Raw genomic sequence first — 288,358 nt, forward strand, 5'->3', positions numbered from 1 at the left:
GGACGAGCTCTAGGGTGATGGAACCTGGGCTGACCGCTGCCCTACGCCTGACAAACGCAACTAGAGATAGCCAGGGAGCGTGCCTACGTTGGTTCTAGACGCCACGCACCAGCCTAAGAGCTAACTAGTACTGCAGAGAAAATAAAGACCTCACTTGCCTCCAGAGGAATTAACCCCAAAAGGTATAGTTGCCCCCCACATGTATTGACGGTGAAATGAGAGGAAGGCACACACATAGAGATGATATATATAGGTTAAGCAAATTGAGGCCCGCTGTAAACTAGAAAGCAGAACGATACAAAAGGGGTCTGAGCGGTCAGCAAAAAACCCTAATCAAAAAACCATCTTGAGATTACAAGAACCCATGTGCCAACTCATGGCACATGGGGAGAACCTCAGTCCACTAGAGCTACCAGCTAGCATAGAGACATAATAAGGAAGCTGGACAAAAAACCAAACAACTGAAAATCAGCACTTAGCTTATCCTGAAAGATCTGGGAGCAGGTAGGCAGGAACAAAACAGAGCACATCTGAATACATTGATAGCCGGCAAGGGAATGACAGAAAGGCCAGGTAAAATAGGAAACACCCAGCCTCTGATGGACAGGTGGAAACCAAAGGCCGCAACCCACCAAAGTCACCCAGTACCAGCAGTAACCACCAGAGGGAGCCCACAAACAGAATCCACAACACAGGTGTATACTATATACAGGAGTAGATGACCTACAGGTATATACTATATACAGGAAGAGATGACATATTGGTATATAGTATATACAGGAGGAGATGAGATGACATACAGATATATACATATACAGGAGCAGATGACTTACAGGTATATACTATATACAGGAGGAGATAAACATATAGGTATACTATATACAGGAGGAGATGACATACAGGTGTATACTATATACCGGAGGAGATGAGCTACAGGTATATACTATATACAGGAGGACACAAAAAAGTGCCCTAGACCATAAACACGGAGAACCGTGGAAATCAAGAAAACCTACACAAAAGAATTCCTCCAATAAATTCATATAAAATGTATATTTTATTAAACCATGTCTAAAAAATATTTAAGATGGGATAACATCATACAGAAAAGAATGTAAAAGCAAGCAAACATTGGGCAGAGGGATGAATCAGGTCCAACAATAGTAATAAATACAAAGAGAGCAACATTAGGGTCCCTCCTTGAATAAATAAATGAAAGCACAGTGCTTAAAGTAAATCAAGTGCAAAAGTGCATGTGACTAAGGACCAAACATATCCTGCAGGACTGGGTGAAGTTATTTGAATAATAAAATGCAATGCATAGTAAGCAAGGTTATTTAGGAGCTTTATAAAACAAGAAACATTTCTCTGCACATCATAGCCAAACATAGGAACATATATGTGTGTATATATATATATATATATATATATATATATATATATATATATATATATATATATATAAGAATATATGATATATATATATATATATATATATATATATATATAAGTGTTGGCTGAAAAGTACATATAATTACCCAAAGTCCAGACTGCCACATCGTACCCCCTGACCCGCATGTCGAGAATCTCTTCATCAGAAGGGGTACATGAGGACACAGCTAAGAAGACCATCTATTTATACCAACCTCATAATTCAAGCACAGAGGTGTATTGAGCTCTTCCTGCACCCAGGGCAAAGGATCAGTTTGGCGCCCCCCCCCCCCCCCTCAGATTTCTGCCCCTATAATGTCCTCAAACTTCTGCCCCCATAATATCCTCAGATTTCTGCCCCCATAATGTCCTGATTTCTGCCCCCATAATGTGCTCAGATTTCTTCTGCCCCCATAATGTCCTGATTTCTGCCCCCATCCCCTCCCTTCCCGTGTGCAGTTGCATGTGGTGGAGAAATCTGAGGAACACAGTAGTATACAGCACTGCCCACATAGTAGTATACAGCACAGCCCGCTTAGTAGTATATAGCACAGCCCGCATAGTAGTATACAGCACCGCCCACACAGTAGTATACAGCACCGCCCACACAGTAGTATACAGCACAGCCCACGTAGCAGTATACAGCACAGCCCACGTAGCAGTATACAGTACAGCCCACATAGTAGTTTACAGCACAGCCCACATAGTAGTATATAGCACAGCCCACACAGTAGTATACAGCACTACCCACATAGTAGTATACAGCACTGCCCACATAGTAGTATATAGCACTGCCCGCTTAGTAGCATATAGCACAGCCCACATAGTAGTATACAGCACCGCCCACACAGTAGTATACAGCACCGCCCACACAGTAGTATACAGCACAGCCCACATAGCAGTATACAGCACAGCCCATGTAGCAGTATATAGCACAGCCCACATAGCAGTATACAGCACAGCCAACGTAGCAGTATACCGCACAGGCCACGTAGCAGTATACAGTACAGCCCACATAGTAGTTTATAGCACAGCCCACATAGTAGTATATAGCACAGCCCACACAGTAGTATACAGCACTACCCACATAGTAGTATACAGCACTGCCCACATAGTAGTATATAGCACTGCCCGCTTAGTAGTATATAGCACAGCCCACATAGTAGTATACAGCACCGCCCACACAGTAGTATACAGCACCGCCCACACAGTAGTATACAGCACCGCCCACACAGTAGTATACAGCACAGCCCACGTAGCAGTATACAGCACAGCCCATGTAGCAGTATATAGCACAGCCCACGTAGCAGTATACAGCACAGCCAACGTAGCAGTATACAGTACAGCCCACATAGTTTATAGCACAGCCCACATAGTAGTATATAGCACAGCCCACACAGTAGTATACAGCACTGCCCACATAGTAGTATATAGCACAGCCCACACAGTAGTATACAGCACTGCCCACATAGTAGTATACAGCACAGCCCACATAGTAGTATACAGCACTGCCCATACAGTAGTCTACAGCACAGCCCACATAGTAGTATACAGCACTGCCCACATAGTAGTTTACAGCACAGCTCACACAGTGGTATATAGCACAGCCCACACAGTAGTATACAGCACAGCCCACATAGTAGTATACAGCACTGCCCACATAGTAGTATACAGCACAGCTCACACAGTGGTATATAGCACAGCCCACATAGCAGTATACAGCACAGCCCACATAGTAATGTATAGCACAGCCCACACAGTAGTATACAGCACTGCCCACAAAGTAGTATACAGCACAGCCCACATAGTAGTATACAGCACTGCCCACACAGTAGTATACAGCACAGCCCACATAGTGGTAAATAGCACAGCCCACACAGTAGTATACAGCACAGCCCACACAGTAGTATACAGCACTACCCACATAGTAGTATATAGCACAGCCCACATAGTATAGAGATGACATACAGGTACATACTATGTACATGAGGAGATGACATACAGGTATATACTATATAATGGAGCAGATGAGACACAGGTACATACTATATACAGGAGGAGATGACATACAGGTACATACTATATACAGGAGGAGATGACATACAGGTATATCTATATATATAATTGTCTAAGGGTTTTTCCGTCTGTCTGTCTGTCCTGGAAATCCCGCGTCTCTGATTGGTCGAGGCCGCCAGGCCTCGACCAATCAGCGACGGGCACAGTATCGACGTATATGTCATAATGGTTGCCATGGCGACAATGATGTCATAAAGGTTGCCTCGACCAATCAGCGACGGGCACAGTCTGCCGCAAATTTGCCTCGACCAATCAGCGACGGGCACAGTATCGACGTAGAAGTCATAATGGTTGCCATGGCGACGATGATGTCATAAAGGTTGCCTCGACCAATCAGCGACGGGCACAGTCTGCTGCGAATTCTGGAATCATCATTGTCCATATGCTACGGGGACATGCATATTCTAGAATACCCGATGCGTTAGAATCGGGCCACAGTCTAGTACTATATAAAAGAGATGACACATAGGTATATACAGGAGATGACATACAGGTATATATTATATACAGGGGAGATGACATACAGGTATATACTATATACAGGAGCACATGACACACAGGTATATACTATATACAGGAGGAGATGACATACAGGTACATACTATATACAGGAGGAGTGTTGTGAATTTGGATTCTGGGCTCCCCCGGTGGCCGCTTGTGGAATTGGACTTGTCATCCTCTTTCCTGTTTCACCTGGTTCCATCAGTAGTGGGTGTCGCTATTTAAGCTCATTTCTCTGGTGGTTTCTTGCCGGTCAACAATGTTATCTGATGCCTCTCAGTGCTTGTTCCTGCTTCTAGACTACTACTAGATAAGTTGGACTTTTGTCCATGTTTTGTTTTGCCTATTTGTTCCAGTTCACAGCTGAAGTTTTGTTACTGTGTCTGGAAAGCTCTCGTTGATCAGGGATTGCTACTCTGGCGTTATGAGTTAATGCCAGAGTTTAAGGTAATCTCTGGATGGTGTTTTGTTAGTGTTTTTCTGCTGACCATGAAAGTATACTATCTGTCTTCTGCTATCTAGTAAGCGGACCTCAAATTTGCTAAGACTATTTTCCTGCTGCGTTTGTTGTTTCATCTGAACTCACCGTCATTATATGTGGGGGGCTACTGTCTTCTTTGGAATATTTCTCTAGAGGTGAGCCAGGTCTTATATTTCCCTCTGCTAGCTATTTAGGTCTTAGGCCAGAGCTGGGCATCTAGCGATAAATAGGAAATGCTACCTGGCTATTTCTAGTTGCGCGGCAGGCTTAGTTCATGGTCAGTATAGTTCCATCTTCCGAGAGCTTGTCCCTCTATAGGCTTGCTATGATCTCTGCCTGCAGAGATCATGACAGTTTGACCGGCCAATAAAGTGTTAAAGACCCAGGTTGAGAAAGGAGAGTTATAAGAAGTCTGCTGGAATTTTTTTTTTTTTTTTTTTTTTTTCTCCAGTCTGCCTTGCTGCAGTCTTTTTTCTCTCTCTCCTCCTAATCTCTGTATGGCTCTGTGTGCACCTGACAATAATGGATCTCCAGAGTGTAACTGCGGGTTTGAATAATCTCATCACGAAAGTACAAAATTTACAAGATTTTGTGGTACATGCTCCGGTATCTGAGCCGAGAATTCCTTTGCCGGAGTTCTTCACAGGGAATAGAGCTAGCTTCCAGAATTTCCGAAATAATTGTAAGCTTTATTTGTCCCTGAAGTCTCGTTCAGCTGGAGACCCTGCTCAGCAGGTTAGGATTGTGATTTCCTTGCTCAGGGGTGACCCTCAAGATTGGGCCTTCTCATTGCCAGCAGGGGATCCTGCGTTACGCGATGTGGATGCGTTTTTTCTGGCCTTGGGCTTGCTTTATGAGGAACCTCATTTGGAACTTCAGGCAGAAAAAACTTTGATGGCACTATCTCAGGGGCAAGACGAAGCTGAAGTTTTCTGCCAAAAATTCCGTAAATGGTCTGTGCTTACTCAGTGGAATGAGTGCGCCTTGGCGGCAACTTTCAGAGAAGGTCTCTCTGATGCCGTTAAGGATGTTATGGTGGGGTTCCCTGTGCCTGCAGGTCTGAATGAGTCCATGACAATGGCTATTCAGATTGATAGGCGTCTGCGGGAGCGCAAACCGGTGCACCATCTGGCGGTGTCTATGGAAAAGACGCCAGAAAGTATGCAGTGTGATAGAATTCTGTCCAGGAGCGAGCGACAGAATTTTAGACGGAAGAATGGATTGTGTTTCTATTGTGGGGATTCTACTCATGTTATATCAGCATGCTCTAGGCGTACAAAGAAGCTTGATAAGTCTGTTTCCATTGGCACCATTCAGTCTAAGTTTATTTTGTCTGTAACCCTGATTTGCTCTTTGTCATCCATTGCCACGGACGCCTATGTTGACTCTGGCGCCGCTCTGAGTCTTATGGATTGGTCCTTTGCCAATCGTTGTGGTTTTGATTTAGAGCCTTTGGAGACTCTTATTCCTCTGAAGGGGATTGACTCCACCCCATTGGCTAATAATAAACCACAATACTGGACACAAGTAACCATGCGTATCAATCCGGATCACCAGGAGATTATTCGTTTCCTGGTGCTGTATAATTTACATGACGATTTGGTACTGGGATTGCCATGGTTGCAGTCTCACAACCCAGTCTTGGACTGGAGAGCAATGTCTGTGTTGAGCTGGGGATGTAAGGGTATTCATGGGGACTTACCTTTGGTTTCTATTTCGTCGTCCATTCCCTCTGAAGTCCCTGAGTTCCTCTCTGATTATCAAGACGTCTTTGACGAACCCAAGCTTGGGTCGTTACCTCCGCACCGTGAGTGCGATTGTGCCATAGATTTGATACCGGGTTGTAAATATCCAAAGGGTCGTTTGTTTAATTTGTCTGTGCCGGAACATGCTGCTATGCGGGAATATATAAAGGAGTCTTTGGAAAAGGGACATATTCGTCCATCTTCTTCTCCCTTGGGAGCTGGGTTTTTCTTTGTCTCAAAAAAAGACGGCTCTTTGAGACCATGTATTGATTATCGGCTTCTGAATAAGATCACTGTTAAGTATCAATACCCATTGCCATTGCTTACTGATTTGTTTGCTCGTATAGAGGGTGCTAAGTGGTTCTCTAAAATTGATCTTCGTGGGGCGTATAATTTGGTGCGGATCAGGCAGGGGGATGAGTGGAAGACCGCATTTAATACGCCCGAGGGCCACTTTGAGTATTTGGTCATGCCTTTTGGTCTTTCTAATGCCCCTTCAGTTTTCCAGTCTTTTATGCATGATATTTTCCGCGATTTTCTGGATAAATTTATGATAATATATCTGGATGATATTCTGATTTTTTCTGATGACTGGGACTCTCATGTCCAGCAGGTCAGGAGAGTTTTTCAGGTTCTGCGGTCTAATTCTTTATGTGTGAAGGGGTCTAAGTGCGTTTTTGGGGTCCAGAAAATTTCCTTTTTGGGGTATATTTTTTCTCCCTCTTCCATTGAGATGGATCCCGTCAAGGTGCAAGCTATTTGTGACTGGACTCAGCCCTCCTCTCTTAAGGGTCTTCAGAGATTTTTGGGCTTTGCCAACTTTTACCGCCGATTTATTGCTGGTTTTTCGGATGTCGTTAAACCACTGACTGATTTGACCAGACAAGGCGCTGATGTTGCTAATTGGTCCCCTCATGCTGTAGAGGCCTTTCAGGAGCTTAAGCGCCGTTTTGCCTCTGCCCCTGTGTTGCGTCAGCCTGATGTGAATCTGCCTTTTCAGGTTGAGGTTGACGCTTCGGAGATCGGAGCTGGGGCAGTGTTGTCGCAGAAAGGTTCCGACTGCTCCGTCATTAGGCCTTGTGCCTTCTTTTCTCGCAAATTTTCGCCCGCAGAGCGGAATTATGATGTTGGGAATCGGGAGCTTTTGGCCATGAAGTGGGCGTTTGAGGAGTGGCGCCATTGGCTCGAGGGGGCTAGGCATCAGGTGGTGGTATTGACTGACCACAAAAATTTGATTTATCTTGAGACTGCCAGACGCCTGAATCCTAGACAGGCGCGCTGGTCTTTATTTTTTTCTCGCTTTAATTTTGTGGTGTCATACCTACCGGGTTCTAAGAATGTTAAGGCAGATGCCCTTTCTAGGAGTTTTGACCCGGACTCTCCTGGTAATTCTGAACCCACAGGTATCCTTAGGGAGGGAGTAATTTTGTCGGCCGTTTCTCCTGATCTGCGGCGGTCCTTGCAAGAGTTTCAGGCGGATAGACCGGATCGTTGTCCGCCTGATAGACTGTTTGTTCCGGATGATTGGACCAGCAGAGTCATCTCTGAGGTACATTCTTCTGCATTGGCAGGTCATCCCGGAATTTTTGGTACCAGGGATTTGGTGGCAAGATCCTTCTGGTGGCCTTCCCTGTCACGAGATGTGCGAGTCTTTGTGCAGTCATGTGACGTTTGTGCTCGGGCCAAGTCTTGTAGTTCTCGGGCTAGCGGACTGCTGTTGCCCTTGCCTATTCCTAAGAGGCCTTGGACACACATCTCGATGGATTTTATTTCAGATCTGCCTGTTTCCCAGAAGATGTCTGTCATCTGGGTGGTCTGTGACCGTTTCTCTAAAATGGTCCATTTGGTTCCTCTGCCCAAGTTGCCTTCTTCTTCTGAGTTGGTTCCTCTGTTTTTTCAGAATGTTGTCCGATTGCACGGTATTCCTGAGAATATTGTTTCTGACAGAGGTACCCAATTTGTGTCTAGATTTTGGCGGGCATTCTGTGCTAGGATGGGCATAGATTTGTCTTTTTCATCTGCTTTTCACCCTCAGACTAATGGCCAGACCGAGCGGACTAATCAGACCCTTGAGACATATCTGAGGTGTTTTGTCTCTGCTGACCAGGATGATTGGGTTGCTTTTTTGCCATTGGCAGAGTTCGCCCTCAATAATCGGGCCAGCTCTTCCACCTTGGTGTCCCCGTTTTTCTGTAATTCGGGGTTTCACCCTCGATTTTCCTCCGGTCAGGTGGAGTCCTCGGATTGTCCTGGAGTGGATGCGGTGGTGGAGAGATTGCATCACATCTGGGGGCAGGTTATGGACAATTTGAAGTTGTCCCAGGAGAAGACTCAGCGTTTTGCCAACCGTCATCGTCGTGTTGGTTCTCGGCTTTGTGTTGGAGATTTAGTGTGGTTGTCTTCTCGTTTTGTCCCTATGAGGGTCTCTTCTCCTAAGTTTAAACCTCGGTTCATCGGCCCTTATAGAATATTGGAGATTCTTAATCCTGTTTCTTTCCGTTTGGACCTCCCTGCGTCCTTTTCCATTCATAACGTTTTTCATCGGTCGTTATTGCGCAGGTATGAGGTACCTGTTGTACCTTCAGTTGAGCCTCCTGCTCCGGTGTTGGTTGAGGGTGAGTTGGAGTACGTTGTGGAGAAAATTTTGGACTCTCGTGTTTCCAGACGGAAACTCCAGTATCTGGTCAACTGGAAGGGTTACGGCCAGGAGGATAATTCTTGGGTCAATGCATCTGATGTTCATGCTTCTGATCTTGTTCGTGCCTTCCATAGGGCTCATCCTGGTCGCCCTGGTGGATCTGGTGAGGGTTCGGTGCCCCCTCCTTGAGGGGGGGGTACTGTTGTGAATTTGGATTCTGGGCTCCCCCGGTGGCCGCTTGTGGAATTGGACTTGTCATCCTCTTTCCTGTTTCACCTGGTTCCATCAGTAGTGGGTGTCGCTATTTAAGCTCATTTCTCTGGTGGTTTCTTGCCGGTCAACAATGTTATCTGATGCCTCTCAGTGCTTGTTCCTGCTTCTAGACTACTACTAGATAAGTTGGACTTTTGTCCATGTTTTGTTTTGCCTATTTGTTCCAGTTCACAGCTGAAGTTTTGTTACTGTGTCTGGAAAGCTCTCGTTGATCAGGGATTGCTACTCTGGCGTTATGAGTTAATGCCAGAGTTTAAGGTAATCTCTGGATGGTGTTTTGTTAGTGTTTTTCTGCTGACCATGAAAGTATACTATCTGTCTTCTGCTATCTAGTAAGCGGACCTCAAATTTGCTAAGACTATTTTCCTGCTGCGTTTGTTGTTTCATCTGAACTCACCGTCATTATATGTGGGGGGCTACTGTCTTCTTTGGAATATTTCTCTAGAGGTGAGCCAGGTCTTATATTTCCCTCTGCTAGCTATTTAGGTCTTAGGCCAGAGCTGGGCATCTAGCGATAAATAGGAAATGCTACCTGGCTATTTCTAGTTGCGCGGCAGGCTTAGTTCATGGTCAGTATAGTTCCATCTTCCGAGAGCTTGTCCCTCTATAGGCTTGCTATGATCTCTGCCTGCAGAGATCATGACAGAGGAGATGACATACAGGTACATACTATATACAGGGGAGATGACATACAGGTATATGCTATATACAGGAGGAGATGACACAGGTACATACTATATACAGGAGGAGATAACATACAGGTGCATACTATATACAGGAGATGACAGGTATATACTATATACAGGGGAGATGACATACAGGTATATATTATATACAGGGGAGATGACATACAGGTATATACTTTATACAGGAGCACATGACACACAGGTATCTATATATATAATTGTCTAAGGGTTTTTCCGTCTGTCTGTCTTTCTGTCTGTCTGTCCTGGAAATCCCGTGTCTCTGATTGGTCGAGGCCGCCAGGCCTCGACCAATCAGCGACGGGCACAGCATGGCGACGATGATGTCATAATGGAAATCTCGCGTCTCTGATTGGTCGAGGCCACCAGGCCTTGACCAATCAGCGACGGGCACAGTATCGACGTAGATGTCATAATGGTTGCCAAGGCGACGATGATGTCATAAAGGTATACTACGGGGACATGCATATTCTAGAATACCCGATGTGTTAGAATCGGGCCACAATCTAGTATACTATATACAGGAGGAGATGACATACAGGTACATATCTCCCCTGTATATAGTATATACCTGTGTGTCATGTGCTCCTGTATAAAGTATATACCTGTATGTCATCTCCCCTGTATATAATATATACCTGTATGTCATCTCCCCTGTATATAATATATACCTGTATGTCATCTCCCCTGTATATAGTATATACCTGTGTCATCTCCTGTATATAGTATGCACCTGTATGTTATCTCCTCCTGTATATAGTATGTACCTGTGTCATCTCCTCCTGTATATAGCATATACCTGTATGTCATCTCCCCTGTATATAGTGACATACAGGTATATGCTATATACAGGAGGAGATGACATACAGATATATGCTATATACAGGAGGAGATAACATACAGGTATATGCTATATACAGAAGATGACATACAGGTATATACTATATACAGGAGGAGATGGCATACAGGTATATACTATATACAGGCGATGACATACAGGTATATACTATATACAGGAGGAGATGGCATACAGGTATATACTATATACAGGCGATGACATACAGGTATATACTATATACAGGAGGAGATGACATACAGGTACATACTATATATAGGAGGAGATGACATACAGGTATATACTATATACAGGGGAGATGACATACAGGTATATACTGAGGGGAAAATGACAGGTGTCAGGTCAAAATGACAGGTGTTAGGAGGTGAAATGAGAGATGTGAGGGGGAAAATGAGAGAAGTGAGGTGCCATAACTAACAACAGTTAGTTACTATGCCCTGGCAATGCCGGGCTCTTCAGCTAGTATATATATGAAACATCGAATAAACAACATAGTGTTATGACTAGTGTATGTGGCAAAGAAGTGCTGTAGACTTTTTATACTTGTAACTAGTAAGGAAACACTAATGTATATAGACAGATTCAACTTTCTTCAAGAAAACAATGGCTCATATAGTCACGTCATGAAGGTCCAGATGTGGCTCGAAAACGTTCAACTTGCCTTTATGGATGCACATCAATAAACCTTTTTGCATATGATAATTATTCATCTAGAGTGCCAAGTTTTTTCGGATTTGGATTTCCATATAGTCACGTCAACATAAAAATATCTAATCAATGACCGATGACCGCTCTAGATACAGAGACAAAATTAATAAAGTTCTTTGGGTTTTTAAGGCCAAAGCTGTCTGAGTGCCATTTATTGAAATGCTTTGTACTTACAGTAGACTTCGGTATGACAGAATGAGCAACACATAGTTATAGAAAACATATTGTTGTATTGATGCACAATAAATTACCTTTATTTCTGTAACTATCTCGGATTACTTTTTTCTTATAGCATGGCACAAGAGAATTGAAGCTTTATTCTCGCCAACTCTACACTACTGAAGACTTCCAGTAGAGGTCAGCCTTATCTTATATGCACTGCTCAACATTGAAATTGCAACACAAAGAAGGAAAATTCATGGAGTTATGGGAATCACAGAATCAATAGACCAGTTAGTGATATGCAAATGATAAAAAAGTGGAAACAATATGCTGAAAATATCTCGATTTGTTCAGCATTGAGTATGAGTGCCACATACAGAAATTCATCCACTTACATTCCTTGACTGCTATCAGTGATGTTATTAATAGCTGTCTGAGGAATTTTCTACCATGTTGAATGGTTGCACATGCACATTCGCACACAAATCATTAAGATCCATTGCTTTCCTATTGAGAACATCTGAGAAGTCATTGGTCAGCAATTGCAAAGGGAGGTGCCAGCAGTGGATATTGATGATTTGCCCAAGTGCATTAAGCGTGTCAGAACTTTCTTCAGACAACCATTAACTGCTTAACGACCGCCATTACGCCTTTTAACTACGGCAGTTAAGGGAACTTATTCCTCATCGCCACTTTTTAACGGCACTAAGAAATAAGGGTATTGTTAGGTGTCGAATTCCCGCTGCTGCACAGGGGGAATCTCGAACCACCTCCGCTGCGGTCTCCCATTCTCTTCCAGCCGCAGTGGAATCTGCTTAGCGGAGACGTCGGTCCCAGCGTCTGGATCAGGCAGATGCTCTATGCTTGGTTGCTGCTGCTCTTCCAGGCTCAGCTATTGTAGCCAGTACTGGTCAGCGGCGAGCAGACTCCTCTGGGACTTAGTCCTGCTTATCCCCTTCTGAGCATGCCCAAAGGAAGACTTCTCATTGGAGATCGGGGGTCACATGCTCAGGCCCTGTAGCAACTCCCATTGGTCCTCTAGGAAGGTCCTGAAGTTGCTGCAATTATAAAAGGTTTGCATGGCCATGCGCTAGTATCATCTGTGTATGTGCTTGTTGCCAGTTTATACACTACCAATCTCTCTACATGTGGTGTGTGTTCGTCTAGCTTTGGGAATACTCTCAAGCAGGCAGTTAGCGTCAGTGGGGGCAATTAGCTGCTTGGCTTAGCATCTGGTTCCTTCCTGTGTGCGGTTAGCATGGAAGAGTTCCAGAGCAAGCACAACCCTAGTTAGGGTATTATTCCCACGTGGAATCTTACAACTCTGTAACAACAGGGTTCGTTCATATTCTGACCGAGTGACAGAACTCGTGTCTATACCGCCATATAGTGCCGCCATCTATTAGCAGCAGGTCTCACTCCTGCACAGTAGACCCTGGGCTGCGAACGCACCTATACTACTCTACTAATTACTTGGTGCATCCCGCCAGCCCTAAGAGGTATAGCTATAGATTTTCCATTTATTTCTTCCTCCTCTGATATAATCTAGCATACCAGAGAAGAGAGAAATGGGGTCCTCCGAGGCCCCCAGGTACCTCCGGTGTCCGCGGACCCTCTGGCTCTGTCCCCTCATCCTCAACGTCTTCTTCCAGGAAGAAAATGGTTGGCCATGCACAGTGCGCCCGCTGAGATCTGCCGGCCGGCACCCGGCAACAATAGGAGATTTTTCCTATTGGTTCATTTTGATCACTGTGATAGACCCCATCACAGTGATTAAAATAGAAAAAATAGTAAATCTACCCCCCCTTTATCACCCCCTTAGTTATGGAAAAAATAATAAAATAAAAAAAAATGTATTTTTTTCCATTTTTACATTAGAGTTGGGGCTAGGGTTAAGGTTAAGGTTGGGGTTATAGCTAGGGTTAGGATTGGGCTAGGGTTAGTGTTGGGGGTTAGGGTTATGTTGGAGTTATGGTTGGGGTTACTGTTGTGATGTTGGGGTTACAGTTGTGTTGGGGTTACAGTTGGAGTTAGGGTTGTGTTGGAGCTAGGGTTGTGTTGGGATTAGGGTTGTGTTGGGGTTACTATTGTGTTGGGGTTACAGTTGGGGTTTGGGAATAGGGTGGTTTTGGAGTTGGTAGTTAGGGTTGTGGTTAGGGTTGGGAATAGGGTTGAGATTAGGTTCAGGGGTAGGGCTGTGTTAGGGTTGGAGTTAGAATTGGGGGGTTTCCACTGTTTAGGTACATTAGGGGTCTCCAAGCGCGACATGACACCCGCCATTGATTCCAGCCAGTTTTGCGTTCAAACAGTCAGATGGTGCTCCCTCCCTTCTGAGCCCTGCCATGCGCCCAAAACAGTGGCTTTCCCCCATCGGTGTACTCAGGAGAAATTGCACAACAAATTTTGTGGTCCATTTTCTCCTAATACTGTTGTGAAAATAAAAAAGTTTGGTTCTAAGTAATTTTTTTGTGAAAAAAGTAAAATTTTACTTTTCTCCTTCCACAATGCTTTAGTTCTCGTGGAGCACCTGAAGGGTTAATAAAATTCATGAATATGATTTTGAGCACCTTGAGGGGTACAGTTTTTAGAATGGTGCCACTTTGGGGTATTTTCTGTCATATTAACCCCCAAAACTCACTTCAAATGTGAGGTAGTCCCTAAAAAAAGGTTTTGTAAATTTTGTTGGAAAAATGAGAAATCGAAAGTCAACTTTTAACCCTTATAAAAAAAATATTTGATATGACTCTATGATTTAAGGGCACACAAATTAAAAGATTGATCATTGCTAAATTTCTGTTTTTTTCCTAAAGAAACTCAAGTCATATTGAAGAAATTTTACCACTAACATGAAGTACAATATGTCACGAAAAAACCAATCTCAGAATCACCAGGATCCATTGAAGCATTCCAGAGCTATAACGTCATAAAGTGACAGTGGTCAAAATTGTAAAAATTGGCTTGGTCATTAAGTACAAAATTGGCTCTGTCACTGAGGGGTTAATTATCTAACTTGATACCATGCTAAGGCACTGATGGATGTGTGTTTCTATGCAATAAATGAAATTGTAATGAATTGGGGAGGGCGGGAGACCTGGCATATGATTGTAATAAATTGGGGGCGGGAGGGAGGAAATGGCATTGTAATTAATTGGGAAGAGGAAGAGAGGGAATCTAGTTGTAATGAATTAGTGGTGAGTGAGATGACATATAATTGTAATGTTTTTGGGGAAAGGTGGGACATAGTGCATGGAATTTTAATGAATTGTGGTCTGGGAGAGAGGACATGAAATTGCAATGAATTGGGTGTAATTGTTATGAATTGTGAGAGGAGTGGGAGAGAGATTTTGGAATTGCAATGAATTTGGAAGAGCTGTGAAAGAAGAGAACATTTATTTGTAGTATATTGGGATGAGAAGAGAATGCAAGGCAATATGGCTAATTAATTTTAAGTATATGGGGGGCACAGTGATGGCATCTTAACTATTTTGACTGGCAGACTGCCCAATTGCTAATAATACATTAATGGTGTGTTGCATATTTGTATTCGGGGGTGCAGTCTGGAATAATCTGTCTTTTTCAAGGCCAAAGTGACATTGCTGCCCCAGCCAAAGTGTAACAATGAGGCCTGCACCTTAGCTGGATTTTTGTAAGTGGCACTAGATCCCATTTTAGTTTTAGACCCCTGATCTAATCCCATTATCTGCAATTCTTTATATAGTTTGTTTTATCTTTTTTGACTTATTATTACTGTGAACAATTTTTTAGCTTACACTTAATACGCAATCTTTTGCATTGATTGTAATTATTTTTTAGGTGAGATGCCATTGTGCAGCTTGAAGTTGATGGGTATCAATGTAAAATAGCATTGGTTTTCTCATATGAGCAGAAGTGACTTTTGGGTCCCCCTAACTAACCCCTGCACCAACTATAGTTGCACACCTGATGAGATTGTTTCCTCTATTGGATAAGTAAAGGCTTATCTAGGTGGGGCAGACGAGGTATGTGCCCCGGGCACAGCTGGCAGCTGGATGCTGTCAGGCTCTTGATGACAGTCCGAGATGTCTGCATTTTACCGCCCTCCAGACTGGGAATCGGCTGTTCTCGGAGCTCAGAAGTGTGTACAATTGGCATCAGGCCAGAGCAATGTCAGAGTAGTAATCAGGTCATGGGATCATGCTGCTGATGTCACTCGCCAGTACTGCAGATGTGAGAAAAACATTGGTGGTAAGTACTCCAGTGGAGCTGAAGACACTGAAGGTTTAGTGTAATGTGGATGGGGAACGTTTAGGGTAATGAGGGGTGGGGAAAATTCAGTGTAATGGGGGTGGGAAAGATTTGAAAACACAGTTTGGGGAGCAAGGAAGGGATAGGTATAGTAACAATATGGAGAAATTTGAAGACACAGTATGAGCAAGTGGGGAGATGGAGGGCATGTATGAGGAAACAGTTTAGGGATGGGTGGAGACACAGTATGGTAAGTGGGGTTTGGTGCAGATACAGAATAGTGATTGGGGGCATTGGTATTGACACAGAATGGGGAGCATGGGTGTGGACACAGTATTGGGAGCAAAGTGGGAATGTATGCGGACACAGTATGGGGAGATAGGGGTTGGGTGCAGACACAATATGGTGAGTGGGGGGGATTGGTGTGGATGGAGAATAGAGAGGATGGGTATGACACAGTACAGGGAGCAGAGGGGGGATGTATGCGGACATGTTATGGGGAGCGAGGGACGGGATGGGTGCAGATGTAGGATGCTAGCAGGTGTGTAGGATGCAGTGATACACAGGAGACAGCAAGGGTTAACAGGTTCTTTATATATATAATAGTGTTGGAATAAGCAGAGGGGGAAAGGATATGAATTTGCAGATAGGGAAAGACAAATACAGCAGGTAACAAGCGGTTAACTTATCAGTCTCTGTGCACTGGAGGAAGGTGGCTGGAAGATCCCTCAGTGGCGCCGTAGGTGGCGCAAGATGTCTCCGATCTGGTCCTGCAGAAAGGCGATGCACTGTCTCCTTGCTGTGATGAATCCTCTGGGTCCTTCGGCACGTGGTCTCCTGGTTTGGGCAAGCGGTGGAGTAGAGATGAAAGTCCATAGCACAGCGGATGAAGCAGTAAGTTCAGTAGACAAGGTCGCAGTAGAAGCACACAGTCCAGTGGGCACGGCCACAGGTGCGGTCCGGTTCTCAATGGGCACCGCAGAGATATGACTAAGCGGTGCTCCCGCGTTGGTGAGCGGAGCAAAGGTATGTCCTCTGTTCTGGTCACTACATGGTACAGATGTCTCTCTGGGCTGTGGGTAGCACGTCTTAGCAGTTTTGCTAGCCGGGTGTGAAGGCACAGCTAGCTGGCGTGGGTCAGTCAAAAGGGAGTTAAACGTCTCTCTACTCACAAGCTCGTTCCCCGCCAAGTCTCTCGTCTTCCCACATACACTGCTATTTAAGTCGGACCCGTCCCCATCAGTCAGGTGTCCTGAACTGCTCCGGTCAGAAATCTCTTCCCCCCAGAATAATGGTGACAGCCCAGATAGTTTCAGCCCAGACACGCAAGAGGAACTATTTGCCTAGCTCTCCTCCCTACACAGACACAGTATGGTGAGTGGAAGGATGTGTGCAGACACAGTATGGTGAGTGAGGGATGGATACAGACACAGTATGAGCAGTGAGGGGAGAATGTAATGTGAAGTGAGGGTGATGAGATGGGTGCAAACACAGTATGGGGCGTTGGGGGAAATGTGTGGGGAGGCAGTATGGAGAGCAAGGGGTAAATATATGAGGAGACAGTATGGTTTGCAGGGAAATGTGAGAGGAGACTGTATGAGGAGAGGGGAAAATGTTAGAGGAGACTATTGATGGGAATAGTGTGAGTGGGATAGAGACTGAGTAGTGTTCGGGGTAGAATTAGGTTACAGTAAGTCAAAGAGGGGCACAGTATAGAGACGGGACACAGTGTGAGAGGACAGTGTGAAGATGAGGCCAAGTATGGAAAGGAGAGGGCAGTGTGGAGGGCATGTACTATAAGAGAGACTGTGTGCATGGAATATAGTGAGGGGCAAAACTGAATTCTTGCTCCAGGTGCTGGAAAAACTAGATACACCTCTGGGGTAAGTAAATCCTGGGAGTTTTGCATGAACGTTATATATAAATATATGTATGATGAACCAATAATTTTTTGTGAAATACATATTTTCTTCACAAGCTACAGTATTTCACAACTTAGTCATGAAATAGATGATGAAAAACATCACATTTAGTAAAGTCATTTCAAAAGCACTAAAACTGTTGAAAGCCTGCAGTGTTTTGTAGTCTTCTCAGCTCTGTTGAATTTTATTGTTTTCATAAATGGCAAATTGTAAAGGACTTATAATGACATAATAAAAGAAAGAACCCAAGGGTATTGTAATGAATGCACATAAGTGTGGTAAACAATGCCTGCATCTACAGGCTGGAAGCACAGCATAATAACGCTTCAACAAAGTAAAAAAAATCCCATAGAAAATACAACATAGATGGCAGAGAAATTGTAATTTTTGTGTATATTACAAAAAACTCAGCGCTTGGAAAATATCTACATAAAACTGTTCTCTGGCAAACATTGGATGCTTTGGTACAATAGAAATAAAATGCAGGTATATATTGTATACCATATAGCAGGGATGGGCAATTAAGTTTCCCAATGGGCCACATGAGAGACTGTAACTATTGCGGAGGGCTGAACAAACCGGCTGAACTAAATTCTGCTCGTTATTATTGTTTTCTATTCATTTTTATCACTCAATACTGTGCAGAATTAAGACTGTTAATTAGCTGCTATTGCTTATACATGTTATGATAACATTTATTGTAATGCATATTCTTACTTGTAACAGATAAATATGTATAATTTATAATTACCGTATATCATTTACTGCCTTTTATATACTGTAGTTTATGAAAACAGTAAATCATACTGCTCCTTTTAGCCAGCCATTGCAACTGAATCAACATCTCCTTTCACAATGTGATGCTCCCACAGACCCCACACACATTATGATGTCTGCATACAGCTCTTCAAACAGTATTATGTTCCCTCATACTGTATGTCACCACAGAACTCCATACGCAGTATGGTGATGTCCTCACACAGTATGACATCCAAACACAGCCCCCTACACAGTGTAACATCCCCACACAGTCTCCATACACAGTATAATGTTCTTACACAGTCCCCTTACACAGCATAGTGCCCCCTCACAGCCCCCTTGCACAGTATTCTATCCCCACACAGCCCCCATGCATAATGATGTCCCCATACAACCCCCTTGCAGAGTATAATGTCCCCACACAGCCCCCATATATAGCTCTGGCAAAAATTAAGAGACCACTGCAAAATTTTCAGTTTGTCTGAGAGTGGCCACATGGTGCAGAGCAACACTATATCCAGCTCTTTGGCTGTCCCTGCCCGCTGGTGGTACTGCAATAGCCAAAGTGCCGTGCTATACCCAGATCTGCTGTGTACTATGTGTAAAGTCATGGTAACACTACATATATTTAGTGCAGGACCAAAATCACAGATCCCTTGTGAATGTTTAAAGTGTTAATGACAATCAAAAACTATTCAATTTTCAATCACCACCAGACAATAAAACAAGTTAGGCAGATCAGTAAAATGTTGAAATCTTTTAAAGTCTGTGTTCAGTGATACAAAATTTGACATGTGTCAAATACAGCATGCTATGTAACTCGATTGCAGTCATTTAACTATGTAACTCCCTACCCTCCCTTAAAAATTATGTCCTCATGTTGTCTTCTGTCAAATAAATGACCTTCATCTCGTAACAGTTAGTTCCAGGGTACTCCGGTCACATGGAGCGCACAGGACACAGATGAAAGGATTAAAAGTTTCTTTGTTTATTGAAATCCACAATGCGTTTCGATGGAACAAGTGGCAGTATACAGAGAGGGCCGGAGTAAGTATATATAGGAGCACCAGCCAATGAGATTTAGGGAGCAATTATTCAGAACACATGATTAGATGGGATCACATGATTAATTAAAGAGCCACTGTCACCCCCCTCCAGCCGTTATAAACTAAAAGAGCCACCTTGTGCAGCAGTAATGCTGCATTCTAACAAGGTGGCTCTTTTAGTTTTAGGTTCAAGTATACCCCAAATAAAGCGTTTTTATACTTAGCCACAATTCCTGTCTCTAGCCAGGTAGGTGGGTCCTCACTCCCCAGCTTGGCCAGCTCCTCTGCCGTCACTCACATCTTCCTGCGTTTTCGGCGCCGCCCCCTCAGCGCTGTTATCGTTTCAAAACCGGCGCCTGCGCTGTGTACTGGTGTCCTGCGCAGACGCAGTAAGCTCTGGCCGTCTGATGTCCCAGCCAGGCTTGCACACTGCGCCTGCGCGGGCATTGCGGCCACCCACCTTTGGAATCCCCGCCCCGCACTGTGTTATGCATTATGCACAGTGCGGGGCGGGGATTCCAAAGGTTCAACCTGTACAGAATATTCCGTGTAATGGCTGATACGAGAGAACAAAAGACATCCACAGAACACCAGGATGGATCTGCTGCACAGCAAATAGCTGTAGGACCTGCGATGACGTCACTGCCATGTGATTGCCCTAATCACATGGCAGTGACGTCGTCGCAGGTCCTACAGCTATTTGCTGTGCAGCAGATCCATCCTGGTGTTCTGTGGATGTCTTTTGTTCTCTCGTATCAGCCATTACACGGAATATTCTGTATAGGTGAAACATAAATATATACTGATAAGAAGACGTTTTCCGGGGATTCCAAAGGTGGCTGGCCGGTGGCCGCAATGCCCGCGCAGTGTGCAAGCCTGGCTGGGACATCAGACGGCCAGAGCTTACTGCGTCTGCGCAGGACACCAGTACACAGCGCAGGCGCCAGTTTTGAAACGATAACAGCGCTGAGGGGGTGGCGCCGAAAACGCAGGAAGATGTGAGTGACGGCAGAGGAGCTGACCAAGCTGGGGAGTGAGGACCCACCTACCTGGCTAGAGACAGGAATTGTGGCTAAGTATAAAAACGCTTTATTTGGGGTATACCTGAACCTAAAACTAAAAGAGCCACCTTGTTAGGGTATGTGTCCACAGTCAGGATTGCATCAGGATTTGGTCAGGATTTTTCATCAGTATTTGTAAGCCAAAACCAGGAGTGGGTGATAAATGCAAAAGTGGTGCATATGTTTCTGTTATACTTTTCCTCTAATTGTTCCACTCCTGATTTTGGCTTACAAATACTGATGAAAAATCCTGATGCAATCCTGAACGTGGACACATACCCTAAGATACAAGTCGGAAACAAAGTTAAAAAACATATATATCAAAAAAGGTAAAAAAGACAGAATATAGCAAAATAATTATAAAAAATCAAATAGAATAAAAACAATAAAATGCATAAAAATAATAAGAGAACGGGGCAAAAGTGCAGCCATTATGGGACTTTTTCAGTGATGAGATTTAACCCCTCAAGTGCCAGTGTGCCTAGTTTAAAAATCCAATAACTTTCTCTTCTTACTAAATTGGTAAAACGATCAGGCATATCATTTGGTATCTGATCTATGATAGTAATCTTTAGTGAACTTAGGTCCCTATTATGCACCACGAGAAAGTGTTTTGACAGACTATGCATTAACCCCTTCATGACCCAGCCTATTTTGACCTTAATGACCTGGCCATTTTTTGCAATTCTGACCAGTGTCCCTTTATGAGGTAATAACTCAGGAACGCTTCAACGGATCCTAGCGATTCTGAGATTGTTTTTTCGTGACATATTGGGCTTCATGTTAGTGGTAAATTTAGGTCGATAATTTCTGAGTTTATTTGTGAAAAAAAACGGAAATTTGGCGAAAATTTTGAAAATTTTGCAATTTTCACATTTTGAATTTTTATTCTGTTAAACCAGAGAGTTTTGTGACACAAAATAGTTAATAAATAACATTTCCCACATGTCTACTTTACATCAGCACAATTTTAGAAACAAATTTTTTTTTTGCTAGGAAGTTACAAGGGTTAAAATTTGACCAGTGATTTTTCATTTTTACAACAAAATTTACAAAACCATTTTTTTAGGGACCACCTCACATTTGAAGTCAGTTTGAGGGTTCTATATGGCTGAAAATACCCAAAAGTGACACCATTCTAAAAACTGCACCCCTCAAGGTGCTCAAAACCACATTCAAGAAGTTTATTAACCCTTCAGGTGTTTTACAGCAGCAGAAGCAACATGGAAGGAAAAAATGAACATTTAACTTTTTAGTCACAAAAATGATCTTTTCGCAACAATTTTTTTATTTTCCCAAGGGTAAAAGGAGAAACTGGACCACTGACGTTGTTGTCCAATTTGTCCTGAGTACGCTGATACCTCATATGTGGGGGTAAACCACTGTTTGGGCGCACGGCAGGGCTCGGAAGGGAAGGAGCGCCATTTGACTTTTTGAATGAAAAATTGGCTCCAATCTTTAGCGGACACCATGTCGCGTTTGGAGAGCCCCCGTGTGCCTAAACATTGGAGCTCCCCCACAAGTGACCCCATTTTGGAAACTAGACCCCCCAAGGAACTTATCTAGAAGCATAGTGAGCACTTTAAACCCCCAGGTGCTTCACAAATTAATCCGTAAAAATGAAAAACTTTTTTTTCGCAAAACAATTATTTTAGCCTCAATTTTTTCATTTTCACATGGGCAACAGGATAAAATGGATCCTAAAATTTGTTGGACAATTTCTCCTGAGTACACCGATACCTCACATGTGGGGGTAAACCACTGTTTGGGCACATGGTAAGGCTCGGAAGGGAAGGAGCGCCATTTGACTTTTTGAATGAAAAATTATCTCCATCGCTAGCGGACACCATGTCAGGTTTGGAGAGCCCCTGTGTGCCTAAACATTGGAGCTCCCCCACAAGTGACCCCATTTTGGAAACTAGACCCCCCAAGGAACTTATCTAGAAGCATAGTGAGCACTTTAAACCCTCAGGTGCTTCACAAATTGATCCGTAAAATGAAAAAGTACTTTTTTTTCACACAAAATTTCTTTTAGCCTCAATTTTTTCATTTTCACATGGGCAACAGGATAAAATGGATCCTAAAATTTGTTGGGCAATTTCTCCTGAGTACGCCGATACCTCATATGTGGGGGTAAACCACTGTTTGGGTGCATGGCAAGGCTCGGAAGGGAAGGCGCGCCATTTGACTTTTTGAATGGAAAATTAGCTCCAATCGTTAGCGGACACCATGTCGCGTTTGGAGAGCCCCTGTGTGCCTAAACATTGGAGCTCCCCTACAAGTGACCCCATTTTGGAAACTAGACCCCCCAAGGAACTTATCTAGATGCATAGTGAGCACTTAAAACCCCCAGGTGCTTCACAGAAGTTTATAACGCAGAGCCATGAAAATAAAAAAATATTTTTCTTTCCTCAAAAATGATTTTTAGCCCGGAATTTTTTATTTTCCCAAGGGTAATAGGAGAAATTGGACCCCAAATGTTGTTGTCCAGTTTGTCCTGAGTACGATGATGCCCCATATGTGGGGGTAAACCACTGTTTGGGCGCACGGCAGGGCTCGGAAGGGAAGGCACGCCATTTGGCTTTTTGAATGGAAAATTAGCTTCAATCATTAGCGGACACCATGTCGCGTTTGGAGAGCCCCTGTGTGCCTAAACATTGGAGCTCCCGCACAAGTGACCCCATTTTGGAAACTAGACCTCCCAAGGAACTAATCTAGATGTGTGGTGAGCACTTTGAACCCCCAAGTGCTTCACAGAAGTTTATAACGCAGAGCCATGAAAATAAAAAATAATTTTTCTTTTCTCAAAAATGATTTTTTAGCCCACAATTTTTTATTTTCCCAAGGGTAAAAGGAGAAATTGGACACCAAAAGTTGTTGTCCAGTTTCTCCTGAGTACGCTGATACCCCATATGTGGGGGTAAACCACTGTTTTGGCACACGTCGGTGTTCGGAAGGGAAGTAGTGACGTTTTGAAATGCAGACTTTGATGGAATGCTCTGCGGGCTGTTATGATCCTGGTGGCAGGGACCACAAAACTGACCTGCTAAGTAAACCAAATAAAGACAAGCTCTGGGAATGTGGAAACTATACTGACCGCAACGCTGATCTATCGACACACACTATAGGCAGCCGTGGAGCGTACCTAAAAACCTAGACTCCTCTTCACAGCCTGAGAAACTAGGCCTAGAGAGAAAGCAAAGCCTCACTTGCCTCAGAGAAATACCCCAAAGTTTTAGACAGCCCCCCACAAATAATAACGGTGAGTTAAGGGGAAAACACAGACGTAGGAATGAAAACCGGATTTAGCAAATGAGGCCCACTAACTCTAAATAGACTGAAGATAGCAAGGATTCTGTGCGGTCAGTATAAAATACTATCAAAATTATCCACGCAGAGAATGCAAAAAACCCCCACACCGACTCACGATGTGAGGGGCGCAACTCCGCACCCCAGAGCTTCCAGCGAGTGAAGAAATCACATATAAGCAAGCTGGACTGAACTCATCATATACTGAGAAACATTTTCAAGGAAATAATGAGCAAACATGAACTAGAAAAACTTAGCTTCTCCAAAGGAGACAGGTCACAAGGGAAGTCCAAGAGAGATCTGAACCAGTACTGAATACAATGACAGCAGTCAACAAGTAAAGGTCCAGGTGGAGTTAAATAGGAGCCAGACTAGCAGAAAACGAGGCAGCTGAGCCCAGCTAGAGACCAGCCGTATAGCTCAAAGCCACCAGAGGGAGCCCAAGAACAGAACTGACACAGTACCAGTCATGACCACAGGAGGGAGCCCGAGAACGGAATTCACAACAGTACCCCCCCCCTTGAGGAGGGGTCACCGAACCCTCACCAGAGCCCCCAGGCCGATCAGGATGAGCCAAATGAAAGGCACGAACCAAATCGGCCGCATGGACATCAGAGGCAACAACCCAGGAATTATCCTCCTGACCATAGCCCTTCCATTTAACTAAGTACTGAAGCTTCCGTCTCGAAATACGAGAATCCAAGATCTTCTCCACCACATACTCCAATTCTCCCTCGACCAACACCGGAGCAGGAGGATCAACAGAAGGAACCACAGGCATAACATACCTCCGCAACAATGACCTATGGAACACATTATGAATGGCAAACGATCCTGGGAGGTCCAAACGAAAAGACACAGGGTTGAGGATTTCTAAAATCTTATAAGGACCGATGAAACGAGGCTTGAACTTGGGAGAGGAAACCTTCATAGGAACATAACGAGAAGACAACCACACCAAATCCCCCACACGAAGTCGGGGACCCACACAGCGACGGCGGTTAGCAAAGCGCTGAGCCTTCTCTTGAGACAACGTCAAATTGTCCACTACGTGGTTCCAAATCTGCTGCAACCTATCCACCACAGAATCTACCCCAGGACAGTCAGAGGGCTCAACCTGACCTGAGGAAAAACGAGGATGAAAACCAGAATTACAAAAAAAAGGCGAAACCAAAGTAGCAGAGCTAGCCCGATTATTGAGGGCGAACTCAGCCAATGGCAAAAAAGTCACCCAATCAACCTGATCAGTAGAAACAAAACATCTCAGATAAGTTTCCAAGGTCTGATTAGTTCGTTCGGTTTGGCCATTCGTCTGAGGATGGAAGGCCGACGAAAAAGACAAATCAATGCCCATCTTAGCACAAAAGGACCGCCAAAATCTGGACACAAACTGGGATCCTCTGTCAGACACAATGTTCTCTGGAATACCATGCAAACGAACCACATTCTGAAAAAACAGCGGAACCAAATCGGAGGAGGAAGGCAGCTTAGGCAAGGGCACCAAATGGACCATTTTAGAAAAACGATCACAAACCACCCAGATGACAGACATCCTCTGAGAGACTGGAAGATCCGAAATAAAATCCATGGAAATATGCGTCCAGGGCCTCTTAGGGACAGGCAAAGGCAAAAGCAATCCACTGGCACGAGAACAGCAAGGCTTGGCCCGGGCACAAATCCCACAGGACTGCACAAAGGAACGCACATCCCGCGACAAGGAAGGCCACCAAAAGGACCTAGCCACCAAATCCCTGGTACCAAAAATTCCAGGATGACCCGCCAACACTGAAGAATGAACCTCAGAAATAACTCTACTGGTCCATCTATCCGGAACAAACAGTCTCTCCGGTGGACAACGGTCATGGTCTATTGGTCTGAAATTCCTGCAGCACCCTCCGCAAATCTGGGGAGATGGCAGACAAAATCACCCCCTCTCTGAGGATACCAGCCGGTTCAGAAACTCCTGGAGAGTCAGGCACAAAACTCCTGGAAAGGGCATCAGCCTTCACATTCTTTGAGCCCGGAAGATATGAAACTACGAAATCGAAACGGGAGAAAAACAGCGACCATCGAGCCTGTCTAGGATTTAACCGTTTGGCAGACTCGAGGTAAGTCAAATTCTTGTGATCCGTCAAGACCACCACACGATGTTTAGCTCCCTCCAGCCAATGTCGCCACTCCTCGAATGCCCACTTCATTGCCAACAACTCCCGATTACCAACATCATAATTCCGCTCGGCAGGCGAAAACTTTCTAGAAAAGAAAGCACACGGCCTCATCACAGAGCCATCAGAGCTTTTCTGCGACAAGACAGCCCCTGCTCCAATCTCAGAAGCATCAACCTCGACCTGGAAGGGAAGAGAGACATCCGGCTGACGCAAGACAGGAGCTGAAGAAAACCGACGTCTCAGCTCCTGAAAGGCCTCCACGGCTGCAGAAGACCAATTCATCACATCAGAACCCTTTTTGGTCAAATCCGTCAAAGGCTTAACCACACTAGAAAAATTAGTGATAAAGCGACGGTAAAAATTAGCAAAGCCCAAGAACTTCTGAAGACTCTTCATCGATGTAGGTTGAGTCCAATCATAAATAGCCTGGACCTTGACTGGATCCATCTCGATAGTAGAGAAAAAATAAAGCCCAAAAAGGAAACCTTCTGGACTCCGAAGAGACATTTAGAGCCCTTCACAAACAAGGCATTGGCACGCAGGACCTGAAAAACCAACCTGACCTGCTTCACATGAGACTCCCAATCATCAGAAAAGACCAAAATATCATCCAGGTACACAATCATAAATCTATCCAGATACTCTCGGAAGATGTCGTGCATGAAGGACTGGAACACAGACGGGGCGTTAGAAAGCCCAAAAGGCATCACCAAGTACTCGAAATGACCTTCAGGCGTATTAAATGCTGTTTTCCATTCATTGCCCTGCTTTATACGCACAAGATTATAAGCTCCACGAAGATCAATCTTGGTGAACCAACTAGCCCCCCTAATCCGAACAAACAGATCGGACAGCAGTGGCAAAGGATACTGAAATTTGACCGTGATGTTATTTAGAAGGCGATAATCTATACAGGGTCTTAGAGAACCATCCTTCTTGGCCACAAAAAAGAACCCCGCACCCAACGGTGATGAGGACGGGCGAATATGCCCCTTCTCCAACGACTCCTTTATATAACTCCGCATAGCGGCATGTTCTGGTACAGATAAATTAAAAAGTCGTCCCTTAGGGAACTTACTACCCAGAATTAAATTTATAGCACAATCACAATCCCTATGAGGAGGTAGGGCACTGGATTTGGGCTCATCAAATACATCCTGGTAGTCTGACAAAAATTCAGGGACTTCAGAAGGAGTTGAAGCAATTGACACCAAAGGAGCATCGCCATGAATTCCCTTGCAACCCCAACTTGACACAGACATAGCTTTCCAATCCAGGACTGGATTATGAGCCTGCAGCCATGGCAGACCCAACACGACAACGTCATGCAAATTATGTAACACAAGGAAGCGAATCTCCTCCTGATGTGCAGGAGTCATACACATAGTCACTTGAGTCCAGTACTGAGGCTTATTCTTGGCCAATGGCGTAGCATCAATTCCCTTCAGTGGAATAGGAAATTGCAAAGGCTCCAAGATAAAACCACAGCGCCTGGCAAATGACAAATCCATCAAATTCAGGGCAGCGCCTGAATCCACAAAAGCCATAACTGAGTAGGATGACAGGGAGCAAATCAAAGTAACAGACAAAATGAATTTAGGCTGTACAGTATCAATGGTGACAGATTTAGCGAACCTATTTGTGCGCTTAGAACAATCTGAGATAACATGAGCAGAATCACCACAGTAAAAGCACAACCCATTCTGACGTCTGTGATTTTGCCTTTCAATTCTGGTCAGAATCCTGTCACATTGCATAGACTCAGGCTTCTGCTCAGAAAATACCGCCAGATGGTGCACAGGTGTGCGCTCCCGCAAACGCCGATCAATCTGAATGGCCAAAGACATTGACTCATTCAGACCCGCAGGCGTGGGGAACCCCACCATAACATCCTTAATGGCTTCAGACAGACCCTTTCTGAAAATCGCTGCCAGGGCACACTCATTCCACTGAGTGAGCACAAACCATTTCCTAAACTTCTGACAGTAAATCTCTGCTTCATCCAGACCCTGAGAGAGAGCCAGCAAAATCTTTTCTGCCTCGTCTACTAGATTAGGTTCCTCATAAAGCAATCCAAGCGCCAGAAAAAACGCATGCACATTTAGCAATGCAGGATCTCCTGGCGTCAGGGAGAATGCCCAATCTTGAGGGTCACCACGCAACAAAGAAATAATAATTTTAACTTGCTGAACAGGGTCACCAGAGGAACGAGGTCTCAGAGAAAGGAATAATTTGCAATTATTTTTGAAGTTCAAAAACCTAGATCTATCTCCAGAGAAACACTCAGGAATTGGTATCTTAGGCTCTGACATAGGACTGTGAATTACATAGTCCTGAATGCTTTGCACCCTTGCAGTGAGATGATCCACACTAGAGGACAGACTCTGAATGTCCATATCTGCAGCTGAATTCTGAACCACCCAGAGATTAAGCGGAGGAGAGAAGCTAGACAAACTGCAAAGGAAAAAAAAAATGAACTCAGGACTTCTCTTATCCCTCTTCTGCGATGCATTAACACTTTACGGGCCTGCTGTACTGTTATGATCCTGGTGGCAAGGACCACAAAACTGACCTGCTAAGTAAACCAAATAAAGACAAGCTCTGGGAATGTGGAAACTATACTGACCGCAACGCTGATCTATTGACACACACTATAGACAGCCGTGGAGCGTACCTGAAAACCTAGATGCCTCTTCACAGCCTGAGAAACTAACTAGCTACCCCTAGAGAGAAAGCAAAGCCTCACTTGCCTCAGAGAAATACCCCAAAGTTTTAGACAGCCCCCCACAAATAATAACGGTGAGTTAAGGGGAAAACACAGACGTAGGAATGAAAACCGGATTTAGCAAATGAGGCCCACTAACTCTAAATAGACTGAAGATAGCAAGGATTCTGTGCGGTCAGTATAAAATACTATCAAAATTATCCACGCAGAGAATGCAAAAAACCCCCACACCAACTCACGATGTGAGGGGCGCAACTCCGCACCCCAGAGCTTCCAGCGAGCGAAGAAATCACATATAAGCAAGCTGGACTGAACTCATCATATACTGAGAAACATTTTCAAGGAAATAATGAGCAAACATGAACTAGAAAAACTTAGCTTCTCCAAAGGAGACAGGTCACAAGGGAAGTCCAAGAGAGATCTGAACCAGTACTGAATACAACGACAGCAGGCAAGAAGTAAAGGTCCAGGTGGAGTTAAATAGGAGCCAGACTAGCAGAAAACGAGGCAGCTGAGCCCAGCTAGAGACCAGCCGTATAGCTCAAAGCCACCAGAGGGAGCCCAAGAACAGAACTCACACAGTACCAGTCATGACCACAGGAGGGAGCCCGAGAACGGAATTCACAACAGCGGGCGTCACGTTGCGTTTGCAGAGCCCCTGATGTGCCTAAACAGTAGGAACTCCACACAAGTGACCCCACTTTGGAAACCAGACCCCCCAAGGAACTTATCTAGATGTGTGGTGAGCACTTTCAACCCCCAAGTGCTTCACATAAGTTTATAACGCAGAGCCGTGAAAATAAAAAATAATTGTTCTTTCCTCAAAAATTATGTTTTAGCAAGTAATTTTTTATTTTCGCAAGGGTAACAGGAGAAATTGGACCCCAATAGTTGTTGCCCAGTTTGTCCTGAGTACGCTGGTACCCCATATGTGGGGGTAAACCACTGTTTGGGTGCACGTCGGGGCTTGGAAGGGAGGGAGCACCATTTGACTTTTTGAATGCAAGATTGGCTGGAATCAATGGTGGCGCCATGTTGCGTTTGGAGACCCCTGATGTGCCTAAACAGTGGAAACACCTCAATTCTAACTTCAACACTAACCCCAACACACCCCTAATCCCAACTGTAGCCATAACCCTAATCACAACCCTAACCCCAACACACCCCTAACCACAACCCTAACCCCAACACACCCGTAACCCTAATCCCAACCCTAATCCTAACCCTAATCCCAACCCTAACCACAACTGTAACCCCAACACACCCCTAACCCTATCCTTAACCCTAACCACAAGCCTAATCTTAACCCTATTTCCAACCCTAGCCCTAATTCCAACCCTAACTCTAATTCCAACCCTAACCCTTAGGCTATGTGCCCACTTTGTGGATTCGTGTGAGATTTTTCCGCACCATTTTTGAAATATCCGCAGGTAAAAGGCACTGCGTTTTACCTGCGGATTTACAGCGGATTTCCAGTGTTTTTTTGTGCGGATTTCACCTGCGGATTCCTATTGAGGAACAGGTGTAAAACGCTGCGGAATCCGCACAAAACTGACATGCGGAAAATACAACACAGCGTTTCCACACGGTATTTTCCGCACCATGGGCACAGCGGATTTGGTTTTCCATAGGTGTACATGGTACTGTAAACCTGCTGGAAAACTGCTACTAATTCGCAGCGGCCAATCCGTTGCGGATCCGTGGCCAATCCGCTGCGGATCCGCGGCCAATCCGCTGCGGATTCGCAGCCAAATCCGCACTGTGTGCACATGCCCTAACCCTAACCCTAGTTCTAACCCTAGTTCTAACCCTAACCCTAGTAGAAAAAGAAAAAAAAATATTTTATTTATTTTTATTATTGTCCCTACCTATGGGGGTGATAAAGGGGGGGGGGGTCATTTACTATTTTTTTATTTTGATCACTGTGATAGGCTATATCGCAGTGATCAAAATATATCTGAAATGAATCTGCCGGCCGGCAGATTCGGCGGGCGCACTGCGCACTTCACCAAGTGGTGAAGAAAAATTCCAAACTTTGCTAAAAAAAAAAGAAAATTGTGCCATTTTCCGATACCCGTAGCGTCTCCATTTTTCATGATCTGGAGTCGGTTGAGGGCTTATTTCTTGCATGCCGAGCTGCCATTTTTATTGATACAACTTTTGAGCAGATACGTTCTTTTGATCGCCCGTTATTGCATTCTAATGCAATGTCGCGGCGACCAAAAAAATTCCTTTAATTTCAAATTTTTTTCTCGCTACGCCGTTTAGCGATCAGGTTAATGCTTTTTTTTTATTGATAGATCGGGCGATTCTGAACACGGCGATACAAAATATGTGTAGGTTTGATTTTTTTTATTGCTTTATTTTGAATGGGGCGAAAGGGGGGTGATTTAAACTTTTATGTTTTTTTATTTTTTTCACATTTTTTTAACTTTTTTTTTTTAACTTTTGCCATGCTTCAATAGCCTGCATGGGAGGCTAGAAGCTGGCACAACTCGATCGGCTTTGCTTCATAGCAGCGATCATCAGATCGCTGCTATGTAGCTGAATTGCAGACTTGCTATGAGCGCCGACCACCATGGTTTCATCAGTCCACAGGACTTTCTTCCAAAAAGAAATTGGCTTCTCCACATGTGCTTTTGCATACCTCAGCCGACTCTGTTTGTGGCGTGCTTGCAGAAACGGCTTCTTTCGCATCACTCTCCCATACAGCTTCTCCTTGTGCAAAGTGCGTTGTATAGTTGACCGATGCACAGTGACACCATCTGCAGCAAGTTGATGCTGCAGCTCTCTGGAGGTGGTCTGAGGATTGTCCTTGACTGATCTCACCATTCTTCTTCTCTGCCTCTCTTCTGATTTATTCACATTGCGGGGCTGGGATTCACAGGCAGGGCGGCCGCACAGGCGCAGTCAGCTAGACTGCATATGAGGAAAGACAGGCAGCGCTCACTGCACCTGCCCAAGGCAGGAGAAAAGAGCGCAGGCGCCAGCTCATTTCAAAACAGCGCTAAGGAGGTGGCGCCCGGCACCAAGAAGACTTGAGTGACGGCTGTGCGGCGTCTGCATCTGGGTGGGAAAGGCCTGCCTCCTTGACTGAATAAAAGGTATTCAGGACAAATTACAAAACGGATTATTTCTGCAGTTACTGCACCCAGAACTAAAAGAGCCACCTTGTCAGAATGCAGCATTACTGCTGCACAAGGTGGCTCTTTTAATTTCAAACGCCTGGGGGGATGACAGGTTCCCTTTAAAGGTAGTTATAAAACTCCATTTAGTGAAATCAGAGGGTTTAACAGACCTATTATTCTTATTTTTAATCTGCTCAATGCATTCCTTTTGTTTGAAGACTCTGGCTCTCGTGAAGAACTGCACTAAACACAGTGATTTCTTCAAAGAAGCCGATATCCTGAAACATTGTTTTAATAGTAAAGGGTACCTTAAAAAATTGGTTTTGATGGATTCACAAGAGCCAGAGCCTTCACACAAATGGAGTTTTATAATAATTTGTATTATGGCAAGAAAAAAGCAGCTAAGTAAAGAAAAACGAGTGGCCATCATTACTTTAATAAATGAAGGTCAGTCAGTCCCAAAAATTGGGCAAACTTGAAGGTGTCCCCAAGTGCAATGGCAAAAACCATCAAGCGCTACAAAGAAACTGGCTCACATGAGGACCGCCCCAGGAAAGGAAGACCAAGAGTCACCTCTACTTCTGAGGATAAGTTTATCCGAGTCACCAGCCTCAGAAATCGCAGGTTAACAGCAGCTCTGATTAGAGACCAAGTCAATGCCAGCAGGCCTTCATGGTAAAATAGCTGCTAGGAAACCACTGCTAAGGACAGGCAACAAGCAGAAGAGACTTGTTTAGGCTAAAGAACACAAGGAATGGACATTAGACCAGTGGAAATCTGTGCTTTGGTCTGATGAGTCAAAATTTTAGATCTTTGGTTCCAACCACCGTGTCTTTGTGTGATGCAGAAAAGGTGAACGGATGGACTCTACATGCCTGGCTCCCACCGTTAAGCATGGAGGAGGAGGTGTGATGGTGTGGGGGTGCTTTGCTGGTGACACTGTTGGGGATTAATTCAAAATTGAAGGCATACTGAACCAGCATGGCTACCACAGCATCTTGCAGCAGCATGCTATTCCATCCGGTTTGCGTTTAGTTGGACCATCATTTATTTTTCAACAGGACAATGACCCCAAACACACCTCCAGGCTGTGTAAGGGCTATTTGACCAAGAAGGAGAGTGATGGGGTGCTACGCCAGATGACCTGGCCTCCACAGTCACCAGACCTGAACCCAATCGAGATGGTTTGGGGTGAGCTGGACCGCAGAGTGAAGGCAAAAGGGCCAACAAGTGCTAAGCATCTCTGGGAACTCCTTCAAGATTGTTGGAAGACCATTCCCAGTGACTACCGCTTGAAGCTCATCAAGAGAATGCCAAGAGTGTGCAAAGCAGTCATCAAAGCAAAAGGTGGTTACTTTGAAGAACCTAGAATATAAGACATAATTTCAGTTGTTTCACACTTTTTTGTTAAGTATATAATTCCACATGTGTTAATTCATAGTTTTGATTCCTTCAGTGTGAATGTACAATTTTCCTAGTCATGAAAATACAGAAAAATCTTTAAATGAGAAGGTGTGTCCAAACTTTTGGTCTGTACTGTATCTGTTTATTTATGAACTGCGTCACAGCATCTCATTGTTTGACAGATGCTGTGACGTGCATGCCAGCAGCCTCTGAATTGGTGGAAGTTTAGACTCAACTACTTTCCCCTTGCTTTATGGCCTTGACTTAAACCTCAAGATTCACACTTTAAAGATTCTCAGTGCTGCATAGCCTGCCCCCATCGGGACGTCACCACGCTCGCATCGGGCCTCCATCTAGTATATTATAAGATACAACTATAAGTTATGGTAATCAGACATCCCCTTTATGTTTTATGGGGAGTGATGTTACGTTTGGAGGCAATAAAGGAGATCTCTTTACCAGGTACCACAAACATACAACACATTTCATACTGCAGTCCACTAGGGGGAGCTAAGCTCCTATTTATTAGGGCACTCTTCACACTTAGGTAAAACTGGTGGCCTGGAGAGGAAGTTAGGCAGTTGCTGTCTGAGCTTTGCTCAGGTAGTTGGTCCCTGACAGGGGTGGGAGCCAGTCAGAGGCCTAGACAGAAGGTCACGGAGCTGCACCTGCTCCACGTGCGGCAGTTCCTAAGAAAGGACGCGAACAGAGAACTGTATTGTAGAGAGGGTGAAGAAGTCATAGCAAAGGAGTGGATAACCAGAAGGAGTTCTGCCCTGAACAGGCTGCCTCCTTTTGAGGCGCAGGTTCCCGGTAGCTGGAACACCGAGGGAGCAACAGTCCTTTATTTCTTGCTCCAGAGACCGTCAGGACAGCTAATTGCAAGTCCCATACCCAGGAGGCAAGGTGGCACCCACGAGAGGCCGGGGCATGATAGAGTCCCTGTAAAAAGCCTCAAGCCACTGGTCATACGGGTTTGTCCTATCTATCTGGGGGACAGAGAGAGAGATAACATCAACAACATCTGTGAGGGCCTTATGAGAGGCTTAGCAGTAAGGTACTACAACACCCAGGCGCTAGAGGAAGGCTACTGATTTCCACATGGATAAGGGGACTCTGGATTTGCCTCCAAACCGGCCAGACTCTGGCTGCCCTGTGGTCTGGTGCTCTGGACTGTGCACGCTGAAACCTTCAGTAAAAAGGCAAAGAGACTGCAACCTTGTGTCCTCGTTCTTCACTGCACCTCACACCATCCACCACCTACACTGGGAAGCCCTGGGGACACACTTCACCTGTGGGAAGGTATACCATCTAGCTGCCATAACATCACCCCAGCGGACCCCTTAAAGCAGCGTCGGTCACCCTGACCGAATACCACAGGTGGCGTCACGAACATTCCCTTTAAAGACCTTTCCCCTTTAACACGGACGTCCCAGGGCCACGGACTGGGTCAGCCACCGTGACATCCCCCCCGATAACCGAAGGACACGTTACCGAGTACACCGCTGCCCTGACGGGGCGATCCACAGCAAAAAAGGCAACTTAAAAATAGGAACGAAAGGTTGTGGGAAAAAAAGAGGGTGGGTGTGACAGATCATTGACTGCCAGAAGAGCCCAGCTTAGCACAGAGAGATCAGATGTGGCAAGATGCAGCATGATGAAAATATTTATAGAGTAGTAATGGCATTTTATTCTGCAATAAAGAAATAACTAATGAGAAGGTGGATAACGAGCACAAGGTTCAGATCTTTTGTGAGCCACATATAGACTTAGGCAGGGCCGGTTTTTGGCAAAGTGGGGCCTCAAAAGCTTACTGTACATATTGCACCACCATACAGAAACAGTTGTTGTATTTACCTGCGCTGAGTTCACACCATTAAATGAGCGTGATCGACAATATTGAAGTCATTCGGTGCTTGTTTACTGGCTTCGCCACGCCGGCTGAGGAAGAATGATGGGCACAGAACAATCACTAGTAGATCAATCTGTCCCCATACATTATCATGTTATCAGCAGCACATCTGTAGGTTACAGCGGGAGATGTGCTGCTGGGAAAAGTGATTTTTGTTCTGGCATAAACAATCCACTTGCCTGATGAATAGGAAGCATTTTACTTATTTGTTGGGCTAGTGCTGATGTTTAGACTCTCGTCTGCGCTGCCGGGATTTATAATTATGGATGCTAAACACACTGTATGCAACACAAGCATTGTATGTCACACACAAGTATACACAAATTGCATGTTATACACACACATGTATATACCCATCGCACGCACACATAGAACACATACATACAAATTCAGGTATATATAGATGCATGCAATCACAGAGCACATACAAGTACATACTGTACAGAGACATGCATGGACTGAGCACATACATACAGATACATACACTATCGGAGCACATACATAGCATAATGGACCACAGAGAGTCCTTCGAACAGTATAATTGGCCCCCACATAGCCGTCCAAACAGTATAATAGATCCCACACAGCCCTCATCACAGCATGATGGACCTCGCACAAACCTTCACAATGTATACTTGCTTGCATACAGTATAATAGTCACCACATAGCCCTCCATAAAGTATAAAGGCTCCCACATAGCCCGCACCCTCTCTGAAGAAGCAACTACGTGATACGCGTTTTTTGGTGGCTAAATCCTGGTAAATATTACATGTCAACTAATGTTTGCTGTTTTCTGTTCTACACAATAATGCTCAATGCCTCTTCTTGGATCACTCCCTGCTGGATAATTTTTATTTATGCACTTTGCAATTTACAAGATGGAGTAATTGATGTTGGATATAGTACTCTTGTGATAAGACATATATCTTGCTGCTCGGTGTGTATTTAAATATTTGGAGACCAATGAATATGTATTTACTATCGAGTATGTTTTTGTTGCACCTATATGTTTGATATATATATATATTCAATGTGTTTATAATCTATGGGTAACAGCCTTACTATATGTATCCTATTTGAAACAAGAGTGTGTATATATATTTTTTGCAATTTATTGGTCTTTTCTATTCTTCCACCAGGTGGCGACATTGCGCAGTTACATACCCACTCTATTCTTGAAACAGACAGTTATATTTTCTTCCATTTGAAAGCAGTATAATTGCCCCACATATACTCATATGTATTCTAATGTTTACATGGACTATTTTTCTACATTTTTCACATATTTGTGCTTACCAGTGACTTTAACAGTTTCTGCAGTAGATCCCCTTTTTTATTCTGTTTTTTTAAAACTGTTTGTCTATTTACATATATGTTTAACCCCTTAACAACCAGAGGTATTTTCATTTTTGTATTTTTGTTTTTTGCTCCTCTTCTTCCCAGAGCCATAGCTTTTTTATTTTTTGGTCAAAATGGCCAAGCGAGGGCTTATTTATTGTGGGATAAGTTGTACTTTTGAACGACACCATGGTTTTAACATATCGTGTACTGGAAAACGGGAAAAAAATTCCAAGTGCGGTAAAAGTGCAAAAAAGGTGCAATTCCACAGTTGTTGTTTTTTTTTACTATGTTCACTAAATGCTAAAACTGACCTGCCATTATGATTCTGCAGGTCATTACGAGTTCACAGACACTAAATAAGTCTAGGTCCATATAGAATAGGCTTCATATAGAATAATGCACCCAATAGCCCTTCATATAGTATAATGCACTCCATAGTCCACCAAATAGTATAATGAACACCTCGTTGTCTTCCATTTAGTATTAAGCACCTCCCCATAGTCCTCCATATAATATAATGCACTCCCCATAGTCCTCCGTATAGTATAATGCACCCACCATAGTTTTCCATATAGTATAATACACAGCATAGACCTCCATATAGTTTAATGCATCATCCATAGTCCTCTACATAGTATAATGTGCCCCATAGTCCTACACATAGTATAATACACCCCCCATAGTTTTGCATGTAATATAATGCACCCTATAGTCCTCCATATAGTACAATGCACCCAATAGTCCTCAATATATTGTAATTCATTCCATAGTCCTCCATACATTATTATGGTCAGCACAATATAGTCACTGATGTTTAAAAAATAAATAAATACTAGCCCTTCCCCAAAACCCCTGCCTATCCACCACTGGGGGGAATGCTCTATCCAGAAACTCACGAACAATGGTGGCATAGTGCGGAGGAGTGCCGTCCTGTTGAAAGATGACACCTTCTGGAAATTGTGGCACTGCATACAATTCCAACATGTCAAGATTCGGGATCATAGACCGCTCCACGAAAAAAATGGGCCTATCATCTTTTCGTGCGTCAGGCCACACCACACGTTCACTTTAGGGGTTTTACGTTCGTACTCAACGTAGGCATGAGGATGTTCAGCAGCCCATATTCGGACATTATGGCGATGAACATGTCCACAGATATGAAAGGTCGCCTCATCGCTAAACACAATCTTCTGCAAAAATCTTGCATAATTGTCGATCTCATGAAGCATATCTGTAGCACAAACGTGCATCGTTTGGGTCTATCCGCCGGTTTGACAGTGTGCAACAGCCGCAATTTGTACCCTGTAAAACAGACGTTTCTTTAACACCTTATGAACTGTAGTCTTGCTTAGGTGTAATTGTTGAGCACACGCATGTACAGATTTTTTAGGGTTCCTTAGGTAGCTATCCCTTATAGCCTCTACAGACTCGTCACTGACTGATGGTCTACCAGAACAGGGTTTCTCCACTAAAGTGCCGGTTTCCTTCAACTGCTTATCCCACCGAGTAATGTTATTCCTATGTGGTGGCGCTTCGTTATAAAAGCGCCGATATTCACATAGAATTTGGTCATGGATTCGAATTTGGTAAGCCACAGAACACACTGAACTTTCCTCTGTACCATCCGCATCTCAACTGGCATGGAAAACCACACTGCTGGCATAAGCTTGTGGTTGCACGATGTCACAGACCTGGCAGTGTATTAATCAGAGTTCAGTTTATCAGGGGTTAATCTGACTGGGGGCTCAGAAAGAGCTTAAATGAGTTTGTGATGTTTGATTAGTTCTTACCTCTCCTCATGAACAGGTCTGACATGATTGGGCCAGAGAAGGGGCCCCAAAATGTAAACTATAAATAGATCCTATGACTGATCAAAAGTGCACCATGACTTTACGGACACACTATAGTTTGGTGTCGTCAGCAAAGACTGACACTTTACTCTCAAGCCCATCCACAAGGTCATTAATAAAGAGGTTAAAAAGAATAAGTCCTAGCACAGATCTCTGAGGTACCCCACTGCTGACTATATCCCATTCAGAGAACGTACTTTTTATGACAACTCTTTGTTTCCTGTCATTTAGCCATTCAGTACCCATCTGCATGTAGTTCCCGCAGTCCATTCTTCTGTAGCTTCACTATAAGGCTGTTATGTGGTACAGAATTAAATGCCTTTGCAAAGTCCAGATAAATCACATCAGCTGCATTACCAACATCCTGATTTGCACTTACCTCCTCATAAAAACCCATCATGTTGGTTAGACATGACTTATTTTTCATGGCTCCATTCTGGTTGTCATATACAGTATTATTTTCTGTAATATATCTCTGCAGATCATCTCTTATGATGCACTAAAAAACTTTGTACACTACTGATGTCAGACTTACCAGATGGTAGTTGCCTAGATCTATCCTCTTACCTTTCTTAAATATCGGTACCATATCAGCCTTCATCCAATCCCATGGCACCACCCATCTTAATAGAGACTCTATGAATATGAGATACAGTGGTCTGTCAGTATATTGACCTCAATTCCTTCAGTATCCATAGATGAATGGCATCTGGGCCGGGGGATTTGTCAATGTTTAATTTGCTCAGACGCAGACTTACTTCTTCTTGTGTTAAACTAGTTATATCAGGTGGTGAACTTTGATTTTTGCCTTGTTGAATGTTCCCTGGAACAGTCAGTTCAATGGTGAACACGGATGAAAAGTGCCTGTTTACTATCTGAGCCTTTTCTTTGTCCTCTACAATTATTTTGTTATTATCTTTTAACCCCTTAAGCCCCGAGGGTGGTTTGCACGTTAATGACCGGCGTAATTTTTACAATTCTGACCACTGTCCATTTATGAGGTTATAACTCTGGAATGCTTCAACGGATCCCGGTGATTCTGACATTGTTTTCTTGAGACATATTGTACTTCATGATAGTGGTAAAATTTGTTTGATATTACCTGTGTTTATTTGTGAAAAAAAACGGAAATTTGGCGAAAATGTTGAAAATGTTGCAATTTTCCAACTTTGAATTTTTATGCCCTTAAATCACAGAGATATGTCACACAAAATACTTAATAAGTAACATTTTCCACATTTCTACTTTACATCAGCACAATTTTGGAAACAATTTTTTTTTTTTATTAGGGAGTTATAAGGGTTAAAAGTTGCCCAGCAATTTCTCATTTATACAACACCATTTTTTTTTTAGGGATCACGTCACATTTGAAGTCATTTTGATGGGTCTATATGATAGAAAATAACCAAGTGTGACAGCATTCTAAAAACTGCACCCATCAAGGTGCTCAAAACCACATTCAAGAAGTTTATTAACCCTTCAGGTATTTCACAGGAATATTTGGAATGTTTAAAAAAAAAATGAACATTTTATTTTTTTTCACAAAAAATTTACTTCAGCTCCAATTTGTTTTATTTTACCAAGGGTAACAGGAGAAAATGGACCCCAAAAGTTGTTGTACAATTGATTGTATGAGTGCCTTTTTGACTGCGTAACCACAGACTGCTATCTGCTCGGCAGTTGCTGTGTACTCCTGTGACCTAAACAGGACACAGTGCTTTCTTTATAGGCAACTCTGTGAAGTAACAGAGTTCTCTTCTACTGCCATATAGTGCCGCCATTTGCCAGCAGCAGGTTCTCTCCTGCACGGTGGACCCTGGGATGCAAACGCACCAAATATCTCACTATTTACTCGGTGCGTTCCGCCAGCCCTTAACAGGAGAAATTGGACCCCAAAAGTTGTTGCGCAATTTGTCCTGAGTACGCTGATACCCCGTATGTGGGAGGGAACCACTGCTTGGGCGCATGGCAGAGTTCGGAATGGAAGGAGCACAATTTGGAATGCAGACTTAGATGGAATGGTCTGCAGGCGTCACATTGCGTTTGCAGAGCCCCTAATGTACCTAAACAGTAGTAACCCCCCACAACTGACCCTATACTGGAAAGTAGACCACCAAGGAACTTATCTAGATGTGTTGTGAAAACTTTGAACCCCCAAGTGTTTCACTACAGTTAATAACGCAGAGCCGTGAAAATAAAAAATCATTTTTTTTCCACAAAAATTATCTTTAACACCCAGTTTTGTATTTTCCCAAGGGTAACAGGAGAAATTGGTCCCCAAAAGTTGTTGTCCAATTTGTCCTGAGTACGCTGATACCCCATATGTGGGGGGAACCGCCGTTTGGGCGCATGGCAGAGCTCGGAAGGGAAGGAGCGCCATTTGGAATGCAGACTTAGATGGATTGGTCTGCAGGCGTCACGTTGCATTTGTAGAGCTCTGATGTACCTAAACAGTAGAAACTCCCTACAAGTGACCCCATATTGGAAACTAAACCCCCCAAGGAACTTATCTAGATGTGTTGTGAGAACTTTGAAAACCCAAGTGTTTCACTACAGTTGTTAACGCAGAGCCGTGAAAATAAAAAATCTCCTTTTTTTTCACAAAAATTATCTTTAACACACAGTTTTGTATTTTCCCAAGGGTAACAGGAGAAATTGGACCCCAGACGTTGTTGTCCAATTTGTCCTGAGTATGCTGATACCTCATATGTTGGGGTAAACCCCTGTTTGGGCGCACGAGAGAGCTCGGAAGGGAAGGAGCACTGTTTTACTTTTACAACGCAGAATTGGCTGGAATTGAGATCGGACGCCATATCGCGTTTGGAGAGCCCTGATGTGCCTAAACAGTGGAAACCCCCAATTCTAACTGAAACCCTAACCCAAACACACCCCTAATCCCAACCACACCCCTAACCCCAACCCTAACCACACCCCTAACTCCAACACACCCCTAACCCTAATCCCAACCTTAACCCTAACCACACCCCTAACCCTGACACACCCCTAACCCTAATCCCACCCGTAAATGTAATCCTAACCCTAGCCCCAACCCTAATCCTAGCCCTAACCCTAGCCCTAACTCTAACCCTAGCCCTAAACCTAATGGGAAAATGGAAATAAATATATTTTTTAATTTATTATTTTTCCCTAACTAAGAGGGTGATGAAGGGGGTTTGATTTACTTTTATAGCGGGTTTTTTAGCGGATTTTTATGATTGGCAGCTGTCACAGACTAAAAGACGCTTCTTATTGCAAAACAATATTTTTGTGCATTACCACAATTTGAGAGCTATAATTTTTCCATATTTTGGTTCACAGAGTCATGTGAGGTCTTGTTTTTTGCGCAACAAGTTGACGTTTTTATTGGTAACATTTATGCGCATGTGACATTTTTTGATCGCTTTTTATTCCGATTTTTGTGAGGCAGTATGACCAAAAACTAGGTATTCATGAATTTCTTTTGGGGGGGGGGGGGGGTTTATACCGTTCCACGTTTGGTAAAATGGATGAAGCAGTTTTATTCTTCGGATCAGTACGATTACAGCGATACCTCATTTATATCATTTCTTTATGTTTTGGCGCTTTTATACGATAAAATTATTTTATATAAAAATAATTATTTTTGCATCACTTTATTCTGAGGACTATAACTTTTTTATTTTTTCGCTGATGATGCTATATGGCAGCTTGTTTTTTGCGGGACAAGATGATGTTTTCAGCGGAACCATGGTTATTTATATCTGTCTTTTTGATCGTGTGCTATTCCACTTTTTGTTTGGCAGTATGATAATAAAGGGTTGTTTTTTACCTCTTTTTTTAAATTTTTTTTACGGTGTTCACTGAAGAGGTTAACTAGTGGGACAGTTTTATTGGTCAGGTCGTTACGGACACGGCGATACTAAATATGTGTACTTTTATTGTTTTGTTTTTTATTTAGATAAATGAATGTATTTCTGGGAACAATATTGTTTTTTTTTTCTTTATTTAGGAATTTTTTATTTTTATTTTATTTTTACTTTATAACATTGCCTCAGGGGTCATCATGTTATAGGGTCAGATCGCTGATCTGACACTTCGCAGAGCACTGTGTCAGATCAGCGATCTGACATGCAGGGCTGCAGGTTTACCAGCGCTTGCTCTGAGCAGGCGCTGGTAAGCCACCTCTCTGAAGGACCCAGATGCAGCCCCGCGGCCATTTTGGATCTGGGGCCTGCAGGGAGGAGACGCTCGGTACAAGGTGAGCACATCACCTTGTACCGAGGGTCTCAGGGAAGCACGCAGGGAGCCCCGTCCCTGCGCGATGCTTCCCTATGCCCCCGTAACGCTGCGATCATCTTTGATCGCAGTATGCCGGGGGTTAATGTGCCAGGGGCGGTCCATGTGTCGTGTGTGTGCATCTTGTGTTATGTGTATTTTGTGTGTATGTTTTGTGTGTGCATGTTGTGTTGTGTGTGGCATGTTTTATGGGTTGTGTTATGTATGTGTTGTGTATGTGCATTGTGTGAGTGTTATGTGTGTGTTGTGTATGTGCATGTTTTGTGTGTTGTGTATGTACATGTTTTGTTGTGTACGTGCATTGTGTGTGTTATGTGTGTGTTGTGTATGTGCATGTTTTGTGTGTTGTGTATGTACATGATTTGTTGTGTACGTGCATTGTGTGTGTTATGTGTGGTGTATGTGCATGTTTTGTGTGTTGTGTATGTACATGTTTTGTTGTGTATGTGCATTGTGTGTGTTATGTGTGTGTTGTGTATGTGCATGTTTTGTGTGTTGTGTATGTACATGTTTTGTTGTGTACGTGCATTGTGTGTGTTATGTGTGTGTGTATGTGCATGTTTTGTGTGTTGTGTATGTACATGTTTTGTTGTGTACGTGCATTGTGTGTGTTATGTGTGTGTTGTGTATGTGCATGTTTTGTGTGTTGTGTATGTACATGTTTTGTTGTGTACGTGCATTGTGTGTGTTATGTGTGTGTTGTGTATGTGCATGTTTTGTGTGTTGTGTATGTACATGTTTTGTTGTGTACGTGCATTGTGTGTGTTATGTGTGTTGTGTATGTGCATGTTTTGTGTGTTGTGTATGTACATGTTTTGTTGTGTACGTGCATTGTGTGTGTTATGTGTGTTGTGTATGTGCATGTTTTGTGTGTTGTGTATGTACATGTTTTGTTGTGTACGTGCATTGTGTGTGTTATGTGTGTGTTGTGTATGTGCATGTTTTGTGTGTTGTGTATGTACATGTTTTGTTGTGTACGTGCATTGTGTGTGTTATGTGTGTGTTGTGTATGTGCATGTTTTGTGTGTTGTGTATGTACATGTTTTGTTGTGTACGTGCATTGTGTGTGTTATGTGTGTGTTGTGTATGTGCATGTTTTGTGTGTTGTGTATGTACATGTTTTGTTGTGTACGTGCATTGTGTGTGTTATGTGTGTGTTGTGTATGTGCATGTTTTGTGTGTTGTGTATGTACATGTTTTGTTGTGTACGTGCATTGTGTGTGTTATGTGTGTGTTGTGTATGTGCATGTTTTGTGTGTTGTGTATGTACATGTTTTGTTGTGTACGTACATTGTGTGTGTGTTGGGTCCTTCATTTTGAACCCAAAAGTATTTCATATTATCCGTGTAAATATTTAATGGAAAATTATAGCTTACGTTAGCCAGAGATAGAAAAGTAATCAAAATTGCAAGTCCTCAGTAATCGGTACCTTTTAATGGCATCTTTTCGGTTAGCCATTAGCAGGAATCGACCACCAAGGACTGTCAATTTTGACTATTTTAATATTTCATAGACTCATTTGTAAAACTAAAAATATACGCAGCGTTCAAAAGGATTTCCTGAATTCAGCAGCCCTATATGTCATTCATTTCCTTCTGCTACAACTCTCACGGGTGTCTGTTCTTCTGAGGGTGTATACACACATGGATCAGCTAAAAATAGAAAGGGCAGCCTAACAACCAGCTGGTGATTGGATGGAAGTGCAGAGCGCTCAGCCAATCCTGACTAGGCAAACAAAGCCAATATAATGTGTGAGAAATTCTATCCTGCCTCAATACAGCCCAAGGCTGTGGTAATAACAGAGGCCGAGATTGTAGCAGAGCTGTGTGTGTCATGGATAAGTAGTGTAAAGAACAAAAGCTGCTTGTAAAAGGAAGGGGCTTTTCTGTGCAGACAGGGGGTTCATTTGTTTCGGAGCAGTTTGTAGAGGAGGAGCAGCAGCTGTTTCTCCCTCATTCACAAGTTTAATAAGCTCCTGTTGTGCCATGTAGCCTTCCCACGTAATGGCCGAACGAACGTAGGTAACATATTCACTGTGACAAGAAAAAGTGAAAACTGTGCAAACTAACCCATAAAGGGATTGATGAAAAACAAGCTATCATCTATCGACAAGATAGGTACTAACTTGCTGATTGATGAGGTTCAGACCGCTGTGACGTGCAGCAACTGTCAGAATGCGTTTTTTTCCCCCCGTTAGGCTGGTTTTACATTTGCGTTTTTTGCTGCTGCGTTTTAGCGCAAAAAACGCATGCTTTTCTATATTTAACATTAAAAACGCATGCTTTTTTTGTATGCTTTTTGCCGCGTTTGACGACGCATGCGTCGTTTCTATGCTTGCGTTTTGTTGCAGAAATGCAACATGTAGTAATTTCTAGAGGCGTTTTTTTGCTGCAAAAAACCGTATTGCTGTCTATGTAAACGCATGCGTTTTTAAGCACATGCGTTTGGTTGCGTTTTAAACGCATGCGTTTTCATAGAAAATAAACAAGAATACACACTGATAAGCCACCCCCCAACATCAAGGTGATAAAGGGATCCAAACCCTACCCCTAACCCTAGGGATACTAACCCTACCCATTACCCTACCCCTAACCCTAGGGATCCTAACCCTACCCCTAACCCTAGGGATCCTAACCCTACCCCTAACCCTAGGGATCCTAACCCTACCCCTAACCCTAGGGATCCTAACCCTACCCATTACCCTAACCCTAGGGATCCTAACCCTACCCCTAACCCTAGGGATCCTAACCCTACCCATAACCCTACCCCTAACCCTAGGGATCCTAACCCTAGCTATTTCTATTTATAGTGGGTTTTCTTGTTGATTTTGATGATTGGCAGCTGTCACACACTTCTCAGCATGCGTTTCAAAAACGCAAACGCAGGAAAAAACGCATGTAAATGCGGCAAAATGCCGCTTTTTTTACCCCATGCGAAAATGCATGCGTCTAAAAAACGCAGCGTTTGCACGCGTTTACATGCGTTTTTTTCACCACCTGTGTTTGCGCTTCATTTTTAAACGCAAATGTGAAACTAGCCTTAGGCCATGTTCACACTAGCAGTATTTGGTCAGTATTTTACCTCAGAATTTGTAAGCCAAAACCAGGAGTGGAACAATAAGAGGAAAAGTATAATAGAAACACATCACCTGTATACATCACTTACTCCTGGTTTTGAACTGAGGTAAAATACTGACCAAATACTGAACATGTGCACGCGGCCTTAGATATGAGTGGCAGTGTACATGCTCGAAAACCGCTCCATTCCTTATGGGTCTGCTGAGAAGTGCACTTAGATTTTTCTGGCAGCACCATAGAGTGGTGTGGTGTTCAGGCGCCCGACCTGCCACAGCAATTTGTGAAGGGAAAAAAAAAATCCCTGCTTTGATGTTCGATGGGGGTCACAGTGGTGGGAACCCCACTGATCAGCAATTTATCACCTATCCTATAGGTACTTGTTTTCACCGGAGAACTCAGTGTGCGAGATTAGTATAGGGCCCAGGTTGTTCAGTTCACAGAGCATAGAGAAGACTGGATACAATGGCACCAAAGTCGCTGCTGTCAAAAATGATAAGACTTATTGGTTCTCAATGTCACAAAATTGGTGCTAGAGAAATTATTAATCGGCACAAAAGTATTTTTAAAAGGAATGTAGAGATGTAGCCTTTCTCAAATTAGCACACAAGAAAAACATTATTGTACAGAAAATAAACACTTAAAGGGGTACTTTTTTATTGATGGCCTAATCTTAGGACCCCCCCCCCCCCCCCCCAGGAAGAAGCTACAAGCGAAACGCGCGTCGGGGTTTCTTTCTCCTTGCTATCTCCACTCTGCAGGTAATTACAGCATGGTGTTACCGTTTGCTCAGCATTTGGCACTTGCAATATGGCACTAGTCACTTTTACAGTTCTTCTAGGATATCTTGCATTAGACCTTAACATTTAGATACATTTACCAGCTATGCACTTGCACTTTAGTGCTTACACTGGTATTTGTGCAGTTTAGATTACCTCTATATTCCAGAGCCTGCTGTGATCTATCTGTGACATACTGGCATCTATGATTATATTGTGGTTTCTGCATATTATTGTTTGTGGATTGCTTGGAGCTCACTCTGCCTTGTTTAAACTCCCTTATTTATACCGATGACCCTTGGTTTTAATTAATTGTGAATAAACTTTATTTAGTTTTACTTTTGGTCTTGTACTTCCCCTCCTTTGGGGCAGTTTGTTTTCCATAGGCTTACATCGCACTGCGGATTTACAGTGGATTTCCTGCGGTTTTTGTGCGGATTCCACCTGCATTTTACCATCTGCAGATTCCTATTGAGGAACAGGTGTAAAACGCTGCACAAAGAATTGACATGCTGCGGAAAATACAATGTAGCTTTTCCACGCGGTATTTTCCGCAGCATGTGCACAGCGGATTTGGTTTTCCATAGGTTTACATGGTACTGTAAACCGTATGGAAAACAGCTGCGAATCCGCAGCGGCCAATCCGCTGTGAATCCGCAGCCAAATCCGCACCGTGTGCACATAGCCTTAGAAAGACTACATCTTTATAACCTAGATTTTTTTTTAGATTTTTTTAACAATTAATACCGGATACTGCTAAATACTATTTATTCAGCCTGTTTTCAATTTTTGATGTTTAAGGTAGAATTTTTAGGCATGCTCTATGATCATGGTCCCCTTGTAATAATGCCCCACGCTGGTTACCGTCTAGTACTAATGCCTGATCCTGGTTCCCTTTTTGTAGCAATGCTCCATCATGTTCCCCATCTTGTAGTAATATCTCCATATTATGGTAATGTCCCCATCCAAGAGTAATATCCCCATTCAGGAGTAATGTTTCATTCCAGGCCCCCATTCAAGGGTAATGTCCCCATCCAGTTACCCATTCAGGAGTAATGTCCTCATCCAATAACCATGTCCCCATCCAGTTGCTCATCGTGAAGTAATGTCCCAATTCAGGACCTATGTCCCTATCCTGGATTAATGTCCCCATCCAGGAGTAACATCTCCATCCAGTACCCCATGCAGAAGTAATGTCTCCATCCAGGACCCATGTCCCCAACCAGGAGTAATGTTCACATCCAGGACCCATGTCCCCATCCAGGACCCATGTCCTCATCCAGGAGAAATGTCCGCATTTAGTTACCCCATCTGGGAGTAATGTTCTCATCTTGTTCCTCCTCCAGGAGTAATGTCTCCATCCAGGACCCATGTCCCCAACCAGGAGTAATGTTCACATCCAGGACCCATGTCCCCATCCAGTAGTAATGTCCCCATCCAGGACTCATGTCCTCATCCAGGAGTAATGTCCGCATTTAGTTACCCCATTCAGGAGTAATGTCCTTATCCTGTTCCTCCACCAGAGTAATGTCTCCATCCAGAAGTAATGTATAAATCCTGGACCAATCCAGGAGTGTTATCACCATCCAGGACTCATGTCCCCATCCAGAAGTAATGTCCCCATCCAGTTCACCATCCAGGAGTAATGTCCTCATCCTGGAGTAATGTCCCCTATTGTGCCGCTCTTCACATACACAGAAAAGAAAGAAGCAGCACTGAGGTCCTGTGTTCAAATCTCTCCTAGGACAACTGCATGGAGTTTGTATGTTCTCCCCGTGTTTGTGTGGGTTTCCTCCAGGATCTCCGGTTTCCTTCCAAATTCCAAAGACATACTAATAGGGAGTCTAGATTGTGGGACAGCGAGTATAATGTCTGTAAAGCACTGCCGAATATGATAGCACTACATAAGCAAAGCATAATAAATAAATAAAAAGAAAAAAATTCTTCTCACCTGTCCTTCATTCCATTGGCATCTTTTCTGCACATGCGGCCCACCGGCACTGCAGACCCCTTGACAATCGCGGCCCGATCCAGTAGGTCCCTGATGGCAGTGCTGTATTTCAATTGAATGTGCGTCCTTGGACAAGCTCTCTGCACAGCAATACTAATGCCAGCCAAATCAGAGGCCAGCAGTTGACATCGGCGTGCCAGCGTGGCGGCTTATGACGTCATTCCAATATGCTGACACACCAATGTCAGCTGCTGGTCTCTGATTGGGCGGCTGCTGGCATTGGTATTGCACATTCAATTGAAATAAAGTGCTGCCGTCGACAGTCTCCTGGACAGGGCTACGATCATCAAGGAGTCTGCAGTGCCTGCGGGCCACATGAAGCAGCCTAAGGGGCCACGCTTTTGAGACCCCTGATTTAGAGAATTCATTGCATTATGCTTTGTGCGGGCTTCAGAAAGTGATGCATGATGCAAAGGCTCTCTCTAACAATCATTATGCCATAGAATGCACATTCAGGCCATGCAGTAGATTACAGTGGTTTTTCGCCATAAATTACATTTGCCATCAATCCGCAGGCTAAGTGATAAATGTCTGATTGTTGGGATGACCAGCACTGATCACTGGAATAGGCTTCTGAGTTCTTTGTTCCTTTTCAGTACAAAACCACAGTGAGAGGGCCTGATGGTCACACATGCCCACTGCTCCTGCATTCAAAGTCTATGGGACTGATGGAAATAGCCAGGGAATTATACTGTATAGATTTTATGTCTGTATATGTTTGCATGATTATTCATTCTTTGGAGCTTTATTAGGGATTGTCTTACAACACTAAATGGAGTTTTTTAAGAGCCAGGCAAACATCTTAGTCTTGTGTATATGTAATAAATATTACCTCTGTTCATTCATCGAAATTTCACAAGAAAATATAGTAACTATCAGTGACTACAAGTGACCTAAATCTAATAGCCCCAACTTCTAAAAGTACTAAATATGATTTTCTTCAGAGATACAATAGCATGCAACACGTTCATTGGAAAAAAATTCCACAAGGTGGCGCTCACTTGCTTTTCTGCTGCACAATGTAGCCACAACACATAGTGGTTTCTGAGCATGCATGTAGTCAACTGCTCTAACAGGTCCACACAGTGATTTAACCCCTAGATAGGAAGAGATTATCCTTGTGTGGCTTATTCTTTATGTATGAGAGACTCTGCTTTCTCAAACCCTCTTTTGAACAGAAAATTCCAGCACAATCACAATTACTATTAGAAAGTATATATTTTGTAAATATTCTGATTGAAGTTTAACCTCGTTTCCTACTTTATGGCAACCTTTATTTAAGTCCCAACTCTCATATCAACAAAAGCTCGTCCAGAGACTAGACCCATACTGTTTCAGAGCCTTACAAATATCTTTTCAGACCACCTTCTAGCAAAATTTCAAAAAAAGCAATGCTCTCCCGTAGTCATCAGGTTAGTGATGGAGTGCTAATTACACACAGAAGTAAAACCCCTGCTGTAATAAAGCCACTCTGTCTTGTTTTACGTCCTGCTCGTTGTGTAGGATGTGGTTTATTATGGGTTATGTATCCCTCTTGAGTAGTCTACTGAGTTGTGTGTGACCATCAGGTACTGCACCTCCTTGAGTGTTGGCTCTCCTCCTTTGGGAAAAGATTCGAACTAGACGTTTCTCTCAATTTTACTTGGATAACAACCCAGGTGGTCGCTGAGAGTAAAATAGGCTCTACCCAAGCTTTAGCAAGGGGTCACCACTAATTCCCACCTCTCGATGTAACTTGTTTTTCAAGTAAATGAGGTGTGCGGACGGCACCGGGCTGTATGTTAGCAACTTATTTTTGCCACCAAAGTTCAATTGTCACATGTACTCAAAAGCGCAGGCATCAGCGGGGGTGCTCAACATGGAAAAACAACACAAGTCCGTGGAAATTGAAAAAGAAATGTGGCACTCACCCCAAGGCACTGCTGAATTAGAAACCTTTATTCATCTTAAAATCAGACAAGCGTCATACGGAGAGGCGGCTGGGAGCGGGAGACGGTGCAAGGAGGAAAAAGAGAGGACGACGGCCGTTTCGCGCCGATGCGCTTCCACGGGTCCACCGGTGGACCCGTGGAAGCGCATCGGCGCGAAACGGCCGTCGTCCTCTCTTTTTCCTCCTTGCACCGTCTCCCGCTCCCAGCCGCCTCTCCGTATGACGCTTGTCTGATTTTAAGATGAATAAAGGTTTCTAATTCAGCAGTGCCTTGGGGTGAGTGCCACATTTCTTTTTCAATTTCCACGTAACTTGTTTTTGGTTGACAGAGATTGACTTCTGGTCTTCAATAAAAATTATCATGGTGGAAAGTCTATTGTATCATTTTATCAGTTTCCTGTTTATAGCCCCTTTAAGTAGCATTACACTAATTAGAAACGATTCTAAACCAATTCTTCGAATGTTTTGAAGTAATATGGGAATGCTAATAGTGTGAATGGTAATGCCAGGGTTAAAGAGGTAGGTTCTGACAATATACAGGGTACTGAGGTGTAACCAATATATTTGCTTGAAAGGAGGGAGGAGTACAATTGTCTGTGTCTTTTTGTAAAACAATTCCTAGAATGTAGACTACATAGCATAGAACTGCAAAATAGATTTACACTGGAGGAATGCCAGCTCGTTCCAGAAAGGATTGCGCAGTCTGCTATAAAAACCTTTCCTGCAGAACAGAACTCATAAAAAAATGGAAATCTAAGAAAAGTGTAAAGATTAGGGTCTGTTCATAAAGAAAAACATTCACGTGAAGCTACGCGATTACATAAATATCAGGTACTATATGTAATGTTATTATAAAAGCATGTGATACGTGCTGAGGGATTTTCCAACTTTATGTATATAACATCACAACACTCTATTGCAAAGTTCTTTCACTTTCTAACATAATTTGTTTTAACTCTACACTATTTCTAAGATCAAAGTCTGCTATTAGCCGGTAAAGCCATTGTGTAGCTATATATTAGTATACAGTTGTTTATATAGTCCTGAACATACAGTAGTTGTATGCAGTCTATGCAATAATATGTGACATAAAGAGCCTTGACTTGATATAACAGGCTAAATTCAGACCATTTCTCAAGCTAAATGTGCCAGAATTCTGGTATGCAAATTGCCTCTTCTGAGAAAAAGAGGACTTAAACTCTATAGCGCCACCTGATGGAAGTAGCAATCCTACAAGTCACAATCAACCCTTTAACAAGTCGTGCAATATGACTTAGGATAAAAGCCAAATCAGTATCTCAATTCGCAGACACGGTGTTTCGGGCTGTTGGCCCTCGTCAGTGCGAAGCATGAGAACTAATTTGGCTAGCTGAGAGGCTCTGGCTGGGGTCTAAGGGGTAACGTTTCTCCTTATGGAGAGTGACATACCATCTCTGGCTTGTCAAGGTAAGGAGGCTTATTCGCCGTACAATGCTCCTCTGGGAAATATAATATGCAAATTGCCTCTTCTGAGAAAAAGAGGACTTAAACTCTATAGCGCCACCTGTTGGAAGTAGCAATCCTACAAGTCACAATCAACCCTTTAACGAGTCGTGCAATATGACTTAGGATAAAAGCCAAATCAGTATCTCAATTCGCAGACACGGTGTTTCGGGCTGTTGGCCCTCATCAGTGCGAAGCATGAGAACTGATTTGGCTGGTGTAATTTGTGCAAAAAACCCTGTCTTTCATGACCTGCACTATATGTATTATGTGTTTTAGACACATTCTGTGGCTTGTTTGATGAGCAGCAGTGGCCTAGCTGAAAAGAGGTATGGCTCAAGAACATGTCTGCATGGCTTAATGTTGACACAGTGCCCATGTTTGATAGGAGACGCTTAAGAAACCTCCATTAGTTTTTCTTCATGCGAGAAAAACTTATGAAACTCTGAACCAACTCTGATGGTAAAAGCTGACACAATGAACCAAATGCTGATGATAAAAACTGACACTGACCAAACTCTGATAATAAAAACTGACAGTTTGACCAAACGCTGATGATAAAAACTGACACTTTGACCAAATGCTGATGATAAAAACTGACACTCCAATCAAACTCTGATGGTAAAAACTGACAATTTGACCAAACGCTGTTGATAAAAATTAACACTCTGATCAAACTCTAATGGTAAAAACTGACACTCTGACCAAACTCTGATGTTAACAACTGACACTGCAACCAAACTCTGATGGTAACTACTGACAATCTGACCAAACTTTGATGGTAAAAACTGACACACTGGCTAAACGCTGATGGTAAAAACTGACACTCTGATCAAACTCTGATGGTAACAACTGACACTCTGACCAAACTTTGATGGCAAAAACTGACACTCTGACAAAACACTGATGGTAACGTAACAAGTGACACTCTGAGTAAACTCTGATGGTAAAAACTGACACACTGACCAAACGCTAATGGTAAAAACTGACACAATGACCAAACACTGATGGTAAAAACTGACACTCTGATCAAACTCTGGTAACAATTGACACTCTGACCAAGCTTTGATGGCAAAAACTGACACTCTGATCAAACTCTGATGGTAAAAACTGACACTCTGACCAAACTCTAATGGTAACAACTGACACTGACCAAACTCTGATGGTAACAACTTACACTCTGACCAATCGCTGATGGTAAAAACTGACACTCTAATCAAACTCAGATGGTAACAATTGACACTCTGACCAAGCTTTGATGGCAAAAACTGACACTCTGATCAAACTCTGATGGTAACAACTGACACTCTCTGACCAAACTTTGATGGCAAAAACTGACACTCTGATCAAACTCTTATGGTAAGAACTAACACTCTGACCAAACTCTGATGGTAAAACGTGACACTCTGCCCAAACGCTGATGATAAAAACTGAGACTCTGACCAAACACATAACAAAAACTGAGACTCTGATCAAGCTCTGATGGTAACAACTGATACTCTGACTAAACTCTGATGGTAAAAACTGACACTCTGACCAAACGCTGATGACAAAAGCTGACACTCTGACCAAACGCTAATGATAAAAACTGACACTCTGATCAAACTCTCATGGTAGCAACTAACACTCTGACCTACCTTTGATGGCAAAAACTGACACTCTGACCAAACTCTGATGGTAAAAACTGACGCTCTGACCAAACTCTGATGGTAAAAACTGACACTCCAACCAAAAGCTGATGGTAAAAACTGACACTGACCAAACTCTGATGATACTCTGATCAAAAATACTGATGACACTGTGGACAAAATCACTGATGAAATTCAGACCGTTTTTGCATATGAGAAAAATCACTGACATCTGAATGAGGCCTAAGACTGATGTTCTATCAGGCTAGAATCACACACTGTGTACTAGGCTCGCGTGTGCATATTTAAACAGGAAATTATTTGGGTCAGTATGCCATAAATAAGAACCCTATAAACACACCTTATTCGCACTGGTCGTGTCTGCCAGTATCATCATCCTAATAGATGTCCGGATGTACTATTTTTAACGTGTGAAGTTTTCCTTTTTGGGGGGATTTCTTCTAATAAACGCTATTGTTTTTATTGCTCATTCGAGACCGAGTGCAAGATTTTTCTCTTCTTTTTTTCGGAATCACACACTGCAGTTATTGATGGAGTGTTTGAGCAAAACACAGAAATGGATACGTAAAAGAGAAGTATCAGTCTTACTTGCAGACATCAGTTTGTTGCGTACAAGTGTTGTCTTTGTTTTTCAATTATATAGGGTGGTTCACTTGCTGATTTTTTTTCTCACACAAAAGCACTGAGACTTGTCCGATATTGATACTGTCACGCTGGGTGAAGGACATGTGAGTGCACAACAACAGGAAGAGGGAAGGGGGAGCCCAAACACTAGGGAAGAGGGGAGTGGAGACCTCTAGGCAGATCTAAAATCACCCTGTCTGCCCTAAACATCCCTATATAGGTTCTGCACCTATCATTGAGCAGGAACCTAATCCCTGCCTGACCCTAGAGATAGGCCCCACATAGTAAGGGGACGGGGTGCACTAGTCAGTCCCCACTAAAACTAAAGTATGAGAGGGAAGACAGATGGGGGAAAACACTTAGCTTGAGAAGACAACCGAGATGTCATGCCAGCAATCCTCCAAGGGTCCTCAGAGAAAAGTGCTAACCGACTGCTAGAACTTAAAAGAAGACTGAGGCAAGTATGAGCTAACACCAGCACCATGCTGCAGCAATTGAATGCATTTAAACCTTCAACACAGGTGTGTGATTAGCAGCAGAAGGTGGAGGAAACTTGGGTACTAGTGGGAGAATGATATCACTCCATAACAGAGATGCAAAAATCTAGAAGGTGCTTGAGCTAAAGGCAAAGACCTACAGCTGGATCCAGGATGACTGTCTGTCACACCTGACACGCCCATGACAGATACACACCCATGCAAGTCAATGGATCAGTGAAAACTTTGGGCAGCAATCAGATGCCATCCATGTGCTGTCTTTTTTCCATAGACTGTTCAATAAGAGAAGCTTAAGAAACCTCCATTTTTTTTCATCCTAACACAGATGACCATCTGATCAAAAATACTGATTAAACTCGGAATGTTTGTACTTTTGCGTATGAGAAAAATCACTGACCTGAATAAGCCCTGACTCTTAACATTTCCCTTCTTTCTGTCAGTATTATTAGTTCCTTATCAGTATTATAAGAAATAGGAAAAAGTGGAACCAGCAAAGCAAAAAAACCAAACAAGGGCTATTTGGGCTATTGTGTTGTTTTTCTTAAACCACACTATAAAGAAGCACAAAGTAGAAAGAAGAAATGTTGTATTATTACTGAATAGTCCCCTTCTCGCTTATGCTTGGGTTCATTACTACTTTTAATTAGAAAATGCTAATATTCTTCTAATATTCTTCTCCAAGAATGTACTGTTTTAGCAATTATTAATAACAGCTAAAAACTGAAAATGAGCATACTCACATGCTGTTTTTTGCTAACTAATTATTCACAAAAACAGACATGTGGATTTATGGTCTGATTCGCAAATCTAAATGAAGTGAACGAGTCCATAAAGGGGTGACTTTTTACTTACACAGGGAAAATTGACCTCCTGTTTCTACATAGAGCTATGGAGGATTCAACTAGTCAGGTTTTAATGACGTGATATCATAGACCTATTGGACAAAGAAGAATTAGATTAGTAGAAACGCAAAATGAGTAACTGTAAGTACACAGTGCTGTGTAATATGATGACTTCAATATTTCAAAAAGATAAAAACTTTGATGGGAGCGTTTCTTTAAACTTACAGTGAAGAAATGCAATTCCATCATTGTTTTGGGTGTTTTTCTTTGACAATATCTGTTTGCTTACATTATATAATGCAATACCAAATTATTGCAGTATATAGAACAAATCACTGTCTCCTCTGAATATAGCACTTTAACCAGAATAAGTACATGAATACATCACCAGAACCACCACCAGTACCAGCATCAACATCAGCAATAAGCTTAGTACAGCGATCAATTGAAATGTTAGTCCAACCCCCACAATATACATATGTATCACTTGAACCTACATGTTCATGTGCTATCACATGATCCTACTAAAAGACTGTGGACCATACAGAAAAAGCAGTACAGATTAGAAACAGGCAGGTTTACAAATAAACAATTACACTCAGGTACCTTACAGGTGACATATTCTCTTACTGGAGTTATTCTCATCCTTTTTCATCTTGATCTGACCCAGAAACATCTCGTCACTGCAAGCTACTCTCTTCTCCAACACATTCCAATATGGTAGCCTTAAAAATAACAGTGCCAGAATTATGTTCTTGAATAAAAATATCTGCCTATGATGTGCCTCTGAAAAAACATTGCCCCTCATTGTGCTTCCTGCAAACTCACACTTATGGCATACAGTTTCCACACTGCCCTCTCCTACAAAATATTGCCTCCATAATGCCTCTCTATGAACTATAACACACCATCACTCCTTATGATCTATAACTGCCACACTGTTCGCCCTTACGAAATATAACCTCCACACCATCCACCCTTGTGAACTATAGCCTACACACTGTCTGCCCTTGTGAACTACAGTATTGCCTCCACACAGCCCACCCTTGTGAACTATAGCCTCCATACCATCCACCCTTGTGAACAATAACCTATACACATCTGAGCTTATGAACTATGATAATGCAACACCTGCTAGGGCCATGGATACTCGGAACCGGGTCGCATGGTTCTTAAAGGGGTGGTCACGGCAGAGGTGACCCGGTCCATGGCCCTGGGCATGCAATTAAAGGGATGAAGAATAGAAAATGAATAATGGTGGAAATGGGAATAGAGTTTGTATAGGGAAAGGGGGATTGTTTGTTACGCCACCTGTGGTGTTCAGCTATAAATGGCCAATGCTGCTTAAGGAGCATTGGCTGGGGCCGATGGTGATGCAGCTGGGATGGTTCTGCTCCCCACAGGTGGAGCGGGGCCCCAGGGCTACCCGTGCAGTTCTGTAAGGGACTTGCGGACGTTGGGGTGCAGGACTTGAGGGTCCAGGACTGAGGATGCGGGAATAACTAGAGAACACAAGGGTTGCAGTTTATTTACCGTTAATTCCAGGTTGAAGGTGCAGTCCGGGGCACAAGTCACAGCTGGTGATGGAGATCTGGGCAGTCTGGAAGCAATTCAGAGTCTCCCTAGCCAGGTGGGGATGGAGGCCTTCCTACTGCACTGTTCTCTGGGTGCTTGGTGCTTTTAATTCTCCTCAAGTCCCTCTCTCAGTCTGTCCATTAAGTGAAACACAATCCACATGGCAGGCAGCTTGAGCCTGTTCCAGGTTTCACTCCCTCATGGTGACTCCGGGCTCTCCTATGCTGCTGTGCCTTCAGGTGTCAGCTGGGGCCAGGAGACCTGCAATCTCCTGTCCTCCAGAACTGATTGTGGGGTCTGAAGTTCCCACACAAGCATGGACTCCGGTGTCCAGTCTTCGGCGCTCAGTCCTGGGGTGAGCTCAGTCACAGCTCCTATCCCTCAGATTCTCCTCACTTCTTGCCTCTTCCTCCTACCCTGTCTGCTCTCTCGCTGAACTGACTAACCCTGCCTCCAGGCCAGAATTTATACGGAAGTTCCCTTAAAACAGGTGTTAGGGCTCCCCCTTCTGGTCTGGAGTCAGGAAAGGTGTTGTATGCTGATTGTATTACCTGCTAAGGGGATCCTTTCTGCTTCCAGGCATGACATCACCTCCCTTGAGTGTGCCACAATAACATCAGGCCAAATGAACTATAACCACCACACCTCTACTTTATGCAGTCCTCTCTATGCTCTGTCCCCCCTATAGAATAATAAACTTTATTTTTATATAGTGCTAACATATTCCGCAGCTCTTTACGGTTTGCATGCATTATCATCGCTGTCCCCAATGGGGCTCACAATCTAGAATCCCTATCAGTATGTCTTTGGAATGTGGGAGGAAACCGGAGTACCCGGAGGAAACCCACGCAAACACAGAGAGAACATACAAACTCCTTGCAGATGTTGTCCTTGGTGGGATTTGAACCCAGCACTCCAGCGCTGAAAGGCTGCAGTGCTATCCACTGAGCCACTGTGCCGCCCATATGGTCCCTATCTCCACACAGTCTCTCATTCTGCACCCTTAAGTACCGGTATGCCCCCCTTCTACCTCAACCTCTGCCTCCTCTTCTAGGTTGTCTAGCAGTGACCTCCAACGGTCCAAAGACATGAAGTAGCCTGCGGTCTGCCAGATTAAATGATGGAGCAGAGATTATGGCTTTCTGCTACATTGCAGTTATTAAGAATAGTACTGCAGGTTGATGTGGCACACTGTTGGACTGGCCCTTTTGGTGGTATTTGCCAGAAGGCTAGTCAGGCCCTGCACCTGAGGGGTGGCAAATTTCCATCCACTGTCCTCTGAATGTCACTTCAGACTACTGCCTAAGGTGAAATGCTCATCTTGCATCATTGCAGAAGTGTGAATGTTGGTGCATATTGGCCACATTCACTTCAGGTAAAAGAAAAAAGAAGAATTTATGTATACTATTAATTCACTTTACATTCTTAGGCTTTATTCACACATGAGGCACCGCTAGCGTAAGAAATTTTCCCACGACGCTCGTGCTGACATCAAATAGGCTGTGAACTCCCAGGACCTGTCTGACAGCACTGTGAGCAGGACAACTTTCTCACACTCGCGGTGTCATCACACAGGTAATAGGGGTTCACAGGGAGACACTGAGCACATGCTGCTCAGTGTCTCTGCTGGATGACAGGCTGTATGAGGTGCAGAGTGTACATTAATGAGAAAAAAATGAACTTTTTTGAATTTACCAAATGGCTGCAATGAAACAAAAAGTGAAAAATGTAAAGTGGTCTGAATACTTTCCGTGCCCACTGTATATGTGTGTGTCACTGACATCTATATAGCTGTATATTCTATGTGTATATATCTATTCTATCTATTCTATTCTAAGCTGTCAGTGTGATTTTACTGTACTCGGCAGATGAATTGAAGGCTTTTCAAAGGACATCGGTGGTAAAAATCGGACAGCACTCTCATGGTCTGAGTGCTGTGTCATTTTTTTCTCGCACCCATAGGCTTGCGTTGGCGAGTCTCGGCCTAGTTTCGGTGCCAATTGCAGCCTGCTGCAACTTTAGGCAGGGGGCACACTTGCGAGTGTGATACGAGAAACTCGCATCAATACCCGGCACTCAGACCGGAGCGTGCGGCTGCATGTATTTCTATAGTGACGGCGGCAGTGACGGGTATTGATGCAAGAGACTTGTGCGAGTTTCTCATATCACACTCGCAAGTATGACACCGGTGTTACACGCACGTCCAATATGCCTGAGGAGAAAAACAAAAGCTGATCTGAGCTGCCCCATAGATTAACACTGGTCAGCCGTATTCTACGGTAGCGTGACTCTGGCCTTAATACCCTTCCCAACTATCCAACTTCATAGTTCCCACATAGGCTGTCAATCCAGGTGCTTAAAATGTCCAATGGCTGATGTTACTTTGCTGCAATGACACTGACACTTAGTAGTTCCTCATTGCATCAATTGTTATAATAGTTTTCGAACCTGAGTGCATAACATATGAAACTGATGCCAGGGGACAAATTCTGTTGCAACACAGTCTCAAATGGACCTTGGCCCCAATTTTGAGGGTAGGCAGTTCTCTCCTAATATACTGTAACTGAACGCTTGTGATTCAGTGTCTGGGACTCTCCGATGTCTCTTAATGGTTAATCCTTTTGAACATGGGTCGGGGAATTCAGAATTAAACCTCAGTGATCTCATGTGTCCAAAGTACTATGGCAGCTGCTCAATTTGCAATTCAGAATTCTCTGCCAGCAGAAGCATTGATTGTTATAAAGACAATGGAGAGGGCTTGCGATAAACAAGAGTGTTATACCGAGGAGCCCTGCTAGTCTTCAGGGAAGAAAAAATATAGATGATTTGTCCTTGTATTAGAGGTACAGCAATTTAGTGTAAGATGGGAATTCTCTGATTCCTACCAGCTCTAATTGGCCCATGTATAAATAATTGTTCTTAGTACCAAACAAGCTATCATGTAATGTGTAACCAGAATTCGGTCATTTACTGATACGGAGAATACGTCATGCTCTTGGGAGCTGCAAGGATTATCAAACCTGATAGCTTTGTCTTGGTTTTAAAGATGGCTCTCACACATTAATGACTCTCTATAGCAACACTCTATAGCAAATGAGCCTGCACAAGATCAATCTCTTGAAAGCTAACTCCATTATATTATCATACTGTTAAAAGTGACGGCGCTCTGTTGCTTCTGACCTTGAGTAAAAATAGTCTATACTGAATTATCACTAATGACATAATGCATATTGAATTCCCAGTATACTCAGGCTGAATGCTAAAGCTAATAGGTAGTTTATTAGTCTATAATATCTCAAACTGATTTAGTGCAGGGTTTCATGAACATGCACACAGTGTAAGAGATGACCTCATGCAGCTATAAATTGTAGAGTTGGAGCTAGTCATGTTTACTACTTTTCTCAACATGAGACAGATTTTGTACCATAAGCAATTAATGCATTGATATGTAGTATTAGATGGTGGCCCGATTCTAATGCATCGGGTATTCTAGAATATGTATGTATGTATATAGCAGCCACATAGTATATAGCACAGGCCACGTAGTATATAGGAGCCATGTAGTATATAGCAGACACGCAGTATATAACACAGCCACGTAGTATATAATACAGCCCACGTAATGTATAGCACAGCCCACGCAGTATATAACACAGCCCACACAGTATATAACACAGCCCATGCAGTATATAACACAGGCCACGCAGTATACTGTATAACACAGGCCACGCAGTATATAATACAGGCCACGCAGTATATAACACAGCCCGTGCAGTATATAACACAGCCCGCGCAGCATATAACACTGCCCACGTAGGATATGACACTACCCACGTAGACACAGCCCACGTAATATATAGCACACCCCACGCAGTATATAACACAGCCCACATAGTATATAACACAGCCCACGCAGTATATAACACAGCCCACGCAGTATATAACACTGACCACATAGTATATAGCAGCCACGCAGTATATAACACAGCCCACGTAGTATATAGCAGTGTGGGCACCATATCCCTGTTAAAAAAAATAATTAAAATAAAAAATAGTTAAGTACTCACCCGCCGGCGTCCAGCAAAGCTGTCCCGACTCGCGAGCGGCTGCCGCCAGCTTCCGTCCCCAGCAATGCATTGCAAAATTACCCAGATGACTTAGCGGTCTCGCGAGACTGCTAAGTCTTCTGGGTAATTTCGCAATGCATCTCTGGGAATGGAAGCTGGTGGGAGCTACGCGCGCATCGGCGGACGGCGGAAGGTGAGAATAGCAGGTTTTTTGTTTTTTTTTTATTTTTACCATTAGATCTTTTTACTATTGATGCTGCATAGGCAGCATCAATAGTAAAAAGTTGGTCACAGAGGGTTAATAGCAGTGTTAACGGAGTGCGTTACCCGTTAATGCTGCCATTAACCCTGTGTCACCGCTGACTGGAGGGGAGTATGGAGTGGGCGCCGGGCACTGACTGGACAGAAGTAGGGAGGGACTATTTCTCGGCCGGACTGTGCCCGTCGCTGATTGGTCAGTTCCAACATTCAGGTAGGGCAATGGTTTACACAGACAATCTGTTAAAAAGGAGAAGTCTGCGGCTGTAAAATCACAGCTGCTGTCCTCTATATCTAATGTGATCCGTCTTAACTGTATGGTAAGTGCTGGAGACTTACAAGCTATTAGAAATTAAAAATGTAGTATAGTTTTCCTGATAGCTCATGTTACCCCATATGAAGAGCATTGCAGTAGCTTAGGTATCCATGGTTACGACCACTAACAATTACTAACTGTTACTATGTGAATGCTGGTAACCGTGGACATCCAAGCAACTGCAATGCTCTGCACATGGGGTAGGCAACATATTGGATCAGTAGAACTATATGGAGCGCCCCCAGACGCAGGGCCGCGGGGTACTCGGTACCGGGCTTCTCTGTCTCAGTTCTGGGGTTGTCACGGTGGCTAGACCCAGTTCGTGACCCTGCTAAGGGGCGTCCAATGAAAGTTGTAAGTGGTGGTGCGTGGTGCAGGTCACGATGAATAATGAGGACACAGGGTTGCAGTCTCTTTACCTCTTTACTGAAGGCTTCAAGGTCCTCAATCCAGAGTACGGTTAACAGGGCTGTCTGAGACCGGCCGGTCCAATGGCACCTCCAGAGTTCCCTTTGCAGGTGGAAATCTGTGCCTACCTTCTAGCGCCTGTGTGTTGTAGTACTTCCCTGCTGAGCACCATGGGATAGTCCTCACAACTGTTGTGTCTGTTTCTGATGTTCTTTCTCACAACTTATGTCTATTCTGATGTTCTTCTCCGTCCCCCAGATGATATGGATAGGACGCACCCGTATGATGGGTAGGCCTGGAGTTCTTCCGGGACCCTAGTGACGCCCCTCTCCCACAGTTGCCCCCTATGTCTGCTTAGGTGATTTAGGTGAGACAGCCAACCTATAATTAACTGTCCTGCCGTTGGTTTGAAGTAATGCTTGGAGCTTAATACTTCCTCGGCGTTCCGGCCACCGGCTACGCGCCTCAGTAGGATGTTGCCTTGGTCTTACAGCACGACTCCTACTGGTGTTATCTCCTTTTTTGCTTTGATCTCGTTTCTCACTCTCCACAATAAACCTTGCTTCTTGTCCTTTCTTGAGATACCGCCGCGATGTAGTGCAGGCGCGGTTCCTTAACGTTCTTTCCTGTTTGCTAGGCCTCTGTCAGGATCCCATCCCTGACAGGGACCCCCCTGAATCTTCCCCTGCAACACCCTCTGCCACAGGATGTTGCCTGGTTCCAACCCAGTCAGCTTCTGTTCTAACTTTCTATCCAACCCCCAGTTTTACCAGATTGTGAGGAGTGGCCTAATACATAGCGCCCTTAGCTCCCCCTGGAGGCCAGACTGTGAAGTGTATTGGTGTCTGTGATACCTGGTCAGGTGAACCCCTTCAGTGCCATCAGACGTACCATCACTCCCCTTAGCGGTGGAGCATCAGTACTGCAACGACCAGGACTCTGGGGCGCTGCACTCCCCCCCGGTTAAATCCAGTACTCACGGACTGGGAAGAAAACAACAATACATATCAGCAAAAGACATACAAATTTTGAAATGCAATAAACAAGTAATAAGTGGAAATAACAGTGCTTCCCTTTATGGGAGGTGAGGACTCTTGAACGTTACTAACATGGTTAAATATTTTAAATAACACACTATAAATAACTTCTATTACCCAACCGGGTATTCTACTGAGTGCAAATGCTGAACAATAATTTAACTTTGCCTCTAAGGACGTGTAAGCTGAATCCACTAAAGGCCTATGATAAAACTCCTAAAATATAAATTAACTTTTCTTCATTTTTCTCTTCTAAGTGCAATATTTTCTTTTTATTCTCTGATTTGTCTTATGCAGGACCGCCTGTCTATCTGCCCAGGCCTACTGCCTCTTTCTTAGTACGGGATCACTGAGCCATCTCTTTATGGCTCCTAGGAGGACTCACCCACTAACCCCTACGGGTTCACTTTCCTGTCCTCATTCTCTAGCACATTATTAAACATTTTCTATAATTAACTAACTGGCTACATATAACTTTTCTATGTAAAACATTATTTCTATTTACTCTTCTTTAACCCCTTCATGACCCAGCCTATTTTGGCCTTAATGACCTTGCCGTTTTTTGCAATTCTGACCAGTGTCCCTTTATGAGGTAATAACTCAGGAACGCTTCAACGGATCTTAGCGATTCTGAGATTGTTTTTTCGTGACATATTGGGCTTCATGTTAGTGGTAAATTTAGGTCGATAATTTTTGAGTTTATTTGTGAAAAAAACGGAAATGTGGCAAAAAATATGAAAATTTCGCAATTTTCACATTTTGAATTTTTATTCTGTTAAACCAGAGAGTTATGTGACACAAAATAGTTAATAAATAACGTTTCCCACATGTCTACTTTACATCAGCACAATTTTGGAAACAATTTTTTTTTTTGCTAGGAAGTTATAAGGGTTAAAATTTGACCAGTGATTTCTCATTTTTACAACAAAATTTACAAAACCATTTTTTTTAGGGACCACCTCACATTTGAAGTCATTTTGAGGGTTCTATATGGCTGAAAATACCCAAAAGTGACACCATTCTAAAAACTGCACCCCTCAAGGTGCTCAAAACCACATTCAAGAAGTTTATTAACCCTTCAGGTGTTTCACAGCAGCAGAAGCAACATGGAAGTAAAAAATGAACATTTAACTTTTTAGTCACAAAAATGATCTTTTAGCAACAATTTTTTTATTTTCCCAAGGGTAAAAGGAGAAACTGGACCAGGGACGTTGTTGTCCAATTTGTCCTGAGTACGCTGATACCTCATATGTGGGGGTAAACCACTGTTTGGGTGCACGGCAGGGCTCGGAAGGGAAGGAGCGCCATTTGACTTTTTTAATGAAAAATTGGCTCCAATCTTTAGCGGACACCATGTCGCGTTTGGAGAGCCCCCGTGTGCCTAAACATTGGAGCTCCCCCACAAGTGACCACATTTTGGAAACTAGACCCCCCAAGGAACTTATCTAGAAGCATAGTGAGCACTTTAAACCCCCAGGTGCTTCACAAATTGATCCGTAAAAATGAAAAAGTACTTTTTTTTCACCAAAAAATTATTTTAGCCTCAATTTTTTCATTTTCACATGGGCAACAGGATAAAATGGATCCTAAATTTTGTTGGGCAATTTCTCCTGAGTACACCAATACCTCACATGTGGGGGTAAACCACTGTTTGGGCACATGGTAAGGCTCGGAAGGGAAGGAGCGCCATTTGACTTTTTGAATGGAAAATTATCTCCATCGTTAGCGGACACCATGTCGCGTTTGGAAAGCTCCTGTGTGCCTAAACATTGGAGCTCCTCCACAAGTGACCCAATTTTGGAAACTAGACCCCCCAAGGAACTCATCCAGAGGCATAGTGAGCACTTTAAACCCCCAGGTGCTTCACAAATTGATCCGCAAAAATGAAAAAGTACTTTTTTTTCACACAAAATTTCTTTTAGCCTCAATTCTTTCATTTTCACATGGGCAACAGGATAAAATGGATCCTAAAATTTGTTGGGCAATTTCTCCTGAGTATGCCGATACCTCATATGTGGGGGTAAACCACTGTTTGGGTGCACGGCAAGGCTCGGAAGGGGAGGCGTGCCATTTGAGTTTTTGAATGGAAAATTAGCTCCAATCGTTAGCGGACACCATGTCGCGTTTGGAGAGCCCCTGTGTGCCTAAACATTGGAGCTCCCCTACAAGTGACCCCATTTTGGAAACTAGACCCCCCAAGAAACTTGTCTAGATGCATAGTGAGCACTTATAACCCCCAGGTGCTTCACAGAAGTTTATAACGCAGAGCCGTGAAAATAAAAAAATTATTTTTCTTTCCTCAAAAATGATTTTTAGCCCAGAATTTTTTATTTTCCCAAGGGTAATAGGAGAAATTGGACCCCAAATGTTTTTGTCCAGTTTGTTCTGAGTACGATGATACCCCATATGTGGGGGTAAACCACTGTTTGGGCGCACGGCAGGGCTCGGAAGGGAAGGCACGCCATTTGGCTTTTTGAATGGAAAATTAGCTCCAATCATTAGCGGACACCATGTCGCGTTTGGAGAGCCCCTGTGTGCCTAAACATTGGAGCTCCCGCACAAGTGACCCCATTTTGGAAACTAGACCTCCCAAGGAACTAATCTAGATGTGTGGTGAGCACTTTGAACCCCCAAGTGCTTCACAGAAGTTTATAATGCAGAGCCATGAAAATAAAAAATAATTTTTCTTTTCTCAAAAATGATTTTTTAGCCCACAATTTTTTATTTTCCCAAGGGTAACAGGAGAAATTGGACCCCAAAAGTTGTTGTCCAGTTTCTCCTGAGTACGCTGATACCCCATATGTGGGGGTAAACCACTGTTTTGGCACACGTCAGGGTTCGGAAGGGAAGTAGTGACGTTTTGAAATGCAGACTTTGATGGAATGCTCTGCGGGCGTCAGGTTGCGTTTGCAGAGCCCCTGATGTGCCTAAACAGTAGGAACTCCCCACAATTGACTCCATTTTGGAAACTAGACCCCCAAGGGAACTTATCTAGATGTGTAGTGAGCACTTTGAACCCCCAAGTGCTTCACAGAAGTTTATAACGCAGAGCCGTGAAAATAAAAAATGTGTTTCCTTTCCTCAAAAATATTTTTTTAGCCCAGAATTTTTTTATTTTTGCAAGAGTAACAGGAGAAATTGGACCCCAAAAGTTGTTGTCCAGTTTCTCCTGAGTACGCTGATACCCCATATGTGGGGGTAAACCACTGTTTTGGCACACGTCGGGGTTCGGAAGGGAAGTAGTGACGTTTTGAAATGCAGACTTTGATGGAATGCTCTGCGGGCGTCAGGTTGCGTTTGCAGAGCCCCTGATATGCCTAAACAGTAGAAACCCCCCACAAGTGACCCCATTTTGGAAACTAGACCCCCCAAGGAACTTATCTAGATGTGTGGTGAGCACGTTCAACCCCCAAGTGCTTCACAGAAGTTTACAACGCAGAGCCGTGAAAATAAAAAATCATTTTTCTTTCCTCAAAAAAGATGTTTTAGCAAGCAATTTTTTATTTTCACAAGGGTAACAGGAGAATTTGGACCCCAATATTTGTTGCCCAGTTTGTTGTGAGTACGCTGATACCCCATATGTGGGGGTAAACCACTGTTTGGGCACACGTCAGGGCTCGGAAGGGAAGTAGTGACATTTGAAATGCAGACTTTGATGGAATGGTCTGCGGGCGTCACATTGCATTTGCAGAGCCCCTGATGTACCTAAACAGTAGAAACACCCCACAAGTGACCCCATTTTGGAAACTAGACCCCCGAAGGAACTTATCTAGATGTGTGGTGAGCACTTTCAACCCCCAAGTGCTTCACAGAAGTTTATAACGCAGAGCCGTGAAAATAAAAAATAATTGTTCTTTCCTCAAAAATTATGTTTTAGCAAGTAATTTTTTATTTTTGCAAGGGTAACAGGAGAAATTAGACCCCAACAGTTGTTGCCCAGTTTGTCCTGAGTACGCTGGTACCCCAAATGTGGGGGTAAACCACTGTTTGGGCGCACGTCGGGGCTTGGAAGGGCGGGAGCACCATTTGACTTTTTGAACGCAAGATTGGCTGGAATCAATGGTGGCGCCATGTTGCGTTTGGAGACCCCTGATGTGCCTAAACAGTGGAAACCCCTCAATTCTAACTTCAACACTAACCCCAACACACCCCTAATCCTAATCCCAACTGTAGCCATAACCCTAATCACAACCTTAACCCCAACACACCCCTAACCACAACCCTAACCGCAACACACCCGTAACCCTAATTCCAACCCTAATCCTAACCCTAATCCCAACCGTAACCCTAATCCCAACCCTAACCAGAACTGTAACCCCAACACACCCCTAACCCTATCCGTAACCCTAACCACAAGCCTAATCTTAACCCTATTTCAAACCCTAGCCCTAATTCCAACCCTAACTCTAATTCCAACCCTAACCCTAAGGCTATGTGCCCACGTTGCGGATTCGTGTGAGATTTTTCCGCATGATTTTTGAAAAATCTGCAGGTAAAAGGCACTGCGTTTTACCTGCGGATTTACAGCAGATTTCCAGTGTTTTTTTGTGCAGATTTCACCTGCGGATTCCTATTGAGGAACAGGTGTAAAACGCTGCGGAATCCGCACAAAGAATTGACATGCTGCGGAAAATACAACGCAGCGTTTCTGCACGGAATTTTCCGCACCATGGGCACAGCGGATTTGGTTTTCCTTAGGTGTACATGGTACTGTAAACCTGATGGAAAACTGCTTCGAATTCGCAGCGGCCAATCCGCTGCGGATCCGCGGCCAATCCGCTGCCAATCCGCTGCGGATCCGCGGCCAATCCGCTGCGGATCCGCGGCCAATCCGCTGCGGATCCGCTGCCAATCCGCTGCGGATCCGCTGCCGATCCGCTGCGGATCCGCGGCGGATCCGCGGCCGATCCGCGGCGGATCCGCGGCCGATCCGCTGCGGATGCGCTGCGGATTTGCTGCGGATCCGCTGCGGATCCGCTGCGGATTTGCTGCCGATCCGCTGCGGATCCGCTGCCGATCCGCTGCGGATCCGCGGCCGATCCGCTGCGGATCCGCTGCCGATTTGCTGCCGATCCGCTGCGGATCCGCTGCCGATCCGCTGCCGATCCGCTGCGGATCCGCGGCCAATCCGCTGCGGATCCGCGGCCGATCCGCTCTGTGTGCACATGCCATAACCCTACCCCTAACCCTAACCCTACCCGTAACCCTAACCCTACCCCTAACCCTACCCCTAGTTCTAACCCTAGTTCTAACCCTAACCCTAGTGGAAAAAGAAAAAAAAAATATTTTCTTTATTTTATTATTGTCCCTACCTATGGGGGTGATAAAGGGGGGGGGTTTATTTATTATTTTTTTATTTTGATCGCTGTGATAGAACCTACCACAGCGATCAAAATGTACCTCTAATGAATCTGCCGGCCGGCGGGCGCACTGAGCATGCGCCCGCCATTTTGGAAGATGGCGGCGCCCATGATGGAGGCGGACGGGGACCGGGAGCCTCGGTAAGTATAAGGGGGGGGAGATCGGGGCACGGGGGGGGCGTCGGAGCACGGGGGGGTGACATAGGAGCAGGGGGGGAGCGGGCAGGAGGACGGGGGAGCGGACAGCAGGACGGGGGAGCCGGCAGGCGGACGGAGGGGACCGGACCCTATAACGGAGCACTGGGGGGGTGATCGGTGGGGTGGGGGGGGGTCACATTAGTGTTTCCAGCCATGGCCGATGATATTGCAGCATCGGCCATGGCTGGATTGTAATATTTCACCTGTTTTTTAGGTGAAATATTACAAATCGCTCTGATTGGCAGTTTCACTTTCAACAGCCAATCAGAGCGATCGTAGCCACGGGGGGGTGAAGCCACCCCCCCTGGGCTGAAGTACCACTCCCCCTCTCCCTGCAGATCGGGTAAAATAGGAGTTAACCCCTTCACCCGATCTGCAGGGACGCGATCATTCCATGACGCCACATAGGCGTCATGGGTCGGATTGGCACGGGTTTTCATGACGCCTATGTGGCGTCATGGGTCGGGAAGGGGTTAAGGCAACGTTATACATATTGAATGCAACTAGTAAACATTCCCTTTAAGAGGGAGCCAAGTCTCTTTAAGGTAATGCAACTACTCATGTTGCAAGTCCGTGTAAGGCAGGAACTCAGATGCTGTTTCCAGGAACAGTTTCTTCGCAAAGAGTTCTCTTTCTTGTAAAACCAGTAGAGGGCACCCTTAAGAGGGTGCGAACTATTTACAGAGCAGTTTGTGAACCATTCACCGTCCATGATTCGGTAGTCTTTAAAATAGTGGTAAACAAAACAAAAAGGCAAAATAGGGATCCCGGGTCAACTAAGGGATCCCTTTAAGAGATAACCCTGGTCGGGTTATAGCAGCAGAAAAACACAAAATGACGAACAGTTAACTATTTACATACACAGAGGTTTAAGGCTTAATCCTTACTGATCAGGGGGTGGCCTCCTCCTAGGCCTTACCTGGCAAGTGGCCCTCTGTGGTTTGGGAAAGCCCAATCTCCGACCAGGCAACAGTGGCGCCCCCTTCTGAGCTACCTGTCTCGGCCGAGAATGGGCGCGAGCCACAGGCACACGGTGGGTCGGGACATTCTTGTGGTCCGCAGCGGTGGATCCTGCTACCTGTTCCGCAGTGGGTTCGACCTCCGGAGTCCCAGCAGCAACCTGGAGAGTGGCGCACCGCTGAACGCCCCGGGCCATCCAGCCGGCCTCCCTCCGCCACCGGGTATAGGTCACAGCGTCTCCGGGTTCCAAATCGCGGTCCTCATCGTACTTCCCACCGCAAGGCTCCACTTCCCTCCGGTCAACGCGGACCTGCAGCGGTTCTCCAATCTCTTGGATAACTCCCCTTCCCAGGAGTTGAAGAAAACCACCACACCCCAGTGCGACGGTGGGACTTCTGTAGCACCTGTCAGGTCGACCTGGGCCGCGGGTTGGGGCCTATTCCTCCATGCTGTCATCAAGCGCCGCAGGTGCTCCGCCGCCGGCAGGATTCTCATGCCCTGCATCTGCAGCTCACGCTCTGCTGAGGTCGGGATAGATAGGACGGGGGACACCGGAGACAGGCAGATCTCCGCAGGCTGACCCAACCGGGAGATCACACGGTCGTCGGCCTCCCAGCGGCGTGCTAACCGCCGGGCCTCAGCTACAGCCACCCACTCCTCAGACGGCGGCCAGTTGAGTCCTCCCAGCGGTGATTCCGTGAGGGCCAGTCCCTGCAGCGATGGCGAATCTGGGACTGTTACGGGTGATGCAGGATCGTGCTGGGTCGGTTCGTCCCCATGCGGTGCTTCCGACGTCGCCATCTTTGCCTCCTCCTCGGTGTCTCTTTCCAGCGCTCTCTTTCGGGGGCGGTCCCGTCTCCATTGTCCCCACCCTCCATAGAGGATGAGAAGGCGGACCTCAGCCGCTGACGGACACGTCCTCAGGACGCAGAAACACTTAGACTGGGTGGCCATTGTCTTTCGCGCTCTTCAACTTGTCTACGCCCACTTCCACGCCCTTCTTCTCCTGCGCTCCCCTTAGCACTGCAATGGCGGTGGTTTTGGCGGGAACTTCTGGCGCAAGCAGCAATACACAGTCCTTGCAATGAGTCACAGTCCAAGCACAATAAATCGCAGTTCCAAGGCACACATGACCTGATTCTTCAGGATTAAGTAGATCCTGTTCATGATGCCAAGTTTGGAGCGCCCCCAGACGCAGGGCCGCGGGGTACTCGGTACCGGGCCTCTCTGTCTCAGTTCTGGGGTTGTCACGGTGGCTAGACCCGGTCCTGTTATGATCCGGTGACCTTGGAGCCGCATGAAACTTTCTCTGGAGTCGGTGGAACCTGTACTGACCGCAAATCCTGAACTAACACCGCAACTAGAAGTAGCCGTGGGGTGTGCCTAACAAACCCTAGACACCTCGACACAGCCGGAGGACTAAATACCCCTATAGATGGAAATAGGAATGCTACCTTGCCTCAGAGCAGACCCCCAAAAAATAGGCAGCCCCCCACGAATAATGACTGTGAGTAGGAGAAGAATAGACACACGCAGGTAGAAAACAGGATTTAGCAAAAGAGGCCACTCTAGCTAAATAGGAAAGGATAGGACAGATTACTAGGCGGTCAGTATTAAAACCCTTCCAAAAATATCCACAGCAGATAATACAAAAAGTTCCACAATCTAACTAAAGACATGGAATGTATATCTGCCACTCCAGAGAATCCAACAAGACTGAGAAAATACTGACACAATCTAAGCTGGACAAGAAAACGCAAGAATAGCACTGAATTGTGAAGCACACAGCATGTGTGCCACAGAAAAGGAAACCAGACACTTATCTTTGCTGCTTTGGCAGAAAGGCAGGAGGAACCGGGCAGAGGTCCACCACCTCCCAACAACAATTGACAACTGGCAAGGACTAATGAATCCTGCACACCTAAATACCCCAGTCAGAACTGCAATCAGCAGACACACCTGACCAGGACTGCAACCCAGGGACAACTGCATTACCACCTACTACCACCGGAGGGAACCCAAAAGCAGAATTCACAACAGTACCCTCCCCTTGAGGAGGGGTCACCGAACCCTCACCAGTGCCCCCAGGCCGATCAGGATGAGCCAGATGAAAGGCACGGACCAAATCAGCAGCATGGACATCAGAAGCAAAAACCCAAGAATTATCCTCCTGGCCATAACCCTTCCATTTGACATGGTACTGAAGCCTCCGCCTCGAAAAACGAGAATCCAAAATCTTCTCAACCACATAATTCAACTCCCCATCAACCAAAACAGGGGCCGGAGGATCAACAGAGGGAACAACGGGCACCACATATTTCCGCAATAAAGATCTATGGAAGACATTATGGATAGCAAAAGAGGCCGGAAGCGCCAATCGAAAAGACACCGGATTAATAATCCCAGAAATCCTATAAGGACCAATAAACCGAGGCTTAAACTTAGGGGAAGAGACCTTCATAGGAACATGACGGGAAGACAACCAAACCAAATCCCCAACCCGAAGCCGGGAACCAACACACCGACGACGGTTAGCAAAACGTTGAGCCTCCTCCTGAGACAACACCAAATTGTCCACCACATGAGCCCAAATCTGCTGCAACCTGTCAACCACAGAATCCACACCAGGACAGTCAGAAGGCTCAACCTGGCCAGAAGAAAAACGAGGATGAAAACCAAACTTACAAAAAAAAGGCGAAACCAAAGTAGCCGAACTAGCCCGATTATTAAGGGCAAACTCAGCCAATGGCAAAAAGGCCACCCAATCATCCTGATCGGCAGACACAAAGCATCTCAAATAAGTCTCCAAAGTCTGATTAGTTTGCTTGGTCTGGCCATTTGTCTGAGGATGAAATGCAGAAGAAAAAGACAAATCAATGCCCAGCCTAGCACAAAAGGCCCGCCAAAACCTAGAAACAAACTAGGAACCTCTGTCGGACACAATATTATCCAGAATACCATGCAAACGAACCACATGCTGAAAAAACAACGGAACCAACTTTGAAGAGGAAAGCAATTTAGGCAAAGGCACCAAATGAACCATCTTAGAAAACCGGTCACAAACAACCCAGATAACCGACATCCTCTGGGAAACCGGAAGATCAGAAATAAAATCCATAGAAATATGCGTCCAGGGCCTCTCAGGGACCGGCAATGGCAAAAGTAACCCACTAGCACGGGAACAACAAGGCTTGACCCGCGCACAAGTCCCACAGGACTGCACAAAAGAACGCACATCACGTGACAACGAAGGCCACCAAAAGGACCTACCAACCAAATCTCTGGTACCAAAAATACCAGGATGACCAGCCAACACAGAACAGTGAACCTCAGAAATCACTCTACTAGTCCATCTGTCAGGAACAAACAATTTCCCCACAGGACAGCGGTCAGGTCTATCAGCCTGAAATTCCTGAAGAACCCGCCGTAAATCAGGGGAAATGGCAGAAAGGACCACCCCTTCTTTCAGAATGCCGACCGGTTCAAGGACCCCAGGAGAATCAGGCAAAAAAGTCCTAGAAAGGGCATCAGCCTTAATATTCTTAGAACCTGGAAGATACGAAACCACAAAATCAAAACGGGAAAAAAACAAGGACCATCGAGCCTGTCTAGGACTCAGCCGTTTGGCAGACTCGAGGTAAATCAAATTTTTATGATCGGTCAGGACCACAATACGGTGCTTAGCTCCCTCAAGCCAATGTCGCCACTCCTCAAACGCCCACTTCATAGCCAACAACTCCCGATTGCCGACATCATAATTGCGTTCAGCAGGCGAAAACTTGCGGGAAAAGAAGGCACACGGTTTCATGAAAGAACCAACAGAATCCCTCTGAGACAAAACGGCCCCTGCCCCAATCTCAGAAGCATCAACCTCAACTTGAAACGGAAGAGAAACATCTGATTGGCGCAACACCGGAGCAGAAGTAAATCGGCGTTTAAGCTCCTGAAAGGCAGAGACAGCCGCAGAGGACCAATTCGCCACATCAGCGCCTTTTTTCGTCAAATCAGTCAAGGGTTTAACCACGCTGGAGAAGTTAGCAATGAAACGGCGATAAAAATTTGATTTGCAAAACCCCAAAATTTCTGAAGGCTCTTCACGGATGTGGGTTGAATCCAATCATGAATGGCCTGAACCTTAACCGGATCCATCTCCATAGATGAGGGAGAAAAAATAAAGCCCAAAAAAGAAACCTTCTGCACCCCAAAGAGACACTTAGACCCCTTCACAAACAAAGCATTGTCACGAAGGATCTGAAATACCATCCTGACCTGTTCCACATGAGACTCCCAATCATCGCAAAAAATCTAAATATTGTCCAAATATACAATCAAGAATTTATCAATATAAGTCCGGAAGATATCATGCATCAAGGATTGAAAAACAGATGGAGCGTTAGTGAGCCCGATTGGCATCACAAGGTATTCAAAATGGCCTTCGGGCGTATTAAAGGCAGTTTTCCATTCATCACCCTGCTTAATACGAACAAGATTATATGCCCCCCGAAGGTCAATCTTCGTAAACCAACTAGCCCCCTTAATCCTAGCAAACAAATTGGAAAGCAAAGGTAAAGGGTATTGAAACTTGACCGTGATCTTATTCAAGAGGCGATAATCAATACAAGGTCTCAAGGAGCCATCCTTCTTAGCAACAAAAAAAAAACCTGCTCCCAACGGTGAAGAAGATGGCCGAATATGCCCTTTCTCCAAAGACTCCTTAACATAACTCCGCATGGCGGTATGTTCAGGCACAGACAGGTTGAAAAGTCGGCCCTTAGGAAACTTACTGACTGGAATCAAGTCAATCGCACAATCACAGTCCCTGTGCGGTGGAAGAGAACTGGACTTGGGCTCATCGAATACATCCTGAAAATCAGACAAAAACTCTGGAATTTCAGAAGAGGAAGAAGAGGAGATTGACATCAAAGGAACATCATTATGAACCCCCTGACAACCCCATCTAGTCACAGACATAGATTTCCAATCCAACACAGGATTATGTACCTGCAACCACGGGAAACCCAGCACGATAACATCATGCAAATTATGCAACACCAGAAATCGACAATCTTCCTGATGGGCTGGCGCCATGTGCATGGTCACCTGTGTCCAAAACTGGGGCTTATTTTTAGCCAAAGGTGTAGCATCAATCCCCCTTAAAGGAATAGGGTTCTGCAAAGGCTGCTAGGGAAAACCACAATGCCTAGCAAACTCAAAATCCATTAAGTTCAAGGCGGCGCCTGAATCCACAAATGCCACGACAGAAAATGATGACAATGAGCAGATCAAGGACACCGATAACAGAAATTTAGGTTGTACAGTACTGATAGTAAATGAACTAGCGATCCTTTTTGTCCGCTTAGGGCAGACTGAAATTACATGAGAAGCGTCGCCACAATAATAACACAACCTATTCTGACGTCTGAATCCTTGTCGTTCCGTTCTAGACAAAATCCTATCACCCTGCATTGGCTCAGGACTTTGCTCTAAGGACGACGCCACAGCGCGCACAGTTTGACGCTTCCACAAACGCCGATCAATCTGAATGGCCAGAGACATAGAATCACTCAGACCGGAAGGCGTGGGAAACCCCACCATAACATCTTTAACGGATTCAGAAAGACCCTTTCTGAAAATTGCCGCCAAAGCATCATCATTCCATTTAGTCAACACAGACCATTTTCTAAATTTCTGACAATACAATTCTGCCGCCTCTTGACCCTGAGACAGGGCCAACAAGGTTTTCTCCGCTTGATCCACAGAATTCGGTTCATCATATAATAATCCTAAAGCCTGAAAAAAGGAATCTACATTAAGCAAGGCCGGATTCCCAGATTCCAGGGAAAATGCCCAATCCTGAGGATCGCCATGCAGCAGGGAGATGACAATTTTAACCTGCTGAATGGAATCACCGGAGGATCGTGGTCTCAGAGCAAAAAACAGTTTACAATTGTTTTTAAAACCCCAAAATTTGGACCTATCACCAAAAAACAAATCAGGAGTAGGAATCTTCGGCTCTAAAGCAGGAGTCTGAACAATATAATCAGAAATACCCTGTACCCTAGCAGCAAGCTGGTCTACACGAGAAGCTAATTCCTGAACATCCATGCTGGCTCAAGACTCCTCAGCCACCCATAGATAAAGAGGGAAGAAAAGACAAAACAGACTGCAGAGAAAAAAATGGCTCAACACCTTTCTTCCCTTCTTCTGAGATGCATTTAACTCATTATTGGCCAGTTGTACTGTTATGATCCGGTGACCTTGGAGCCGCATGAAACTTTCTCTGGAGTCGGTGGAACCTGTACTGACCGCAAATCCTGAACTAACACCGCAACTAGAAGTAGCCGTGGGGTGTGCCTAACAAACCCTAGACACCTCGACACAGCCGGAGGACTAAATACCCCTATAGATGGAAATAGGAATGCTACCTTGCCTCAGAGCAGACCCCCAAAGGATAGGCAGCCCCCCACGAATAATGACTGTGAGTAGGAGAAGAATAGACACACGCAGGTAGAAAACAGGATTTAGCAAAAGAGGCCACTCTAGCTAAATAGGAAAGGATAGGACAGATTACTAGGCGGTCAGTATTAAAACCCTTCCAAAAATATCCACAGCAGATAATACAAAAAGTTCCACAATCTAACTAAAGACATGGAATGTATATCTGCCACTCCAGAGAATCCAACAAGACTGAGAAAATACTGACACAATCTAAGCTGGACAAGAAAACGCAAGAATAGCACTGAATTGTGAAGCACACAGCATGTGTGCCACAGAAAAGGAAACCAGACACTTATCTTTGCTGCTTTGGCAGAAAGGCAGGAGGAACCAGGCAGAGGTCCAACACCTCCCAACAACAATTGACAACTGGCAAGGACTAATGAATCCTGCACACCTAAATACCCCAGTCAGAACTGCAATCAGCAGACACACCTGACCAGGACTGCAACCCAGGGACAACTGCATTACCACCTACTACCACCGGAGGGAACTCAAAACCAGAATTCACAATATGGTCCGTGGCCCTGCTAAGTGGCTTCCAATGAAAGTTGTAAGTGGTGGTGCGTGGTGCAGGTCGCGATGAATAATGAGGACACAGGGTTGCAGTCTCTTTACCTCTTTACTGAAGGCTTCAAGGTCCTCAATCCAGAGTAGGGTTAACAGGGCTGTCTGAGACCAGTCGGTCCAATGGCACCTCCAGAGTTCCCTTTGCATTTGGAAATCTGTGCCTACCTTCTAGCGCCTGTGTGTTGTAGTACTTCCCTGCTGAGCACCATGGGATAGTCCTCACAACTGTTGTGTCTGTTTCTGATGTTCTTTCTCACAACTTATGTCTATTCTGATGTTCTTCTCCGTCCCCCAGATGATATGGATAGGACGCACCCGTATGACGGGTAGGCCTGGAGTTCTTCCGGGACCCTAGTGACGCCCCTCTCCCACAGTTGCCCGCTATGTCTGCTTAGGTGATTTAGGTGAGACGGCCAACCTATAATTAACTGTCCTGCCGTTGGTTTGAAGTAATGCTTGGAGCTTAATACTTCCTCGGCGTTCCGGCCACCGGCTACGCGCCTCAGTAGGATGTTGCCTCGGTCTTACAGCACAACTCCTATTGGTGTTATCTCCTTTTTTGCTTTGATCTCGTTTCTCACTCTCCACAATAAACCTCGCTTCTTGTCCTTTCTTGAGATACCGCCGCGATGTAGTGCAGGCGCGGTTCCTTAACATTCTTTCCTGTTCGCTAGGCCTCTGTCAGGATCCCACCCCTGACAGGGACCCCCCTGAATCTTCCCCTGCAACACCCTCTGCCACAGGATGTTGCCTGGTTCCAACCCAGTCAGCTTCTGTCTAACTTTCTCTCTAACCCCCAGTTTTACCAGATTGTGAGGAGTGGCCTAATACATAGCGCCCTTAGCTCCCCCTGGAGGCCAGACTGTGAAGTGTATTGGTGTCTGTGATACCTGGTCAGGTGAACCCCTTCAGTGCCATCAGACGTACCATCACTCCCCTTAGCGTCGGAGCATCAGTACTGCAACGACCAGTACTCTGGGGCGCTGCATATACAGCATGTCTAATTGGAGGTACTTGCTAATATTATTATTATTACACCTACTGTATATTGGGATAGGATCTTAGAAATGAGAATACCCCTTTAAGGGGGGGTGGTTTGCAGGGGACAGGAGCAGATGTGTTCTTGCAGAGCTCCTGGGAATCCCCTATATGAAGCTACTATTGACATATGTAAAGAGGAATTTATGGACTTAAAATCTTGGAAAATCATCTGGATCATGCCAGCAACTATTAGGCCGGGGTCAGACTACAGCGTAATATGGCCGAGTCTCGCATGTTAATACCCGGCTCTGTCGCCGGCACTTGGGAACGGAGTGTGCAGCTCCATGTATTGCTGTGCGGCCGCACGCTCCGCTCCCGAGTGCCAGCGACAGAACGGGTATTAACATGCAAGACTCGGCCATATTTCTGGCATTTGTGATCCTGGCCTTAAAATGAAGAATAAAGTGGATTTCACAAAGAAAACAGGCTCTGCAGTTACTCTGCTGATAGGCCACCAGGCACTATGGCCACCACACAGGCAGACCTGAGAGGAAAACGCCACGGAGACGCTGTCACCCCCGGAGCAGAGAGAGCTGGAGCTCTGAAGCATTGGTTCTCACAGGAAAAGCTGCCCAGACCTGCATGAATGGAGCCCCTTCTGCTCCGGTGTCAGGGAGGATCTCAGGAGTTCCCCCTGAGAGCCGGGACTCAGGACGGAGGAAAGGCAGCGGCCGCGCTGAGTCATTGTTGGGTGCTGTGAAGGAGAGGTGCTGGGTGACGTCAGCAAAGACACCGGCGGTGAGCAAGGACCAGAGGAACGGGATCCAGTGTGATGCGGAGATATCCCCGTCGACTGCTGGTGAAGACAGAAGAGGCCAGGGGTAAATAAAGAACAATCTCCTTATGCTGACAAGAGACTCAAAACTTCTTCCATCTCCGTACAACAATTTATCTTTTTTCAAGGACTTGTCTAGAGATACCCTACAAAAACTGAAATCATTCTCTCAAACCACACGGGAACTCCTATACACTGGGATATCTTATCAATGGACTATGACTTCCAATCTACAAGTGAAATTTGAGTCAAATTGGTTCACTCTCTCATCTCCGGAGGAAGGAATTGACTTTCTGAAAAGAACAGGAATCACATCTTCTACGGCCTCTCCTGGACTCTCCTCTCTGTTTTCATCAAACATGTATCCCACTTGAATGGATATTTATTCCACTTGCTATAATACTAAAAGAACCGTTATTTTTCCCTCCAACTGGTTTTAGGATCACCTTAAGGTGTTTCCAGACGCGACAGGCTCTCATGTTTACTCGATATACAGTTAGGTCCATATATATTTGGACAGAGACGACATTTTTCTAATTTTGGTTATAGACATTACCACAATGAATTTTAAGCAAAACAATTCAGATGCAGTTGAAGTTCAGACTTTCAGCTTTCATTTGAGGGTATCCACATTAAAATTGGATGAAGGGTTTAGGAGTTTCAGCTCTTTAACAAGTGCCACCCTGTTTTTAAAGGGACCAAAAGTAATTGGACAATTGACTCCAAGGCTATTTCATGGACAGGTGTGGGCAATCCCTTCGTTATGTCATTCTAAATTAAGCAGATAAAAGGCCTGGAGTTGATCTGAGGTGTGGTGCTTGCATTTGGAAGGTTTTGCTGTGAAGTAAACATGCGGTCAAAGGAACTCTCCATGCAGGTGAAACAAGCCATCCTTAAGCTGCGAAAACAGAAAAAAAAAACATCCGAGAAATTGCTACAATATTAGGAGTGGCAAAATCAACAGTTTGGTGCATCCTGAGAAAGAAAGAAAGCACTGGTGAACTCATCAATGCAAAAAGACCTGAGCGCCCACTTAAGACAACAGTGGGGGATGATCGCAGAATAATCTCCATGGTGAAGAGAAACCCCTTCACAACAGCCAACCAAGTGAACAACACTCTCCAGGAGGTCGGCGTATCAATATCCAAATCTACTATAAAGAGAAAACTGCATGAAAGTAAATACAGAAGGTTCACTGCACGGTGCCAGCTACTCATAAGCATCAAGAATAAAAAGGCTAGACTGGACTTTGCTAAAAAAAACAACTAAAAAAGCCAGCACAGTTCTGGAAGAACATTCTTTGGACAGATGAAACCAAGATCATCCTCTACCAGAATGATGGAAAGAGAAAAGTATGGCGAAGGCGTGGTACAGCTCATGATCCAAAGCATACCACATCATCTGTAAAACACGGCGGAGGCAGTATGATGGCTTGGGCATGCATGGCTGCCAGTGGCACTGGGTCACTAGTGTTTATTGATGATGTGACACAGGACAGAATCAGCCGAATGAATTCTGAGGTATTCAGACCCACACTGTGTGCTCAGATCCAGCCAAATGCAGCCAAACTGATTGGTCGTCATTTCATACTACAGATGGACAACGACTCAAAACATAAAGCCAAAGCAACTCAGGAGTTTATTAAGGCAAAGAAGTGGAATATTCTTGAACGGCCAAGTCAGTCACCTGATCTCAACCCAATTGAGCATGCATTTCACGTGTTAAAGACTAAACTTCAGACAGAAAGGCCCACAAACAAACAGCAACTGAAAACCACCGCAGTGAAGGCCTGGCAGAGCACCAAAAAGGAGGAAACACAGCACCTGGTGATGTCCATGAGTTCAAGACTTCAGGCAGTCATTGCCAACAAAGGGTTTTCAACCAAGTACTAGAAATGAACATTTTCTTTAAAATTATTTAATCTGTCCAATTACTTTTGGTCCCTTTAAAAACAGGGAGGCACATGTTAAGGAGTTGAAACTCCTAAACCCTTCATCCAATTTTAATGTGGATACCCCCAAATGAAAGCTGAAAGTCTGAACTTCAACTGCATCGGAATTGTTTTGTTTAAAATTCATTGTGGTAATGTCTATAACCAAAATTAGAAAAATGTTGTCTGTGTCCTAATATATATGGACCTAACTGTATGTACAGTATATAACTCATATATTTCATAATACTCTACTTTATGTAGATTTTGCATCTCATAATCTTTCTATGATTATTAATACCTGCTTTGATTTTAGGTGCTGCTTAAATATGTGTATTTCTGAAATGTATGTTTGCCTGTCTATCCCTTTTTTTTTCCTCCTTATTCCTTTTATCGTCTTTCCGCCTTCCCTTTTCCCCGATTCCCCATGTTTCTCTTTCCCTTCCCCTTCCCACCCTTTGAGAATTTTGAAAGTTCAATAAAAATTATTGGAACAGAATACCCGTTTAATCACTTCATCATCATAAATGTTGCCAAATTTAGTCCTTTACCCTAGAATAAAATTAATCCTGAAACCACATATTGCACATTACTTAAGAGATGTATAAGCTGTATATATGGTATTACATGGACGCTGAATTAAAATATTATTTAGACCCTGAATGTCAGTATATGTTTGCATCAAATAAGAAAAAATATTTGAAAGGTTAATTCCAGTAGTCAGCATGGCCATTTCACTGGTAAACACCTACTGTATATTACTGACGTGCATGGACTGATTTGCGGTCTTTCAGGGCCTCTCCGCAGTACAGTTTAGTACTGTGTGTCCTGTATTTCTCGGAATATGAGCTGCTTTTCTGGACACGGGTGATAACAATTATTATTTTGCTTTCTGGTACATTGTGTGTTCTATACAGAACCCTGACTCTGTTCTCAACACAGAAAGTGATTTACATCTTCCAGTTAGCTCTTTCTGACTTTTATATGTAAGGGCTTATCATAGCTGTATTACTTATCTGCTTAGTTGTCCTTATTCCTCTCTCCCCTTATTTTGAGATGACAATTTCTGGGTTTACGAGCCAAGTAGTTGTCCAAACAATTTCATAGTTATATCATATTTTATACTTTAAGGGAGTTTGTCAGCAGTTTTTTTAATTTAAATGGAGAGTAGCATAGTGTAGGGGCAGAGAGAAAAAAAAACAAGAAAAAAAATGGTAAATTGCCCAGGAGGTGAAGGGCTTAAAACAAACTAACCAGCACCACATGGTAAAATCAGTCTAATGCAAATAGGTGTAATCTGCAATAATATACAAAGAAACCAGTACAGAAGAACACAGTGAGCACTACCTTGTGTGAACGTCAAATATAGGAATGTTGAACTGGATTACTGCCTTATAGACTATACTTGTAAAAATGAGTTACCTAGCACTCAAACTGACCAATTTGCATGAGCTCATTTGTCACAATAAGAAGTACCTTGTAGTTGGAAAGCTATCAAATTTAACCTTACCTCTCCTGTGTCAAAGCTTATAACTTTTAAAGGGCATGTAGGCTCCAATTGAATACAGCCCTAGGCAGATAGGAGGAGTGCCAAATATAGAGGCAGTCACTACACCCAACTAGGAGCCTCGGTTCTACAAGTATAGTCTATATAGTATTAATGCAACTCAAAATTCATATATTAATTTTTAATATATACCTTAGCGCACCCAGTTTGTATTTTACATTACCCAGTTTATGAGTGGTCAGCATGTGCCCGCTGCAGCCAATTATTGACAACAGTAGTCATTTTCTCTACAACTGGCCTCACTGCTCTGCAATGGGAGCCATAATGCTAGTTGCACAGCTTGGACCTCTTATGTTATTGATTGGCTGCAGCAATCATATGGTGACTGCTTATAAACCAATACCGGGATGACCAACAGACTGTGACCTCTGAGTAGACAAAGAAACGATAGGTGAATAACGTTTCTTTTGTTGATGTCTAATATTTGCAGATATGTTTAAAAACGGTGGAAAAGTTGATCAACCCCTTTGTGTTGAAGGGGTCAATGTATTGATCCTCACTCAGTACTGAATACACGTTGCATGCTGAAATGATTCATCTTCCCATTTATTTCTTAAGGCTGGGGCAACACAGCGACATGTGTAGCTTGACACTCAAATGTAAGTGTCACATTGCTTCACCGCATCTAATGATTTTTTTATGGTGTCACATTGCGACCTGGAACCTCCTGGGACTGCAACCCAGAGTCACAAATGTTTCCAAATGTGTTGGATTTTCTGTCACTTGTCGCAAGTTGCCCGAATCATGCTTGCCATAAATGTCAAGGCAAGTCATGTGCGGCTGCAACTTGCTTGTGACTTATCTGCGATTTGGCCATTTTTTCTATAGTTAAATCACATCTGTAAAATAGTGGTGTAATAGCAAGTCACAGACAAGTTGCACAGATGGGTTTTGGTCACGTAATTTGTCTGAGAATTGCTGTGACACAACACATCACTTAAAAGTCCCTTGTAGAGATGGGCCACAGGGTACATTTTCAACATGTTGAATATTTTCTTAAGAATAGATTTGCTTGTCTGAGGGCTCCTTCCCTTGTCAGTGATTTTTCATTATTAAGGCTGCTTTCACACATCAGGTTTTTTGTTTCAGGCTAAATCCGACTCTCGGGAGAAAAACCAGAACCGGAAAAAATGAAAACCGGATCCGGCGTTCCCCCCCATTGAATTGTATTGGTGGCGGATTGCACCGGATGGCCCAGCATTCCTTCCAGTTAGATGCTGGATCCGGCATCGACTCGATTCCGGCGTCTGGAAAAAACGTCTACGGTAACATTTTTTGTCTGCAGCGAAAAAGCCTGAAGGGCCGGATCCGGCCTTTCTGGCTTTTCGCAACAATACATGTCTATGGACGCTGGATTGCGCCGGATCCGTAAAAAGGCGGATCCGGCGGCCTGATCTGGCTTTATACACTGAGCATGCTCAGAACCTATTGGGCTGCCCCCAGGACTATTTATTAAGCAATGCCAATGAGGCCCTCACTCATTTCTAGCCATACTGCCAGCCAGAGAGCCCACACCCTTCCAAGACTGAAGAGCCTGAGAGAGGAGCCTGCCACAACCATCAAGCCTGAGAGCGGAGCCTGCCACAGCTATCAAGCCTGAGAGTGGAGCCTGCCACAGCTACCACGCCTGAGAGCAGAGCCTGCCACAGCTATAACGCCTGAGAGCAGAGCCTGCCACAGCTATCAAGCCTGAGAGCGGAGCCTGACACAGCTATCAAGCCTGAGAGTGGAGCCTGCCACAGCTACCACGCCTGAGAGCGGAGCCTGCCACAGCTATAAAGCCTGAGAGCAGAGCCTGCCACAGCTATCAAGCCTGAGAGCGGAGCCTGCCACAGCTATAAAGCCTGAGAGCGGAGCCTGCCATAGCTACCACGCCTGAGAGCGGAGCCTGCCACAGCTATCAAGCCTGAGAGCGGAGCCTGCCACAGCTACCAAGCCTGAGAGCGGAGCCTGCCACAGCCACCAAGCCTGAGAGCGGAGCCTGCCACAGCCAGCCAAGCTGTACCAGAGCAGCCATGTCTTCTGAGAGCCCTCCCGTCGGCAGCGCACTGAGGTAAATATATATGTATTTAACATAATTTTGCTCTCTCTCGCTCTCTCCCTCTCTCTTTTGTGTGTGTGTGTATGTGTGTGTATATATTAATGTATTTTGTGATTTTTATTTGTAGGAAGCTGCTGAAGCTGCTGCCGCAGTCCATGAGGTGCTCACAGATGAAGAGGGAAGGGGTGGAGAAAGACCTGGAGCGGGATCACAATTGGTATGTTTCTTTCATGTATTGCGGAACTGTAGCGCCCCCACTGCCGCAGGGCCGAGGGGTGCCCGGTACCGGGCCTCTGAGTCTCTGCTCTGGGATTGTCACGGTGGCTAGACCCGGTCCGTGACCCTGCTGAGGGGCGCTGAATAATAAGTGTGGATGGTGGTGGTAGTGCGGTGAAGTGCTGGTCGCAGTAAATAACGAGGACACCAGGTTGCAGTCTCTTTACCTCTTTACTGAAGGCTTCAGGGTCCTCAGTCCGGAATATGGTTAACCGGGCTGCGCAAGTCCGGCCGGTCCGATGGCACCTCCAGAGTTCCCTTTGCAGGTGGAAATCTGTGCCTACCTTCTAGCGCTTGTGTGTTGTGGTCCTCCCCTGCTGTGCTTACGGGATAGTCCCCACAACAGTTGTGTCTGTTTCTGAAGTTCCCTCACAACTCGATTATGATGTTCTTCTTCGTCCCCCAGATGATATGGCTAGGACGCACCCGTATGACGAGTAGGCTCGGAGCTCTTCCTGGACCCTAGTGTCGCCCTTCTCCTGTTGTTGCCCCCTGTGTCTTCGTAGGTGATTTGTGTGAGACAGCCCGCCTATAGCTGACTGTCCTGCCGTAGGTTTGAAGTATTGCTTGGAGCTTAGTACTTCCTCGGCGTTCCGGCCACCGGCTACGCGCCTCAGTAGGATGTTGCCTCGTCTTACAGCATGACTCCTACTGGTATTTCTCCTTGTTGCGTTGATCTCGTTTCTCACTCAGCACAATAAACCTCGCTTCTTGTCCTTTCTTAGGGTACCGCCGCGATCAGGTGCAGGCGCGGTCCCGTAACGTTCTCTCTGTTCGCTAGGCCTCTGTCAGGATCCCACCCCTGACAGGGACCCCCCTGAATCTTCCCCTGCAACACCCTCTGCCACAGGATGTTGCCTGGTTCCAACCCAGTCAGCTTTCTGTTTAACTTCCTATCTAACCCCCAGTTTTACCAGACTGTGAGGAGTGGCCTAATACATAGCACCCTTAGCTCCCCCTGGAGGCCAGACTGTGAAGTGTATTGGTGTCTGTGATACCTGGTCAGGTGAACTCCTTCAGTGCCATCAGACGTACCATAGCCCCCCTTAGCGGCAGAGCATCAGTACTGCAACGACCAGGACTCTGGGGCACTGCACTCCCCCCCCCCCCGGTTAAATCCAGTACTCCTGGACTGGGAAGAAAACAACAATACATTGTAGCAAAAAGACATACAATTTTGGAAATGCAATAACAATAAGTACATTTGAACAGAGCTTCCCTTTATGGGAGGTGAGGACACTTGAACGTTACAAACCTGGTTAAATACTTTAAATAACATACTATAAATAACTTTTCTTACCCAACCGGGTATTCTACTTAGTGCAATTTCTGAACAATAATTTAACATTGCCTTTAAGGATGTACACGCTGAATCCACTAAAGACCTTCTTATAAAACATTATAAGGCTAATCAACTTTTTCTTCATTTTCCACCTTTACATCTGCAGGACCGCCTGTCTATCTGCCCCAGGCCTACTGCCTCTCGTTCTGTTGCAGGACCGCCCCTTTCTGCCCGGGCCTACTGCCTTTCTGCTACTATACACAGAATAGAACTTATCTTCCATCTCTCAGTTCAGGATCGCCGAGCCATCTCTGTATGGCTCCTAGGAGGACTCACCGATTAACCCCGTCTGGGTTCACTTCCTGTCCTCATTCTTCTAGCAACATCATTAAACATTTCTCACAATTAACTAGCTCACTACATATAACCTTTTTATATGTAAGCATTATTAATACTTTCTTTTAAAGCATCATCATTCTTTAAGTGCTATCGATGAACGTTCCCTTTAAGAAGGAACCAAGTTTCTATGAGGTAGTTCAACTTCTCAAGCTGCAAGTCCGTACGCAGCAAGGACTCCGGTACTGCTTCCAGGAACAGTTTCTTCGCAAAGAGTCCTTTCTTTTATAAAACCAGTAGAGGGCACCTTTAAGAAGGTGCAAACTATTTACAAGGAGTTTGTAATCATGCAGTGTTCATGATCCAGCAGTTCTTTCAACAATGATAAAACAGGAAACAAAAACAAAAAGCAGAAGAAGGGATCCCGGGTAAACAAAGGGATCCCTTTAAGAGTTAACCTGATCGGGTCATAGCAGCAAGAGGACAAACAGTTAACTATTTACATGTTCGGAAGATTAGAACATTTACTTGAACCACTCAGGAGGCAGCACCGGCGGAGGCAACCCCTTTGGGTATTGCCCGCCGCCTGGTACTGCGTAAGGGGGAGTGCTGTCCCATCTGGGAGTCTGCGTACCCACCGTCTTCCGTTCTGGAGCAGCTGGTGCACTGACCACCTGAGAAGACGCCCCCTTGGCCACGACAGTGGTTGAGGTGACAATGTTGCTGGTCGTGGTTTTGATGATGGTGTACGTCGGAGTGACCTCGGTGGTCTTGGTGATGATCATGGGCTGACCACAAGGGGGCACCTCTGCTACCGGGGTCAGCTTCACTGGCACCTTAGTCGGGGTGTCACGAGGTTTTGCTTCTTATGGACATTCAGGGCGAACCACCCCTTTTCCCCAAAGTGCCTGGTGTAAGTAACTTCGTCCCCCGGGTAGAGATCCCGGTCTGGGTGGCCCTCTCTGAGATGAGACTCCACATCCCGCCGGTTGACAAAGACTTCGGCGTACAGGCCCGGCTCTTTTATAAAGCCCCAGCCTCTGCGGAGCTTGAAGGCGACAACGGTGCCCTGCCTGAGCGGGGCCTGGTGAGTGATGGGGTCCTTGCGGGCCCGGTCCTTGACCGCCAAGTCCTTTTGGTGGTAGGCCTCTAGCCCGGCCTGGTATGCCCTTTCCTTCTCCCACTGCTGTTCCAGCTGGACCTGGTATTCCTCCCAGCTCAGGGCCTGCACCATCTCCCCTTCCCGTGTCTTCACCCCGGGGAACCCCATGAGGTTGGGTCCTGGGTTCACCAAGCGGCACACTGTACGCTCCGCATGGACCTCACTCAGCGGGGTAATTGGTGGAATCGGGGCTTTCAAGAAGTGTTCCATACCCGTTGTCTCCTCCCACGGTAACAAGCGCTGGAGTCTATGGGTCCCAGGGAGAGGGGGTGCCGCGACGGGGCCTATCAACAGACCCTCAGCCAGCGGGACAGGGTTGGCGGACTCACCAGTCGGTGCGTGCCCCTCCTCCTCGGTCGGCTCCGCTGGCGGTATGGTCAATGGGAGCGTCGGCTGGGGTTCCGGCAGCAACGCAGGGTCCGACGTTAGAAGGTCCTCCGCTGGCGCCTCCGTCCGCAGCTGGAGGAGTTGTTCGATCAGGCCCTCCATATCCATTTGCAGGAGGCCGCCCCCAATCGCGGAAAGCTGGCCGCTGGGCTCATCTGGGTGGCTGGGGGAGTCTTCGGCTTCAACCCCGCATTCCTGGTCTGAGCGACTTATCATGGCGTCCTCCGCATGGGTCGCCTCCTGGTCTTTTTCCCGCTCTCTCCTTCGTGGGCGGTTTCGTTTTCTCTGTCTCTGCCCACCATTGAGAATCAGGAGGCGGATCTTGGCTGCTGACGGACACGTCCTCACGGTGCAGAAATATTAAGACTGGGCAGCCATTGTCTTTCGCGCTCTTCAGCTGGCCCACGCCTACTCCACGCCCCTCTTCTTCTCCTGCGCTCTCCTATGGCGCTGCAATGGCGACGGGTTTTGGCGGGAACTTTTGGCGGCAAGTGGCAATACACAGTCCTTGCAATAAGTCACAGTCCAAGCACAACAAATCACAGTTCCAAGGCACACATGACCTGATTCTTCAGGCTTAAGTAGATCCTGTTCGTGACGCCAAGTTGTAGCGCCCCCACTGCCGCAGGGCCGAGGGGTACCCGGTACCGGGCCTCTGAGTCTCTGCTCTGGGATTGTCACGGTGGCTAGACCCGGTCCGTGACCCTGCTGAGGGGCGCTCAATAATAGGTGTGGATGGTGGTGGTAGTGCGGTGCAGTGCTGGTCGCAGTAAATAACGAGGACACCAGGTTGCAGTCTCTTTTTTCCGGCCACCGGCTACGCGCCTCAGTAGGATGTTGCCTCGTCTTACAGCACGACTCCTACTGGTATTTCTCCTTGTTGCGTTGATCTCGTTTCTCACTCAGCACAATAAACCTCACTTCTTGTCCTTTCTTAGGGTACCGCCGCGATCAGGTGCAGGCGCGGTCCCGTAACGTTCTCTCTGTTCGCTAGGCCTCTGTCAGGATCCCACCCCTGACAGAGACCCCCCTGAATCTTCCCCTGCAACACCCTCTGCCACAGGATGTTGCCTGGTTCCAACCCAGTCAGCTTTCTGTCTAACTTCCTATCTAATCCCCAGTTTTACCAGACTGTGAGGAGTAGCCTAATACATAGCACCCTTAGCTCCCCCTGGAGGCCAGACTGTGAAGTGTATTGGTGTCTGTGATACCTGGTCAGGTGAACTCCTTCAGTGCCATCAGACGTACCATAGCCCCCCTTAGCGGCGGAGCATCAGTACTGCAACGACCAGGACTCTGGGGCGCTGCAGAACCACAGCCTAACACTACACACAACACATAACACAAGATACTTACAGATAGAACACAACACATACAAACTGATACATTCAGACATCACACAACACATAAAAAAGTTATCATTATAGATATCACATGACACACAACACATTGAAAGGCTACATACAAGCAGCACATAATTATGTTTTTTTCTCTTCTAGAGTTTGGATTCTGGTGCTCAATCCAGAGGTCCTCCAAGTGGCTCCCAGGGTCGTCGGCGTGCGAGTCATGGCGGCCGTCAGCGTGTAAGCATATATATCTTTTTTTTTTAAGGTTTATTCTTTATGTTGTTTACAATTTAGTTTTAATTTGTTTTTTCCTTTCTTTTAACAGGCTTCACAGCGTGCTCCTGATTCGGATGGTGAGGAGGTTGGACTCGATATTGACCTCCTCATCGAGCTGATCCGAGACAGGGAGCCGCTGTGTAACGTGAGTGACCGCCGCCATGCTGATATCATGGTCACCCGGCGACTCTGGGAGCAAGTCTGCCAAGAGCTTATTGCGAAGTGGGAGGACCTTGATGTTCGAGCCCAGAATCATGAACGTAAGTATACCCCGTTCAGTGTTCTTGATGCATTCTAAGTTTTTTTTCTAACCAAGTTGTATTTCTCCTTTTTTTAACAGGTGAGAGGATTGTAAAACAGTGGCGGTCGATTAGGGATCGCTTCAAGAAGGAATTCAATAAAGAGATGCGGGCCCCTAGTGGATATGGAGGACGCAGGAGCACATACAAGTATGCCGAAGCCCTGTCGTTCCTCAGGTCAACGATGGTGACACGAGGGTAAATATTACCCACCACATATGATGATAACCAATGTTTTACATGCCTAACCCTCTTTTGCTCTTTCAGCCAGGGCCATGCAATTATAGTATATTAATTGTTTGTTTTTTCTCTTTTGTTCCACAACACCGTCGGCAGCACTCGGGAGCCTGCAGCACCGTTGAATTCTTCTGGGGCGATCCCTCAGGAGGCCGCCACCGAGGGACACTTTCATAGTGAGGACCCCTCTGCACCTCCCCACTCTGCACCTTCCCTCTCTGCACCTTCCCACACATCGGATCCCTCTGTCCCATCCACGAGCGCTGGAGCATCCTGGCTGGTTCCATTGCATGTATCTGCTGGTGAGGATATAGCGTTTCCTGTACCCCACCCCTCTGCTGCTGCCACCTCTAGTACACCTGTAGCATCGGGGCGACAGCGGCAGAGGGGTCAGGTACAGAGTTATGCACCCGAGTTCTTACACCTGAACGCATCCTTCCAGAACTGTCTGAAAGTTTTGTCCTAGCAAATGGCTGCAGGTTTTAATTTAATAAATAAAAGTATACTCGAGATGCATACACTTCTGTTAACGATGCGTTCAGAGGCAAGACAGTCACCGAACAACACTTTTTTCCAGTCGGTTCTTGAGCAAATGGAGACGCTATCTGCTTCTCAGCAGATGCAAGTAATGGAATCCTGCCAGTCTACTCTAGCGCTCATTGCCACAAGAGCAGAGACTCTTGCCACCCATGCTGCAACTGCCCCCCTTCCTCCACTGTCCATCACTACAGCCACTACCATCCTCCTGAGCCGTACCACCAACCTGTCCGTGCCCCATCCCACCAACCTCACCATCACCCACATTGTGCCCGTGCCCCGTCCCAACAGCCACAACACTTCCAGTGTTCCCGTGCCCCTTCCCACCAGCCACACTACCAGCCTCCCGCCCGTGCCCCTTCCCACCAGCCACATTACCAGCCTCCCGCCCGTGCCCCTTCCCACCAGTATGATGATCCCGACCCATACCACTTTGCATCTACTTCATCCGCGCCTCCTCTCCCTGCCCACTTCCAACAGCCTCTATCACCTCCTTCCCAACCCTCTTCTCCACCCATCACTGCTTCTGCCTTCCAATCCTCCCAAAACATCATCTACACCTCTCCATCCTACCAATTCCAAACCCCAATCCCACTTTCCTGTCCATCCGCTCAATTACCGTCTCCACTCCTTCACCACTACCTATTGATCCTTCCCCACCACCAACACATTCCTCTCTCCACACTCCCACTGTCGAAGTGTCCCTATCCGACAGCCCCTCCAGCACTATCTCCACCCTGACTTATTCAAATCTATAGAGTTTTGTGTTCAGCAAAATCAAGTTTATTTTTGTGTTGCAAAATAACATTATTTTTTGGTTGTACAAAAAAATTAGCAATAAAACTGTGTTGTTTACAGCAATTTTATATTTTCTTTATAAGGTATAAGGTATTTGGTTAAACAAGGTTTATTGGTCAGAGGTAACATACTGTGGGTAAAACCAAACAGGTACACTACTTGGGTAAAAGGTAAAACCAAACAGGTACACAACTTGGGTAAAAGGTAAAACCAAACAGGTACACAACTTGGGTAAAAGTTAAAATACTTGTTTTACCAGGAAAAAGACAAATAGTTCAAACTCGTTCATCCTGCCAGTCTATTCTTCCTTCGGGTGAAATAAAATATTCTGCAAATTGATCCCGAGTTCGGGAAACAGTCACATAACTTCTATATGTTTGGTTACTATAATCAGCCAAGGTGGTTTGTTCAGACTGGTCCTCAATGGAAATCTGTTCCTTGGATATCACATAATTGTGGAGGACAACACACACTTTCACTACCTCATCCACAGTGTCTGTCTTCAAGTTAATAGCTGTCAGTAGAACTCTCCATTTGGCGGTTAAGATCCCAAACGCACACTCCACCATTCTCCGTGCACGTGTGAGTCGGTAGTTGAAAATTCTTTCAGTATTGTTTAAACCACGGCTGGAGTAAGGTTTCAAAAGATGTTCTGAAAGCTGAAAAGCTTCATCCCCAACACAAACAAAAGGCATTGGTGGCTCAGAGGTTTGAGGCAGTGGTCTTGGGTGGGGGAATTGAAAGGTTTTTCCATACAAATGCCGCCCCATAGAAGACAGTTTGAAAACTTGCGAATCCTTGGAGCGGCCGTACGCCCCAATATCCACCGCTACAAATTTGTAAACTGCATCGACGATGGCCATCAGCACGATGGAAAAGTACTTTTTATAGTTGAAATACTCAGATCCAGAACCAGATGGTTTCACGATACGGATATGTTTCCCATCCACCGCGCCCAAGCAATTGGGAAACTGACACACTTCCTGGAATCTGTCTGCTACTTCCAACCAAGTCTGCATTGTGGGATGTGGAATAAAATCATCGTGTAGAGAGTACGACAGTGCACGGCAAGTGTGCCTCACTATTCCTGATATGGTTGAAATTCCTAGTCTGAACTGGAAATGTAGTGAAGACAGGGATTCTCCAGTTGCTAGGAATCTGTGAACAAAAGAAAGGCAGAAATTACTACAAATTAAAAACATCAATGAAAGTGAGCTACAAAAGTACAACAAAAAAGAATGCTTACCGAAGAGTGACCATCAGACGCTCAACCGGTGTAATGGAGAATCTGCAAAAAGTATTACTCCTTCTTATTAAATGTTCAACCCGCTCCACCAATACATCAAAGTTCTCAGCTTTCATCCGCACATAGCTGAAGAACTTCTCTGGGTCTCCTCGTAGCTCCATGTATAAAGTGGAAAAGACTCCCCGCGTCATCTCTGTGCCGTGATGGGGTGGATCCACAAACGGCGCCGGCGCAGACGCATGATGCACTGTCTCTCTCGCTCCTTCTCAAGAACAATTGTTTTCAATTGATTCGCCTCCACGATGAAATCCACATTGTTCTGCAGAATCTTCGCAATAATGCCGTCCATCCCGTCCATCTTGCTCTGTATCTTGCTCCTCTCAAACCTGTCACAGATGGGCTGTAGGAACACTGTGTATATAGTTTTCAGGGGGCCAATCACATGTCAGGGGGCATTTTTAAAAACCGGATCCATAAAAAAAACGGATGGAAAAACGGACGAAACGGATGCCAACTGGATGAGACGGATCCGGTTTTAAAACTAGATCCGTCTCATCCGGATTTCACAAAATAAGCCGGATCCGGTGCTGCGGCGCGACGCCGGAACCGGCATGCGGCGAAAAACCTGATGTGTGAAAGTAGCCTTAGTATTTTTGATCAGGGTGTCATCAGACTTTGGTCAGTGTCAGTTTTTACCATCAGAGTTTCATTCATTTTCTTGGTTGAAAAAAAAAAGCTGATGGAAGTTCCTCAATCTTCTCATAATAAACAGTTAATGAAAAACAGCACAGGGATGGCATGCAAGTGCTGTCTGATTTTTGTCACGGATCCATAAACTTACATTGGCGAGTTTGAGCCAACACTCAGATAAATATCGGACAAGTTCCATGATTTTATGTGGATCACAATGTCTAAGGAAAAAAATGCCCCATAGAATATCAAGGGTCGAGGGGACAGCTAAAAGAGCCCTTACAATTATTGCAATAGCTGGCTTCTTCCAAGATGCCACATTTATGGAAATGAAAAGTGAAATAATGACAACGGTAAGAGGTAAAATTTGTATTTCTAATTTTTAGGATCTGGCACGTCATTAGGGAATTTGGTACCTCCTTGCCTATTCATCAAATTAGACACAAAAGTTACAGAAGCCCAACTATGACATTATCAAAGACAGACATAGACTGAGGAGAAACAGCATGGGAAGCAAGTACTTGTATGGAGTTGGATAACGAAATGGCACAAAGTTTCAGCTCTATTTACCCAAAATGGTTGGCTATGGTTGAAACATCCTGATCCCACATATAGTAGTCACAGCAGGTCTGAAGCACACACTGTTGCTCTGGCATGTGAAATCACATTCAGACTAGGTGAGAATCTATAGACATGATGTAAAATTGACTATTTGGGTTCACTTTTTACACTTTATTTTACACTCTATTACTATAGTTATATTGCAAATTTTAGTTCTTTAATGTATGAATTATTTTTGGGATATATACGTGCATATATTTGCTCATACAAAGAGGTAAAAGAACTATCCGTTGAAGAAAGCACTTATTCTTCTTCTAAGCTAACATGAAATCGCAGTGACACTTGTATTCGTACCACCTGCTCACCATTGTTTTTCTGCCGGAATAGACAAAAAAGATGCTGTCTGCCAGTCTCATTTATATGTTTTTGAGCTAAATGATAAAAAAAAGCACACGCTCAGGACAAGACTACAAAGCATGAAAGCTATCAGAAATTTCAGTGGAGCACTCCACATAAAAGTTACTGGACATGAACTTAGAATCTAATTCAGTGGATAAGCAATCTAGCCCAGCTGTCAAATTCTCAAAATTAGGCATAAATGTTCTTAACTACAGTATATTAAAATCAACGGCTTATTCCCTTGCTTCATTGTATATAACAAAAGGGCAAAAAGAGGTCACCTGAGCAAAAAAATGAATGTCATAAAAGAACACTCTAACAAAGCTGATAAACTGTTTAACGGGAATCTGACACCAGGTCTTTGCCACCTAATCTGAGAGCAGTATAAAGATAGACTCTGATTCCAGTGATGTGTCACTGTGTGGGCTACTTTCTATAGTTTTGATAAAATCATAGTTTTATCAGCAGGAGATTATCATTAGATGACTAGTAAACCTGCTGCCTGGTAGTCCTCTGTATCAATGAGCTCTGTATAACCCTGCCCACCACTGATTGCCAGCTTTCTACTTATCTAATATATAAAGCTGAATGTGTGTGTGTGTATGTGTGTATGTCCGGGATTGGCATCTGCACCGTCGCAGCTACAGCCACAAAATTTTGCACAGTCACACATCTGGACCCCGAGAGCGTCATAGGCTATGTGGTGAGGCGAAATTTTAACCCCGCGCGTTCCAATTCACCAAACTATTTTGCCCCTATCTACATAATGGGGAAAAAGTGAAAGGAAAAGTGTTGGAGGCAAATTGACAGCTGCCAGATGTGAACAAGGGAGACTTAAAAGAATGAGAACGATGGTGCCAAAGAGTATATACCGTACAGTTGCTAAGGTGGGGACTCGACATGGGATACTCGCCACACACGGGGATATGAACACACACAAAATGCGCCACACACTACCACGTGCTTGAACACATATACCACCCTCAGCACACATTTCACCACACATACACCAACCTCTGTTGTGAATTCTGCTCTTGGGCTCCCTCCTGTGGTTGTTGGTGGTAGTGCAGTTGTCTTTGGGTTGTAATCCGGGCAGGTGTTTCTGCTGATTGCAGCTCTATTAGGTATTTAGGTGTGCAGGATCCATGAGTCTGTGCCAGTTGTCCATTGTACTTGGAGGGATTGCATCTCTCTCTGGCTCCTCATGCACTGCTGCCAATCCAGCTAAGATAAGTGTCTGTTTTTTTGTCTCTGTGCACACATGCAGTGTGCTTTGCAATGCAGTGCAATTTATTGTGTCTTTGTCCAGCTTAGACTTTGTTTGGATTTTTCAGTCATGCTGGATTCTCAGGAGATGCAGATATACTTTCTATGTCTTTAGTTAGATGTGGAATATTTGTATTATCTGCTGTGGATATTTTTAGGATTTTAATACTGACCGCTTAGAATTCTGTCCTAGCCTTTTCTATTTAGCTAGAAGTGCCTCTTTTGCTAAATCCTGTTTTTCTGCCTGCGTGTGTCTTTCCTCTTATACTCACAGTCAATATTTGTGGGGGGCTGCCTATCCTTTGGGGTTCTGCTCTGAGGCAAGATAGAATTCCCATTTCCATCTATAGGGGTATTTAGTCCTCCGGCTGTGTCGAGATGTCTAGGACGTGTTAGGTACATCCCACGGCTACTTCTAGTTGCGGTGTTAGTTTAGGGTTTGCGGCCAGTACAGGTACCACCTACTCCTGAGAAAGTCTCTCATGCGGCTCCAAGGTCACCAGATCATAACAAACCTCGCCACATAAAAGTTGAAACACAAAACTCACCACACGCAAAACTCGCCACACGTGCAAAACTAGCCACATGGGCAAAACTCACCTCATGGAAAACTCGCCACAAGCAAAACTTGCACACGCGGAAAAATTGCCACATGCACAAAAGTTGCAACACATGCAAAAGTTGCCTCACACAAAACTTGCACATACTCAAAAGGCACCACACATAAAACTCGCCACGCGCAAAACTCGCCATGCGCAAAACTTGCTGCACACAACTTGCTACACTAACCTGTCACATGCAACTCGACACACAAAAAGTTGCTACACGCATGTCGCCACACAAAACTCATCTCACAAAAGTCGCTACATGCATGTCGCCACACGCAACTCAACACACACAACTTGACACACGAAACTCGCCCTAAAACACACACAAGTCTGGTATTATCCTTCAAAAATACAAATCTGATTAATAAGCTGACAAACTACAAGAGCAACAAATGTACCATATAGGAATCCGGCAGCTGTCAGTCACATGACCAGTCTATTATGTGTATCTGTGAGCTAATATATACTGCCAGGGGGTGGGCTTACTGTTGGCTGGGGATTTATCAGGCTGCCAATTTAGCTTACAAATACTGAGGTAAAAATACTGACCAAATAACGTGTGAACGAGGTCTAATACAGGAGGAGATGACATACAGATATATACTATATACAGGAGGAGATGACACACAGGTATATACTATTTACAGGGGAGATGACACACAGGTATATACTATATGCAGGAGATGACACACAGATATATACTATATACAGGAGAGATGACACACAGGTATATACTATATAGAGGAGGAGATGACATACAGGTACATACTACATACAGCAGGAGATGACATACAGGTATATACTATATACAGAAGGAGATGACACACAGGTATATACTATATACAGGAGCAGATTACCTACAGGTATATAGTATATACATGAGGAGATGACATACAGGTATATGCTATGTATAGGAGGAGATGACATACAGGTATATACTATATACAGGGGAGATGACACACAGCAGGTATATACTATATACAGGGGAGATGACATACAGGTATATACTATATACAGGAGATGACATACAGGTGTATACTATATATAAGGGAGATGACAAACATGTATATACTGAGGTGAAAATGAGAGGTGTGAGGTGAAAATGAAAAGGTGTGAGTGCAAAATGAGAGGAGTGAGGGAAAATAGTGGAGTGATCGGAAAATGACAGATGTGAGGTCGAAATGACAAGTGTTAGGGGGGAATGAGAGGAGTGAGGGGGAAAATAAGAGTAGTGAGGGGGAAAATGAGAGGTGTGAAAGAGAAAATGAGAGATGTGAGGGGGAAAATGAAAGATGTGATGGGGAAAATGAGAGGCGTAATGGGAAAATAAGAGAAGTGAGGTGCTATAACTAACCACAGATATTTACTATGCCCAGGCAACGCCGGGTTCTTCAGCTAGCTTAGATTTACAATCTCCATGCTTTTCTCATGGTCAACTTTATGTGGCCTGTTCAAGAGTTGGAACAGCCAAAAATCTGTTTGTCTTTGCACCTGAAGGAAAAACTAAGAATGTCATTTATCAAAAGGCTCTCGAATAAGTAGTAGAAGATTACTTCACATTACTTGGCCAATTTAGTTAAATCTGTGTGGAATATCTCTGGTGTTGAAATATATATTGTAAAATGCTTCTATTAGCTTAGTTTTTGCCTTTTAATAATTACATTTCTATCTATTTGTTTTGTGGTTTTTTGTGTGCAGAATAAATTTTTGTTAACACATTCTATTTTGCTAACAGCAGTTATTACCCCGGGCGAAGCCGGGTAGTACAGCTAGTATTACATAAAGTACATGAAAAGCTGCAAATCAGTAATGTGGGTTGGGTTATACAGAGATCGGCGTTCAGAGAACTGATAGATCTGAAGCAGATAAAACAAGGATTTTATCAAAATTCAGTAAGAAGCCCAGTAAGTTGATACATATCTTTCATCGGGGTTTGTGTCCCTACATGATGCTGCTTCCAGATGAGCAGCTGGTGACAAATTCCCTTTAAAGCGAATCTGTCAGCAGTTTTGGCCACCACCTTTCAGGGCTTATCTACAGCATTCTATAATGCTGTAGATAAGCCCCGGTCTGACCATAAAGATAAGAAAAAGAAGTTTTATTATACTCACCCCGGGGGAGGTCCGGTCTGATGAGTGTCGCAGGTCCGGGTCAGGTGCCTCCCATCTTATGATCGCCGCCCTCCTGTTGCTTCATTGCTCCCCGGCACCGCACTCTTGCACAGGCATACTTATCTGTCCTGTTGAGGGCAGAGTAAAGTACTGCAGTGCACAAGTGCTGGGCCTCTCTGACCTTTTCTGCACCTGCGCATTGCAGTACCTCAACAGGGCAGAGAAGTACGCCTGTGCAGGAGCGCAATGTCGGGGAGCAATGAAGTAACAGGAGGGCGGCATCGCAAAAAAATGGGGGGCACCGTAACCGTACCTGCAACACCCATCGCACCTGACCACCCCCCTGGGTGAGTATAATAAAACTTATTTCTCTTATCTTGCAGGTCAGACCGGGGGCTTCTCTACAGCGATATACAGGGTGGGCCATTTATATGGATACACCTAAATAAAATGGGAATGGTTGGTGATATCAACTTCCTGTTTGTGGCACATTATTATATGGGAGGGGGAAAACTTTTCAAGATGGGTGGTGATCATGGCGGCCATTTTGAAGTTGGCCATTTTGGATACAACTTTATTTTTTTCAATGGAAAGAGGGTCATGTGACACATCTTATCGAGAATTTCACAAGAAAAACAATGGTGTGCTTGGTTTTAACGTAACTTTATTCTTTCATGAGTTATTTACAAGTTTATGACCACTTATAAAATGTGTTCAAAGTGCTGCCCATTTTGTTGGATTGTCAATGCAACCCTCTTCTCCCTGTGTATAGGGTTTGGTGAGGTGCAGAAGCCTGGTACATGAAAGAGGTCCAGGATGAAGGGATAGCAGTAGGGAGAAGGCCTCTGGGACAAATTGTGTACCAAGATATGCCCGGTGAACGTTCATCCCAATGGTCAACCAGAGAAAACTGCAGAGGTGTATGTCATCCTGGATGATAAGAGTAACTGATCACTTGCAAAGTAATAACTTTTTGATCTGTTTAACGTGAAGGGAAATGCTCCCCCTACACCCTGGGCACCTGTAGTGGTGCTACATAGATCTCTTGGAGAAGAGCAAATGGACTCATAGTATCTTCTCTACCATCCAACAGAGAGAAGATCCCAGTCCCAGAGGCTGCTTTTGATCACCCTCATCTAAAGACTATAGCCAACAAAATGCCAGCCCTTGGCAACAGCGCAAATATCCTGATTCTGCTTGGCATTTTCCAGCTACACAAGATATGTCAGCAAATCAATAGGAAATGCAATGCACAATTTGCTCAATGCCTTGATCTAAGCCGGGTTAATATAGGTAATATCTGCATAGATAAGATGAAGAGGCCTACAAGGATTTCCCCATTTAAGACTCATGTCTTGCTGAATGGTCGCAGCACTTACTTTCAGCCATGCCCACATCATTACTGGGTGAAAGAGAAGCTGAGTGACAGTAAGTGGCATCAAGAAACCTCTGACAACATGAAGGCGTTCCCATCCTGTGATGCCAAACTTGGGTCAACAGTGTTCAATTCTACAAGTGAAGATGACAAGCTGGCATCTGCAAGAGAGGAATTCATAAGGGTTATGGAAAAGGAATTCGCTCAGAATGATTCCTACTGCTGGGTAGCAACTTTACCCTTTCGTTCTCCAAGAACAAAGCTTTCCAAACAATCTGTATCAAGCACCTGCAACGTTTTAATCTTTAGATCGCACCCTAAAGAGAAAACCAGAGATGGAGAAACGTTTTATCACCTTCATGCAGAATATCTTTGACAGAAGTCATGTAGAGTCTGCACCACCACTGAAGAAAGGAGAAGAGTGCTGGTACCTTCCATCCTTGGGTGTCTATCACCATCGCAAACCTAACTAAATCAGAGTAGTGTTTGATTCCAGTGCTCAGTATAAAAGCATCTCTCTCAATAACCTGCTCCTCATTGGGCCTAACCTAAAAACCAGCCTTATAGCAGTAATGATTTGCTTCAGATAAGAACTTGTTGCAGTAATGGTCGACATAAAGCAAATCATTTATTGTTTTATCGAGAGAAAAGACAGTAGAAACTACCTCAGGTTCCTATGGCACAAGCACAATGCCATCAACAACAATGTCATAGAATCCCGGATGAAGGTACATGTCTTCGGTAACAGTCCCTCACATGCTGTGGCAATCTATGGACTGAGAAGGAGAACCAAGGTGAGATAGATTGTAGATCTTATGCTCATCTATTTGTGGAGAAGAACGTCTATGTAAATGATGGTTTATGTCTTTGCCCACAAGTGAAGAGGCAATTGATTTGCTTTCTAGAACACAGGTAATGCTGTCTGCAGAAAACCTCAGGCTTCATTAGATCATCTCCAACAGCCAGGAGGTAATGAGGGCATTCCCATTTTAGGACCATGCAATGAGCCTAAAGGACCTCAATCTGGGTTGTGATGTTTCTCCTATGCAACGCAGCCTTGATTTGCTTTGGGACATTAAACAGGACATGTTCACTTTCCAGGTGTCAGTCTGTGATAAACCCTTCACCAAATGATGAGTCTTATCTGTTGTGAACAGCATCTATGATCCTCTTGATTTATAGCACCCATCACCATTCAAAGCAAGTTGAGACAGTTGACCTCTGAAAACATGGATTGGGACACTCTACTACAATTTCAGAAACAGCAAAGTTGGGAGACATGGAAGAAGTCTTTGAACATCATAGAACATCTCCAAGTCCAACTGTGTTATTCCCTAAGGTCACTTTCAGCTGCCATCAAAAGAAAAGTCCATATTTTCCCTGACGCATCTACAGATGCCATAGTTACAGTAGCCTACATTGTGGATTTGTCCAGTGTAAGGCCAACCTAAACCCAAAACCCACACACTCTGTACCAAGGCTTGAACTTTGTGCTGCTGTACTGGCGGCAGAGGTTGACGAAGTTTCCCTTAAACAACGGCACAGGTACAGGAATCATTGCTGCATGTAGCCTTTGTGACAACACCTCGCTGTCGTCTCCAAGCTTTCTACATGAGGACCCTTGTTCTGTTGATGCTAGCAGCACATATGAGCTTGAGGAACCAGACGCCGATGGTGAGATCAGACCAGCTGTGTCTGCATGCCGCACATTTATGGCACCAAGCGTGAAGCTGAGGCCTCAACCCTCTTGATGCTTCTCGACCTGGTCATTGGTCATGCAGGCTGGTATTCACCTGACTTTTATTGCCAAGTGATTCATGAGAGAAGGCATCACATGAAGGATATTACTAATGGACACAGCTTACGGTGGGGAGCATACCACCATACACCTCAGCTGTGTTAGGAAATGGAACTTTCACCATTGGATTGTTGGGTTTGTGGAAGTGTTTGCACGTTGTGGCTTTCCAATCTGAAGATGGGTTTCTGTTGGACTTAGATTATTCTACTCTCGTGAACTTCAGACCACCAGCCATGAATTTGGACTTACAACTGTTATAGTTTATTAGTGTATGTTTGTGTGTTTTCTTTTTTTATCTTTCAAATTCCAAGAACGGCATTGGAGATCATACAAGGACTTCAAGTCAAAATGGGATCATTGTGAAATCTAAAGATTTCAGATTGGGAGGGTTATATCCCATGAATTGGGAATCACACAGACAGTATTGTATTGCCATTGTATTGTTATATTGTACTATTTTATTGCTATGCAATAATGTTTGCTCTCTTTAGAAGTTTGTCTTTCCTCTTTCCCTGTCTTTCTCTGATGTAGTTCTGATGTCACTAATCCCTCCCTTCTTCCTCATTCACAGTTTATCAGCCATCTTTGAAGCTCATGTGTTTGCAGCCCTGTTTCTGAAAAGTCTTTTTTACCTACTGCATGTGTGCATATCTATAAGAATTCAACTGGAAAATAATCCATCTTCTGGAAACTTAATATTTGCCTCCTACAGTCGAGTTCAAGATGTCCGAGGACATCATTCTGTGTGAGTAAATTATGATAGTGGCTACCTGAATTTGGTGTCTCAAGAGCCCTACACTTGCAGTTTAGTTATAAAGTCAGAATACATATCCCATATCCATCTCATACTCTGGACTCAAAGTAGTTGTACTGCTGTTGCAGTTAATACTGAACTCTCAACTATTGTGCCTTTTTATAGAAACCAATGTGAAAAGAGAAAGAGACTAGACAAATATCTGTCTTGGTCATGTCATGGACAAACAGGTGCCCAGCTTGTTAGAAGATCCAGACACGGATAATTATAGTCTCACGAACCTATAAACAACTGGAGAGAAAAATGAAGGTTCACATTAAATGACTGTAAGCTAAGTGTGGTAGATTGGCTCTCACAGCTGTACACGGAGATTGAAATGGTAACACTGTGTTATGAGGTTTCAACAACAGAGAGGAGCCAGAAGACCGCAGCGTCTGATTGCTCCTACTCCTGCACTGAGAAGAAGCACTTCTTCATTTTAATGGTGTTTATTTCTTTTGGCAGACCAGGGTTTAATCGGCCATGTTGGAAAAGCTGAGCTCTCAGCTGAGCTCGGTTAGCCACTCCCATCCCCTTTATAATCTAGGTCTTGATTCAGATCCATGTCAGAGCTAGCATTAGCTGCATGGCTTAGGAGGAGAGGTGTTCATAAGAGAAGGAGCTTTGGAGGAGTTATCTGTGACTGTTGCATGGCTTGTAATTTTGGTAATTCCCTTCCCTCCTTTACTTTGGTCTTCCCCATCCTTCACTCCTCAGTGCATTTCTCTGTTATATGTGAGTGAATATTTTGTATGCCTAGTGTTTTCAGTTAACCCTTGTTTGTGCACAGTAGCACCCCTCTTCTCTGGGTGGGGGAAGAGAACATATGGAGGGCTAACTCAGGAGATATGGCAAGGGCATCTTCACCTTCAGAAGTATCCTGGGTATGAGGGTGAGCTAGGGCACCCCCTAGTGTAAGGGACAGGGACGAACCTCCAGGTCCCTGGTCACCCGACAGCTGTGCCATGCCACACTGTCTCTTTAAGACCTTCACTGGTTTATTATATATGTGGCAAAAACCATGGTGAAGTAAAAATAAACAGGGCCCTTTGGACAAAAACAGGAAAACAAAATAAAGTGGTAACACAAAGCAAAGTCCTTGCAGCAGGTATCCGGTTGCTCAGGGTTAGCAAAACACACGGTTCTGGTTAGCACAAACACTTTTCTGGAGTTAGCCTCTCCAGACACACTGAACAATGAATGCCTCAGAAGGTATTTAAATCCCAAACCACACCCTGGGGAGGAGATAAGGTGGACAACTTCCCACCCGGTCTTATGGTTGTCCACAAAAACCCAGCCGACTAAAACCCTTTCAACACATAGTGTGCTGGAGCAAAACCTCAGTGATACATATCTCCCCTGTAGTACTTTGCCAGTGACTTTGTCACTCAAGATATTGAAAATAATCTAAAACAAGTGCCTTAAAGGATCGAGGTGCCACCTTCTCTCAATTTCAGTGCTTTGTTTGTTATCCTTTTGGTGACCTGGTCTGACCTTCACTTTGTTTTAAAGCCTAAATCCATAATAAATTATAAATAAAATGCAGTGAACATTGTTCTCAATGCTCAGAAACGTCCAGGTTTCTCAATGTATAACTCAATAATTATCACATTAGTGCGCAATATGACAACATGGCCAAAGTTATCTCAATGCCAACACACGATGCACACAGTTCATAGTTTCCATATAAAGGATATTTAATGTACGGTACTCACAATGTGACACTGTGATGGCCAGACCTATGTCTTTTCTGGCCATGAACAGCTTGTCAATGTCTTGGGTGAAGGCGAAAATTATTAGACACCGATTCACAACTGTACTGAAATATTTTTTTTTATTATTTTTTATTAAAGCTTTGATAAGTCTAAGGAAATTAGAGGTTTAACTTATCCATAAAGGGATATTAATGATAATTGATTAAAGTGGTGCTTTATTTTTCCAATTACTCTACATAGAAAAGATAACAATCCTAGCCAACTTGTGAAAACATGAACCCATATATTTGTCAATGCGCTACTCTGTAGGGTCACTTTTTTAATTAATTGTATTTCATTGTCTGACTTTTCTTTTATCACCAAAATTCTCTTAATTTAGAAATACCAACTGGAATGTTGAAAACCAACACAATGTCCAATAATTAGCTGCAGTGGATATGATTCCTTATAAATTGCCCATAGAATGTATAACTATGTGCTAGGCAGTGCTCTGTTCTTGGTATTTATGTGTTTGCTCTTCTTTTGGCAGCTTTTAAAAAATAAGAACACTTGTTCAAGAGCTGTGCTGCTGCCAAGGACTACCGAGGCTAATGTGAAAATAATTTGTAAGCTTATTCATATTGAGGAGGATTACCATAAGAGAAATTCATAAACACATGGTGCACATATGTAAGATATTGTAATTTATGATGCTGAGACGGTTAGAAGTTTTGAAAGACCATAGTAACTTGGTGAGGGGCACCAAGAGTTTTATAATCTTACTATCATTGCAGGTCATTGCAAAAGAAAAAACTAAATACTAAAAATAGTTATTTTGTTAGATATACCATTACAAAAATATTGTGTAAAACAAACACACATAAAGGTGTAAAAACTTGTAGATAGAAATAGAGGTCTGGAATTCAGCTCATACAAAAAACAGTACAAATCACAGAAAAATATTTTAAAGCACTACATTGATTACATATAAAGAATTGTAATTGACTAAACATATAAATTGACTAGGGTATAGAGCCAACAAAGTACTAAATAGCAAAGTGACAAGTGCATACACCAAAAAATATAAAGTATCCCAGTAATATAAACTATCCCAGCAGACCCTTTGAAGTTCATTTTGCTTGAACATCTTCTAAGAAAATGTACCGTATTTTTCAGACTATAAGACCCATCCCTAATTTTCAGAAGGAAAATGGGAAATAAAAATTAATGCATCAAATGGGGGCCTGTCTTGCAGTCCTGAATTCAGCTTACCTGGGGGGGATCGGCAGCGTTGGTGGAGCGTTGGTGGAGTGGGGGTGTTTGGTGGTCCGGCGATGATGTGACCCAGACTGGTGCTCAGGTTCATGGTGCTCAGCGGTGCGGGGGGCTACGGCGACATTTTGTGAAAGCCTGGAGCCCCCGCACATCCATTGCTGCGGTGTCCGGGAAATCTCATCCAAGGCTGGTGCTGCAGGCTCGTCGGTGCTCATGGTGCGCGGTGGTGCGGGGGGTACGGTGACATTTTGTGAAAGCCCGAAGCCCCCACACTTCTATTGCCTCGATGCTGTGGCCTCTGGGAAGATGGCCGCCAGAGTCGAGATCTCAATCTATGCATTCGCCGCCTCCGATGGCCATTTTTCCGGAGGCCACAGCATTGAGGCAATAGAAGTTCGGGGGCTCCGGGCTTCTGCAAAATGTTGCCGGAGCCCCCCGTACCACCATGCATCACCAAATCTGCCACACGAGCTGCACCAGGCTGGGATGGGAGCGAGATCATCCTCCTGCAGTGTCGGACCACCAGAAGAATCGCCCGACCTCTGCTGCCACCACGCTAACTGAAAGTACATTCCGACTATAAGACGCACCCCCATTTTCCCCCAAAATGTTTTGGGAAAAAAGTGCACCTTATAGTCCGAAAAATATGGTACTCTCTTATTTAACTCACAGAAACAATAGGAAAAATACCCATGAGGGAAAATATCAAAGCTTTTGCTCCATTGCAAATTTTGTTGCACATCAATTTTGCAAAAAAATTTGCAAGACTTTTGCATCCCACTCCCACATTTCAAATGTGGGTTCGAAAGTTGGCATGCTTAGCTAAGCCAAATGGTCTAGATCAGATTTAAGACTTTTTGAAAAATCGCAAAAAAGTGGCACTTTTCACTCCTGTTGGGGGGTGGCTTAAAACTAAGGCATAAGTAATACTTTATGGCAAATTATGGCAACACAGCAAACAAAACTGATTCAAATAGATGACTCTTATAAACCTCTCTCAATGTACTGAACATACACTTGTATAAGTTTTTTCATTGCTAAGATAAATAAACATTGTAACTTCATATCATGCAAAGACACCCTTAGGCCATGGCAGAGTCATGTTTCACTGTATAATTTCTTTGTTCAATGACAAATTACAGAGATAGTCTTCCCTAGAAACAGAATAATGAGGAACAGGAATTGCAGCAAAAAAGACCTACATGCCTCTGCGCAGCCTTGAGTTATGTGCACAAGAACATATTTTTTCACATGTATTTATTAGTATAATGTGTTGATAAGCATAGTGCAAAGCTTTTTAATTTGTTTTAGGGCTTTTATAGTATAATTGATTTAAGGGATTGCCCGGTCTTCCACTAAAATCTAAAGTCAGTCTATGTGACTGCACCCTTCTCAATTCTTACAGTGCGTGCACCGCATGCTCTCAGGATCCTTTGGTATTGTTGCCAAGAGTGGGTGGTCACTTGATCTTAAATATGTGGTTTGTATACTTCCGGGTCCAATCTGATTTAGCTTAATTCACTTGTTTTGTGTGCACACTGTAAGGATTCAGAATTCTGCGCTGCACTATTATCATAAGACTGGACATCCCCTTTATAAGTTTAGTGTATTGTAAAGGCCCCCATATACATAAGTTACCAAACTTGCCAATTTAGCTTTCCAACTCACACCTCATAGATGATGTCAGGGTAGATAAAGATCTGATAAATCCGATTTCGGACTGCCGATCCTTTTATTAATAAAGAGATAAGCCAACACTAGAGGAGTCTTGCAAGGAATCTCCTATAGAGAACATAGGATCAATCAGCATAGCGAGCAACCCATTGTGTATGGAGGAGACGGCAGAGTTAGGGTACTGTCACACAGTGGCACTTTGGTCGCTACAACGGCACGATCCGTGACGTTCCAGCGATATCCATACGATATCGCTGTGTCTGACACGCTACTGCGATCAGGGACCCCGCTGAGAATCGTACGTCGTAGCAGATCGTTTGAAACTTTATTTCGTCGTCAAGTGTCCCGCTGTGGCGGCATGATCGCAGTGTGTAACAAAGGTGTGCACGATATTCCCAATGTCCCGTATGACTTCTACATCGCAACTACGTCATGAAATTATCGCTCCAGCGCCGTGCATTGCAAAGTGTGACCGCAGTCTACGACGCTGGAGCGATAATCAAGCGACGCTGCAACGTCACGGATTGTGCCGTCGGAGCGATCAAAGTGCCACTGTGTGACAGTACCCTTAGCTACTAGCCAAGCGATCAGCTATCTTTTTTGTATGAGGCCCCGAAGAGCTACAATATGATACTCCTTAAAGTTTCATAAGGACTGGACATGTAGTGTTTTGACAAAGGCACATTATCTCAAGTGACCTTCAAGGAAATAAATGAAATCTCAACAGAGACAAAGCAGCTGTCATAATAAAACAATGAGAGCACCTTTAAACATGATAAACTTGTTTAATCAGTTCTTGCCATTCACTTGGCGTTTCTCACTGGGTATTGGACAATGTTCTAAACAGAGAGATTTTCCATTAGACACAAGGCACTTGCCTATGGGTGGCCCTGTGGGAAAGATAGTTAATGAGCTCATGCAGTGGTTGCTGGTGTAACAATTTCCATTAACACTTACGTACATGTGTTGTTATTATTTGAAGTAGGCATCACTTGTAAGTTTGTGAAGCATGGGCATTGTTTAGTGTATCACACTTACTGTAGCTCATTTTGTGCAGACAGGTTTCTGAGATGTAAACTCTGTACTGGTTATGAAGGGTGTTTTGGTGCCTATTATGCATAAATCATAACAGAAAATATTCACAGGGTTTTTACTGTCCTGCCTCAGGTCACAATGAAATGTTTGCAAGATACAACTACATAAAAGTCCCTAGAATATTTCTAGAGGATTCTACAAGTAAAACCAGAAACAGTTCCATGCACATGACAGCGCGGCAAACACTGGAGGTTCAGACTCCCATTCAAATGAATGGGGTCCGGGTTCGGGTTCCGGTACTGTTCTGGTACCCAAACCTGAACTTTGTGCAACTGTTTGGCCGAACCCACTGGACCTGAACATCCAGGTCCATCTGTAGTCGCAATACATGCATGGAAAGCCTGTTTGTTTGTTGTTGTTTGTTCATCTGTTGTACTTTGATATAACTTGTTATACTGTGTCGGGGGAGAGGTTGGGAGGTCGGGGTTTTATAATTTTTCTGTAAATGTTCTTAAATTTAAAAATTGTTAATAAAATAAGTTAATTAAAAAAGGGATCGTAGGTGATTCTTTCTTTGAGGTTAAACATGTTTTAAACAGGCAGTGAAATGTTTCAGCTGTGATCCTGTGCTGTAATGTCTGTATACTCTTTTGCTTCCTCCCTTGGCATGATCAGACCATGAACTGGAGCAGCTCTGCAGGGTCAGACACAGCCATTACACAGTGCACAGCAGGGACACATTAATCTTAAATAATAATCTTTATATAGCGCTAACATATTCCGCAGCGCTTTACAGTTTTGCACACATTATCAACGCTGTCCCCGAAGGGGCTCACAATCTAAATTCCCTATCAGTATGTCTTTGAAATGTGGGAGGAAACTGGAGTACCCGGAGAAAACCCACGCAAACACGGAGAGAACATACAAACTCTTTGCAGATGTTGTCCTGGGTGGGATTAGAACCCAGGACTCCAGCGCTGCAATGCTAACCACTGCACCACCGTGCTGCCCTAACATATTCAATTGTGGAAATTATTGTTATTCCAAGAACTCTTGTATAAGTTTATCGGCGAGCAGATCAACATTTTTTATTATTAGTTCTTTAGAGTAACCCATTTTTTCACAAATTTTTGTAAAGGCAGACTACATGGTTAGGGGGTGAATTTTTTACTCCTGGAGAATTGGTACTGAATGAATAACATGAACTCAATGATTTTAATATCGTGTTTGTCTAATACACAGATCTGGCAAAAAGTAAGAGACCACCACATCAAAACCCTGTCATGGGCAGCCCAATCTCCAGACCTGAACCCCATTGAAAACCTATTGAATGTAATCAAGAGGATGATGGATAGTCACAAGCCATCAAACAAAGAAGAACTGCTTACATTTTTGCACCAGGTGCAGTGTGAAAGACTGGTGGAAAGCATGCCAAGACGCATGAAAGCTGTGATTAAAATCATGGTTATTCCACAAAATATTGATTTCTGAACTCTTCCTGAGTTAAAACATTAGTATTGTTGTTTCTAAATGATTATGAACTTGTTTTCTTTGCATTATTTGATGTCTCCAAGCACTGGGTTTTTAAAAAAAATTTGACCATTTCTCCTTTTCAGAAAAAAAAAAACAAAATGTATTGCTTGGAAATTCGGAGACATGTTGTCAGAGGTTTGTAGAAGAAAAGAACAATTTACATTTTACTCAAAAATATACCTATGAAGAGAAAAATCAGACCAACTGAACATTTTGCAGTGGTCTCTTAATTTTTGCCAGAGCTGTATACATTTTCTTTAGTTCTGAATTTTTTGTATGATGTAATATTTCTTGAATGTATGGATGGGTGAAGATGTTACAAATTCTTAGACTTTTTCACACTTTTTCTCTTAGCGTAAGTTCACACAGGACGTTTTTGCTGCGTATTTTTGCTGCGTTTTTTAATGCTAATTTTCAGCTGCTTTTTACAGTACCAGCAAAGCCTATGAGATTTCAGAAATCTCATGCACACACATTGTTTTTTTGTGTGATCAGTATTTTGTGCTTTGCTGCGTTTTTTTGACATAGAGCATGTCACTTCTTTCAGCGTTTTTGCTGCGTTTTTTCACCCATTGACTTGAATGGGTGTTGAAAAAAACGAAGCAAAAAAATGCAGGTATCATTGCTGCTATAAATCCAAGGACATTAGCCTGGACAAAGAGAAAAAAAAAAGCACCAGAAAACGCACCAAAAGCGCACCAAAAACGCAGGTATCATTATTTGCTGCGTTTTTGCTGCTGAAAATCCAAGTACATTAGCCTGTACAAAGAGAAAAAAAATGCATCAAATACGTAACAAAAAACGCACCAAAAACGCACCTAAACCTGCATTTTTGATGCAGCTTCTTTCCTGCTAAGATGATCAGGTTTTGCTGCAGAAAAAAAAGCAGCAAAAACACCCTGTGTGAACTTACCCTTAGTGCCACTAACGTTGATCAATACTATGGGTGGAATTTATCAAGACTGGAATTTTGTGCAATAAGTTTCAATCCTGAGTCTGTTGGAGTAAGATGTGCGATATTCATTAAATGGAATCTGTCACCAGGTTTGTGCTCCCCCATTTAAATGCAGTTATAATATAAGGGCAGAGACCCTTATTCTAATGATGTATCATCTACTGGGCTGCTTGCTGTCATTTGGCTAAGATCCCTGTTTTATATGCTGCAGATCTATCAGTTCTCTGAGGCTATGTGCCCACGTTGCAGAAATGCTGCAGAAATGTCTGCAGCATTTCCGCAACTCCCTGCCGCTGGTAAAACGCATGCGGAATGCACATGCATTTTTCCGCAACACACAAGCATTTTGCAAGCGCTTTTAGCTTGCAGAATGCTTGCGTTTTCCAAGCGATTTGAAGCATCACTTGGAAAAGTGGTTGACAGGTTGGTCACACTTAGCATAGTGCTTGACAAGTGTGACCAATTTTTTACTATTGATGCTGCCTATGCAGGGATTCTTTGACCAAAGGACCTTTGTGACATCACGGTCGCGTGACCACAATGCCATCCCAGGTGATTCGCGCAGTGTGTCCCTGGGAACGGAAGCCACAGCGTGCAGCGCTGAGAGGCGGGAGGACTCTGGGGCTATCAGAAGGTAAGTATATCCCTATTTTTAATTTTAATTCTTTTTTTTTTACAGAAATATAGTTCCCAGGGCCTGGATGGGAGTCTCCTCTCCTCCACACCCGGGTACCATCCGCACATGAAGCGCTCACTTTACGCATGGTGGGCATAGCCACATGCGTAAAGTGAGCGTTTCAGTGCAATCCTATGGCTACGGAATCGCTGCGATTCCGCAAAAAGAATGAACATGCTGCGGATTTTACCACTATGCGATTCCGCAGCGGGAAAATCCTCAGCATGGACACAGCAACTGCAGAATCCCATAGGATTACATAAGAATGCGTTTTTTAAGTGTTTTTATGCGTTTCCGCTGCTGCAAAAAATGCTGCAGAAACGCATAAAAAACGCAACATGGGCACACAGCCTCAATGTTGCGCTTTGTATAACCTCGCCCACACCAGTGATTGGCAGCTTTCTGCTCATGTACATTGCACAAGCTACCAATCAATTATGGTAGTGGGGATATACAGAGATTGACTGCTTGACAGCAGGTATACTAGTCATTCAGTGATCATCTCCTGCTTATAATACAGTGAATTTATCAAAACTACACAAAGCATCTCAGTAAGGCCGGAGTCACACTAGACCGTAATACGGACGAGTGCAATGCGATAAAAAATCGCATAGCACTTGGCCCAATGTTAATCTATGGGGCAGCTCCTATTATCCGTTGTTTTCTCGGCTGTATTCAGGATCCGAGTGAAATCGCGGCATGCTGCGATTGTCAGCGTATCTCGGCTGAGAATCGCATAAACTCATATGAACTCGAGCTTGAGAAAATATTCAGAAAAAATCCCACGCTCGAGTTCATATGAGTTTATGCCAGCAGGGGGTGCAGCACCCCAAGTCTAGGTAGCTACGATCCCCTGCTTTCCTTTCATTCCCCAGTTTTTACAGGCAGGGGCGGCTGCATTAGCAGAGCTTCTGCTTGTAAAATTATTTAACCCCTTCTGATGGATTTACATTGTGGGGCTTGACTGTAATGCCGGAGAGGTATGGGATATTATTGTTTTTTTTATTTTAACTTTGTTTCAGGTGACAAGGGTCTTCATTTGGATTGAGCGTTTAATAAACTATTACAACACCATGTGTCTTTATTTCATTAAAATACTTTTTTCCTAATGTGTGTTTTTTTTAACCCTTTATTAATATTGGATTGACAATGGATAGGTGTCTTATTGACACCTCTCCATTATTAACCAGGCTTAATGTCACCTCACAATAGCAAGGTGACATTATCCCTTTATTACCCCATATCCCACCGCTACACGGGAGTGGGAAGAGAGAGGCTAAGTGCCAGAATAGGTGCATCTTACAGATGTGCCTTTTCTGGGATGGCTGGGGGCAGATGTTTTTAGCCAGGGGGGCCAATAACCATGGTCCCTCTCTAGGCTATTAATATCTGCCCTCAGTCACTGGCTTTCCCACTTTGGCGGAGAAAATTGCGCGGGAGCCCTCGCCAGTTTTTTCTGTGATTTAACCCTTTATTTTAACAGCTAGAGCCCCCAAATTTTGCACACAGACACTTCTAACATTAGTAGTGTGGAATATGTAAAAAAATAAGGGATATGAAATGGTTTACTGTATGTAAACCATGTCTCATATCCTGTTGGGTTTGGGAAGGAGATAGCAAAAGCCGGCAAATGAAGTACTGGCTTTTCTGCTATCTAGCGCTGTATGAAATATAAATATATATATATGTGTATATATATATATATATATATATATATATATAGACTATATATATGTTTTTACGAATATTTGAGGCCATGGATCCATTCTATGTCCATTTTGCAAGCCGGCGTGAAAATCTCGCAGTACGGATGCCATACAGATGACACACTGCTAATTTTTGGAGAAATAATCGCATCCTCGCATTGAATATGGATCACTGTTCAGGAAATTTTCTGCGTATCTCGGCCATCAAAAACGGGCCGTATTTTTATAAATTGTGTGTGACTCCGGCCTAAGTGACACATTGCTGGAATCAGGTTATCTATCTCTAAATTATGTTGATCTCAGATTAGGCAGCAAAAACCCAATGACAGATTCCCTTTTTGAGTTGTTCTCCGCCTAATGAATTTAGTGCATCTTTTGGCTCCCTGCGTGTCAGCATCAGAAATATGTTTTGAGTATATTTTTGCTTTTTTTGCTTTGTGGCATAAATTGTAGTGAATCTATCAGATAATGCTAGGCCATTCCCCTTTACACTACACTCTGTCCACTTAAAAAAAAAAAAATGTCAGAGTTGGTGTAAATGCTTTTCTTTTTTATAATGTCAGAAAATCTTTGAAAAATGCTTAATGAATCGACTCCTATGAGTTTTTGAGGGGGTAAGTGATTCTTGGCCAGCAGTTTCTTATACGTGTGTGTATATAAAAATGCATTAAATACAATTCTGCTTGTTTTGTGCTGGAATATGGGATTGTTTTGATACACAAAAAATAAGAATATTCAAAAAGTCTTGCATGGCATAAATGCATAAAAAATTATACTACTGTTTTTGCTGCCTAAAAAAAAGCTATGAAAAATGCATATTGCACTTGTGATCAATGTCTTTAACAGCAAAAGGCTTTATATATGCTACATGTGTGCGCACTTGAAAGAAGAATTAATTTGCAATCAGAAACGTAGGTATGGGATAATTTAATAACTGGAGCGTGGTATTATAAAATAGATTAATTTGATGATTTCCAGCATGTTATGTAATTCCTGCTCGGTAGAAAGAACTAAGAGAAGGTTATTTTAACATGCCTTTCAGCTTGTACACTAAACATCCTTTCTTTAATTTAACAACAAAATTCTAAAATTCCAATCATGTCTGATTCTTCTGACCCTTTTTGTTGCCTATAGTCCCTGTGGGATCGCTTGCATATCCTAGTAGTCGCTCAGGCTGTGATGTGAATTAAGGGTGTTAAGCTTTTAAATAGTCAGCATTTACATTTCAATTATAATCCTTTTATTTTGATACAGTATACGATACGTATTGATGTTTTCATAGTCTAATTTTTTTATTCCTTTTCATAGTTAAGAACATAAGTCGGTTGGCATAAAAAGGATTTGTGAAATAATGAAATGATGTATTTTATAAAAGCGTGAATCTGGCGCATTCCTGATAAGAGAATAAGTAATCTATTCTTTGTTTGTCTTTACAATATGAAATGATGGGCCACCTTGTCTAGAATGCCAGATAAATGAAATCTGAAACCTTATTTATATGATCTCGTATAGAAACTCATCCCCTCCACAGATCTAAGATTAGTGGAATTCTTGTGGCAGCAGACCCTACCTTTAGCAGGAATCTCACTATACTAATACTAACAATTTCATAATGAGGAAATTTTAATATCGCAGGATCTCATTAGCGTACATTGTACTGAATGAAATAGCATCATATAAAATAGACATTTCTTGAAATGTTATTTAGACTGGTGATGCATATTACAGTACATTAGTATATGTACATAAATATAGTTTTTGGACAGTCTTTTTAGTTTCCCAATACATACAAAAATATTTGGGCTTTATGTACAAAGCCATATTATTTATCTATGTCATACAAGTCCATAACACAGTGCCCACAAATTTCTATAAGCTGTGGTAGTTCAGTTCACTCAGCGGTACATGGAGGTAGAAAACAGGAAAACTGTCTTTTTAAATCTTCTCTTGGTTTATTAGACAGATGCCATAAGCCAATATGAAGGGAAAAATAAAACACAGTTCTTCAGGAAAAGCAAAATGCTGCAACACAGTCCATACATTTGTGGGGAGCTGCCTGGTCTGGAGCAACACAGGTTCATTCTTTCCTTCTCTGGGCTCAAACCACTGGAGATCCTCTCTCCAGCCCTACTGAACTAAGACTGCCTCTGTAGTTGAGCTATTTAAGGCCCAGACCACTCCCTAGGGTTGAGATAAGGTGGACAACTGCCCACCCACTCTATGGTTGTCCACAAAAACCCAGCCCATTATGTAAATTAGCTGTTAACCCCTCACAGCACTTAGTGTGCTGTTGGAAAATCTCTGGGTTTCACATCATTGACACCATTAAGCGCAGTGAAACATATCTTCCCTCCAGAACTTTACCAGTGACTTTGTCACAAGGCCCATATGGTAACTCACTGTGCCTTCAAGAATTGTTTTCTTTTTTATTTCCACAAATGCCACTCCATGCTATATTATGGAGACTGTGCCTCATAGAGGGAATATATCACAGCATATGCTAGCCTGTAATGTGGCTATATATAGGTGATAAATTGCTGAATATAGCTATAAAACACTTCTTGGTTAGAAATAAATAACGAACAATCCATATATGAAAATATATAGAATTTTATTATTATTAAATACAAATACATATATACAGAACTACCTAAAGAAAAGGCCAATTTTTACAATTCTGGAAAATGAGAAAAACAAGCACCAAACAAGTTAAAACATACCTTTTCAAGCTCACTCGGCGGATCAGCAGTGTATGGTTTGCAAAATCCTGGGTGCAACACCTGAAGAGATCAGCGTCTTACAAAGTCCAGGCCAAGGGGGGAAAAAATAGGTGGCACTCCGTGATGCAGTAAAACAATCCTTTATTTATTCAATGCAAGTAGTACATGGATGCAGGGGAGCAGGTGCAGTGGAGGACAATTCTTACAATTCTGACCACTGTCACTTTATGAGGTTATAACTCTGGAACGTTTTAATAGATCCATTTATTCTGAGATTGTTTTCTCGTAACATATTGTACTTCATGATAGTGGTAAAATTTCTTTGATATGACTCGTGTGTATTTGTGAAAAATCAGAAATTTGGTGAAAGTTTAGAAAATTTTGCAAATTTCAAACTTGTATGCCCTTAAATCAGAAAGTCTTGTCACACAAAACAGTTAGTAACTAACATTTCCCACATGTCTACTTTGCATCAGCACAATTTTTGAAACATAATTTTTTTGTTAGTAAGTTATAAGGGTTAAAAGTTGACCAGCGATTTCTCATTGTTCCAACAAAATTTGCAAAATCATTTTTTAGGGACCATCTCACATTTGAAGAAACTTTGAGGGGCTCATATGACAGAAAATACCCAAATGTGACACCATTCTTAAAAATACACCACTCAAGGTACTCAAAACCACATGTAAAAAGTTTATTAAACCTTCAGGTGCTTCAAAGGAGTTAATGGAATGTAGAAGTAAAAAACAAACATTTAACTTTCTTTCACAAAAGTTTTCCTTTAGACCTCTTTTTTTTTTTACTTTTGCAAGGCTAACAGGAGAAAATGGACCATGCAATATGTTGTGCAATTTCTCCTGAACATGCTGATACCCCATATGTGGGGCAACACCACTGTTTTGGCACACGGTAGGACTTGGAAGGGAAGGAGCGCCTTTTCACTTCTTGAGTGTAAAATTTGCTGGCATAATTAGCGGATGCCATGTCATGTTTGGAGAGCCCCTAAAGAGACTAAACAGTGGAAACCCCCCACAAGTTACCTCATTTTGGAAAACATACCTGTTGTGAATTCTGCTTTTGGGTTCCCTCCGGTGGTATTAGGTGGTAATGCAGTTGTCCCTGGGTTGCAGTCCTGGTCAGGTGTGTCTGCTGATTGCAGTTCTGACTGGGGTATTTAGGTGTGCAGGATTCATTAGTCCTTGCCAGTTGTCAATTGTTGTTGGGAGGTGTTGGACCTCTGCCTGGTTCCTCCTGCCTTTCTGCCAAATCAGCAAAGATAAGTGTCTGTTTTTTTTTTCTGTGGCTCACATGCTGTGTGCTTCACAATTCAGTGCTATTCTTTGTGTTTTCTTGTCCAACTTAGATTGTGTCAGTATTTTCTCAGTCTTGTTGGATTCTCTGGAGTGGCAGATATACATTCCATGTCTTTAGTTAGATTGTGGAACTTTTTGTATTATCTGCTGTGGATATTTTTGGAAGGGTTTTAATACTGACCGCCTAGTAATCTGTCCTATCCTTTCCTATTTAGCTAGAGTGGCCTCTTTTGCTTAATCCTGTTTTCTACCTGTGTGTGTCTATTCTTCTCCTACTCACAGTCATTATTCGTGGGGGGCTGCCTATCCTTTGGGGGTCTGCTCTGAGGCAAGGTAGCATTCCTATTTCCATCTATAGGGGTATTTAGTCCTCCGGCTGTGTCGAGGTGTCTAGGGTTTGATAGGCACACCCCACGTCTACTTCTAGTTGCGGTGTTAGTTCAGGATTTGCGGTCAGTACAGGTTCCACCGACTCCAGAGAAAGTTTCATGCGGCTCCAAGGTCACCAGATCATAACAGTACAACTGGCCCATAATGAGTTAAATGCATCTCAGAAGAAGGGAAGAAAGGTGTTGAGCCATTTTTTTTTCTGCAGTCTGTTTTGTCTTTTCTTCCCTCTTTATCTATGGGTGGCTGAGGAGTCTTGTGCTAGCATGGATGTTCAGGAATTAGCTTCTCTTGTAGGGTATTTGCTGCTAGGGTACAGGGTATTTCTGATTATATTGTTCAGACTGCTGCTTTACAGCCGAAGATTCCTACTCCTGATTGATTTGTTTTTTGGTGATAGGTCCAAATTTTTGGGTTTTAAAAACAATTGTAAACTGTTTTTGCTCTGAGACCGCAATCCTCCGGTGATTCCATTCAGCAGCTTAAAATTGTCATCTCCCTGCTGCGTGGCGATCCACAGGATTGGGCATTTTCCCTGGAATCTGGGAATCCGGCCTTGCTTAATGTAGATTCCTTTTTTTAGGCTTTAGGGTTATTATATGATGAACCGAATTCTGTGGATCAAGCGGAGAAAACCTTGTTGGCCCTGTCTCAGGGTCAAGAGGCGGCAGAATTGTATTGTCAGAAATTTAGAAAATGGTCTGTGTTGACTAAATGGAATGATGATGCTTTGGCGGCAATTTTCAGAAAGGGTCTTTCTGAATCCGTTAAAAATGTTATGGTGGGGTTTCCCACGCCTTCTGGTCTGAGTGATTCTATGTCTCTGGCCATTCAGATTGATCGGCGCTTGCTGGAGCGTCAAACTGTGCGCGCTGTGGCGTCGTCCTTAGAGCAAAGTCCTGAGCCAATGCAGTGTGATAGGATTTTGTCTAGAACGGAACGACAAGAATTCAGACGTCAGAATAGGTTGTGTTATTATTGTGCAAAAAGAAAAAAAAGAGCATGAACCGCACATCCCAAAATCATACGTTGATCTAAAGCCGCTAGGCAAAAATTTAAATACTGAACATGAGGTTTTCAGTTTAACATTCTGATCAGACTGTATGAAGCCCACTGCCCCTTCACGGCAAACCTCGTAGTGGGTCCTAACGCCCTAACGGAGCGGAGCCGTGCGGCGACCACCGCCGCAGCAGTGGCCATGCACCAGCAGGGCGGACGGCCTGTTGCCCCACAGCACCCATGCTGCGAGACTGAGTCCCCAAGACTCCAGACCGCGCCACCCCACCAGCACAAAGCCACAGCAACAATGGCCACCACACAGCACCAGCACCAAAATGAAGGGAGCATTTAAACTCACCTTCCTCCAGCTCTTCAGTGAGAGCCAAAATGGGCTAGACCCCTTACTTTGCAGTCTCCTGCTAATTAAAATCACCTGAGCCAAATGGGAGGAGTGCTGGTTATTATTGTGGTGACGCTTCTCATGTCATTTCAGTCTGCCCTAAGCGGACAAAAAGGATCGCTAGTTCATTTACTATCAGTACTGTACAACCTAAATTTCTGTTATCGGTGTCCTTGATCTGCTCATTGTCATCATTTTCTGTCATGGCGTTTGTGGATTCAGGCGCCGCCTTGAACTTAATGGATTTTGAGTTTGCCAGGCGTTGTGGTTTTCCCTTGCAGCCTTTGCAGAACCCTATTCCTTTAAGGGGGATTGATGCTACACCTTTGGCTAAAAATAAGCCCCAGTTTTGGACACAGATGACCATGCACATGGCGCCAGCCCATCAGGAAGATTGTCGATTTCTGGTGTTAAATAATTTGCATGATGTTATCGTGCTGGGTTTTCCGTGGTTGCAGGTACATAATCCTGTGTTGGATTGGAAATCTATGTCTGTGACTAGTTGGGGTTGTCAGGGGGTTCATAATGATGTTCCTTTGATGTCAATCTCCTCTTCTTCCTCTTCTGAAATTCCGGAGTTTTTGTCTGATTTTCAGGATGTATTCGATGAGCCCAAGTCCAGTTCCCTTCAACCGCACAGGGACTGTGATTGTGCGATTGACTTGATTCCAGGCAGTAAGTTTCCTAAGGGCCGACTTTTCAATCTGTCTGTGCCAGAACATACCGCCATGCGGAGTTATGTTAAGGAGTCTTTGGAGAAAGGGCATATTCGGCCATCTTCTTCACCGTTGGGAGCAGGTTTTTTTTTTGTTGCTAAGAAGGATGGCTCCTTGAGACCTTGTTTTGATTATCGTCTCTTGAATAAGATCACGGTCAAGTTTCAATACCCTTTACCTTTGCTTTCCGATTTGTTTGCTAGGATTAAGGGGGCTAGTTGGTTTACGAAGATAGACCTTCGGGGGGCATATAATCTTGTTCGTATTAAGCAGGGTGATGAATGGAAAACTGCGTTTAATACGCCCGAAGGCCATTTTGAATACCTTGTGATGCCATTCTGGCTTACTAACGCTCCATCTGTTTTTCAATCCTTCATGCATGATATCTTCCGGACTTATATTGATAAATTCTTAATTGTATATTTGGACGATATTTTGATTTTTTCCGATGATTGGAAGTCTCATGTGGAACAGGACAGGATGGTATTTCAGATCGTTCGTGACAATGCTTTGTTTGTGAAGGGGTCTAAGTGTCTCTTTGGGGTTCAGAAGGTTTCTTTTTTGGGCTTTATTTTTTCTCCCTCATCTATGGAGATGGATCCGGTTAAGGTTCAGGCCATTCATGATTGGATTCAACCCACATCCGTGAAGAGCCTTCAGAAATTTTTGGGTTTTGCAAATTTTTATCGCCGTTTCATTGCTAACTTCTCCAGCGTGGTTAAACCCTTGACTGATTTGACGAAAAAAGGCACTGATGTGGCGAATTGGTCCTCTGCGGCTGTCTCTGCCTTTCAGGAGCTTAAACGCCGATTTACTTCTGCTCCGGTGTTGCGCCAACCAGATGTTTCTCTTCCGTTTCACGTTGAGATTGATGCTTCTGAGATTGGGGCAGGGGCCGTTTTGTCTCAGAGGGATTCTGTTGGTTCTTTGATAAAACCGTGTGCCTTCTTCTCCCGCAAGTTTTCGCCTGCTGAACGCAATTATGATGTCGGCAATCGGGAGTTGTTGGCTATGAAGTGGGCATTTGAGGAGTGGCAACATTGGCTTGAGGGAGCTAAGCACCGTATTATGGTCCTGACCGATCATAAGAATTTGATTTACCTCGAGTCTGCCAAACGGCTGAGTCCTAGACAGGCTCGATGGTCCTTGCTTTTTTCCCATTTTGATTTCGTGGTTTCGTATCTTCCGGGTTCTAAGAATATTAAGGCTGATGCCCTTTCTAGGGGTTTTTTGCCTGATTCTCCTGAGGTCCTTGAACCGGTCGGCATTCTGAAAGAAGGGGTGGTCCTTTCTGCCATTTCCCCTGATTTACGGCGGGTTCTTCAGGAATTTCAGGCTGATAGACCTGACCGCTGTACTGTGGGGAAATTGTTTGTTCCTGACAGATGGACTAGTAGAGTGATTTCTGAGGTTCACTGTTCTGTGTTGGCTGGTCATCCTGGTATTTTTGGTACCAGAGATTTGGTTGGTAGGTCCTTTTGGTGGCCTTCGTTGTCACGTGATGTGCGTTCTTTTGTGCAGTCCTGTGGGACTTGTGCGCGGGCCAAGCCTTGTTGTTCCCGTGCTAGTGGGTTACTTTTGCCATTGCCGGTCCCTGAGAGGCCCTGGACGCATATTTCTATGGATTTTATTTCTGATCTTCCGGTTTCCCAGAGGATGTCGGTTATCTGGGTTGTTTGTGACCGGTTTTCTAAAATGGTTCATTTGGTGCCTTTGCCTAAATTGCCTTCCTCTTCAGAGTTGGTTCCGTTGTTTTTTCAGCATGTGGTTCGTTTGCATGGTATTCCGGAGAATATTGTGTCCGACAGAGGTCCCCAGTTTGTTTCTAGGTTTTGGCGGGCCTTTTGTGCTAGGCTGGGCATTGATTTGTCTTTTTCTTCTGCATTTCATCCTCAGACAAATGGCCAGACCGAGCGAACTAATCAGACTTTGGAGACTTATTTGAGATGCTTTGTGTCTGCCGATCAGGATGATTGGGTGGCCTTTTTGCCATTGGCCGAGTTTGCCCTTAATAATCGGGCTAGTTCGGCTACTTTGGTTTCGCCTTTTTTTTGTCATTTTGGTTTTCATCCTCGTTTTTCTTCTGGGCAGGTTGAGCCTTCTGACTGTCCTGGTGTGGATTCTGTGGTTGACAGGTTGCAGCAGATTTGGGCACATGTGGTGGACAATTTGGTGTTGTCTCAGGAGGAGGCTCAACGTTTTGCTAACCGTCGTCGGTGTGTTGGTTCCCGGCTTCGGGTTGGGGATGTGGTTTGGTTGTCTTCCCGTCATGTTCCTATGAAGGTCTCTTCCCCTAAGTTTAAGCCTCAGTTTATTGGTCCTTATAGAATTTCTGAGATTATTAATCCGGTGTCTTTTCGATTGGGGCTTCCGGCCTCGTTTGCTATCCATAATGTCTTCCACAGATCTTTATTGCGGAAATATGTGGTGCCTGTTGTTCCCTCTGTTGATCCTCCTGCCCCTGTTTTGGTTGATGGGGAGTTGGAGTATGTGGTTGAGAAGATTTTGGATTCTCGTTTTTCGAGGCGGAGGCTTCAGTACCTTGTCAAATGGAAGGGTTATGGCCAGGAGGATAATTCTTGGGGTTTTGCTTCTGATGTCCATGCTGCTGATTTGGTCCGTGCCTTTCATCTGGCTCGTCCTGATCGGCCTGGGGGCGCTGGTGAGGGTTCGGTGACCCCTCCTCAAGGGGAGGGTACTGTTGTGAATTCTGCTTTTGGGTTCCCTCCGGTGGTAGTAGGTGGTAATGCAGTTGTCCCTGGGTTGCAGTCCTGGTCAGGTGTGTCTGCTGATTGCAGTTCTGACTGGGGAATTTAGGTGTGCAGGATTCATTAGTCCTTGCCAGTTGTCAATTGTTGTTGGGAGGTGTTGGACCTCTGCCTGGTTCCTCCTGCCTTTCTGCCAAATCAGCAAAGATAAGTGTCTGGTTTTTTTTTCTGTGGCTCACATCCTGTGTGCTTCACAATTCAGTGCTATTCTTTGTGTTTTCTTGTCCAGCTTAGATTATGTCAGTATTTTCTCAGTCTTGTTGGATTCTGGAGTGGCAGATATACATTCCATGTCTTTAGTTAGATTGTGGAACTTTTTGTATTATCTGCTGTGGATATTTTTGGAAGGGTTTTAATACTGACCACCTAGTAATCTGTCCTATCCTTTCCTATTTAGCTAGAGTGGCCACTTTTGCTTAATCCTGTTTTCTACCTGCGTGTGTCTATTCTTCTCCTACTCACAGTCATTGTTCGTGGGGGCTGCCTATCCTTTGGGGGTCTGCTCTGAGGCAAGGTAGCATTCCTATTTCCATCTATAGGGGTATTTAGTCCTCCGGCTGTGTCGAGGTGTCTAGGGTTTGATAGGCACACCCCACGGCTACTTCTAGTTGCGGTGTTAGTTCAGGATTTGCGGTCAGTACAGGTTCCACCGACACCAGAGAAAGTTTCATGCGGCTCCAAGGTCACCAGATCATAACACATACCCCTTAGAGAACTTATCTAGATGAATATTGAGCACCTTGAACCCACAGGTGCTTCACAGAAGTTTTTAACATAGAGCCATGGAAATAAAAAAATAAAAAATTTCCCAAATAAATCTATTTTAGCTCCAAATTTTGCATTTTCATAAGGGTAACAGGAAAAATTGCTCCATACAATTTGGTGTGCAATTTCTCCTGAGTACGCTAATAGCCCATATGTGGGGGAACGCTACAGTTTGGGCACACGGCAGGGCTTGGAAGGGAAGAAGCGACATTTAATTTTTTGAATGTAAAATTTGCTGGAATAATTAGCAGTTGCCATGTCACGTTTGGAGAGCCCCTGATGTGCCTAAACAGTGGAAACCCCCACAAGTGACACCATTTTTGAAACTAGACCCCTTTGGGAACTTATCTGTGTATCTGGGATGTGTATTGAGCACCTTAAACCTCAAGATGTTTTACAAAAGTTTCTAATATTAAGCCGTGAAAATAAAAAAATCACATTTGCCCTGCAAAAAACTTTATTAGCTGCAAATTTTGTATTTTCACAAGAGTGCTCCTGAGTTCACAGATCACCTATATGTAGTCGATAACTACTTTTGAGGGACAGTGCAAAGCTCAGAAGGGAAATAGCGCCATATTACAGTGCAGATTTTGCTGAACTTGTTTGAGGGTGCCATGTTACATTCGCAGAGCCCCTGAGGTACCAGAACAGCTGAACCTGTTAAGGACCTGGTAGTTAGGTGCACCAGGAATGACCTGATAGTTAAACCCCTAAAGAAAGGAAACAAATCCTCACTTGCCTCAGAGAAAATTCCCCAAAGGTAAAAGCAGCCCCCCACAAGTATTGACTGTGAGTTAAGAGGAAATCACAAACACTGGATGAAATAGGCTTTAGCAAAGAGAGGCCAGTCTAACTAAACAGATTGAGGATAGAAAAGGGATCTTTGCGGTCAACACAACAAACTACAAAAACCACGCAGAGTGTGCAAAAAATACCCCCGCACCGACTCACGGTGCGGTGGTGCCACTCTGCACCCCCAGAGCTTCCAGCTAGCCAGGCAGTTTCATGAAAGCCAGCTGGACTAGAACTTAGCAAGAAGAACCATAAGAACAAATGAACAAGCCGGAACTTAGCTTTTGCTGGAGTAGTCAGGTCCTCAGAAAGATCCAGGAGAGATCTGAACCAGTACTAGAACATTGACAGCTGGCATGGAGTAATGATCTGAGTGGAGTTAAATAGCGAATCCAGCCTAGCCCTAAACGAGGGCAGGTGGGGAAGGAATCTCAGGACCAGCAGCTCCACTCACAGCCACCAGAGGGAGTCCACGGACAGAACTCACCAAAGTACCATTCATGACCACAGGAGGGAGTTCGAGAACGGAATTCACAACAGTACCCCCCCTTGAGGAGGGGTCACCAAACGCTCACCAGAGCCCCAAGGCCGATCAGGACGAGCCAAATGAATGGCACGAACTAAATCGGCAGCATGGACATCAGAGGCAACAACCCAGGAATTATCCTCCTGACCATAGCCCTTCCATTTGACCAAGTACTGAAGTTTTCGTCTCGAAATACGAGAATCCAAAATCTTCTCCACCACATACTCCAACTCCCCCTCGACCAACACAGGAGCAGGAGGATCAACGGAGGGAACCATAGGCGCCACATATCTCTGCAGCAACGACCTATGGAACACATTATGGATGGCAAAAGAAGCAGGAAGGGCCAAACGAAATGATACAGGATTAAGAATTTCAGAAATCTTATCAGGACCAATGAAACGAGGCTTAAACTTAGGAGAAGAAACCTTCATAGGAACATAATGAGATGATAACCAAACCAAATCCCCAACACGAAGTCGGGGACCAACACGGCGACGGCGGTTAGCGAAACGTTGAGCCTTCTCTTGGGACAAAGTCAAATTGTCCACCACATGAGTCCAAATTTGCTGCAACCTGTCCACCACAGAATCCACACCAGGACAGTCCGAAGGCTCAACCTGCCCTGAAGAAAAACGAGGATGAAAACCAGAATTACAAAAAAAAAGGCGAAACCAAAGTAGCCGAACTGGCCCGATTATTAAGGGCGAACTCAGCCAATGGCAAGAAGGTCACCCAATCATCCTGATCCGCAGAAACAAAGCATCTCAGATAGGTTTCCAAAGTCTGATTGGTTCGTCTGATTGGAAAGCCGAAGAAAAAGACAAATCAATGCCCATCTTAGCACAAAAGGAACGCCAAAACCTTGAAACAAACTGGGAACCTCTGTCAGACACGATGTTCTCCGGAATGCCATGCAAACGAATCACATGTTGGAAAAATAATGGAACCAAATCAGAGGAAGAAGGCAAGTTAGGCAAGGGTACCAAATGGACCATTTTAGAGAAGCGATCACAAACCACCCAGATGACCGACATCCTTTGAGAAACAGGAAGATCTGAAATAAAATCCATGGAAACATGCGTCCAGGGCCTTTTCGGGACCGGCAAGGGCAAAAGTAACCCACTGGCACGAGAACAGCAGGGCTTAGCCCGAGCACAAGTCCCACAAGACTGCACAAAAGAACGCACATCCCGCGACAAAGAAGGCCACCAAAAGGACCTAGCCACCAAATCTCTGGTACCAAAAATCCCAGGATGACCAGCCAACACCGAACAATGAACCTCAGAGATAACTCTATTAGTCCATCTATCAGGGACAAACAGTTTCTCCGCTGGACAACGGTCAGGTCTATCAGCCTGGAACTCCTGCAGCACCCGCCGCAAATCAGGGGAGATGGCAGACAGAACTACCCCCTCTCTGAGAATACCAGCTGGCTCAGGAACCCCAGGAGAATCAGGCACAAAACTCCTTGAAAGGGCATCAGCCTTCACATTCTTAGAACCCGGAAGGTACGAAACCACAAAATTGAAATGGGAGAAAAACAGCAACCAACGAGCCTGTCTAGGATTCAACCGCTTGGCAGACTCGAGATAAGTCAGATTCTTGTGATCTGTCAAGACCACCACGCGATGCTTGGCTCCTTCAAGCCAATGTCGTCACTCCTCGAATGCCCACTTCATAGCCAACAACTCCCGATTGCCAACATTATAATTACGCTCAGCAGGCGAAAACTTTCTTGAAAAGAAAGCGCACGGCTTCATTACAGAGCAATCAGAACTTCTCTGAGACAAAACAGCCCCTGCTCCAATTTCAGAAGCATCAACCTCGACCTGAAAAGGGAGCGAAACATCTGGCTGACACAACACAGGAGCCGAAGAGAAACGACGTTTCAACTCCTAAAAAGCCTCAACGGCCGCAGAGGACCAATTCACCACATCAGCACCCTTCTTGGTCAAATCAGTCAACGGTTTAACAACACTAGAAAAATTAGCGATGAAGCGACGGTAAAAATTGGCAAAGCCCAGAAATTTCTGAAGGCTCTCACATGAGTCCAATCATAAATAGCTTGGACTTTAACAGGATCCATCTCGATAGTAGAAGGGGAAAAAATGAAACCCAAAAAGGAAACCTTCTGAACTCCAAGGAGACACTTAGATCCCTTCACAAACAAGGAATTAACACGAAGGACCTGGAACACCATTCTGACCTGCTTCACATGGGACTCCCAATCATCCGAAAAGACCAAAATATCATCCAAATATACGATCATGAATCTATCCAGATACTTTCGGAAGATGTCATGCATAAAGGACTGAAACACAGAGGGAGCATTAGAAAGGCCGAATGGCATCACCAGGTACTCAAAATGGCCCTCGGGCGTATTAAATGCTGTTTTCCATTCATCGCCCTGTTTAATACGCACCAGATTATACGCCCCTCGAAGGTCTATCTTGGTGAACCAACTAGCCCCCTTAATCCGAGCAAATAAATCAGACAATAGAGGCAAAGGGTACTGAAATTTGACCGTGATTTTATTAAGAAGGCGGTAATCTATACAAGGTCTCAGAGAACCATCCTTCTTGGCCACAAAAAAGAACCCTGCTCCCAATGGTGACGACGACGGGCGGATATGCCCTTTCTCCAAGGACTCCTTTATATAACTCCTCATAGCGACATGTTCTCGCACAGACAAATTGAAAAGTCGTCCCTTAGGGGACTTGCTACCAGGAATCAAATTAATAGCACAATCACAATCCCTATGAGGAGGTAGGGTACTAGACTTGGGCTCATCAAATACATCCCGGTAATCTGACAAAAACTCAGGGACTTCAGAAGGAGTGGAGGAAGAAATTGACAAAAATGAAACATCCCCATGTACCCCTTGACAGCCCCAACTGGACACCGACATTGATTTCCAATCCAATACTGGATTATGGACCTGCAGCCATGGCAAACCCAACACGACCACATCATGCAGATTATGCAACACCAAAAAGCGAATATCCTCCTGATGCGCAGGAGCCTTGCACATGGTCAACTGGGTCCAGTACTGAGGCTTATTCTTGGCCAAAGGCGTAGCATCAATTCCCCTCAAAGGAATGGGATGCTGCAAGGGCTCCAAGAAAAAACCACAGCGCCTGGCAAACTCTAAGTCCATCAAATTCAAGGCAGCGCCTAAATCCACAAATGCCATAACAGAATAGGATGACAAAGAGCAAATCAGAGTAACGGACAAAAGAAATTTAGGCTGTACAGTACCAATGGTGACAGACCTAGCGAACCGCTTAGTGCGCTTAGGACAATCAGAGATAGCATGAGTGGAGTCGCCACAGTAAAAACACAGCCCATTCTGACGTCTATGTTCTTGCCATTCAGCTCTGGTCAAAGTCCTATCACATTGCATAGGCTCAGGCCTCTGCTCAGAGGACACCACCAAATGGTGCACAGTTTTGCGCTCACGTAAGCGCCGATCGATCTGTATGGCCAAGGATATTGATTCATTCAGACCAGCAGGCGTGGGGAACCCCACCATAACATCCTTAAGGGCTTCAGAAAGACCCTTTCTGAAAATTGCTGCCAGGGCACACTCATTCCACTGAGTAAGCACAGACCACTTTCTGAACTTCTGGCAATATACCTCCGCTTCATCCTGACCCTGACACAAAGCCAGCAAAATTTTCTCTGCTTGATCCACAGAATTCGGTTCATCATAAAGCAATCCCAGCGCCAGAAAAAACGCATCTACATTACGTAATGCAGGATCTCCTGGCGCCAGGGCGAATGCCCAGTCTTGAGGGTCGCCACGCAACAAAGAAATAATGATTCTCACTTGCTGAATAGGGTCACCAGAAGAGCGGGGTTTTAGAGCAAGAAACAGTTTACAATTGTTTTTGAAACTCAGAAATTTAGATCTATCCCCAGAAAACAAATCAGGAATTGGAATTCTAGGCTCCAACATAGGATTCTGAACAACATAATCTTGAATGTTTTGTACCCTTGCAGCGAGTTGATCTACACTAGAGGACAGACCTTGAATGTCCATATCCACACCTGAGTTCTGAACCACCCAGAGTTTAAGGGGAAAAGAAAGGCAAAACACACTGCAGAAAAAAAAAATGGTCTCAGAACTTCTCTTTTCCCTCTATTGAGATGCATTAACACTTTGTGGGCCAGCTGTACTGTTAAGGACCTGGTGGTTAGGTGCACCAGGAATGACCTGATAGTTAAACACGGAATCGGGACGAGCTCTGGGGAAATAGGAACTCTGCTGACCGCAAACCCTACTCCTATCAACACAACTAGAAATAGCCGTGGAGCGTGCCTGACTCTGCCTAGACGCCTCTTCACAGCCTAAGAGCTAACTACTCCTAAAGAAAGGAAACAAAGCCTCACTTGCCTCAGAGAAAATTCCCCAAAGGTAAAAGCAGCCCCCCACAAGTATTGACTGTGAGTTAAGAGGAAATCACAAACACTGGATGAAATAGGCTTTAGCAAAGAGAGGCCAGTCTAACTAAACAGATTGAGGATAGAAAAGGGATCTTTGCGGTCAACACAACAAACTACAAAAACCACGCAGAGTGTGCAAAAAATACCCCCGCACCGACTCACGGTGCGGTGGTGCCACTCTGCACCCCCAGAGCTTCCAGCTAGCCAGGCAGTTTCATGAAAGCCAGCTGGACTAGAACTTAGCAAGAAGAACCATAAGAACAAATGAACAAGCCGGAACTTAGCTTTTGCTGGAGTAGTCAGGTCCTCAGAAAGATCCAGGAGAGATCTGAACCAGTACTAGAACATTGACAGCTGGCATGGAGTAATGATCTGAGTGGAGTTAAATAGCGAATCCAGCCTAGCCCTAAACGAGGGCAGGTGGGGAAGGAATCTCAGAACCAGCAGCTCCACTCACAGCCACCAGAGGGAGTCCACGGACAGAACTCACCGAAGTACCATTCATGACCACAGGAGGGAGTTCGAGAACGGAATTCACAACATGAACCCCCCCATAAGTGACCCCATTTTACAAACTATACCTCTCAATGAATTAATCTAGGGCTGCAGTGATTATATTGACTCCACAGGTGTATCACAGGCTTTTATACCATTAGGCAGTGAAGAAAAAATAATTTACATTTTTACCACCAAGATTGTGTTATAGCCCCAAGTTTTACATTTTCATACTGGGAAATGGGTAAAAATGGTATCAAAATTTGTCCCACAATTTCTGCTGAACGTAGAAATACACCATATGTGGCTATACAGTACTACTTAGCCACACAGGGAGACTCGAGAGGGACGGAGAGCTATTTGCCTCATGGAGCATTTTCCTAGACTAGTTTGTGGATTCCATATAAAGAGCCCCTAAGTGCTAGAAAAGTAGAATTCCCCTCAAGTGACCCCAGTTTGGAAATTACAACCCATTGGGAATTTATCTACAGATGTAGTGATGATTTTGACTCCATAGGTATTTTCCAGAAGCAAGCCTAAATCATGTGACAAAGCTCCATAAGGGTCAACATTGACTTTTAGGATTGCTAATTCCAATAGGTGGCACTAGAGTTTTAGTCCTCTTCCTCTCTGAAGAGACAATTTGCATATTTCCCAGAGGAGCATTGCAGCTTTAACTCTTCTCATCTCAACATGCTTAACATGTCACTTTTTGCAAGAAGAAACAATACTTCTTGGATCCCGGTCAGACGCCTCTCACACAGCAAAACTAGATCTGCACACTTTGCACCGATGAGGGTCAGTACCTCGAAACACAGTGTCTGCAAATTTAGATTCTGGTTTGGGCTTTTATCTTAAGTCATGTGACAAGGTTGGTTAAAGGGTCTTCACTGACTTTTAGGATTGCTACTTCCAACAGGTGGCACTAGCGTTCTAGTCCTCTAACTCTCTGAAGAGACAATTTGCATATTTCCCAGAGGATCATTGCGGCTTTAAGTCTCCTCATCTCGGCATGCCTAACATGTCACTCTCCGCAAGGAGAAATTATACTTCTTGAATCCTCATAAACTACATCACAGGAAGCTCAAATACAACTCTTGTCTGGCATAAAATAAAACAAGTCCATACAAAACGGCTGGTTAGCCCACCTGGCTTATAGTTCAGCTTCTTAGTCATTTTGCAAAGGCACTCAATTCAGGAGATCTACACACCTCCGTATACACAGCCATGTGTGAGACAAACAGTTCTCAATTTACAAAATGAAGCACACCCAGGTGTGGAAATATGGTGAGCAGCCATCTCTCCCAACTCATCAGCTGCTCACAGTCATGGCCAATTAATCCATGTTAGTGCTATATGTACTAAATAGTAATGAGTAAATGTGCTTGGTGATACTTGGATATCACTCGAGTATCTGGGTGCTAGGATGTGCATGGCACTAGCTGAGCATTGGCTGGTGCTCGGATTGAATGCTCTAATCCCTGTCCCGCATGTTTGGCACCTTTTATACAGCCAATAAACATGTGGGGATTGCCTGCCAGTCACTGTAATGCCATAGCCATTTTGGTAGTGGAATTACTGTGATTGGCTTGCTGCAATATCTCATCAGAATTTATAAAAGGACCAACACCGCCATGCTCGGCACATTTATGCCATTGCATAGTCCTAATTGGATAGAGAGAGAGAGAAGTTGTCCAGGCCTGTGTGCACAGTTTTAGGAATCAGAGTCCTCTAGTGGTGATACTTTGCAAAATCATCATACTAAAAGTCCTTCTTAGGGCTAATCTTGGGCTTTGCTGTGTGTATGCGATACATTCTTCATTTAACCTAGGGACAGTAGCTGGAGCAGGAAGAGTGGCTGAATACAGCCTCTTGGCAGGGCTTAGAGATTTGCAGTCCATTCCGAAATACATAGCTGCTGCAGGTGACCACATTTTTTGGGGGTTAAAAACTTTGACTGTATTGTCATCCATACCATTTACCGTGCTTTGTGTGAAATTGCAGTGGTTTGAAATTTAAAAATAATGCTTGGTCTGCTACAAGTGACCACATTTTTATGTTCCAAAAATTGACTATTGTCATCCATGTAGTTTAACGTGCTTTGTGTAAAACTGCAGTGGTTTAACATTTTTTAAAACTTCTTGGCCTGCTGCAGGTGACCAATTTTTTTTGTTCTTAAAATTGACTATTTTCATCCATACCGTTTAATGTACTTTGTGTGAAATTGCAGTGGTTTGAAATTTAAAAAAACGCTTGGCCTGGTACAGGTGACTACATTTTTATATTAAAAAAATTGACTATTGTCATCCATTCAGTTTAACATGCTTTGATTTGATATTTTTTTAAAATTTTTTAAAACAGTTTGGCCTGCTACAGGTGACCAAAGTTTTGTTCCAAAAATTTGCTATTGTCATCCATACCTTTTAATGTGCTTTGTGTAAAGTTACGGTGGTTTGAAATTTAAAAAAAAAACACCTGGCCTGCATCCGGTGGCCACATTTTTTTTAATTAAAAAAATGAAGCTTCAATTAATCAAGGAAACTTAGTTTTCAGAGATCTAACAATTTGAAAATGCTTAAGTGAGAGGTAGGGGATAGGGAAGTTGAATTGCTCATGATGGTGCACGCAGGTGCAAAGGACGTAGGGCAGATGTGACTGTGCCTGTTGCTGAAGCACAACAAACATGCCCATCTACGACACATCACTTCCTGTCCCACTTTGCAGGGAGGCATGGACACCACTCATGAAGCCACACCAGGGTGAACAGGTGGTCGGTTGGATAGAGGAAATGTTTCCAGCATGCTTGCCAGCACCATCCAGTCTTCCACTCAGTCCAGACTCATCAGCCAAGAGTCTGGATCACTTAATCCTTGCCCTGATCCTCCTTCCTCCCATCATGATGAGTCCCAGGAGAGTAGTGCTCTCACACTAGGACACTCGAGGAGCTATTTACATAATCATTTCTTAATTGTGGCCTCTTAAGGTAACTTCACACTGAACAACTTAACAACGATAACGATAGCGATCCGTGACTTTGCAGCGTCCTGGATAGCGATATCGTTGTGTTTGACATGCAGCAGCGATCAGGATCCTGCTGTGACATCGTTGGTCAGAGCTAGAAGGCCAGCACCTTATTTCGTCGCTGGATCACCCGCTGACATCGCTGAATCGGTGTGTGTGACGCGGATTCAGCGATGTCTTCACTGGTAACCAGGGTAAACATCGGGTTACAAAGCGCAGGGCCGCGCTTAGTAACCCGATGTTTACCCTGGTTACCAGTGTAAATGTAAAAAAAAAAAACACTACATACTTACATTCCGGTGTCTGTCGGGTCCCCCGACGTCCGCTTCCCTGCACTGTGTCAGCGCCGGCCGGCCGTAAAGCAGAGCACAGCAGTGACGTCACTGCTCTGCTTTACGGCCGGAGCTTACACAGTGCAGGGAAGTGGACGCCGGGGGACCCGATAGACACCGGAATGTAAGTATGTAGTGTTTTTTTTTTTTTTTTACATTTACACTGGTAACCAGGGTAAACATCGGGTTACTAAGCGCGGCCCTGCGCTTAGTAACCCGATGTTTTCCCTGGTTACCCGGGGACTTCGGCATCATTGGTCGCTGGAGAGCTGTCTGTGTGACAGCTCTCCAGCGACCACACAATGACGAAACAGCGACGTTGCAGCGATCGGCATCGTTGTCTATATCGCTGCAGCATTGCTTAATGTGACGGTACCTTTACCCCTCATGTTCCAAGACGAACAAAAGGACATGCTGTTTAGCAATGCACAAAATTTAGAGCAGCCATGGTCACAAGTAGATAACGGTGGGGAACAACAAATTTTGTCTAAGGAGGTAGATGATGAGTCACAGTTGCCAATAAGTCAGGTTGTTGTTAAGTCACAAAGTCAGGAGGACCAGGGTGCAGAGATGGATGACGAAGCTGGCAACCTGTGAAGCTGACATACAGAGCGAGGTCAGTAGTGCTGAGGGAAGGGATTGGCAACACTGAAAGAGTCAGGAAGAGGCAGAGGGGTGACCAGAGGGAGAAGGTGGGCAACTGTTCCGCAGAGCATCAACACTCATGAATTTTTCCGTCAAAGAGTTAGGTGTTCTCCTGTCTGGGACTTTTTTAAAAAGAACTGTGAGACAAAAAATGGTCAATTGCAACCTGTACCATGCCATGATCAGCAGGGACCTGGCCACTAAGAGCCTAACCACCACCAGCATGATCAGGCACATGTCATCTAAGCACCTAACTTGGTGTGCCGAGCGCCTGGGTCCACAATTGATGTCAGAGGGTGACATCACTGCCTCTTCCCCTATTCTAGGTGCTATCCAATCCCCTGTCCATGACACTGAAACAGATGTCTCCCACTCTGCACCTGTCCTTGCACATTCTGAGGCATCATCATCACTTACAAATCCTTGTCCCAGCACAGTGCTCAGCTGTCCTTACCCTAGGCCTAGGAATGTAAAAGAAAGTTCCCAGCCATCCACCTACCAGCACAAATGCTGAATGGGCAAATTTTCAGGCTTCTTGCTTTGGAAATGTTGCCATGCAGGCTTATAGACATGCAGAAGTTCTGCCGACTCATGGTGGTAGCTGTCCCTCGGTACTTGGTCCCCAGCAACCACTATTTGTCCTGATGAGGTGTTGCCGCCTTGCACCCGACGCCGAGGATTGCTGGCCCTACTTCTATCAGGGTTTCCTCCAACTCCTGCACCAGTTCCTGCACGCCCTATTGCTCCTCCTCCTCATCCTCCATCTCTGATTTGTTATCTAAGAGAAGGCATCCACATCACCTGAAAGCTGGAAACTCTGTAGCACTGCCTCAGTGAAGCAGCAACAGGCTCTTCTGAAGTTAATTTGTCTAGGAGACAAACCACACATCACAGCAGAATTATTGAAAGGAATAACAGAAAAGAGAGATCCGTGGCTCGCGCCACTGAACCTACAACCAGGTATAGTGGTGTGTTTTAATTGCCGCACCCTGGTGGCAACTGTGAAGTTTGGCAAACTCGCATACTTACCATGCTTGGCACAAGTGCTCAACTTGGTATTGCAGCGGGTTCTGAAAACCTAACTAGACTTGCCAGACCTTCAGGGCAAGGTATGGGGCTTCAGCGCCCATTTACGCAAGTCAGCCACAGCTGCCGCCCCTTTAGTGGTGATGCAAGTGCGGGCTCACTGACTGGTGTGCGACATGACCACGTGGTGGAACTCCACACTGCACATGCTGGCAAGATTTTGTGAGCAGCAGAGGTCAGTTGTTACATACCAGCTCCAACACCCCCGTCAGAATTTTGGTCAATCTCCACACATAACAACTGAATGGGCATGGATGTCTAACATTTGTGTGGTTCTCCAAGACTTGGAGGACTCCACAAAGATGATGAGAGGCGATGATGCCATAGTCAGGGCAATGATCCTGCTTCTGTGCCTGCTTAAACAGTTGCTGCTCACAATTCAAGCTGAAGCTTTGCATGCAGACCAAGTGATGATGGAGGAAGACGTTTGACAGGGAGATACTACCTAGTCATTTCATCTGCTCAGCACGGCTTGGATAATAATGAGGAAGTGTAGGCTGAGGAGGAGGAGGAACAGGAGCTTGTTGCTAGCGCAACAGAGGATAGTACCCGCACAAGCTTTGTCACGTCTCTTCTGCGTGCATGGACTGAGGAGAGGAATTAGGAAGAAAAGAGGGAGGAAGAGATGGAGAGCGGTCATCATAGCAGAGACAAGGAAGTGTTGGCTGTAGTGAGCTTGGCACATATGGCCGACTTTATGTATCGCTGCCTTTCCCATGACCCTCGCGTTATATTCATCTTGGTCAAAAAGAGTACTGGTTGTTCACCCTGCTAGATCCACGCTACAAGGAAAACCTTGCATGTCTCCTTCCTGAGGCGGTGAGGTTCACTAAAATGGTGCTACACCAGAAGGCCATTTTGAAGAATATGTTGAAACAATTCCCATCAGACAACACTATCGGCAGGGGGCAAGCTTCCTTGCCCAATCAAGGAGGAGAAGCGAGGGAGACACACAGCGTCCAGGCTCTGTTAACCAGGTATTTTTAACAAGGAGGGAAAATTTTTCAAACATGGTAGAAAAAATTGCGTACTACCTAATTCCTTTGCGACCTTCAACTATTAGGTGTCAAAGCTAGACACTTAGCATGAGCTGTCCCTCTATGCCTTAGAGGTGTTGTGCTGCCCTGCCTCATAACAGACAGGCTCTTTGCCTGTCAACAGCAAATGCTGACTATCTCACTCTTTATAATTTTTTTCTGGCTTTGCACTGTATGCAGAGTTATGAGTGTAGACCTATCACAACTGCACTTTCTAAATATTTGAATGAGGCACTCTTGTTGGTGTCATCTATTGTATATGGATGACCTTGCTTGTAATTTTTCTATGGCTTTGCACGGTGTGCAGAGCCTTTATGAGTGTAGAAGTAACACAATTACACTTTCTTAATATTTTAATGAGGCACTCCAGTTGGTGCCTTCAAGGGTGTATGAATAACCCTGCTTGCAATTTTTGGCAGGCTGTGCACTGTGTGCAGAGTGGTTATGAGTGTAGGAGTATTACAACTACACTTTATTCACAGTATGTGAATGAAATACTACAGTTGGTGCCTTCAAGGGTGTATGGATAACCCTGCTTGCAATTTTTGTCAGGCTTTGCACTGTGTGCAAAGCTTTTATGAGTGTAGGAGTATAACAACTACACTTTGTTCACAAAATTTGAATGAGGCACTACAGTTGGTGTCTTCAAGGGTGTATGAATAACACTGCTTATAATTTTTGGCAGGTTTTGCACTTAGTGCATAGCCCTTATGAGTCTAGGAGTGAGCACTACATGATAGATTGAACAGAATGTGTGTAAGGCCCTCCTTTATGCCTAATACAGAATGCATCTGAGTCCCTCTTCCATCTAATTCTTGTCAGTTCTTGCTTCCTTCATAAATTACACTGAAATTTCCAATTTTTAAATGAAAATTTCAATTTTGGTTGAACGTAATAATTTTTTTAAAATCCTTTTTGGGTTATATACAAGTCATTGTAAAGGAAAGAATGTTTGTTAACATTTTTTTTCCTGTAAACTCCAATTTGTCTTCAATTTTGAATGTTTTATTTTCAGTCCTTAAAGTGGAGTAAAACTGTTACACGATTGTTCTCAGTAGCGATCTAGGAGTCAAAGATTCTTCTAGGTGTTTTCTCCATGCTGTTCTCCTTCCATTCAGCACTTTTTCCATTCATTTAAACATTTCTACTGCTCCCCCAGACATCCTTGTAGGGTCTGCCAGAAAAATGCTTGGATTTCCCATTGAATCCTATTATAATTGTTTCTTAAAAAGAGCATCTGAGCATTAGGAAATGCTTGGTATGAGTAACGTGTATTTTAGTGCTCACTCATCACTAGTACTAAAGTATTACTCCAAGTTTATATCCCAACTACTAGTTGTCTAACAACCACCTTACAATGTATGTATGTATTTATGTAGTATATATATCATAAAGTTTCAATTATAGGATACATATTGTTTGTCTTTTACAGTATTCAGTAAAATTTAAATAGTTATATGCTCAATCGTTATTTTTGCTAACCAGTCAGTTTATCAAAGGTTTATAATAACCAAGGTAAAGTCATGTAAATATCACTTCTTGACGGATGAATGCTTACATGACGTCAGCAGTGACCTACTTTCCTAAATTGCCAAGGGTGAACTGACTTAAAAAAATCATCTTACATAAGAGTCTTGAAAAGCGCTCAGCCATGTTTTCCAATAATAGAAAGGCCAGTAAGATTTAATTCACATAAAATGTGGAACTGTCATATCCCTGCCCTAGAAACTCATATGACATACAGCTTCTTAAAATCACTCTTTTCTTCTTCTAATTTATAGCAGTGTGATTGGCCACATTAAATTAATAGGGTTGTCCACCACTTTTTTTTATTGATGACCCATCCATTGGATAGCAAAATAGCGAAGAATCTGGCAGTCTTAGATGAATAAATAAACATATTCATGCGATATATATTTTTGTGTTGTACAGTATACAGTGTGTACTCATGTGGCGTTTTGACCTTCATTTGACGTACACTTAAAAACAATAGTACAATATAAGGAAAGTAATTGAAAAAGTGAAATACATAAGTGACATGCCTGTTAATTATATATATCTCATGAAGCAGCCAACAAAATCATGGAAAAAAAGGCGTCCAGAGAATGAATAAGCAAAATAATGCAACATTATGTGAGCTTAGAACAACAAATAATTTGTTAATAGTTTGTCACAAAGTAGAATGCATATATGCACTGCTCAAAAAATAAAGGGAACACAAAAATCCCACATCCTAGATATCACTGAATGAAATATTAAAGTTGTAAATCTTTATTCATTATACAGTGGAATGTGTTGAGAGCAATAAAACCTAAAAATGACACACAAGAAAAAGGTAACACGGCACCGCTAACCTACAAATAGCTATAGTCCCAACTGCATGCTGCTGCTGCTACTATGCCAGAACTGCCTGCACAGACTCTCGGGTGCACTTCATCCAGTAGTAAGCAATAATCCACAAGAAAAAAGAAAAAAATACGATAGTGCACTCACCGGTCCTGTGATAACAGTCCTTTATTACGGCATGTGCAGGGAAAGACAAGGGAGAACGAGGACAAGAAGGACGACGGCCGTTTCGCGCGACTGTGCTTCCACGGGTGTCAAACATTGTTGCTTCCTAAGTGGAGAGTTTGATTTCACAGAAGTTTGATTTACTTGGAGTTATATTCTGTTGTTTAAGTGTTCCCTTTATTTTTTTGAGCAGTTTATGTATAATGGGGAAAATGAGTATTTGATACACTACTGATTTTGCAAATTTTCACACCTACAAAGAATGGGTAATTTTTATTGAAAATACACTTCAACTGTGTGAGACAGAATCTTAAAAATAAAAAACAGAAAATCATATTGTATGATTTTTACATAATTCATTTGCATTTTATTGCATGAAATAAGTATTTGATAAGACAGAAAAACAGAACTTAATATTTGGCACAGAAACCTTTGTTTGCAATTGCAGAGGTCAGACGTTCCCTGCAGTGCTTGACCAAGTTTGCACACAATGCAGCAGGAATTTTGGCCCACTCCTCCATACAGATCTTGTCCAGATCGTTCAGGTTTCATGGCTGTCGTTGGGCAGCAATGAGTTTCAGCTCCCTCCAAAGATTTTGTATTGGGTTCAGGTCTGGAGACTGGCTAGACCACTCCAGGACCTTGAAATGCTTTTTTACAGAGCCACTCCGTAGTTACCCTGGCTGTGTGTTTAAGGTCATTGTCATGCTGGAAGACCCAGCCATGACCCATCTTCAATGCTCTTACTGAGGGAAGGAGGTTGTTGGCCAAAATGTTGCGATACACGATACATGTTGCTTTGCAGAAAAGCATGATGTTTCCCCCACCATGCTTCATGGTTTGGACAGTGTTCTTTGGGTTGTACTAATCCTTCTTCTTTCTAACACTGGAGTAGATACCAAAAAGTTATCTTTTAGTCTCATCTAACCACATGACCTTCTCCCATGCCTCCTCTGAATCATCCAGATGGTCATTGGCGAACTTCAAACAGGCCTGGACATATGCTGGCATGAGCAGGGGGTCCTGGCGTGTCCTGCAAGATTTTGATCCATGACAGCTTAGTGTGTTACTAAAGGTAATGTTTGAGACTGTGGTGGACAGCTCTTTTAGGTAATTGGCCAGGTCCTCCCATGTAGTTCTTGGCAGATTCTTGACCTTTCACAGAATCATTCTTACTCCACGAGGCAAGAACTTGCATGGAGCTGCAGACCGAGAATGTTTGTTAGTCATCTTGTGATTTCTTCCATTTTTAACAATTGAGCCAACAGTTGTTGCCTTCTCACCAAGCTGCTTGCCTAATTTTCTGTAGCGCATTCCAGCCTTGTGCAGGCCTACAACTTTGTCCCTGGTGTCCTTATACAGCTCTTTGTTCTTGGCCAGGGTAGAAAGGTTGGAGTGTGATTGATTGATTGAGTGTGTGGACAGGTGTCTTTTATACAGGTAACAAGTTCAAACAGGTGCAAATAATGCAGGTAATGAATACATATACACCAACAGGAAAACCATTAGTACATAGTGCTGGGTAGCTCTATAATCCAGTGGATAGGCCACTAAGCATCAAAACTAGGATACTCCAAAAACAGCTACAGAAACCAGAAAAAACAGAGTATAAGGTCCACAATCATTAGAAAAAATATATAATTTTAATGACAGTTCAATCAATACAAAGAACATTAAATTCCAAAAAGTATACAAGGTCACAAAATTAGATAAGAGACACAGACAGTAAAGGATCAGGTAGAAAAGGACAAGTGTGTCCTGACCAAGAACCTGTAGGGGTATCATATAAAAAATGCAGGTGCTCAGTAATTCCCACACATGGATCGAGGGGGTACCAATCAATGTATATAGCAGCTCATCCTATTGCTAAATGCATATATTATGCTTAACGTACTATCCCCTCTCCCCAGAGTGCTTACCCATACTGGTGATCGGGCAGAAACACACGCCTCTCTGCCACGATGCATGTTTCACGTGAGCTTTATCAAAGTGCGGTTTGGGGGCTGTATTATATTCTATGGGGTCTACATTATATTCTATGGGGGGGCTGTATTATATTATATAGGGGGCTGTATTAGATTGTATTGGGGGCTGTATTAGATTCTATAGGGGAGGGCTGTATTAAATTCTATGGGGGGCTGTATTATATTCTATGGGGGGCTGCATTATATTTTATGGGGGGGCTGTATTATATTCTATTGGGGGCTGTATTAGATTCTATGGGGGCTGTATTATATTCTATGGGGGCTGTATTATATTCTATGGGGCCTACATTATATTCTATGGGGGGCTGTATTATGTTCTATAGGGGGCTGTATTAGATTCTATGGGGGCTGTATTAGATTCTATGGGGGAGGGCTGTATTATATTCTATGGGGGGCTGTATTATATTCTTTGAGGGCTATATTATATTCTATGGGAGCTGTATTATATTCTATGGGAGGCTATGTTATACTCTATGTGGGGGCTGTATTATATTCTATGGGGTCTGTATTATATTCTATTGGGAGGCTGTATTATATTCTATGGGGCCTACATTATATTCTATGGGGGGCTGTATTATATTCTACTCTTTGATGGGGATACATTATATTCTATGGGGAGGTGAGCTGTTTTATATTCTCTGGGGGGCTACATTATATTCTATGTATTAAATGTATTATATTCTATGAGGGGTGATTGCATTGTATTTTCTGGGGGCTAAATTATATTATATGGTGGCTTCATTATACTCTATGAGGGGGCTACATTATATTCTATGGGGGCTGCATTATACTATATGAGGAGGGCTACATTGTATTCTATGGAGGGGCTACATTATATTCTATGGGGACCTGAATTATATCCTATGGGGGGCTGCATTATACTCTATAAGGGAGCTACCATATATTCTGTGGAGGGGCTGCATTATATTCTATGGGGGGTTACATTATACTGTATGGCGGGGCTGCATTATACTCAGGGGGCTAAGTTTTATTCTCTGGAGTGGCTGCATTATACTCTGTGGGGTGGCAGCATTATACTATATGTGTTTATGGGGGAACAAAAATCATTGTTCTCAGCAGCACATTGCCGATGTAAACTGTAGACGTGCTGCTGATAACATTATACTGTAGGGGGACAGATTGATCTAATAGTGATTGTTCTGTTCCCATCATTCTTTCTCAATTGGTGTAAAGAGGCCGGGAAACAAGCGTCGAACGACTTCAATATTGTCGATCATGCTCGTTTAGTGGCCTGAACTCAGCGCACGTAAATACAATGTAGAAAAAAAGGGGGGATACACTGGCGCTCGGAGAATGGAAGGTGAGGAGGAGGAGCGGGGAATAAGGAATAGCTGCTGGTGATAAAAACAGGGTCTGTGCGTACCCTGTAAGCTGAGAGAAAAAGGAGAAACGATAGTGTATCACCTGCGCTTGTGTATGGAAGCTAAATAGTCCCCTGAGAATAATAATAGGCAAATAAAGGCTTTCAATAGTTGTACATAAGTACTTACTAGGTACCAATACAGTGTTGTGGCTGCTGATCTTTCATGTACTGGGAGTCCGGTTTACCGCTGCAAGGTGGTGAGATCGCTGAGAGTCCGGTTCACCGCTGCACAATAGTGAGATCAGGGGAGCTAGACTCACTCCGCGTGAGTCAGGTCTGGTAAGAGGACGCGGGAGTCAGGTGGAAGCTGCCAGCTTCTAGCGTGCCCCGGCCGGAAGCAACGCTGAAGCGGTGGCGGCGTTGAGAAGGGGCGTAGTAACAGTGTGACGTCACAGCTAGTGGGCGGGCGCGTATGTGGATTAACCAATCCAACGCGTTTCGAAGGATACGATCCTTCTTCGTCAGGGCTGGAGTTCCCCATAGAGCCCTGCCTCTTATATAGCTACTGCTGTGCCACCCCCTTTAGAAAAAATGCCCAGCGTCCCGGATTACCGTTCCTCGCAAAGGGTATTAGAAGTTGCAGCGTAATTAATATGCTGAGAGATCCCCTTATTAAAATAAAATTAGTGCGATGTGTTAAATGATTAGTACAACTGCATTAAGGACATATATGAAGGACTGTTATAAATAAAGGGGTTAATGCAGTGAGGGTAATAATTTGAAACTGATGGGGCAACACTAGAAAAAGAATAATATAACATATACAAATAGATAAAAACTCCAATGAAATTTATTAGTGGAGTAGAAAAATAAAATCAAGTGAGACCACTCCATATAAATAGGTATTATAAAAGGGAGGGCAAAAAAACGGCCCTAAAATTGGCTCAAGCATTGAATAAAAATATAAATAGATATATGGATTAGAAACCTACACTCAAAGAATACACATAGATTATATAGTAAAGATGCCTAAATGAGATAAAACCATCCTAAGGACCCTGAATAGTACAACATATACAAATAAATAAAAACTCCAATGGAATTTATTAGTGGAGTAGAAAAATAAAATCAAGACCACTCGATATAGATACGTATTGTAAAAGGGAGGGCTAAGAACGGCCCTGAAATATGTATGGATTAGAAACCCTAGCTCAAAAAATGAAAATAGATTAAATGGTATAAATGCCAAGATGAAATAAAACCGTCCCTGGGACCCTAAAACAATATGGAGGTATAGCTTAGTATAGATGGTTCCCATTGAGGTGGGTTAAAAAGCATATAACTCAATTTCATGATTCAGTCCTTTAGGGGCCAAGCTGTCTAGCATATAAATCCATTTAGACTCGACCCTGGACATGGCTTTAAGAAAATCACCGCCTCTTGGGTTTTGCTTGACCAACTGGATTCCAAAAAAACGAATCCCTCCACAAGATTTGTTGTGTTTTTCTGAAAAGTGGCGGGACAGAGACCTTTGAAGCACTTCTGAATGTTGTCAAGATGTTCCTTGATCCTGACCTTAAGAGGTCTCTTGGTTCGGCCTACGTAAATCTTATTGCAGGGGCACTGCAGTATATAGATTACTCCCATAGATTCACATGTTATGAAATTTTTAATATGAAATTGAGTGGTGCCACTGGAGTCTGTGAATGTGGTTTGAACCACCCTGTCCCTGGATGTGCGTATGCAGCATGGACATCTGCCGCATGGCCTGAAACCCCACCTTAGGGGGTCTGATGATTGTGCAGGTGCCCCTTCCCTGGCAAGGATTGGTTTCGTTGTTGGTGCCAAGAGAAGGCCCAGATTTTGTGCCTTAGTGTTATATGAAATATGCTTGGGGTTGTTTTTATAGGATTTTCTTAGATCTGCTGTGATCATAGTTTCAAAAGACCGAAAAGCACTAGAGTACTCGTTGATAGGATTAAATGAAGATTGTGGTGCTAGGTTTGTATGAGAGTACCCCTGGATATTAGTTGCAGTTGCATGAGTTATATTGCTAGTATGTACCTTTTTTTAAAAATATTTTTTCAAAGCTAATTTACGCATGAACTTTAAACACCAACATATAAGCAAGGAAGGCGTATTACACCCAGGATTAAAATTCTGGCGTCGTTTCATCGACGACATCCTGTTTATCTGGGAGGGATCTACAACTGAACTCAATTCCTTCATTGCAAACCTAAATAACAACCAATTCGGTTTGGAATTCACCCCTACTATCAGCAATTCCCAGATTAATTTCTTGGACCTCACAATTTATGTGGAACACGGACAACTGAAAACTAAGTGTTTCCGCAAACCAGTAGATTCAAACAGCTTCATACATCTAACGAGCTGTCATCTCCCAATTTGGCTTACAAACATTCCTCGTGGACAATACACTCGTATTAGGAGAAACTGTACTGACTTGAAGGACTATTATGAGGAGTCCACATATATCACCAAACAGTTTGAAGCCAAAGGCTATAATATACAAACCCTCAATACGGCTCAACAAGCCGTTAGCCGTATACCTAGAGAAAGTCTTGTTCACAAAGTTAAAACAACCAATAATCCTCAGGATATTCAGGCACAAATAAAGAACTTACCCATAATCACACAATTTCATGCAGGGCACAAAAAATTTATAAATATACCCGTATTTTCCGGCATATAAGACGACTGGGCGTATAAGACGACCCCCCAACTTTTCCAGTTAAAATATAAAATCTTCTTAAAAGTCGGGGGTCTTCTTATACGCCGTATGTCGTCTTATAGGGCCGGTGACTAATGTGCCTTTTGGGTGGGAGTGGTCCCGATGACGATGAGGGGGCATCTCACAGGAAAGTGTGAGTGGAGTATCCCCCATTACCTCATTGTAGCTGCAGTGTGGGGTACTGGGGAGCGGCGGCGGCCACCGCCCCACAGCACAGCACCCATGCGGCACAAAGAGGAGCAGCAGCTGCCGCCTCTCCCCAGCACAGAGACCCCATGCTGCAGCTACAATGAGGTAAGGGGGGATACTCCACTCACACTTTCCTGTGAGATGCCCCCTCTTCGTCATCGGGACCACCCCCCCCCCACCCACCATATACACATTGGTGTCTGCACTCGGCGTACAAGACGGCACCCGGCGTATAAGACGACCCCCGACTTTTAAGAAGATTTTCAGGGGTTAAAAAGTAGTCTTATACGCCAGAAAATACAGTAGTTAATAAATACTGGCCCATTCTTCAATGTGACAAAAGCATTGGGGGCCTAATACCTAATAAACCCAGATTTGTGTACACTAAGGCACAAAATCTGGGCCTTCTCTTGGCACCAACAACGAAACCAATCCTTGCCAGGGAAGGGGCACCTGCACAATCATCAGACCCCCTAAGGTGGGGTTTCAGGCCATGCGGCAGATGTCCATGCTGCATACGCACATCCAGGGACAGGGTGGTTCAAACCACATTCACAGACTCCAGTGGCACCACTCAATTTCATATTAAAAATTTCATAACATGTGAATCTATGGGAGTAATCTATATACTGCAGTGCCCCTGCAATAAGATTTACGTAGGCCGAACCAAGAGACCTCTTAAGGTCAGGATCAAGGAACATCTTGACAACATTCAGAAGGGCTTCAAAGGTCACCCTCTGTCCCGCCACTTTTCAGAAAAACACAACAAATCTTGTGGAGGGATTCGTTTTTTTGGAATCCAGTTGGTCAAGCAAAACCCAAGAGGCGGTGATTTTCTTAAAGCCATGTCCAGGGTCGAGTCTAAATGGATTTATATGCTAGACAGCTTGGCCCCTAAAGGACTGAATCATGAAATTGAGTTATATGCTTTTTAACCCACCTCAATGGGAACCATCTATACTAAGCTATACCTCCATATTGTTTTAGGGTCCCAGGGACGGTTTTATTTCATCTTGGCATTTATACCATTTAATCTATTTTCATTTTTTGAGCTAGGGTTTCTAATCCATACATATTTCAGGGCCGTTCTTAGCCCTCCCTTTTACAATACGTATCTATATCGAGTGGTCTTACTTGATTTTATTTTTCGACTCCACTAATAAATTCCATTGGAGTTTTTATTTATTTGTATATGTTGTACTATTCAGGGTCCTTAGGACGGTTTTATCTCATTTAGGCATCTTTACTATATAATCTATGTGTATTCTTTGAGTGTAGGTTTCTAATCCATATATCTATTTATATTTTTATTCAATGCTTGAGCCAATTTTAGGGCCGTTTTTTTGCCCTCCCTTTTATAATACCTATTTATATGGAGTGGTCTCACTTGATTTTATTTTTCTACTCCACTAATAAATTTCATTGGAGTTTTTATCTATTTGTATATGTTATATTATTCTTTTTCTAGTGTTGCCCCATCAGTTTCAAATTATTACCCTCACTGCATTAACCCCTTTATTTATAACAGTCCTTCATATATGTCCTTAATGCAGTTGTACTAATCATCTAACACATCGCACTAATTTTATTTTAATAAGGGGATCTCTCAGCATATTAATTACGCTGCAACTTCTAATACCCTTTGCGAGGAACGGTAATCCGGGACGCTGGGCATTTTTTCTAAAGGGGGTGGCACAGCAGTAGCTATATAAGAGGCAGGGCTCTATGGGGAACTCGAGCCCTGATGAAGAAGGATCGTATCCTTCGAAACGCGTTGGATTGGTTAATCCACATACGCGCCCGCCCACTAGCTGTGACGTCACACTGTTACTACGCCCCTTCTCAACGCCGCCACCGCTTCAGCGTTGCTTCCGGCCGGGGCACGCTAGAAGCTGGCAGCTTCCACCTGACTCCTGCGTCCTCTTACCAGACCTGACTCACGCGGAGTGAGTCTAGCTCCCCTGATCTCACTATTGTGCAGCGGTGAACCGGACTCTCAGCGATCTCACCACCTTGCAGCGGTAAAGCGGACTCCCAGTACATGAAAGATCTGCAGCCACAACACTGTATTGGTACCTAGTAAGTACTTATGTACAACTATTGAAAGCCTTTATTTGCCTATTATTATTCTCAGGGGACTATTTAGCTTCCATGCACGTAAATACAGCTGAAATGCTTTTGTGTGATGTGCAATATGTTAGCATTTGGGGCCTCATTTCAAACTTTTCCCTTGGGCCCCACTTTGCCTAAAATTGGCCGTGACAACCTCAATATGCAAATAAATATGTATCAATCACCAATTATAGGTGTGTGGTGGGACAAATCCCTACCAAAAGAAATACATGAAAATGGCAGGAAAATTCCTGTCATAGAAAATCTAAATATCTTCAGGACAAATGTCCATTTGCAAAGGGGTTGTATATCAGCTGTAGGGAAATCTATAGTTCAGTAGATAATATAGGTGAATCAGTTGCTGAATGGTGATGACAATCACCATGATTAGATGCACATATACCAATTAGCATATATTAATTGCTTAGAATTGTGTAGATACGGAAGGACAATGGTCCACCCCGGACTTCTCTATCTATATATATAATTGTCTAAGGGGTACTTTTGTCTTTCTATCAGCAACTTCCGTCACGGTTATTCATTCGCTGATTGGTCTCGCCAGCTGCCTGTCATGGCTGCCGCGACCAATCAGTGACGGGCACAGTCCGATTAGTCCCTCCCTACTCCCCTGCAGTCAGTTCCGGCCGCCCGCTCCATACTTCCCGCAGTCACGGCTCACACAGGGTTAATGCCAGCAGTAACGGACCGCATTATGCTGCGGGTAACTCACTCCGTTAACGCCACTATTAACCCTGTGTGACCAAGTTTTTACTATTGAGGCTGCCTATGCAGCCTCAATAGTAAAAACATCTAATGTTAAAAATAATTAAAAAAAAAATAACAAATCATTATATACTCACCTTACGCCGCCTTTCCGACGCTCCGGTGACCGGTCCATGCAAGCGGCAGGTTCCAGTGCTAAGGTTGGTGTGCGACAAGGACCTGCCATGACGTCACGGTCATGTGACCGCGACGTCATCACAGGCCCTGCGCGCCTGCGCGAGAAGGAGCTGCCGTGACGTCATGGTCATGTGACCGCGACGTCATCACACCCTTGGACCGGAAGCTGCCGCCTGAACCGAACACAGGCGACAGAACTACAAGGGGCCCCTCGGACCTCGGAAGGTGAGTATATGTTTATTGTTTATTTTTTATTTTTTAACCTATGAAATACGAGGCTGGGCAATATACTATGTGGCTGGGCAATATACTACGTGGCTCTGTGCTGTGTACTACGTCACTGGCCAATATACTACGTCACTGGGCAATATACTACGTGGCTGGGCAATATACTACGTCACTGAGCAATATACTATGTAACTGGGCAATATACTACGTAACTGGGCAATATACTACGTCACTGGGCAATAAACTACGTGGCTGGGCAATATACTACATCACTGGGCAATATACTACGTAACTCGGCAATATACTAAGTAACTGGGCAATATACTACGTGGCTGTGCAATATACTACAGCACTGGGCAATATACTATGTAACTGGGCAATACACTACGTGGCTCTGTGCTGTATACTACGTAACTGGGCAATATACTACGTGGCTGTGCAATATACTATGGCACTGGGCAATATACTATGTAACTGGGCAATATACTACGTCACTGAGCAATTTACTACGTCACTGGGCAATATACTACGTCACTGGGCAATATACTACGTCACTGGGCAATATACTACGTCACTGGGCAATATACTACGTGGACATGCATATTCTAGAATACCCGATGCATTAGAATTGGGCCACCATTTAGTAGGAGAATAAGCAAATAGGCATATCCCTGAAGCAGATATCTGCTGAAAAAATAATAAAGTTGAGGTACAGGTAAGCAGCTATTGCATAAATAGCTCACCAATTCACTATGAACCTTGTACAAGAAATGAGACAAAGATGAATGAAGATTAAGCTGATTTCTAAGCTAAGTAGCACAAGAGCTGAATAGACCGGTGTACAATGAATAAACAGACCTGTGCGCCAGCCAAAGGAACAGCCCTGACATGCGTTTTGCATACAGCTTTCAACATAATGACATATTATGAAAAGATAACAAGGAAACAGTGAAAATAACATAAAGAGGTGAAGTGCAAAAGAAAAAGGACAGAAAGTGTTGATGTTATTCAAAGTGATGACATTGTTATGGAACTTTGTGGAAACTATTATCAGTGCTGAAACCAAAAGAAAAAATAATTAATGATTAGATTAGGTATCCCTTGAATACGTCGTCAATGTAAGGGTACCGTCACACAGTACCATTTTGATCGCTACGACGGTACGATTCGTGACGTTCTAGCGATATCGTTACGATATCGCAGTGTCTGACACGCAGCAGCGATCAGGGATCCTGCTGAGAATCGTACGTCGTAGCAGATCGTTTGGAACTTTCTTTCGTCGCTTGATCACCCGCTGACATCGCTGGATCGTTGTGTGTGACAGCGATCCAGCGATGTGTTCGCTTGTAACCAGGGTAATTATCGGGTAACTAAGCGCAGGGCCGCGCTTAGTAACCCGATGTTTACCGTGGTTACCAGCGTAAAAGTAAAAAAAAACAAACCGTACATACTTACATTCCGGTGTCTGTCCTCCGGCGTCTCAGCTTCTCTGCACTGTGAGCGCCGGCCAGCCAGAAAGCGAGCACAGCGGTGACGTCTGGCGTCACCGCTCTGCTTTCCGGCTGCTGTGCTTACACAGTGGAGAGAAGCAGAACGCCGGAGGACAGACACCGGTATGTAAGTATGTACTGTTTGTTTTTTTTACGTTTACGCTGGTAACCAGGGTAAACATCGGGTTACTAAGCGCGGCCCTGCGCTTAGTAACCCGATGTTTACCCTGGTTACCCAGGGACTTCGGCATCGCTCCAGCGCCGTGATTGCAACGTGTGACCGCAGTCTACGACGCTGGAGCGATAATCATACGATCGCTGCGACGTCACGGATCGTGCCGTCGTAGCGATTAAAATGGTACTGTGTGACGGTACCCTAAGATCAATGAGTGTCTGAACGACAGACACTTCCACAATCAGCTGTTACATCTCTTTCATTGGGAGCTGATCTGCAGCACTTGGCAACTGCAACTGCACAATCTATGAAGATGTATGTTCTGCTCTACTTACGTCTGGCCGTCCCTGGAGATGATGACTGCTCATTGGTGGAGTACGACATCTATGTAAAAGCAGTGGACAACCCTTTTAACCTCAGTGTAACCTGTCATCGAGATATGTCGACCATCTAATATGTACTGGCATTGAGTAGCCATATTGAATTTCAATATGGCTAAATTCAATTAACAGAAACTAGGATCTTTTAGTTGGAATTCTCAAATAGACAAGCTTTGCCAACATATTGAAAATTGAGAATTAAATATGAGTGTCTGAGCAAAGGGTCTAAATTCTTATGACCTTGTGATTTTTAGGTTGTTTTTTTTTAATTAAATTTGCAAAAATTACAACATTTCTGTTTTTTCAGTCAAGATGGGGTGCAGAGTGTACATTAATGAGAATAAAAAATGAACTTTTTTAAATTTACCAAATGGCTGCAATGAAACATAGAATGAAAAATGTAAAGGGGTCTGAATACTTTCCATACCCTCTGTAAATGTTGGATATTCAGGAAAACTGTCTTTTTCTTTAGCTATCTGTGCTGCAGATTGTTTTTTCAGATAAGAAACACCAATTATTCCCATAATATTGATCAAAATATTTATTATACAGTACAGACCAAAAGTTTGGACACACCTCATTTAAAGATTTTTCTGTATTTTCATGACTATGAAAATTGTACATTCACACTGAAGGCATCAAAACTATGAATTAGCACATGTGGAATTATATACTTAACAAAAAAGTGTGAAACAACTGATATTATGTCTTATATTCTAGGTTCTTCAAAGTAGCCACATTTTGCTTTGATGACTGCTTTGCACACTCTTGGCATTCTCTTGATGAGCTTCAAGAGGTAGTCTTCCAACAATCTTGAAGGACTTCCCAGAGATGCTTAGCACTTGTTGGCCCCTTTGCCTTCACTCTGCGGTCCAGCTCACCCCAAACCATCTCGATTGGGTTCAGGTCTGGTGACTGTGGAGGCCAGGTCATCTGGCGTAGCACCCCATCACTCTCCTTCTTGGCCAAATAGCCCTTACACAGCCTGGAGGTGTGTTTGGAGTCATTGTCCTGTTGAAAAATAAATGATGGTCCAACTAATCGCAAGCCGGATGGAATAGCATGCTGCTGCACGATGCTGTGGTAGCCATGCTGGTTCAGTATGCCTTCAATTTTGAATAAATCCCCAACAGTGTCACCAGCAAAGCACCCCCACACCATCACACCTCCTCCTCCATGCTTCACGGTGGGAACCAGGCATGTAGAGTCCATCCGTTCACCTTTTCTACGTCCCACAAAGACACGGTGGTTGGAACCAAAGATCTCAAATTTGGACTCATCAGATCAAAGCACAGATTTCCACTGGTTCTTTAGCCCAAACAAGTCTCTTCTGCTTGTTGCCTGTCCTTATCAGTGGTTTCCTAGCAGCTATTTTACCATGAAGGCCTGCTGCACAAAGTCTCCTCTTAACAGTTATTGTAGAGATGTGTCTGCTGCTAGAACTCTGTGTGGCATTGACCTGGTCTCTAATCTGAGCTGCTGTTAACCTGTGATTTCTGAGGCTGGTGACTCAGATAAACTTATCCTCAGAAGCAGAGGTGACTCTTGGTCTTCCTTTCCTGGGGCGGTCCTCATGTGAGCCAGTTTCTTTGTAGCGCTTGATGGTTTTTGCCACTGCACTTGGGGACACTTTCAAAGTTTTCCTAATTTTTTGGACTGACCTTCATTTCTTAAAGTAATGATGGCCACTCGTTTTTCTTTACTTAGCTGCTTTTTTCTTGCCATAATACAAATTCTAACAGTCTATCCACCAGCCTTCTGCACAACACAACTGATGGTCCCAACCCCATTTATAAGGCAAGAAGTCCCACTTATTAAACCTGACAGGGCACACCTGTGAAGTGAAAACCATTCCCAGTGACTACCTCTTGAAGCTCATCAAGAGAATGCCAAGAGTGTGCAAAGCAGTCATCAAAGCAGGTGGCTACTTTGAAGAACCTAGAATATAAGACATAATTTCATTTGTTTCACATTTTTTTGTCAAGTATATAATTCCACATGTGTTAATTCATAGTTTTGATGCCTTTAGTGTGAATGTACAATTTTCATAGTCGTGAAAATACAGAAAAATCTTTAAATGAGAAGGTGTGTCCAAACTTTTGGTCTGTACTGTATTGAGCACTTTTTTCTAAATAAACTGTAATTGTCTCTAGTGAATTAGGTTGTCCAGGTCTGATTTATTTAGCTTAGGAACACTGCTTATGGTGAAAATATGTATCATTAAATGCTTAAATAGGATGTCTATTTTCAGTTTGACTTCCAGAAGTCTTACATTTCATTATGCATTCATCTCATAAGGTGCATTTACACTTCGGGTTCATAGGAACTCTTGTTTCACAATACTCTTGCAGTCTAAACAAGCTGTTTTTTTTCCTGAGCAATGAGCAAAACACTCACTCGTTTGGGTGAAATGATCATTTGTGCTGCACAAACGATCATCATTCTGGGCTCTGCATCATCTTGTGTAAATGGCAGCCTACGCTCTCTGATAGATCTATTAAATATAGTATATTGTGTATGTAAAGCCAGGTTGGCCTGAGCAAGCAAGAAATTAAACAACCACCGATCAGAAAATAAGCAGCTGATTGGTGATCGACTAGTACCTCAAATGAACACGGGCCAATGATCTGTGCTAGATTGTGCATAGCGCATAGACTACCATTGTTCTCATTAGCAGCGTATTTAGTCTGCAAGTTTATCATGGACGAGTGTGTTCCTATGAACATGAGATTAGCAGTTTCCACGTACGTTGGCTGTTTTCTTAAGTCCTCATTCAGACATCCATTTTCTTTTTTCCCAGGAGAAAAAATGGACTACTTTTCATCTGTATACCACATCCAATTTTCATACATTCTTTTTTGTCCGTGTATCTTTTTTATCCATTTGAGTAGCATCCACTTTTTTCATTTGCAAAAATTAAATTAATAAGTTTTTCCCATCCATCAAACAGTAAAAATGTACAGCACTTGTGTGATACACAGTGGCATCTGGGTACTACTCTTTTTTTCACATACCTTGGATGGGGTAGTTTGATCTGCAATTCAAATAAAAAAATGGATATGTCTCAATTTTTTCATACAATTGATACTAAAAAAAGAGACACGTGAAAATGCCTATAGACTATAATGGGTACGTGTTCTAACGGTAGAAATTATGGATAGAATATATTAAACTCGGATATGTGAAGGAGGCCTTAGGAAATCCAATTTGTCATAATCTTATTTAGCCTATTACAAAATAATTGGGAAATTATTTGCCACTTCCTATCTACTATATAATTGTCTAAGGGTCACTTCCGTCTGTTCTTCTGTCTGTCTGTCTGTCACGGATATTCATTGGTCGCGGCCTCTGTCTGTCATGGAAATCCAAGTCGCTGATTGGTCGCGGCAAAACAGCCACGACCAATCAGCGACGGGCACAGTCCGGCGGCAAAATGGCCACTCCTTCCTCCCCGCAGTCAGTGCCCGCTCCATAATCCCCTCCAGTCAGCTCTCACACAGGGTTAATGGCAGCGTTAACGGACCGCATTATGCCACGCTGTAACGCACTCCGTTAACGCAGCTATTAACCCTGTGTGACCAACTTTTTACTATTGATGCTGCCTATGCAGCATCAATAGTAAAAAGATCAAATGTTACAAATAATAATAATAAAAAAAAGGTTATTCTCACGTTCCAACGTCACGTGCTGTCCTTGGCAGTGCAAGCTGCAGGTTACGGTGCCAAGGATGCTATGCGAGAAGGACTTGCCATGACGTCACGGTCATGTGACCGCGACGTCATCACAGGTTCTGCGTTCATACCAACCCTGGGACCGGAAGCTGACGCGTGCACCGCACACAGGCGCCAGGACTTCAAGGGGCCTTCGGAAGGAGAGTATATGTTTATTTTTTATTTTAAGTCTTTTTTAACCACGCATATAGTGGCCACATTGTTATATACTATGTGGGCTGTGTTACATACTGCGTGGGCTTTGTTATATACTACATCTCTGTGCTATATACTATGTGACTGTGCAATATACAACATGACTGTCCAATATACTACGTGGCTGTGCAATATACTACATGCTCTGTGTTATATACTACGTAGCTGTGCAATATACTACGTAGCTGTGCAATATACTATGTGGCTGTGTCGGTTCTGTTATATACTACGTCGACTGTGCAATATACTGCATAGCTATGCAATATACTACGTGCCTCTACAAGATACTACGTGGCTATGTTATATACTACGTGGCTCTGCTATATACTACGTCGCTGACCAATATACTACATAGCTGTGCAATACACTACGTAGCTGTGCAATACACTACATGACTGTGTTATATACTACGTGGCTGTGCAATATACTACGTGCCTGTGCAATATACTACGTGGCTCTACAATATACTACGTGGCTATGTTATACCAAATGGTGGCCCGATTCTAACGCATCGGGTATTCTAGAATATGTATGTATGTATATAGCAGTCACATAGTATATAGCACAGGCCACATAGTATATAGGAGCCATGTAGTATATAGCAGACAAATATTATGTGGCCTGTGCTATATACTATGTGGCTGCTATATACATGCATACATATTGTAGAATACCCGATGCGTTAATACAGCCCACACAGTATATAACGGGCCACGCAGTATATAACACAGCCCAAACAGTATATAACACAGCCCACGCAGTATATAACATTGCCCACATAGTATATAGCACAGCCCACGCAATACATAGCAGCCATGTAGTGTATAACGCAGCCAATGCAGTATATAACACAGCCCTCATAGTATTTAGTAGTGTGGGCACCATATCCCTGTTAAAAAAAATAATTAAAATAAAAAATAGTTATATACTTACCCGCCGGGATCCAGCGAAGCTCTGGCGACGGCGCGTGGCTTGCGAAATTACCCAGAAGACTTAGCGGTCTCGCGAGACCGCTAAGTCTTCTGGGTAATTTCGCAATGCATCTCTGGGAACGGAAGATGGCGGCAGGCACAAGCGCATCGTCCGACGACGGAAGGTGAGAATAGCAGGTTTTTTGTTTTTTTAATTTTTTTTAACATTACATCTTTGTACTATTGATGCTGCATAGGAAGCATCAATAGTAAAAAGTTGGGGACACACAGGGTTAATAGCAGCGGTAATGGAGTGCGTTACCCGCGCCATAACGCGGTCCGTTACCACTGGCATTAACCCTGTGTGAGCGGTGACCGGAGGGGAGTATGGAGTGGGCGCCGGGCACTGACTGCAGGGGAGTAGGGAGGGACTAATCGGACTGTGCCCGATGCTGATAAGTCGCGGCAGCCATGGCAGGCAGCTGGCGAGACCAATCAGCGATGCGGTATTTCCGTGACGGAAGTTGCAGACAGAAAGACGGAAGTACCCCTTAGACAATTATATATAGAGATACTATGTGGCTCTGCTATATACTACGTGGCTGACCAATATACTACATGCCTGTGCAATACACTACGAGGCTATGTTATATACTACGTGGCTGTGTTATATACTACTTAGCTCTGCTATATACTACGTAGCTATGTTATATACTACGTCGGTTGTGTTATATACTACGTCACTGTGCAATATAGTATGTAGCCTGTGCTATATACTACCTACACATTCTAGAATACCCAATACGTTAGAATCGGGCCACCATCTAGTAGATATTATATTCTTCTATCTGGATTGTGAGATTGTCTAAAAATGTAATGTTCATGACTAGCTTTAGTATGGAGTAAGAATCATATTTAAGGCAAGGTATAGATGATATGAACATGCATGCTAGTAGGGAGACTGAAATGAATCACTAAAAGAAGTGCTGTTACGCTGCCTGCGCTGTTACGCTGCCTGCGCTGTTACGCTGCCTGCGCTGTTACGCTGCCTTGAAGCTATAACAGGGCTCCCTCAGCTACCATGCCCCATATATAATACTGGTGTCTCCTATGTGCTACCAGAACTAGGTACAACGGTTACCTCTCCTCCCCCAATATTTACATCCTTATATAATAGCTATCGTCAGACATAATCCATGTTTTTCATACTCTCAAGAAAACATTAAAGGGCTATAACCAGTGGAAAAAACATTGGCTTAACTGAAATGAAAATATTTTTTAAAAATAGAAACACAAAAATATAAAAATGACAGGCTTTAGAATCTTAAAGATGTATGTTATCTTTTATGCTGCAAGCTTGTAAAGAAAGGAGGCTCACCATGCTGAGTCCACTGAGAAGTATTAAAGCTTTGGTAATGCCGCCTTCATGTCACAGCGTTATATGGTGTGCCAAGTTTATTGTCAATTTAGAAGGCTGTAGGCAAAAGAAAATAATGTTTTGATATGAACTTTAAATAGCATAAATGAGAATAGTCACCACATCAATAAACTTACTGACCTGGAAATGTGACAGCACATTAGCAGATTGCCTCAGTACATGTAATTGTTTCATTTACTATCATGTATGAGGAGCAGACTTTAAGCAGCGGTTAGCCACAGGCTCTAAGAAAAGAAATGAGAGCACAGAATTACATTTTGCTGGCATTAAAGAATCCAGGGTGATTTGTATCAGTTGGAAAACAGTACATGTTTATGTGTATTATTAAATGGTCAAGAAGCTTGCTTCTTCCCCCTGAGCAAAACCCATGCATTATTTTGAATTTTATTGAAGTTCCTCGCATGGGCAATAGATAAAATTGTATTATAGTTGTTGTGAGTTTCACAAGCTCATGAATTAGTTGTTGAAATAAGGTAATGAAAACTTTGTCTATGATGTCCGCTCCGGGAATTGGTTACGCAGATTGGTGTTGTCTTTGCAAAGGTCAAATTAGTCAAGTTTCATCTCATACAGTCTGTAATTCACTTATCATTTACTGATATTTTCATGAGTGGACGTCTATGATGAGCAATAGGTAAAAGTATATACAGTATATGTTTGTATGTACTGTACATTTGTGCCTAGTGCTGCAGCCTTTAAAAGAACTGAGCTGCAGGAGAATGGACCCAAGGACTACTGTAGTTACCATCATGGGTAAATAACGCCCAATTGCATCCGAACAATAGAATTCTGCCCACAAGTGACAAGGAAAAAGCTGTCAATCTGTGGTTTGTGGGCAGGGGAAGTCTGCTGCTCATTAGTATTGAGTAGGGATGAGCAGACCCGTGGATGTTTGGGTTCATTGGGTTTGGTCGAACTAGAGTTAAAAGTTTGCTTTAGTATACGTACTTGACCCCGAACCCAATACAAGTCAATGGGAACCCGAAGTTCGGTGTATTAAGAGCTAGGGGGCTGCAAAAGTAAACAAAATGGGGGAAGAGCAGGACAATTGCCTTGAAAATAAATTTGGGTAGGGAAATTACTTAAAATAACATAGAATTAAAAAAAGATAAAATTATAGTCTTGAGCCAGGAGGCAGAGTTCCAAGTGAAGAAGGAGGTTGAGGAGGAGAGGGAGGTGGAGGTGTAGGTAGAAGAGGCGTAGGCGGAGGAGGTATCCAACTCTGTTTTTGTGTTTTCTTTTTTTTATTGATTTTGTTTGAGGGTACTCTGAAAATAGGCAGTGTAATAATTTTCTGGCCAATCTCTCTCTCTGTATACAGGCCGTGTAATCATCTGCACTTTTTTAGGTTGAAAGCAGTGAGGAGAGAATCAAATAGAGGATGTGGCCATGTTGCTGGTGGTGGTGTAGGTACTGCAGGGAGAGCGAGACAGTGGTCGATCTGTGCCTGCAACGCGCCCAATGTATACATATTTCTCTGGTACAAGCAGGTGACAGGACATAGGCCCAACTATCGCTAGATGAAGGTGAGGCCAGAACAAGTAGAGGAAGTTTTAGATCGGATGGCTGAGAGGCCTTCAGTTCCTTCACTTTCTCTTCTACCTGGTCCCCTGTTGAAAGTGCAGATTTAGCACCTGCGGCCCATGTAGTCTGAGCCTCAAGTCATGCAGCAGTCACTTCTACTTTTTCATGACTTTGCTGGCTGTGGTTCCATGCGCTCTCCACCTGGCCAGAGCCAACAATTGGAAGAGATTGAGTGCACTGATGTCCAATGACTTATTCTGTTGGAGTATGAGCATGTAGGAGGGGTAGTGCAAACGGTCAGTGGACCACCACAGCACATCTCTGATGATGATGATGATGATGATGATGATGATGATGATGATGATGACGAAGAAACACAGGTGCCAACTGCTGCAGTTTTCTGCTGTGTGTAGTCCATCAAGGAGGACAGGGGTGAAGACTGGTTGGAACATTATGCGGAGGATTATTATTATAGTTTTTTAGAGCACCATTGATTCCATGGTGCTGTACATGAGGAAGGGTTACATACAAATACAAATTACAATGAACAAACTAATAGTGACAGACAGATATACCCCACATTGAGTCAAGGCTATCCGAGTGACGTGAGTAGTTCGGAGAAAGAGGTAATGGTTATGCTACCCCAGCTGCACCGCAAACAAGGGATCAGGGTGCAAAAGCGCTGAGGCCGGTCCCCTATCCAATAAGTTGGCTGCTACTGCAGGTCTAGCTTTTTCTCTGCCCATGTTTCCTCCTCTTCCTACTTTGCTTCATTCACCGTCTATGCCAGTCAGAAAGTGCCGGCCATCTGTGCGTGCTTTTGGCGTTCTCTCCCTGCTGCTGCTCACCTGTCCGTGGTGCAGCATCACTTCTGCCTTCCTGCTCCCCACATCATATGCAATGTAACAACAAGGTGGACCTTCACCTTGCACATGCTAGAGAGACTCATTAACCCCTTAGTGACAGAGCCAATTTGGTACTTAATGACCAGGCCAATTTTTACAATTCTGACCACTGTCACTTTATGAGGTTATAACTCTGGAACGCTTCAACGGATCCTGCTGATTCTGAGATTGTTTTTTCGTGACATATTGTACTTCATGTTAGTGGTAACATTTCTTCGATATTACTTGCGATTATTTATGAAAAAAATGGAAATATGGCAAAAAAATTAAAAATTTAGCAATTTTCAAAATTTGGATTTTTATGCCCTTAAATCAGAGATATGTCACAAAAAATAGTTAATAAATAACATTTCCCACATGTCTACTTTACATCAGCACAATTTTGGAACCAAAATTTTTTTTCGTTAGGGAGTTATAAGGGTTAAAAGTTGACCAGCAATTTCTCATTTTTACAACACCATTTTTTTTTAGGGACCACATCACATTTGAAGTCATTTTGAAGGGTCTATATGATAGAAAATAACCAAGTGTGACACCATTCTAAAAACTGCACCCCTCAAGGTGCTCAAAACCACATTCAAGAAGTTTATTAACCCTTTACGTGCTTCACAGGAACTGAAACAATGTGGAAGGCAAAAATGAACATTTAACTTTTTTTTGCAAACATTTTGCTTCAGAACCATTTTTTTTATTTTCACAAGTGTAAAAACAGAAATTTAACCATAAATGTTGTTGTGCAATTTCTCTTGAATACGCCGATACCCCATATGTGGGGGTAAACCACTGTTTGGGCGCACCGCAGAGCTTGGAAGAGAAGGAGCGCCGTTTGAATTTTTCAATGCAGAATTGGCTGGAATTGAGATCAGATGCCATGTCACGTTTAGAGAGCCTCTGATGTGCCTAAACAGTGGAAACCCCCCACAAGTGACCCCATTTTGGAAACTAGACCCCTTAAGGAACTTAACTAGATGTGTGGTGAGCACTTTGAGCCCCCAAGTGCTTCACAGAAGTTTATAAAGTAGAGCCGTGAAAATAAAAAATCGCATTTGTTTACACAAAAATGATCTTTTCGCCCACAAATTCTTATTTTCACAAGGGTAACAGGAGAAATTAGACCACAAAAGTTGTTGTGCAATTTCTCCTGAGTACATCGATACCCCATATGTGGGGGTAAACCACTGTTTGGGCGCACCGCAGAGCTTGGAAGAGAAGGAGTGCCGTTTTACTTTTTCAATGTAGAATTGGCTGGAATTGAGACGCCATGTCGCATTTGGAGAGCCCCTGATGTGCCTAAACAGTAGAAGCCCCCCCACAAGTGACCCCATTTTGGAAACTAGACCCCTTAAGGAACTTAACTAGATGTGTGGTGAGCACTTTAAACCCCCAGGTGCTTCTCAGAAGTTTATAACGTAGAGCCGTGAAAATAAAAAATCGCATTTTTTCTACAAAAATGATCTTTTTGCCCCAAAATATTTATTTTCACAAGGGTAACAGGAGAAATTAGACCACAAAAGTTGTTGTGCAATTTCTTCTGAGTGTGGCGATACCCCATATGTGGGGGTAAACCACTGTTTGGGCGCACCGCAGAGCTTGGAAGAGAAGGAGTGCCGTTTTACTTTTTCAATGTAGAATTGGCTGGAATTGAGATCGGACACCATGTCGCGTTTGGAGAGCCCCTGATGTGCCTAAACAGTAGAAACCCCCCACAAGTGACCCCATTTTGGAAACTAGACCACGTAAGGAACTTATCTAGATGTGCGGTGAGCACTTTAAACCCCCAAGTTCTTCACAGAAATTTATAAAGTAGAGCCGTGAAAATAAAAAATCCTTTTTTTTTCCTCAAAAATGATTTTTTAGCCTGCAATTTCTTATTTTCTCAAGGGTAACAGGAGAAATTGGACCCCAAAATTTATTGTGCAATTTATGCTGAGTAGGCTGATACCCCATATGTTGGGGTAAACCACTGTTTGGGCGCATGGCAGAGCTCGGAAGGGAAGGAGCGCCGTTTTGGAATGCAGACTTTGATAGAATGGTCTGCGGGCGTTATGTTGCATTTGCAGAGCCCTTGATGTACCTAAACAGTAGAAACCCCCCACAAGTGACCCCATCTTGGAAACTAGACCCCCCAGGGAACTTATCTAGATCTGTGGTGAGAACTTTGAATGCCCAAGTGCTTCACAGAAGTTTATAATGCAGAGTCGTGAAAATAAAAATAAAATTTTTTTTCCACAAAAAAGATTTTTGAGCCCCCAAATTTTTATTTTGACAAGGGTAACAAGAGAAATTGGACCCCAAAAGTTGTTGTCCAATTTGTGCTGAGTACACTGATACCCCATGTGTGGTGGGGACCACTGTTTGAGCGCATGGCAGAGCTCGGAAGGGAAGGAACCCCATTTTGGAATGCGGACTTTGATAGAATGGTCTGCGGGCATTATGTTGCGTTTGCAGAGACCCTGATGTACCTAAACAGTAGAAACCCCCCACAAGTGACCCCATTTTGGAAACTAGAGCCCCCAAGGAACTTATCTAGATGTGTGGTGAGAACTTTGAATGCCCAAGTGCTTCACAGACGTTTATAATGCAGAGTTGTGAAAATAAAAAATATTTTTTTTTTCCACAAAAAAAATTTTTTAGCCCCCAAGTTTTTATTTTCACAAGGGTAACAGGAGAAATTGGACCCCAAAAGTTGTTGTCCAATTTATCCCGAGTACACTGATGCCCCATATGTGGGGGTAAACCACTGTTTGGGTGCACGGCAGAGCTCGGAAGGGAGGGAGCACCATTTGACTTTTTGAGCGCAAAATTGGCTGTGGCGTTTATAGACCCCCTGATGTACCTAAACAGTGGAAACCCCCCAAATCTAACTCCAACCCTAACCCCAACACACCCCTAAGGCTTCTTTCACACTTCAGTTGTTTGGCGTCAGTCAGCTCCGACATAGTGACGGATCCGTCACAATTGTTGAGAAAACGGTATTAACGGATCCGTTTTTTTGACGGATCCGTTACTTGGGGGTTGTCTGGGAAAAGTATCTACTTTTTGGAGCATGCGCAATTGAAAAAGCGGATTGGGGTGACGGATCCGCCGAAATGACGGTAACAACAGATCCGTCGCCCATAGGCGGCAATTCTATGGAATGACGAACGCGACGGATCCGTCGTGAACCGCCATTTCGGCGCAGACAAAAAACGTTACAATGGCCGTCAATGTCTAGATGACGTCCGCCAAATCTCGACGGATCCGTCACATGGCGGATGGAACGGACGACCATCCGCCACAATCCGTCGCTAATGCATGTTTATGGGAAAATAGCGGAACAGCCAAAAAAAATGGCGGATCCGCTATTTGATGAAAATGGCCGTTTCAGACTGACGCCAAAAGACTGAAGTGTGAAAGAGGCCTAACCCTATTGCCAACCCGATCCATAATCCTAATCACAACCCTAAGGATAATCGCAACCCTAACCTCAAAACAACCATAACCCTAATCAGAACCCTAAATCCAACACACCCCTAATCCTAATCTCAACCCTAACCTCAAACCTAACCCTAATCCCAATACACCCCTAATCCCAACCCTACCCTTAACCCTAATCCCAAACCTAACCGTAATCCCAAACGTAACCCTAATGCCAACCCTAATCCAAACCCTAATCCCAACCCTAACTTTAGCTGCAACCCTAGTCCTAACTTTAGCCCCAACTCTAACTATAGCCCTAACTTTAGCCCCAACCCTAACCCGGCAGATGGCAGCAGAGAGCGGGCGCACTGCGCATGCGCCCGCCATTTTCTTTCTCTAGGAAGAAGCCGTCCGGCAGGAGAAGACACAGGAGGACCGAGGGACACTGGTAAGTATGATAGGGTCCCCGAATCCCCCTATTTCTCTGTCCTCTGATGTGCGATCACATTAGAGGACAGAGAATTACACATCACTTTTTTTTTTTTTGCGGTCGCCGGTAAACAGTTAATTATCGGCGATCGCAAAACAGGGGTCGGTAAAAACCGACCCCGATCATGTTCTTTGGGGTCTCGGCTACCCCCAGCAGCCGAGACCCCAAAGATCTCCCAGGTGCCGGCCGGCGGGCGCACTGCGCGTGCGCCCGCCATTTTTAAGATGGCGGCGCCCATGGGGAACCACGAGGAGCACCGGGGGAGACAGGTGAGTATCGGGGGGGCATCGGGGGCGACCGGGGACCCCATTTCTCTGTCCTCCGATGTGCGATCACATCGGAGGACAGAGAAATTATATGGGAAATCGCATTTTTTTTTTTTTGCGATCGCCGGTAAACGGTTAATTACCGGCGATCGCAACTCGGGGGTCGGTAAAAAAACCCCGAATCATGTTCTCTGGGGTCTCGGCTACCCCCGGTAACCGAGACCCCAGGGAAAATCCGACTCTGGGGGGCACTATTCACTTTTTCCACAGCGCCGTTAATTAACGGCGCTGTGGTTTAAGTACCCTTAGCGGCCGCCGTTAAAAGGCGTATCGGCGGTCGTTAAGGGGTTAAATAGAGACCCAGTCTCATGTTAATTGGGGAGCAGAGATACAACCACATACTTTGCCGTGCTCAAAAAAACACTCCAAAAATGACATATAATACCAGGAGAATACAGGAGTATTTATGTTTTATAAAAATACTAAATTTAGAAGAACAACAGCCTAAAAGCCAACATTACATATAAAACATAAAACGTGCAATTAAGGACAGTAGTGATGCCCTAGAGTACAAAAGTATTGTACTCACCGTTCAGTCAAAATACATAGTTAGTTGTACTGGTAAGATGTGCCATATAAATCTCAAAACCATATGAGGCATTGCCTCTTGCAAACCGTAAATTGTATGTCCATCATAGGTCACACAAATCCCAGGTAAACGTGGACTACAACAATGGATATGGGTCAAAACATTATTACATCTTTGGAGAGATACAGCGCATACCAAAAATCATCTTGTCGCAATTACATGCATATAGACAGGTATAAATCATCTCACCAGAACACTTTAGGGCAAGTCACTCAGACCCTTTAATGACCCTTTAACGGGTCATTAAAGGGACTGAGTGACTTGCCCTAAAGTGTTCTGGTGAGATGATTTACAGTGGGTACGAAAAGTATTCAGACTCCTTTAAATTTTTCACTATTTGTTTCATTGCAGCCATTTGATAAATTCAAAAAAGTTCATTTTTTTCTCATTAATGTAGAAAGTTTTGAAAATTTAATAAAAACGAAAAATTGAAATATCTCATGGTCATAAGTATTCAGACCCTTTGCTCAGACACTCATATTTAAGTCACATGCTGTTCATTTCCTTGTGATCCTTCTTGAGATGGTTCTACTCCTTCATTGGAGTCCAGCTGTGTTTAATTAAACTGGTAAGACTTGATTTGTAAAGGCACACACCTGTCTATATAAGACCTCACAGCTCACAGTGCATGATGTCAGACCAAATGAGAATCATGAGGGTAAAGGAACTGGCCATGGAGCTCAGAAACAGAATTGTGGCAAGGCACAGATCTAGCCAAGGTTACAAAAGCATTTCTGCAGTACTCAAGGTTCCTAAGAGCACAGTGTCCTCTATAATCCTTAAATGGAAGAAGTTTGGGACCACCAGAAGTCTTCCTAGACATGACCATCCAGCCAAACTGAGCAATCGTGGGAGAAGAGCCTTGGTGAGAGAGGTAAAGAAGAACCCCAAGATCACTGTGGCTGAACTCCAGAGATGCAGTAGGGAGATAGGAAAAAGTTCCACAAAGTCAACTATCACTGCAGCCCTCCACTAGTTGGGCCTTTATGGCGGAGTGGACCAAGGGAAGCCTCTCCTCAGTGCAAGACATATGAAAGCCTACTTAGAGTTTACTAAAAAAACACATGAAGGACTCCCAGACTATGAGAAATAAGATTATCTGGTCTGATTAGACGAAGATAGACCTTTTTGGTGATAATTCTAAGTGGTATGTGTGGAGAAAGCCAGGCACTGCTCATCACCTGCCCAATACAATCCCAACAGTGAAACATCATGGTGGCAGCAACATGCTATGGGGGTGTTTTCCAGCTGCTGGGACAGGACAACTGGTTGTCATTGAAGGAAACATGAATGTGGCCAAGTACAGAGATATTCTGGATGAAAACATCTTCCAGAGTGCTCTGGACCTCAGACTTGGCCGAAGGTTCACCTTCCAACAAGACAATGACCCTAAGCACACAGCTAAAATAACGAAGGAGTGGCTTCAGAACAACTCTGTGACCATTCTTGACAGCCAGAATGGCAGAGGATCTCCAAATCCAGATGTGGAAAACTTGTTGCATCATTCCCAAGAAGACTCATGGCTGTACTAGCTCAAAAGGGTGCCTCTACTCAATACTGAGCAAAGGGTCTGAATACTTATGACCATGTGATATTTCAGTTTTTCTTTTTTAATAAATTTGCAAAAATTGCTACATTTCTGTTTTTTTCAGTCAAGATGGGGTGCAGGGTGTACATTAATGAGAAAAAAATGAACTCTTTTGAATTTACCAAATGGCTGCAATGAAACAAAGAGTGAAAAATTTAAAAGGGTCTGAATACTTTCCGTACCCACTGTACCAATGTTGACATACACTGCTCAAAAAAATAAAGCAAACACTTAAACAACAGAATATAACTCCAAGTAAATCAAACTTCTGTGAAATCAAACTATCCACTTAGGAAGCAACACTGTTTGACAATCAATTTCACATGCTGTTGTGCAAATGGAATATACAACAGATTGAAATTATTGGCAATTATCAAGACACACTCAATAAAGAAGTGGTTCTGCATGTGGGAACCACAGACCACATCTCAGTACCAATGCTTTCTAGCTGATGTTTTGGTCACTTTTGAATGTTGGTTGTGCCCCGTCCCTTCTGCACATCGGGCACGGGCCCCAGCAGCAGGCTTCTATCGGTATAGTAACTGAACCTGAGTCCGAGATGCAGGTTCAGTTACTCTATTGCCTTGCGGGCCCATGGGGGCCCACATGGCAATGGATAAAGCTGCCAGCCAATCGGAGGCTGGCAGCTGACGAGTGCGCGCTGAAACGCCGAGAGGGATCTTTGCCACAGGAGCGCGGCAAGGTAAGAAGTAAGAGGTTTTTTTTTTAATTTTTACTATTTTTATTGAAAACAGCAAGCCACAATGTTTCACAGGCAGGATGGAGGCACATGGACTATGTGTCTTCATCCTGCCAAGCGCAGAATGGAGATAGGGGGAGAATGGAGACATGGGGGCAGGATTGAAGACCCAAGGCAGAATTGGAGACACATGGACAGGAATGGAGACACATGGGCAGGATTGGAGACACGGGGCAGAATGGAGACACGGGGCAGAATTGAGACACAGGGCAGGATTGCAGACATGGGGGCAGGATGGAGACATGGGGCAGGATGGAGACATGAGGCAGAATGGAGACACAGGGCAGGATGGGGACATGGGGGCAAAATGGAGACATGGAGGCAGAGTGGAGACAGGGGGCAAAATGGAGACATGGGGGAAAATGGAGACACGGGGCAGGATGGAGACACGGGGGCAAAATGGAGACATGGAGGCAGAATGGAGACAGGGGGCTGAATGGAGACATGGGGCAGAATGGAGACACGGGGCAGGATTGGAGACACGGGGCAGAATGGAGACGGGGCAGAATGGAGACAAGGGGCAGAATGGAGACACGACAGCAGAATGGAGATAGGGGGCAAAATGGAGACACGGGGCAGGATTGGAGACAATGGGGGCAGAATGGAGACACGGGGCAGGATTGCAGACATGGGGCAGGATGGAGACATGGGGGCAGGATGGAGACATGAGGCAGAATGGAGACACAGGGGCAGAATGGAGACACAGGAGCAGGATGGGGACAGGAGGCAGAATGGAGACACAGGGGGCAGAATGGAGACACAGGGCAGAATGTAGATTGGGCAGAATGGAGACATGGGGGCAGGAATGGAGACATGGGGCAGAATGGAGACATGGGGCAGAATGGAGACACGGGGCAGGATTGGAGACATGAGGGCAGGATTGGAGACACGGGGCAGAATGGAGACATGGGGGAAGGATTGGAGACACGGGTGCAGAATGAAGACACGAGGGCAGGATGGAGACATAGGGGGCAGGATTGGAGACATGGGGCAGAATAGAAACAGGGGCAGAATGGAGACATGGGGTAGGATTGGAGACACAGGCAGAATGAAGACACGAGGGCAGGATGGAGACATGGGGCAGATTGAAGACAGGGGGCAGAATGGAGACATGGGGGCAGGATTGGAGATATGGGGGCAGAATGGAGACACCGGGCACAATGGAGACATGGGAGCAGGATTGGAGACACTGGGGCAGAAAGGAGACAGGGGGCAGAATGGAGACAGGGGGCAGAATGGAGACACGGGGGCAGGATTGGAGACACGGGAGCAGGATTGAGACACAGGGGCAGAATGGAGACACGGGGCAGAATGGAAACATGGGGCAGAATGGAGACACGGGGCAGGATTGGAGACACAAAGGGCAGGATTGAAGACATTGGGGTAGGATTAGAGACACAGGGGGCAGGATGGAGACAGATGGTGTAGGATCATGGGGTAGGATGGATAAAATGGAGACAGATGGGGCAGGATCATGGGACAGATGGGGCAGGATCATGGGACACATGGGGCAGGATCATGGGACAGACGGGCAGGATGGGGAGATCATATGGGACAGATGGGGCAGGATGGGAGATCATATGTATTTATTTTATTTTTTTGAGGATACTGTTTTAAATGGTGGGGCAGTCCTGTTACTGTGCAGAGCAACAGTGTCGCTTTTTTTCTTCATCCGGTGTAGTTTAGAATTTAGGAAAAAAATAAGTAATGTGTTCCTGAAGCGGTGCTTTAGATAACTGTTATTTCCTGCAGAGTCAAGCCCTGGCTGGATGAAGTGATGCAGTATTTGCGGGATAAAGATTAAAGGGGTTGTCCACTACTTTCAGTTAACCCCCCAATGTATCCCCCCGGGCCCCTAATGAATTGTGTAAATACCTTCTGGTGCCGTTTTCGCCTGTGAGCGGCGCTATGGCAGCGGCTGAGTCTGGGTCACGTGACCCCCAGGCTGCAGCCACCGCTAATTTCTGCCGACGTCACGTCAATTTCCAGACTCTGGAAATTGTCCTGACGTCAGCAAGAGGCGTGATCAAGGCTCCACAGGCAGCAGTCACTCAAGAGTGACTGGGCTGTGGGCGAGGCTGGGGGCTGCCTGCGGGGCTGTGCTGGGGGCTGGCGGGGCTGTGCTGCAGGCGGGGCTGTGCTGGTGTCTGTTCTGGGATCTGCTGGCTGGTGCGTCGGCGGTGGCGGCCGGTGCCGTGGCATTGGCCTGTGCATCGGCGGCGGCTGGTGCCGTGGCGACGGCCGGTGCGTCGGTGGCGGTGGCCGGTGCATCAGTGGCGGCGGCCGGTGCTGTGGCGGCAGCCGGTGCGTCATTGTCGTCGGCCGGTGCCATGGCGGTGGCGGCAGGGGTCTGTGCGGTGAAGGTCTGTGCCGAAGGTGCTGGAGTGTACGGCGGGTCTGCGGGGCTGTGCAGTGGTGGTGGCGGCGGCGGCGTCTTTGTGTGCAGGCATCGTCCGATGGGACTACAAGTCCCATCGGGCTCTGCCTGCTACAATGACAGTGAGTGACACATTAGCCAATGATGGGACAGTAGTAGTCCCATCATCCGGCTAATTTGTTGAATGTAAAAAAAACACCACACATATACAATACATACATAGAACACACATACAGAACATGCACCATGCGACATGAAACATGAGACATGCAACATGCTGCGATATGTGACAACATGCAACATGTGACGACATGCACCATGCCACATGTGACAACATGCGACATGCACTATGCGACGACATGCGATGACATGCAACATGTGACATGCAGCATGCGACATGTGACGACATGCACCATGCGACATGTGACATGCAGCATGTGACATGCACCATGTGACATGTGACAACATGCGATGACATGCAGCATGCGATGACATGCGACATGTGACAATATGCAGCATGCGACGACATGCGCCATGCGACGACATGCGCCATGCGACGACATGCAACATGTGACATCATGCGACATGCACCATGCGACATGTGACGGCATGCGACATGCGACAACATGCAACATTCGACGACATGCAGCATGAGACATGTGACATGCTGCATGCGACGACATGCACCATGCGACATGTGACAACATGCGACGACATGCAGCAAGCGACTACATGCGACATGTGACAACATGCAACATGCGACGACATGCAGCATGCGACATGCGATGACATGTGACATGCAGCATGCAACATGCACCATGCGACATGTGACAACAACATGTGGCATGCACCATGCGAAATGCACAATGCGACAACATGAGACATGCAACATGTGACAACATGCAGCATGCGACATGCAGCATGCGACAACATGTGACATGCAACATGCAACGACATGCAGCATGCAATGACATGCACCATGCAATGACATGCAGCATGCGACATGCAACATGTGACATCATGTGACATGCCACATACAGTACATACATACAGTACATACATACAACATACATACAGACATAAAGTACATATAACATAGATTACATACTCACCATCACTTGTCACTTTGCTCCCCGAAGCCAGTGTCACCTGTAAAAAATATTGAAATAATAAACAAACAATATACTCCCTGATCCGCAGAAATCCAATTAAAACGAGTGTCCCACAACGATCTCCCGTGGAGAGCAGGAGCATTAGCTGATGCGACTGCTCTTCAGGGGCTCCAGGACTACAATGATGGAAGGTATCCTTCCACAGTGTATTCCTCACAATGTATTCCTACGCCCCTGTGAGAAAATAGTCCCTAGTCTCACTTTTGGCATTGCTGTGTGAGAAAGTTCCCACGCAGCTTTTTGCCATAAAGTGAGACCAGTGAACTATAGTAACCTCTCAGTGATGCACTGAAGGAGCCATTGCCTCCTGTCAGTGTGTCACTGAAGGTCCTATAGAGCAGTGGCATCACCCGATATCACTGTTCTATAGGGGAGATCGTCGTGGGACACTCGTTATTAATTGGACTACGGCGGACAGGTAGTATACTGTTTATTATTTTACGTTTTTTGCAGGCACTGAAGTATGGTAAGTATGGTTAAATGAAGAATATTAAAATACTTTTTTCCTAATGTGTGTGTGTGTTTTATTAACCTTTTATTACTATTGGATTAATAACGGATAGGTGTCTTATTGACGCCTCTCCGTTATTAACCCGGCTTAATGTCACCTTACAATAGCAAGGTGACATTAACCCCTTATTACCCCATATCCCACCGCTACATGGGAGTGGGAAGAGAGGGGCTAAGTGCCGGAATTGGCGCATCTTACAGATGCGCCATTTCTGGGGTGACTGCGGACTGGTATTTGTAGCCGGGGGGGCCAATATCCATGGCCCCTCTCTAGGCTATGAATATCAGCCAGCAGCTGTCTGCGTAGCCTATCTGGCTATGAAATATAGGGGGACCCCACGTCATTTTTTGGAGGGTCCCCCTATTTTAATAGCCAGTAAAGGCTAAGCAGACAGGGCTGATATTCATAGCAGGCTACAAATATTGGCCCCCGGCCGTCGGCTTTCCCCCTCTGGCGCAGAAAATTTTGCGGGAGCCCACGCCATTTTTTTTTTACTGAAACATATTGTTCATTAATAGTGTTGAGCGATACCTTCCTATATTTTAAAGTCTCGGTATCGGATTGGATCGGCCGATATCCAAAAAATATCGGATATTGCCGATACCGATACCCGATACCAATACAAGTCAATGGGACACAAATATCGGAACGTAATAGGGAGCGATCCTGGATGGTTCCCAGGGTCTGAAGGAGAGGAAACTCTCCTTCAGGCCCTGGGATCCATATTCATGTAAAAAATAAAGAATAAAAATAAAAAATATGGATATACTCACCCTCGGACGGCCCCTGGCTCTCAGCAGTGCAACCGGCAGCCTCCGTTCCTAAGAATGCAGTGAGTGAAGGACCTTCGATGACGTCGTGGTCACATGAGCGGTCACATGAGCGGTCACGCGACCAATCACAAGACCGCGACGTCATCGCAGGTCCTACACTCACTGCATTCTTAGGAACGGAGGCTGCCGGTTGCACCGCTGAGAGCCAGGGGCCGTCGGTGGGTGAGTATATCCATATTTTTTATTTTCTTTATTTTTTACATGAATATGGATCCCGATTCCGATTTCCGATATCCCAAAAATATCGGAACTCGGTATCAGAATTCCGATACAGCGAATATCGGCCGATACCCGATATTTGCAGTATCGGAATGCTCAACACTATTCATTAACCCCTGTCTGCCAGCTGACGGAATAGTACGTCAGCTGGCAGTATCCCCACGCTTTGAGGTGGGCTTCGGCGGTGAGCCCACTTCAACATGTCAGCTGTTTTCAATACAACAAAAAAAATGTACATGATCTCTAAACAGCATAGCGAGAAAAAAAAATCAAAAGCCAAAATTATGTTTTTTTGGTCGCCGCGACATTGCATTAAAATGCAATAATGGGCGATCAAAAGAACGTATCTGCACAAAAGTGGTATCATTAAAAACGTCAGCTCGGCACGCAAAAAATTAGCCCTCACCCGACCCGATATCTCAGAACATATAGACGCTACGGGTATTGGAAATGACGCAATTATTTTATTTCTTTTTAGCAAAGTTTTGAAATTGAAAATGGTAATATGTGGTCTGGACATGGTGTGGTGGTATTTGTTTCTTGTATGTGCTATTATTTGGTCACTATGTGGTGGTAATATGGTGTCTGGTCATGGTACTTTGGTATTTGTCCCCTGTATGTGATATTATTGGTTATTTTAAAAATTGAAAAATAAATAAAACTATACCTACATTGTATTGGATATTTTAACAATTGTTTAACAGGTTAGAGTAGAGTAGGGCCCGACCTTGTCATGGTGGCTGCTTAACAAATCTTCTGACTGTGGACAGTTCGAGTGGTGGAGGCAGGGCTGGGGTGGAGCCTGGATGGAGTCTCAAAGGGGCCCTGAAAATTTTGCCAGTATGCAGCCCCAAAATTCATAGTGGCAGCCCTGCCCAGGGACCTCAGGGTTCATCAGGGTACTAATCAATGGTAAGAAGGAGCAAGAGGGAGGTAAGAAATACTATAAGGTTTACCAGCCATTTTGTATTTGTGGTGTTTTAGTCCAATTTTTATGCTTTTTTATAAAAACACAACATATTTTAGCCCTTTATCCAGATAATTTACTCCATATCCTTCCCTGTACATCTTAAAAAAATACATTTTTTTGTCTTTGTAAGTATTAACATCTCAGCTGTAAGAAATTACCAGGGTCTATTTTAAGTATTTAAATAAAATAATTTATAAAACATACCGGTAAGAATGTGTGTGTCTGCTCAACTGGCACTGTTCACTTGGGAAATACAGCTTGTGGACAATCATCCGTGTTCTATGATTTCAGTAGCTTTTTTTCTAACATTAGATCTGCTTAATATGTTGAAGAACTTTTTCCACTTGACTCAGTCCTATCTGTCTCAACAGACTCATTCCAGAACAAATGCTCAATTGCAAACACATGCTTGGAACTGTGACTTTTTTCACTTACGTTGTCTCACTTTCTTTTTTCATCTCTTACTCAGGTCCTCCCGAGACTGTTCTGAGCTCAGATCATTCCATTGCTTAATTCACACTTCCTTTTACTTACTTTTGCACCCATCTAAACTGTGATAGAAACAGATGGATTTCACAGTGTTTTCAAAACTGCAAAACAACACTTGCCATGTCCAGCTAGAACAGGCTTTTTATTATGGGAAAAATATTATTATTGCACATAATCTATTTTATCACTTGGTAAATAAACTGCACCTGGCAAAAGTCTGGAGCAAAAACATTCGCTCATAGTAAAGGCCCTGTTTTACACAATCAATGAATTATGCAGACTTATATTATAAATTACTATGCCAACTGCAGGACATAAAGGCAGCTCTTGTCTCACTTTTCCTTAAGTCAACTTTACATTAAAGAGTGAGCTATGCCACAGATGTGAATTATCCCTCAAGTTTCCTCCAAAACATACAAACTCACATATAGATTTAGAAAACCTTAGATTGCTAGGAAATTAGACGCAACATAAAGAAATGACACACTGGCTATGAAGCAAGTTAATAAAGTGGGTGCAGCTTCCTGTTGGAATTTTGCCTCGGAAGGAACTGAATATGTATAAAACAGCTTGACCTCAGAGAACGTATATGGAAGTAGAACTGGTATATTAAATTAAAGGTGCTACACTCCTGATCAAAGGAACTGCCTGTGATGAGTTACTATACTGTGCATTTTCTCACACACGTTTTAATTTTTCTGGACTGATCATGAAACAATTTTGTCTATTAAGCTGGCCCTATTTTCCTTCTGCTTTACAGATGTATTTATTTGCCACAACAGCTTTATGGGACCTTGATTTGGAAATGTAATGTATAAGAAAAACAGAATGGAAATTCCAGATTAATCATCACACTTGACACTAATGTCACTGTGCATCTATTGTTAAAAGGGAATCTGTCAGCAGGTTTTTGTTACTTCATCTGAGAGGAGCATAATGTAGGAAAAGAGATGCTAATTCCAGTGATGTATGACTTGGTTTACTGGATGCCGCAGTTGTGACACAATCAGAGTTCTTAGATGTAGAATGCAGCAAAGCTCAGAAAGCTAGCCCCACCCACTCCACTGCTATGTATGTACATTGTCTATTGACAGTGAGCTGCTTATCACTGGAGGGTGTGTGGCCATTCTAGCAGGCACGGGAGACTTAGTCCTGGCAGTAATAATATCCTGGAGATATAACCTTCAGTAAACAGCCTAATAAGTGACACATCGCTGAATTCAGTGCTTTAACCCCTACATCATGCTGTCCTAAGATAACAAAGCAAAAACCTGCTCAAAGATTCACTTTAATTACACAGTTCTGTGACTAAAAAGCTAATTGATTATTTTCATCTAATTTCCATGTATTTAGGTGTGCTGAAAACGAAAAAAATATTGAAAAAAATCCTGGACATCAGGATTTGCCACAAAATGCAAAATTGTGTTCAAATTTAGTATATTTTTCTCAATTTTTGGTATTTTTTTAACTTAGGGTTTTGAATGTCAAAATTACTATTAATTAATTCACATCAATGCATTGAAGATATACAATGCCCCAAAAATATAACTTTCAAAGAAAATAACGTTCAGAGTGAGCTAATGAAACCAGCATCAACATATTGCAAGCTGAACGAGCAGGCTCTGACATGCCCAGGCTTGATTCAATTGTTTTATCTTGGTTCTCGCCTGTTCACACTTTTTCGTCTCAGTTCATGTTAGCTCGTCATATTCAACCGTGTTTCCCAAAATTAGCATTATGGCTCAGCGGAAGTGTATTAATTCACCTGACAGTTTCTGTTACATTTGTGGTGAAGCAAGTGTTGAAGCAACAGCTGAATATTACAAACTTTGTGAAAAAAGTATACTTCGCTTATTTCGGACTAAAGCTTGGAGATCTAGATAAAGCTTGAGCGCCTCATAAAGTGTGCAAACGGTGTGTTGAGGACCTCCGAAATTGGTTCAAGGGTAAGAAAAAAGCTTTCCGTTATGGGATTCCTATTGCATGGCGAGAGCAAAAGAACCATAGTGACGATTGTTACTTTTGTTCATGCAATGTGAAAGGGTATAATTCAAAATGGAAGTATTCCATTTCATACCCCAATATTCACTCAGCAATTCATCCCATCCCATCCCCCATGGCACAGATATACAGTTGTGGCCAAAAGTATTGACACACCTGCAATTCTGTCAGATAATACTCAGTTTCTTCCTGAAAATGATTGCAAACACAAATTCTTTGTTATTATTATCTTCATTTAATTTGTCTTAAATGAAAAAACACAAAAAGAATTGTCCTAAAGCCAAATTGGATATAATTCCACACCAAACATAAAAAAGGGGTGAACAAAAGTATTGGCACTGCTTGAAAAATCATGTGATGCTTCTCTAATTTGTGTAATTAACAGCTCCTGTAACTTACCTGTGGCACCTAACAGGTGTTGGCAATAACTAAATCACACTTGCAGCCAGATGACATGGATTAAAGTTGACTCAACCTCTGTCCTGTGTCCTTGTGTGTACCACATTGAGCATGGAGAAAAGAAAGAAGACCAAAGAACTGTCTGAGGACTTGAGAAACCAAATTGTGAGGAAGCATGAGCAATCTCAAGGCTACAAGTCCATCTCCAAAGACCTGAATGTTCCTGTGTCTACCGTGCGCAGTGTCATCAAGAATTTTAAAGCCCATGGCACTGTGGCTAACCTCCCTAGATGTGGACGGAAAAAAAATTGACAAGAGATTTCAACGCAAGATTGTGCGGATGTTGGATAAAGAACTTCGACTAACATCCAAACAAGTTCAAGCTGCCCTGCAGTCCGAGGGTACAACAGTGTCAACCCAAACTATCCGTCGGCGTCTGAATGAAAAGGGACTGTATGGTAGGAGGCCCAGGGAGACCCCACTTCTTACCCCGAGACATAAAAAAGCCAGGCTGGAGTTTGCCAAAACTTACCTGAAAAAGCCTAAAACGTTTTGGAAGAATGTTCTCTGGTCAGATGAGACAAAAGTAGAGCTTTTTGGGCAAAGGCATCAACATAGAGTTTACAGGAGAAAAAAAGAGGCATTCAAAGAAAAGAACACGGTCCCTACAGTCAAACATGGCGGAGGTTCCCTGATGTTTTGGGGTTGCTTTGCTGCCTCTGGCACTGGACTGCTTGACCGTGTGCATGGCATTATGAAGTCTGAAGACTACCAACAAATTTTGCAGCATAATGTAGGGCCCAGTGTGAGAAAGCTGGGTCTCCCTCAGAGGTCATGGGTCTTCCAGCAGGACAATGACCCAAAACACACTTCAAAAAGCACTAGAAAATGGTTTGAGAGAAAGTACTGGAGACTTCTAAGGTGGCCAGCAATGAGTCCAGACCTGAATCCCATAGAACACCTGTGGAGAGATCTAAAAATGGCAGTTTGGAGAAGGCACCCTTCAAATATCAGGGACCTGGAGCAGTTTGCCAAAGAAGAATGGTCTAAAATTCCAGCAGAGCATTGTAAGAAACTCATTGATGGTTACCGGAAGCGGTTGGTCACAGTTATTTTGGCTAAAGGTTGTGCAACCAAGTATTAGGCTGAGGGTGCCAATACTTTTGTCTGGCCCATTTTTGGAGTTTTGTGTGAAATTAACAATGTTTTGCTTTTGCTTCATTCTCTTTTGTGTTTTTTCATTTAAGACAAATTAAATGAAGATAATAATAACAAAGAATTTGTGTTTGCAATCATTTTCAGGAAGAAATTGAGTATTATCTGACAGAATTGCAGGGGTGTCAATACTTTTGGCCACAACTATACCAGTACCCAAGGCCCCTGCTACCTTGGAAGAGATAACTAGCTCCGATGAAGGTGGAGTCATACCTGAACCAGATGATGAATCACGTTCTGACTTTGAAGATGATACAAGACCAAAATTGTTTTCCCAGGAGGAGATGAATGATTTGGTAAGAGACTTGAATCTTCCCAAAGATGCCGCTGAGTTACTCGGATCAAGGCTCAAAAGCAAGAATTTATTGTTGCCAGGAGTGTCTTTTTCATGGTTCAGACATCGTGAAAACGAGTTTGTTCCTTACTTTGCCCAGGAAGATAAGTTGGTTTATTGCATCGATGTCGAAGGTTTGATGGGTCAATTCAAAATCCAATATGATTCAGCGCAATGGAGTCTTTTTATAGATTCTTCAAAAAGAAGTCTCAAAGCAGTTTTACTCCACAACGGCGGTTTTTATGCTTCCATCCCTGTAGGTCATTCTGTACACCTCAATGAAACCTACGAGAACTTGGAATTGGTTCTTTGTAAACTTAAATATGAAGACCACGGTTGGCAAGTATGCGTGGATTTGAAAGTCTTGTGCATGCTGCTCGGGCAACAAGCTGGGTATACCAAATACCCTTGTTTTCTGTGTCTATGGGACAGTCGAGACCGACAAAGTCACTGGACCAAGAAGAATTGGCAGCCGAGGGTGCTCACAGTTGGTGAAAAAAATGTCCTCCGAGAAACTTTGGTTCCTCCCCATAAAGTTCTTCTACCACCTCTCTGTTGTGAACTCTGTTTCCGGGCTCCCTCCTGTGGTCGTGAGTGGTACTGTGTGAGTTCTCTCTTTGGGCTCCCCCTGGTGGCTCTTTTTGTTATTTTGCAGGTTCTGGCTGGGATCAGCTGTCTCGTCATCTGCTAGTTAGGTTTCCTATTTAATCCACCTGGTCCTTCATTCCTTGCCTGTTGTCGTTGTATTCAGTGCTATTCTGATTGCTCCTGTCTACATCCGTTATCAGTCTCTCCAAGAGAAGCTAAGTTTTGTTTGCTTATTTTTGCTCATCTGTGTTCAAGATGTTTCCTAGTATATTATGGGTTTTGTCCAGCTTGCTAATATGTGATTTCCCTGCTTGCTGGTGCTCTGGGGTGCTGAGTTGCTCCCCCCACATCGTTAGTTGGTGTGGGGGTTCTCGCATTCTCTGCGTGGATATTTTTGCATAGGGTTTTTTACTGACCGCACAGATCCCTTGCTATTTTCTGCTATCTAGCATTAGCGGGCCTCATTTGCTTAACCTGTTTCATCTCTGCGATTGTCTTTTCCTCTTAACTCACCGTTATTATTTGTGGGGGGCTTCTATATCTCTGGGGTTATTTCTCTGAGGCAAGTGAGGTCTTTACTTTCTCTTTAGGGGTAGTCAGTTTCTCAGGCCGTGAAGAGACGTCTAGGATTTCAGGAAACGTTCCACGGCTACCTTTAGTGTGTGCGGTTAGGATCAGGTTTTGCGGTCAATCCAGTTACCACATCCCCAGAGCTCATCCTATTATCTCTGACTTAGCTGGTTAGATTTGTGATCCTAAGCCACTAGGATCATAACAGTACAACAGGCCTAAAGTGTTAAATGCATCGCAAAAGTGGGATAAGAGAAATCCTGAGTTCAATTTTTTTTTTCTGCTCTGCAGTGTGTCCTGCTTCTCTCCTCCCCTTAATCTCTGGGTGGCTTTGAGTTCAGCTGCAGACATGGATATTCAGAGTCTGACTTCTAGTGTGGATCATCTTGCTGCAAGGGTGCAAAGCATTCAGGATTTTGTTGTTCACAGTCCTATGTCTGAGCCAAAAGTACCTATTCCTGAGTTTTTTTCTGGAGATAGATCTAGGTTTCTGAATTTTAAGAATAATTGTAAATTATTTCTTTCTTTGAGACCTCGTTCCTCTGGTGATTCCGCTCAGCAAGTTAGAATTGTTATCTCCCTGTTACGTGGTGACCCGCAAGATTGGGCTTTCTCCCTGGCGCCAGGAGATCCTGCATTGCTGAATGTGGATGCGTTTTTTCTGGCGCTTGGATTGCTTTATGAGGAACCTAATCTTGAGAACCGGGCAGAAAAGGCCTTGCTGGCTCTCTCTCAGGGCCAGGATGAAGCTGAGGTGTATTGTCAAAAATTTCGGAAATGGTCGGTGCTTACTCAATGGAATGAGTGTGCCCTGGCTGCAAATTTCAGAGAAGGTCTTTCTGAAGCCATTAAGAATGTTATGGTGGGGTTCCCCACGCCTGCGAGTCTGAATGAGTCAATGGCTTTGGCCATTCAGATTGATTGGCGTTTGCGGGAGCGCAAACCTGCGCACCATCTGGCGGTGTTTTCTGAACAGAAACCTGAGTCTATGCAATGTGATAGGATTCTGACCAGAATTGAACGGCAAAATCATAGACATCAGAATGGATTTGTCATTTGCCAAGCGCTGTGGTTTTATCCTTGAGCCATTACAGTTCCCTATTCCATTGAAGGGAATTGATGCTACACCATTGGCCAAGAATAAACCTCAATACCGGACTCAAGTGACCATGTGTATGACTCCTGCACATCAGGAGGTGATTCGCTTTCTTGTGTTATATAATTTGCATGACGTTGTCGTGTTGGGTCTGCCATGGTTGCAGGCTCATAATCCAGTCCTGGATTGGAAAGCAATGTCTGTGTTGAGTTGGGGTTGCCAGGGAATTCATGGCGATGCTCCCTTGGTATCAATTGCTTCCTCTACTCCTTCTGAAGTCCCTGAGTTTTTGTCGGACTACCAGGATGTATTTGATGAGCCCAAATCCAGTGCCCTACCTCCTCATAGGGATTGTGATTGTGCTATAAATTTGATTCCTGGTAGTAAGTTCCCTAAGGGACGACTGTTTAATTTGTCTGTACCAGAGCATGCCGCTATGCGGAACTATGTAAAAGAGTCTTTGGAGAAGGGACATATTCGCCCCTCCTCGTCCCCTCTTGGTGCGGGATTCTTTTTTGTGGCCAAGAAGGATGGTTCATTGAGACCCTACAAAAAACCATTACACAGGCAGAGATGCTTACCTGTCTGAGGCCTCCAACCAATTACACTAACCAAAGTGCAGCGGACCCAAGTTAAGATGGTGGATGACAGATGCACAGGTGCAATAATACCAATACTGCAAGCCAGCCTACAATCAGGATTTGGCCGCCTGGCACACCTGCGCAAAAATGATCTGTATGTGGCATGTTCACACAGAAATACAAAGCATATGGCTCAGGCCTATTAGTAACGCCATATAGCGGGCCAGCCATTGCTATCATGCATCCTGTGTGAACAGAGGCCACAGTATACAGAGCCATCTAGGGCCCAGCTGCACCCTGAAAAAATGACGTGTCCAAAAACATAACAATGTATGTAAGGTATTAGTTGGTATTATGGCCACAATACTTAAGCCGGCAACCCGCGTCAAGGGTCCTCACATATTGCCGGTCCTAACGCTAACAACAAGAAAAAAAACCATAAGAGGGAAAAAAATCAAGACAAAAAACCATTACACAGGCAGAGATGCTTACCTGTCTGAGGCCTCCAACCAATTACACTAACCAAAGTGCAGCGGACCCAAGTTAAGATGGTGGATGACAGATGCACAGGTGCAATAATACCAATACTGCAAGCCAGCCTACAATCAGGATTTGGCCGCCTGGCACACCTGCGCAAAAATGATCTGTATGTGGCATGTTCACACAGAAATACAAAGCATATGGCTCAGGCCTATTAGTAACGCCATATAGCGGGCCAGCCATTGCTATCATGCATCCTGTGTGAACAGAGGCCACAGTATACAGAGCCATCTAGGGCCCAGCTGCACCCTGAAAAAATGACGTGTCCAAAAACATAACAATGTATGTAAGGTATTAGTTGGTATTATGGCCACAATACTTAAGCCGGCAACCCGCGTCAAGGGTCCTCACATATTGCCGGTCCTAACGCTAACAACAAGAAAAAAAACCATAAGAGGAAAAACGTCATTTTTTCAGGGTGCAGCTGGGCCCTAGATGGCTCTGTATACTGTGGCCTCTGTTCACACAGGATGCATGATAGCAATGGCTGGCCCGCTATATGGCGTTACTAATAGGCCTGAGCCATATGCTTTGTATTTCTGTGTGAACATGCCACATACAGATCATTTTTGCGCAGGTGTGCCAGGCGGCCAAATCCTGATTGTAGGCTGGCTTGCAGTATTGGTATTATTGCACCTGTGCATCTGTCATCCACCATCTTAACTTGGGTCCGCTGCACTTTGGTTAGTGTAATTGGTTGGAGGCCTCAGACAGGTAAGCATCTCTGCCTGTGTAATGGTTTTTTGTCTTGATTTTTTTTTCCTCTTATGGGTTTTTTTCTTGTTGTTAGCGTTAGGACCGGCAATATGTGAGGACCCTTGACGCGGGTTGCCGGCTTAAGTATTCTGGCCATAATACCAACTAATACCTTACATACATTGTTATGTTTTTGGACACGTCATTTTTTCAGGGTGCAGCTGGGCCCTAGATGGCTCTGTATACTGTGGCCTCTGTTCACACAGGATGCATGATAGCAATGGCTGGCCCGCTATATGGCGTTACTAATAGGCCTGAGCCATATGCTTTGTATTTCTGTGTGAACATGCCACATACAGATCATTTTTGCGCAGGTGTGCCAGGCGGCCAAATCCTGATTGTAGGCTGGCTTGCAGTATTGGTATTATTGCACCTGTGCATCTGTCATCCACCATCTTAACTTAGGTCCGCTGCACTTTGGTTAGTGTAATTGGTTGGAGGCCTCAGACAGGTAAGCATCTCTGCCTGTGTAATGGTTTTTTGTCTTGATTTTTTTTCCTCTTATGGGTTTTTTCTTTTCATTGAGACCCTGTATAGATTATCGCCTTCTAAATAAAATCACGGTCAAATTCCAGTATCCCTTACCATTGTTGTCTGATCTGTTTGCTCGGATTAGGGGGTCTAGTTGGTTCACCAAGATAGATCTTCGCGGTGCGTATAATCTTGTGCGTATAAGACAGGGCAATGAATGGAAAACAGCATTTAATACGCCCGAAGGCCATTTTGAGTACTTGGTGATGCCTTTTGGACTTTCTAATGCCCCTTCTGTGTTTCAGTCCTTCATGCACGATATCTTCCTAGAATATCTGGATAAATTTATGATTGTGTATCTGGATGATATTTTGGTCTTTTCAGATGATTGGGAATCCCATGTGAAGCAGGTCAGGATGGTATTTCAGGTCCTGCGTGCCAATGCCTTGTTTGTGAAGGGTTCCAAATGTCTCTTCGGAGTCCAGAAAGTTTCCTTTTTGGGCTTTGTTTTTTCTCCTTCTTCTATTGAGATGGACCCAGTCAAGGTCCAGGATATTCATGATTGGACTCAACCTACATCGGTTAAGAGTCTTCAGAAGTTCTTGGGTTTTGCTAATTTTTACCGTCGCTTCATTGCTAATTTTTCTGGTGTGGTTAAACCTTTGACGGATTTGACCAAGAAGGGTTCTGATGTGACTAACTGGTCTCCTGCGGCCGTTGAGGCCTTTCAGGAGCTGAAGCGCCGGTTTTCTTCGGCTCCAGTTTTATGTCAGCCAGATGTCTCTCTTCCCTTCCAGGTCGAGGTTGATGCTTCTGAAATTGGAGCAGGGGCTGTTTTGTCACAGAGAAGCTCTGATTGCTCTGTGATGAAGCCATGTGCCTTCTTTTCAAGAAAATTTTCGCCGGCTGAGCGAAATTATGATGTTGGTAATCGGGAGTTGTTGGCAATGAAGTGGGCATTTGAGGAGTGGCGACACTGGCTAGAGGGAGCTAAGCATCGTGTGGTGGTCTTGACTGATCATAAAAATTTGATTTATCTTGAGTCGGCCATGTGGTTGAATCCTAGACAGGCTCGTTGGTCGTTGTTTTTCTCACGTTTCGATTTCGTGGTCTCGTACCTTCCTGGTTCAAAGAACGTGAAGGCTGATGCTCTTTCTAGGAGTTTTGTGCCTGACTCCCCTGGAGTTTCTGAGCCGGTTGGTATCCTCAAAGAGGGGGTAATTTTGTCTGCCGTTTCCCCAGATTTGCGACGGGTGTTACAGGAATTTCAGGCGGATAGACCTGACCGTTGTCCATCAGAGAGACTGTTTGTCCCAGATAGATGGACCAGCAGAGTTATTTCCGAGGTCCATTCTTCAGTGTTGGCGGGTCATCCTGGGATTTTTGGTACCAGAGATTTGGTGGCTAGATCCTTCTGGTGGCCTTCCTTGTCGTGGGTAGGGTTGAGCGAAACGGGTCGATCATTTTCAAAAGTCGCCGACTTTTGGCTAAGTCGGCGTCTCATGAAACCCGATCCGACCCCTGTGCTTGTCGGCCATGCGGTACGCGACTTTCGCGCCAAAGTCGCGTTTCAATGACGCGAAAAGCGCCATTTCTCAGCCAATGAAGGTGAACGCAGAGTGTGGGCAGCGTGATGACATAGATCCTGGTCCCCACCATCTTAGAGAAGGGCATTGCAGTGATTGGCTTGCTGTCTGCGGCGTCACAGGGGCTATAAAGGGGCGTTCCCGCCGACCGCCATCTTACTGCTGCTGATCTGAGCTTAGGGACAGGTTGCTGCCGCTTCGTCAGAAGCAGGGAGAGCGTTAGGCAGGGTCCACTAACCACCAAACCGCTTGTGCTGCAGCGATTTCCACTGTCCAACACCACCTTCGGTGTGCAGGGACTGTGGAAGCTATATTTTTTTTTTTCCCCTCAGCGCTGTAGCTCATTGGGCTGCCCTAGAAGGCTCCGTGATAGCTGTATTGCTGTGTGTACGCCACTGTGGAAACCAACTGCTTTTTTCAAAGCACATATCCTCTTGTTCCTTCCTTTCTGCACAGCTATCTTTTTTGTTTGTCCACACTTTTTATTTAATTTGTGCATCAGTCCACTCCTATTGCTGCCTGCCATACCTGGCTTACATTACTGCAGGGAGATAGTAATTGTAGGACAGTTTTTTTTTTTTTTTGTTTTTTTTTGTGGGAGATTAAGATTGGCATTTCTGCTACAGTGCCATCCCTGTGTGTGCCATCTCTCACTGAGTGGGCCATAGAAAGCCTATTTATTTTTTCCGTGATTTGTGTTCTAAAATCTACCTCAACACAAAAACACTACATCAATCAGTGGGAGAAAAATATTGGCCTCAGTCAGGGCTTGTGTGCCACTGCTGTGTGTGCTATCTCTCATTCAGTGGGCTATAGCAAGCCTATTTTTTTTTTTTTTTTTTTAATATTATTTGGTTTCTAAAGTCTCCCTGAAAAAAAAAAAAAAACCTAAAAAAACAGTGGGAGAGTAATATTGCCCTTTCAGCTTGTGTGCCAGTCTTGACTCCTGGGTGTGCCACCTCTCTCCCTCTCATTCAGTGGGCCATAGAAAGCCTATTTATTTTTTTTTTTAAATATTATTGGGTTTCTAAAGTCTCCCTTAAAAAACAAAAAATACATAAAAAAACAGTGGGAGAGTAATATTGCCCTTTCAGCTTGTGTGCCAGTCTTGACTCCTGGGTGTGCCACCTCTCTCCCTCTCATTCAGTGGGCCATAGAAAGCCTATTTATTTTTTTTTTTAAATATTATTGGGTTTCTAAAGTCTCCCTTAAAAAACAAAAAATACATAAAAAAACAGTGGGAGAGTAATATTGCCCTTTCAGCTTGTGTGCCAGTCTTGACTCCTGGGTGTGCCACCTCTCTCCCTTTCATTCAGTGGGCCATAGAAAGCCTATTTATTTTTTCCGTGATTTGTGTTCTAAATTCTACCTCAACACAAAAACACTACATCAATCAGTGGGAGAAAAATATTGGCCTCAGTCAGGGCTTGTGTGCCACTGCTGTGTGTGCTATCTCTCATTCAGTGGGCTATAGCAAGCCTATTTTTTTTTATTTTTTTTTAATATTATTTGGTTTCTAAAGTCTCCCTGAAAAAAAAAAAAAAACCTAAAAAAACAGTGGGAGAGTAATATTGCCCTTTCAGCTTGTGTGCCAGTCTTGACTCCTGGGTGTGCCACCTCTCTCCCTTTCATTCAGTGGGCCATAGAAAGCCTATTTATTTTTTTTTTAAAATATTATTGGGTTTCTAAAGTCTCCCTTAAAAAACAAAAAATACATAAAAAAACAGTGGGAGAGTAATATTGCCCTTTCAGCTTGTGTGCCAGTCTTGACTCCTGGGTGTGCCACCTCTCTCCCTTTCATTCAGTGGGCCATAGAAAGCCTATTTATTTTTTCCGTGATTTGTGTTCTAAATTCTACCTCAACACAAAAACACTACATCAATCAGTGGGAGAAAAATATTGGCCTCAGTCAGGGCTTGTGTGCCACTGCTGTGTGTGCTATCTCTCATTCAGTGGGCTATAGCAAGCCTATTTTTTTTTATTTTTTTTTAATATTATTTGGTTTCTAAAGTCTCCCTGAAAAAAAAAAAAAAACCTAAAAAAACAGTGGGAGAGTAATATTGCCCTTTCAGCTTGTGTGCCAGTCTTGACTCCTGGGTGTGCCACCTCTCTCCCTTTCATTCAGTGGGCCATAGAAAGCCTATTTATTTTTTTTTTTAAATATTATTGGGTTTCTAAAGTCTCCCTTAAAAAACAAAAAATACATAAAAAAACAGTGGGAGAGTAATATTGCCCTTTCAGCTTGTGTGCCAGTCTTGACTCCTGGGTGTGCCACCTCTCTCTCTCATTCAGTGGGCCATAGAAAGGCTATTTTTTTTTTGGTTTTTTTAATATTATTTGGTTTCTAAAGTCTCCCTGAAAAAAAAAAAAAAACATACAAAAAACAGTGGGAGAGTAATATTGCCCTTTCAGCTTGTGTGCCAGTCTTGACTCCTGGGTGTGCCACCTCTCTCCCTTTCATTCAGTGGGCCATAGAAAGCCTATTTATTTTTTAAAAAAAATATTATTGGGTTTCTAAAGTCTCCCTTAAAAAACAAAAAATACATAAAAAAACAGTGGGAGAGTAATATTGCCCTTTCAGCTTGTGTGCCAGTCTTGACTCCTGGGTGTGCCACCTCTCTCCCTTTCATTCAGTGGGCCATAGAAAGCCTATTTATTTTTCCCGTGATTTGTGTTCTAAATTCTACCTCAACACAAAAACACTACATCAATCAGTGGGAGAAAAATATTGGCCTCAGTCAGGGCTTGTGTGCCACTGCTGTGTGTGCTATCTCTCATTCAGTGGGCTATAGAAAGCCTATTTATTTTTTATTTTTTTTTAATATTATTTGGTTTCTAAAGTCTCCCTGAAAAAAAAAAAATACCTAAAAAAACAGTGGAAGAGTAATATTGCCCTTTCAGCTTGTGTGCCAGTCTTGACTCCTGGGTGTGCCACCTCTCTCCCTCTCATTCAGTGGGCCATAGAAAGCCTATTTATTTATTTTTTTAAATATTATTGGGTTTCTAAAGTCTCCCTTAAAAAACAAAAAATACATAAAAAAAACAGTGGGAGAGTAATATTGCCCTTTCAGCTTGTGTGCCAGTCTTGACTCCTGGGTGTGCCACCTCTCTCTCTCATTCAGTGGGCCATAGAAAGGCTATTTTTTTTTTGTTTTTTTTAATATTATTTGGTTTCTAAAGTCTCCCTGAAAAAAAAAAAAAAAACATACAAAAAACAGTGGGAGAGTAATATTGCCCTTTCAGCTTGTGTGCCAGTCTTGACTCCTGGGTGTGCCACCTCTCTCCCTTTCATTCAGTGGGCCATAGAAAGCCTATTTATTTTTTTTTTTAAATATTATTGGGTTTCTAAAGTCTCCCTTAAAAAACAAAAAATACATAAAAAAACAGTGGGAGAGTAATATTGCCCTTTCAGCTTGTGTGCCAGTCTTGACTCCTGGGTGTGCCACCTCTCTCCCTTTCATTCAGTGGGCCATAGAAAGCCTATTTATTTTTCCCGTGATTTGTGTTCTAAATTCTACCTCAACACAAAAACACTACATCAATCAGTGGGAGAAAAATATTGGCCTCAGTCAGGGCTTGTGTGCCACTGCTGTGTGTGCTATCTCTCATTCAGTGGGCTATAGAAAGCCTATTTATTTATTTATTTATTTATTTTCTTATTATTTGGTTTCTAAAGTCTCCCTGAAAAAAAAAAATACATAAATTAGGTGGGAGATTAATATTGACATTAGTGCTTGAGTGACAGTCCTGCGTGTGTGTCATCTCTGTGATTTTGTGCCACAGAAAACAGAGTGTGTAACATTGTGCCTGATTTTCCTTGTGGTCTCACCAACCTGTTAAGGGATATTGAAATCATACTGAAGTTATAGCTCACCGTGTAAGTTGTTTGACAGCAACAAATAAAGTTACTTTGGTTAAGATTTTAAAACAATGAGGAAGTCTGGTGCAAGAGGTCGTCGTGGGCGTTCATTGTCAGCTGGTAATGATGGTAGTGGTAGTGGAGCATCAGGTGGTCGTGGGGATAAAAATATTCCACCTAAGTCTGGAGCTGTGGAGCCAGTTTCGTCGTCAGGCTACACAAGGCCTCGAACGCTCTCTTTTCTGGGAGTAGGAAAACCGCTTTTAAAGGCGGAGCAGCAACAGCAAGTTTTGGCTTACATTGCAGACTCAGCCTCTAGCTCTTTTGCCTCCTCTTCCGAAACTGGTAAATGTAAAAGCAGCGCGTCGCTTGTGGATGTTCACGGTCAGGGACAAGTCGCTTCCTTGTCCTCCTCAGCAAAAACTACAACAAGAGAGAAGGATGCAGCAGGCGACACAACGGGTCACTCCATGGAGCTCTTTACACATACCGTCCCTGGCTTAGAAAGTGAAACATTTAACAGGCCATGCCCATTACAAGTAGATTCTGACATGGAGTGCACTGATGCACAGCCACAGCCAGAGTACTATGCTGCTCCTTTGACTCAGACCACCACATTGCCCTCTCAGGGTACAGATCCACAATCAGACCCTGATGAGACTATGTTGCCCCGCCACGAACGCTATACCACCGACCGACACAGTGACACAGACGAAGTTGCACACGAGCTCGAAGAGGAGGTAATAGATGACCCAGTTATTGACCCCGATTGGCAGCCATTGGGGGAACAGGGTGCAGGCGGCAGTAGTTCAGAAGCGGAGGTGGAGGAGGGGCCGCAGCAGGCATCAACATCGCAACAGGTTCCATCTGCCGGGCCCGTATCTGGCCCAAAACGCGTGTCAAAGCCAAAACCTGTTGGAGCACAGCGTTGCCATCCGGTTAAAGCTCAGTCTGCAATCCCTGAAAAGGGATCCGAGTCTAGGAAGAGTGCAGTCTGGCATTTTTTTAAACAACATCCAACTGATCAGCGCAAAGTCATCTGTCAAAAATGTTCAACTAGCTTAAGCAGAGGTCAGAATCTGAAAAGTCTAAATACTAGTTGCATGCATAGACACTTAACCACCATGCATTTTCAAGCCTGGACTAACTACCAAACGTCCCTCAAGGTTGTAGCACCCTCGGCCAATGAAGCTAGTCAGCAACGCAACATCCCTTCCGTCACTGTAAGGCCACCATTTTCCGCACCACCGGCAGTATCTGTGCAGGTTTCTTTGCCAGCCAAAAGCAGTCAGGGTCAGGGAATCACCAGTTTTGTAGGAGGAAATATTGCATCTAGGGCACCGGCGGAAACAATACCGTCTCCAACCGTCTCTCAGTCTGCCATGTACACCGGCACACCCGAAAGTTCCACGATCTCCAGCTCTCCAGTCCAGCTCACCCTACATGAGACTCTGGTTAGAAAAAGGAAGTACTTATCCTCGCATCCGCGTACACAGGGTTTTAACGCCCACATAGCTAGACTAATCTCGTTAGAGATGATGCCCTACCGGTTAGTTGAAAGCGAAGCTTTCAAAGCCCTGATGGAGTACGCTGAACCACGATACGAGCTACCCAGTCGACACTTTTTTTCCAGAAAAGCCATCCCAGCCCTGCACCAGCATGTTAAACAGCGCATCGTCCATGCACTCAGGCAATCTGTGAGTACAAAGGTGCACCTGACTACAGATGCATGGACCAGTAGGCATGGCCAGGGACGTTATGTGTCCATCACGGCACACTGGGTGAATGTGGTGGATGCAGGGTCCACAGGCGACATCAATTTAGGGACAGTTGTGCCTAGCCCACGGTCTAGGAAACAGTTGGCTGTAGGCGTTCGCACCCCCTCCTCCTCCTCCTCCTCGTCCTCCTGCAGAAGCTACAGCTCTTCCACAGAACGCAGTCTGCCAACCACTCCATCGGCAGATGACACTGTTGCACACCAGTTGTCCCATTATGGGCCAGCTACTGCCAAGCGTCAGCAGGCTGTATTGGCTATGAAGTGCTTGGGCGACAACAGACACACCGCGGAAGTTCTGTCCGAGTTCTTGCAACAAGAAACGCAGTCGTGGCTGGGCACAGTAGATCTTGAGGCAGGCAAGGTAGTGAGTGATAACGGAAGGAATTTCATGGCTGCCATCTCCCTTTCCCAACTGAAACACATTCCTTGCCTGGCTCACACCTTAAACCTGGTGGTGCAGTGCTTATTGAAAACTTATCCTGGGTTCTCCGACCTGCTCCTCAAAGTGCGTGCACTTTGCTCACATATCCGACGTTCGCCTGTACACGCCAGCCGTATGCAGACCTATCAGCGGTCTTTGAACCTTCCCCAGCATCGCCTAATCATAGACGTTGCAACAAGGTGGAACTCAACACTGCACATGCTTCAGAGACTGTGCGAACAGAGGCGTGCTGTTATTTATTTGTGGGAGGATACACGGGCAGGCAGTAGGATGGCAGACATGGAGTTGTCAGGTGTGCAGTGGTCTAAGATACAAGACATGTGTCAAGTCCTTCAGTGTTTTGAGGAATGCACACGGCTGGTTAGTGCAGACAACGCCGTAATAAGCATGAGCATCCCCCTAATGCGTCTGCTGATGCAAAGTTTGACGCACATAAAGGAGCAGGCGTCTGCACCAGAGGAAGAGGAAAGCCTTGATGACAGTCAGCCATTGTCTGGTCAGGGCAGTGTACAGGACGAGGTAGCGGGCGAAGAGGAGGTGGAGGACGAGGAGGATGATGGGGATGAGTATATTTTTAATGCCGAACCTTTCCCGGGGGCACAGGAAATTGGTTGCGTGTCACGGCCGGGTTCTGGTTTTTTGAGGGACACAAGTGACGTAGATTTGCCTGCAACTGCCCCTCAACCAATCACAACCGGAGATTTGACAACTGGAACTTTGGCCCACATGGCGGATTATGCCTTACGTATCCTAAAAAGGGACACACGCATTACGAAAATGATGAACGATGACGATTACTGGTTGGCCTGCCTCCTTGATCCACGCTATAAAGGCAAATTGCAAAATATTATGCCACATGAGAACTTGGAACTAATATTAGCAACCAAACAATCAACTCTTGTTGACCGTTTGCTTCAGGCATTCCCAGCACACAGCGCACGTGATCGTTCTCACACGAGCTCCAGGGGGCAGCAGACTAGGAGTGTTAGGGGTGCACACATCAGAAGTGGCGTTGGACAGAGGGGTTTTCTGACCAGGTTGTGGAGTGATTTTGCTATGACCGCAGACAGGACAGGTACTGCTGCATCAATTGAAAGTGACAGGAGACAACATTTGTCCAGTATGGTTACTAACTATTTTTCATCCCTTATCGATGTTCTCCCTCAACCGTCATTCCCATTTGATTACTGGGCCTCCAAATTAGACACCTGGCCAGAATTGGCAGAATATGCATTGCAGGAGCTTGCTTGCCCGGCAGCAAGTGTCCTATCAGAAAGAGTATTCAGTGCTGCAGGTTCAATATTAACCGAAAAAAGGACTCGTCTGGCTACCCAAAATGTTGACGATCTAACATTCATTAAAATGAACCACAACTGGATTTCGAAATCTTTTGCCCCACCTTGCCCGGCCGACACCTAGCTTTCCTATGAAAAGCTCTTGCCTGTGAATTACTTTTCTAATGTCTAATTTGCTGCAGCTGATTGTACAGCATACGACATGTTTACACCTCCCTAAATGGCAAAACTCCCCACACGGGGCCGTGGTATCGCGACTTGGCGCAAGCACCCGTGAGACTGCTGTTTGTCTGAAGAGGTGGGTGTGCTCGCTTTTGGTTGACGGCATTGCTACTGGGTCCCTCATAGTACAATGTAGTGTCTCTGGCGGTGGTGGTGCGCACCCAACGTCAGACACACCGTTGTAACATGAGGGGCCCTGGGGCGGTCCCGCCGGCCTCAAGAGAGTTCCCCCCTACCCCAGCTCAAAATGTGCTCTACCACGTCCAAAATTATGTCGCACAGCTCCACCAATCTTTAGTCTATTCGCTGACATCATTCAATGTCTGGCACTGACAATACAAATTTGTAGACATCTATGATGCAACTTAAAGTAGTCTGTGTCTGTGTCCTATATTGGCACCATTAAATAGTTACTGCCAAATTACTATGTCAGAAACTCAGTAGATGAGCCCACCCCTGTACCTAAGTATGCCACCTTTTTTTTTGTTGTGGTTGTTTTGCGAGACATTAACATCTATTTATATTTTGGGAGTACTGGGACAGACACTCCTTGCACTACTCCTCCACTCACCACCAAGCTGCCTGTGTATCCATGTAACCGCTGTAAAGCTGCCATGAGCCTATTGTTTGTTATTTTAGGCCTTTGATAGCCTGTCTGCGGTCCCTACTTTAAATACTCCTCCACTGACCACCAAGCTGCCTGCCCGTGTATCCATGTAACCGCTGTAAAACTGCCATAAGCCTATTGTTTGTTATTTTAGGCCTTTGATAGCCTGTCTGCGGTCCCTACTTTAAATACTCCTCCACTCACCACCACCAAGCTGCCTGCCCGTGTATCCATGTAACCGCTGTAAAACTGCCATGAGCCTATTGTTTGTTATGTTAGGCCTTTGATAGCCTGTCTGCGGTCCCTACTTTAAATACTCCTCCACTCACCACCAAGCTGCCTGCCCGTGTATCCATGTAACCGCTGTAAAACTGCCATGAGCCTATTGTTTGTTATTTTAGGCCTTTGATAGCCTGTCTGCGGTCCCTACTTTAAATACTCCTCCACTCACCACCACCAAGCTGCCTGCCCGTGTATCCATGTAACCGCTGTAAAACTGCCATGAGCCTATTGTTTGTTATGTTAGGCCTTTGATAGCCTGTCTGCGGTCCCTACTTTAAATACTCCTCCACTGACCACCAAGCTGCCTGCCCGTGTATCCATGTAACCGCTGTAAAACTGCCATAAGCCTATTGTTTGTTATTTTAGGCCTTTGATAGCCTGTCTGCGGTCCCTACTTTAAATACTCCTCCACTCACCACCACCAAGCTGCCTGCCCGTGTATCCATGTAACCGCTGTAAAACTGCCATGAGCCTATTGTTTGTTATTTTAGGCCTTTGATAGCCTGTCTGCGGTCCCTACTTTAAATACTCCTCCACTCACCACCACCAAGTTGCCTGCCCGTGTATCCATGTAACCGCTGTAAAACTGCCATGAGCCTATTGTTTGTTATTTTAGGCCTTTGATAGCCTGTCTGCGGCCCCTACTTGCAATACTCCTCCACTGACCACAATGCTGCCTGGAGTGCCTGCCTGTGTATCCATGTAACCGATGTAAAACTGCCATGACTGCCTACTGTTTGTTATTTTAGGCCTTTGATAGCCTGTCTGCAGCCCCTACTTGCAATACTCCTCCACTGACCACACCAATGCTGCCCGTGTACCCCTGGAACCTATTTAAAAGTTCATAGAGCCTAGTTATATATTTTATTTACTATTAATAAGGCCATGATGGACTACGCTGTACCACGCTACAAGCTAACCAGTCGACACTTCTTTTGCGAGAAAAGCCATCCCAACCCTCCACCAGCATGTAGAAGACCGCATTGTCCATGCACTCTGGCAATCTGTGAGTACAAAGGTGCACCTGACAACAGACGCATGGACCTGTAGGCATGGCCACGGAAGATTACGTGTCCATTACGGCGCAATGGGTTAATGTGGTGGATGCATGGTCCACAGGGGACAGCCTACTAAGTCTGTCTGCAGTCCCTAATTCAAATTGTCCTCCACTGTCTAAATCGGAGCTTCCACCTTCTGGCTTTCGGCCTATAGTATCAGAAATTAAACTGCATTTGGCCTTCAACTTTGGTTAGGGCCTACTAACGGCTTCTGCCCCTCCCTGGTGTTGCCCTCAACTAAATAAAGCTGAGCTTCAACCTTCTGCTCCAAATTACCATTTTGAAAAATGCAATAGGCTTTTCCGGCCTACTAAAGGTGTCTGTCTTTGTGCCCCTGCCTGGTGTTGTCCTCAACTAAATAAAGCTGAGCTTCAACCTTCCGGCTCTCATTAAGTGGTTTTAAAAAAAAAAATGGTGGTTAGGGCCTACTAACGGCTTCTGCCCCTCCCTGGTGTTGTCCTCAACTAAATAAAGCTGAGCTTCAACCTTCCGGCTCTCATTAAGTGGTTTTAAAAAAAAAAATGGTGGTTTGGGCCTACTAACGGCTTCTGCCCCTCCCTGGTGTTGTCCTCAACTAAATAAAGCTGAGCTTCAACCTTCCGGCTCTCATTAAGTGGTTTTTAAAAAAAAAAATGGTGGTTAGGGCCTACTAACGGCTCCTGCCCCTCCCTGGTGTTGCCCTCAACTAAATAAAGCTGAGCTTCAACCTTCTGCTCCAAATTACCATTTTGAAAAATGCAATAGGCTTTTCCGGCCTACTAAAGGTGTCTGTCTGTGTGCCCCTGCCTGGTGTTGTCCTCAACTAAATAAAGCTGAGCTTCAACCTTCCGGCTCTCATTAAGTGGTTTTTAAAAAAAAAAAATGGTGGTTAGGGCCTACTAACGGCTTCTGCCCCTCCCTGGTGTTGCCCTCAACTAAATAAAGCTGAGCTTCAACCTTCTGCTCCAAATTACCATTTTGAAAAATGCAATAGGCTTTTCCGGCCTACTAAAGGTGTCTGTCTGTGTGCCCCTGCCTGGTGTTGCCCTCAACTAAATAAAGCTGAGCTTCAACCTTCTGCTCCAAATTACCATTTTGAAAAATGCAATAGGCTTTTCCGGCCTACTAAAGGTGTCTGTCTGTGTGCCCCTGCCTGGTGTTGTCCTCAACTAAATAAAGCTGAGCTTCAACCTTCCGGCTCTCATTAAGTGGTTTTAAAAAAAAAAATGGTGGTTAGGGCCTACTAACGGCTTCTGCCCCTCCCTGGTGTTGCCCTCAACTAAATAAAGCTGAGCTTCAACCTTCTGCTCCAAATTACCATTTTAAAAAATGCAATAGGCTTTTCCGGCCTACTAAAGGTGTCTGCCCCTCCCTGGTGTTGTCCTCAACTGAACAAAGCTGAGCTTCCACATTCTGGCTTTCGCCCTATACTATCAGATATTAAACTGCATTTGGCCTACTAGTGTGGTTAGGCCCTTGAAACAGTGTCTGCTGCTCTTGGGTTTGCTACTCCACTGAACAAAGCAATGCCGCCTGTTTAGTCCTGTTACCAATTTTGAACTGCATGTAGCCTACTTTATTCTTTGGCCCTATATCTGTTTCCTCCTCATCCTGCCCATTGCCCAGCCACTGCTAAATGAGTCTGCTGGTACATTGACCTAGACCACTACATTCCCCTTGTACTCTACACAGCCAGAATCTGTCCCTGCTGAAAGTAAGGTTCCCCTTCCCGCATGTTATACCACCTTACACAGGGACAAAGAGGAAGGTGCAGATGAAAGTGCAGGTTCCTTCATCAGGTGGGGGGGCATACTCGTTGGCGACGTCACTGGCACAGGGCCCCTCAGAGTACGCAAAAGTGTCGCTGCTGGTGGGAGGCGCCCCCGCCATGCAAACACACCGCCGTACTTTGAGGGGCCCTGTGCCAGTGGCAATGCGAACGAGTGGGCCCCCCCCTGCTTGCTCAGGATCACAGCACTTGCAACTTTTAAATACTTACCTTTCCCTGCAACACCGCCGTGACGTAGTCCGCATTTCCTGGGCCCACGAAAAACTTGAGCCAGCCCTACTCCCCCCACAACTTTCCCCCAATTCCCTATGCCCAACTATTATTATACAGTTAATTAAGATTGGCAAGCTTCAGAAACAAGAATGGATGTTTTTGGCATTAAAATGGGCACTGTAGGTGTTTTCCTGGCCTCCACTCACTGCCGACTATGCTTCCCCATTGACTTGCATTGGGTTTCGTGTTTCGGTCGATCCCCGACTTTTAGCGATAATCGGCCGACTGCACTCGACTCGACTCTGGACAAAATCGGGTTTCCCAAAACCCTACTCGATCTTAAAAAAATGAAAGTCGCTCAACCCTAGTCGCGGGATGTGCGTTCCTTTGTGCAGTCCTGTGGGATTTGTGCTCGGGCTAAGCCTTGCTGTTCTCGTGCCAGTGGTTTGCTTTTGCCTTTGCCAGTTCCTAAGAGGCCTTGGACGCATATTTCCATGGATTTTATTTCGGATCTTCCGGTCTCTCAGAGAATGTCTGTCATCTGGGTGGTTTGTGATCGTTTTTCTAAAATGGTCCATTTGGTGCCCTTGCCTAAGTTGCCTTCTTCCTCAGATTTGGTTCCGTTATTTTTTCAGAATGTGGTTCGTCTGCACAGCATCCCTGAAAACATTGTGTCTGATAGAGGATCCCAGTTTGTGTCCAGATTTTGGCGGTCCTTTTGTGCTAAGATGGGCATTGATTTGTCTTTTTCGTCGGCCTTCCATCCTCAGACGAATGGCCAAACCGAGCGAACTAACCAGACCTTGGAAACTTATTTGAGATGTTTTGTTTCTGCTGACCAGGATGATTGGGTGACTTTTTTGCCATTGGCCGAGTTTGCCCTTAATAATCGGGCTAGTTCGGCTACTTTGGTTTCGCCTTTTTTTTGTAATTCTGGTTTTCATCCTCGTTTTTCCTCAGGTCAGGTTGAGTCGTCTGACTGTCCTGGGGTGGATTCTGTGGTGGATAGGTTGCAGCGGATTTGGAACCATGTGGTGGACAATTTGACGTTGTCACAAGAGAAGGCTCAGCGCTTTGCTAACCGTCGTCGCTGTGTGGGTCCCCGACTTCATGTGGGGGATTTGGTGTGGTTGTCTTCTCGTTATGTTCCTATGAGGGTTTCTTCTCCTAAGTTTAAACCTCGTTTTATCGGTCCTTATAAAATTTTGGAAATCCTCAACCCTGTGTCATTTCGTTTGGACCTCCCGGCATCGTTTACCATCCATAATGTGTTCCATAGGTCTTTGTTGCGGAGGTATGTGGTGCCTGTGGTTCCTTCTGTTGAGCCTCCTGCTCCGGTGCTGGTTGAGGGAGAATTGGAATACGTGGTGGAGAAGATCTTGGATTCTCGTATTTCAAGACGGAGGCTTCAGTATTTGGTTAAGTGGAAGGGCTATGGTCAGGAGGATAATTCCTGGGTTGTCGCCTCTGATGTTCATGCGGCCGATTTGGTTCGTGCCTTCCATGTGGCTCACCCTGATCGCCCTGGGGGTTCTGGTGAGGGTTCGGTGACCCCTCCTCAAGGGGGGGGTACTGTTGTGAACTCTGTTTCCGGGCTCCCTCCTGTGGTCGTGAGTGGTACTGTGTGAGTTCTCTCTTTGGGCTCCCCCTGGTGGCTCTTTTTGTTATTTTGCAGGTTCTGGCTGGGATCAGCTGTCTCGTCATCTGCTAGTTAGGTTTCCTATTTAATCCACCTGGTCCTTTATTCCTTGCCTGTTGTCGTTGTATTCAGTGCTATTCTGATTGCTCCTGTCTACATCCGTTATCAGTCTCTCCAAGAGAAGCTAAGTTTTGTTTGCTTATTTTTGCTCATCTGTGTTCAAGATGTTTCCTAGTATATTATGGGTTTTGTCCAGCTTGCTAATATGTGATTTCCCTGCTTGCTGGTGCTCTGGGGTGCTGAGTTGCTCCCCCCACATCGTTAGTTGGTGTGGGGGTTCTCGCATTCTCTGCGTGGATATTTTTGCATAGGGTTTTTTACTGACCGCACAGATCCCTTGCTATTTTCTGCTATCTAGCGTTAGCGGGCCTCATTTGCTTAACCTGTTTCATCTCTGCGATTGTCTTTTCCTCTTAACTCACCGTGATTATTTGTGGGGGGCTTCTATATCTCTGGGGTTATTTCTCTGAGGCAAGTGAGGTCTTTACTTTCTCTTTAGGGGTAGTCAGTTTCTCAGGCCGTGAAGAGACGTCTAGGATTTCAGGAAACGTTCCACGGCTACCTTTAGTGTGTGCGGTTAGGATCAGGTTTTGCGGTCAGTCCAGTTACCACAGCCCCAGAGCTCGTCCTATTATCTCTGACTTAGCTGGTTAGATTTGTGATCCTAAGCCACTAGGATCATAACACCTCTCCACATAAAATTGGGATTGATGAAGCAATTCGTAAAATCTCTTCCAAAAGATGGAGAATGCTTCAAATACTTGGTCACCAAGTTTCCAGGCCTCTCGGAGGCAAAATTGAAGGAAGGTGTGTTCGTCGGACCAGATATTAGGAGGCTTATGGCTGATCAAGAGTTTATCAATACCATGATGCATCCTCAAAAAGAAGGGTGGTTTGCTTTTAAAGAGGTCGTAGAGAAATTTTTAGGCAATAACAAAGACCCTGACTACAAGAAAATCGTCGGACGAATGCTGAAAGCATTTCAAGCTTTAGGTTGCCTGATGAGTTTGAAAGTGCATTTCCTCCATTCCCACCTTGACAACTTTCCTGAAAATTTGGGAGCTGTGAGTGAAGAGCAAGGTGAACTATTCCACCAGGACATTAAAGAGATGGAAAGAAGATACCAGGGAAGATGGAGCATTGCAATTATGGCAGGCTACTATTGGACGCTTCAGAGAGACATTCCAGATGCTACTCACAAGCGTAAATGTACCAAGAGAAGCATCACATAGAACAATCGATTTTAGTGTGTGTTAGTGAGCTCATTGCAGTTAAAAAATGATTTTCATGAAACATTTGTAATAAAAAATTTATTTTATGAGTCTATTTTCATTTATTTTGAGGTATTGTCTTATTTAACATAGTTACTTAAATTGTCAGAAAATGTGATTTCCTATGACAAAACTGAGGTCATTTTCGGATTCAGCGCACTTAAAAACATAAAGATTACGTGGAATAACCAAAACAGCTCTTGAAAATTTTTTTTTTGCAGACCTGTGTTATTTGTTCACAATCACAATCCATCCAAAGTGTAGCCATTTATTTAGGGAGCCGGAACCAGTTAACTGTTTTAAAAGTAAGGAATCAGTGGCTTATCAACAATTTGCAGTGCAAAAATTAGCCCTACTTTAGTAGCTCTTATATGTTTGTGTAGCCTAAAAGGATTACACTTCCCAGCAGCAGTATAATATACCTTCAAAACACAATGGGCAGTCAGGAGACGTATGGCTGGCATGGCTCTGCAGTGGTAGTGGCAGCAGTAGAAGCTTTACTGTAGATAAAAATAAGGCTAGGCAGACTAGGAGATGTTTGGCATGGTAGAGCTAGCAATGGCAGCACTAATAGCAGCACTATAGATGACATGAAAGACAGGGAGTAGATGGCCATTGGTTCTTGCAACAGCAGAACTGTGTTAGAAGACAGACAACAGGCCGGCATAGGATGGACGATGTAGCTATCGGCAATAGCTGTAGGTGAATTGAAGTTGGCACTTATCTATGCCTGATTCATTTTGATAAAGGAAAGGTTTTCAACACTTGCAAAACAATAACTTTGTCCGCCTGGGTGTGAGAAAGCCACTGACTGCACTAAATCTGCTCCCTGACAGCATACTAGAGGCTGGACATGATGGTACATCGATCTCAAACTAGACCAATTCTTGCCACTGGTCCAATATGCTAAGCTTCAAGTCCATGGAATCAATGGTTCATGGAATCAAGGTGTATCAGGTTGAGGCAGAGGCAGTTAAAACATCTGGCACATCATGTCACATATACTATTTGTTGTAGTGGTAGGGCTATCACATTTGGGGGAGTGGTGACTCCATGGAGCAGAGAAGAATTTCCTGATCACTCATGCAGTCAGTAAACGTCTGCTCTGAGGAGTGAACACAGCTTATCCCGGTTATACACCAATTTGGACTCCCATTCAGGAGCGAGAGAGAGAGAAATTCCCACACACTGCTTTTATAGCGAAGGTCTAAAAGCATGGCAATCCAATAGTTATTCCTTTGCGTGATGGTAATGATACACATGTAATCTCACGAGCATACAGCTAATCATCATGCTCTGTACCACAATGTGATGGTTAATTGTGGTCATCATGGTCAGTGCTGTCATTGTCGTCATTATTTTCACTCTGTCAACCTCATTCCCTGCATGTTCCAACTCAATGTCCTCCTACAGATCCATGAATTGTTGCTCATCCTCCATATCCTCATTCATGTAAAATGCATCTTGAATGTCTACTAGGATTCTTCACTTGACCTAAAAAAAAATCATTAAAAATGTAGATAAAAATTGAGAATTTTGTTAAAAAATATTGTATTAATGGAATTCAAAGAATTTTTGTTTGCTGTTACAACAATTTAAACTTTTGTGCCCTATGCAGCAGTTCCATCTCTAAAGGCCATACAGTCACCCCAGATGCAGGCACAAATAAATGTATTTTCTCCAAAAATGAAAAAGAAGGTGAGATGCATTGTAAATTTGATGAACACAATACGACTGAACGCATATTTCTTGTGCACACAAAAGATTAAGTAAAGACGCACACAATGAAGGAAATGAAGAAAGAGTTTTGAAAGCAGTTGATATGGATGATGGTGGGGTTGATTACTATGACCAGACAGTTGTACTACTTGTGGATGCGGACTGGCTACCAGAAATATACTGTAATTATGAGGAGGAGCACAGCTTGAGCCTTGCTCATCTTGCTGATCTGTTTGATTTCCCCAAATGACCAGGTGATCTTTTATTTGCTGACAGATTGAAGTATTTCCTAGTCAATGCATGCCAAGATGAATATCACCTGCTCCCGAGCTTGCTGCAGAAGATCTTTTGGCTGGATAGTGACCCAGCTCTGACATCACCTCCTCAGCACTCCTATTTGGTTCCCAGTCATCAGTAGCATCATTGATGACTTGGCCCATAGTAGTATCCTTGTAGAAAATGGCCTGAGCTCCTTCTCCCCATCTGTTTCCTACATTAAGATTTCCCTGGCATCAGCATGCTACTAACACTGTCAGTGCCCTTACCACCACAGTCCACATAGACAAACATAACGCTTAGCATTAGTGCCATATTGTCCATCCCCTACGGCACCTTGTATTCCGAGAACACAGGCACGTCAACTGGAAGTACTTGTTCTAGTGAAGTACTGTATCTTTGACTGTTAGAAAGTGACAGAACAGTATCAGGTGTCATTGATGGATCTGAAATTTTGCTATGTACAACATTAAGTTCTCTGGCTGAGAATGAGGTGGATTTAGTAGAACACTGACTCAAGATGATTTTGCATGATCATACTGACGTATATTCTTTCATGCGAGAGAATCGGACCGATTGTTGTAATGATACTTGGAATGAAATCTGTTAGAGGTTGATTCAAATGTCATCTCTGATTCTCTTACAATGAGAGAATTGCAGCACAGGTGCATAGAAGATGGAGAAATTAATTTCTCCATCTTCTCCATTAGAATGGCATCCGAGTGCAGTCTGATGTTTCACTGGCACCCATAGACCCGAATGGGTGACTGCTATCTGATTATCAGATGCAGTTGCAGCATGCTGCGATTATTTTCTCATGCCGAATAATCGGAGATATGCACTGCCCCATAGTATAATACTGGGCCAAGTGCTATCCAATAAAACATCAGATAGCACTCGGTCCTGTTATACGCTCATGTGAGCATACCCTTAGAGGTTAAATCATACTGCTGTGACTGAGACAGGTGATATGGCATATAGCTTACTGTGTCTCCCACTTCCTTACAACAAATACACTTAAAGTGGCGATTGAGACCAAGAGTGACCTGCATTTGATACTACCACTGCTAGGACAATTTCTGCCAGAAGTGCGGTGCTGCAGGAGCTGGTAGCAGCACCCACAATTTTAGCCATAACCTGTTTTTTTTCCCTCTCATGCTATCGCATTCATTACCAGTGCCTCTTAAACACAAGAGTAATGTTTGTCATTTACAAAAAAAAATGTGCACACTTAGCCAAGCTTGGAAAAATATTAAATCAACCAGAAATGCTAGGCAGGGTACACGTTGATGAACTATTGGAACTGGTATACAAAATACAAAACAAATAATTTTTTCACATTTTTTCTTTAAAACATTGTTATTCCACTGAGAAAAAATGTAACCAAGAACACCTCATTGGATGGTAGGTACAGACATGGAAAGCAACAGACAGCAGAATTATTGTGCTGCGTTCACGTGTTAAATTGTACTACTAAAAAAGTTATGCAAAAACAAAATTTGTATGTTGACATTTTGTTGGTTTAAATTCTACCCCTTTAACAAGAACTCCATAATCGTAAAAAATATGTCTCTACCTTGGTATGTGAATGGAAAGTAAGTTAGGGCTACAGCCAGAAGTATTGTTGTGGCGCATATGCTTGTCAAATGGGACTAGTAAAACAGTTGCAAAATCTGAATTTTTCTTTCATATTTTCTTTTGTCCCCTTCAACCCCCAGCCTGTTTTTGGTGAAAACTTAGAACATGTTTAAATTTTCAAACTTTTAATTTTTATGCCCTTAAATCAGAGAGTTATGTCACACAAAATAGTTAATAAATAACATTACCCACATGTCTACTTTACATCAGCACAATTTTTGAAACATAATTTTTTTTGTTAGGAAGCCAGAAGGGTTAAAAGTTGACCAGCAGTTTCTAATTTTTTTAACGATATTTACAAAACCATTTTTTAGGCTGCTTTCACACTAGCGTCGTACGACGCACGTAGCAATGCGTCGTTTTGGAGAAAAAAAGGCATCCTGCCAAATTGCTTGCAGGATGCGTTTTTTCTCCATAGACTTGCATTAGCGACGCATTGCGATGGATTGCCACACGTTGCATCCGTCGTGCAACGGATGCGTCGTGTTGCGTCGGACCGTCGGCACAAAAAAAGTTACATGTAACGTTTTTTGGTGCGTCGTGTCCGCCATTTCCGACTGCGCATGCACGGCCGGAACTCCGCCCCCGCCACCCCGGACATCACAATGGGGCAGCAGATGCGTTGTAAAAATGCATCTGCTGCCCCCATTGTGTTTTTTTTGCACAGTATGCGTCAGTACGTCGCCATATCGCCATATACGACGTGCGTCGTACGACGCAAGTGTGAAAGTAGCCTTAAAGACCACATTACATTTGAAGTGACTTTGAGGGGTCTATATGACTGCAAACACTCAAAAGTGACACAATTCTAAAATCTGCACCCCTCAAGGTGCTCAAAACCACATTCAAGAATTTTATTAACATTTCAGGTGCTTTACAGGAAGTTTTGGAATGTGGAAGGAAAAAAATGAACATTTAACTTTATCTTCACAAAAATGTTATTTTGGACTCAATTTTTTATTTTCACAAGGGTAACAGGAAAAAGTGTACCCCAAAATTTGTTGTACAATTTCTCCTGAGCATGCCAATACCCCATTTTTGGGGAAAACTACTGTTTGGGCTCATGGGAGGGCTCGGAAGGGAAGGAGCGCCATTTGACTTTTTTAATGTAAAATTTGAAGAAAATAAGCGGATGCCATGTCACGTTTGAAGAGCCCTTAATGTGCTGTAGCCTACACAGTGGAACCCTCTCACTAGTGACACAATTTTGGAAACCTGACCCCCTCAATGAATGTATCTAGATGCGTGGTGAGCACCTTTAAACCCAAGATGCTTCACAGAAGTTTATAACATTGAGCTGTGAAAATAAAGAAAACAAAATTCCCACAAATATGTATTTTAGCACCAATGTTTTTGTTTTCACAAGAGTTACAGTAGAAATTGCACCATATAGTTTGTTGTGCAATGTCTCTTAAGTATGCCAATACCAAATATGTAGAGGAAAACTGCTGTTTGGGCGCACAGCAGGGCTTGAAAGAGATGGAGCACCATTCGACTTTTTGAATGCAACATTTTCTGGAATAATTGGTGGACGCTATGTCGCTTTTGAAGAGTCCCTGATGTGCCTAAATAGTAGAAATCCACCAAAAGTGACACCATTTTTGAAACTAGACCCCGCAGGAAACTTAAGTAGATGTATGGTTAGCACCTTGAACCCCCAGGTGCTTCTCAGAAGTTTATAAAATTGAGCTGTGAAAATTAGAAAAGTAATTTTTAATACAAAAATGTTTTCTAGCCTCAAATTTTGCATTTTCATAAGGGTAACAGGGGAAATTGCACAATACGATTCGTTGTGCAATTTCTCCTGAGTATGCCTATACCCAATATGTGGAGGAAAACTACTGTTGGATGCACAGCATGGCTTGGAAGGGAAGGAGTGCCATTTGACTTTTTGGAAGCAACATTTGCTGGAATAATTAGTGGATGCCATGTTGCATTTGGAGAGCCCCTGATGTGCCTAAACAATGGACATCCCACAATTGACCCAATTTGGAAAAAAGACCCCTCAAGGACTGTTAGTACCAACTAGATGTGAGATAAAGTAAGAAATACATACATAGACATACCATATATGGAGCCAAATACCATCAAAAGAGATAAAGTGCCAACTGAGACTCATAAAATATAAAGTTTATTGAAAAATATTAAAACAATAATCAAAAAAATATAGATATGAAATAAAGCAGAGTGCCAAAAAAAGTGGAAAAAAATATACACAAGTACATGTAAATCATAATAAATCTCATTTAACAAGTATACAAACACAAGTGTGTTTAGCCTAAAACTCTACACTGTACTAAGTGAGATACTAAGCTAAAGAGTGAGAGATGTATAAAGAATAGGCATAGTACTTACATCCAGTGATGCACCTAGCTTCGGTGGCCATATAGTGTTGAAAAAAAAGCCCCAACGCGCGTTTCATCCAAGGGGTGATTTCCTGGAATCATTAGCGAACATCATCGTGACCCCATTTAGGAAACTAGACCCCTCAAGGAATGTATTTAAATGTGTGGTGGGCACCTTGAACCCTTAGGGGCTTCAAGGAAGTTTATAACGTAGAGCAGGGAAAATAAAAAAGTCACATTTTTCATACAAAAATGTAAATTTGACCCCAATTTGCTTATTTTTTTTATCAAGGGTAACAGGAGGTAAATGGACACCAGATTTGTTATTAAAATTTTCCTGAGTATGCCGATACTCCATATATGGTCAAATTACTTTTGAGGCAAAGTGCAAAGCTCAGAAGGGAAGAAGCGCCATATTGGAGTTCCGAATTTGCTAGACTGATTTGCGGGTACCATGTCACATTGGCAGAGCCCCTGCGGTGACAGAACAGCAGAATCCCCCATAAGAGACACCATTTTACAAACTACACCTCTCAATGAATTCATCTAGTGGTGCAGTGATAATATTGACACCACACTTGGGTCACAGAATTTTATACCATTGGGCAGTGAAGAAAAAATACGGTAGTTACATTTTCGCCACCAAAATTTTGCTTTATCCCCAGATTTTACATTTTCACACTTTGAAATGGGTTAAAATGGCATCAAAATTTGTCCCACAATTTCTGCTGAATGTAGAAATATCCTATATACGGCTATACAGTCCTGGGAGAGATTGAGCGCTATTTGCCTTCTTTAGTGCATAATTTCCTACAATAGTTTGCAGTCTCCATGTACAGAGCCCCTAAGTGTAAGGCCGGCGTCACACTTGGCGTAAGACAATACGCCACGTATTATACGTCCGTACTACGGCCGTAATACGGAGAAATGTTCCCAAAATAGTGATCCGTAGTCAGGGTGTGTCAGCGTATTTTGCGCATGGCATCCTCAGTATGTAATCCGTATGGCAACCGTACTGCGAGATTTTCACGCAGGCTTGCAAAACCGACATCTAATGGATTTATGTGCTCAAATGTTCATTAAAACATATATACAGTATATATATATATATATATATATATATATATATATATGTCATTGAGACACATATATATATATTCTGTATTTAGATTTCATTCAGCGCGATATCTGTGAACAGCCGGTAATTCAATTGCCGGCTTTTCATTTCTCCTGCACAAACCCGACAGGATATGAGACATGGTTTACATACAGTAAACCATCTCATATCCCCATTTTGTTTGCATATTCCACACTACTAATGTTAGTAGTGTGTATGTGCAAAATTTCAGCGCTGTAGCTGCTAAAATAAAGGGTTAAATGGCGGAAAAAATTGGCGTGGGCTCCCGCGCAATTTTCTCCGCCAGAATGGTAAAGCCAGTGACTGAGGGCAGATATTAATAGCCAGGAGAGGGTCCATGGTTATTGGCCCCCCCGTGGCTAAAAACATCTGCCCCCAGCCACCCCAGAAAAGGCACATCTGGAAGATGCGCCTATTCTGGCACTTGGCCACTCTCTTCCCACTCCCTGTAGCGGTGGGATATGGGGTAATGAAGGGTTAATGCCACCTTGCTATTGTAAGGTGACATTAAGCCAGATTAATAATGGAGAGGCGTCAATTATGACACCTATCCATTATTAATCCAATTGTTGGAAAGGGTTAAAACACACACACACACACACACACACACATGATTTAAAAGTATTTTAATGCAATAAACACAGCGGTTGTTTTAATAATTTATTGCTCTCTCAATCCATCAGCAACACCCTCGCTTGGAAAAATAATAAACGCACAAGATACATACCCTCAGCTGAACCGTCACATCCCACGAGGTAATCCATCTGAAGGGGTTAAAATATTTTACAGGCAGGAGCCCTGCTATAATGCAGCTGTGCTCCGTGCCTGTAATCCCCAGCGAATGAAGGAAATGTAGGTCAATGACCTACATTTCCTTCAGTCGCGGTGATGCGCCCCCTGGTGGATGTCCTCATATGACCTGGAGCGTGGGAAAAAGTTCCCAGGCTGCAGTTCATGAGAACATCCAGCAGGGGCGCATCACCGCGACTCAATGTAAGTATAGATCACTCTGCTTTCCTTTCAGCACCCGGGGATTACAGGCACGAGCGAGTGGTTTATCGCAGCTCCTGCCTGTAATATTAGTTAACCCCTTCAGATGGATTTCCTCGTTGGATGTGATAGGACATCAGAAGGTATGTATCTTGTGCGTTTATTATTTTTCCAAGCGAGGGTGTTGCTGATGGATTGAGAGAGCAATAAATTATTAAAACAACTGCTGTGTTTATTGCATTAAAATACTTTTAAATCATGTGTGTGTGTGTTTTTTAACCCTTTCATACAATTGGATTAATAATGGATAGGTGTCATAATTGACGCCTCTCCATTATTAATCTGGCTTAATGTCACCTTACAATAGCAAGGTGGCATTAACCCTTCATTACCCCATATCCCACCGCTACAGGGAGTGGGAAGAGAGTGGCCAAGTGCCAGAATAGGCGCATCTTCCAGATGTGCCTTTTCTGGGGTGGCTGGGGGCAGATGTTTGTAGCCATGGGGGGGCCAATAACCATGGACCCTCTCCTGGCTATTAATATCTGCCGTCAGTCACTGGCTTTACCATTCTGGCGGAGAAAATTGCGCGGGAGCCCACGCCAATTTTTTCCGCCATTTAACCCTTTATTTTAGCAGCTACAGCGCTGAAATTTTGCACATACACACTACTAACATTAGTAGTGTGGAATATGCAAAAAAAAATGGGGATATGAGATGGTTTACTATATGTAAACCATGTCTCATATCCTGTCGGGTTTGTGCAGGAGAAATGAAAAGCCGGCAATTGAATTACCGACTTTTCACTAAAACCGCTGCGTATTTCTCGCAAGTCACACTGCTGGTCCGTGTGGAATCCGTATTTTTCTCGCCCCCATAGACTTTCATTGGCGATTTTTTTGCGCAATACGCTGACAAACGCAGCATGCTGCGATTTTGTACGGCCGTAGAAAGCCGTATATTACGGATCCGTAATATACGGCTGATAGGAGCAGCCCCATTGAGAATAATTGTGCAGTATGTTATGTGAGTTTTACGGACGTAGTTTCTGCGCTCTTACGTCCGTAAAACTCGCCAGTGTGACGCCGGCCTTAGAAGAGCAGAATCTCCCCTCAAGTGACCCCATTTTGGAAATTATACCCCTCTGAGAATATATCTACAGGTGTAGTGACAATTTTGACTCCACGGGTGTTTTCCAGAAGCAAGCAGCAGTGAATATTACTGAGTGAAAATTGCAAACTGCAGTTGTAGTGACCAGTACGTTGTAGTGAACAGCACAATGTATTGATCAGTACATTGTGCCCAGCTCATGCTTCTGGAGACGCGCACCTGTAAATTAGGTGGGCTCTCATCACTACAGAAATGCCAAACATGTGGGTGCTAAATGTGGTTAAAGCACACTGTGTGGCGTAGAAGTGAGGAGCGCAGAATTTGCTGAATTTCGTTTTTGGGGCAAGGAGTGTTTTTGCTTTTCCAGAGCCTTTGTGTTACCAGTAGCACAGAAGTTCCCTGTATTTCCATTGATGGACGATGGACCTTTATAAATCATTATTATGCTTTACAAACTGTCAGTGCTGCACTGACAGACAAACTTGCTACATTATGCTCTGAGCAAGATCTAGCAAGTTTGCTAGCCCTGGTGACCCGGATGTACATGACAACATAAGTTCACCAAGGCAACTATTGGCCCCTTACAATGATGGCGTGAGGGCGTCGATCAGAGAGCATGACATATCTCCATGATGTATCCACACGTCATAGATCGGTAAGTGTCCTTTTCACAAGCCAGGAAGAGCACTTTCTGTGACACACAAGCCTTTCAGGATTTTTCTTTAGTAGCAAAATTAGTACAGAGTAGAGTTGAGCGACTTTTACTTTTTTTGGATCGAGCCGGGTTTCGCGTAACCCGACTTTGTCAAAAGTCGGGTCGGCCGAGTATTGCGAAAAGTCGGGGGCCGACTGAAACACGAAACCCAATGCAAGTCAATGGGGAATCAAAGTCAGCAGTGAGTGGAGGACAGGAAAACACCTACAGTGCCCATTTTAATGCCAAAACATCAATTCTTATTACTTAAGCTTGTAAATCTTAATTAACTTTCTAATAATAGTCAGGCATTGAAAACTGGGGGTCATTTGGCTAAAGTTGTGGGGGGGTAGGGCTGGCTCAAGATTTTTGTGGGCCCAGGAAACGCGGAATACATCACGGCGGTGGAGCAGGGAGAGGTAAGTATTTCAACTTTGCAAGTGCTGTGATCCTGAGCAAGCAGGGGGGGGGGCCACAAAGGTGTGTCTGACGTTGGTTGTGCATCACCATTGTACTATGAGGGACCCTGTGCCAGTGCTGTCGCCCAAGAGTGGGCCCACCCACCTGTCCAGGCAAACGGCACTCGCACGGGTGCTTGCGCCAGGTGGTGACCACGGCCCTGTGGGGGAAGTTAGCCCATTTAGGGAGGTATAAAAATGAAACAAAGCAAAGTCCAGCTCACCATAGTTGACATCTCTGAATATTCGGAGCACGGAACCGCTGTGTCAGGGCGTGGAGGGATCAAAGAAAAAAGGAAAATCCAGCTCAACGAAATAGTGAAAAAAAAGTGTCGTTCCTTTATTCACTTCAATAATATATGTGGAGGATAAAAACATCAGCAACAACAGAAATAAAAACAGTATCAACGCGTTTCTGGTGACAGAGCACCCTTAATCATGATAGGCCTCGATGACGTAGCGACTTCTGATTGGTCCCGTGACTGCTCATGTGACCGCTCACGCGACCAATCAGAAGCCACGACGTCAGCCGCGACATCATCGAAGGTCCTTCACGGGCTCATTCTTAGGAATGGAGGCTCCCGGTTACAGCGGTAAGGTCCAGGGGCCGCCGGAGAGGTGAGTATATCCATATATATCCATATACTCACCTCTCCGGCGGCCCCTGGTGTTATGATCTGGCGGCCTAGGAGAAGCATGAGACGTACTCTGGAGAAGGTGGTACCTGTACTGACTGCAGACCCTGAAAACACCGCAACTAGAAGTAGCCGTGGAATGTACCTATCACTCCCTAGACATCTCGACACAGCCGGAGGACTAATTACCCCTAGAGATAAAAAAGGGAAAACTATCTTGCCTCAGAGAAAATCCCCAAAGGATAGATAGCCCCCCACAAATATTGACTGTGAGAGGAGAGGGAAAAAACATACACAGACTGAAATCAGAATTTAACAAAGGAGGCCACTTCTAGCTAAATAGAAAGGATAGGACAGAGTACTATGCGGTCAGTATTAAAACACTAGAAAATATCCACCACAGAAAATACAAAATCTCCACATCTAACTAAAGATATGGAGGGTATATCTGCATCTCCAGAGATACCAGCTTGGCTAAACAAATCCTTATACAGACCAAGCTGGACAAGACAAAAACATGGAAAGAACAAAACAATCAAGCCCACAACATGTGGACTGCAAAAATCAAGGTCAGAACTTATCTTTGTTGAAATGAACAGCAAAGCAGGAGAGACCAGGCAGGGATGTGAATCCTCCAGGAACAATGGACAACTGGCACTGACCAAAGGGTCAAGCAAGACTAAATAGCCCAGTCAGGATTGCAAAAAGTGGACACACCTGATGAATGCTGCGATCCAGAGACAGCAGCGCTACCACTTATAACCACCGGAGGGAGCCCAGGAGCAGAATTCACAACAGTACCCCCCCCTTGAGGAGGGGTCACCGAACCCTCACCAGAGCCCCCAGGCCGATCCGGACGAGCCAAATGAAAGGCACGAACCAAATCCTCAGTATGAACATCGGAGGCAACAACCCAAGAATTATCCTCCTGGCCATAACCCTTCCATTTGACAAGATACTGAAGCTTCCGCCTCGAAAAACGAGAATCCAAAATCTTCTCAACCACATACTCCAACTCCCCATCAATCAACACCGGGGCAGGAGGATCAACAGAGGGAACAACGGGCACCACATATTTCCGCAACAAAGATCTATGAAAAACATTATGGATGGAAAAAGAGTCTGGAAGGGCCAAACGAAAAGACACTGGATTGATAATCTCAGAAATCCTATAAGGGCCAATAAACTGAGGCTTGAACTTAGGGGAAGAAACCTTCATAGGAAACATGACGGGAAGACAACCAGACCAAATCCCCAACCCGAAGCCGGGAACCAACACACCGACGACGGTTAGCAAAACGCTGAGCCCCCTCCTGAGACAACACCAAATTGTCAACATGAGCCCAAATTTGCTGCAACCTGTCAACCACAGAGTCCACCCCAGGACAATCAGAAGGCTCAACCTGCCCTGAAGAAAAACGAGGATGAAAACCAGAGTTACAAAAAAAGGGTGAAACCAAGGTAGCAGAACTAGCCCGATTATTAAGGGCAAACTCGGCCAATGGCAAGAAAGCCACCCAATCATCCTGATCAGCAGACACAAAGCATCTCAAATAAGTTTCCAAAGTCTGATTAGTTCGCTCGGTTTGGCCATTTGTCTGAGGATGAAATGCGGAAGAAAAAGACAAATCAATGCCCAGCCTAGCACAAAAGGCCCGCCAAAACCTAGAAACAAACTGGGAACCTCTATCGGACACAATATTCTCTGGAATGCCATGCAAACGAACCACATGCTGAAAAAACAACGGAACCAAATCAGAAGAGGAAGGCAATTTAGGTAAAGGTACCAAATGAACCATCTTAGAAAACCGGTCACAAACCACCCAGATAACCGACATCCTCTGGGAAACCGGAAGATCCGAAATAAAATCCATAGAAATATGCGTCCAAGGCCTCTCAGGGACCGGCAAAGGCAAAAGCAACCCACTAGCGCGGGAACAGCAAGGCTTGGCCCGCGCACAAGTCCCACAGGACTGCACAAAAGAAAGCACATCCCATGACAAAGAAGGCCACCAAAAGGACCTACCAACCAAATCTCTGGTACCAAAAATCCCAGGATGACCAGCCAACACAGAACAATGAACCTCAGAAATCACTTTACTAGTCCATCTGTCAGGAATAAACAGTTTCCCCACTGGACAGCGGTCAGGTTTATCAGCCTGAAATTCCTGAAGAACCCGTCGTAAATCAGGGGAGATGGCAGAAAGAATCACCCCTTCCTTCAGAATGCCGACCGGCCCAAGGACCCCAGAAGAATCAGGCAAAAAGCTCCTAGAGAGGGCATCAGCCTTAACATTCTTAGAACCCGGAAGATACGAGACCACAAAATCAAAACGGGAGAAAAACAGGGACCATCGGGCCTGTCTAGAATTCAGCCGTTTGGCAGACTCGAGGTAAATCAGATTCTTATGATCGGTCAAGACCACAATATGGTGCTTGGCCCCTTCAAGCCAAAGTCGCCACTCCTCAAATGCCCACTTCATAGCCAACAACTCACGATTGCCGACATCATAATTGCGTTCCGCAGGCGAAAACTTTCGAGAAAAGAAGGCACACGGTTTCATCAAGGAACCATCAGAATTCCTGTGAGACAAAACGGCCCCTGCCCCAATCTCAGAAGCGTCAACCTCAACCTGAAAAGGAAGAGAAACATCCGTCTGACGCAACACAGGGGCAGAAGTAAATCGGCGTTTAAGCTCCTGAAAGGCAGAAACAGCCGCAGAGGACCAATTCGTCACATCAGCGCCTTTCTTCGTCAAATCGGTCAGGGGTTTAACCACACTGGAGAAGTTGGCAATGAAACGGCGATAAAAATTATCAAAGCCCAAAAATTTCTGAAGGCTCTTCACGGATGTGGGCTGGATCCAATCATGAATGGCCTGAACCTTAACCGGATCCATTTCTATAGATGAGGGAGAAAAAATGAAGCCCAAAAAAGAAACCTTCTGTACTCCAAAGAGGCACTTAGACTCCTTCACAAACAAGGCATTATCACGAAGGATCTGAAATACCATCCTGACTTGTTTCACATGAGACTCCCAATCATCTGAAAAAATCAAAATATCATCCAAATATACAATCATGAATTTATCAAGATAATTCCGAAATATATCATGCATGAAGGACTGAAACACAGATGGAGCATTAGAGAGTCCGAATGGCATCACAAGGTATTCAAAATGGCCTTCGGGCGTATTAAACGCAGTTTTCCATTCGTCACCCTGCTTAATACAAACAAGATTATATGCCCCTCGAAGGTCAATCTTAGTAAACCAACTAGCCCCCTTAATCCTAGCAAACAGATAAGAAAGCAAAGGCAAAGGGTATTGGAATTTGACCGTGATCTTATTCAAGAGGCGATAATCAATACAGGGTCTCAAGGAGCCATCCTTCTTGGCAACAAAAAAAAAACCTGCTCCCAATGGTGAAGAAGATGGCCGAATATGCCCCTTCTCCAAAGACTCCTTAACATAGCTCCGCATTGCGGTATGTTCTGGCACAGACAGGTTGAAAAGTCGGCCCTTAGGGAACTTACAGCCTGGAATCAAGTCAATAGCACAATCACAGTCCCTATGCGGTGGAAGGGAACTGGACTTGGGCTCATTGAATACATCCTGGAAATCTGACAAAAACTCAGGAACTTCAGAAGAGGGGGAGGAGGCAATTGACATCAAAGGAATGTCACCATGAACCCCCTGACAACCCCAACTAGTCACAGACATAGATTTCCAATCTAATACCGGATTATGCACCTGTAACCATGGGAAACCCAGCACAATAGCATCATGCAAATTATGCAACACCAGAAAACGACAATCTTCCTGATGGGCTGGCGCCATGCACATGGTCAGCTGTGTCCAAAACTGAGGTTTATTTTTAGCCAACGGTGTAGCATCAATGCCCCTCAAAGGAATAGGACTCTGCAAAGGCTGCAAGGGGAAACCACAACGTCTGGCAAATTCTAAGTCCATTAAGTTTAGAGCGGCGCCTGAATCCACAAATGCCATGACAGAAAATGATGATAATGAGCAGATCAGGGTCACAGATAACAGAAATTTAGGTTGTACAGTACTGATGGTAACAGAACTAGCGATTCTCTTGGTACGCTTAGGGCAATCAGAAATAACATGAGCAGAATCGCCGCAGTAAAAACACAACCTATTCTGACATCTGAATCCTTGTTGTTCAACTCTAGACACAATCCTATCACACTGCATAGGCTCAGGACTCCGCTCGGAAGACAATGCCATAGTGTGCACAACTCTGCGCTCACGCAAGCGCCGATCAATCTGAATGGCCAGAGACATAGAATCACTCAGACCAGCAGGCGTGGGGAACCCCACCATAACATCTTTAACAGATTCAGAAAGACCCTTTCTGAAAATTGCCACCAAGGCATCCTCATTCCATTTAGTCAGCACAGACCATTTTCTAAATTTCTGGCAATATGATTCTGCCGCTTCTTGACCCTGACACAGGGCCAACGAGGTCTTCTCAGCATGATCCACTGAATTAGGTTCATCATACAATAACCCAAGCGCCTGAAAAAAGGTGTCTACATTAAGCAAAGCCGGATTCCCAGGTTCCAGGGCAAATGCCCAATCCTGGGGGTCACCACGCAGTAGAGATATAACAATTTTAACTTGCTGGATGGGATCACCAGAGGAACGGGGTTTCAGAGCAAAAAACAGTTTACAGTTATTTTTAAAGCTCAAAAATTTGGACCTGTCCCCAAAAAACAAATCAGGAGTTGGAATTCTAGGCTCTAAAACCGGAGTCTGAACGATATAATTGGAAATACCCTGTACTCTAGCAGCAAGTTGATCCACACGAGAAGCCAATCCCTGAACATCCATGCCAGCGCCAAACTCCTGAGCCACCCAGAGGTAAAGAGGGGAAAAAAACACAACAGACTACAAAAAAAAAAAGGCTCAGCACTTTCCTTCCCTTCTTCTGAGATGCGGTTAACTCATTGTTGGCCAGTTGTACTGTTATTATCTGGTGGCCTAGGAGAAGCATGAGACGTACTCTGGAGAAGGTGGTACCTGTACTGACCGCAGACCCTGAACTTAACACCGCAACTAGAAGTAGCCGTGGAATGTACCTATCACTCCCTAGACATCTCGACACAGCCGGAGGACTAATTACCCCTAGAGATAGAAAAGGGAAAACTATCTTGCCTCAGAGAAAATCCCCAAAGGATAGACAGCCCCCCACAAATATTGACTGTGAGAGGAGAGGGAAAAAACATACACAGACTGAAATCAGAATTTAGCAAAGGAGGCCACGTCTAGCTAAATAGAAAGGATAGGACAGAGTACTATGCGGTCAGTATTAAAACACTAGAAAATATCCACCACAGAAAATACAAAGTCTCCACATCTAACTAAAGATATGGATGGTATATCTGCATCTCCAGAGATACCGGCTTGGCTAAACAAATCCTTATACAGACCAAGCTGGACAAGACAAAAACATGGAAAAGAACAAAACAATCAAGCCCACAACATGTGGACTGGAAAAATCAAGGCCAGAACTTATCTTTGTTGAAATGAACAGCAAAGCAGGAGAGACCAGGCAGGGATGTGAATCCTCCAGGAACAATGGACAACTGGCACTGACCAAAGGGTCAAGCAAGACTAAATAGCCCAGTCAGGATTGCAAAAAGTGGACACACCTGATGAATGCTGCGATCCAGAGACAGCAGCGCTACCACTTATAACCACTGGAGGGAGCCCAAGAGCAGAATTCACAACACCCTGGACCTTACCGCTGTAACCGGGAGCCTCCGTTCCTAAGAATGAGCCCGTGAAGGACCTTCAATGACGTCGCGGCTGACGTCGCGGCTTCTGATTGGTCGCTTGAGTGGTCACGCGACCAATCAGAAGCCGCGACGTCATCGAAGGCCCTTCACGCGCTCATTCTTAGGAACGGAGGCTCCCAGTTACAGCGATAAGATCCAGGGGCCACCGGAGAGGTGAGTATATCCATATTTTTTATTTTAATTCTTTATTTTACACATGAATATGGATCCCAGGGCCTGAAGGAGAGTTTCCTCTCCTTCAGACCCTGGGAACCATTCCGATATTTTGCGTCCCATTGAAATGCATTGGTATCGGGTTTCGGGTATCGGCCGATACTATCCGATACCGATACTTTCAAGTATCGGACGGTATCGCTCAACACTAGTGTTGAGCATTCGGATACTGCAAGTATCGGGTATCGGCCGATACTTGCGGTATCGGAATTCCGATACCGAGATCCGATACTTTTGTGGTATCGGGAATCTGTATCGGGATTAATATCAATGTGTAAAAGAAAGAATTAAAATTAAAAATAGGGATATACTCACCTCTCCGGCGGCCCCTGGACTTTACCGCCGTAACCGGGAGCCGTTGTACCTAAGAATGCTCGCTTGAAGGGCCTTAGATGACGTCATGGCGCTCTGATTGGTCCGTTGCGGTCGCGTGACCGCTACGCGACCAATCACAAAGCCGTGACGTCACCTAAGGTCTTTCAAGCGCTTGAAATACCTTAGAAGACGTCCGCAGCTTCTGATTGGTCGTGTAGCGGTCGCGTGACCGCTACGTGACCAATTACAAAGCCGTGACGTCACCTAAGGTATTTCAAGCGCTTGAAAGACCTTAGGTGAGATCACGGCTTTGTGATTGGTCACGTAGCGGTCACGCGACCGCTACGGACCAATCAGAGCGCCGTGACGTCATCTAAGGCCCTTCAAGCGCGCATTCTTAGGTACAACAGCTCCCGGTTACGGCGGTAAAGTCCAGGGAGCGTCAGAGGGTGAGTATATCCCTATTTTTTATTTTAATTCTTTCTTTTACACATTGATATGGATCCCAGGGCCTGAAGGAGAGTTTCCTCTCCTTCAGACCCTGGGAACCATACAGGATACCGTCCGATACTTGGTGTCCCATTGACTTGTATTGGTATCGGGTATTAGATTAGATCCGATACTTTGCCGGTATCGGCCGATACTTTCCGATACCGATACTTTCAAGTATCGAACGGTATCGCTCAACACTACTCAACACTACTTTTAACCAATTTGGCACTTAATGACCAGGCCAATTCTTACAATTCTGACCACTGTCCCTTTATGAGGTTATAGCTCTGGATCCCACTGATTCTGAGATCGTTTTCTCGTGACATATTGTACTTCATGTTAGTGGTAACATTTCTTCGATATTACTTGCGATTATTTATGAAAAAAATTGAAATATGGCGAAAATTGTTTAAAATTTAGCAATTTTCAAACTTTGAATTTTTATGCCCTTAAATCAGAGAGCTATGTCACACAAAAGAGTTAATAAATAACATTTCCCACATGTCTACTTTACATCAGCACAATTTTGGAAACAACATTTTTTTGGGAAGTTATAAGGGTTAAAAGTTGACCAGCGATTTCTCATTTTTACAACAAAATTTACAAAACCATTTTTTTAGGGACCATCTCACATTTAGGCCGGGATCTCACACAGCGAGATACGACCGAGTCTCGCAGGTTAAAACCAAGCTCTGGCACAGGCACTCCAGAGCGGAGCTTGCGGCCGCAGAGCAATACTTGGAGCCGTGCACTCTAATCCGGAGTGTCGGTGCCAGACCTTGTTTTTAACCTGCGAGACTCAGCCGTACTGTATCTCACTGTAGTGTGATTCCGGCCTTAAAGTCACTTTGAGGGGTGTACATGACAGAAAATACCCAAACCTGGCACCATTCTAAAAACTACACCCCTCAAGGTGCTCAAAACCACATTCAAGAAGTTTATTAACTCTTTACATGCTTCACAGAAACTGAAACAATGTGGAAGGAAAAAATGAACATTTAACTTTTTTTTTTGCTAACATTTTACTTCAGAACCAATTTTTTTTATTTTCACAAGTGTAAAAAGAGAAAAGGAACCATGAAAGTTGTTGTGCAATTTGTCCTGAGTACACTGATACCCCATGTGTTGGCTAGAATTGAGATCGGACGCCATGTCGCGTTTGGAGAGCCCCTGATGTGACTAAACAGTAAAAAAAAAACACAAATGACACCATTTTGGAAACTAGACTCTTTAAGGAACCTTTCTAGATGTGTGGTGAGCACTTTAAGCCCCCAGGTGCTTCACAGAAGTTTATAACGTAGAGTCGTGAAAATGAAGAATTAAATTTTTTCTACAAAAATGATCTTTTCGCCTTTTTATTTTCACAAGGGTAAGAGGAGAACTTAGACCACGAACGTTGTTAATAAATTTGTCCTGAGTACGCCGATACCCCATATGTGAGGCTAAACCACAGTTTGGGCGCATGGCAGAGCTTGGAAGAGAAGGAGTTCTGTTTGACTTTTTCAATGCAGAATTGGCTGGAATTGAGATGGGACGTCATGTCGCGTTTGGAGAGCCCCTGATGTGCCTAAACAGTGAAAAAAAAACACAAGTGACCCCATTTTGGTAACTAGACCCATTATGAAACTTATCTAGATGTGTGGTGAGCACTTTGAACCACCAAGTGCTTCACAATAGAGCAGTGAAAATAAACAATCCTTTATTTTCCTCAAAAATGATTTTTTAGCTCGCAATTTTTTTTTTCTCAAGGGTAACATGAGAAATTGGACAACAAAATTTATTAGGCAATTTATCCTGAGTACTCTGATACCCCATATGTGGGGGGGACCACTGTTTGGGTGCATGGCAGATCTCAGAAGGAAAGGAGTGCCATTTTGGAATGCAGACTTTGATAGAATGGAATCTATGTTGCATTTGCAGAGCCCCTGATGTACCTAGGCAGTAGAAACTCCCCACAAGTGACCCTATTTTGGAAACTAGACCCACCAAGGAACTTTTCTAGATGTGCGGTGAGCACATTGAATGCACAAGTGCTTCACAGAAGTTTATAATGCAGAGTCCCGAAAATAAAAAATATTTTTTTTTCCACAAAAATGATTTTTTAGCCCCTAATTTTTTATTTTCCCAATGGTAACAGGAGAAATTGGACCCCAACAGTTGTTGTCCAATTTGTCCTGAGAACTCTGATACCCCATGTGTGGGGGGGACCACTGTTTGGGCACACATCGGGGCTCGGAAGGGAAGTAGTGATGTTTTAAAATGCAGACTTTGATGGAATGGTCTGCGGGTGCCATGTTGCATTTGCAGAGCTCCTGATGTACCTAAACAGTAGAAACCCCCCACAGTGACCCCATTTTGGAAACTAGACCCCCCAAAGAGCTTATCTAGATGTGTAGTGAGCACTATGAACCCCCATCTGCTTCACAGAAGTTTATAATGTAGAGCCATTAAAATAAAAAAATCATATTTTTTCCCCAAAATGATTTTTTAGCCCCCAATATTTTTTATTTTCGCAAGGATAACAGGAGAAACTGGACCCCAAAAGTTGTTGTCCAACTAGTACTTAGTACGCTGATGCCCCATATGTGGGGGTAAACCACTGTTTGGGCACACGGCAGAGCTCAGAAGGGAGAGAGCACCATTTGAGTTTTTGAGCACAAAATTGGCTGTCTCGTTTGGAGACCCCCTGATGTACCTAAACAGTTGAAACCCCTCAATTCTAACACCAACCCTTACCCCAACAGACCCCTAACCCTAATCCCAACCCGATCCATAATCCTAATCACAGCACTAACCCAGAAACACCCCTAACCCTAATCCCAACACAAACCATAACCCTAATCAAAAACCTAAACCCAACACACCCCTAATCCTAATCTCAACCCTAACCTCAAACCTAACCCTAATCCCAATACACCCCTAATCCCAACCCTAACCTTAACCCTAATCCCAAACCTAACCCTAATCCTAAATTTAACCCTAATGCCAACCCTAACCCTAATGCCAGCCCTAACCTAATCCAAACCCTAATCCCAACTCTAGCCCTAACTTTATCCCCAACCCTAGCCCTAACCCTAACTTTAGCCCCAACCCTAACCCTAAATTTAGCCACAACCCTAACCCTAACTTTAGCCCTAACCCTAACCCTAGCCCCAACCCTAACCCTAACTTTAGCCCTAAACCTAACCCTAGCCCTAACCCTAACTTTAGCCCCAACCCTAACCCTAACTTTAGCCACAACCCTAACCCTAACTTTAGCCCTAACCCTAACCCTAGCCCCAACCCTAACCCTAACTTTAGCCCTAACCCTAGCCCCAACCCTAACCCTAACTTTAGCCCTAAACCTAACCCTAGCCCTAACCCTAACTTTAGCCCCAACCCTAACCCTAACTTTAGCCACAACCCTAACCCTAACTTTAGCCACAACCCTAACCCTAACTTTAGCCCTAACCCTAACCCTAGCCCCAACCCTAACCCTAACTTTAGCCCTAAACCTAACCCTAGCCCTAACCCTAACTTTAGCCCCAACCCTAACCCTAACTTTAGCCACAACCCTAACCCTAACTTTAGCCCTAACCCTAACCCTAGCCCCAACCCTAACCCTAACTTTAGCCCTAACCCTAGCCCCAACCCTAACCCTAACTTTAGCCCTAAACCTAACCCTAGCCCTAACCCTAACTTTAGCCCTAACCATAACCATAGCCCCAACCCTAACCCGTCCCTAACTTTAGCTCCAACCCTAACTCTAACTTTAGCCCAACCCTAAACCTAACCCTATCCCTAGCCCTAACCGTAATTGGAAAATGTAAATACATACTTTTTTATTTTATTATTTTTTCTAACTAGGGGGGTGATAAAAGGGGAGTTATTTACTATTTTTTATATTTTGATCACTGTGATAGGATCTCACAGTGACCAAAATAAAACAAGAGGAAGAATGTTCCTCTGCCGGCCGGCAGATCACGGTGGGCGCACTGCGTATGCGCCCGCCATTTTCTTCCCAGAGGAAGATGCCGGTGGCCAGGAGAAGAAGCTGGAGGACCCAGGGACACTGGTAAGTATAACAGGGTTCCCGATCCCCCCTATTTCTCTGTCCTCTGATGTGCGATCATATCAGAGGACAGAGAATAACACACCGCATTTTTTTTGCAGTCGCCGGTAAACTGCTATTTAAAAAACCAACCCCGATCATGTTCTTTGGGGTCTCGACTACTCCCTGCAGCCGAGACCCCTAAGATCTTCCGGGTGCCGGCCGGCGGGCGCACTGCGCATGCGCCAGCCATTTTTTTGCCGGAAGAAGCTGGCGGCACCCATGGGGAACCACGAGGAGCACCGGGGAGACGGGTGAGTATCGGGGGGTGATCGGAGACCACATTTCTCTGTCCTCTGATGTGCGATCACATTGGAGGACAGAGAAATTAAATGGCAAATCATTTTTTTTTATTGTGACTGCCGGTAAACAGTTAATTACCGGCGATCGCAACTTGGGCGTTGGTAAAAACTGACCCGAATCATGTTCTCTGGGGTCTCGGCTACCCCCGGCAACCGAGACCCCAGAGAAAATCTGACTCTGGGGGGCGCTATACACTTTTTCCACAGCGCCATTAATTAAAGGCGCTGTGGATTAAGTACCCTTAACTGCCGCCGTTAAAAGATGTATCGGCAGTCGTTAAGGGGTTAATAAGCTCCCAAATCCAATCATAGATTGTTGGAATTCACAGGGATTTGTGAATTTCATGAAATTTGACTCAAAGTTGATTCTCAGCGGATTGATCCTCTCATCTTTAATTTTCATATTAATGAAAGTTGTCACCAGGATATGGGGGTCCAGGCAGTTGGACCCCCACAATTCCTGAGAATGTGACTCTCAAACGCCCCATCAGAGTGCACGGTAGCTGCGCATGTATGCCACTGCTCCATTTATTATCTATGGTACTGATGGAGATAGTTGAGTACACAGCACCCAGCTTTCTGGGCACTTATTTCATGATCCGTAGGGATTCTAATGGTCAGACCAAGGTGTCCCCTAGCCTGTGAATAGAGGATAACATAAAAGCTTGGAAATAAAGCTTTAGGCTACGTTATACCACAATGAACATTTGGTGAGTTTTTGATATTGCAAATTTTCTGCAGCAATTTTTGTACCTATTAGGTAAATTAGGTTCCTTGCGTTCTTTTTCTTTACATCTTCAAGTGTGTTTTTTTTACATGCGTTTTTAACCATTCTTTTTTTGTCTATTTTTAGTGTGTCATGTTTTAACTTAACAAGCTTTGTTTTTGATACTTCCTGGTATTTGGCTTTGAGAAAACCTTATTGCTACAGTCATACATTATTTACTTGTGGACTGCATCTTGAGCAAGTCTATTTGGAAAATCTGCAAATAACACTCAGCGTACCTGCAAGAGAAAGGGAGATGTTGCGGATTTGAAACATGCACCACAGGACAGGGCCATTTACATCGCATAAAAAAAAACAAAACAGTGAGCATGAAATTTCTATAAATCCCATCCACTGCCCTTTTTGTACAGCGAAAATATGCAGCGTCAAAAACTTACGAAAAACTCATTGTGAGATCTTAACCTTAAGGTAGTGTAAATATGTCGCAAAGTTTGCTAATTAGGATATTTTAGGCCAAAAACATTTTAAAAATTGCTTGTGAACTCCTAAAATATCTGTTAATAACTTCATGAGAAAGTTGGAATTATGTACAATAGTTCCAAACTGTTTACTCCAGGAATTTGCTGTGTACAGGAGACCAGAAGTGAGACATAGTCATGGTCACATAGTCTACATGCTGGCACATGGAGTCATTGTGCCTCTGTGGGCGATTGGTATACCACCCTATGATGCTCCGTACATCATGGATTTGTTACATGGTTGTGTGCATGAGGACATGTTTCTAAAAGCCCTCACTTATGTATGTGCAGTACATTTGTTTCAAATGAAGTCATGATGTTGCCTATGAATGTGGCAGTAAGGAATTCTTCCAAATAAACATGACAGCGTAACATAAGAAAATCATTTCAGGGCCCTAAAACTTTGTGGTCATTCAGTTACAAACATACCTGACATTGCGACATTTTTTCTTGTTTTTGTTTCCATTTGGTCTTTTAAATGAATGATTTCCAAGAATGGAGACCAATTAAAGATTCAACATTGTGTTTATTATTGATTTTCGCAGTTCTTCTTTTCAGTATAATTGTAGTCAGCAGATGGGTGCCGCAGCTAATTATCTGAACCATGTATTTTTATTCTTACTTGCTTTGTAATTGTGAACTATAGGAACATTCGGTAAGAATGGGAATTTAGGAATTTTATGTTCCACCACGTCTATTTATTAACAGCATAGCATTTTCTTACATTTACTGCCCAGCTCCGATGGGCGTATAACATGGCCAAGTGCTAACCGATAGCAGTCAACCAAATGATAGGCTGGAGTCACACTAGACCGTAATACGGACGAGTGCTATGTGATAAAAAATCACGTAGCACTCAGCCCAATGTTATACTAAGGGGCAGTGCAGATCTGCGATTTTTTTTCTCATGCTGATTTGGCATCAGAAAACAATCTTAGCATGGAGGGGGTGCATCTGATAATTCAGATCACGAGCACTCATACAAGTCTTTGGGTGCATGTGAAACATCGGATTTCACTCAGATGTTCGAGTGCAGTCCGATGCACACTCACAGAGACAATGGAGACAATGGAGAAAATGGAAAAATTAAGTTCTCTGTTTCCTCTGCACCTGTGATCTGGTTCTTACATGTGAGAGAATTGGATCACACTAAGGTGACACTCGGATCAAACTCTGGCATAGTGTAAGTCGAGTTTCATTAGTATAATCGGCCGATTCTCTCACATGAGATAATATACACTTGTGTGATCGAGCCCATATACTGCAGGTCCTAGATGGATGAAGCCACATCCACAGTCACAGGTCAAGAACACGGAGCACAGAGCCTGTATGGGAATGAATAGAGGCAGTAAAGACCCATAATAATGCTCCCCACTGTGCTGCTATACAAGGGGACATTATGAATAAAATTATCATCTCATAGGCATTGCTCCATAAGTACTGGTTCATGCAGCTTTACATGAACACCCGAGCCTTACACTATGGCTGGTCCAAATAACTAAAGCAATTGTTAGCATCCACCTCTCGTGTCTCCCCTTTTCCTCATAGTTTGTAAGCTTGCGAGCAGGGCCCTCATTCCTCCTGGTTTCTGTTTTGAACTGTGATTTCTGTTATGCTGTAATGTCTATTGTCTGTTCAAGTCCCCTCTATAAGTTGTAAAGCGCTGCGGAATATGTTGGCGCTATATAAATAAAAATTATTATTATTATTATTATTATTAAGTACTAAATGCAAAGGAGCATGATGCAATATTTATGCCCTTCCAGTCTTGTCCAAAATCAGACAGAAAAAAAAATGTGTCTATTTGGACTGAGGCTACGATGCTGATATCACAAAGTGTTTAAATACTTAAGTCACATATGGACAGCCTGGTTGCATGTGAAGAACATAAAATCAATGGAAGGGTGCGTGGGGACAATTGACTGGTCCACCACAAGTAGCCAGTAAAATACAGTAATTTATTTAATATTTAACCCCTTGCTGACCACAGACATGCCAAGTATATCATGGAAGGGAATGACTTCCCAACCTCGGATATACTGGGTATGTCATGATGATATTTTGCGCATAGGAGCTGTGCGTGCGCGATCGCCGCCAGGTGTTCATCTCGGCTCTTACTAGCAGAAGCAGTGCCCGCACCTCTCCCATCAGTTAAACCCCCTAAATGCTGCGATTCATATCAATCGCAACATTTAGAAGTCATGGAGAGGGAAGGGGCTCCCTCTGCCCTCCGATTGACGCCCCACAACATCATCGCAAGGTCGTCATGATGACCCTTGGGTCACTAACAAGTTTGTTAGACTATGCTCACAGCATGGGTCTAACAAGGTTGTGTATCAATACAGAGCTGACAATTATAAAGCATTGCAATGCTGGTGCATTGCAATGCTTTCTAATTGTGATCAGACTGCTAAAAGTGAAAGTTCCATGAAGAGATGAATTAATAAAATAAAAAAAAGTAAAAAAAAATTGTACAATTACGTAAAAAAAAATGCAAAAAGTGATAAAAAATATATAAATACACTGTTCAAAAAAATAAAGGGAACACTAAAGTCCCACATCCTAGATATCACTGAATGAAATATTCCAGTTGTAAATCTTTATTCATTACATAGTGGAATGTGTTGAGAACAATAAAAACTAAAAATGATCAATGTAAATCACAACTAATATCTCAAGGAGGTCCGGAGTTGGAATGATGCTCAAAATCAAAGTGGAAAATGAAGCTACAGGTTGATCCAACTTCAGTGGAAATGCCTCAAGACAAGGAAATGATGCCCAGTAGTGTGTGTGGCCTCCACGTACCTGTATGATCTCCCTACAATGCCTGGGCATGCTCCTGATGAGGCGGCGGATGGTCTCCTGAGGGATCTCCTCCAAGACCTGGGCTAAAGAATCCGCCAACTCCTGGGCAGTTTGTGGTGCAACGTGACGTTTGTGGATGGTGCGAGACATGATGTCCCAGATGTGTTCAATGGGATTCAGGTCAGAGGAATGGGTGGGCCAGTCCATAGCTTCAATGCCTTCATCTTGCAGGAACTGCTGACACACTCCAGCCACATGAGGTCTGGCATTGTCCTGCATTAGGAGGAACCCAAGGCCAACCGCACCAGCATATGGTCTCACAAGGGGTCTGAGGATCTCATCTTGGTGCCTAATGGCAGTCAGGCTACCTCTGGCGAGCACATGGAGGGCTGTGCGGCCCTCCAAAGAAATGGCACCCCACACCATTACTGACCCACTGCCAAATCGGTCATGGAGAAGGATGTTGCAGGCAGCAGTTCACTCTTCACAGCATCTTCAGACTCTGTCACGTCTGTCACGTGCTCAGTGTGAACCTGCTTTCATCTGTGAAGAGCGCAGGGCGCCAGTGGCGAATTTGCCAATCCTGGTGTTCTGTGGCAAATGCCAAGCGTCCTGCACGGTGTTGGGCTGTGAGCATAACCCCCATCTGTGGACGTCGGGCACTCAGACCATCCTTATGTAGTTGATTTCCATCTGTTTGTGCAGACACATGCTCATTTGTGGCCTGCTAGAGGTCATTTTTCAGGGCTCTGGCAGTCCTCCTCCTGTTCCTCTTTGCACAAAGTCTGAGGTAGCGGTCCTGCTGCTGGGTTGTTGACCTCTTACGGCCCCCTCCACGTCTCCTGGTGTACTGGCCTGTCTCATGGTAGCACCTGCAGACTGGACACTACGCTGACAGGCACAGCAAACCTTCTTGCCACAGCTCGCATTGATGTGCCATCCTGGATGAGTTGCACTACCTGAGCCATTTGTGTGGGGTGTAGAGTCCATCTCATACTACCACGAGTGTGAAAGCACAACCAACATTCAAAAGTGACCAAAACATTAGCCAGAAAGCATTGGTACTGAGATGTGGTTTGTGGTCCCCACCTGCAGAACCACTCCTTTATTGAGTGTGTCTTGATAATTGCCAATAATTTCCATCTGTTGTCTATTCCATTTGCACAACAGCATGTGAAATTGATTGTCAAACAGTGTTGCTTCCTAAGTGGACAGTTTGATTTCACAGAAGTTTGATTTACTTGGAGTTATATTCTGTTGTTTAAGTGTTCCCTTTATTTTTTTGAGCAGTGTATATATATATATTGTAAAATTTGGCCCTGCCATGAAATTGCAAATGCTTCAGGGGTGACGGGGTTAAAGCTTAAACGTCGCTTTAATTTTTTATTTAATAAATCAATAGTACACATAAAAATAAGTAACTTTGTATTATATCATATCAGGGAAATCTTCTTTCTTTGCCAACATTGATCAGTCATTATCAAAATTCTCAGTTGTCGGGTAAAATCTGTATTCAGTGAAGATAGGAGATGGCAGCAGCTACTCATGAGATTTTAGGTAGATGGAAGGAGGGAGGAACTTTAAGATAGATTTCTTCCCACCTCCTCTATCTTATTATCTTGATATAATTGTATTTGTAACAACTGCTACAGTATATACCTCAGTAATGGGAAAGTCTGTCTTTACTGAATACAGATATTACCTCAGAATTGAGAATTTTGATAATGACTGAGCAATTCTGGCAGAGAAAGAAGCTAATTTTTCTAATTCGATATATTACAAAGTTGCTTCTTTTCATGTGTGCTTGTGAGAAGGTCACTTGGATACGACAACACAAACAATGAGTATACAGTGGTGGTCAACCGAGAAACGCACATAAACCGCATGCAAACGCGTACAAACGTAGCGGTTTTTAGATGCATAAGGTAACGCATGAGTTAAAAAAAGCTGCGTTTGCACGCTTTTTTGTGCGTTTTGCATGCGTTTGCGTTTTTTGTGCACATGGTGGAAAAATTAAAAGGTGAAAAATCTAGATAAACAGTCACCGCCAATGGGACTACAGTGGGCGTGTATTATGGGATATCCTTATATAGACCCTTGTAATGCTGAAATCTTTTAAGTTTGCTACTGTATCCTGTGTCATGATGGATCTTCGCATGGAAAGCTTTTATTTCAACCTGGATTTAAGTATAAAGCTGTTTCTTGCCTGTGCGTTTGTTCGGGAGCAACAAAGAAATAGAGAATGACAAAGAAGGACACAACATAGGTGTTTTTGGAGACACCCCATTATTGAATTCCGAGAGAGCCGTGGAGCCTACCACACACTATATGGCGAGCCTAATGCCAACCCGGACAAATTCCCCGAATATACCAGGATGTCTCAAGAGTCTTTTTAGGATTTGCTTGGTCGTGTCCAAGGAGCCATCCGGAGACAGGACACCCAGCTCCATAGAGTGATTCCTGTAGAGGAACATCTCCTGGTCACATTAAGGTACGTAATAATTCTAAACAAATGCCAGTCATAATTATTGTTGGTCTGCCATGCATTATTTGTATTTTCCTTTATGCCTTTAGCTAAACACCACCATAAATATAATTGTTTGTAATTTTTTTTTTCAGATTCCTGGCTACCGGAGAGAGCTTATCATCGCTCCACTTTCAGTGCCGGCTTGGAATTTCCACCTTGTCTGGAATAGTTGCGGACACCTGCCGGGCTTTGTGGAATGTACTGGATGAGTTTATACCCCTACCCACCGCAGACATATGGATGGAAATTGCCAAAACATTCTGCAGTGTGCGTGATTTCCCCAACTATTTGGGAGCGGTGGATGGAAAGCACATATGCATTATCAAACCCGCCAAAACTGGATCTGAGTACTTCAACTACAAAAAATATTTTTCTGTAGTGCTCAAGGCAATAGCAGATGCGGACTGTCGCTTTATCGCCATGGACATTGGAGCTTTTGGCCGTGGCAATGACTCCCAGACTTTCAAGAACTTGGATATGGGCCGACGTGTGTATGGCAAAAATTTTAATTTTCCCCTGCCACAAACTCTCCCCAACACTCAAGAACACTGATGCCATTTGTTATGGTTGAGGATGGGGCCTTTCAGATGTGTGAAAATCTACTGAAGCCACATTCCAGTCGGGACTTGTACCACACTAAAAGGATTTATAACTACAGACTGACCAGGGCCTCGAAGAACAGTGGAGTGTACCTTTGGGATTCTTGTCTCAAAATGGCGCATTCTTGGGACAGCCATTAATCTAAAAATGGAGACAATCGATGAGGTGGTCAAAGCCTGGATGGTTCTCCACAATTACATAATGGCAAAGGAGCGACCCAACATTGAACTGGATGAACCAGTTGCAAACCCATTGCCAGATTACCAGCATCACCCGCTGCGGTCAACGGTTGAAGTTGGCCACATGCGGGACCAATTTGCTGCCTGTTTTGTTTCTGACATTGGACGTGTGGCATGGCAAGATAATATTGTGTAAAATGTGCTGTTGGGTTTGGGTCTGTACCAGTTATGTTTTAAATGTAACTAACATTTTTTGTTAATAAACAACGTGTTTTGATATCTGTACCGAATCTCCTATGTATTTCCTCTAAAAACCACTTAGGTTGCTAGTGGTAAGGTAGTTGACGTCATTACATCCTGATTCTGTTCTGCAGTATCGATAGGACGCAGACTGAAGAGACGATGGAGGTATAATACAAAGCAGATCTATACTCACCAAGTCATGTGTGAGAAATAATGACTTCATAAGCACAAAACCCAGCCTCATGAATTCACTATTTCTGACACCTGACCAGGTGAGTATAGATATGCCTTGTATGACCTCCATCGTCTCTTCAGTTTGTGTGAAATAGATTACGTAGACTGAAGAGAAAATGGAGGTTATACAAGGCAGTTCTCTACTCACCAGGTCAGGTGTCATAAATAATGAGTTTTTGACACATGACCTGTTGAGTATAGTTCTGCTTTGTATTACCGTCATTTTCTCTTCAGTCTGTGACACAGATTAAGCAGACTGAAGAGATTATGGAGAAAATACAAGTAATATTATTTTTGGACAACTCATAGCTCTATACCAAACACACAAAGCTGCAGTGTTGTACTTAATAACTACTGGAGCTATGAGGTGGCAAAAAAACAAAGTGTAAGGCGCAGTGTGTTTATTCGGCGCAAGGTATGTGTTGCCAGCGGCAAAATACACAAATAAACAAACAGTATTGGGGGCAAAAAATATTTACATTTATTTCTAAAAACAAAAAAAAGACAAATTACCTGCGCCTGCTTGGGGTAGAGTGACGGAACTGGGTGGTGTGTAGCTGTGAGGCCTGGCTAAATGTCAACGACACAGGGGTTGCAGGAGAAGGGGCAATTAAAGTCGTGGGGTCTTGGAGTTCGGGGATGGTGCTAGACGCATGAGAAGGCAGAGACACAATGGAAGGGTGAGACAAACCTGACATCAAAGACAGATTGGGAGGTGAGGGGGAGGAATAGAGATAGTCCGCTGCTTTTTATTTTTTTCCCTTTTTGGGATCGGCGCTGCGGTCTGGGGAGCCTCATTTCTTGCGGCCTTGTCATGGTGGCCGACCTGTCAGGGTCCATGTGCCACTGCTGCTACGTGGTTGTGGTGGTGGGGAAGGCCATGCCAGGGTCCTGCTGCTGCACGGTGGTGGTGGGGAAGGCCGTGCCAGGATCCAGCTGCTGCTGTATGGTGATGGTGCGGAAGGCCATGCCAGGGTCCTGCTGCTGCATGGTGGTGGTGGGGAAGGCCGTGCCAGGGTCTGGCTGCTTCTGCATCGTGGTGGTGTGGAAGGCCATGGCAGCGTCCTGCTGCTGCATGGTGGTGGTGGTGGTGAAGGCCGTGCCAGGGTCCGGCTGCTGCTGATGCATGGTGGTGGTGCGGAAAGCCATTCCAGGGTGTGGGTGCTGCTGTTGCTGCTGAATGGTGGTGGCAGTGGAGGATGTCCAAGCAGGAGCAACAGTTGGCATGGTAGTGGCGGTGGGCTGCACAAGAGCACTCGACATGGTGGTGGCGCTGTAGTGGTGTCCGGTAGGGCTTGGAATGGTGGTGCTGTGCAGTGGTATGCAGCAGAGCTCGGCATTGAGGTCAAGTGTGACAGTGTTGGCACAGGTGGAAATGCCACCACTGGCTGCTGAAAATACCGACTCTGCTGCATAGCCTGCACGTAAGCAGCATTGCATGACACTAAGCTGGAGATCAGGAGTAAGGTGTTCCGACATGCCCTTCTCTATTTGATTGAAAAAATGATGAGCTGTCCTCTGGAGGTCGGCTTTCACTTGGTCAAGGCTTCTCGTGACATCCTGGATAAGTGTATTCATATGGTTTATGGCACTCTCCAATCAGTCTCCCATCGCCTTGAGTCCATCATGAAAGACCGAGCTCAAGTGCAAAGACTCGGGCATGAGTGACCTGTCCAAGGCCCTCTGAAGCTGCCGGGAAGAGCCCCCCAAAAAAGAGGCAGAGGCAGAGGACTGGGACAGGGGAACACCTGATGGACCAGCTTCCTGGTCTCCAGTCTGTGTTGCAGGCCCACTTGCTGCAGCGCTGCTGGATGGCTGGGACGGGTCTGTGGCTGTTTGATGAAGGACTGCTCCAGAACCAGGGTCAAGAGTGCTGCTCCATGTGCTGTGAAAAAAACAAACAAAAAACAAACATTAGTACCAAACATTTACAATAGTAAAAGCGCCAACTCCTGTGGAATAGAAAAATACAGATTAGGCAATACAACAGAACCCAATACACCACAAAAAATACTTACGTTCTCTAAGCAAGGATCGGTCTCAAAAATGCCAAGATGCGGCGATATTTGTATTTTCTGATCCTTGCTCCAGAGCCACTAGGAACCCGGCTCTCTTGACGAAGGTCCTTGTTGAAGCGATCCTTCATCGAACACCAATGTGTTTTGACTTTGAGCACTGTTGAAAAATAAAGATTATGGTTAGACAATGCACTTTTGACTGTGAGCACACAACTGTGTGTGATGAGAGAAACTCTCAGGAGTTCATCTGTGTCCCTAATGTTAAAGATAGGACTACACGACGCATGCAAGTACATGTGGGGGTTGCCTGGTTGCTAGTGAATCCCCATATGTACTTATGCTGGCTAACAGATGTAAATCATTCTGCTGCGGCAAGAAAAACTAAATCTCCGAGTACTAAAAAATACTTGGAGGACCCCCGTGCATGCTTGAGAAATCTCGAGTAATGAGTATATTCACTCATCACTAATTATAGGTAATAACAATAAGAGTAATATGGTATGTTATGACGCTTACTACATTAAATGAGATACCTTATTCAACACTCTATTTATATACACTATCCTTAATATCTAGCAGTAAAACGACTAATAAGGCATGTATGTCTGCGCTTAACAGACGTCACTCCCAGTACTAGGCCCGTCACCATCATACACTTTTGTAGGTGCATTTGATAGTTACACTGGCTTTATCAGGGGTCACCAGTACTTCCCACTAGGCTGCAAGTTCTCAATATGTGAGTCGTTACCCAGTGTGTTCCTCGTACTGGTCTCCTTCGTTGCCTGAAGCATGGCCCTGGCCTGTCATGATTCCCAATGGCAGGGAATTTGTCAACATAACACGGGCAAAAACAGGACGAGCTCTAGGGTGATGGAACCTGAGCTGACCGCGATCCTGAACCTCAACACTCAACTAACAGTAGCCGGGGGACGTTCCTGGGGGGCCCCTAGACGTCTCGCGCCAGCCGGAGATCTAGCTTCCCCTATCAGAAGAATAACAGACCTCACTTGCCTCCAGAGAAATATTCCCACAGAGATAGCAGCCTCCCACATATAATGACGGTGAAATGAGAGGAAGGCACAAACGTAGTTATGAAAACAGATTCAGCAAAATGAGGCCCGCTTAAGCTAGATAGCAGAGGATACAAAAGGTGAACTGCGCGGTCAGCTGAAAAACCCTTCAAAATACCATCCTGAAATTACTTAAACTCATGTGCCAACTCATGGTACATGAGTGGTAATTTCAGCCCACTAGAGCAACCAGCAGCAGAGAATTACATATCTGCAAGCTGGACTAAAAAACATGAAAGCAATCATGAAACAGGGAAATACAGACTTAGCTTGTCTTGAAGGCCTAGGAGCAGGTAACAGAGACACATACTGATACATTGATAGCCGGCAAGGGAATGACAGGAAAGCCAGGTTAAATAGGAAACACCCAGCCACTGATGGACAGGTGGAAACCAGAGACCGCAACCCACCAAAGTCACCCAGTACCAGTTGTAACCACCAGAGGGAGCCCAAAAACAGAATCCACAACAGTACCCCCCCCTTGAGGAGGGGTCACCGAACCCTCACGAGAACCCCCAGGGCGATCAGGATGAGCTCTATGGAAGGCGCGGACCAAATCAGTCGCATGAACATCAGAGGTGACCACCCAGGAATTATCCTCCTGACCATAACCCTTCCACTTAACCAAATACTGGAGTTTACGTCTGGAAACACGAGAATCCAAGATCTTCTCAACAACATACTCCAATTCTCCCTCCACCAGCACCGGAGCAGGAGGCTCAACCGAAGGAACAACGGGCACCTCATACCTCCGCAATAACGACCGATGGAACACATTATGAATAGCAAACGATGCTGGGAGATCCAAACGAAAAGATACAGGGTTAAGAATCTCCAAGATCTTATAAGGACCGATGAACCGAGGCTTAAACTTGGGAGAAGAGACCTTCATAGGGACAAAACGAGAAGACAACCACACCAAGTCCCCAACACGAAGTCGGGGACCCACACGGCGACGACGATTAGCAAACTGCTGAGCCTTCTCCTGAGACAACTTCAAATTGTCCACCACCTGATTCCAAATCTGATGTAGCCTATCCACCACCACGTCCACTCCAGGACAATCCGAAGGCTCCACCTGACCAGAAGAAAAACGAGGATGAAACCCCGAATTACAAAAGAAAGGAGAAACCAAAGTAGCAGAACTAGCCCGATTATTAAGGGCAAATTCGGCCAGTGGCAAAAAGGCAACCCAGTCATCTTGATCAGCAGAAACAAAACACCTTAAATAAGTTTCCAAGGTCTGATTAGTTCGCTCTGTCTGGCCATTCGTCTGAGGATGGAATGCAGACGAGAAAGACAAATTAATGCCCATCTTAGCACAAAACGTCCGCCAAAATCTAGACACAAACTGGGATCCCCTGTCCGAAACGATATTCTCCGGAATCCCATGCAAACGAACCACGTTCTGAAAAAACAAAGGGACCAACTCAGAGGAGGAAGGCAACTTAGGCAAGGGTACCAAATGAACCATCTTAGAAAAGCGGTCACACACAACCCAGATAACGAACATTTTCTGTGAGACAGGGAGATCTGAAATAAAATCCATGGAAATGTGCGTCCAAGGCCTCTTCGGAATAGGCAAGGATAACAACAACCCACTGGCCCGAGAACAGCAAGGCTTAGCCCGAGCACACACTTCACAAGACTGCACAAAGGTGCGCACATCCCTTGACAAGGAAGGCCACCAAAAAGACCTGGCCACCAAGTCTCTAGTACCAAATATTCCAGGATGACCAGCCAACACAGAAGAATGGACCTCGGAGATGACTCTACTGGTCCAATCATCCGGAACAAACAGTCTTTCTGGTGGACACCGATCAGGTTTATCCGCCTGAAACTCCTGCAATGCACGTCGCAAGTCTGGGGAGACGGCGGACAATATTACCCCATCCCTAAGGATGCCAGTAGGCCCAGAGTCTCCAGGAGAGTCAGGCACAAAACTCCTGGAAAGAGCATCTGCCTTCACATTCTTTGAACCTGGCAAGTATGAAACCACAAAATTGAAACGAGAAAAAAACAATGACCAACGAGCCTGTCTAAGATTCAAACGCCTGGCAGACTCAAGGGCAAGAGCAACCCGCTGGCACGAGAACAGCAAGGCTTAGCTCGAGCACAAGTCCCACAGGACTGTACAAATGACCGCACATCCCTAGACAAGGAAGGCCACCAAAAGGATCTGGCCACCAGATCTCTGGTGCCAAAAATTCCTGGGTGACCTGCCAACACCGAGGAATGAACCTCGGAAATGACTCTGCTGGTCCACTTATCAGGCACAAACAGTCTGTCAGGTGGACAAGAATCAGGCCTATCAGCCTGAAATCTCTGCAACACACGTCGCAGATCTGGAGAAATAGCTGACAAGATAATTCCATCCTTAAGAATACCAACAGGTTCAGCGACTCCAGGAGCATCAGGCACAAAACTCCTGGAAAGAGCATCGGCCTTCACATTCTTTGAACCTGGTAAATACGAGACAACAAAGTCAAAACGGGAGAAAAACAATGACCAGCGGGCCTGTCTAGGATTCAGGCGTTTAGCAGACTCGAGATACATCAGATTTTTGTGATCAGTCAAGACCACCACACGATGTCTAGCACCCTCAAGCCAATGACGCCACTCCTCAAATGCCCACTTCATGGCCAAAAGCTCCCGATTACCCACATCATAATTGCGCTCGGCGGGCGAGAATTTTCTAGAAAAGAACGCACATGGCTTCATCACCGAGCCATCGGAACTTCTCTGTGACAAAACCGCCCCCGCTCCAATCTCGGAAGCATCAACCTCAACCTGAAAAGGAAGTGAAACATCTGGTTGACATAACACAGGAGCAGAAGAAAACCGGCGCTTAAGTTCCTGAAAGGCCTCCACAGCCGCAGGAGACCAATTAGCAACATCAGCACCCTTTTTAGTCAAATCAGTCAAAGGTTTAACAACACTGGAAAAATTAGAAATGAACCGACGATAAAAATTAGCAAAACCCAAGAACTTCTGAAGACTCTTAACAGATGTAGGTTGTGCCCAGTCACAAATCGCCTGAACCTTGACGGGATCCATCTCAATAGTAGAAGGAGAAAAAATGTACCCCAAAAAAGAAATCTTCTGGACTCCGAAGAGACATTTTGAGCCCTTCACAAACAGAGAATTGGCCCGCAGAACTTGAAACACCTTCCTGACCTGTAGAACATGAGACTCCCAGTCATCAGAAAACACCAAAATATCATCCAAATACACAATCATAAACTTATCCAGATATTCACGGAAAATATTGTGCATAAAGGACTGAAAGACTGAAGGAGCATTAGAAAGTCCAAAAGGCATTACCAAATACTCAAAATGGCCCTCAGGCGTATTAAATGCGGTTTTTCACTCATCACCCTGCTTTATCCGCACAAGATTATACGCACCGCGAAGATCTATCTTAGTGAACCACCTAGCCCCCTTAATGCGAGCAAACAAATCAGTCAATAATGGCAATGGATACTGATATTTGACTGTAATCTTATTCAGAAGGCGATAATCTATACAAGGCCTCAGGGAACCATCTTTTTTAGCCACGAAAAAAAAACCTGCTCCCAGAGGGGACGAAGATGGACGAATATGTCCCTTTTCCAAGGACTCCTTAATATAATTCCGCATAGCAGTATGCTCTGGCACTGACAGATTAAATAAACGACCCTTAGGGAACTGTTGTGATTTTGCTTTTTGCTCCCTCTAGTGGTCATTAGTGATTTGACTCTGGAGCGTCTGTCTTTTCCTTTATCCTCACCTGGGCTGTTAGTTCAGGGGCGTTGCTATATAAGCTCCCTGGACCTTCAGTTCAATGCCTGGCATCGTTGAAATCAGAGCTAATCTGTTGTGCTCTTGTCCTATGATCCTGGTTCCTGTATTTCAAGCTAAGTCTGCTTCTTTGCTTTTTGCTTTTGTTTTGTTTGGTATTTTTGTCCAGCTTGTTACAATCTGTATCCTGACCTTTGCTGGAAGCTCTAGGGGGCTGGTGTTCTCCCCCCGGACCGTTAGACGGTTCGGGGGTTCTTGAATCTCCAGCGTGGATTTTTATAGGGTTTTTGTTGACCAGATAAGTTATCTTGCTATATTCTGCTATTAGTAAGCTGGCCTCTCTTTGCTGAACCTGGTTCATTTCTGTGTTTGTCATTTCCTCTTACCTCACCGTTATTATTTGTGGGGGGCTTGTATCTTGCTTTGGGGTCCCTTTCTCTGGAGGCAAGAGAGGTCTTTGTTTTCTTCTCCTAGGGGTAGTTAGATTCTCCGGCTGGCGCGAGTCATCTAGCGATCACCGTAGGCATGATCCCCGGCTACTTCTAGTGTTGGCGTTAGGAGTAGCTATTTGGTCAACCCAGTTACCACAGCCCTATGAGCTGGATTTTTGTATCTCGCAGACTTACACGTTCCTCTGAGACCCTGTCCACTGGGGTCATAACAGTATGCCAGGCCAGTATTAAATGTTTAATGCATTGCAGAAGTGGGATTATAAGAAAGAAAATTTTGAGTTTTTTTTTTTCCTCTCTCATTTTTTTTTTTTTTTCCTTCTTTTCCCCTTTACCTCAGAGTGGCTTAAGCTTGCTGCAGACATGAATGTCCAGACCTTGATTACAAGTGTGGACCAGCTTGCCGCTCGTGTGCAGAGTATACAAGATTATGTTACCAGAAATCCTAGGTCTGAACCCAAGATTCCGATTCCTGAACTGTTTTCAGGAGACCGATTTAAGTTTAGGAATTTCAGGAATAATTGTAAATTGTTTTTGTCCCTGAAACCTTGTTCGTCTGGAGACTCTGCTCAACAAGTAAAAATTGTTATTTCATTCTTACGGGGTGACCCTCAAGATTGGGCTTTTTCGTTGGCGCCAGGAGATCCGGCATTGGCTGATATTGATGCGTTTTTTCTGGCGCTCGGTTTGCTTTATGAGGAACCCAATCTTGAGATTCAGGCAGAAAAAGCCTTGCTGGCTATGTCTCAGGGCCAGGACGAGGCTGAGGTGTATTGCCAAAAATTTCGGAAATGGTCCGTGCTGACACATTGGAACGAGTGTGCACTGGCCGCTAATTTTAGAAATGGCCTTTCTGAGGCCATTAAGAATGTTATGGTGGGTTTTCCCATTCCCACAAGTCTGAATGATACTATGTCCCTGGCTATTCAAATTGACCGGCGGTTGCGGGAGCGCAAAACTGCAAATTCCCTCATGTTGTTGTCTGAACAGACACCTGATGTGATGCAATGTGATAGAAAAACCGCAAATTCCCTCATGGTGTTGTCTGAGCGGACACCTGATTTGATGCAATGTGATAGAATCCTGACTAGAAATGAGAGGAAAATTCATAGACGCCGGAATGGCTTGTGCTACTACTGTGGTGATTCTACACATGTTATCTCAGCATGCTCTAAACGTATATCTAAGGTTGTTAGTCCTGTCACCGTTGGTAATTTGCATCCTAAGTTTATTCTGTCTGTAACTTTGATTTGCTCACTGTCATCTTATCCTGTCATGGCGTTTGTAGATTCAGGTGCTGCCCTGAGTCTTATGGATCTCTCATTTGCTAAGCGCTGTGGTTTTATTCTTGAACCATTAGAAAATCCTATCCCTCTTAGGGGTATTGATGCTACGCCATTGGCAGAAAATAAGCCGCAGTATTGGACACAGGTTACCATGTGCATGACTCCTGAACACCGCGAGGTGATACGTTTTCTCGTTCTACATAAAATGCATGATTTGGTTGTTTTGGGGCTGCCATGGTTACAGACCCATAATCCAGTCCTTGACTGGAAGGCTATGTCAGTGTCTAGTTGGGGCTGTCGTGGTATTCATGAGGATTCCCTGCCTGTGTCTATTGCTTCTTCTACGCCTTCGGAAGTTCCGGAGTATTTGTCTGATTATCAGGATGTTTTTAGCGAGTCCAGGTCCAGTGCATTGCCTCCTCATAGGGAATGTGACTGTGCAATAGATTTGATTCCAGGCAGTAAGTTTCCTAAGGGAAGACTGTTTAATCTGTCGATACCTGAACATACCGCTATGCGTTCATATATCAAGGAGTCTCTGGAGAAAGGACACATCCGTCCGTCTTCTTCCCCTCTTGGTGCGGGATTCTTTTTTGTGGCTAAAAAGGACGGATCTTTGAGGCCTTGTATTGACTATCGGCTTTTAAATAAGATCACTGTCAAATTTCAGTATCCTTTGCCGCTGTTGTCTGACTTGTTTGCCCGGATTAAAGGTGCCAAGTGGTTCACCAAGATAGACCTTCGTGGTACGTACAACCTTGTGCGCATTAAGCAAGGGGATGAATGGAAAACCGCATTCAATACGCCCGAAGGTCATTTTGAGTACTTGGTGATGCCTTTTGGGCTCTCTAATGCCCCTTCAGTTTTTCAGTCCTTTATGCATGACATTTTCCGGAACTATCTGGATAAATTTTTGATCGTTTATCTGGATGATATTCTGGTTTTTTCTGATAATTGGGACTCGCATGTGGAGCAGGTCAGGATGGTCTTTAAAATTTTGCGTGAAAATTCTTTGTTTGTCAAGGGCTCAAAGTGTCTTTTTGGTGTACAGAAGGTTCCCTTTTTGGGGTTCATTTTTTCCCCTTCTGCTGTGGAGATGGACCCAGTCAAGGTCCGAGCTATTCTTGATTGGACTCAGCCCTCGTCAGTAAAGAGTCTTCAGAAGTTCTTGGGTTTCGCTAACTTCTACCGTCGTTTTATCGCTAACTTTTCTAGCATTGTGAAACCTTTGACGGATATGACCAAGAAGGGCTCCGATGTGGTTAATTGGGCTCCTGCTGCCGTGGAGGCTTTCCAGGAGTTGAAACGTCGGTTTACTTCGGCGCCTGTTTTGTGCCAGCCTGATGTCTCGCTTCCTTTTCAAGTTGAGGTGGATGCTTCAGAGATTGGAGCAGGGGCCGTTTTGTCGCAGAGAGGCCCTGGTTGCTCTGTTATGAGACCTTGTGCCTTTTTCTCTAGGAAGTTTTCACCTGCGGAGCGAAATTATGATGTGGGCAATCGGGAGTTGTTGGCCATGAAATGGGCATTTGAGGAGTGGCGTCATTGGCTCGAGGGTGCTAAGCATCGTGTGGTGGTCTTGACTGATCACAAAAATCTGATGTATCTCGAGTCTGCTAAACGCCTGAATCCTAGACAGGCCCGCTGGTCATTGTTTTTCTCCCGTTTTGACTTTGTTGTCTCGTATTTACCAGGTTCAAAGAATGTGAAGGCCGATGCTCTTTCCAGGAGTTTTGTGCCTGATGCTCCTGGAGTCGCTGAACCTGTTGGTATTCTTAAGGATGGAATTATCTTGTCAGCTATTTCTCCAGATCTGCGACGTGTGTTGCAGAGATTTCAGGCTGATAGGCCTGATTCTTGTCCACCTGACAGACTGTTTGTGCCTGATAAGTGGACCAGCAGAGTCATTTCCGAGGTTCATTCCTCGGTGTTGGCAGGTCACCCAGGAATTTTTGGCACCAGAGATCTGGTGGCCAGATCCTTTTGGTGGCCTTCCTTGTCTAGGGATGTGCGGTCATTTGTACAGTCCTGTGGGACTTGTGCTCGAGCTAAGCCTTGCTGTTCTCGTGCCAGCGGGTTGCTCTTGCCCTTGCCTGTCCCTAAGAGACCTTGGACACATATCTCCATGGATTTCATTTCTGATCTTCCGGTGTCTCAAGGCATGTCTGTTATCTGGGTGATATGTGATCGCTTCTCCAAGATGGTCCATTTGGTTCCTTTGCCTAAGCTGCCTTCCTCTTCCGATCTGGTTCCTGTGTTTTTCCAGAACGTGGTTCGTTTGCACGGCATCCCTGAGAATATTGTGTCAGACAGAGGATCCCAGTTCGTTTCCAGATTCTGGCGATCCTTTTGTAGTAGGATGGGCATTGACTTGTCGTTTTCGTCTGCTTTCCATCCTCAGACTAATGGACAGACGGAGCGAACTAATCAGACTTTGGAGGCTTATTTGAGGTGTTTTGTCTCTGCTGATCAGGACGATTGGGTGACCTTCTTGCCGTTGGCTGAGTTTGCCCTTAATAATCGGGCTAGTTCCGCCACCTTGGTTTCGCCGTTTTTCTGCAACTCTGGTTTCCACCCTCGTTTTTCTTCGGGTCATGTGGAACCTTCTGACTGCCCTGGGGTGGATTCTGTGGTGGATAGGTTGCAGCGGATCTGGAATCTTGTGGTGGACAACTTGAAGTTGTCACAGGAGAGGGCTCAGCGCTTTGCCAACCGCCGCCGCGGTGTGGGTCCCCGACTACGTGTTGGGGATTTGGTGTGGCTTTCTTCCCGCTTTGTTCCTATGAAGGTTTCCTCTCCCAAATTTAAACCTCGTTTTATTGGTCCTTACAGGATATTGGAAATCCTTAATCCTGTATCCTTTCGCCTGGATCTTCCTGTGTCGTTTGCTATCCACAACGTGTTTCATAGGTCCTTGTTGCGGCGGTACGTTGTGCCTGTGGTTCCTTCTGCTGAGCCTCCTGCTCCGGTGTTGGTTGAGGGCGAGTTGGAGTACGTGGTGGAGAAGATCTTGGATTCTCGTCTCTCCAGGCGGAGGCTTCAGTACCTGGTCAAGTGGAAGGGCTATGGTCAGGAAGATAATTCCTGGGTGGTCGCCTCTGATGTTCATGCGGCCGATTTAGTTCGTGCCTTTCACGCCGCTCATCCTGATCGCCCTGGTGGTCGTGGTCAGGGTTCGGTGACCCCTCACTAAGGGGGGGGTACTGTTGTGATTTTGCTTTTTGCTCCCTCTAGTGGTCATTAGTGATTTGACTCTGGAGCGTCTGTCTTTTCCTTTATCCTCACCTGGGCCGTTAGTTCAGGGGCGTTGCTATATAAGCTCCCTGGACCTTCAGTTCAATGCCTGGCATCGTTGAAATCAGAGCTAATCTGTTGTGCTCTTGTCCTATGATCCTGGTTCCTGTATTTCAAGCTAAGTCTGCTTCTTTGCTTTTTGCTTTTGTTTTGTTTGGTATTTTTGTCCAGCTTGTTACAATCTGTATCCTGACCTTTGCTGGAAGCTCTAGGGGGCTGGTGTTCTCCCCCCGGACCGTTAGACGGTTCGGGGGTTCTTGAATCTCCAGCGTGGATTTTTATAGGGTTTTTGTTGACCAGATAAGTTATCTTGCTATATTCTGCTATTAGTAAGCTGGCCTCTCTTTGCTGAACCTGGTTCATTTCTGTGTTTGTCATTTCCTCTTACCTCACCGTTATTATTTGTGGGGGGCTTGTATCTTGCTTTGGGGTCCCTTTCTCTGGAGGCAAGAGAGGTCTTTGTTTTCTTCTCCTAGGGGTAGTTAGATTCTCCGGCTGGCGCGAGTCATCTAGCGATCACCGTAGGCATGATCCCCGGCTACTTCTAGTGTTGGCGTTAGGAGTAGCTATTTGGTCAACCCAGTTACCACAGCCCTATGAGCTGGATTTTTGTATCTCGCAGACTTACACGTTCCTCTGAGACCCTGTCCACTGGGGTCATAACAGGGAACTTACTGCCAGGAATTAATTCTATAGCACAGTCACAATCCCTATGAAGAGGGAGCGAATTGAGCTTAAGCTCCTCAAAAACATCCCGATAGTCAGACAAAAACGCAGGGACCTCAGAAGGAGTAGATGAAGCAATTGAAATCAGAGGTGCATCATCATGAACCCCCTGACATCCCCAGCTTAACACAGACATTGTTTTCCAATCCAGGACTGGATTATGAGTTTGTAACCATGGCAGACCAAGCACTAGTACATCATGTAAATTATACAGTACAAGGAAGCGAATCACCTCCTGATGAACGGGAGTCATGCGCATGGTCACTTGTGTCCAGTACTGCGGTTTATTCATAGCCAATGGTGTAGAGTCAATTCCCTTCAAAGGAATAGGAACTTCCAGAGGCTCCAGACTAAAACCGCAGCATTTGGCAAAAGACCAATCCATAAGACTCAGGGCAGCGCCCGAATCCACATAGGCATCGACGGAAATGGATGACAGTGAACAAATCAGAGTTACAGACAAAATGAACTTAGACTGCAGAGTACTAATGGCAAAAGATTTATCAACCTTTTTTGTGCGTTTAGAGCATGCTGATATAACATGAGCTGAATCACCACAATAAAAACACAATCCATTTTTCCGCCTATAATTTTGCCGTTCACTTCTGGACTGAATTCTATCACATTGCATAGTCTCAGGTGCCTGTTCAGAAGACACTGGTGCACAGGTTTGCGCTCCCGTAAACGCCGATCAATCTGAATGGCCATAGTCATAGACTCATTCAGACCTGTAGGCGCAGGTAACCCCACCATAATATCCTTAATGGCCTCAGAAAGACCATCTCTGAAGTTTGCAGCCAGGGCGCACTCATTCCACTGAGTAAGCACCGACCATTTCCGAAATTTTTGACAATATACTTCCGCTTCATCATGCCCCTGAGAGAGGGCCAATAAAGCCTTTTCAGCCTGAATCTCCAGGTTAGGTTCCTCATAGAGCAATCCCAGTGCCAGAAAAAATGCATCCACACTGAGCAATGCAGGATCCCCTGGTGCCAATGCAAATGCCCAATTCTGAGGGTCGCCCCGCAGGAAAGATATTACAATCTTGACCTGCTGAGCAGGGTCTCCAGAGGAGCGAGATTTCAAAGAAAGAAACAATTTGCAATTGTTCCTGAAATTCAGGAAGGTAGATCTATCTCCAGAAAAAAACTCTGGAATAGGAATTCTAGGTTCAGACATAGGAGTGTGAGGTGAACAACAAAATCCTGTATATTTTGAACTTTTACAGCAAGATTATTCAGGCTGGAAGCCAAACTCTGGACATCCATGATAAACAGCTAAGGTCAGAGCCATTCAAGGGTTAAGAGGAGGTAAGAAGCAGCTAGACAGCAATTAAGGGCTAGGCAGCAAAACTCTGAGGGGAAAAAAAAAAAAAAATTTCCCTTCAACACTTCTTTTTCTCCTGCTTCAGCCCAAACAATTAACACTTTGTGGGCCGGCTATACTGTCATGATTCCCAATGGCAGGGAATTTGTCAACATAACACGGGCAAAAACAGGACGAGCTCTAGGGTGATGGAACCTGAGCTGACCGCGATCCTGAACCTCAACACTCAACTAACAGTAGCCGGGGGACGTTCCTGGGGGGCCCCTAGACGTCTCGCGCCAGCCGGAGATCTAGCTTCCCCTATCAGAAGAATAACAGACCTCACTTGCCTCCAGAGAAATATTCCCACAGAGATAGCAGCCTCCCACATATAATGACGGTGAAATGAGAGGAAGGCACAAACGTAGTTATGAAAACAGATTCAGCAAAATGAGGCCCGCTTAAGCTAGATAGCAGAGGATACAAAAGGTGAACTGCGCGGTCAGCTGAAAAACCCTTCAAAATACCATCCTGAAATTACTTAAACTCATGTGCCAACTCATGGTACATGAGTGGTAATTTCAGCCCACTAGAGCAACCAGCAGCAGAGAATTACATATCTGCAAGCTGGACTAAAAAACATGAAAGCAATCATGAAACAGGGAAATACAGACTTAGCTTGTCTTGAAGGCCTAGGAGCAGGTAACAGAGACACATACTGATACATTGATAGCCGGCAAGGGAATGACAGGAAAGCCAGGTTAAATAGGAAACACCCAGCCACTGATGGACAGGTGGAAACCAGAGACCGCAACCCACCAAAGTCACCCAGTACCAGTTGTAACCACCAGAGGGAGCCCAAAAACAGAATCCACAACAGTACCCCCCCCTTGAGGAGGGGTCACCGAACCCTCACGAGAACCCCCAGGGCGATCAGGATGAGCTCTATGGAAGGCGCGGACCAAATCAGTCGCATGAACATCAGAGGCGACCACCCAGGAATTATCCTCCTGACCATAACCCTTCCACTTAACCAAATACTGGAGTTTACGTCTGGAAACACGAGAATCCAAGATCTTCTCAACAACATACTCCAATTCTCCCTCCACCAGCACCGGAGCAGGAGGCTCAACCGAAGGAACAACGGGCACCTCATACCTCCGCAATAACGACCGATGGAACACATTATGAATAGCAAACGATGCTGGGAGATCCAAATGAAAAGATACAGGGTTAAGAATCTCCAAGATCTTATAAGGACCGATGAACCGAGGCTTAAACTTGGGAGAAGAGACCTTCATAGGGACAAAAAAAAAACAGAATCCACAAAACTGGCCCACACATTGTACCGTACGTCTTTGCTGAAAGTAACTGCCTGATTCATCCAGGACTTATCAGCATGACAAACATTCCATCCCGTCCAAAGATTAGCGTCCTACCTTAAGTGCTTGACCGGTGGAGTATGGACGTTGGGTCTTGACAGGCGAAGTCTGAATGTTCGGTCTTGACCAGCGAAGTCTGGACATCTGTGCTTGACCAACGATCTCTCGCATACTTTGTTATCCAATCACTCTCAGGTAACTTCACTCTGAGGATGACCACAAGCTCTTTACTCTTCTCACAAGTCCTGCCCGTCTCACGTCCTGGTGCCAGCTGAATTCCCTCTTCGCCATCCCGGCCTTTTATATTTAGCAACTGCGCCGTAGCTGTCACCTGATCTTTCAGTTCCTGTATGTTTGGTTCAACGAGGAGTCATTTGATTGTGAGTGCTAAAGAACATTGACTGTCTTTATTTTCCGCTTTCCACCTCCTTACATACTATTGATTTGTGAAGCAAAAATTAAAATGATGGTTACACTTTAGGCATCATTTGGCCAAGAATAAGGCATTTCTCCTAAAAGAAACTATTCAAATTTATTTCATTAGTGAGGCTAAAGGAAGAAAGTGTATTCAAGGAATAAATCCACATAGCTTCCGTCTAAAGAAACAAGCGATCAACATATTCACATTTGCCTAACTGATAAATTCCAATAAACCGAAAATGTAGTAGGGATTTATTATGCTGATGTGTTATTCAAAATAGGCTTTAATTATTTATTTGAAGGTCAATGGCCCTGATTCATCATGATCTATGATTTTCTCGCTGGTCTCGATGAGGTAATGGGTTGGAGTACTTGCTCCTTATTCATTAGGAGAAACATGCCTCTTTATGAATCAGGAGAGCCGCCTCTCCACAACTCTTGCTCCAGTCGCCACGAATTTAACAAGCAGTGGATCACAATGCCATGTTACGCCCCAGTCCCTCTCCAGCTTTGTCAGAACTTGGCAAAAATTGTGAGAAAATGTCAAAACTCACAATCTTTCTGTTCAATCTCACAATGCGCCAAAAAAGTGCGATTTTTCAAAGCTTTTTTAACCAAAAATGTGGTGAAAAAGCTTTGATGGATAACTCTCTTTATCTTTTGTTAAGTCAATAGAAATTGAAAAGAGCTTGTGCGCACTATGCTCAAGGTATATATGATAAAAAATACAATAGTGATATTCATGGAAATTATGCATAATTTTAATAAGTAAATTGGAAAGTTGCTCATTTTTAAAAGTGTTTTCTCATTATATTGATCTTTTAAGATAGGAATAACCCTTCAATCTATATAATACATAAGAAAGTGTTGAATTCAACCTCAGGATCATTTACATTCACCATTCACATTTCAGGAACTGTGTTTGTTCATATCTATTCTGTATTGCATTTAAAGACCTGTGTATTTAAAGGAAATCATAGCAAAATGTTCTTTTTTGTAAAGGATTTGTACAGATTAAAGCCATTCCCTAAACCATGATAAGCAGCTGCTGGCTTTATATTCAAAATCTAGGCATTATTCAGAGCAAAATCAGGTTTATGTTAGACAGAAATGTTTATGTCCTGAAAAAACTCATAATATAAGAGCTATTAGTGTCAATTTATTCTCTAATTGTTTCAGTGTATAAGATTAGATGTTGTCTAAAAATCCCCTCTTCAACCCACTGGAAAATTAATGGAGCGAGTGATGTGTTCTCTGCAGCTTCTGGCCATCATTCTGCTTCATAAATGTCATGAGCATCTGCAATATATAATCCTAATTTCACATTTGACTGTAATTGTGGTACCCCTCTCATGCTGTATATGTAAGAGGTAAGAATCTATAAAAGCACCTGCATTAGGTTCACCAGTTTTGTCTTAGAATTATGTGATTACAATATGCTAAAGGCAGTTTTACTAATCCTGTCTTATATTTAAAAAGTCTAAACTTAGAGGTGAGCAACCTGATTCGCAAGACACTGATCAGTAGTCCATAGCCTCTCTGATTCATCTCCTACCTGCCGGAATCGCTATAACCTCTTTAGATTTGTGATGTCATCCTTACATAGGAAAAAGTAGGAGGAGTTTTGCAGGACTCCTGCCTGAAGGCCACGGACTACCAACATGGTCACTAAACTAGAGTCCTGCGAATCGATTCACTTACTATATCTCTACTAGACAGTCTTAATGCAACAAATTTGTCAAAATGATTGATGCTGGATGAGACAATTCGGGTATCTTTAGAGATTTTTTCTAAATTTGAACCATCTCTTGGTTGACTTGCTCTTAGATCATACTTTGAAGCTGGTACACACAAATGTTCTTATCCCAAACCCTATTTCTCGAAACTTTATAAGAATCTAATCAGGCACCAAAGTCTAAAACGTTAAGTAATGTGGCACATGGCAAGTGTGAATTCTGTGTCTCAGTTTGATGCAAAATTGTGTAGTATATTTGGTGGTAAATATGCCCCTAAGTGTTACGTTGTGTAGGGTATAGGAATCATATTTTAAGGATGAAATGAAATATTTGAGAGTTGGTAGTTAAATTGTGGATGAATGACTAGTAGACAGTTAAACATTTTACTTGTCACAGGCACCAGCAAAATTGGAATCTGCTATATTTCTGTGAATATATATATAATAAAAAAGGGGAGATCCAATTTCTAGACCTCAATTTCAATCAAAATAATAATTCTAGATGGAGTGACCTATTGATGTGTATTTGCACTAGTACCCAATAGTGGCATCATAACTTTAAGTGAAGGGATTCTTTTGGGTGAGTTTTACCTTGAAGGAAACACTAAGAAATTCCTCTGTTACTTCAATATATTAATGAGTGGGTATACTGTATATTCTCTCTATAGCTGGAGCGAATAAGGGTAGTGCAATATATAATAGGCCACACACGCACTTGCACTTTTGCAACTAAGCCACTTTAGTGGCATACTCACATACATCAATCTTGCAATTTTAAATGTGTGCTTCCTTTGAAAATGATTAAAAGTTGCATTTTATTTTAGGATATTGATTAGGGATCTTTAGTTGTCTTTGCCAAATTGTGTGTCAATCCTCTGGTGCAGGCACTAGGCCTTGTTTCATAATATAAATCATTTGTTCTAATAATGTGCTGCAAGCAGCAGGCCTCATGTCATAATCTAAATCGTTTGGCCTAATATTCTGGTGCAGGCACCAGACTTCAATTCATAATCAAAATTATTTGGGATAATACTCTGGTGCAGGAACCAGACCTCATTTCATAATCAAAATCATTTGGGATAATACTTTGGTGCAGGCAACCAGGCCTCATTTCATAATTTAAATCATTCGGCCTAATACTCTGGTGCAGGCACCAGACCTCATTCCATAATACAAATCATTTGGGATAATACTCTGGTGCAGGCACCAGGCCTCATTTCATTATCAAAATATTCTTTGTGCTAATTTTGTGGTAAATCCACCAGTCCACATTTCAACATATTAATCTTTTGTGCTAATTCTGTGGTCTAGCCACGCCACTCTATATCAGCCAATAAATACTGATTATTAATTTAGTGATAGGTGACTGACAGGTCTGGGCCTAAAGTTGTGAACAGCTTATTAAAAGGGTACATCCAGCATGAGTAGGAGAAAGCAAGGCTGTAGTGAAATGAGGAAAAGGCTTGGTGTTTGAGGTTTAAGTATGGTAGGTGGTAATGTTACTGAAAGCCCAACTGAACAAACATTGTGTCATCCTATCCAAAGACAATTGACAACTTGTGTTACTGGACGGACTACTCAACTCTGTCTTTTTGGCAGCTGCACAGTGGTATGCCTTGCAGATGAGGGCCAGAAAGAGCATGTGCCCCAAAGGATGGCAAGCACTCCATCAAGTGGTCTCTCATCCTCTTCTTCCTCCACCTTAGCATCACACACAGTACAGTCTTCAGAAGTGGCTCCACAATTACCCTTGTTTCTTTCCACGTCACAACTCTCCAACCACCCAACTCACCCAAAGTACAAATTGTATAATTGCACAACATGGAGGCATGGTGCAGGGCCTGGGCCAGGGCTTGTACCAACATTTCTAGCTTAAACATTGATCAGTATCATGTGGATGAGTGATAAGTGTAGGCCTGGTCCTCCGAAAGTCCTGCCAATTTCATGCTACAAACATGAAGGAGTCCAACATTTCCAAAAATTAGGGGCAGACATCACTAAAGTGTCATCAATTAGATAGATAATACAATGGGGTTCTGACACCCCTTCCACTACAGGGAAAGCCATGAGATGGAGAGACAACTTAGAGTCTCCACATTTCCAAAAAATATTAGTATCAGCAGCAGCAGTAGCCACATTAGGCACAGAAGCCAATACAAAGGTGTAACATACTGCAATAATGCAATATCAATGCAGTACACTAAAAACTACACCAACACCTAGCCTACCCGGTCTGCGACTGGGTTGCAAAAGTCATTGGAGATGCATGACTTGTACATCCTGATGAAAATTAGGCAGTTTACACTTTCAGGGGTCAGCCGGTTGCGCTTAACCATCAGGACACCACCAGAAACGCTGAAGACAGGTTCTGCTAGGACACTGGCTGCCAGGCATGACAAATCCTTCAAGGTGTGATAGGTGAGCTCAGGCCACTCATCCATTTTTGAAGACCAAAATGCAAAAGGTTCCAAATTCCTCCTGATGTATTGATATTTAGTTCGAGATTCTCCTGAACCATGCTCTCTAGTCGTGTCAGACTTGTACTGTGTTTTGCTGGTGCAAGTACTGGTCTAAAAAATGTGTGAAATTACTCACAAAAATTGCTTCTGCCACTAATACTGCTGCTGCTGCGAATGTTCTTGCATTGACAACTCAATGTTTCCAGGGTTGAAAGTCTATAACTCTCGATGTATGCTGTGTTCGGGAAAACCACTCTTAAGATTGTGTACATGCGTATTTCGATACTCCAGCATGCGTGCATCCCTTTACAGTGGGGAAGCATCTGGCAAAATTTACTCTTGTACCGTGGATCCAACAGAGTGTCAACACAAGAAGATGCTCATGTGTGGGGCGCTTCATGAGGTCTAAGTCCATGGTGTCTTGGTGGCAGGGTAACACTCAAGTTTGCTTCCTACGTCCCCTCCTGCCCACGACAGACAACAGAGGGGGGAACATTATCCTCTTCATCTCCTGACTGCCCATCCCTCTTTCTCCTCATTCTCCTCCATTTGTTCCTCAGCTCCTGCACCTTTACTAACAGTTTCTCTGGTACAATTATTCCTCCGTGATCACTGTAATCCACCCTACTATGGCACCCTCTTGTGCGACAGCAATCCAGAAATTTGAGATATTGTTACCCCTTCCGCATCATCCTCCGCTTCCAACTCTTCCTCTGGGACCACCACCTCCTTCTGCAAACTTTTCAGTGTGTGCTCCAGCATATAGATGACCGGAATAGTGATGCTGATGATGGCATCATCAGTGCTAACCATCTTAGTAGACATTTCAAAACTGCAGAAGGGTGCAGAGGTCCTTCATCTGTGCTTACTCTGCAAGTATGATTTGTACCACATCCATACTACTTTGTCCCAAGCTATGCAAAAGGACATGTTGCATCAGGGCTTGTTGCTGCTGCCACAATCGCTGTTTCATGTGGAAAGTAGATCTCCACCATGTCGCATATCAAATGGTTAACCAGTTGGCTGAAAGACCTCTATAGCGATGCAAGTCGATGACCTGTGGGGTATGAATGGCGGCTGTCAGCACACAGTGACCTTGCTTTCTGCAGTGCATCCAGGCCAGGATAGTGGCAGAGAAATTGCTGTTCCACCATGATGAGGACCTGAGTCATGCAAGATTCACACCATTATTGCAAACGCCCTTCCCTGCATCCAGGTTTTGTGGAGACTGCCAATGATGAAACTCTTCAGCTGTGTGACTGTGATTTCCAAGGCATATCCATTTAAACATTGCCTGATTGCGGTGAGCCCTGGATGCACGGTATGGAGGTGAAGGGATTCTCTCTGCAGTGTTGGAATGTGTGTCTCATTAAGCTAGAGGTTGAGGATGCAGGTGGAGGTCCTAGAGGAGGTAGAGGAGGCAGAAGCAGTGGAGGAAGTGTTAGAAACAGAGGTTAGTCCCGCAAGCATTGGGAATTTGAAGAATTGGTGTCTATTAACACCTTGGTGTCTAGCGGTTTAGTTCACCATCCCTCATTGTGTAGTGATTTAGTTCTCCAACCCCAGTCGTCTAGTAGTTTAGTTCTCCATTTTCTGGTGTAAAGGGGTTTAGTTATCAGCCTTAGATGTTCAGTAGCTTAGTTCTCCAATCCCTGTTGTCAAATAGTTTAGTTGTCTCCATCCTGTTATCTCCATCCTCTACTGTGTAGTGGTTTACTTCTCCATCCCCAAGCGCCCTGCAAACCTTGGGGATTCCAAGATTTGTGGAGCAGCTCCTTCCACGACTGCCCCCACAGCCACCAGAGTGCACCCAGTGCACAGTCAATGAGATGTAATGCCCCTGGCCATGCTTGCTATTCCAGGAGTCAGTGGTTAAATGCAGCCTGTCATGACATGGATTTTTTCATGGAACGGGTGATGTTGTCTGCGACATACTGGTGTTCCACAGGCACAGCTTTCTTACATAAGTAATGGTGACTGGGCAACTAGTATAGGGTACGGCGACAGTCATCAGCTTTCAGAAAGCATCTGTATACACCAGGCAGAAAATCAGCATTTCTGTGGCCAACAGATTGGAGATTGTGAAGTTCAAGCTGTTACTTTTGTCATGTGTAGGAGGAAACAATCTTTTACGTGACCACGACTGCAGGAGCGAGGGCTGGCTGCTGTGCTGAGAGAGGGGGGAGTAGGGAGAACATGATAAAGTGCTGGACTGTGAATGAGGTGCAGTTGGAGATGTAATGTTGGATTGAGAAAGATATGATGTGCTTGGTGTCTGAGATCTGTAAAAAACAGCAGACATGTCCACTTCTGTAATAGCTGACGGGCTGTCACTCACTCCAACTGTAGTGGGTAAATAAGTACAGGTCCTGCGGCCAGAGACTTGTGTGAGAACAGTTGCCATGATGACGGAGGAGGAAGAAGCAGCAGATACGAGGCACATTAGGCCGCATTTTAGTGCAGATTCCCAGACCATTGCATGTTGATCGCACAAGTGCCGATTCATGCATGTAGTAATCAAATTATTGCAATTTTTGCCTCTACTGAATATTTTTTTTTACAAAGTTGGCATATAACGTGAGTTGGGTCATCCTTTTCGGTCTCGCATAGGCAACCCTTGCTGCCTATATGAACTGCAAACCCACCACCACTGCTGGAGGCAGCCAGAATTGTGGCTGAGGATGCAGCGCTTCTCGTGATTGCATCACTCTGCATCTGTGCGGCAAGCTGCAACGTAACCTCCTTGTCTTCCTCCTCCATGTCCTCAGCTGAGCTACTCAGCTCTGTTCCTCTGGGTCCACAACAAGTGTGATCTACAACCTTATCGTCAGCATCTCTGTTCTCCCACTCTTCACCCTTCTTGCCCTGATAGCACAGTACAATCCACGTGCGCCTCAAGTATCTGACTCTCATCAGGATCACCTCCATACCTTGGGGTTAACATCTGGTGACAATGGACTGGATTATGCTATGACCTTACTTCGTCTGGCCCTGGATCCAGCTGAAATAAATTTTGAGCATCGTTGGAGATGCTTTCCTTCTCTTGAGTCTGTGAATCTTTGGAGCAGACCTCTGATGCCCATGGAATGGATTATGTGAACACCTCTGCAAACTTGCATATCTCTGGTTCCTCACAGTCAGTTGGGCAGTTGGTGAGTTGTGACCAAGGGGGAAACAAGTGTAACTGGAGTGCCATTTCTGAGGAATGTACTGTACTGTGTGTGATGTTAAGGTGGAGGAAGAGGAGGAGAGGCCACTTGTTTCAGCGCTTACCATGCAGTGCAGCACATGCTCTTTCTGGCCCTTATCTACAAGGGGTAAATGAGGGCATCCCACAAGCTCTCTGCCTCGGGGTAACCGTGGACTCTGATCTCTCCTTCAAAACACATATTCGTGCCATTTCCACTTCCTGACGACTACAACTAAAAATATTTCCCGCATGCGTACATGCCTTAATCAAGAATCTGGAAAAAACCCTATTCCATGTACTCATTATCTTCTGCCTCGACTAATGCAAGATCCTGCTTTGTGCCCTGATCTCTAACAGTCTGCAATCCTCCAATCTACCCTAAACTCTGCTGTCTTTCTAATCCACTTATTCCTCCACTATTCCCAGGCCTCTCTTCTCTGTCAATCTCTTCATTGGCTTCTCATTAACCAGAGACTTCAGTTCAAAACCCTAACCATGGCATACAAAGCCATCCAGAACCTGTGTCCACCATACATCTGTGACCTAGTCTCCCGGTACTTACCTGCACACTGTCATGATTCATTATGGGACTCGTGACAGCTATGGTTCTGTTATAATTTATATGTTGTTTTTTCCTGTCGGTCCAGCAAGGGTTAATGTCAATATCCTTGCTAGCAGCTGCTTTTTGGCTAGTCAGCTGATGTTGGGTGGTGACCACTCCCACTATCCTTTAAATAATCACATGACTCACCAGGTGACTGTCGGTAATAGAGTTATTCTATGAAGACCAGCCTGGAGTTAGGAGCTCGCTTGTATTGGTGGTGTTACTGTTGCTGTTGGATTTCAGAATCCTGGTGCTGTATTCTTTACTGCTGAAGTGCCTGAAGCTGAGAATTTTGTTCCTTTATCTTTGTCTGTCCTGTGTTTGTCACTTCCCATGTGTTATTACCATCTGCAGTGGTGAGGCTAGCGTCCTTGTCGGCCAGCGCACAAGCCAGGGTATAGTGAGGAGACAGTCAGGCACAAAGCACGTGATGGCGGCGAAGGGAAGGATCCACATAGGGCGTTAGGGGAGCTTAGAGAAAAGCACAGGTTGGAGTCAGGAGGTGTCCCATCCCTCGCTTCCTACTGTTAGGGCCTTCATCTCCCTTTTCCATCCCATTGTTGTTGTATGCTGTGGCATCCGCTGCACTTACCCACGTCTGAGCGTGACTCAAACAACCACCATTCCTCACAAGATCTCCTTCTCTAGCATCCTGTTATTTTCTCTTCCCACTATTGCATACTAAATTTTTCCCATACAACCCCTCTACTCTGGAACTCTCTACCCCAACATATCATACTCACGCTTACCATGGGAACCTTCAAAACGATATTTTATCCATAAATAAATATTTGTATGAAAAAAAAAAGTACACATATTTGGTATCGCTGCATCCGGAATGACCTAACCTATAAAACTGTCTGGCTAGTTAACCCCTTTAGTGAACACCATAAAAAAATAAATAAAAAACAAGACAGAAAACAATGATTTATCATCATACCTCTGAACAAAAAGTGGAATAAAACGTGATAAAAAAGGACTTAAATAAACATGGTTCCACTGAAACCATCATCTTGTCCCGCAAAAAAACAAGCCACCATACAGCTCTTCAGCGGAAAAATAAAAAAAGTTATAGCTCTCAGAATAAAGTGATGCAAAACTAATTATTTTTTTCTATTAACATAGTTTTTATTGTGTAAAAGCGCCAAAACATAAAAAACTATAAAAATGTGGTATCACTGTAATCGTACTGATACGTATAACAAAACTGCATTATCAATTTTACCACACGTGGAATGACATAAAACCCCACCCCCCAAAAAAAAATTCCTGAAATTGCTGGGTTTTGTACATTCTGCCTCACAAAAATTGGAATAGAGAGCATTGAAAAATGTCATGTGTCTGAAAATAGTGCCAATAAAAAAGTCAACTCATTTGTTGTTTCATCGGTATTGCTGCACCTGTGTTACTTGCCATTTTTAATTGGGTCCACTGCACCCTGATAGCGCATTTGTTTGGAGCCCTGGGGAAGTAAGCAGGGCCGGACTGGGACTAAAATTCAGCCCTGGCATTTGAAGTCACACAGGCCCACTTGTCACATGGTGACTGTATAATATCTTTGTACACTTGTAGGTTACAAGAAGTGAGGGGAGTGTAACACGACTATATAACATATAATTACAGCTGTATCCAGCATTACAGCTCAGCCCCCATAGAATGTAATACAGCACAGCCCCCATAGAATGTAATACAGCCAGCCCCCATAGACTATAATACAGCACAGCCCCATAGAATGTAATGCTGCACAGCCCCCATAGAATGTAATGCAGCACAGCCCCCATAGAATGTAATGCAGCACAGCCCCCATAGAATGTAATGCAGCACAGCCCCATAGAATATAATACAGCCAGCCCCCATAGAATGTAATACAGCCAGCCCCCATAGAATGTAATGCAGCAAAGCCCCCATAGAATGTAATGCAGCACAGCCCCCATAGAATGTAATGCAGCCAGCCCCCATAGAATGTAATACAGTCAGCCCCCATAGACTATAATACAGCACAGCCCCATAGAATGTAATGCTGCACAGCCCCCATAGAATGTAATACAGCACAGCCCCCATAGAATGTAATACAGCCAGCCCCCATAGACTATAATACAGCACAGCCCCATAGAATGTAATGCTGCACAGCCCCAATAGAATGTAATGCAGCACAGCCCCCATAGAATGTAATGCAGCACAGCCCCATAGAATGTAATGCAGCCAGCCCCCATAGAATGTAATACAGCCAGCCCCCATAGAATGTAATGCAGCACAGCCCCCATAGAATGTAATGCAGCACAGCCCCCATAGAATGTAATGCAGCCAGCCACCATAGAATGTAATGCAGCCAGCCACCATACAATATAATGCAGCACAGCCCCATAGAATGTAATGCAGCACAGCCCTCATACAATATAATGCAGCACAGCCCTCATAGAATGTAATGCAGCACAGCCCCCATAGAATGTAATGCAGCCAGCCACCACAGAATGTAATGCAGCCAGCCACCATACAATATAATGCAGCACAGCCCCATAGAATGTAATGCAGCACAGCCCCCATACAATATAATGCAGCACAGCCCCATAGAATGTAATGCAGCACAGCCCCATAGAATGTAATGCAGCACAGCCCCCATACAATATAATGCAGCACAGGCCCATAGAATGGAATGCAGCACAGCCCCATAGTATATAATGCAGCACAGGCCCATAGAATATAATGCAGCACAGGCCCATAGAATATAATGCAGCACAGGCCCATGGAATGGAATGCAGCATAGCCCCATAGAATATAATGCAGCACAGCCCCATAGAATATAATGCAGCACAGGCCCATAGAATATAATGCAGCACAGGCCCATAGAATGGAATGCAGCACAGCCCCATAGAATATAATGCAGCACAGCCCCATAGAATATAATGCAGCACAGGCCCATAGAATATAATGCAGCACAGGCCCATAGAATGGAATGCAGCACAGGCCCATAGAATGGAATGCAGCACAGGCCCATAGAATACAATGTAGCACAGGCCCATAGAATATAATGCAGCACAGGCCCATAGAATGGAATGCAGCACAGGCCCATAGAATGGAATGCAGCACAGGCCCATAGAATACAATGCAGCACAGGCCCATAGAATACAATGCAGCACAGGCCCTTAGAATATAATGCAGCACAGGCCCATAGAATGGAATGCAGCACAGGCCCATAGAATGGAATGCAGCACAGGCCCATAGAATACAATGCAGCACAGGCCCATAGAATATAATGCAGCACAGGCCCATAGAATGGAATGCAGCACAGCCCCATAGAATATAATGCAGCACAGCCCCATAGAATGGAATGCAGCACAGGCCCATAGAATACAATGCAGCACAGGCCCATAGAATATAATGCAGCAGAGGCCCATAGAATGGAATGCAGCCAGCCCCATAGAATATAATGCAGCAGAGGCCCATAGAATGGAATGCAGCCAGCCCCATAGAATATAATGCAGCAGAGGCCCATAGAATGGAATGCAGCACAGCCCCCCCCCCAATAGCTCCACAATCCAGTCATCACTCATTGATAAAAAAAAACAAAAAAACACTCTACTCACTGTTATGACCCCAATGGCGAGGGTCTCAGAGGAACGTGGAAGTCTGCAGAATACAAAAATCCAGCTCATAGGGCAGTGGTAGCTGGGTTGACCATATATCTACTCCTAACGCCAACACTAGAAGTAGCCGGGGATCATTCCTACGTTGATTCTAGATGACACGCTCCAGCCGGAGAATCTAGCTACCCCTAGTAGAGGAAAACAAAAGACCTTTCTTGCCTCCAGAGAAGGGGACCCCAAAGCTGGATAGAAGCCCCCCACAAATAATAACGGTGAGGTAAGAGGAAATGACAAACACAGAAATGAACCAGGTTTAGCACAGAGAGGCCCGCTTACCGATAGCAGAATAAAGAAAGGTAACTTATATGGTCAACAAAAACCCTATCAAAATCCACACTGGAAATTCAAGAACCCCCGAACCGTCTAACGGTCCGGGGGGAGAACACCAGCCCCCTAGAGCTTCCAGCAAAGGTCAGGATATATATTTGGAACAAGCTGGACAAAAATACAAAACCAAAACAAAATAGCAAAAAGCAAAAAGCGGACTTAGCTGATATAACTGGAACCAGGATCAGTAGACAAGAGCACAGCAGACTAGCTCTGATAACTACGTTGCCAGGCATTGAACTGAAGGTCCAGGGAGCTTAAATAGCAACACCCTTAACTAACGACCCAGGTGCGGATAAAAGGAATGACAGAAAAACCAGAGTCAAAAAACTAGTAACCACTAGAGGGAGCAAAAAGTAAATTCACAACAGTACCCCCCCCTTAGTGAGGGGTCACCGAACCCTCACCACGACCACCAGGGCGATCAGGATGAGCGGCATGAAAGGCACGAACTAAATCGGCCGCATGAACATCAGAGGCGACCACCCAGGAATTATCCTCCTGACCATAGCCCTTCCACTTGACCAGGTACTGAAGCCTCCGCCTGGAGAGGCGAGAATCCAAGATCTTCTCCACCACATACTCCAACTCGCCCTCAACCAACACCGGAGCAGGAGGCTCAGCAGAAGGAACTATAGGCACAATGTACCGCCGCAACAAGGACCTATGAAATACATTGTGAATAGCAAACGACACAGGAAGATCCAGACGAAAAGATACAGGATTAAGGATTTCCAATATCTTGTAAGGCCCAATAAAACGAGGTTTAAATTTGGGAGAGGAGACCTTCATAGGAACAAAGCGGGAAGAAAGCCATACCAAATCCCCAACGCGTAGTCGGGGACCCACACCGCGGCGGCGGTTGGCAAAGCGCTGAGCCCTCTCCTGTGACAACTTCAAGTTGTCCACCACATGATTCCAGATCCGCTGCAACCTATCCACCACAGAATCCACCCCAGGACAGTCAGAAGGCTCCACATGACCCAAAGAAAAGCGAGGATGGAAACCAGAGTTGCAGAAAAAAGGCGAAACCAAGGTGGCGGAACTAGCCCGATTATTAAGGGCAAACTCAGCCAACGGCAAGAATGTCACCCAATCGTCCTGATCAGCAGAGACAAAACACCTCAAATAAGCCTCCAAAGTCTGATTGGTTCGCTCCGTCTGTCCATTAGTCTGAGGATGGAAAGCAGACGAAAACGACAAATCAATGCCCATCCTACTACAAAAGGATCGCCAGAATCTGGAAACAAACTGGGATCCTCTGTCTGACACAATATTCTCAGGGATGCCGTGCAAACGAACCACGTTCTGGAAAAACACAGGAACCAGATCGGAAGAGGAAGGCAGCTTAGGCAAAGGAACCAAATGGACCATCTTTGAGAAGCGATCACATATCACCCAGATAACGGACATGCCCTGGGATAGCGGAAGATCAGAAATGAAATCCATGGAGATATGTGTCCAAGGTCTCTTCGGGACAGGCAAGGGCAAGAGCAAACCGCTGGCACGAGAACAGCAAGGCTTAGCTCGAGCACAAGTCCCACAGGACTGCACAAATGACCGCACATCCCTTGACAAGGAAGGCCACCAAAAGGACCTGGCCACCAGATCTCTGGTGCCAAAAATTCCCGGGTGACCTGCCAACACCGAGGAATGAACCTCGGAAATGACTCTGCTGGTCCACTTATCCGGGACAAACAGTCTGTCAGGTGGACAAGACTCAGGCCTATCAGCCTGAAATCTCTGCAACACACGTCGCAGATCCGGAGAAATAGCTGACAAGATAACTCCATCTTTAAGAATACCAACAGGATCAGCGACTCCAGGAGCATCAGGCACAAAGCTCCTAGAAAGAGCATCGGCCTTCACATTCTTTGAACCTGGTAAATACGAGACAACAAAATCAAAGCGGGAGAAAAACAATGACCAGCGGGCCTGTCTCGGATTAAGGCGTTTAGCAGACTCGAGATACATCAGATTTTTGTGATCAGTCAAGACCACCACACGATGCTTAGCACCCTCAAGCCAATGACGCCACTCCTCAAATGCCCATTTCATGGCCAACAACTCCCGATTGCCCACATCATAATTTCGCTCGGCAGGCGAAAACTTCCTAGAGAAAAAGGCACAAGGTTTCATAACAGAGCAACCAGGGCCTCTCTGCGACAAAACGGCCCCTGCTCCAATCTCTGAAGCATCCACCTCAACCTGAAAGGGAAGTGAGACATCGGGCTGGCACAAAACAGGCGCCGAAGTAAACCGGCGTTTCAACTCCTGGAAAGCCTCCACGGCAGCAGGAGCCCAGTTAGCTACATCGGAGCCCTTCTTGGTCATATCCGTCAAAGGTTTCACAATGCTAGAAAAATTAGCGATAAAACGACGGTAGAAGTTAGCGAAACCCAAGAACTTCTGTAGACTCTTAACTGACGAGGGCTGAGTCCAATCAAGAATAGCTCGGACCTTGACTGGGTCCATCTCCACAGCAGAAGGGGAAAAAATGAACCCCAAAAAGGGAACCTTCTGTACACCAAAGAGACACTTTGAGCCCTTGACAAACAAAGAATTTTCACGCAAAATTTTAAAGACCAACCTGACCTGCTCCACATGCGAATCCCAATTATCAGAAAAAACCAAAATATCATCCAGATAAACAATCAAAAATTTATCCAGATACTTCCGGAAAATGTCATGCATAAAGGACTGAAAAACTGAAGGCACATTGGAGAGCCCAAAAGGCATCACCAAGTACTCAAAATGACCTTCGGGCGTATTGAATGCGGTTTTCCATTCATCACCTTGCTTAATGCGCACAAGGTTGTACGCACCACGAAGATCTATCTTGGTGAACCACTTGGCACCTTTAATCCGGGCAAACAAGTCAGACAACAGCGGTAAAGGATACTGAAATTTGACAGTGATCTTATTTAAAAGCCGATAATCAATACAAGGTCTCAAAGATCCGTCCTTTTTTGCCACAAAAAAGAATCCCGCACCAAGAGGGGAAGAAGACGGACGAATATGTCCTTTCTCTAGAGACTCCTTGATATATGAACGCATAGCGGTATGTTCAGGTACCGACAGATTAAACAGTCTTCCCTTAGGAAATTTACTGCCTGGGATCAAATCTATAGCACAGTCACAGTCCCTATGAGGAGGCAGTGCACTGGACTCAGACTCACTGAAGACATCCTGATAATCAGACAAATACTCCGGAACTTCCGAAGGCGTAGAAGAAGCAATAGACACAGGCAGGGAATCCCCATGAATACCACGACAGCCCCAACTTGAGACTGACATAGCCTTCCAGTCCAGGACTGGATTATGGGTCTGTAACCATGGCAGCCCTAAAACAACCAAATCATGCATTTTATGTAAAACCAGGAAACGTATCACCTCGCGGTGTTCAGGAGTCATGCACATGGTAACCTGTGTCCAATACTGCGGTTTATTTGCTGCCAATGGCGTAGCATCAATACCCCTAAGAGGAATAGGATTTTCTAATGGTTCAAGAGTAAAACCACAGTGCTTAGCAAATGACAGATCCATAAGACTCAGGGCAGCACCTGAATCTACAAACGCCATGACAGGAAAAGACGACAGTGAGCAAATCAAAGTTACAGACAGAATAAATTTAGGTTGCAAATTACCAACGGTGACAGGACTAACAACCTTAGCTATACGTTTAGAGCATGCTGAGATAATATGTGTAGAATCACCACAGTAGTAGCACAAGCCATTCCGGCGTCTATGAATTTTCCGCTCATTTCTAGTCAGGATTCTATCACATTGCATTAAATCAGGTGTCTGTTCAGACAACACCATGAGGGAATTTGCGATTTTTCTATCACATTGCACCGAATTAGGTGTCTGTTCAGACAACACCATGAGGGAATTTGCGGTTTTGCGCTCCCGCAACCGCCGGTCAATTTGAATAGCCAGTGCCATAGTATCATTCAGACCTGTGGGAATAGGAAAACCCACCATAACATTCTTAATGGCTTCAGAAAGGCCATTTCTAAAATTAGCGGCCAGTGCACACTCATTCCAATGTGTCAGCACGGACCATTTCCGAAATTTTTGGCAGTACACTTCAGCCTCGTCCTGCCCCTGAGACATAGCCAGCAAGGCCTTTTCTGCCTGAATCTCAAGATTGGGTTCCTCATAAAGTAAACCGAGCGCCAGAAAAAACGCATTAATATCAGCCAATGCCGGATCTCCTGGCGCCAGCGAAAAAGCCCAATCCTGAGGGTCGCCCCGTAAGAACGAAATAACAATTTTTACTTGCTGAGCAGAGTCTCCAGATGAACAGGGTCTCAGGGACAAAAACAATTTACAATTATTCACAAAATTCCTAAACTTAAACCTGTCTCCGGAAAACAGTTCAGGAATCGGTATTTTAGGTTCTGACCTAGGATTACTGATAACATAGTCTTGTATGCCCTGCACACGAGTAGCCAGCTGGTCCACACTTGTAATCAAGGTCTGGACATTCATGTCTGCAGCAAGCATAGCCACTCTGAGGTAAAGGGGAAGAAGAAAAAAAAAAAAACTCAGAATCTTCTTTCTTATAATCCCTCTTCTGCAATGCATTAAACATTTAATACTGGCCTGGCAAACTGTTATGACCCCAATGGCGAGGGTCTCAGAGGAACGTGGAAGTCTGCAGAATACAAAAATCCAGCTCATAGGGCAGTGGTAGCTGGGTTGACCATATATCTACTCCTAACGCCAACACTAGAAGTAGCCGGGGATCATTCCTACGTTGATTCTAGATGACACGCTCCAGCCGGAGAATCTAGCTACCCCTAGTAGAGGAAAACAAAAGACCTTTCTTGCCTCCAGAGAAGGGGACCCCAAAGCTGGATAGAAGCCCCCCACAAATAATAACGGTGAGGTAAGAGGAAATGACAAACACAGAAATGAACCAGGTTTAGCACAGAGAGGCCCGCTTACTGATAGCAGAATAAAGAAAGGTAACTTATATGGTCAACAAAAACCCTATCAAAATCCACACTGGAAATTCAAGAACCCCCGAACCGTCTAACGGTCCGGGGGGAGAACACCAGCCCCCTAGAGCTTCCAGCAAAGGTCAGGATATATATTTGGAACAAGCTGGACAAAAATACAAAACCAAAACAAAATAGCAAAAAGCAAAAAGCGGACTTAGCTGATATAACTGGAACCAGGATCAGTAGACAAGAGCACAGCAGACTAGCTCTGATAACTACGTTGCCAGGCATTGAACTGAAGGTCCAGGGAGCTTAAATAGCAACACCCTTAACTAACGACCCAGGTGCGGATAAAAGGAATGACAGAAAAACCAGAGTCAAAAAACTAGTAACCACTAGAGGGAGCAAAAAGTAAATTCACAACAACTCACCTTTCCTCCTGCCCCGCGCTGCTCTGGCTCTGGTCTCAGCAGTCGCAGTCTGCCCGCCCGGTCACACAGCAGGTGCGCGATGATATGACGTCATCGCGCACCCGCAGTGTCAGCGGCAGGCAGAGCGGGGAATGATGGGAGAGGAAGTATCAGCAGACGCTCTCTCCTCCATCATTGCATTCAACTGTACCGGCGTCTATGACGCCAGTATAGTTGAATGCGGGGCCGGGAGTGCGCCGACAGCGGGGAGAGTGTGCCGACAGCGGCACACTCGAGCGGCCCACTACTGCCACCGGCCCTTCTGGCATTTGCCAGAACTGCCCGATGGCCAGTCCGGCCCTGGAAGTAAGTCTCTCTAGCTATTTACTGGTGTTTTTTTGAGAAAACATTTTTTCGAGGGTTATTAAGTCTTCTTAGTGTGTCGGTGAGCTCTGGTTTGCACATTAATGACCAGGACAATTTTTGCAATTTTGACCACTATTGCTTTATGAGGTTATAACTCTGGAACGCTTCAACAGATCCCGGTAATTCTAAATGTTTATTCATGACATATTGCAATTCATGATAGTCATAAAATTTCTTTGGTATGACTTGCGTTTATTTGTGAAAAAAAGGAAATTTGGCGAAAATTTGGCAATTTTCAAACTTTGAATTTTAATACCCTTATATAACAGAGATATGTCACACAAAAAAGTTAATAAATAATATTTCCCACATATCTACTTTACAACAGCACAATTATGGAACCAACATTTTTTTGTTAGGAAGTTATAAGGGTTACAAGTTGATCAACGATTTTTCATTTTTCAAACAAAATTTACAAAATCATTTTTTTAGGAACCACATCACATTTCAAGTTACTTTGAGGGGTATATATGAAAGAAGATACCCAAAATTAACACCATTCTAAAAACTGCACCCCTTAAGTTTCTCAAAACCACATTCAAGACATTTATTAACTAGTGATGGGCGAGCACTAAAATGCTTGGGTGCTCGTTGCTCGGGTCGAGCAAATTTGAATGCTTGGGTACTCGACCCAAGCAATGAGCCCAATATAAGTCTATGGGAAACCCGAGTATTTTTACCGTGATCCTCCCTCGAGGGTCCTTTTAAGGTCTAAAAACATCTGATAATGATGGAAACACTGTTCAAATGACACGGGAACATCATGGGGATCGTCACTGGAAGCATTTCTGACTCCTAGGTCACAGCTGTAAGCAATGTTGTCAGAGTTTCACGCCATTTTTACAGGTGCACCAAAAAGCATACAAAAACGAAACCAAAATGGATTTTGCTGGGAAATATGTTAAGGTACATCCTTTCCAGTGTAATGACTTGTATATAAGTCAAAATAATTAACCCCAAACCAAAATGTTCCTCCACCACTTGGGCTATGTTCACACGCAGCATTTTTTAAGCGTTTTTCAAGTTTAACATTGCTTTCAACCAATACAAATGCATTCACTGGGAAATGTCATTGTAACATTTAACAACCCTAGCTGGCCATGTGTTGTGTGACACATAAGGAGACACATCTTGTTTCATTTATGAAGGAGGAACTCTTAAAGTCACAAAGCATATTTTTAGAGGGGCATCAGGCGGCATTAATATTCTTAAAGGGCCATTATTAAGCAGTGGGTCTCCTATGCTGTTATTACCTATGCAGTGAGTGGCTGGGCTGTCAAGAATTACGACGCACCCAATACCCCTTTCACGAAAGGTATAGGAGGGCTTCCTGAAAAAATGTTGCATTGAATGCAAGGCCTGCCCTACTATCAAGTCATATGCACCCCAAGAATCCTTTGAACCCAGGTACTGTATGGCTACAGGAAAATACACTTCACATTAGTCAATTAGTAATCCCATTTTGTTTTCTTATGTATTGACTGCAAGGCCTGCCATGCTACCAAGTATTATTCACCCCAAGAAGCCTTTGAACCCAGGTACTGGATGGCCACAGGAAAATAAACTTCACATTATTCATTTTGTAATCCCATACTGTTTTCTTATGTATTAGGTGCAAGGCCTGCCCTGCTACCAAGTCATATGCACCCCAATAAGCCTTTGAACTCAGATACTGGATGGCCACAGGAAAACCCACTTCACATTCTTAAGTTGGTCCTGCCATACTGTTTCCTTATGCATTGAATACAAGGGCTATCTTGACCTAAATCTGCACGCAACACAATCCCCCCTTGGAAGAAACATGGAGGAGGGCCTCATAAAAAAAGTCCCATTACAAAGGAGAGGGTCTCCTACACTTGTAATGCCCAAACACTAAGTGCAAGGGCTGACAAACATTTCCCCATGTGGGGTACATTTAAAAAAAATATTTTATGGGGATCACAGACACTCTTGCCCAAAAATTGACTGGCTGTAGCAGAAAGGAACACGTTAACACTGGTGATCTAGTGGTGGAGAATGATGAGACGTTGATGAAGGCCTCATTAAAAAGTAGGCCCAATGTAAAGGAGCTCGTCTCCTAGATTTGTAATGCCCATACACTAAGTGCATGGGCTGACAAACATTTCCCCATGGGGAGTAAATATTTTTGGGTTTCAAATTGTTAGCGAGCATCATAAAAACTCCCTAGCACAAAAATGTAGTGACTTTTGCATCACTGAAATATGTTCACCCTGGTGTTCTAGTGGTTGTGGATGATGAGGATGAGGATAAGAAGGAGGATAACACCAAACAGACCAAATCATGAAGCGTATACCCATGTGTGGTTGTGAAGAGGTGCATGAGAATACACCTCCGCAAAAAAACAATGTATTGGCGGTTATGTTTCACTGTTTTCATTTGGTGGTGTACTGAAGTCTTGCCTAATCCAGCTCTTGTTCATTTTTATAAGAGTCAGCCTGTCAGCATTTTCAGTTGACAGGCGGATGCACTTATCTGTTATAATTCCACCAGCGACACTAAAAACCTGCTCTGACAGAACGCTAGCAGCAGGGCAGGCCAGGACCTCCAAGGTGTAGAGAGCCAGTTCATGCCACGTGTCCAGCTTGGATACCCAATAATTAAAAGGCACATAGGAATCATTGAGGACGTTTGTTCGATCAGCAAGGTACTCCCTCAGCATCTTCCCAAACATTGCACTTTATGTGACAGCACCCCTTGCCTCTGTGCCTGCATGATGGGAGGGTCTGAGAAAACTGTCCCAGAACTTTGCCATTGTTCCCCTGCCTGTGCTGGATTGTACTTCTGTTTCTTTCGCTTGTACTTCTGGGTTGTACAACAAACTGTGACATCTGCTGCCAGCGTTCTCAGATGGTAATTTTTTTTAAGTAATTCCGCTAGAAGGGCCCTCTGGTACTGCAACATTTTAGTAAACCTGTCTGTCTTTGGAAGAAGAGATTGAAAGTTGTCCTTGTAGCATGGATCTAGAAGTGTCACCAACCAGTAATGATTGTCACCAAAAATTTTAATAATGCAAGGGTCACGTGAGATGCAGCGCAACATAAAGTCAGCCATGCGTGCCAGACTGCTAACAGGCAAGACTTTCATGTCCTCACCAACAGGACGACTGACCATGCTGTCCTCCTCCTCCTCCTCCTCACTGTCCTCAAGCCATCCACGCTGAACAGACGGTATGACAGCTGTGCTTGTAGTACTGTCTATAGCACATGAACTAGCTCCTGTTCTTCCTCCTCCTCTTCCTCATTGTCTACCAATCCACGTTGGGATGACATAAGGCTGGGCTGAGTGTCACCCTGTACGGTTCCTTGATCCAAATCCTCGTGCTCTGCCTGCAATGTATCCTCTTTAATTGTGAGCAGAGAGGTTTTCAGAATGCAGAGAAGTGGAATGGTGTCACTAATTATGGTGTCATCGCCGCTCACGATCTTGGTGCAGTCCTCAAAGTTTTTGAGGATGGTACATATGCCTGACATCCATGTCTACTCCTGAGGTCTTATGTGTGGATTCTGAACTGAATAATGATGGCCTTGTTGATGTTGGTAGTCAACAACTGCCCTCTTCTGCTCACAAAACCTTTCCAACATATGCAGTGTAGAGTCCCAACGCGTGGGCACATCACACACCAGTCGGTGAGCCGGAAGATGCAAAAGCTGCTGAAGCACGGCTTTAGAGATGAACTGATGTGCATTCTTGAGATTGTATATAAAAGAGGAGTTATCTCCAAGAAAGTTCTGGATGGATTGACGGTCAAATGCCCCGTGATCCCTACATTTTATCTTCTGCCCAAGGTCCCCAAGGACCCAATTTGCCCTCCAGGGCATCTGATTGTCTCTGGCATAGGAGGGCTCTGTGACCCTGTATGCAAATTTATTGAACATTTTCTGCACCCTCAGGTGGAGACTTTGCCCTCCTATGTCAGGGACACTACGGATGTCCTGCGATGTTTGGATGGACTTTCCTTAGAACCTGACACATATCTAGTGGTGGCTGATGTCGAGTCCCTCTATACGAGTATTCATCATGAGGATTTGACTAGAAGCATCACAGTTCTATTTGGAGGCCAGCAACATGGAGGCTGACCTACAGGAACTTGTGTTGGACCTGTTGCGATTCATACTCACACATAATTTTTTCACATTCAAGGATTGGTTTTTCTTACAGAAGCGGGTTAACGCGATGGGAGTGGCATGTGCGCCCTCCTATGCTAACCTGTTTCTTGGCAATTGGGAGAGGGGTTTGTTTGTGGATGGTGCACATGCCTCTCCTCTGAACCTTGGATGGTATTGTTATATAGACAATATTTTGTTTTTTTGGCAGGGCTCTGTCAATGATTTACGTACTTATATGGTGGGTTTGAATCGCAATGGGTCCAACATCAGCCTCACTTCTAATTTTGATTTGAAAGTACCGTATATACTCGAGTATAAGCCGAGATTTTCAGCCCAAATTTTTGTAAAGCATGTATCGAATTATTACGAAAATGGAGCAAAGGACAAAGAAAAAGCTTCAAATTTGGTGTTCCAATGGTGTGGAGAGAGCCAAAAAATCATCATGATGACTGTTATTTCTGTGCAGTGCAAGTGCAAGGATTCAATAAGCATAAGAAACGAAAATGGGAGTAACATGGAATCTGCAAGAAGGCCTGTCCCTCATTGTGAAGATGTGCCTGTACCTGTGTTTACCATAAATAACAGTCATCATGATAATTTTTTGGCTCTCTCCACACCATTGGAACACCAAATTTGAAGCTTTTTCTTTGTCCTTTGCTCCATTTTCGTAATAATTCGATACATGCTTTGCACACTATGTGTGGTGCCCAAAACTTGTCTTGGTCCCCAAGCATAACCCCAAAATAGGCAAAATACACTTTTTTTACGAAGTCTGTTATGTTTCTTCTATGTTTTGGCAGTGTGTATTCACCACAAATGTAACAGAATGAGTCTGGATCGTTAAGACAACTTCTTCTTGATGAGTTCATGCTTTTCACTGGAAAACAGACAACAACATAAAGTTAGTGCAAAAATCAAGCTATGAACAAACTTTTAGAACACTAATTAACACAAAACTATATTGAGAACTGCTCAGTTCAAGTACTAATCCAAAGAAATTAATGAGATGATGCGTCGCATTTACCAACAAGTGCTATAAATAAGATACCAAAAATCTCAAAAACTTGAGCCAATCTGGCAAAACTGATGACATATTCAGAATCAGCACCCCAAAAATACCCTAAATTCGATTAAATATCTTTGGCACCAAAAATGCTGTTGACCAGTGTAGTAATTCTAGGAGGAAGGGATGTTTCCCATGTGGGAATTGCCTGGCTTGTAAAAACCACAAGAGATCCACGTCCTTCACATCATTGGACGGCCTCAAGACATTTGATATTAGAGACTACATTACATGTACTACTACACATGTAGTTTATTATGCAAAATGTAGTTGTGATTTGATCTACATGAGACTAACATCTCGAGAATTACGTGTTAGAACATGTGAACATGTCATGGACATTGAGGCCGCTCGTGACGTGGATGACTTGGATTCTTTGAAAACAATCCCCAGACACTTTAAACTGAAGCATAAGTGTTACCCTGGAGATTTGAAGATATGGGGCATTGACTGTGTCCATCTAGGTGTTAGAGGAGGTGACAGAATAGGTATTTTGACACAGAAGGAGTGTCATTGGATTGCAACTCTAGATACGATGGTGCCTGCAGAGTTGAACGAGCACCTTAGTTTTGTCTTCTTCCTGCAGATTTTGGCACCAGCTCTGGACTGATGTGCACATAAACTATTTTCCCGTTTTTATTTTTCTTTTGTCTATTTTTTATTTTGTGTTTAGTAGAGAGATATCTCATGGAAGTTTGCACTATAATCTTTGAATACTCTGAATGATAAAACCAAGTGATTGAAATTAGGCCTGGATCGTAGCTCTAATTTGACACACTTCAATCAAAGGCATCCTGTTCATAGAACATCGTCCGTTATAATATTTGTTATTCATGTTTTAGTTTTGTCATTGTATATAGGTTGTTTATATATATTATATATATATATATATAGAACAATGTGCAAAGTTTTCCAAAAATTACCCAAGGAGTCTGTACCATACACGCGGAAAAGGACCATGATGGGGACCTCACAATACATTTTGCAGTTATTAGAAAGAAAAAACAACAAGAGAAAACGACCATAAATCCACTAAAATCAATTTTATTAATACATAATTATAAGATTTAAAAATAGCAGTAAAGAGAAAATTACAGGTTTCAAAATTGTAAGACGCTGTTAAAAGTCAATATTATCCATAACACTGAGAAATAAATATACTTTAAAAGCTTATGTGCAGAAAAAAATCTTGTGCAAAAAAATCATGTGCAAAAAATGCCCAAATAGATAAAAACGTTGTGCAATATCACCAATATATGAATAGAAAAAAGCTATAAAAAGCAACAAAGTGTTTAATAGTAAAATACTGGTGAATATGTGCAAATATGCAAAAAGGAAGGGGGCATATAGGATGTGCTAACAAAAAACGGTGTATAACATCGTCAGTGCCAAGTAATATGTACTGGGTATCCACAATAAAATAAATGTTCACAAAAAGTGGTTCAACTTACTGGATACAATATGTGGCCCAGGATACAAGAGAACAGCGTCTGCCCCAAAGCGCGTTTCGGCGCTATTGCCTGACGAAGGCAATATTCGTATGACGCTGTTACCGCCGTTTTTCATCCAATGAAGGAGGACGCAGAGTGTGGGCAGCGTGATGACATAGGTCTCGGTCCCCACCATCTTAGAGAAGGGCATGACAGTGATTGGCTTGCTTTCTGTGGCGTCACAGGGGCTATAAAGGGGCGTGCACGCTGACCGCCATCTTACTTCTGCCGATCTTAGCATAGGGAGAGGTTGCTGCAGCTTCATCAGAAGAAGGGATATAGTTAGGGAGGGAAGATTAACCCCCAAACCGCTTGTGCTGTAGCAATTTACACTGTCCAACACCACCTTTTTGTCCAGGGACAGTGGAGGTCATATTTTAGTGCATCAGCTGCATAGCTGTGTGCACGGTGCTGTGCAAACCAACTGCTTTTTTGAAAGCAAAAATCCTGTTGCTCCTTTCTGCACAGTTACCTGTCTTGTTTATTTGTCCACACTTTTTTGTTCTGAAGTCGTTTTTATTGCTGCCATACTTGTCCTGAGATCATTGTAGGGACTAGGGATCGTGTTATTGCAGTACCTTTTTTTTTTCTTTATAATAATTCCAGCCACTTTCTGCCACGTTCATAGTGTTGTGTTATACCACAGGGCCAGAGTTAGGGTTCAGTGTCTCCCCCCAAAAAATGGAGATTCAAATTCTCACACAGTGTATATTCAGCTGTACTGCTAGTATGTCGTATATCAGGCAGCCACTTTCTGCCATGTTCATAGTGTTGTGTTATACCACAGAGCCAGAGATAGGGTTCAGTGTCTCCTGTTGTGAAATTGGATTTTGGGCTCCCCCGGTGGCCACTGGTGGAATTGAACTGGTGTGCATCATCCCCTCTGTTCACCTGTTCCCATCAGGATGTGGGAGTCGCTATTTAGCCTTGCTCCTCTGTCACTTCCATGCCGGTCAACATTGTAATCAGAAGCCTTTCTGTGCATGTTCCTGCTGCTAGACAACTTCCAGCTAAGTTGGACTTTAGTCCTTGTTTGTTTTTGCATTTTGTTCCAGTTCACAGCTGTAGTTTCGTTTCTGTGTCTGGAAAGCTCTTGTGATCTGAAATTGCCACTCTGATGTTATGAGTTAATACTAGAGTCTTAAAGTAATTTCAGGATGGAGTTTTGATAGGGTTTTCAGCTGACCATGAAAGTGTCCTTTCTGTCTTCCTGCTATCTAGTAAGCGGACCTCAATTTTGCTAAACCTATTTTCATACTACGTTTGTCATTTCATCTAAAATCACCGCCAATATATGTGGGGGCCTCTGTCTGCCTTTCGGGGAAATTTCTCTAGAGGTGAGCCAGGACTATATTTTCCTCTGCCAGGATTAGTTAGTCCTCCGGCCGGCGCTGGGCGTCTAGGGATAAAACGCAGGCAACGCTACCCGGCTACTGTTAGTTGTGCGGCAGGTTTAGTTCATGGTCAGTTTAGTTTCCATCCTTCCAAGAGCTAGTTCTTATGTTTGCTTGGCTATGTTCTCTTGCCATTGAGAACCATAACAGTTTGACCGGCCAAAAAAGGGTTAAATTAATTGACAGAGAAAGGAGAGAAAAGAGAAGTCTGCTGAAGATTTTTTTTTTTTTTTTTTTCCCTTCAGTTCTGAGTGTGCTTGTAATTGAAACTCTTGCAAGTCTGCCTATATTGCAGCCTTCCTCTCTCTCTCTCCTTCTAACCCTGGAATGGCTCTGTGTTCACCTGTTTAAAATGGATTTTCAGAGTTTAGCTGCAGGTTTGAATAATCTCACCACGAAAGTTCAAAATTTACAAGATTTTGTTGTTCAGGTTCCTATATCTGAACCTAGAATTCCTTTGCCTGAATTTTTCTCGGGGAATAGATCTTGCTTTCAAAATTTCAAAAATAATTGCAAGTTGTTTTTGTCCCTGAAATCTCGCTCTGCTGGAGATCCTGCTCAGCAGGTCAGGATTGTGATTTCCTTGCTCCGGGGCGACCCTCAGGATTGGGCTTTTGCATTGGCTCCAGGGGATCCTGCGTTGCTCAATGTGGATGCGTTTTTTCTGGCCTTGGGGTTGCTTTATGAGGAACCCCAGTTAGAACTTCAGGCGGAAAAGGCCTTGATGTCCCTATCTCAGGGGCAAGACGAAGCTGAAATATACTGCCAGAAATTTCGTAAATGGGCTGTGCTTACTCAGTGGAATGAGTGCGCCCTGGCGGCGAATTTCAGAGAGGGTCTCTCTGACGCCATTAAGGATGTTATGGTGGGGTTCCCTGTGCCTGCGGGTCTGAATGAGTCCATGACAATGGCTATCCAGATCGATAGGCGTCTGCGGGAGCGCAAACCTGTGCACCATTTGGCGGTGTCTACTGAGAAGTCGCCAGAGAATATGCAATGTGATAGAATTCTGTCCAGAAGTGAACGGCAGAATTTTAGACGGAAAAATGGGTTGTGCTTCTATTGCGGTGATTCAACTCATGTTATATCAGCATGCTCTAAGCGTACTAAGAAGCTTGATAAGTCTGTTTCAATTGGCACTTTACAGTCTAAGTTTATTCTATCTGTGACCCTGATTTGTTCTTTATCATCTATTACCGCGGATGCCTATGTCGACTCTGGCGCCGCTTTGAGTCTTATGGATTGGTCCTTTGCCAAACGCTGTGGGTATGATTTGGAGCCTCTTGAAACTCCTATACCCCTGAAGGGGATTGACTCCACCCCATTGGCTAGTAATAAACCACAATACTGGACACAAGTAACTATGCGGATTAATCCGGATCATCAGGAGATTATTCGCTTTCTTGTGCTGTATAACCTACATGATGTGTTGGTGCTTGGATTGCCATGGCTGCAATCTCATAACCCAGTCCTTGACTGGAAAGCTATGTCTGTGTTAAGCTGGGGATGTAGGGGGACGCATGGGGACGTACCTGTGGTTTCCATTTCATCATCTATTCCCTCTGAGATTCCTGAATTCTTGACTGAATATCGTGACGTTTTTGAAGAACCTAAGCTTGGTTCATTACCTCCGCACCGGGAGTGCGATTGTGCCATAGATTTGATTCCGGGTAGTAAATACCCTAAGGGTCGTTTATTTAATTTGTCTGTGCCTGAACATGCTGCTATGCGAGAATATATAAAGGAGTCCTTGGAAAAGGGACATATTCGTCCTTCGTCATCTCCCTTAGGAGCCGGTTTTTTCTTTGTGGCTAAGAAAGATGGCTCTTTGAGGCCGTGTATTGATTATCGGCTTTTGAATAAAATCACGGTTAAATATCAATATCCGTTGCCACTGCTGACTGATTTGTTTGCTCGCATAAAGGGGGCCAAGTGGTTCTCTAAGATAGATCTCCGTGGGGCGTATAATTTGGTGCGAATTAAGCAGGGGGATGAGTGGAAAACCGCATTTAATACGCCCGAGGGCCACTTTGAGTATTTGGTGATGCCTTTTGGTCTTTCTAATGCACCTTCGGTCTTTCAGTCCTTCATGCATGACATTTTCCGTGATTATTTGGATAAATTTATGATTGTGTATCTGGATGATATTTTGATTTTTTCGGATGACTGGGACTCTCATGTCCAGCAGGTCAGGAGGGTTTTTCAGGTTTTGCGGTCTAATTCCTTGTGTGTGAAGGGTTCTAAGTGCATTTTTGGGGTTCAAAAGATTTCCTTTTTGGGATATATTTTTTCCCCCTCTTCCATCGAGATGGATCCTGTCAAGGTTCAGGCTATTTGTGATTGGACGCAACCCTCTTCTCTTAAGAGTCTTCAGAAATTTTTGGGCTTTGCTAACTTTTATCGTCGATTTATTGCTGGTTTTTCTGATGTTGTTAAACCATTGACTGATTTGACTAAGAAGGGTGCTGATGTTGCTGATTGGTCCCCTGCTGCTGTGGAGGCCTTTCGGGAGCTTAAGCGCCGCTTTTCTTCCGCCCCTGTGTTGCGTCAGCCTGATGTTGCTCTTCCTTTTCAGGTTGAGGTCGACGCTTCTGAAATCGGAGCTGGGGCGGTTTTGTCGCAGAGAAGTTCCGATTGCTCCGTGATGAGACCTTGTGCTTTTTTCTCGCGTAAATTTTCGCCCGCCGAGCGGAATTATGATGTTGGGAATCGGGAGCTTTTGGCCATGAAGTGGGCTTTTGAGGAGTGGCGTCATTGGCTTGAGGGGGCTAGACATCAGGTGGTGGTATTGACTGACCACAAAAATCTAATTTATCTTGAGTCCGCCAGACGCCTGAATCCTAGACAGGCGCGCTGGTCGTTGTTTTTCTCTCGGTTTAATTTTGTGGTGTCCTACCTGCCGGGTTCTAAGAATGTTAAGGCGGATGCCCTTTCTAGGAGTTTTGAGCCTGACTCCCCTGGTAATTCTGAACCGACAGGTATCCTTAAGGATGGAGTGATATTGTCTGCCGTTTCTCCAGACCTGCGGCGGGCCTTGCAGGAGTTTCAGGCGGATAGACCTGATCGTTGCCCAACTGGTAGACTGTTTGTTCCTGATGATTGGACCAGTAAAGTCATTTCTGAGGTTCATTCTTCTGCGTTGGCAGGTCATCCTGGAATCTTTGGTACTAGGGATTTGGTGGCAAGGTCCTTCTGGTGGCCTTCCCTGTCTCGAGATGTGCGAGGCTTCGTGCAGTCTTGTGACGTTTGTGCTCGGGCCAAGCCTTGTTGTTCTCGGGCTAGTGGATTGTTGTTGCCCTTGCCTATCCCGAAGAGGCCCTGGACGCACATCTCGATGGATTTTATTTCGGATCTTCCTGTTTCTCAGAAGATGTCTGTCATTTGGGTGGTGTGTGATCGTTTCTCTAAGATGGTCCATTTGGTTCCCCTGCCTAAGTTACCTTCTTCTTCCGAGTTGGTTCCTCTGTTTTTTCAAAATGTGGTCCGTTTGCATGGTATTCCGGAGAATATCGTTTCTGACAGAGGTACCCAATTCGTGTCTAGATTTTGGCGAGCATTCTGTGCTAGGATGGGCATAGATTTGTCTTTCTCGTCTGCTTTCCATCCTCAGACTAATGGCCAGACCGAGCGGACGAATCAGACCTTGGAGACATATTTGAGGTGTTTTGTGTCTGCAGATCAGGATGATTGGGTTGCTTTTTTGCCTTTAGCGGAGTTTGCCCTCAATAATCGGGCCAGCTCTGCCACCTTGGTGTCTCCCTTTTTCTGTAATTCGGGGTTTCATCCTCGATTTTCTTCTGGTCAGGTGGAATCTTCGGATTGTCCTGGAGTGGATGCTGTGGTGCAGAGGTTGCATCAGATTTGGGGGCAGGTAGTGGACAATTTGAAGTTGTCCCAGGAGAAGACTCAGCTTTTTGCCAACCGCCGGCGTCGGGTTGGTCCTCGGCTTTGTGTTGGGGACTTGGTGTGGTTGTCTTCTCGTTTTGTCCCTATGAGGGTTTCTTCTCCCAAGTTTAAGCCTCGGTTCATCGGCCCGTACAAGATATTGGAGATTCTTAACCCTGTGTCCTTCCGTTTGGACCTCCCTGCATCTTTTTCTATTCATAATGTTTTTCATCGGTCATTATTGCGCAGGTATGAGGTACCGGTTGTGCCTTCCGTTGAGCCTCCTGCTCCGGTGTTGGTTGAGGGCGAGTTGGAGTACGTTGTGGAAAAAATCTTGGACTCCCGTGTTTCCAGACGGAAACTCCAGTATCTGGTCAAATGGAAGGGATACGGTCAGGAGGATAATTCTTGGGTGACTGCCTCTGATGTTCATGCCTCCGATCTGGTCCGTGCCTTTCATAGGGCTCATCCTGATCGCCCTGGTGGTTCTGGTGAGGGTTCGGTGCCCCCTCCTTGAGGGGGGGGTACTGTTGTGAAATTGGATTTTGGGCTCCCCCGGTGGCCACTGGTGGAATTGAACTGGTGTGCATCATCCCCTCTGTTCACCTGTTCCCATCAGGATGTGGGAGTCGCTATTTAGCCTTGCTCCTCTGTCACTTCCATGCCGGTCAACATTGTAATCAGAAGCCTTTCTGTGCATGTTCCTGCTGCTAGACAACTTCCAGCTAAGTTGGACTTTAGTCCTTGTTTGTTTTTGCATTTTGTTCCAGTTCACAGCTGTAGTTTCGTTTCTGTGTCTGGAAAGCTCTTGTGATCTGAAATTGCCACTCTGATGTTATGAGTTAATACTAGAGTCTTAAAGTAATTTCAGGATGGAGTTTTGATAGGGTTTTCAGCTGACCATGAAAGTGTCCTTTCTGTCTTCCTGCTATCTAGTAAGCGGACCTCAATTTTGCTAAACCTATTTTCATACTACGTTTGTCATTTCATCTAAAATCACCGCCAATATATGTGGGGGCCTCTGTCTGCCTTTCGGGGAAATTTCTCTAGAGGTGAGCCAGGACTATATTTTCCTCTGCCAGGATTAGTTAGTCCTCCGGCCGGCGCTGGGCGTCTAGGGATAGAACGCAGGCAACGCTACCCGGCTACTGTTAGTTGTGCGGCAGGTTTAGTTCATGGTCAGTTTAGTTTCCATCCTTCCAAGAGCTAGTTCTTATGTTTGCTTGGCTATGTTCTCTTGCCATTGAGAACCATAACAGTCTCCCCCCAAAAAATGGAGATTCAAATTCTCACACAGTGTATATTCAGCTGTACTGCTAGTGCGTTGTATATCAGGCAGCCACTTTCTGCCATGTTCATAGTGTTGTGTTATACCACAGGGCCGGAGTTGGGGTTCTGTGTCTCCCCCCAAAAGCAAGTCATCTTTCAGGCAAGCTACGTGTCAGCAGGGGAAGGTGGGGCAAAAGAATGTGAAATCCATGATTGGTTAATTTAAATGAAGGTTAGCTAATCAACATTTTTGGTAGCCAGACGTGTCCTTTTTTCAGTCAGTATTGAACCAGCAGCACTGAACACTCTTTCTGAAAGCACACTGACAGCAGGGCAATCGAGGTCCTGTAATCCATATTCTGGCAATTCAGGCCAGGTGTCTAGTTTAGATGCCCAGTAATCAAAGGGGAATGACCTGTGAGGGAGAACATCGATAAGGGCGGAAAAGTAGTTTGTAACCATACTGGACAAATGCTGTCTCCTGTCACTTTGAATCGATGCAACTGTCCCTGTCGTGTCAGCGGTCATTGCGAAATCATTCCACAACCTTGTCATAAAACCCCTCTGTCCAACGCCACTTCGGATTTCTGCACCTCTAGCACCTCTGCCATGTTGCCCCCTGCAGCTCGTGTGAGAGCCATCACCGCCGCTGTGTGCTGGGAATGCCTGAACCAAATGGTCTACAAGAGTTGCTTGTTTGGTAGCCAATATTTGACCTAGGTTCTCATGTGGCATGATATTTTGCAGTTTTCCTTTATATCTTGTATCCAGGAGGCAGGCCAACCAGTTGTCGTCATCGGTCATCATTTTAACAATGCGGGGGTCCCTTTTTAGGATACGCAAGGCATACTCAGCCATGTGGGCCAATGTTCCAGGTGTCAATTAACTGTTTCTGCTGGGTTGAGGACCACTTTCTTGCAAATCAACAACACAAGTGTCCATCAATAAACCTGTACCAGACCTTGCAATGCCACCAGTTTCTATTGCCACCTGAGAATCATCCTCCTCCCATACATATTCATCCCCATCATCCTCCTCCTCATCCTCTTCGTCCGCCAATTCATCCTGGACAGTTCCCTGAGCAGACAATGGCTGACTGTCATCAAGGCTTCCCTCCTCCTTGGCTGCAGACGCCTGCTCCTTAATGTGCGTCAAACTTTGCATCAGCAGACGCATAAGTAGGATGTTAATGCTTATGATGGTGTCGACCACTGCACACCAGACAACTCCATGTCTGCCATCCAAGTGCCTGCCCGTGTATCCTCCCACAAATTAATTACAGCACGCCTCTGTTTGCACAGCCTCTGAATCATGTGCAGTGTGGAGTTCCACCTTGTTGCAACGTCGATTATTAGGCAGTGCTGGGGAACATTCAGCAATCGCTGATGGTTCAGCATACGGCTGGAGTGTATGGGCATCCGGCGGATGTGCGAGCAAAGTCTTTGCACCTTCAGGAGCAGGGCTGTTAACTTTGGATATAATTTTTGAGGAAGCCCTGCACCACCAGGTTAAAGGTGTGAGCCAGGCAAGGTATGTGTTTCAGTTCTGAAAGGGCTATGGCAGCCATAAAATTCCTTCCGTTATCACTGAATACCTTGCCTGCCTCAAGATGTACACTGCCCAGCCATGACTGAGTTTGTTGCTGCAAGTACTCCACCAGTACTTCCGCGGTGTGTCTGTTGTCGCCCAAACACTTTATTTGAAACACAGCCTGCTGACGCTTACCACTAGCTGTTCGATAATGGGACACCCCGTGTGCAACACTGGCAGCTGCGGATGGAGTGGTAGGGTGACTGCGCTCTGTGCACGAGCTTTCGCTTCTGGAGGAGGAGGAGGAGGAGTGGCGAACGCCTTATGCCAACTGTTTCTTTAGACTGTGGGATAGGCTGAACTGTCCCACTATGGCTACCCCCTGTGGACCCTGCATCCTACACATTAACCCAGTGCGCCGTGATGGACACGTAACGTCCCCGGCCATGCCTACTGGTCCATGCATCTGTTGTGAGGTGCACCTTTCCACTGACTGATTGCCTCAAGGCATGGACAATGCGGTCTTTGACATGCTGGTGGAGGGCTGGGATGGCTTTTCTCGCAAAGAAGTGGCGACTGGGTAGGTCATAGCGTGGTACTGCGTGGGCCATCAGGTCTTTGAAAGCTTTGCTTTCAACCAAACGGTAGGGCATCATCTGTAATGAGATTAGTATAGCAATGTGGGCATTCAAATCCTGTGTACACGGATGAGAGGATGAGTACTTTCTTTTCCTAACGAGAGTCTCTTGTAGGGTGAGCTGGACTGGAGAGCTGCATATGGTGGAACTAGCGGTGGTGGTGGTGGACATGGTGGATTGAGAGAGAGTTTGTTATGGTATTCTTGTTGTTGGCCTACATACAGTCTTTCGTACCAATAACCTTGTGATTCCCTGACTGCTTTGGCCTTACGACGATACCTCCACATTTGCTGCTGGTGGTGTCCTAACCGGTGGGCTTACAGTGAGGGAAGCAATGTAGCATTGCTGACTACCTTCATTCCGAGCAGGTGCACCAACGGTACGGGACGTTTGGTACTTAGTCCAGGCTTGCAAGTGCATGTTGGTTAAATGTCTAAGCATGCACGTTGTATTTAAATTTTGAAGATTCTTCTCTCTGCTAAAGGTCTTTGAGCATTTCTTACAGATAACTTTTGACTGATCATTCTGATCTTGGTTAAAAAATTGCTACACTACACTCTTCCTTCTATCGAAAACCTTTTCAGGCATTGTGCGCTGTGCTACTTTCACCGAATGGCCACGCTCTCCTAAAACTGTTTTTGTTTTTCGTAAACATTTTTGGCCTGATACATGCCTGCCAGATGACAGCTGTTGCAATGTAGATGGCTGCTGCAGATCATCCTCCTCCGCTTCTGAGCTAGTGGCAGCGGCACCCTCTTCCCCCAATGGCTGCCAATCTGGGTCAACAACTGGGTCATCTATCACCTCCTCCTCAATGTCATGTGCACCTTCATCAGTGTCACCGTGTAAGGTGCTATAGCGTTCGGGACAGGGCACCATAGTCTCATCAGGATCACATTCTGGCTCAGGAAACTGCGAGGGCAATGTAGTGATCAGAGTCAATGGAACAGCATCACAATCTAGCTGTGGCTGTGCATCAGTGCCCTCCATGTCCGATTCTTCTTGTAATTGGCAGTGTACAATTTCCCTTTCTAACCCAGGCACGGTATGTGTAAAGAGCTCCATGGAGTTACCTGTAGTGTCGCTTGATGCATCTTTCACTTTTGGTTTGGGAGAAGGACACAAGGAAAAGTTTTTTCCTGACCGGGAGCATCCACTGACGACTGGCTGCTCTTACATTTAGAACTTTGGGAAGAGGAGGCGAAAGAGCTAGAGGGTGAGTCAGCAAGGAAAGACAACACTTTTTCCTGCTTCTCCGGCTTTAAAAGCTGTTTTCCTACTCCCAGGCAAGTGAGCCTTTGAGGCCTTGTGTAGCCAGACGATGACGCAGGCTGAACACCTCCAGCCTTAGGTGCTACTGTGCTTTTGCCACTACCACGAGATGCAGCACCACCAGCACAATCAGTACCAGCTGGCAACCCCCGCCCACGGCCTCTTCCACCAGACTTCCTCATTTTTTGGGGGGAGACACTGAACCACAACTCATATTACACCGTTGTAATATGAGGGGCCCTATGCCAGTACCGCCGCCCACGAGAGAGTGTTCCCCCCCCAGCTTGAACAGTGCTCTACCACTTGCAATACTACCTCTCCCAGCTCCACCACTGTGTAGTCTGTGCGGTTAAAACCTTAAATGGCACTGCCAATACGAATTATTTGAAATGATAGATTAGTTAAAATATACAGGGGCCCTGGCCTCCATTTAATACTTTGCGCCTACTACCACTGTCTTTATTATTTGGGCGTAATAACGGTGTCTGCCGCTGCTTCTTTTTTTTCCTTCACTGAACAAAGCTGAACTTCAACTGTTGTCCCGTTTCAAATATTAAACTGCATTTGGCCTACTTGTTGGGTTTGGGCCTACTAACGGTGCCTGCCGCTCCTTGGTGTTCTCCTGGTTTATTTTTCTTGCGCTTCAACCTTCAGGCTTTCGTTTAAATAATTTTTATATTAAACTGCATTTGGCCTACTTGTTGGTTTGGGCCTAATAACTGTTATGGACCTGGTGGTTAGGTGCACCAGAAATGACCTGATAGTTAAACACGGAATCAGGACGAGCTCTGGGGAAATGGGAACTCTGCTGACCGCAAACCCTACTCCTATCAACACAACTAGAAATAGCCGTGGAGCGTGCCTGACTCTGCCTAGACACCTCTTCACAGCCTAAGAGCTAACTTCCCCTAAAGAAAGGAAACAAAGCCTCACTTGCCTCAGAGAAATTTCCCCAAAGGTAAAAGCAGCCCCCCACAAGTATTGACTGTGAGATAAGAGGAAATCACAAACACAGGATGAAATAGGTTTTAGCAAAGAGAGGCCAGTCTAACTAAACAGATTGAGGACAGAAAAGGGATCTTTGCGGTCAACACAAAAAGCTACAAAAACCACGCAGAGTGTGCAAAAAATACCCCCGCACCAACTCACGATGCGGTGGTGCCACTCTGCACCCCCAGAGCTTCCAGCTAGCCAGATAGTTTCATGATAGCAAGCTGGACTAAAACTTAGCAAGAAAAACCATATGTATCAAATGAACAAGCAGGAACTTAGCTTGTGCTGGAGTAGACAGGTCCACAGAAAGATCCAGGAGAGATCTGAACCAGTACTAGAACATTGACAGCTGGCATGGAGTAATGATCTGAGTGGAGTTAAATAGAGAATCCAGCCTAGCCCTAAATGAGGGCAGCTGGAGAAGGAATCTCAGAACCAGCAGCTCCACTCACAGCCACCAGAGGGAGTCCATGGACAGAACTCACCGAAGTACCATTCATGACCACAGGAGGGAGTTCGAGAACGGAATTCACAACAGTACCCCCCCCTTGAGGAGGGGTCACCGAACCCTCACCAGAGCCCCCAGGCCGATCAGGATGAGCCAAATGAAAGGCACGAACTAAATCGGCAGCATGGACATCAGAGGCAACAACCCAGGAATTATCCTCCTGACCATAGCCCTTCCATTTGACCAAGTACTGAAGTTTTCGTCTCAAAATGCGAGAATCCAAAATCTTCTCCACCACATACTCCAACTCCCACTCGACCAACACCGGAGCAGGAGGATCAACGGAGGGAACCATAGGCGCCACATATCTCTGCAGCAACGACCTATGGAACACATTATGGATGGCAAAAGAAGCAGGAAGGGCCAAACGAAATGATACAGGATTAAGAATTTCAGAAATCTTATAAGGACCAATGAAACGAGGCTTAAACTTAGGAGAAGAAACCTTCATAGGAACATAACGAGATGATAACCAAACCAAATCCCCAACACGAAGTCGGGGACCAACACGGCGACGGCGGTTAGCGAAACGTTGAGCCTTCTCTTGGGACAAGGTCAAATTGTCCACCACATGAGTCCAAATTTGTTGCAACCTGTCCACCACAGAATCCACACCAGGACAGTCCGAAGGCTCAACCTGCCCTGAAGAAAAACGAGGATGAAAACCAGAATTACAAAAAAAAGGCGAAACCAAAGTAGCCGAACTGGCCCGATTATTAAGGGCGAACTCAGCCAATGGCAAGAAGGTCACCCAATCATCCTGATCCACAGAAACAAAGCATCTCAGATAAGTTTCCAAAGTCTGATTGGTTCGTTAGGTTTGGCCATTTGTCTGAGGATGGAAAGCCGAAGAAAAAGACAAATCAATGCCCATCTTAGCACAAAAGGACCGCCAAAACCTTGAAACAAACTGGGAACCTCTGTCAGACACGATGTTCTCCGGAATGCCATGCAAACGAACCACATGTTGGTAAAATAATGGAACCAAATCAGAGAAAGAAGGCAATTTAGGTAAGGGTACCAAATGGACCATTTTAGAGAAGCGATCGCAAACCACCCAGATGACCGACATCCTTTGAGAAACAGGAAGATCTGAAATAAAATCCATGGAAACATGCGTCCAAGGCCTTTTCGGGACAGGCAAGGGCAAAAGTAACCCACTGGCACGAGAACAGCAGGGCTTAGCCCGAGCACAAGTCCCACAAGACTGCACAAAAGAACGCACATCCCGCGACAAGGAAGGCCACCAAAAGGACCTAGCCACCAAATCTCTGGTACCAAAAATCCCAGGATGACCAGCCAACACCGAATAATGAACCTCAGAGATAACTCTATTAGCCCATCTATCAGGGACAGTTTCTCCGCTGGACAACGGTCAGGTCTATCAGCCTGGAACTCCTGCAGCACCTGCCGCAAATCAGGGGAGATGGCAGACAGAACTACCCCCTCTCTGAGAATACCAGCCGGCTCAGGAACCCCAGGAGAATCAGGCACAAAACTCCTTGAAAGGGCATCAGCCTTCACATTCTTAGAACCCGGAAGGTACGAAACCACAAAATTGAAATGGGAGAAAAACAGCGACCAACGAGCCTGTCTAGGATTCAACCGCTTGGCAGACTCGAGATAAGTCAGATTCTTGTGATCTGTCAAGACCACCACGCGATGCTTGGCTCCTTCAAGCCAATGTCGCCACTCCTCGAATGCCCACTTCATAGCCAACAACTCCCGATTGCCAACATCATAATTACGCTCAGCAGGTGAAAACTTTCTCGAAAAGAAAGCGCATGGCTTCATTACAGAGCAATCAGAACTTCTCGGAGACAAAACAGCCCCTGCTCCAATTTCAGAAGCATCAACCTCGACCTGAAAAGGGAGCGAAACATCTGGCTGACACAACACAGGAGCCGAAGAGAAACGACGTTTCAACTCCTGAAAAGCCTCAACGGCCGCAGAGGACCAATTCACCAAATCAGCACCCTTCTTGGTCAAATCAGTCAACGGTTTAACAACACTAGAAAAATTAGCGATGAAGCGACGGTAAAAATTGGCAAAGCCCAGAAATTTCTGAAGGCTCTTCACAGATGTAGGCCGAGTCCAATCATAAATAGCTTGGACTTTAACAGGATCCATCTCGATAGTAGAAGGGGAAAAAATGAAGCCCCAAAAGGAAACCTTCTGAACTCCAAAGAGGCACTTAGATCCCTTCACAAACAAGGAATTAGCACGAAGGACCTGGAACACCATTCTGACCTGCTTCACATGGGACTCCCAATCATCCGAAAAGACCAAAATATCATCCAAATATACGATCATGAATCTATCCAGATACTTTCGGAAGATGTCATGCATAAAGGACTGAAACACAGAGGGAGCATTAGAAAGGCCGAATGGCATCACCAGGTACTCAAAATGGCCCTCGGGCGTATTAAATGCTGTTTTCCATTCATCGCCCTGTTTAATACGCACGAGATTATATGCCCCTCGAAGGTCTATCTTGGTGAACCAACTAGCCCCCTTAATCCGAGCAAATAAATCAGACAGTAGAGGCAAAGGGTACTGAAATTTGACCGTGATTTTATTAAGAAGGCGGTAATCTATACAAGGTCTCAGAGAACCATCCTTCTTGGCCACAAAAAAGAACCCTGCTCCCAATGGTGATGACGATGGGCGAATATGCCCTTTCTCCAAGGACTCCTTTATATAGCTCCGCATAGCGGCGTGTTCTGGCACAGACAAATTGAAAAGTCGTCCCTTAGGGAACTTGCTACCAGGTATCAAATTAATAGCACAATCACAATCCCTATGAGGAGGTAGGGTACTAGACTTGGCTCATCAAATACATCCCGGTAATCTGACAAAAACTCAGGGACTTCAGAAGGAGTGGAGGAAGAAATTGACAATAATGAAACATCCCCATGTACCCCTTGACAACTTAACTGGACACCGACATTGATTTCCAATCCAATACTGGATTATGGACCTGCAGCCATGGCAAACCCAACACGACCACATCATGCAGATTATGCAACACCAAAAAGCGAATATCCTCCTGATGCGCAGGACCATGCACATGGTCAACTGGGTCCAGTACTGAGGCTTATTCTTGGCCAAAGGCGTAGCATCAATTCCCCTCAAAGGAATGGGATGCTGCAAGGGCTCCAAGAAAAATCAACAGCGCCTGGCAAACTCTAAGTCCATCAAATTCAGGGCAGCGCCTGAATCCACAAATGCTATAACAGAAAAGGATGACAAAGAGCAAATCAGAGTAACGGACAGAAGAAATTTAGGCTGTACAGTACCAATGGTGACGGACCTAGCGAACCGCTTAGTGCGCATAGGACAATCAGAAATAGCATGAGTGGAGTCACCACAGTAAAAACACAGCCCATTCTGACGTCTATGTTCTTGCCGTTCAGCTCTGGTCAAAGTCCTATCACATTGCATAGGCTCAGGCCTCTGCTCAGAGGATACTGCCAAATGGTGCACAGTTTTGTGCTCACGTAAGCGCCGATCGATCTGTATGGCCAAGGACATTGATTCATTCAGACCAGCAGGCGTGGGGAACCCCACCATAACATCCTTAAGGGCTTCAGAAAGACCCTTTCTGAAAATTGCTGCCAGGGCACACTCATTCCACTGAGTAAGCACAGACCACTTTCTGAACTTCTGGCAATATACCTCCGCTTCATCCTGACCCTGACACAAAGCCAGCAAAATTTTCTCTGCCTGATCCACAGAATTCGGTTCATCATAAAGCAAACCCAGCGCCAGAAAAAACGCATCTACATTACGCAATGCAGGATCTCCTGGCGCCAGGGCGAATGCCCAGTCTTGAGGATCACCACGCAACAAAGAAATAATGATCCTTACTTGCTGAATAGGGTCACCAGAAGAGCGGGGTTTCAGAGCAAGAAACAGTTTACAATTGTTTTTGAAATTCAGAAATTTAGATCTATCCCCAGAAAATAACTCAGGAATTGGAATTCTAGGCTCGAACATAGGATTCTGAACTACATAATCTTGAATGTTTTGTTCCCTTGCAGCGAGTTGGTCTACACTAGAGGACAGACCTTGAATGTCCATATCCACACCTAAGTTCTGAACCACCCAGAGTTTAAGGGGAAAAGAAAGGCAAAACACACTGCAGAGAAAAAGAAAAAAAAATGGTCTCAGAACTTCTGTTTTCCCTCTATTGAGATGCATTAACACTTTGTGGGCCAGCTGTACTGTTATGGACCTGGTGGTTAGGTGCACCAGAAATGACCTGATAGTTAAACACGGAATCGGGACGAGCTCTGGGGAAATGGGAACTCTGCTGACCGCAAACCCTACTCCTATCAACACAACTAGAAATAGCCGTGGAGCGTGCCTGACTCTGCCTAGACACCTCTTCACAGCCTAAGAGCTAACTTCCCCTAAAGAAAGGAAACAAAGCCTCACTTGCCTCAGAGAAATTTCCCCAAAGGTAAAAGCAGCCCCCCACAAGTATTGACTGTGAGATAAGAGGAAATCACAAACACAGGATGAAATAGGTTTTAGCAAAGAGAGGCCAGTCTAACTAAACAGATTGAGGACAGAAAAGGGATCTTTGCGGTCAACACAAAAAGCTACAAAAACCACGCAGAGTGTGCAAAAAATACCCCCGCACCAACTCACGATGCGGTGGTGCCACTCTGCACCCCCAGAGCTTCCAGCTAGCCAGATAGTTTCATGATAGCAAGCTGGACTAAAACTTAGCAAGAAAAACCATATGTATCAAATGAACAAGCAGGAACTTAGCTTGTGCTGGAGTAGACAGGTCCACAGAAAGATCCAGGAGAGATCTGAACCAGTACTAGAACATTGACAGCTGGCATGGAGTAATGATCTGAGTGGAGTTAAATAGAGAATCCAGCCTAGCCCTAAACAAGGGCAGCTGGAGAAGGAATCTCAGAACCAGCAGCTCCACTCACAGCCACCAGAGGGAGTCCACGGACAGAACTCACCGAAGTACCATTCATGACCACAGGAGGGAGTTCGAGAATGGAATTCACAACAAATAACATTGTCTGCTGCCGCCTCTTGTTTTCCTCTACTAAACAAAGCTGAGCTTGAAGCTTCAGGCTTTCGGCCTGTAACAACAATATGAAACTACATTTGGCCTAGTTCTTGGTTTGGGCCCAGTAACATTGTCTGCTGCTGCCTCTTGTTTTCCTCTACTACACAAAGCTGAGCTTCAATCGTCAGGCTTTTGGCCTATATTTAGAATAGGAAACTGCATTTGGCCTACTTGTTTGGTTGGGTCTACTAACGGTGTCTGCCGCTGATTGTTGTTCTCCTCCACTGAACAAACCAATGCCGCCTGTTTTCTCCTGTTACCAATTTTTAACAGCTTTTAGCCTACTTTTTTTTTTTTTTTTTTTGGGGCCTATATCTGTGTTTCCTCCTCATTCCTGCCCATTGCCCAGCCACTGCTAGATGAGTCTGCTGGTACATTGACACAGACCACTACATTTCCCTTGCACTCTACACAGCCTGAATCTGACCCTGCTGAAACTCAGGTTCCCCTTCCCGCATACTATACCACCTTAAATGGGGACAAAGAGGAAGGTGCAGATGAAAGTGCAGATTCCTTCAACAGGTGTGGGGGGGCATACTCATTGGCGACGTCACTGGCACAGGGCCCCTCATAGTACGCAAAAGTGTCTCTGCCGGTGGGAGGCGCCCCCGCCATCAATCACAACGCCGTACTTTGAGGGGCCCTGTGCCAGTGGCAATGCGAACGAGTGTGCCCCCCCTGCTTGCTCAGGATCACAGCACTTGCAAAGCTGAAATACTTACCTCTCCCTGCTCCACTGCCGTGACGTAGTCCGCGTTTCCTGGGCCCACAAAAAACTTGAGCCAGCCCTACTCCCCCCACAACTGTTGCCAAATGACCCCCAAATTTTCAATGGCTAACTATTATTATAAGGTAAATTAAGATTGACAAGCTTAAGTAACAAGAATTGATGTTTTTGGCATTAAAATGGGCTCTGTTGGTGTTTTCCTGTCCTCCACTCACTGCCGACTTTGATTCTCCATTGACTTGCATTGGGTTTCGTGTTTCGGTCGGATCCCCGACTTTTCGAAATAATCGGCCGATTTCACCCGACCCGACTTTTGACAAAGTTGGGTTTCGCGAAACCCGACTCGATCCTGAAAAAGTAAAAGTCACTCAACCCTATAGATAAATATTAGCTATCTCAGCGAGGAATATTATTTAGCAATTAGCTTTTAAAAAAGATGTTTACTATATGCTGGCACTGAGGAACATTATTAAAAAGTTTTTTATTTGCTGGTATTCAGGAATATTATGTACAGTACACTACAGACCAAAAGTTTGGAAACACCTTCTCATTTAAAGGGCACACCTGTGAAGTTAAAACCATTTCTGATGACTATCTCATGAAGCTCATCAAGAGAATGCCAAGAGTGTGCAAAGCAATCATCAAAGCAAAAGGTGGCTACTTTGAAGAACCTAGAATATAAAACATAATTTCAGTTGTTTCACAATTTTTTGTTAAGTATATAATTCCACATGTGATAATTCATAGTTTTGATGCCTTCATTGGGAATGTACAATTTTCATAGTCATGAAAATACAGAAAAATCTTTAAATGAGAAGGTGTGTCCAAACTATTGGTCTGTGCTGTAGCTCCAAAGAAATTTGTGTAATATATGCTGGTACTAAGTAATATTATTTGGTTCTAAAAAGAGCTGCTTTGTATATTATGGTAGTGGATGAAATCTGGCCCATTCCCACAGCCTGTGCCTACACTATACAGCACAATGCAAACTAGCAGAGATCTGCTGCATGTACTTGAAATGATAACACTCAGATGCCTGCCTTTCCCTCATATTAAATCTCTCTCTACGCTATCTCCACCTAACAGTGAACTAATATTCACTCCCAGTAGCTCTAAAAAGAGCTTTTTGCAATCACAAACTCTTCCTATACACTACGCTCACATTTTGCTGTTTCTGGCTGTAATGTGCGCAAGATGGCACCGGCAGGGATAAAATATCCACTATGACGCTGTAAGGCCAGCCAGTCACAGTAATGCCACACCAAAGATGGCGCCGACATTACTGTGATTGGCAGTCAAGCCCAGCATGTTCATTGGCTGGAAATGAAGTGCCAAATATGACATGGCGAATAGCAAATTATTCGCCGAGTAACAAATAGCCTGAACAGCACACTATCTGTGCGAGTAATGAATAGTGTCAAATGTATTCACTCATCTCTATTTCTCACATTCCTTAATAGCTCATTGTGTTATTAATTTGATACCAAGGGAAAGGCCACTGGTTCAAATTGAGGAGCAGTCATGAAGAAGATTTCCCAAGAAAAAGAGAAACAGCATCATCCAGCTCATCAATAGCAGTCTCTTGGCCAAGAATATTGCCAAAGTGCATCATGTGAGTTCTATGACAGTTCAAAAAATACGAGGTGGCTTGTATATTTCATAATAGTGAGATCACAGACATCCATTCAAGCCTCGTGGGACGCACGTTACACAATTCTGAAATGGTGGTCTGCAAAAAGGTGAAAAAACCTGGACTTAGAAGCGTCAACTCGAGTTTGCAAAAAAATATGAAAAACAGACAGTAAAAGATTGGAGATAGGTGATTTGGAGCGATAAGATGAAAGTCAATAGACTAGGCTCACAGTAGTGCAAAGGGGTCTGGAAGAAAGAATGGAAAAGGGGCTAACGGATCAAGACATTAAAGAAACGGTCAAGTTTGGTTGAGGAAACTGATGATATGTGTTACTTGACGAAGATCAATGGTGGTTTCACTGCTGAGCTATATGTGAGTATCCTACAAGACGAGTTACTTTTTACACTGTATGTGGGTATGAAAAGGACAACATAGTGTTCCAGCAGGACAACGACTTGAAGTATATGTCGATATTGCAAATAAATTATTCAATGCCTATGAAGTAGAGCTGCTGGATTGATCCCACAGTCTCCAGACCTCAACCCAATCTAACACTTGTGGGTAGAATTTGAAGAAAAAACTGTATACATACCCAATTGAGTCGACCAGTATGCACCAACTTTGGGAATGAGATACCGGGGATCAGATTTTGGTTGAAACATGCTTGAATATGGTTGAGAACTAGCCCAGAATGATTCATTCAGTGTTGAAAGCCAAAGATAAATTTACAAAATAATAAAAATAATAAAATGTACATTTTTAGGAACAAAACAGTAACAATGCGGTGACATTACAAGAATCTGCATAACTAATCATATGCAAAATAGTTGCAAACAGTGGTAGTGTCACGTTCGAAGCAGTAGTGGACGGTGAGATATGGAGACTGAAAGTGAAAAGTTTAAAACATTGCTACCCTTTGGCTCATCAGTGTATATAGCTCTTTTCTTTTCTCCACCAAAGTCCTTCTACACCTCTATTCTTGGAAACTGTACTGATAATGCGATATTGGCATGTTTAGTGCAGAATATGGCTTGTTAAATCTGGGAGCCAACTTGCTCTCTTAGGCCTCTCCATACCCCCATAAAACTGGCGCTGTATGGAAGACAAGTATAATCTATGTATTTTACAGTTGTAGTAAGAATACAATGTCTGATGTTTATTTTCATTGACTATATAATTTCTTCTATTACATTACAAAAGAATATTCACAGTTGCCATGACTACACAGTCACATCTCCATTATAAGTATGTAAATAAAGGAAGGTAAAGCTCCAACAACACATTCTTCTTGCAGTACAGTTGTTTAATATATTATGGTTTTTAGGACTTGGTTGCTTCTGGCACCTCATAATCCACTTATGCTCATCTAGTGTTACAGATACCACATGTTCCTATCTGTCGCTCATGGCTTTTAAGCAGTGACGGCTATAGAAAGCTATATTTGGACTTTCTAGATATGAGGATGTAAGCTTGCTAAATAAGCTCAGTGGCGTTTTTAAGTTTCCTCTATGGCATTTAAAGGGGTCTTCACACAATTAAAGTAAATTTGAATCAACATTTTAATTAATAGACATCCAATTGTGCAAACTATTACTATTGAAATGTGTTTAAAGAAATGTTCCTATGCTGAGATAATGATTTGTGGGGTGGTTAATTACCCATTGTCTTTTTCCCAAAGTTTGATTATGCACACTACACAACCTACAGCTGTTAACAAAGGGTCTCTATTTTTTTTATATCCCTTTGGACTACAGTCCAGTGATATTTATATTTGCATTTGTTTGCAGTACTCTATTGACCATAAACTGGTTCATTATCTTCGTATTGAACAAACATTTGGGGATAGTTCCAGTGGCCTTATAGTCGCAGAAATCGAGATATTCTTTATACAGTGGGGAAAAAAAAGTATTTAGTCAGCCACCAATTGTGCAAGTTCTCCCACTTAAAAAGACGAGAGAGGCCTGTAGGTGACATCATAGGTAGACCACAACTATGAGAGTGAAAATTGAGAAAACAAATCCAGAAAATCACCTTGTCTGATTTGGCAAGGTTTTTTTTTTTTGCAAATTATGGTAGGAAATAATTATTTGGTCACCTAAAGACATGCAAAATTTCTGGCTCTCACAGACCTGTAACTTCTTCTTTAAGAAGCTCCTCTGTCCTCCACTCATTACCGTAATGGCACTGGTTTGAACTTGTCATCAGTATAAAAGACACCTGTCCACAACCTCAAACAGTCACACTCCAAACTCCACTATGGTGAAGACCGAAGACCAAAGAGCTGTCGAAGGACACCAGAAACAAAATTGTAGCCCTGCACCAGGCTGGGAAAACTGAATCTGCAATAGGCAAGCAGCTTGGTGTGATGAAATCAACCGTGGGAGCAATAATAAGAATATGGAAGACATACAGTGCCTTGCGAAAGTATTCGGCCCCCTGGAACTTTTCAACCTTTTCCCACATATCATGCTTCAAACATAAAGATACCAAATGTAAATTTGTAGTGAAGAATCAACAACAAGTGGAACACAATTGTGAAGTTGAATGAAATTTATTGCTTATTTTAAATTTTTGTGGAAATTCAAAAACTGAAAATTGGGGTGTGCAATATTATTCGGCCCCTTTAACTTAATACTTTGTTGCGCCACCTTTTGCTGGAATTACAGCTGCAAGTCGCTTGGGGTATGTCTCTATCAGTTTTGTACATCGAAAGACTGAAATTCTTGCTCATTCTTCCTTGGCAAACAGCTCGAGCTCAGTGAGGTTTGATGGAGATCGTTTGTGAACAGCAGCTTTCAGCTCTTTCCACAGATTCTCGATTGGATTGAGGTCTGGACTTTGACTTGGCCATTCTAACACCTGGATACTTTTATTTGTGAACCATTCCATTGTAGATTTTGCTTTATGTTTGGGATCATTGTCTTGTTGGAAGACAAATCTCCGTCCCAGTCTCAGGTCTTTTGCAGACTCCAGCAGGCTTTCTTCAAGAATGGTCCTGTATTTGGCTCCATCCATCTTCCCATCAATTTTAACCATCTTCCCTGTCCCTGCTGAAGAAAAGCAGGCCCAAACCATGATGCTGCCACCACCATGTTTGACAGTGGGGATGGTGTGCTCA

At 44.2% G+C, this 288,358-nt stretch overlaps 1 long non-coding RNA gene across 1 annotated transcript; it reads left to right on the plus strand.

The window, feature by feature from the left end:
• The first annotated feature begins 89,116 nt into the window (after window positions 1-89,116).
• LOC143773731 (uncharacterized) lies at window positions 89,117-91,048 on the plus strand. Its single transcript, XR_013215336.1, has 3 exons — window positions 89,117-89,510; window positions 89,591-89,747; window positions 89,886-91,048. It is a non-coding gene; the product is annotated as an uncharacterized LOC143773731 (long non-coding RNA).
• Window positions 91,049-288,358: the final 197,310 nt, after the last annotated feature.

This window comes from Ranitomeya variabilis, chromosome 5 (assembly GCF_051348905.1).
Source record: "Ranitomeya variabilis isolate aRanVar5 chromosome 5, aRanVar5.hap1, whole genome shotgun sequence".
Taxonomy (NCBI): Eukaryota; Metazoa; Chordata; class Amphibia; order Anura; family Dendrobatidae; genus Ranitomeya; species Ranitomeya variabilis.